Source organism: Cricetulus griseus, chromosome 6, assembly GCF_003668045.3.
Source record: "Cricetulus griseus strain 17A/GY chromosome 6, alternate assembly CriGri-PICRH-1.0, whole genome shotgun sequence".
NCBI classification, from domain to species: Eukaryota; Metazoa; Chordata; class Mammalia; order Rodentia; family Cricetidae; genus Cricetulus; species Cricetulus griseus.
Genome location: NC_048599.1, coordinates 41,594,055 through 41,879,009, shown reverse-complemented (window position 1 = coordinate 41,879,009; position 284,955 = coordinate 41,594,055). Strand labels below are relative to the sequence as shown.

The 284,955-nt window shown below is 40.3% G+C and overlaps 2 protein-coding genes and 1 non-coding gene across 5 annotated transcripts; 1 reads left to right on the top strand and 2 right to left on the bottom strand.

Moving 5' to 3' along the window:
* Window positions 1-73,455: 73,455 nt before the first annotated feature.
* Window positions 73,456-97,224, bottom strand: Mkks (McKusick-Kaufman syndrome). Its single transcript, XM_027421673.2, has 6 exons — window positions 96,833-97,224; window positions 88,841-89,068; window positions 81,207-82,600; window positions 78,323-78,498; window positions 76,852-76,962; window positions 73,456-74,377 (listed from the first exon to the last, which is right to left on the bottom strand). The coding sequence occupies exons 3-6, from the start codon at window positions 82,189-82,191 to the stop codon at window positions 73,937-73,939; spliced, it is 1,713 nt and encodes a 570-aa protein (XP_027277474.1). The 5' UTR covers window positions 82,192-82,600; window positions 88,841-89,068; window positions 96,833-97,224; the 3' UTR covers window positions 73,456-73,936.
* Window positions 85,828-85,989, bottom strand: LOC113835926. The gene has a single exon (XR_003486650.1). It is a non-coding gene; the product is annotated as a U1 spliceosomal RNA (small nuclear RNA).
* A 683-nt stretch (window positions 97,225-97,907) lies between the features above and the next one.
* On the top strand, window positions 97,908-274,294 carry Slx4ip (SLX4 interacting protein). 3 transcript variants are annotated; one of them, XM_027421675.2, is made up of 8 exons: window positions 97,918-98,087; window positions 115,917-115,970; window positions 218,025-218,114; window positions 222,779-222,899; window positions 251,775-251,852; window positions 254,706-254,794; window positions 270,105-270,205; window positions 271,526-274,294. In XM_027421675.2, exons 2-8 carry the CDS (start codon window positions 115,944-115,946, stop codon window positions 272,265-272,267), a joined length of 1,248 nt encoding a protein of 415 aa, XP_027277476.1. In that variant the 5' UTR covers window positions 97,918-98,087; window positions 115,917-115,943; the 3' UTR covers window positions 272,268-274,294. The 3 variants fall into 3 exon arrangements, with proteins under 3 accessions (XP_027277478.1, XP_027277477.1, XP_027277476.1); XM_027421677.2 differs by lacking the exon at window positions 222,779-222,899 and having other exon boundaries at window positions 97,908-98,087; window positions 271,526-271,665; XM_027421676.2 differs by lacking the exons at window positions 222,779-222,899; window positions 270,105-270,205 and having other exon boundaries at window positions 97,916-98,087.
* The last annotated feature ends 10,661 nt before the right edge of the window (window positions 274,295-284,955 follow it).

Here is a 284,955-nt window from a genome sequence, read left to right as displayed (position 1 = left end):
ATTTTTAGATTCCTACTTAAACAAAAACTTTCCATGACAGTAGCATACTGACAAGAAAACACACACAACAGCAACAATAACAAAGCAACAACGCATGCTCAGTATTGGGACACTGTCAAGATTAAGTCATACCAGCAAAACCTGCAGCTGTGTCATTTTTTTTTTCTGTCAACATACAGACTTACTGGTCATAATCATCCCTTTTTCTTTCTTTAACAACAACAACAAAGGATTTGACACACCATTTAATCATTTCTAGAAAAATATGTTTGGCTGAAACTATGTGAAATGGATGTAATATAGGGTTTGTTCACTGCTTTTGAAAGATATGTCTTGGAGATAATACTCTTACTGTGGAAGGTGTAAAGATGCAGATCTTCGAAGTTTGACTCTTGTTGATCACTATTTCCCTGTGGTTTGTCATCAGTACAATTCTTTGTTGCTTAATCTAGAGCTATGCACACCAAATTGCTGAGATGTTTAGTAGCTGATAAAGAAACCTTTAAAAAATTATATAAATGAATGAAATATAGATAAACTGTGAGATAAATATCATTACAGCATGTATATTAAATCCCTCCTGTCTCCTCTGTTGGTTTGTGAAGTGATTGACATTTTGTAGCTAGTTTAAAATTATTAAAAATTATAGACCCCAGCTTTCGGCTCCTGTTTGATGTTACGAATATTCCATTTCAACACAACCCCAATAACAGCAAACAACTTGTCTCCATTCTTATAACCAGTTCTAGAAATATGTGTATATGCTGCATTTGTTTACATGTTCTTCAGCTAGTGAACACCTAGCTTATATCTCCTTTGGAGTATTATGGCTAATCGTGCTTTGAGCATTTGTAGATAAGTTCTTATGAGAAAAGCTGTCCTCAATTCTCTTATAACCACACATTTTCCACCATTGTGACTCTGACACCACCACCTCATCTAGCACTACTCCTACTTTCCCTACTGCCTATATAACTTCATTATCTTAACTGGCATGTCTATTCTCTCCACCTTCATCAACATCTTTATTACACACACACACACACACACACACACACACACACACACACACACACTATAATCAATCAGCTCCTTTACCGATGCCCCTGTTATCACAATAGCCACCACCACCTGCATCACTGTACTGTCTCTCCATCATCTCCTATCATTTCCTCCATCACTACTCCTCGCCATAATCCATAGTAGTAATGTAAGTGCATGTATCCTGGTTGGTGGTGGTGGGTGGATAATTTTGCTTAGGAATATCTCTGGGGATTTGATGAGGGCAGTGAAGAATCAGGAAGAGCAATGATAAGTCCTTGTCAGAAAGTATTTGCAGGAGTTACCCTCTTCCAAAGGAGCAACAACAAGAGCACATCTATTTCTTAAAATGATGGTAGTGGAGAGGGTGCTAAAAGACAGAAGAGGTGATTATGTACTGCATATGTCAGAACTGACAGGGGGGTCAATATTCAGACTGTGCAGAATGTGCCAAGCTCCATCTGTTCTCAGCCGAAGTGAGTGGGTTTTCACAGGAAAGATGAGTGCAGGCAGTTTGCTTTCAGATGCTCTGGGCAGCATATTTGCTTTGACAATTGCATTCGTCCAAGCTTGGCTTTCACACAGTCAGCAACTTCTGACTAATGGAAGATGGCTGTCCCAGAAATGATTCTTATACAGATAATATAGTCACCCAAGAAATGTGTTAGTAATATAACAACAGAACTCTGGAAAGAATAAATTCCCTCCCTCCACTCAGGCACTGGCAAAAGACCCTCCTACACAAAATCAGAGATTGTCCTTGTGTCCTCTTCACAGGAGGCTTTCTTCTTGATCTCCTGCCCATTTGTATCTTTCATCCCTCTTTTAAAATTATTTATTATTTTATGTATACGTGTGTTTTGTCTTCACAAATGTCTATACCTCATGTGTATGACTGTTGCCCACAGAACAGGGTGTTGGATCCCCTAAGACTAGAGTTATAGATGGTTGTGAGGTACAATGTGGGAGTGAAGGGTTGAACCCAAATTCTCTGGAAGAACAGTCATTGCTCTTAACCACTGAGCCATCTCTTGAGCCCTCTGTCCTCCCTCTTTTATATACTCTAAAATACAGTCTGTGGCCGTCAACCTTTTGCCTCCCAAAGTGCTCCAGCAGGATCCAATCTCAGTTGCTCATGTGGCAACTCACCTGATGGCAATCACTTGCTTTAGTGGCTGCAGTCCCTTCTCTTCTCCTGCCCATTTTCATTTCTGCTATCTCTCTTTTATCCCTAAAATCTCTTTTGACTAACTTTTCCAAATTTTGTGTCACTGTCTCATTATCAAGTTGATGCTAGTGCTGACAGCAGAGAAAGAGAAGATAACACATATTCTATGACAATCAGGCACAGGATAGGCTCTGTGTTTCCTACTTTGTCTATTCTATGTTGACTCATTAAACTCTCTTAAAACTGCAGACGTGGTATTGCTAGTCCCCTTTTGAGAATAACAACAGTAACTTTATTTGAACAAGAAATATCAACCAATAAATGAGAAGGTATGATTCAAACAAGATATGCATGACTCTAGAAATATTTGGAAAGACATTCCACGGCAGTGCCTTTGCCTCTTCAGCGAGCCAGGAAATTCCAAGAGACACTGAGCTCCTTAAGCAGCAAGAAAGACGAAATGATGGGCTCTCAGAAGATCTTGGAGAACCTACCTTTCATTCATTTGCTGTAAAAATCACTAAGCTTTATTATGACCCAGGTCCTGTTGCAAATATTGTGAATATAACAGTAAGGGAAACACAAATTTAGGCAAAATTGAAGTGTTTTCATGCCTTCAGATAGAGACTGCAAGAAAGGATGGGTGGGGATGGATGAATAGACAGTTCCACTCCGTGGTGGATTCTACATTGCCTCCCAGAATTACTCAACTGCATCAATCTCCAGTTGTTCATGGGGTAGTTTACATGACATTGATCCCTTTCTTTATTGGCTGCCATTTTTTGTTCATTTCCCACAACCCTGCTCAAATAAACTGCTGCCTTAAACCTGTCTAGGCATACTCATCTAGGGGGATTCCAACTAAGACAACCCCTTCTCGAAAAGTGTACCATCTCCTAAACTTCTCTCCTAAACCCTGCCTTGGAGAAATGTGCTGCCTTCTACCTGCTTCACATTCTTTGAGTCCATCCTTCTGTAAAATGTGCCCTTAGCACTTAAACCCTGGCTTTCCCCAGTAGAGAGCAGGACAGCACATGTCAAGTTGTAAGATTGCTGTGCATTGCATTCTTGAGGGAACTCCAGTCTTACCTACCTCCACTGGCATGCATCACTGTACATTCCCACAAACAATTTTTTTTTTGCAGAAGGCATTATGTTCCCTACTACCCAGTAGTAAGTTGTAAGTGTAATACTAAGTAACATAAGACTTCACTGAGCCCTAGTCTCGTGTGTTTAAGCAATATAGCTACAATTAATAATACTTTTGCCTTCTATTTCACAGGGTAGGTAGAGAGAGCTAACGGTATAAGGACCATTAAAATGCCTTGTAAATCTATGTGCCACTATGTAGACACAGTGACAGGAGACACAATCAGCAGCATTGGGTGTAGAAACATGTCTTTCTGGTCACTTCTAATCAGAGAACCTACTCATCATTTATATGGGCATATGATGTTTGCACATAGATAAGTTGGTTTGACATCTATGTTCCACACCCTTATGAAATCTACCAGAACAGCCCATAGATTTCTGCTGTCCTAACTGGTTGTCAATGTGCTACATTTTCACCAGTAAAGCTTAGTTAGTCTCTGACTGTCACCCAAAAAAGTCAAGTACTGCTTTTTTTGTCATTCATGTCCAAAACCCAGGAGCAATTTATTATGCTACTATGTGAAATAAATGGTGCTACACCATATAGTTGTTTCCAAACACAGCCTAGGATCCTTACTTTTGCCAATACAATGATACAGGAAATCTGATCTGAGGCAACATGAGAAATATAGTGGAGGCTAAGAATTCTTAGTGATTGCTATATAACAAAATGTACCTTAAAATACAAAATAATTTATTTAGCTCTCGGGTTTTTGGTGTGACATTTGATCTAAGCCTGGCAGAGTTCTAATCTTTCCTTGTCTGTGACTGTGTCAACTGCGTACCCACTGAGCAGCAATTGGCCATCTATTGCTGAGACTTCCTCTGACTCCATATGGCCTTTCCTTCTATAGCAAGCCATTTAGAGCTTGTTGACATCCTCTTGAGACCCAGACTTCTCACTTCCACTACAAATCACATTGGCAAATGTAACTCTCATACCAGTCTATAGCCAAGAGATGAGGAAATAGATTCAACCTCAGGAGGAAGCTTCCAGGTCCTTTCACAAAGGTTTTTTATGCTATGTGCTGAATGGGAAAGCTACCTTCACAAGCACTGGTATAGTTCTTTCTCTCCTCTGTGTCCTTAGAGTATAGTAAAAAGAAAGGGGAGTGTCTTCATCTTAGAGAAGATCCCTGAGGATACTCTGCACAGCAGCCCAAGGAGGATTTGAAGATCAGAAGTAGGGTGCTTGGAGAGCTGTGGGTGGTGCTGACAGATTGTGGCAGCCAGTTGATGAAACTGACCTTAATCCTGAAATGTCAAAACTAATCCCACTTCTCCAAAGCAGGAGGATTGCAGCCACTACCCTTAACCTCTAAATACCCAGAGCTTGGAAGAAAGCATTTTAAACTACACAATGGGCTTAGATCCTGAGGCAGCACTTGATAAATATCCTTGTCTGAAACTTTTATGCCTTCCTTCCCCATCTTTTATTTGTTGCTATTTGTGCAGTTTTACACTAGATTTTTTTGTGGGAGTCTTTATTTTGCTTTCCTTACCAATCTTTTATGTTCAAAAATATACTGTTCTCTTTGCTAACGGGCAAACAAGACTGATTAGTCAAGAATGAAAAAGAAATTATGTGTGTCAACGACAGCTTAAGTATACACAAGATGTTTCCTGGGTGTCTGGAGGCGTGGGGTGTAGGAGGTGACTGCTGTCTTACATGGCATCCATCGGCTTGCTTCTTAAAGGAACCGTGACAATTTCCAGTTTAGAAAGGATGAAGCAAGTGCCCATGGTATGTGTTTTTAAACTGCCAGAAGCTGTGGAGATAGAAAACTCTAGAGACCTAAATCTGTGCACTCATTTGTATTAAATAAAGGTAAAGCTCCAAACTAGGTCAAATCCATTCTCTAAGAAGTTTCAGATTTTATACCCCCACCAAAAATCTCTATTTTTTTTATGACCATAGCCTATTTGAGTTTCTACTCTCAGAATTTTTATTTAAACACCTCAAGTGCAATTAGTCTGCTCAGACCTTAGACTAATTAGCAGTTCTTAGGTGGATATACCCCAGTCAGCTGTCTTAGCCTCATTTTATTCCAGAGCAATGGTTGCAAGCCAAGAAAAAACTTTAGAGTGCCTTAGAAATGCTTTTTCTAAGTTAGAGGATAGCATAGGCTCATTCCTCAGAAGATAAAGCCTCAGTGAAAAAGTGCATCAGGAGTGTGAGTCCAGAAGGCCGGAGAGAGGGATGGGAGAGTGAAAAGATGCCTTGAAAGGCAATGTCGAAAATGCATTATGCAGTTGAACCAGTGTCTTTAGGTACCTGGGTATTTGAGCCTAAGGGAAAGCAGAGAAGCAAGTGGAATGCAGATCAAGTAACTATTTTCCTAGGGAAAGAAATGAAGGTGCACTTCTTTTGGCCATGGATTGTCATGGGTGGCATTGACACCCTCTGCCAGGATTATACACTTGAAAGCCCAAAGGGATTCTATAACAACAGAACCAGCATGACAGGTGAAGTTAAGGTACAAAGGGTCAACTTATCCTTCTGGAAGGCTGTTGAGGGATGTTTGAAATTGGTTGCCCAGCCCTATGGCTGGTATAGAAATTAGTGTTATAATACACAATGTGAGGAGGGACCTTGGCGAATCCATGTTGGGCAAGGGACAACCACACCATTGGGCAGAACTTATGTGGGAAGTTTATTGAGAGAAGGGACAAGGAAGGAAGGGGAGGGGAGGGGAGGAGAGGGGAGGGGAAGAGAGGGAGGGGAGGAGAGGGGAGGGGAAGAGAGGGGAGGAGAGAGGGGAGGAGAGGAGGAGAGAGAGAGGAGAGGAGAGGAGAGGAGAGGAGAGGGAAGGGAAGGAAAGGAAAGGAAAGGAAAGGAAAGGAAAGGAAAGGAAAGGAAAGGAAAGGAAAGGAAAGGAAAGGAAAGGAAAGGAAAGGAAAGGAAAGGAGGAGAAAGAGACAGACAGACACAAAGACAGATACACAGAGAGTTGCCTGCCTCTTCAGAGGAATGGTGGAGAGAGAATGTAGACAGAGCTTGCCTCTTAACTTCTGTGCCTGCATACAGATATAGGGAGTGACTCTGCCAGGTCCCAAGGGGCAGGAACAGGTTTGCCTGTATGATAACAATCAGAGCAAGAAACTTTGAAGATGCATATAAGGAACAGTGGCTGTGAGAGAAACAAGAAGGAGCAATCAGTCCAGCAAGGTCCACCATCACAATATAACATTCAGCTATTAAAGTTGCTATGGCTCAACTCTAGAGGGACCATTCACATCCTAAGAATAGTTCCACAATTACCTTTTAACAACTCTAGGGTTTTGTTACGGTAGAAATTTCACCCCATATCCCTCCCATATCTCTCTCCAAACCCTGCTGCCTCTCAGAAAGCTTGCCAAATGATGACCCCATCCCCCAGAGATGCTCAAGACCACTCCCACAGGGTATTTAAACTGCCTCCCAGAAAATAGACTCACGGTTTTCCAGTCTCTCTTCCCTGTCTCTTCTCTGGGGGACTGGAAGTCCATTCAGGAGCATTGTATTCACTAAACGTGGGTTTTTCTAATTGGGTTTGATTTGGTCTGATTTGGATTGCTGCATCTGTGGAGAGGCTTATCAGGTGCAGAAACTTTTCATCTGGAGGTTCCACCTAGGGGGCTGTTTCTTCTGGCCCACAGCTACCTGGTGGGGGAAAAAAGCCTTCTCCTGCACACCTGCTCTCAGTCAGGCTAAGATCAGCTTTTGGCTGGGTAAGTTGTCCTTTTCAAGTCATTGCCTTAGAGACCAAAGGCATCCTGCGATTTTCAGGATGTCCTGTCAAAGACGCTGCCATGCCAGGCCCCCCACCTGTTACTGGGACAAGGACATGCCTTGTCTAGTGGGAACCCTTCTTCAGAAGACATTGTGGTCAAGAGAATGTCCCACACCTCATCTGTTTTTGACCCAAGGCCTACCACAGTGGACACCTTGCCTTAGGCTTTGGGTTCTGGCATAGAATTGTGAAATGGGCACCTGCAATTTGAAGGCAGATCCCCAAATGCCCTTGGGCTGCCTTTTATAAAAATCTTTTTAAATTGGGGCTATCTGACACCATATGGCCCGAATGCCTGATTTCTCTGTGCACTAAGGCCTAGCCTCTGAAGGTACCAGACCCTCACCCAGGCCCCTGCTTTGGCAGCCATGACAGGCTGCAGAAAAGACCCAGCAAAAGGTAGGCCCCTGTCTCAGCAATGTGGGCTGAGTTCCCAACCTTGCCCAATCTTCTAGTCACTAGGAAGCCAGAAACCCTCCATGTGGCAAGGAACTAATCAGAAGTTAGCTGGCAGGCTCTGGATATGCTTTAGGGTAACAGTGGAGTGCAGAGCATAGCAATTGCCCTGGAAGGGCCTATAGGCCATAGCAACCTAAATGCAACAGAAGCTGGCCAATCAAAACAGGGCAGGTTGCCCAAGCTCAGAAGTGCACCAATCCTGAGACTGTTTCAGACCCCAGACACTCCCATGGCTCTACCACAATAAATTCCCTGCCCCACGATCCTTCTTGCATTGTGTCCAAATTCTGAACCCCAAAATCATCAAGAGGCCCATTTCGATGCAAAAGTAAAGAGTCTTTTATTGTAGTTGTTTAACGAGCTAACCCCATTAGCTCAGTCCTTTCATCCATTCACCAAGGATGGAGAAAGACCCCGAGAAACCATGAGGCAGGGATCTTAAAGAGCAGCATCTAAGAGTACGCAACAGTCTCAAGACTGATACACTTCCAGGCTTGGGCAACCTGCTCTGTGTTGATTGGCCAACTGGTTGCTATGGCCTGGACATTCATGCTGGTTCCACCACTCCAGGCTCAAGTGGGCACCTCTTCAGGATACTTGGTCTGTCCAGCAGCTGAGACCCTCCACCCTCTGGTTTTCCAAGATGTCCCAATGAAAGACACATCTGTTCTCCTGTCTCACTCATTCACACTTGACTCTTCTGTACTACCAGGACACTTCTCCATTCCCTTCATCCTGGCAGTTATCACCCTTCCCATGGCAAGCACCATTCATAGGGCCAATGATAACAATGGAGCATATGTTTGAAAGGTTAGAATAGGTGACCTTCTTGTCTTGAGTCATAAAGTTTGAGCTGAAAAAGAAGAAGAAAAAGGATACCTAGAAGGTGTTGTTTAGCATACAACATACGTAAAACTGACCCAACTAGTTGAGAAAGTGTAAGAAAGACAGCTGGAAGTGGAACTCAGAGGTGGAGAGCTTGCCTAAGCATGCATAGGGCCCTAGGTTCATCCTTAACACTATCAGAGTGTTTTTAAAAAACGGATAGAGTTAGACCAGAGAAACATATGAAAGGGGACTTTTATATAACAATAGAGAAGGATTGGAAGACAAGGACTGCTTTTCAACTCAGCTTCCCATTATGACTACTAGGCTATTTCTAGTTTGCCTTCCCAAAATAAACTGATCCTTTGTCCATTCTCTTCCTTCCTTTCCCCCCCCCCAAGTCATCACCAAGGTGACCTTGACTATAGTCCTGTACTATGCTGCTCTCATCTTGAGTCTCTATAAAACTGCCTCAAAATAAATAGCTCTCAAATTACATATGCATCATCCTCTAACCAAAATACCTCACTCTTTCACATTCTTACAACTCAACACTTGCCCTTCAAATGTGCATAATAGTCTAGTACCTCCTACTACATTTTCTCTCTATAAGTCCAATTGCCCAACCCACCAAGAGTCCCAGGGCAAGACACTAGGCCCTCTTATAAGAACATCTTCAATTTTCTGTCCTTAGTCCTGGAGTGAAAAATGTGACCTCTAGATCAATAGTTCTCTGTCTGGTCCCTTCTGTGCCAGGGTTCTGGAGAACACCAGGAAAATAATGGACTATTGACATTAAAAATATATGGACTGAAGTTGGATGGTAGTGGTGGTGTATGCCTTTAATTCCAGCACTAGGGAGGCAAAGGCAGGTGGGTCTCTGAATTTGAGGCCAGCCTGATCTACAAAGTTACATGAAGATATTCAGTGAGTGACATCTTGCTGAGCCTTCCAATATGGAATCTTCTTACCTTTCTGTCTGTATGATTTACTTTACTCATAAGCTTATCAAATAGTTTTAAGATGATAACAAAGTACAGTCCCAAATATCATGAAGCTTTGGCATTCCAAACACAAGGGACCCATCCTCTGCCACCCTTTACTTTGCTTTTTATTTCATGCTGGCTCATCCACATAAACAAAGTCCCGAAATATTCTGCAAGGTGTTCACTTTATACTGTTCCATTTCAAAGAGAAAAATATGTCATGGGGTGATAGTCTGCAATCGTCACAGTCTGCAATCATCCAGTACAAACTATTTCCATTCCCCATTCCTCTAGTTTCAAAACCTCTCTCCCAACTATCCTCTTGATATGACTGAGTAATATGAAGTGCATTTAACAGCAGGGGCTATTTTGGAAGTTCCCTCAGGTAGTCACCAGGGGAGGAACTCCTTCTCATCCCTAGTCCTAGGGTAGCAAGGTAGAGAGAAATTCCATGAACTGGAACCAGGAAAAGTAGTCATATTCATGGAGAAGACCACCTGCACCAGCCTTGAATAGAAAAACTGCAACAAAAATAGGGTAGAGAAGGAATAAATGCTTTAGTACCTCTCCCTCCAATTGATGGTCTCTGACCTTTCTGCTGGCTGCCACATACAGAGCTCACAAGAAGTTAGGGAAAGGAAGTCCAGACCATGCTAATGTTTACCAAAGCTGGCACTGCCAACCTAGAACAAGGTGGAGAAGGGTAAAATGTAAGTCTGAAGGAGTGAAAAGCAGCACCTAACATGCTCCCCATTAGGCATCTTTCTCTGACCACACTGTGATGGGGGATGTCCTTCTGTGTATATGTTTATCTTATTGGTTGTTGAATAAAGCACTGTTGGCCAATAGGTAAGCAAATGGGTGGGACTAGAAGTCGAGGAGAATTCTGTGAAATATAGTAAAGGGAGTCTCCATGTGATCCAAGGAAGATAGGATGCTAAGACCTCTGTCCTTGGTAAGATAAGTCTTTATAAAAATATATCGATTAGAAAAAAGAAAAATATATAGATTAGTAGTTATGGTTGATAAGTAAGACTGAGCAAGCAAATAAGAAATCCTAGTCATTGGCCAGCAGCATTGTAACTAATATAAGACTCTGTGTGTTATTTGGGGGCCCTTATGTGGCGGTGGAACTCAAGTGGCTGGTGGAAAGAATTATCATTACAACACTGACTACTGGGATTCTATAGGAAAGAATACCACAAGAGAGTCTTCAGCAAATAGGAATAGGAATTAGAGGTTTAGAGCAGTAAAAGGCTCTCCTGTTTCCCGTGCTTATTATGGACTATGTGGTAGCCCACTCCTGACATATCGTGTTGTGTTCACTCCCCCACAATGCTTGTTGCTGGGAACCAACTGTTTTTTTCTCTACCCTACCTTTTCATATCTGCTACTTGGGTTCTGCTCTTAGTCTCAAGACATATTCTAGCCAAATATTCTCTGGGAAAAAAATCATTAGCTCCATCATATATCCATAGCAAGCTACAGCACAGGTTGCAGTGCATCGTAGGTTTATCCCAGCTGCACTCTCTCATGTATCCAATTTTGGTCCGATGAACTATTACTGAAGAACCAGGTCATATGACACACAATGTGGCTACCTGAGGAACAGAATATATTTTCAGAAAGGTAGGTATGAGCTACTGATATGTACATCATCACCTTAAATATAAGGTCACTTAGATATTTTCGTTTTAATTTGGAATTTCTCAAAGCAGAGCCTGAGATTTGGATGTAGATTTGGTACTTTTCTTGGGAGGTAACTCCAGGATTATAAGGGTTAAGAATGGAAGTAAAAACACAATAGGAGGCTAGATAAGTACTGTCATCATTCTAGGTAATGGAGCTCAGATTTTTGTGATTAATGAGACATTTGCAGATTTTCCTAAAATGTGTTCACCTGGGAAATGGTAGGGAAGAGCAGTTATCCATCAGCACCCATATCTTTGTGGAAAAGTTTGTCCAAGAATATTAATTTCCCTACACTGCCAAGCTTATATGCCCAAAGCTAACCAAGCAGCTTTCCTTGCCCATGGCATTGGAAATGCTCCAAGACAGAAGGAGAAGCCCATGTCACCCAATACCAGCAAGTTTCTGCTAACTTGAGGTGAGTTAACAACTGCTGAGAACTGCCTACCCATAGCTCGAGTCAGACCTAAGACCCTAAGATCCTTCGATAGTTCTACTGCAGAGCTTTCCCTGGCAACCAAATTCAGGCACTCCCCTTTAAAGGTGGAACCTGGGCTGGGTGTGTAGTTCATTATGTTAACACTTTCCCATCATGCATAAGTCTTTGGATTTGACACCTTCTTTTTTTTAATTCTTTAATTATTACTCATTTTTACATGCCCATCCCCCCATTCCCTCACCCTCCCATATTCCCCACCAACCCCTCCAACCCATCCCCCAACTCTTCCCCAGGGATAGTGAAGCTCTCCAGTAGGACCCTCAAAGTCCATCACATCATTTGGGGGAGGGCCTAGGCTCTCCTTGCTGTATTTGGGCTGCAGTAGTATCCTTCCACAGGGAATGGGTTCCCAAAGTCCATCTGTGCTCCAGGGACAAAGACTGGCTCCACTGTTTCAGGTCCCACAGACTGTCTTGGCCTCCTATCTGGCACCCACATTCAGAGGGCCTGGTTCGATCCAATGCTGTTTCTCCAGCTTTATGACTAGTGTCTCCATACTTTCAGTAGGTCAGGTTAACTGTTTCTGCGGATTTCTCCAGCACCGTCTTGGCTCCCTTGCTCATCCCTCCTCCCTCTCCACAATTGGATTCCAGGAATATGGTTCAGTGTTTAGCTGCGGGTGCCTGTCTCAGCTTCAAACAGCCACTAGATGAAGGCTCTGAGTTGGCAGGCGGAGGTCAGAGAGCGGAGGGGGGACCAGGTTTGATTCTTAACACTACAAAAAGTAATTAAACATAATGTAAATCCCAATTCTCTTTCCTCTAAGTGTGGTCTTGGTGTCAAACTTCTAATTATTGCCTCTTGCTGATTCATCATGTTTTAAATCCACTCTGTCTCTCATTCCACCTGACCTGTAATGAAAATCCTTGGAACTTATGTAGTTTTTGAGTACAAAGTGAACAAACAAAAAATATTAAAGCCTCAGCTACTATATAGCATCTTTGGGATATTTGATATCATTATCCTCTAATTTCAAAGTGTTTCCCATCTTGTGAGAAATGCCTTCTCTCTGACTGCTCCTTCTCAGTCTTTGGGTTCACTTTGTTTACTCATCATTTAGCTGTTGGTGTGTCCCTAAATGACTAAATTCAGGCAGCTTCTCAAATACAGTACATGTAAACGCAGGCCTGGGGTAACTTCAGCTACTGTTTATATGCAGAAAAATCCACAAAGTAGGCAGGTATGGCAAGTTTCTCTTCCGAGGGCAAACCACATCTCTGCCTGCCCACTACATATTCTTCCAGATCACCCACGGGCACTTGAAAGTCATCAAGACCCACAGTGAAGTGTTCATCACCACCCCCTTGTAAACTTCTCAGCCTTGGGACTGAAGCCAGCTACCACCCCCTCATTACATCAGGCTCCAAGTCTTTTCAGCACCATCTCTGAACATCTCTCCTCTGCTTCCTCCTTAATCCCTGGCCATATCTGGAAGAGCACAGATTCAGGACAAGCTTCCTTACTTCCTCCCCGATCCATCCCAACTCTCCTCACCATTCCCAGGATAAGCTTAAAACCTTAACCCGCTCTAGAAATGTTTCCTTGGTCCTTCAAAGGTTTTCTTCAAGATTAAGTACAAACTCCAGTTAATGCAGTCACCATCCATGATACCTAGTAAGATCTCTCCCTACAACTCCATGTCCAGTATCTGGAGCTGGTGATGGGATCAGCCAAACTTAATAGCCTTGGTTAGCCTTTCCCCTCTAAATTTGCCACCTATAGCACATGTGACCTCCCTTGGCCTAGCTCCATCCCATGACTGCAGCTTGGGGATGTTCTATAGCCCTGGCATCTCCAATATCTTCAAGTCCCACTACAAGGCTTTGCCTTCTTTGGTTCACAGAATGGTCTCTCAGGGCCACCTTGCAGGGAATCTAGCACTGCCACATATCTCCTGATCTCAGTGTCTTTCTGGACTCCTGATGCAAGCCTACATGGCTCCAGGCCTCTTGCATTTCACACCCCTACCAGCCTGCACTGTGTGGACAGAATTGCCAATTTCTGCTTCTAGTTTAAGGTGTGTCCTGGCCTCCTTAGGCCACAGCTGTAGCAATAACTAGGTGTCTTCAAGACTGACCCTAGGTAAACATTTCTCTAGGCAGCCATTTTGTAATAGTAAACCACTGTGGTAGCATTCTGAATTTAGGCTTTCTCCTTTGAAATGAATATGCATTTTACAAGTTAAAATAAAAACACTCAGCTAATGTCTGTGAAGTAAAAGACAGAAGAGAAGAGACTAGGGTCCCACATTCTCTTTAAGGGCATGCCACAAGTATCTTCCAACTAGGATTTTCTCAAGTTTCTGCTACCTCTCACTAGGGTCATCCTGGTTCCTTTAACCACATAGGCTTCAGGAAGTCATCGAAGATCCAAACTATAGCAATAATTAATTACATCATTTTGTAAATAAAATTACTTAACTTTCCCCTAAAACTCTGATTTCATAATTACAATCTTACAGTTGCTTCATAAAGAGTACAAGATATATCACTTTTGCCACATCGTGGTATCCCTCTACTTGAGGATTGAGAGAGAGAGAGAGAGAGAGAGAGAGAGAGAGAGAGAGAGAGAGAGAAACAACAAGTATCTACTTTCTTTAAGGCTAAAAAGAAACTGTCAGGTTTTAGGGAAGAATCTAAAATTTGAGTGTATATTTGGTCCAGGAATCATGCCTTGAGATGCTTATTTGCAGGGGAAGAACTGGCAGAGGATACTTTAAAACCGTTCCTTTGATTGGATCCCAGCCCCTCATTGTCAAATTCTATGCTCAGCTGCCTGCTCCTCAGGAAGAATAGATGACTAAAACCACTAGCATGACCCCAATATATTGAAATGTCACTTGGTTTGCACTCTAAAGTTTGGCCTTGAAGAAATAACAGCCTATACCCCAACCATAGTCTAGGCCAGAGGCAATAATGAGAAAAATCATGTGGCACCTAAAAATAATGAGAAAAGAGAGCAGTGCTTGAGGGTGTGAGTCACTGTTGTTTGGGAGGCAGGAAAAGGAGAGTTGAGAAAGAAGGAGAACATAAAAAGAGCCCTGGTGGAAATAAACACTAGTTCTGTGGCTAAGAAGCTACAGGGATCACCATAGGCCTCAGGCCTCTGGAAGCTCCAGAGCTGAGGTGAAGAGGTGATAGGCAGTAGGAAATCCCGTGTCAACCCCAGTGACCTGGGGCAATGTAATCTACATTGGCCACCAGTCCACAGCATCAACCTCCTTTCCAGAGCAGGAAACATTCACTCAGCAGCCATTTTTACCTGGCACTGTGACAAACTCAGGAGACTGGAAAATGAAGAAGGCCCTCCCAAGGACTTAAAAATTTTAAAAGATCTAGAAGCAGTCATAGATAAAAGAATGCATGATAAGCATATCTATGACAATAATAGAGCACTTTGTTCAAGAACTAAAGAGAGACAAAGGTCAAACTGGAACCTAGAGGTGGTAGGAAGAGGAATCTCAGAAGCTCCTAGTTACAGGCGACATGTAAACTGCAGACATAGGAGTCATCTTGATAGAGCCCTGGGAATTCTGTAAGTGATCCAGGCAGCACAATTGTGTGCTTCCTGCTTCTGTGTGATACATTACTAACTAGATGCCTTATGGCAGTGTTCTAGAGGCTAGAAGTGTGAAGTCTAGGTGCTGACAAAAACCACACTCTTGAAGGAAGCTCTCTGAGCTTCTTCCAGCTGTTGACAGCTGTTAGAATCCTATGATTTATGGCCACATCCCTCTAAGTCTACCTGCCTCTTCACATCATCTTCTCTGCATGTCAGATTCCCCCATCTAAGATTACAAAGACATTGCCAACTACATAATTGGATCATATTTAGGGCCTATGTAAATTATCCCAGACAATCTCTCCATTCCAAGATAGTCAGTAATTACATCATCAAAGACCCTCTTTTCCTATGACAGTAACAGTTTCCAGTGATTAGATCTAGTGTCCTCAGGCAGCCCTTCCCCATGAGTAGAAGTACCTGAGACCTGGACATGCAAATGCCCTAGGGAGTGGGCTTTTCAGTGCTCCCCAAGCTTAAGAATAGGAGAGAAGTAGGGTGAGCAGACATCAGAGCATAAAAGATATTACAGACCAGGACAAGAAATTTGGATTTGCCTGGGGAAAGCATCATTGAAGGTTTTAAGTGAGAGTTAGGTAACCAGATTTTCTTTCCTAGGAACCATCTGAAGTTTAAATAAAGTAGGGTAAGAGATGGCCAAACTAGGGCAAAGCACTAAATCTTATAGCAGTTGTCCTTATATTGTCAAAAGGGCAGAGTGCATACAGGTCAGCAACCTGAGGTTCCAATACAGGATTCGTGAGAAAGTTAATTCTACACATACCAATGGGGGGAGGATTATAGCAACAAAATTGATATTCAGTGGAGACACCAATAAATGCTGTGCTTAGTGCAGACTAAGCACAGCATTTATTTTCCCAAAACTCACATGGTGTTACTTTTCCTATCCAAAATGTGTTTCACTACAGCTAGCATTCAGTAGAATCTCAACACAGGCTGACAGCTCACATGCTTCTGAATATATGTGGGCTCTAGAGTTTACAAAGCATTGTATATACTCCAAGCATGATCCACAGACTGGCAGCATCTTGTCATCTGAGAATTTGACTAGAAATGCTGAATTCCAGGTGTGCTTAAGATCTGCTGAATGTGACTATCTATCATGGCATCAGCTACCTATATTTTAACAAAATCTTAGGGTTATCCTATGAACATGAGTATTTGAGAAATACCAGTACATATCATCTCCTTATTGAGAGGTGGATTAATTGAAGAGATGATAGCCAACATAAAATTACAGGCAAAAAAATGCAAAAGCCACAGAAACCAAACAATCATCACTCATGTACTTATGGGCACACACACATGTACATGCATGTGCACATGTGTGTATGTGCATGCTTGCCATGAAAACATGTCTCTGGTCTGTTTGCATGCTACAGGAGTTAGGCCTCAGTTGAGACTCTGACACCTAGTCCAACAAACCATTTATCTCCTTCAGCCTGTTTCTTAATCTATAAAATGGAAACAACACTAGTACTAGTTCACACTAATTTTATAAATGATAAATTCACTCACTGGAAGGATATACAGTCTCATATATAGGTAGGCTTATATCTGCAGACCTAAACATCCTTTAGTTTAAACATTCTGTTTCTTACTGCCATTTGTCTAGAAGTTAGATGTTGATCCCTTCTTGTCTCAAATAATGATAAAAATTATTGTGTCAAGGGTCCACCTAAGAATGTAGAGAGACGTAGAAAAACTAACTCTTGTCTGAGAGAGCACATCAGAATTTGATCATGGATTAAAATACAAGCATTGGCCTGGGAGCCAGCTAGTTGTTGTTTGCATTAGACTGTCCTCTCCTGAGATATATGGGCTACATCAGTGTTCCAGGAAAGCCTGGAACTTGCTCATATCAACAGCAGGCGTATACACTACAGGGACAATGAACAAGCTCTCTTCTTCCTCTCCAGTTGAATTGTATCTACTGATATAACATAGCAAACCACACAGGAAGGATGCAAGGACAAAAAGACAGGCTTTCCCAAAGGTTGGAAGCCCATCAAGAACACCAAGGACAAGATAAGGATACAACAAAGGCTCACATAGTTAAGAATGTTCAAAATAAGTGCCTATCATTGTCAGCTAAGGAAGGAACAAATTGAAGTGATGAATAAATGCTAGACAGGGCAATGGTTTAGGGCCTAGCAGTATGCAAGATGAAAGATCCTCAGCTCTCTGGCCAGTTTTGTTTTATCATGATGAAATTGGCCTTGGGACAGCATGAGATAGAGAATAAATGATTTTATTGTCTGTTAGTTCCTCTCAAATGCAATTATAGGTACTTCTAGGGTTAACTGGTTACATGGTTCCTGGGTATGCTGCCTTCAGAAGAATAGAGGATTTCTTAGACAAGCAAAATGTCAATATTCTGTGTAAACCATCTAGACACTGTAGCCCCCAACATTTCCCCTCTGGGGCTTCAGATTTCTTTTTTGTATCATAATATAAATTTTGGATCCTTGATAATATCAATATAATTTTTAATCTCATTTAGGATAAAAGCTAAGCACTTTCATAGCTTCTAAAAAAATAAATAGCAAGGAACAGGATGTTTAAACAAGTGGAGCCTTTAGCAGAAGGTCTGCAGATGTTTTCAGGTTCTTTCCATCACTGGAGTCTGGGGCCTGTCTCTGGGGCACTGCAGGAAGCTTACTCAGTAACTGCAGGTAAAAGTCATAGACAAGCAATCCCATCTGCTTCCTTCAAGGGAGAAACCTTACAAATGTCCAAGTGTTGAGAAATGTAACTTCCTAAGGGTGTCTATCTTAATGCAAGCAGTATGTCCTCCTCCATGTAACCATGTAATCTTGGACCTGTTATGGGGGTGATGCAGACAGCTGGACGCTCTGCCTGTGCTGGCGAATCGTGGAAATGGAGAGGTACCATCTGTGCCACTACTGCTGCTGATAGAAAGTAGCAATGCGGAGCTGTGAGTTTCCAAATGTTCCATCTGGGTAGAACTGAATTCTCCTTAAAAGGAAAAAGGAAAAACATGTTTGACATATACCTTTCTCTGTGATCTTCTCTACAGCCTTCTCTTAATTTTTACTGTATTCACTTCATGAGAAGTGTGGCATGAACTATCAAAAGCTAGGGAAAAGGTAGGGGAGAGGTAATGTTTTTGCTGGTCTAGCTGACATACTGCTTGCATTAAGATAGACACCCTTAGGTGTCTATTCTTATTTTCTAATGAAATGAAGAAATGGTTTTCATATACAAAATGCCATCTCACTCATCTTAAACAAATATTCTGAATAGATCACTAAATAGACAGGTAGAAAGGAAACGCCTTACATTCATGCACTCAGAAATCATGAATTTGCAAGAATAGTCTGGTGCTCGTATTTTCAAGCTAGAAAGATATGGAATTAATCTTCTTTCCAACAAACTATTTTGGTCCTGAAGAACATTCCAAGTATAATAATCAGGGTGATTAGAAGCACGACTTGAATTCAGAGTGACTTGCTTTTAAAGCATTAAAAGAATAAGAGGGAACAAGAATACTCATGGAGGATGCTAACATGCCTCTCTCAGAGTACAATTATAGATTTGAGATCTCTTTCTATCTTACCATGGCAACCTTACTACTTAATTTCTTAAGTGTCTGAAACTTTGTCATTCTGTTCCTTTATGCGAGCATTTCAACTGCTTCCCCTGGATTCAGATCATATCTTTTCTTTCAGCTCATTCCTCAAAGCACATGCCATGAGCTCTCATCTCCAGACCAAGAATTACAGCAAGAGCTTAGAAGAATTGGTGCCCCCTCAGCAACTCACTCCGATATATTCTTTCTAGTTAGTGGAAACCAAGAATCCAATGAGTCAGTGTCAAATTCAAAGGCAATACTTCAGTCCCCTGCACTATTCAATTTTAATTATCTATATTGACTGCTGGGAGCTTCAAGGCATATAAAGGCTAAAGAAAACAGCTTTTACTTTAATATTGAAAAGTTCACAATGGAGAGAGACTAAAATCCAAGTTGCTGTAAAGTTCTTCTAACTGTGTCCTCCAAACCAACAGCACCAGCCCCTCCAGGGACCTTATCAATCAGAATAAGCAGCAGCTCTAGGAGGGGCCAGAACTCAGGGCTTGTTTGCTTGTTGGTTGATTCAATTCTTCCAGGTGATTTTGATGCTCCATGTCCTTGTTAGGATTTCCATTACTTTGGAAAGACACCATGACCATGGCAACTCTTGTAAAGGAAAACATTTAAATGTGGTGGCTTACAGTTCAGAGGTTCAGTTCATTATCATCATGGTAGGAAGCAAGGCAGCATACCAGCAGTCATGATGCTGGAGAAGGACCTGAGAGTTCTTACATGGTGATCCACAGGCAACAGGAAGTGATTTTTTTTTTTGCAATTTTTTTATTTGAATTAGAAACAAGATTGTTTTACATGTCAATCCCAGTTCCCTTATCCCACCCATCTCCCCTACCACCTCCCCACACACACACTAAAACTCTACCTATCACATATCCTTTCTGCTCCCCCTGGAGGGCGAGGCCTTCCATAGGGTGTCATCAGAGTGTATTGTACCCTTTGGGATAGGGCCTAGGCCCACCCCCCGTATGTCTTGGCTCAGGGAGTATTCCTCTATGTGGGATGGGCTCCCAAAGTCCACATCTCTGCCAGGGATAAGTACTGAACTATTACAGGAGGTCCCATAGATTTCCGAGTTTTCCTCACTGAAACCCATGTTCCTGGGGTCTGGATCAGTCCCATGCTGGTATCCCAGCTATCATCCTGGGGAGCAACAGTTCCCCGATGTTCAGGTCAGCTGTTTGTGGGTTTCACCAGCCTGGTCTGGACCCCTTTGCTCTTCACTCGTCCTTCTCTGCATATGGGTTCCAGTTCAGTTCAGTGATTAGTTATGGGTGTCTGCTTATACTTCCACCAGCTGCTGGATGAGGACTATCGGGTAGCATATAAGTCAGTCATCAATCTCATTATCAGGGGAGGGCATTTAAGTTAGCCTCTCTTCTGTTGCTTGGTGTCATCTTTGTAGATCTCCAGACATTTCCCTAGTGCCTGATTTCTCTGTAAACATAAAATGTCTCCCTCTATTATGGTATCTCCATTCTTGTTATCTTCTATTCTTCCTCTGACTCAACCTTTCTGCTCCCTCATGTCCTCCACATCCTTCCTCTTCTTCCCTTCTCATTCTCCTAGCTCCCTCCCCCCTCTTCCTGTGCTCCCAAGTTGCTCAGGGGATCTTGACCCTTTCCCCTTCTCCAGGGACCATGTATGTCTCTCTTAGGATCCTCCTTGTTTCCCAGCTTCTCTGGCAGTGTGGATTGTAGGCTGTTAATCCTTTACTCTATGCCTAAAATTGGCATATGAATGAGTACTTACCATGTTTGTCTTTTTGTGATTGGGTTACCTTGCTCAGGATAGTTTCTTCTAGTTCCATCCATTTTCCTGCAAATTTGAAGAAGAAAGTGTTTTGAGACATTAGGCATATCTTGAGCATAGGAGACCTCAAAGCCCACCCCCACAGTGACATACTTCCTCCAACAAGGTCACACCTTCTAACAGTGCCACTTTCAATAGTCTTATGGGGGCCAATTACATTCAAACTATCACATTCCCTAAGGTATGAGAATCAACATTACAAAGTGATATAACACAAAGGAGTGAAAGGAAAATAACAAGCATTTTTAGGTAGGGATCATGAGCTCTTCCCCATTCCATGTGCAACGCTGACTGAAAAAGGCTTCCTGCATTGGAGTATGTACATGAAGCTTTGAGTGCTAGGGAAGATATTGAAATGTAGGGAGTACATGGTGTATGAAAGCATTCCAAGTGAGTGAAATATGAATCAAGTCACAGAATTATATCTGTATCTGTCTATCTATCTATCTATCTATCTATCTATCTATCTATCTATCTACATATATGTTAAGAATTAAGACTTTTATACATACATACAGTTTATTTGATCATAACCACCTCCCAATTCCTCCCTAGATCTTAACTCCACTCAACCTTGGTGTCTTCTCTCTTTGTTTTGAGTTTTTGTTGTTGTTGTTCATTTGTTTTCTATAACCCATTGATCACAATCTATGCTTCCCATACACTTCTGTGTGAGATCATACAGTTGGAATGTAGTTGCTATTCAGTGTTGCTGATGATGATCCAACGATCAAATAGCTGGAAATATGGCAACTGGTGCTTTTTGAGAGAAGACATATAAGAAAAAATGCAAGTCTGGGAAAAACAATCTTAGCAATAACACAAAGGTTCTAAAAGATGCACAAAAAAGACAGAAAAAACCTTCCAGAATCATACCTGCAAAAGGCAAGAAAATATAAAGTTTAAAAATGGAACGTGTGCTAAGCAAGGCATGTCTAATTGCACAATTCATTGGAAATCAAAATATTTATTGGCTTAGAGGATGTCAAGTTCTTAGTGACTTTCCAAACATATCGTTTAAGTGTTCTATGACCACATCTTATGGTTAAGAGAATGTGAGATGGAATATTGGTGGAACAATCACTTCTCTTCTGTGAACTTTGGCCATGCAGGGGACAAAGAAATTGGTGGTAATGACTGAGTTCAGTACATTCACATAATGTTTCCTTAGACAAGAAATGTGGAACACAATTTCCACTTATGACATCAACTCTCCCCAGAGACTGGATTTGAATGCTTGAATACTTGATAACAAAGCACTTCTCCCATGGTCAGCAGACCCAGTCCAATTCCTCTAGGAAGGCAAAGCAAGCACTGTCTGACAGTCCTTAGGGGTGATCCTGCATTTTTAAAGGCAATTTGATAAACTTAATGAATCCTTTCTGGCTTTCCTTCCAAAGGTTGGATGGCTGCTCCTCTAGTTCTGGCTTGGGATCTTGCAGAAAAAAATCATATTACAGAAGTAAAGATGTTGCTTTCACCTTCAGCAGGCCCCCAAGGACAAAAAGCTCTCTGGGTGCTTTGCAAGCCTGCAGAATCTGAAAGCAGAGGGTTGCCAGGGTTGAGCTCCATTTCATTAAAAATAAGTGTCAAATTACAGCACCTTGTTTTTGCAGCTGACTGAGGTTTTACTGTGGTGCAAATGAAAAGAGGTTCCTGGCAGGACCAATGGTGTCTGCATCATTTCTTTATGTCGCCATTTTCTCCCCTTAAGATACGAAGTCCCAGAGGAATTTTTACTCCCAACCAAGGTCTAGCACTTTTTTTTTTTCTGTGCTCAGCAAGCATGACTTGATTTTAAGACTATTAAAAATAAAGATAATTTTTGGACGAGTTCTCTCAGTACCATTTATTCTTTCCTCCCTAATTTTCCACTCCCATATTGCCCTTATATTTCATAATTAGGGGGGGAAATCAGTGAAACCACAGCATGTCTTTGCATTTTTAATTTTTAACCTGATTCTAGTGAGCCGTGGCAACCTAGAAGCTTAAATCTGCTTGAGACACTCCAAATCTTCTGGCTTTAAAATAGCAACACATCTTTTAGCAGTTTAGCTATTCTGAGGTAGATTTTTATGCACATGTATGCTTGTTGAAATAGAGTGCATTTCATTTTTACCTTTTTTCTTTCCTCTGGGGAATAAAAAGCTTGAGGGATATGCCCTTTCTACATCCAAAGAAATAAATTTGAATGTATAAGGTAAGTATTAAGTCACCTATTTTCTATCTGTATTGATTTTTGATTAGGACTGACCCTACTTTGGCAAGTAGGGATATTTAGATAATACAGCAGTTCCACTTGAGCCTGCCTTTTAGTATACAAAACTGATTATATCTTTTGTTTTAATTTGTGTGTGCTGTTAATCCCACCAGTTGAGAATAAGACCACTACCACAGTTTAAAACCAAATTTGAAGCAAGCTTTAAATAAATACTGGCCTTGTTGGTGGTCTCTGGCCAGGTCCATTCCAGGGTTCCTAGGAAATGGTCATGAGTCACACCTTGAGGAGGCATAAAAGGGCAACTCCACAAGGCCACTGTGTTTCCCATCTGGTCCACAAGGGCAAGCATATAGCTGGACCTATTTCCTGCCTGTATAACTTCCCTCCCACCTATATCCAATCAGGAGTAAGCACACTTCCTAACATATTTCCTGCCTACATGAGATCAAGCACATGCAGTACAGATCCGTCAAACAAACTTCTAACTTAAGGAGAGTGTAAACATAAATATCCCCCAGCATTTAACTTAGGTTCTCAACTGGTGTGTGTGTGTGTGTGTGTGTGTGTGTGTGTGTGTGTGTGTGTGTGTGTGTTAGAGAACAGCCACAGGAATTACCTCTCCCTCTACCATGTAGGTCCTAGAGATCTAGAGCCCAGGTCATCAGGCTTGGTGGCATATGCCATCTGCAGAGCATCTCCTTGGCCCAGATCTGTGCTTATCTGAAGTGCTTTTGACCAGAAGTGTCTCAAATGTCATTCATTTGGTGGAGGCGGGATTTTGGTATATTTGTGAATGTTACTGAGATGTTTTGACAATGGGATTCAAGCCTAAACAACAAGTTTATATTTCATATATAGCTTATAGCTTACACACATACTAAAGGAGATTTTATAGTACAAGATTCTCTGAATGCACCTATTGTGACTGTGACTTGTCCCAAGAGATCATGTATGAAACCACTTATGGAATTAAGTTGGTACTCAAAGGGTCTCACATTTTGAACATTTCAGATCTTAAACATTTGGACTATGGATGTTCAGCACGTACCACTGCTAGAATTTCTCTCTTCGTTGGGATTACCCCAGATGAAACCACTGATGAGTACACGAAGTTTTGAATACCAGATGAGTACACGAAGTTTTGAGTACACGGAGTTTATTTGGGAGGTGATTCCATAAGTGAAAGGTTCAGTCCTTATGCCAACCTGCCCCAGTCACTTGGCAGAATCCACTCAGACAGTACCCTGTTCAGCCCAGGGTTCCATGGGAACTAAGTCTGCACACAGGTGTAAAGGACCCCTTTAAAAGACAGACCCCTGCCCAGTTACACTCTCTTCTCTTTCTCTTACACTCTCTTTCTCTTCCTCTCTTCTTTCCCTTACTAATATACTCTTTATGCTCTGTATGGTTCGTGTTCCATCGTGCCGGGTTCCATCTGGTGGTTTCTAATTTTTAAACTTTTACAAAATAACAACAATAAGACATTGAGAGAATAAAGAAAAGAGCCAGAGAGGGATGAGAGATGATAAAGTCTGTCTTAAAAAGACATTGCTCGGCTGTTGATAGGTCTTACTGGAAACCTCTGGGACAGACCATGCAAAGAGATAGATGTGCCACCTGAGGGCTGCAGAAGCCCCATCAAATTGTCAATCAATTCAGTCCCTAGTTGAAGCTCCACCCAGAGATGTCAGATCTTTTCAATGTTATCTATAGATTCAATGCTACCACAATGAAAATATCAGTGATTGTTTTGGAGATATCAATGAACCCATTTTGAAGTGAATAGAGAAAAGGCCTACAACAGCTATCAGAATACTGAAAAGAGAACTGAGTCTGAGGACTTAAACTTCAATATTTAATATAATGCCACAATAAGCAAGAGAAATGTAGTATGTGAGAAAAAATAGACACATAGATTAGTGGAAGAAAGTAAAACATCCATAAATAGACTGACAAACAAATATTGCTCTGACCTCTTTAAAGATCTTACTCCTTTAATAAAAACTGACTAAAAATACATAATAACTTAAATGCTTAACATGTGAAACAATGGAAATTCTATAGGAAGATGTAAGAAAATATTCTTGTGAACTTGGGCTGTTCATTCTTGGACTATACCAAAAGCACATTATTTGGTAAAACAAAAGCCTGATCCAACTATACCCCATGGGCACCCCCATTGTCAGATTAACAAAAGCTATTGCTAAGACAATGAAGAGCAGAATGGGATGAAAGAATTGCAAACACCCTTACCTAGAAAAGGATTTGTGCCAGAGGTTATTAAAATTTGAAAATGAGAAAAATCCAAATAAGAATTTTAAAGCCATCTGAGTCGATAAAAACAGCAGTTAGATTATGATCTTCATAGGAAGATGTTTTTTAATTGTTTGGGAGCTTCATATATCAGATACACAGTGGACTGGTTTTCATCAAATCTACTGTCACTCCTTCCCATCCAATTTCCTCCTTATTTCCTCTCACCACTTCCTACTGAGTGCCTTAGTATTGCCTGTATTAGCATTCACTGGGGCTGGTGTAGCCTCTTGGAGGTCACAACCCTGAAAAGAACTGACTCTCTGTACCAGTCAACCAACTGCCAGTAGCTCCTCAGCTACAAGTGGAATTTCAAGATATCCTCCCCATCCAAGTCAACATACTGACTGACTTGGTATTGTGCAATCAGTCACAGCTGCTATGAGTTCCTGTCCAGCAAATACTGTTTTGATACAGATATCAACTACCTCTGCCTCTTACAATCTGACCTCCTCCATGATGATCCCTGAGTGTTCCACTTGGGGCTGAGTACCCCATAGTCACTTGACTGCTGAACAGTTGTGGGTCTCTGTCCTGAGTCTTGATCTCAAGAAATAATAATCAGAATAAACAAATAGAAAGTACTTTTTTCAAAAGCCAAGTCCTTTATTCTCACTTTGCTCCAAGCTGTACTCATTTCCTCTCTTAGTTCTTGATGATTTTAAACTTGAGCAAAAGGAATTAGCCTATAAGCAGTAATTATGTGAGTGAGAAAATGGCAGGTAGTAAAGGAGTGAGATACCCCTGCTCAGATCAGAGGAGAGTGAATGAAGGGCTGGAAGACCAGTCCCATGCTTCATAGAACCCTGAGGTGGTGGCAAAACCTCAGAGAGAAGCTCAAACCAAGCACTGAGCCTGCCAGCAGTTCCAAACACTGTGCCATACTGGACTTTGAAGCACAAAGAACCCACCTTCCTGAACTACTGGACACTTCAATGGAGATGGTGATTGACAGACCGGATTGAAAACCACAGATCTTTCCTGACTTTCTTAATCTTGAAAATCTCTAGGTCTTGTCTTTGTTTTGCTGTTATTTTTAACTTTCGTGCATTCTTATGTGAGCACATGTGTGTGAGTGTGGTATGTGTGTGCTGGTGTGAATACTGGTGGGAATGTACATGAACCAGCAGTGAACATTAGGTATTCTCTGTCACTCTTTTCCTTATTTCTTTGAGGCAATGTCTCTGGCTGAACCTGGAACTTGAATTTTTTAGCTGTACTAGCAGCCCACAAGCCCTAGTGATTCCCTGTCTCCAACTCCTTCAAGGATGGAATTACAGACATGTTCAGACCCACTCTGAATTTATTATGGGTGCTGGTATCTGAACTCCGGTTCTCATGATTATATAGCAGGTACTCTTAACCAGAGTCATCTCTCCAGCCCTCATTTGTTATTTTTTATTCTAAGGAAGACCACAGACTTAATACTAATAAAGATACAATCTTTTGACAGCTTCACCAAGGTCAGAAATGGACTTAATTTATTTGGAGAAAATAATCATAACATCTCTTGTACAATTAAAGTCATATTCTGGGGGTCATATTCTGAGTGAACTGAATATTTTTGCACCCCTAAATTCAGATATTTAAATTCTAACTACTAATAGATTGGTATCAATAAGTGAGGCCTGTGATAAAAAATTAGATTATGATGTAGATGGAGCCATAAATGTGAAGACTTAGAGATAGACCCTGATACTTGTTTATATGAGAGAGAGAGAGAGAGAGAGAGAGAGAGAGAGAGAGAGAGGAGGGGGGGTATGGACTTAGTTGGGTGGGAAAGTAAGGAGGATCTAGGAGCTGGGAGAAGTTAACTGTATTTAGAATACACTGTATGGAAAAATCCATTTTCAATAAAAAAAAAAAAAACAATTGTAAGGGCATCTGTCAAAAAGATAGGTGACTAATTTTGAGTAACGAAATTATAGATCATTTTAGTTTTTTCTTTTTATGTGCTTTTAAATTCCTATACACTGAGCATGTTTTACTCACATAAAAAGTAGGAACAGAAAGACTCAGTCTCATTGGGAAGAGGTAACTGGGTTTTAGAACAAGGCAATCATGGCTCTGAATAACCAACTCTTTATCAACTGCATGGATTAAGGTTATTTACACTTCTGAGCCTTATAACCTCAGCAATGAATGCTAACAATATCCACTTCGTAGAGTGATGGGGGATGCCTTCTGTACATATGTTTCTCTTATTAGTTGATGAATAAAACACTGTTGGCCAATAGGGAAGCAAGATAGGTGGGACTAGGAGACAAGGAGGATTCTGGGAAGTGTAGTAAGGAAGAAGTTGCCATGTGATCCCAGGAGGAGAGGACACATGAGACTGGTGTTCTCGGTAATATAAGACCATGTAGAAATACATATATTAGTGGTTATGGGTTAATACTTAATACAGAGGTAGCCTATAAGAAATCCTAGTTGCCAGCCAACAGAATTATAACTAGTAGGGTCTCTGTGTGTTATTTGGGGCTGATGTGGCACGGGAACAGGCTGGCGGGAAGAGTTATCATAACAGTAGAGTTATCACAGAGATTGTAATTAATATATACACAGAGTATAAAACACTTTTCTAAGATGGGTATGCTGGCATATACCCTTAATCCCAGCACTTGGAAGACAGAGGCAGGCAGATCTCTGTGAGTTTAAGGACAGCCTGTTCTACAGAGTAAGTTCTAGGACAGCCAGGGATACACAGGAAAATGCTGTCTTATAGATAGATAGATAGATAGATAGATAGATAGATAGATAGATAGATAGATACTACTTCTGTATAGAGTTGTATATAAATACTTAAGATTATTGTATTCAATGTGGGTATATGAGGTGTAGAGATTGAAATCAGAGTCCTGTGTATATTAGGTAAGTGCAGTACCACTGAGCTACACCCCAATCTCCTGATTCCTAGACACCCATGGATTTTATGATCTATAAATTATATTTCTTTTCTTTTCTTTTTTTTTTTGGTTTTTCAAGACAGGGTTTCTCTGTGTAGCTTTGGAGTCCATCCTGGCACTCACTTTGGAGACCAGGCTGGCCTCAAACTCATAGAGATCCGCCTGCCTCTGCCTCCCAAGTGCTGGGATTAAAGGCGTGCACCACCAATGCCCAGCTATAAATTATATTTCTATAAAGATGTGAGAAAGCACACAAATGTGCTATCATATACCTTAGCAATACCTTAGAAGATACCAGATTACAAATTTTTGTTTGGTCTTTCTATGGCCATTGAAGGTTGGGTGTTGACTGGCTAAAATTCTTGGTGGAAGGAAGGAAAACTTGAAGAAACTGAGAAGGTCAAATTAATATTCATGAAAACAAAGAGAAAAAAATGGGGTGAGCAAGGAGAGGAGCTGCCCCATGGCAGACACTGAATTAAAGATCAAGAAAAAAATCCCAAAACCGTTACTCAAAGAAGAACTGGGGGTGAGGGGTTAATAAAAAGTGGGAACATAGGAACAAGCTGTGTGGAACAGGGTATGGGGTCTGCTCCTACTTCCATGAAACCCAGTCCTGTCATCTTTATACCAGCCTCCATGGCTTTGGTTCATGTTAGTTTTGCTGACATTCTAGAATGTTGAAAAGGTCGTAAAATTTTTAAAAGGAGCATATAACAGTTCAGTCCATTTAGTGATTTTTCTCTCAACATTTTCCACAATGTGGAATACAGAGTAATAAGCTGTAAGGATGGTGACTAAGCAAAGGGTCTTTTAAAGCATACTCTTCCTTCAATTTAATTTCCCTGGCTTTAAAGAGTCTACTGTGCAGCCCATCTGTTGTTCTATTTTGATTGTTTCTGGCAAACAGATGCAGGAGGAGAACACTGTTGCCTTTTCTGTTTTATGTAACCCTAGAGATACAAACAGAAAGCTAGTCAGGTTTTTCTACCAAAGTGGGGGGGGACTGCAAAGGACTTAAAACACCTAAAAAGTATTGGCTCTTTTCAATGGAAAACCTGGCATTGTCTGACACAACCTTCCAGAATATAGGAATTTATGGGGTCATATCCTTCCATTCTATTTGAACCCTTTACAGCTCTGCAAGCTGTAAACAACTGAAAATATGAAAATGATTTAAAAATTATGCAACTATCACTATTAAGTCCAGAACATTGTCATCTCTTCAAACACTGTTTCATCAGCAATCACTAGTCTTTCCACTTTGCTTCTAGTCCTTGTCAACCTCTGATCTTCTTTCTGGCCTCATGATCTGCCTACTATGGGCAGCTTACATAATGGGACCACAGAATCAATAACCTTCTGTGTGTTGCTCCTTTTACAGAGAATAATATTTTCAAGGTTCATCCGTATTATAAAGAGACTAGATGCATATCCCCCATTTAAGGTAAAATGGTGTCCTATCTTAGAGATGTGTCACATTTTGTTTGCCCATTTGTGAATTGGTGAATATTTGGGTGACTTCTGTATTTTGAGTACTATAAATAATTTTGCTATGTTAAAAAATAGGAATGATTCTTGTCTACAAATATGTAAATAGCCCTGAAGATTCAATGGATTCTCTTCTATGTAGCTTCATTTCAGCATTCCTGTCAGCCTGCATGTGTGTCTTCCTTTTAGATTAATTAATGAGCTGAGGGAGCTCCCTGCTCCCTGAATCTGGTGGCACCCCACTCTTTCATCCCTTTCTGCCGATCGACCCAGGAACGAGGTGAGTGAGCCTCTGCCCTTACCCAACCCCCACCCAAACCATCACTCAGCCCTACCACCCCAGGTCTGCACCCGCCTGCTTGGGGTAGACACGCACAGACAAGGAGGAGCTCCCTGAATCTGGAAAAAACCCACTCTTCCATCTCTTTCCGCCAACCAATCCAGAACAAGTGAGGAGACTACCAGGAGAGGCAAGACCATCCAGACTTGTGGACATTGAATTCCTGGCCCCCACACACCACTGGGTTACAAGAGGAGATAGAGAGACCCCACCTGCACCCACTAAAAGAAAATATGGGAAGAAGACAGAATAAGATTTCACTCAACAACAGAAAGATCAATATAACACCACCAGAATCTAGGGACTCCACTCCAGCAAGATCTGAAAAGCCCAACACAGAGCATGAAGATGAAATGGACCTCAAAAATTATCTCAGCAAGATAATAGAGACTTTTAAAGAGGAAACAAGAAAATGCCTTAAAGAAATAGAAGAAAAAGCAAACAAAAATTACACAAAATGGAGGAAAAGACAAACCAAAAAATTCAAGAAATAAACAAATCTCTTAAAGACTCTAAAGAAAGCCAAGAAAAAACATCCAAACAAGTGAAGGAAGTTCTTAAAACAGTTCAAAGCATGAAAGCTGAAATAGACACAATAAAGAAAACACAGAATGAGGCCATGCTGGAAATGGAAAGGCTGGATAAACGATCAGGAACTAAAGATGTGAGTATAACCAATAGAATTCAAGAGATGGAAGAGAGAATCTCAGCTATTGAAGACTCGCTAGAGGATATATATTCATCAACCAAAGAAAACCTCAAGTCCAAAAAAATCAAGTCCAAAAATCCGTGAAAAGACCAAACCTAAGAATAATAGGTGTAGAAGAAGGTGAAGAAACACTGCTCAAAGGTACAGAAAACATATTCAACAAAATCAGAGAAGAAACTTCCCCAACCTACGGAAGGATATGCCTATGAAAGTACAAGAAGCTTAGAGGACACCAAACAGACTGGACCACAAAAAGAAGTGCCCCCCCCCCCGACACATAATAATCAAAACACCAAATCTACAGAATAAAGAGAAAATACTAAGAGCAGCAAAGGAAAAAGGCCAAGTAACATATAAAGGCAAACCAATCAGAATCACACCCGACTTCTCAATGGAAACTCTGAAAGCCAGAAGGTCTCGGATAGATACCCTACAAGCACTAATGGAGCATGGATGTCAACCCAGACTACTGTACCCAGCAAAACTTTCAATCACTATAGATGGAGAAAACAAGATATTCCATGACAAAAACAGATTTAAACAATACATATCCACATATCCAGCACTACAGAAGGTTCTGGAAGGAAAACTCCAACCCAACGAACATAACTACACTCACAAAAACACTGGCAATAGATAATCTAATTTTACCAAGTGCAAAAAGAAACAGGAGGGTGAAATTCACACGCAATGACACCACCAACAATAAATCCAAAACAAAGAAGAACCAATGAACAATAGACATTAATATCCCTAAATGTCAATGGTCTTAACTTACCCCTAAAAAGATATAGGCTAACAGAATGGATATGAAGACAGAATCCATCCTTCTGCTGTTTACAAGAAACACATCTCAATTTCAAAGACAGGCGATACCTCAGAGTAAAAGGATGGGAAAAAAATTTCCAATCAAATGGGCTCAAGAAACAAGCTGGTGTAGCAATCCTAATATCAAACAAATTAGACTTCAAACTAAAATCAATCAAAAGAGATGAAGATGGGCATTTCATACTCATCACAAGAAAAGTCCATCAAGATGAAGTCTCAATCCTGAACATCTATGCCCCAAATACGAAAGCACCTACATTTGTAAAAGAAACATTACTAAAGCTCAAACCACATATAAAACTACACACACTTATAGTAGGAGACTTCAACACCCCCGTTACAGCACTAGACAGGACCACCAGACAGAAACTTAACAAAGAAACAAAGGATCTAACAGAAGTTATGACCCAACTGAGTTTAACAGATGTCTATAGAACATTCCATCCAAACACAAAAGAATATACCTTCTTCTCAGCGCCACATGGAACCTTCTCAAAAATTGACCACATAGTTGGCAGCAAAGCAAATCTCCACAGTTACAAAAGAATTGAAATAACCCCCTGTATCTTATCAGACCACCATGCATTAAAGCTAGACTTCAACAGCAATACGAATTGCAGAAAACCTACATACGCTTGGAAAATGAATAACACCCAATTGCACCATTCCTGGGTTGAGGAAGAAATAAAAAAAGAAATTAAAATCTCCTAGAATTTAAGGAGAATGTAGACAAACTTATGGGACACTCTGAAAGCAGTGCTAAGAGAGAAGTTCATAGCACTAAGTGCCCACATGAAGAAACTGGAGGAAAGTCACATTAGAGAATTGACAGAACAACTGAAAGCTTTAGAGCAAAAAGAAGCAAACACACCAAGGAGGAGTAGACGCCAGGAAATAATCAACCTGAGAGCCGAAATCAACAAAGTAGAAACTAGGAAAACAGTACAAAGAATCAATGAAACAAAGAGTTGGTTCTTTGAGAAGATCAATAAGATAGACAAACCTCTAGCCAAACTAACCAAAAGGCAGAGAGAGAGCATGCTAATTAACAAAATCAGAAATGAAAAGGGGGATATAACAACGGACACTGAGGAAATCCAGAGAATCTTCAGGTCATACTTTGAAAACCTGTACTCCACAAAATTCGAAAATCTAAAGAAATGGACAGCTTTCTGGATAAATATCACTTACCAAAATTAAATCAAGATCAGATAAACAGTTTAAATCGACCTATAACCCCTAATGAAATAGAAGCAGTCATCAAAAGCCTCCCAACCAGAAAAAGCCCAGGGCCAGATGGCTTCACTGCAGAATTCTACCAGAAATCAAACAAGAGCTAATTCTAGTACTCCTCAAACTGTTCCGCACAATAGAAGCAGATGGGATATTGCCAAACTCTTTCTACAAGGCTACAATCACTTTGATACCCAAGCCACACAAAGATATGACTAAGAAAGAGAACTACAGACCGATATCCCTCATGAACATCGATGCTAAAATACTCAATAAAATATTGGCGACTGAATCCAAGAACATATCAGAAAAATCATCCACCATGATCAAGTAGGCTTCATCCCAGGGATGCAAGGATGGTTCAACATACGAAAATCCATCAATGTAATCCACCATATAAACAAACTGAAAAAGAAAACCACATGATCATCTCACTAGACGCTGAAAAAGCCTTTGACAAAATCCAACATCCCTTCATGATAAAGATCTTGGAGAGAACAGGAATAACAGGAACATATCTAAACATGATAAATGCAATATACACCAAACCAATAGCCAACATCAAACTAAATGGAGAGAAACTCAAAGCGTTTCCTCTAAAATCAGGAACAAGACAAGGCTGTCCACTCTCTCCATATCTCTTCAATATTGTACTTGAAGTTCTGGCTAGAGCAATAAGACAAGAAAAGGGGATCAAAGGGATACAAATTGGAAAGGATGAAGTCAAACTTTCACTATTTGCAGACGACATGATAGTCTACATTAGTGACCCGAAAAACTCTACCAGGGAACTCCTACAGCTGATAAACACCTTCAGCAAGGTAGCAGGATACAAAATTAACTCAAAAAAATCAGTAGCCCTACTATATACAGATGATAAATCCAATGAGAAAGAAATCAGGGAAACATCACCTTATCACAATATCCACAAGCAACATAACATCTGGGGTAACACTAACCAAAAAAGTGAAAGACCTGTACAATAAGAACTTTGAGACTTTAAAGAAAGAAATTAAAGAAGATACCAGAAAATGGAAAGATCTCCCATGCTCTTGGATAGGTAGAATTAGCATAGTAAAAATGGCAATCCTGACAAAAGCAATCTACAGATTCAATGCAATCCCCATCAAAATCTCAACACAGTTTTTCACAGACATTGAAAGAACAATACTCAACTTTATATGGAAAAATAAAAAACCCAGGATAGCCAAAACAACTCTTTACAATAAAGGATCTTCTGGAGGCATCACCATCACCGACTTCAAGCTCTACTATAGCGCCATAGTTCTGAAAACAGCTTGGTACTGGCACAAAAATAGACAGATAGACCAATGGAATCGAATTGAAAACCCTGATATTGACCCACGCACCTACAAATACTTCATTTTTGACAAAGGTGCTAAATCTATACAATGGAAAAAGATAGCATCTTCAACAAATGGTGCTGGTACAATCAGATTTGGACATGCAGAAAATTGCAGGTAGATCCATACCTGGTAGCATGCACAAAACTTAAGTGCAAATGGATCAAAGATCTCAACATAAATCCAGCCACACTGAATCTTCTAGAAGAGAAAGTGGGAATTACCCTTGAGCAAATTGGCACAGGAGACCGCTTCCTGAACATTACGCAGTAGCACAGACACTGAGGTCTGCAATTAATAAATGGCACTTCCTGAAACTGAGAAGCTTCTGCAAGGCAAAGGACACAGTCAGTAAGACAAAACGACCACCCACAGAATGGGAAAAGATCTTCACCAACCTCACATCTGACAGAGGACTGATCTCCAAAATATACAAGGAGCTCAAGAAGCTAGCCACCAAAACACCAAACAATGAAATTAAAAAGTGGGGTGCAGAACTAAATAGAGAATTCTCAACAGAGGAATCTGAAATGGCTGAAAGACACTTAAGAAAGTGCTCAAAATCATTGGCCATCAGAGAAATGCAACTCAAAACAACTCTGAGATACCACCTCACACCTGTCAGAATGGCTAAAATCAAAAATACCAATGACAATCTATGCTGGAGAGGATGTGGAGAAAAAGGAACATTCCTTCATTGCTGGTGGGAGTGCGAACTTGTAAGACCACTCTGGAAATCAGCATGGCGGTTGCTCAGAAAAATGGGAATCAGTCTACCTCAAGATCCAGTCATTCCTCTCTTGGGTATATACCCAAATAGTGCATGTTCATACAACAAGGACATATGTTCAACCATGTTCATAGCAGCATTGTTTGTAATAGCCAGAACCTGGAAGCAACCTAGATGCCCCTCAACTGAAGAATGGATTGAGAAAATGTGGTACATTTATACAATGGAGTACTACTCAGCAGAAAAAAGCAATGGAATCTTGAAATTTGCAGGCAAATAGATGGAACTAGAAGAAACCATCCTAACTGAGGTAACCCAGTCACAAAAAGACAAACATGGTATGTACTCACTCATATATAAATTTTAGACATAGAGCAAAGGATTACCAGCCTATAATCCTCTTCACCAAAGAAACTAGGAAACATAAAGGACTCTAAGGGATAAATGGTCCCCAGAAATGGAAGTGTCATGAACTCCTGAAATAATTGGGAGCATGAGGGTAGGGGAGAGGGTGCTGCCACAATAAGAGCAAGAGAAGATGAGTAGAGGAGAGGAAATGGAGGGGCAGAAATATTGAGTTGGGGGAAGAATAGAGGAGAGAGAGCAGAATGAGAGATACCATATCAGAGGGAGCCACAAAAGTCCGAGAAGAGATCTGGAACCAGGGAGATCTCCAGAGACCTACAAGGATGACACGATCTGACAATCCAGGCAATGGTGGAGAGGATAACCTAAAAGCCCTTCCCCTAAAATGAGATTGATGACTTCTCTTTATGCCATCCTAGAGCCCTCATCCAGTGGCTGATGGAAGCAGAGACAGACATCCACAGATATACACTGAGCTGAAATCGGGAATTTAGTTGAAGAGAGGGAGGAATGAAGAGTGAAGGGGTCTGTACCAGGTTGGAGAAACCCACAGGAACAATTAGCCTGAATGAGGGAGAGCACATCGACCCCAGATGCTGTCGGGGAGGCCAGTACAAGACTGATCCAGATACCTGAACATGGATGTCAATAAGGAGGCCTCTGCACTCCAGGGAGCCTCTGGTGGTGGATTAGTATTTTTCCCTGGTGCAAGAAGGGACTTTGAGAGCCCATCCCACGTGAAGGGTTACACTCTGGCCCTGGACACATGGGGAAGGGCCCAGGACCAGCACAGGAAGATTTGGTGGACTTTGCAGAGCCCCCGTTGAGGGCCCTACCCTGCCTGGGGAGTGGTGGGTGGATGGGGTGGGGGGTAGGCTGGGGGTGGTGGAGGAGGGATGGGGGTAAGGGGAGGGAGAGGGAGAAGGGACTTACATATGAAACAAGCTTGTTCCCTAAATAGAACTAATAAATAAATTTAAAAAAAATTAATGAGCTGAATAAAGTCTTTGACAAGTATCAGCTTTTATATTTGTACAATCATCAAGGGTTTATCTTTTCCTTAATAATTCATTTAATGCGTTTGTAAAGTGGCTTTCTTTAAGCATGCATGTGCCTCACTGTATATTAGTCTGACTGGAGTTTCTATTGAACATGAAAAACGTAAATCACTCTCAGAATGAGGAATCGCAGGGGATGGCTGGGGAATGGCAGATCTAAACTTATCTCTCCATACCTAATACAAAAGTCTCAGCTTCATACATCTCCAACAAATCCAAAGCAACCTAGCTATGATCTGCATGGCATTTTTATCTCTGACAATGAGCTGGACTTTCAAGACAACATGAGTAATATCTTTCAGCTTGGTGCTCTAGCAGCAACTAGTCTAAAGTGAAAGAAAATCTATCTCAGTTTGCCACTGCCTGCTGTTTGGCATGAACTCAACTGTTGTTCAGAGGTTCAACCCCAGCTGTTTGTGGCAGAACACACCGTTCTCTAACCAGTCGGGGTAGATGCAAGAGGACCTCAGGTTCAAGACCAGTCTAGGCTATATAGCCAGAGTGTTTCTCCAAAGAAGAACCAAGTACACATAAATAATAATAATAATAATAATAATAACAATAGTAATAATAACAATAGTAATAATAACAATAGTAATAATAACAAAACTTAAGTGAACATTTCTCTCTCCAGTTCATAAAATTGAAGGACAAGAACATGGGATCCAATTTGCCATCTTTAATTTTTGTCTTCTCTGTATATGTGTTCCTTATGTGTGTATGCATGTTTTTACATGTATTTGGGTATATGCGTGTTAATGCATGTGGAGGCATAGTCTCTCAATCAAACCTAAAGGTAATCTTGTTAGCCAGCACATCTTGGGATCTTCTCTCTCTAACTGTGGAGGCAGAAATTACAAAAAAAAAAAAAAAGCCAATATATGTTTGCATGGGTTTCTGGTGATATGAACTGTCTCATCTTATATCACATAGATTTAAGCATGGTGGTCTCGAGAGAGGCGGCCAAAGAAAGTATACAGCCTAAACATGAATGTGGGCTTTTCAAGAGAATTGCATTTAAAGATGTCTTAGTTAGGGTCTCTATTGCTGTGACGAAACACCATGACCAAAAGCAAGGTGGGGAGGAAAGGGTGTTTTTGGCTCACACTTCCATATTGCTGTTCATCATCAAAGGGAGTCAGGACAGGAACATAAACAGGGAAGAAACCTGGAGGCAGGAGCAGATGCAGAAGCCACAAAGCTCTGCTGCTTACCAGCTTGGTCTTTCCATGGCTTGCTTAGTCTGCTTTCTTATAGAACCCAAGACCAGCAGCCCAAGGATACCACCACCCACTATGGGCTTGAAAGACCCCCGAAGAGGTACTTTCGTAGAAGGAGACCCGCACCCAGGAATCAGCGAGGCCACGAACTTGGATGCAAAAGCAAGAGGCTTTATTGGAGACGCGGATACCCGGGGCGACTTAGCTTCTGTGTGGCTAAGCGCCCCGAGCCAAGGGAAAGGGGTCCTTATATAGGGAAAAAGGCGCAAGCTAGGAGCAGGGATTCTATTGGATAATTCTAATGAGGCATTGTACAGAGCTATTCCCATTGGTCAATGTATATGAGGCGCTATACAGGGTTATTCAAATGAGGCAAAGTACAGAGTTATTCAAATGAGGTGAAACACAGAGTCTTTCAAATGAGGCGAAATACAGAATCATTTCTATTGGATGGTTCAAATGAGACACAGAGCCATTCCAGATCAGCATATTCTCAAGGTCTGGTGTCTGGTGTCTGGTACAGCAGACTCAATTGCCCCCCTCCGCTTCCTGATGGCTGACCTTGGGGGCGGAGACCTTGGGACGGAGTGTTTCTCTTCGGGCGGGGGCTCAGGGGCAGGGCTCCAGGCCGGCTCACTTGGTGTTTGTTCTCGTGCCGACCCACCTGGTGCTCGCCCTCGTGCCGGCCCACCCGGTGCTCGTTCTCGGGCTGGCCCACCTGGTGCTCGTTCTCGGGCTGGCCCACCTGGTGCTCGTTCTCGGGCTGGCCCACCTGGTGCTCATTCTCGGGCCGGCCCACCTGGTGCTCGTTCTCGGGCCGGGCGTGCGGCGGGTGGCGGGGGAAGGCCGCCGGGGGTGGGGATCGGGGAAGCCGCCGACAGGAGGAAGAGGAGACAAACTTGAGAAAGAAAGGGCTAAGGGGCAGGGGGTCTTTCAGGCTTGGCCCTCCCCCATCAATAACTAATTAAGAAAATGACTTAAAGCTGGATATTATGGAGAAATTTTCTCAATTAAGTTTCCCTCCATTCAGAAAACTCTAGTTTGTGTTCCAAGTTGATGAAGACCAGCCAACACAAGGGATCAAAGTAATAGTTGAAGATAGGATTTTTGAAGCTTTGGAAATTGTATTATTTCAAGGGTTTCTAAGGAACACACCATTTCCAACACACACACACACACACACACACACACACACACACACACACACACACACACACACTCATTTGTCTTTTCTTTTCCCTTTTTCAGTAAACGAGATCATAGGATGGTTCTTGAGGTGGCTTGCATACAGTGGCAACAGGGTGAAAAACCCTGGTTCACAATTGTTGCAGAAGGGCATTAAGAAAGACACAAGCTTTCTATAAATGGAGTTTTTTGTTTTTTGGTTTTTTTCTATGAGATTCCCAGAAACTGCAACTTTGCATATGGGAAAAGAAAAAGCCCGTATTTGGTCATATAGACTTGGATCTTCAGTGTGGTCTGTTGCTATTTTAACATCCTTATGTGAAGTATCTATATAAAAGAAATACTCTCTCTATTTGGGTAACTATTCACAGAAAATACTGTTAATTGTGCTGGAATTCTCCCCTCTCAGAGACTTCACCAAGATTCTGGGGTAAAGGGCTCTATTCACTTTTCATGTCTACTTTTTCTATCCTGCCTCGGCATATCTAGTCTTTTATATGAAGAAGCCGGCTGCCTGAACAACATTAAAGAGAAGCATAGCCCCAACAAATTGTGAGTGGAAGGCTGGAAAGCAGATTTATAATGCATAGCACTGCTGAAAAAGAATGCACTCTGGATAATCCTGATCCCAAAATGGACTCTCAATCCCACCAGGTGAGAAAGGGCCATTACCACAATTTTTGAGCCAAATTTGAAGCAAACTTTATTAAATCCTGGACTGGTCAGGTTCATACCCAGGATTTCCAGAGAATGGCCACTAATTCCATTAGTCCCTTGCTTAAGGCAAAACCCACAAGGGTATGCACTCCCCTCCTTCATTCAATTGGGAGAAAGCACATATCCTGATTTACCTCTGGTCTACATACCTCCTGCCTACACCTACATGTGATCAGGCGCATCCTATGCAGTTAGTGCAACCAACCTTGTTTACAGAAGTAAAAACACATGGTTTGTTAGCTTTCATGAACAACAGCCCTCAGCATTTTAGGAAGTTATCTGTCCGTGGACAAGTATGACCCGCAGGGTTACCTGACCTTGGGCAAGTGGGATTTACAGGTTATAGGGCATTTTTGTTTTAAGTGCAGTAATTTAAACTTAAAAACATATCTTTAGCCCTCAAAGTATGTCATCCTCATAGTACGTCATTTCATGCTGGGCATTCCATTTATAACAATGCAATGATTAAAAGGACCTAAGAGATTTGTCTTTCTGGGTCTGGGCTGCTTACTCAGTATATCTTTCCATTTCACCTGTTTACCCACGAATACAGTTTAATTTTTCTTTACAACTTAATGGAAGTCCGTCATATATGTGTATTACATTTTCATTATATAGTCATCACTTGAAGGACTCAGCCTCCAGAATGTTGGCATCACAAGAGAATACCACTGTACTGATTACTTTTTTGTTGCTGTGATAAACATAATGATCAAGATCAAACTGTGGAAGGAAGAGTTTACTTAGCTTATAGTTTCAGACTGAGAGTGGGGAGGCATGGGAGTAGGTGCCAGAGCTGGAAGCTGAGCAAACACAACTTCAGCTACAAACATGGAACCAAGAAAGTGGACTGGAAGTAGGGTAAGGCTATGAAGTCTCTTCTTCCTCCTTCCTTCCTTCCTCCCACCCTCCCTCCCTCCCTCCCTCTCTCTCCCTCCCTCCCCCCCCTCTCTCTCTCTGATTTTTGTCCTATTGGTTCTTTGGTTATACCACATATATCCGGTGCCCACAGAAGCCAGAAAAAAGCATCAGATGCCCCAAGTAGTAAGCTACCCAGATTTGAACCTAGATCCTATGTAAGAGCAGTTAGTGCTCTTAACCACTGAGCCATATCTTCTGCAAGACTATGAAATCTCAAAGCCCGCCAGCAGTCGGCTCCTCTATAAAGGCTACGCTGTCTCCTCAAAAAGCACCACCAATTGGGAACCAAGTTTTCAGCTACCTGAACCTATTGGTATTCATATTTCTTATTCAAACTACAGCACTCCAATCCCTGGCCTCCCCCAGACCATGGCTATACCATACCATACCAAATGCAAAATGCATTTGGTCAATCTTTAAAAATCCCCATAGTCTTTTATAATCTTTGTGAGTTGGGGGAGGGAGCAGTTCAAGACAGGCTTCTACTGTGTTATTCTGGCTTTCCTGGAACTCTCTGAGTAGACCAGTCTGGCCTGGAACCGAGATATCTGCCTGCTTCTGCCTCAAGTACTGTGATTAAGGTGTGTGTCCTCACACCCAGCCATCTTTTACAATTTTACACTGTTTAAAAGCCCAGAGACCAGGCCAGGCGTTGGTGGCACACGCCTTTAATCCCAGCACTCGGGAGGCAGAAGCAGGCAGATCTCTGTGAATTCGAGGCCAGCCTGGTCTCCCGAGCTAGTGCCAGGATAGGCTCCAAAGCTACACAGAGAAACCCTGTCTCACCTTGGCACACAATATATATTCCATTCCCCAAAAGAGGAATGGGGGCATAGTGAGGAAATGCTAGACAAAGAGCATCAAATCCTGTAGCTAGCTCTATGTCCAGTATCTTAGAGCATAGTTTCACAGGTCTTAGATGGTTCCTCCTGCTTTTCATGGCTCACTTGCCCTTCATCTGCCCATAACACACATGAGCTAGTTCCACTCCCTATACAAAGCTCTCCTTGGCAGATAAATTGTAGTTCTGGAATCTCCAACATTATGGAGTCTCCACTGTAATGAAGACTTTACCTTTACAGCTTCACACAATGTCCTCTGAGAGCATCCTTCCCTCTACAAGCTTTCATTCAGAAACTCCCCTGGCACACACTGCCTGCCCTCGTTGATTCTCTGCAATCACAGAGGAGAATTCACAGCCCTCTTTCTCTTTCATCTGTTATATCTCTAAAGCCAGCAGCATGAGGATGACGCTGCCAAGTTTGGCTGCCCCCTTCCACCATATTAGTAGCAACTTCTGTTTGTGGAAGCAGGAATAAGTGATTCCAAGGCACTTTCATTGCACAATTTGGAAGTTTAGCTAAGAGGAGTCTTGCCGGCAGGGGGGGGGGGACACCTCATTTTCCCAATGAAGAATAGCCTGTTTCTTTGCTGAAATATTGTGAGTGGCCTTTAGGCCAGTTACTAATATTGTTCCCCTCCAAAGCCTTTTGGACCAGACCTTCCACATTATTTTCAACACAACTGTTTTCTAGGCTCCTCCTGGAATACCCCTTTAAGCTCTGCTTGTGGCAGTCAACTTGGTTTTTAGTCCAAAGTTCCAAAGCTTCCTGCATTCCTCTGAAACCAACATGGCTAAGTTCTTCATGGCAACAATTGCACATCTTTTGGTACCAGTTCCTGTGTGTTACTTCTTTGTTGTGATAAACAGCATGACCAAAAGCAATTCATGGAAAAAGAAGGAGTTTATCTTGGCTAATGATTCTAGAGAGAGAGTCTATAGTGGCACAGGTAGCTTTGCATCAGGCAGCCAGAGCCAGAAGCAGAAAGATCACATCTTCAGTCATAAATATGAAGTGAACTGAAAGTCAGATGAGGCTATGAACTCTCAAAGCCCACCCACAACTGATGGAAATAAATCAGTTTTTAATACACCATTCCGCAGAAAGGGATGCCATCACAGAGAAAAGTAAGAGCTGGCTGGTGTGCTCATTTGGTACAAGTGGTTTTTAAAGTCCGTAATCTTGAGAAATTTCTGTCCTATTTTTTCACAGGTCAGTGTCTTAGAGAGTCACAGTCTTTGTATTTTCCTAGCATAGCTCCCTTCCCAAATTCTCAGGTCTCAAAGCCTGTCTTAATAAATACTTTTAGGCTTGAGACAGCCTCTCTGCCTGCTTGTGGGCTCAGTCATGTAGCAGACTGCCAGCAATTTTTCAACTCTGAATTCTGAGACAAGCTGTTGCTAGCCACCAGCCAGGGGAAAGAGGAGCCTAGTGCCTCTTGCTTGTCTGTGACTCTTTGATGAGCTTTATGTACTCCCATATAGAACAGACTCTAACAATTCATTTCTTACACAGTGATGCACTTCTTCCAGCAAAGCTCCACCTCCTAAAGGCTCCAAAACTCTTCCCCTCAAACAGTGTCACCCACCAAGGGCCAAGTGCTCAAATCCCTGTGCCTCCCAGGGACATTTCTTATTCAAATCACCCTTTTACAATTCCCCTTTGAGGCAGGGGAATTGTAAGTTTGGGCCATCCTGGAGTACATAGCACGAACCTATCTCGAACCCCACTCATCTCCCCAACAATTAATAAAAAATTAATTACATTTATTTTACAAAGCTTAGAAATGTTTGATTGAATCATTCACAATAAGACTATGTGTTCATGTGGCTCTTTTAAAGTAATGTAGAAGTGTAGTTATTTAAGTTTCATAAAGATGCCTCTACTTTGACATTAGTTGAGCTCAGACCATGAATCACTTGAAAAGGTAATGATCAATGGTCTCAAATCATATGCATTGATTCATAACAAAGAGATTGCTTTATGAAAACATGAAGACAACTTTGCATTAAACTATGTATTAGTTCATTTGTTCATAGCTGTATCCAAATGCTCAACAAAAATCACTTAGGGGAGGAGGGGTTTGTTTTGGCTTACGGAGTAACACAGGACACAGGTCTGTATGACAGTGATGGCACAGTAGCATGAGTGTAAGACAAATGGATACATGCCATCCAGTTAGGAAGCAGAGATTGGACAAGAAGCAAGACCAGGCTATAAAAATGTCAACGTCCCCAGTGATCCACTTTCTCAAGCAAGGCTCATATTTCTAAAGATAAAGCACCACCAACTAGGGACCAAGTGTTTGAACACATGCACCTAAGAGGAACATTTCACATTCAAAGTGTAACCTACTGTGTCCTATGAAATAGCTCAGTTGTTTAGTGTCAAGCTCTAGTCATTTAATTGCTAAATCACTAAGTTCTATTTTATGCTTCCCTTGATGTCATTTTTTTCTACTTTTGAAATCTATTGTAATCACTTCATTATCTTCAGTAATATCTGTTCTGCCAAATTATGCTCCAAAGGCAGACTAGAAAATACAGATACAAAAATAAAGCTTATGATTTTGGTGAAAACAGGTTGTTGGTGGGCAGTGAGATGACTGAGAAGTAAGGAGGTGATCTATCTGCAAGTTTTATGTGCAGAGAATGTTCTATAAACATGAGTATTTATACATCGGCACCTTTGTTTAGAGAAAGGCTGATAATAGCTCCATAGGGTTTTACAGAAGCGGTAATTAACAGACTGTGGCATTTTCAGTCTCCACAGATGTCTTATTACAGATGCCCTGATTTTAGGCAAACCTAAATATAGGTCCTAATTTTTTCATATAAAGTATATATTCTATTTAATGAATTTAAATTAGAACCTTACATTTAACTGTCAAAATTTTAAAAGTTTAGAACTAAGTCCATTTAGTCAAGAGGTATGTGGATGTAAAAAAGAAATTAAATGGAAGGACATGCCTGCTCCTAGGTATGATGGAGGAGAAGGTTTACTATAGATAAAAGGGAGAGCATAGCCAGAGGCAGAGACATCTGGGAGAATCCAGAGTGGACATGACCCTGAACTATATGAAGGGGAGGGAGGGAAGAAACAAGAGCTAGGAGAATAAAGGGTACACAAAAATGGGCCAGGTGCCAGAATGGCTAGATTATATAGGGAAGGGCAGTCCAGCCCTTGGACTGGAGTTTAGGGTAGGGGGCAGGTCAGGTCAGCCATACCCTTAAATGGTAGGGACTGAGGGGATGCTGGGAGAACCTGGCAGCCAGGTAGGCTTTGATTTGTTAAATAGGCACCTGAGTTAGCCATTTCTCCTGAGTTTGAGATCTAACAGTATATCCCTTTTTATTTATTCTTTCCCCATTTCCTAATCATTAATGTGGAATCCACAACATAGATGTGATGCAATGAAGGGCACACAAAAGAGTGTTTATAAATCTCTAGACTGCCTTTAGAGTGGCAAAATTAGAACAGAAAACAAAATAAAAGAAAGCCTTTCTTGCTACTTCTAGAATTCTGTTTTGTATAAAGCATGTCTTTTAGGATAGTATAGAAATACAGATTTTTTTTAATCTTGTGACAAATGAAATGAAATAAATATATATTTCTTCCGTAATACCTTTACTCAGAGGATAGGAAGGGTGTTTTTTTTTTTGAAAAAGCAGAATAATGCTGCTGAGTAAGATGCAAATGTCAGAGCAACGTATGACTTGCTGTGGAGCAAAGCCTTCTAACACTTGTCCCATCAGTTCTGCAATCTCACTGAACCTTCAAAACATTTAGAGGATCTCTGCTTTAAGAATCGCTACACTTTTTAAACACTGTCAGCATTTTGCCAGGTGATAGGGACTGCTGAGACTGCTAAGAGTGATCTTAGACAGGCCAGTGCCTCAGCCAATTAATAGCCAAGTACCCAAAGAGCTCTGAAGACATGGTAAGTTAGGTTTACAAAAGCAAAGGGAAGAGGAAAGAGAGAGATAGATGGGAATAAAATATTCTGCAAGTTTCAAAAGAAGAGCCATTCCTTATCCTGTAACAAACTTCAGAGGTAGTAAGTAAAGTAAGCTTCACTTCTGCCAGGTTAACTCCTAGCCACAGTCACTAAAGACTAAGACTACATCCAAGCTTTGCCAAAGGCAAAAGTAAGGAAATGGACTTTATCCAGCCTATTGAAATAGAACACTGCAGTGCCTTGGCAGGGCCTTCCTAGACTTTCACTGGGAGATGTAGACAAGTGAGAGATAGGATGATATGCAGTCAAGATTTTGCAATCAGGACATGAATGTATTAGCTGAAGGGGAAATATCTCTGTATGCATAACTAAAGCCAAGAGTACAGATAGCCTTAATCTCAGGTAGTCAATCATGAGACAAAGGGCTGGAGTGTGTGGAGACTATATGCTCTTAGACTTGTCATAGGCACATCAGGAAGTAATCCTTAAGACTGATGGAATTCCTGGATAGAGTGGACAGCCAATCTTACCTAAGTCATATGACATAGAGGAGTTAATTGCTGTTCATTGTTTCTTGAACACAAAATGTCTACAGGATTTTTTTTTTAACTGTGATGTTTTTTGACAGCACAGGTCTCAAGTAAGCTAACCTTGGGAATTAATTTATTTACTTGCTGATGTACCAACACTCATCTCTCCAATTTTTGAAAAATGGAACCAATTTTCATTTGCCCATTGTTCTACCTTGTTTAATCCTTGATGAACAAAGTGTCAGCCAAAATTATAAAATCCAGATGTCCAATGTTGCTCACCATTTTAATTTTTTTATTTAAAATCTTTAATTACTACTCATATTTACATATCCATCGCCCCCATTCCCTCGCCCTCCCATCCTCCAATGTTCCCTACCAACCCCCTCAACCCACCCCCAACTCCTCCCCAGGGATAGTGAGGCCCTCCACTAGGGACCTTCAAGGTCCATCATATCATTTGGGGGAGGGCCTAGGCCCTCCTTGCTGTATCTGGGCTGCAGTAGTATCTATCCTTCCATGTGGAATGGACTCCCAAAGTCCATTTGTGCTCTAGGGATAAAGACTGGTTCCACTGTTAGAGGAAATAGAGCCATAGACTGTCTTGGCTTCCTAGCTGGCACCCACCACATTCAGAGGGCTTGGTTTGGTCCTATGCTGTTTCCCCAGCTTTATGACTAGGGACTCCATGCTCTCACTAGGTCAGGTCAACTGTTCCAGCACCCTCTTGACTCCTTTGCTCATCCCTCCTTCCTCTCCACAATTGGATTCCAGGAGTATGGTTCAGTGCTTAGCTGTGGGTGCCTGTTTCTGCTTCGAACAGCTACAGGATGAAGGCTCTAGGAGGAATGGTAACCAAGGTAGATATCAATCTCATTATATGGGAAGGGCATCAGTGGCATCTTCTCCACCACTGCTTGGATTCCTGGTTGAGGTCATCCCTGTGGATCCCCTAACATTTCCCCTGTGCCAGATCTCACTCCATACCTGTACTGTCTCCCTTTATCAAGGCATCTCCTTTCTTGCCCTCCTCTATTCCTCCTCTTGTTCTCCTCTCCCCTCCCCTTCTTCCTTTCCCACCTCCTTCCTTTCCACCCCCACCCTGTGCTTCCACTTTGTTCAGGGGTTCTTGTCCCCCTCCCCTTATTTGAGGTACTATGCAATCTTCTCTTGGGGTCCTCCTTGTTTCCTAGCTCTCTGGCAGTGTGGATTGTGGACTGGTATCCTTTGCTCTATGTCTAAAAAAATCATATATGAGTGAGTTCATACCATGTTTATCTTTTTGTGACTGGGTTACCTCACTCAGGGTTCCATTCATTTGCCTGCGAATTTCAATATTCCATTGTTTTTTTCTGCTGAGTAGTACTCCATTGTGTAAATGTATCGTATTTTCTCTATCCATTCTTCAGTTGAGAGGCATCTAGGTTGTTTCCAGGTTCTGACTATTACAAATAATGCTGCTATGAACACAGTTGAACAGATGTCCTTATTGTATGAATGTGCATTCTTTGGGTATATTCCCAAGAGAGGAATTGCTGGATCTTGAGGTAGACTGATTCCCATTTTCCTCAGAGACCTCCAAACTGATTTCCAAAGTGGTTGTACAAGTTTGCACTCCCACCAGCAATGCAGGAGTGTTCCTCTTTCTCCACAACCTCTCCAGCATAGACTGTCATTGGTGTTATTGATTTTAGCCAGTCTGATAGGAGTAAGATGGTATCTCAGAGTGGTTTTGAACTGCATTTCTCTGATGGCTAAGGATGCTGAGCACTTTCTCAAGTGTTTTTCAGCCATTTTGGATTCCTCTGTTGAGAATTCTCTATTTAGTTCTGCACTCCACTTTTTAATTGCATTGTTTGGTGTTTTGGAGACTAGCTTCTTGAGTTCATTGTATACTTTGGTGATCAGCCCTCTGTCAGATGTGAGGTTGGTGAAGATCTTTTCCCATTCTGTGGGCTGCCATTTTGTCTTGTTGACTGTGTCCTTTGCCTTACAGAAGCTTCTCAGTTTCAGGAGCTCACCATTTTCAAAAGCCAAAATAGTTGTGTAATTTGAATAAGTAATGTTCTCCACAGGCTCGAGTATTTGAACACTTGGTCTTCTGTGGCTGGCAATGTTTGGGGGATTTGGGGCAGGCTTGATAGAGGAAGAAAATCACTGGGAGTTAATAGACGCACCCCACTTCCAGTTCACTCTCTTTGCTTGAGCATGTGACTATAGCTGTTATCTTTCAGCATCCTGCAATTTGATTCTACCACCATTACAAAGTCCCCTTCTGGAACCCTAAGCCCAAGCAAACTTTTCCTGTGGTAATATATTGTTTATGATCTATTATCACTTGCCTAGGGATCGAATGCAAAGCTAGCCACACTAGTTAGCTATAGATGCTAGGCAGTGGTATTACACACCTTTAATCCCAGGACTCAGCAAACAGAGGCAGATGGTCTCTGTGAGCCCAAGACCACCCTGGGTTACATGAGAGTGAATCAGTCTAAAAGAGCGCATTTCTTTAATCCCAGCACTAGAGAGATAAATTAGGGAGAAGCCAAGGGTCTCATGGGGCAATTAGTCTCCAGCCACATTGTGGAGAGGGGAGATTCAGTTTCCAGTCACAGGGAAGACAGAATCTCCATTTCAGCCTTGGTAGAAAGTCTCAGACGGCTGTTTGTGTTTGTTGGGGCTTTGGTCCGGACCAGTCAAGCAGCTCTGGGGCTGTTCGTGAGTGGGGCAGTATGGATGAGGGAAAGGCTAGCTAAGATAGTTAAGAACAGAAACACAGAATTCCTATTAGGAGGGCAATTTCAGTCCATACTGAATGTGCCTCAGTTTATTCAATCATACACCATCTTAAGTAATTAACCAAAGGTGGGGACAATGGCAGAAGACTTCTATTATCATGTATAAAGGGCAAATAGCAATTACTTCCCTTAATCCTAAAGACATTCTGTAGCTGCATGTACTACTTGGTCTTCAGGCACCTCATAGCTAGTATCACCTAGCCTTCAGGGTGAGAGTAAACCTGCCTGGGCCCAAGTCTATTGTTATTTAGATAGGAGCCATTCACCACTGAGGCTGGGGCATCCTGTAGCTATTAAGCTAATGTTTTAGAGGCAATAGGAGCGAGTTGAACTCTCTGAAAGTGGCAGGACAGAATGGATTTCCATCTACGGGTCCCTACTGCAGAGGTAAAAGGTACTGACTGGCTGCTTTGTTTTTCTGAACTTCAGCTTGAACCCCAGTATCTGTCTTTGGGTTTATATTATTTGGGATACATCTTCCTTCTATAAGTTGCATTGGTCATGCCATTTTATCAAAGCATCCAAAAGGTAACTAATATAGAAATTGGTACTAAGAGATGTAAGTAGTCACTTTTTCTAAGGACCACTTCAGCACACTGAAACTAAGGAATTATCTGGCATTCTCAGAAGTCAAAAGTGATAGGTAACAGCTAAATCTCCCAAAGGTACCAATTTCAACTGGCAACATTTTGAAGGTCCCTGTACCTCTATCTTTACACAGACAAGTACCTTTAAGTAACCTGATGTTAAAGAGTTATATCTCCATATCTGTGTCTGTATACTCACTTTCTTTAGATCATCTCTGACTATAAAACAAACTGTAAGCAAGTAAAGGGTTAGAGTCTGTGATCTTACAACAAACAAACAAACTAAAACAAAAAACAAAAATCAGAATGATTTCCTTCTGAAAGTAGGAAACCTTCCAGGAACACTAGTGCCATCTTGAGGCAGGTTAGAATATGGACAATCTCAGTGACCCTATACAATTTTTTTTTTTTTTTTTACATAATTTCCTACCTACCTCCAAGTCCTTTTCTGTCCCCACCACCCACACCCTTTTAAATTTATGGTGTTTTCTTTCATTGTTATTGTTACATATGTTAATGTATTCCTAAAATTGTATTGCAATGGATTATAATACAATAGTGTAATAAATAAATATACAAATACAAGAGTTGACTTCATTTAATGTTGCTTGTATATCTGTATTTTAGGGATGGCCACTTGGCATTGGCTAGCAAGTTAGGGGGCACATCCCTGGGGAAGACTAATTCTCCCTCTCAGCAGTCATTAATTGCCTATAGCTCTTCATTTAGAGGTGGGGACCCATGAGATTTCCTCCAACTACATTGGCATACCAACTGGTATATGTCATTGTTCAGGTCTTGTTTAGGCAGCCATATTATTGAGATTTCATTAGTGTGACTCCCATGTCATGTCTAGAAGGCACAATTTCAGAACTTATTGCATGGGAAATCTTTCTGCCCCATTGATACAATGTTCCCTGAGCCTTCAGTATAGAGTTGTATTGTATATGTATGAATTGTATATTTATGAATTGGGGCTGGGTGCCTCATGGTCAGTTGTTTTCTGTACTTTGATAAATTGTAATGGTCTCTATCTGCAGCAAAGAGAAGCTTCTTGTATTGGAGGTAAGAGCAACATTTATCTGTGTAGATGTAAGGATTAATATTTAGAATACTGCTAAGAATTACATTGGTTTAAGAAAGAGGCAGTAGTTGGAGTTCCTCTAAGATCCATGACTTCACTAGCCACAAAAAAGATGGCAAGGTTTACAGTACCAGGCATGATTTCCCTCCTGAGTCTTTAGTCTAATTAGACAGCTGTTGTTTACCTCCAAGATATAAGTGCCACCATAGCACTGTTAGGAATATCTTCCCATGCTGGTCACTGTTGTTCATAAGTGTCACAGCTAGGTAAAATTATAGATTGCTTTTCTTCATTCACAGAGCACCTTCCAATACTATGAAAGCTAAATCTCAACCTTGACAACTCTCACCAATAGACTGTGTCTATTTCTTTCCAGTAGGGCAATACCCAGTTCCTCCTTACCACTTAAGAAATTGGTCCAGGACTTCCTTGTAGAAAGAGAGATAAGCAGTGCCAGCTTAAGCCAGTATTTGGCAGAAGGACAGTTAGGACAAGTAGTCTATTCTTAAAGCAACTTGTCAGAGGCAAGTCGTATTTACCATTTCATGTGTATGTAGGATTATTTATGTGTGTATGTGTGTGTGTATGTGTGTATAGGATGTATAACACAGATAGATAGATAGATAGATAGATAGATAGATAGATAGATAGATAACAGACAGACAGACAGACAACCTCCAAAATTCTAAACAATCCAACTGCCAGTCAGGATAAGGATCCACCCACCTCCACATCAGCTCTTCTATCTACCTAAACTCAAAAGAAACAACCCTGAAAAAGAATGAGGGATGTTAGAGCTAGAGTCAACTTGCTCAATTTGGCTGTTTGTTTATAATGTATCTGTCCTTTACTCTTCTCTAAATAAAAGCTTCTGCTATCAACTATGTGTGCTTTCTCAATTTTTTGATAACATCACCAAGAACCTGGAGTTCACCTGATCACAAGACCCCTCAGTAATTCAGATGGCAAGCCAGCCAGGAGGTAAGCACCCCAAAGAGGCGACACCATACCCAACCTCTTTGATTGCATCTTCTCTCTCCTTTCTCATCAGCCATCTGTAGCAGGCACATGTTGGACAGTTAAAAGCTACTGTGATGTCTGCCATGTAAAGGCTATCCTGGCAGAATGACTAGGCCATATGAGACAAATTCATGCATGTGTTATAGGCTTTTATGGTATCAAAAAGTTTTTTTTTTTAAAAAAAAAAAGATTTTTACTATCCTTCTGAATGTCTCTCTTAATTTTTTTCCTACTCCTTATGCCAAGATAGAGAATCTGATATTCTGATCTCATTTATCAATTGATTTCCAGAGTTGAGGAACAAATTCCTTTCTGCAGACTTCACTGGGTTTCTCCAATTCTAAGATCCAGAGGAAAATAATTCCCACTTACACTGGTAAAAACTTATGAACCACCTTCTAAAATGCCCCTCCTCTACTAAAGGCTCTCAAGAGACAGGAATAGCTATCTAAATCTTTTAAATAGGCAGACAGATTCACTTGTTTTCCCAAAGCAAACTTTACCACTTTTTTATATCTATACTTAGCCTCTATCTACCTTCCAGGTAGTCACTCAGCATATTTACCACTATATATTTATTTGGTGCTAGAAGCACAGACATTAGATACCAAAACTGGAAAGTTGTAACCATTGTCTACACCCAGGACTTTTCTTCATGGAGCAAGACATATTGGGAGAATATTTTCAAAAGACATGACAGTACCTAATAAACTATGAAAACGCCCTTAAAATCTTCAAATATGACCCATTCTCATGCCATCAAGGAGATGCCTCTGTGGAAGAAAATAAGACCTATGTTATCCCATTGTCCTGTTCGTTACAGGTCATCATGGGAAATTCTCCCTATGTTCCAGCTGAATGAATTTTAGATGTATCCTCAACTATCAGTGAAAGTCAGATGCAGACAACCTTATAAAAAGTATATTATGTTTTGATGAAATATTTTCTAACAGTACAAACTGAAGGATAGAGAGAAATGGCCTCAAAATAGCAATCTTAACTATAATACTACCCTGAAATTATATCTTTTTGGAGAAGGCAAGTGAAGTGGTTTGAGATCCAGTATATCTAGACATTTATGTCTCTCTTATTTTTAATTTTATGAGATTTATTTAGCTATTCAGTATGTGTGTGTGTGTGTGTCATAAAACTGTTACTTCTGGTGGAGACTAAGGACTCCACCCTACACCGAGAATGAACTTCAGGTATAACTTCAAGCTTAGCATACCAACAAAATGCTTTGTCTTGTCGTGTGTGTGTGTGTGTGTGTGTGTGTGTGTGTGTGTGTGTGTGTGTGTTACTGGTCTTTTACTTGTTTTTACTTTCATTTTGTGGGATTTTAAATGCTTTTCTTTTTATCTTTTGTTTCTGTTTCTTTTTTACGCCTTTTTGAAAGAAAGAGAGAAAAAGAACATAAAGTTTGGCAGGTAGAAAGGTGGAGAGAATCCAGCAGAAGTGAGTGGGGACATGATCAAAATATATTGCATGAAAACAAACTTTAATGAAAAAGCCAGAAATCTAGCTGGAACTGCAAAGAGATGGCACAACTGTTTTAATTTGTTAGAAACCACCTCCTCTTTGGCAGAAGAGGCTCCCAAGATAACTCTGGAGCAGCCATTGTGGGTCCAATCCACATCTACTTAGATCAAGCTATTATGGAAATCACACAGCACTTCTGGATGTCAGAGGAACGCATAACTTGATACCAGGGTACTCCCCTGGATAAGCCTCCAGTTGTCACAAAAATTATAATACTTTAATCTTGTCCCCTTTGTACACCTGGACCAGGGAGCTAAATATTCTTGTATAGCGAGATTGAAGTCGAGCTGTAGTCTGTGAGGTTAAGATACCTTTATTCAGATAAACACCAGCCAAATGCAAGCCAGACTGTGCCCAGAGGCAGCAGGCTAGGGAGGCCAGTGAGAGAGAGACCCCACGTATCTGCCTCCCCTTTAAGAACTGCCCACATGTCATCCTGAACCTCCCCCGACCATGCCCTGGCAGGCATAGTCAAGCACACCTGTACCTAGTTCCTAGAAGGCAGGGCTACAGTGCCTCCCTACATTCTTGTAAATGGGCTGTTTCTCAAAGTTAGCAGGCAGTACTGATATAATAGATCAATCCCTATCCATCTGAAGGTATGGTATGCTGATGGCAGGATATGCCTCTTGAGAGGATGACTGAGTCACAGGCACTATCACTTAAGACATCTGCCAAAAGGCTGAAATAATTCCCCTGACTGGAGTCTTTACCCTGGGAAAAAGGAAAAAGACTAACAAATAATACATATGCATATGTACTATACATATATACTCTCCTAATATGCCTTTATGGTATTACACACACACGCAAACATATGAAAGAAAAAAAAAAGGGCCAGGAGGTGGTGGCACCTTTGATCCCAGCCCTTGGGAGGCAGAGACAGGCAGATTTCTGTGAGTTTGAGATCAGCCTGGTATACAAAATGAGTTCCAGGACAGGTTCCAAAACTACCAGAGAAACCCCATCTTGAAAAACCAAAATAAAAAGGGGGGATTCTAGAAGCCACTAATCACCCAGAAAAGGTGGCAGCAATATGCTGTAGACATCCATCCACAAAACAAAACAAAACAAAACAAAAAACCCAGCTCAATCTGTGAGTGAAATAAAAGGGCTAATAGCTGAAAATTGACGCATTGAAAACCCTTTAGCTCCATTCCTGTTCTCTTTCAGTGAGGGACTAGAAAATCCAAGGGATGTTGCCACAAGAATCTGTTATGAAAGGAGAACAGTAAAGGGGGAAAACTAATTTTGCTAAAATCAGTACAAAGGAAAGCAATCCATACCCCACACAACTCTTTTTGCATGAGACATAATGTCATTAGGACTATGGCTTCTTGTCTTTTTACAACCATCAAACTTTTAAAAACCATCAGGCATATCTCCTTCATGAGATTAAAAACTGGAGTGAAGAATAGAATTAATCCCATTCAAAGAGGGCGATGACGACCTACATACAACTTTACCTATATGCTTCCCTGTCAAGGATGCAAACAATTCTCAGTGTTTAGTACACCTCTAAGGGATAGACTGAAACCTTTCCCACTTTCTCAGAGCTTAGGTAGTTGAAGTACTCCTCATATAAAACATTCCCTGATGTGGTGATAATAAATACCACGGGTGGGACAGACAAAGAATTATACACATGGCAGATCAAGAGGGTCACAGATGTGAGAAATCAGCCACCACCCAAGGGTGACAGATAGATATTCAGGGAGCTGCCACCAGTGTGCAAGTAACAGTTACAGATTAACACAGGAATGGAGAAGTGCCAGCCACAAAGATAAAAAATAATGAAAATAACAAAACCCACAAACCTTATTAGAACTGATAAACGTTTTCATCATCGGGATGAAATTGGCCCCAGAGTTGAGAGTCAATCTAGGGGCTTTGGGTCAGACAATTTATAGGCTTTCAAGAGCCCTCCCACTTCCAGGCTTTCTCTCCTCTTGTCCCCGATTGGTCTTGGCCACAGTAGAGTATCCTCCCTGCCAGCTGTTAGCAGTTTGTAATACTTGCAAAGTCCTCTAGAGACTAGGAAATAGGTGGGTGAGGGAACAATAGGAAAACCAGGGGATCAAGGAGCTGCCCTTCTTAAAGGGGCCAGTCCTTGTTTTCCTGATTGGTCCTAGTTCCCCAGACCTTTCTTCATCCCAAATGCCAATAGTTCTGATGAAGATCACAAACACTCTTGTCTCAGTTAGGTTATCTATTGCTGTTAAGAGACACCATGACCATGGCAACTCATAAAAGAAAACATATCATTAGGATAGTTCACTTATAGTTCAGAGGTTCAGTCCATTATCATCATGGCAGGGACCACGGTGGCATGCAGGCCGACATGGTGCTGGAGCTGAGAGAACTACATCTTGCAGGCAATGGGAAGTGATCTCAGTGTCACACGGAGGGAAGATTGAGCAAAACATGTCTCAAAGCCTGACTTCACAGTGACACACTTCCTCCAACAAGACTACACCTATTCCAACAAAGCCACACCTCCTACTAGTGCCACTCCCTGCAGGGGTCATTTTCTTTCATACCATCACAACTCTATAGACTAGAGTGAAGATGCGCTATTGAATGCTGTATGGTAGATTGCATCTCTATAGGTCTATTAGCTACCCAGCTACCCATCATTGATTCTGGTAAGTTTCAACAAGCCATTCAGGAGTACAGAACCTAAGTGCTTCTGGCTCCAGATCCTAACTTACCATCTTTGAAGGTCAACAAGTGATAATCTGGAAAGGGGCTGGAGAAATAACTTAGTGGTTAAGAACAATTGCTGTTCTTGTGGAGGACTCAGTTCAGTTCCCAGCACCCATGTGATGGTTCACAATTACCTTAAACTCCAGTTTTAGGGGCTATGACATCCTCTTCTGGCCGCTGCAGGCACCAGTCATATGGTATGCATACATACAAGCAGGCAAACACTCAGACACATAAGATAAAAAAATAAACTTAAAATAAAAACCTGGAAAGAAAGCTTCCTACTGAAAAATTAACATCTAAATAGAAGGGATAATACATTTTTATGCTATGTTGTTTGACACTATTCTTCAGGCATGAACAAATGTCTACTCGCCCCAGATAGGAAGCTAACAATAAACCAAAATATTGATACCACTAAGTCCAACTTGGTGAACCAATGAGTTTATTGTGGTTCCTTATAGGAGTATGGTTAAGAGGTTAGTTAGAGGAACACGGGTGATGCAAAGGCAGCTCTATCAATAAAAGCCCATCCCAGAATGGGTGAGGACACAAGGCAACTGGAATCCTGAAGCTCTCTAGTTAGATCAAAATGCAGGCTTGAAATTCTCCTTTCCTAAGTAATTCTCACTACTTGTAAGTATTGGGGAGGAGAAGATCTTGTGAATCTGGGAAGTTTCAGGGACTTCCTGAAAGTTGTGAATTTTTTACTTCCTAAGTCTGAATGAATTTCTTCCAGGATGGAGTGTTTCAATGCAGTTGACATTGCTGCACAACACCTGACCACTCCACCACAGCTTTAAAATTTACAAGGATGAATAACTGGATTTTCATCTCAGGTCAAGCCTGACTCTCTAGGAGATCCTGTGTCAGAAAAGTCCAGTATAGAAAAAAATGTACTATGAAGCAGTTCCAAATTTTCAAAATTCCTATTCTGAAGATACCCTAACCAAACATATGAATACCAATTGATGAGACATTTAGAGACAGATACTGTTTTGATTCTGGGTCATACTTTTCCTGAGAATGCTCCTTATACTAGATAAGAGCTTGGTTACTTTTTCTAGGATAACTCATTCTAACACATGCAAGAGCTAACCTTAGCCAAACTTTCCTCCTGCTTTTCAACATCATAAATCCCTAAAAAATCTTTTTTTTACTCTTTTATTACTTAAACACATTATTTTTATTCTCCACCATGTTACAGCTGTTTACAAAACCTAATGCTGATGGCCTAGTGAGTCAAAGCATTTCTGTTTTAAATCTCACCCATCCTTGCTGTCTATGTCTCCACTTGAGGCTGAGGTTATACACAATCACCAGTAGCTCACGAGTGGTCTTCAGGAAACACCGACTTAAAAGGGCCCGTCTTCTCAGTCCTCTGCTGAATGGTGGTTATTGGTCCAGGAATAAAACCAGAAGGGGGGCTGTGGATTCAGCCGAACTGTCTGGTCTGTACCTGAGATGGGGAGTATGTATTGAGGAAAGAAACAGGCAAGAGACAAGAGATAGAGTCTGGAGGGCACCTAGTGAGTACTAGGATCAGTCCCACATTTATTATTCAAAGATCTTAAATACCCCATTCAATAGGGGGGAAAGGCAAAATTCTTTCTTACCAAGATACAAAGAACATGCAAGTGTAATTGCCTTCTCAACACCCAAAACATCAAGTAACCATATATCTATTGTCAAGGTGAGACACACAATAGCCACACCTTAGGCCAAACATACTGTGGATTTAACTTTGGAGGAGTAATAGAGAGCTCAAACTCTCTGACCTTAAATCATGTTGAAAAAGAGCCACTTATGGGCTTTTAGGCCCTGTCAGGTGTGCTAGACCATGAGTGGGAAACTTATATGCTTATTTTTGCCAGTACATTTTTCTGTGAGAAATTCCAAAGCTACTTATTTATTAAAGTATGACTAACCTTAAAGATATCCATAACAATCCTATTCAAAACTGCCTTTATTCCCTGTTGCCTTTCACACCTACCTCCTCTAACTAGTCTTATGAATGATATAGTTTATTCTTGCTGGGCAAGACCGACCTCCAGCTGAATTCAAGCCCTTTACCTACAGAAATCCACTAAGGGGAGTTGCTTTCCCCTTACTAGCTACAGTTTTATCTCTTTGTAGCTTCTATGAGATCCACAAAAATTCTAAAATAGACATTTTTGTATTTGCAAAGACTAAGTAACAAATCAAACCATCAAACTAAAAGATTTACCCCTTTGAGAGAGGCCCATTTAGTGCTTTGGGATTAACTTTACAAGGTAAGCCTTGGGTTTACAACCCTGTCGTCTACCGAGATCCTGGTTTAGGAACTTATCAGGGTTCGTGGCTGTTTGCTGACCTCAGACTTCTTCTCTTTATTTTCCTTATCTACAAGCAAAACTACCAGATTCTCAAGGACCCTGTTGGATTTGGGGGTTAAAGGCTTATCTAATAATACCTTCCTTCTGGAGAAGAACTTGATCTTTCTGATATGGGATACTAGACATTTCCACTGTCAGGAAAAATGCTGCCTATATATAAAAACCGTCTGATTTGCAAGTAAGTATCTTCGATGGTGCTACTTGGTAAGGCCTTCAGTGGATTATTTGGGGCTGATAATCTAGCCTGGCAGTAAGCTCACTGGGAATCTAATACCAGCTATCAATAGAGATGGCGAGGCTGTTAGGGAAACAGCACAGGGCCTTGCCTAACTCCGAGATCAGCTATGTCATTTCAATTGAACTGGCCAAATCAATTAGGAAATGTTCCTTCAAAACAGAAGGGCCTTGGACTTATTTATTATGTGGCATGAGGGAGCCTGCATATAATTTAAAGAAAAATGCTGCTTCTATGATAGAATGGGGGAAGAGTCCCAGAGAATGTCCAAAATACCCTTCAGAGAGCTGATAGTACAACAACCTTGGGTAACGCCCTTTGGACATTATGTTGGAAAACATGAATCTTGGTACTTTTTTCCTTTGTTGATACCTTTTCTGTTCTCAGTTCCTCTTGACGTCAGCCTCCATCATCTAGATAAGCATGTAAAGTTCGTTTCTTTCAGGTTCCAACAATTCCAAATGAAATTTCCACAAACCTTCAGGTCACAGAGACCTAGAGATTGGAGGACTCAACTGGATCAACCAGATGATCTGCTTAGCCCAACCTGGTCCTTCTGGCAAGGGAATTTCAATGGCACCTAACTCTTCCCTACCAGAACAATTTTTTGAAAAGCTACTTCCTTGTATGAAGTCTAACATAAGCTAGCATTTGGCACAAGGAAAGTGAGGGAAAGTCTGTCCTTGAAACATCCTGTTAAGTACAATGGGGCATATATACACTTAAAATTATGTAGCAAATGAACTGCATACATGCAGATTCTCCAGAGTTACAATAACAGCCCAAATGTTAACCAAGGGAAGTACTCACCCAGTTTTCACCCCCAGAAATCAGCATTTCTCCCTGTCCAAAGTCGTGTGAAAGAACCTCCAAAAGAATGGGAGCTCTGAAGGCATCTTATGAAAGCAATCTTCTCCCTCTCAGTAGGCCTGACTTTTCCTGTTTCTCTTCTAGATAAGCCCTTTTACCTACCAGCTGTTTGCCCATATTTTCTCAATTCTTTGATAAAGTTACCTAGAACCTGTAACCCCAGCTGATCATGAGATCTCTACAGTACCAATAATCTCCTTTTGTTTCTTTTTTTGCCATCATACATTTATGGAAGTCAGACGACAATGTATAGAAATCTGTTCTCACCTTCCACAATGTGGGATCCAGGAAAACTCAGGTTATGAGGCACAGCAGCAAGCGCCTGTACTGCCAAGCCATCTCATAGGTCCCTATTTTTGCTGGTGTTTCTGGTCACACAGGGTGTTATATGTCTTTAGCTAAAAGTTCAAGATAGTGAAAGAGGCTGTATTAGTTAGAATTTCTATTACTGTGATGAAACACCATGACCAAAAGAGATGGAGGAGGAAAGGATTTATTTGGATTACACTTCATGATCACAATCCATCATTGAGGGCATGCATACAAGGCAGGTCAGAAACTTGGAGACAGAAACTAAAGCATTGATGATGGAGGAGTGCAGCTTACTTGAATGCCCTTCATGGCTTGCTCAGCCATGCTACCTGCCTAGGGGTAGCACTTCCTACAATGGGCTGGGTCTTCCCATAAAAACCACTAATCAGGAAAATGTACCCCAGGCTTACTGATAGGGTCATCTTATGGTATGGAGGCATTTTCTCAATTGAGGTTCCCTTCTCTCAGATGACTCTAGCTTATAAGTTGACAAAAAGCTAGCAAGCTCAGTGGCAGAAATAGTGTGAACACAGATGTAAAGGCTCTTCATCTTATTTCTGTCAGCCTAATTAGACATCTATAGGCCAACTCCAGAGGAAGTTTTCCTCAGTAGAACTATGCTTGAAGGCCTTCAAGTGTAACCTAGGCAACTGTGATGATAACCCACACAGCAGAGAGTTTTCTGCAACAAAGCAAGGAGGAATAAACAATGTATGCGCTACATGTGAAGCCTCGAAAATTACTCATTTTTAACTAAGAACACATGAAGCTAGAGAATTTATATAGGTTTTCTTGGTAACACATCCTCTTCTGCTCAGCTCATTGGAACACTCATCATACCTTATGAAATGAAATGTTTTTTGCTTCTAGAGTTGCAAAGAAGCCCAGTTAAGACTCTTCAATGAAATTATCACATTTTCTCCCTTTGATACGGTGTATAACGTTTAAATGGCATTCTATCCAGCAGAGTGAAGCCATAAAAACAGTTGAACTTCAACTCAGACAACAGTGGAATGAATATAATGTCCAGGAAAGAAGCACAACCAAGGACAAAACTAAATCATCCATGGTCTTCGTTTAGATGGTGGCCACTCTTGGGGTGGATCATAGAAAAGGCTTCTGAGGTCCTGGTTAGGCCCTGTTTCTTCATCTAGGCTTACAGAGTATGTAACCCTTGTGATAAGTTATTAAAGTGGAAAACAAAGACAATAAAGTCACAAATTAAATTTTTCTCCTATCCTCCCTACAAAGTTGCTACACAGCCCAGCTTTCTGGAACTCATCATCCTCTGCCTTGGCCCGCTGGGCTAGGAATGTAGGTATGGGATGCCATGTAGCTTGGCTTTCTAAATTCTCTCTACACTTCTGACAGTAAAAATTTCAGATTTCATATACCCAGCAATTCTCTATCTCTTTACAAACAACTGAGTATCCAACAGTGCAATAATTGTGACTCTAGCTACACAGAATCAGAGAGCCTCCACAGGACCAGCTGCTATAAGGCCCCCAAGACTACCCCTCATCTAAGTCATAGTTGACACATGCACTTCTGAGGCAACTGGCTATAGATGAGAAGTTCCCATGATCCCTTCCTCAGCTTCCATAATTTACTTAAGTGGTGCACATGGTTCAGCAAACATACACTTTTTATTATGAATGGTATTACTAAGATAGATAGGAATAGATAGGCAAAGAGACACACAGAACAAGGTATAGGAAGAGTGTGGCGTTTCCATGCCCTCCTGGGTATACCTCCTCCCAGCATATACCTTTGTTCCCCAACCCAAAAACTCTGAACCCCATCATTTGGGTTTTTATTAAATTTTCATCTTTTTGGAAAGATTGGTTGGATCATCAGGAACTGGGATTAACCTCTACCTGGAGGTCATGAAATGGAGCTGAAAGTTGTGCCTAATCATATGATTGGCCCCTCAGGCAATCCCCCTTCCCCTCCCCAGGCCTGAAACCATCCAGGCACTGCCAGCCATCAGTCATCTCTTTAGCAGACAAGAAGAAACTCTTCCTTATTCCAAAGATTTCAAAGGGCTTAGAAATTCTTGTGTTAGGAACCTGGGAAGAAAACCAAATCCTGTAACAAAAGATTCTCTTTTCAGCTTCTCCCTGCCCCCACCCACCTCACTAAGAAATGACAAGCTTTACAAGCCAATTCTTCAACTTCAGGCAGTGACCAAATATGCATTTCTCACCATATTAAGGTCATTCATCAGTTCTGTTTCTATATGGCATGTAATAATCTCTACCATTTTCATTATTTTTTAACTTAAATTTTATTTTATCTTATTCTGTGTAGGGTGTGTGTGTGTGTGTGTGTGTGTGTGTGTGTGTGTGTGTGTGTGTGAGTGTGTGTGCTAATGTTCACATGCCAAGACACGCATATGGAGATCTGAAGACAATCATTCCATGGCAGTTGTTCTTTCCTTCCATCATGGGTTCTGCAAATCCAAGTTGGATCATCAGGCTTGGGCAACAAGCTTTTTTACCAAGTGAGCCATCTCACCTACCCTTCTCCCAGTCATGCAATTTTTAAGAGTGACTAAATCTCTGAAGGGCTTAACGTTTCTATTCAGCTAAATATCTGAAGAAGAAGTGACTTGCTGTTGAATATTTAACCCGGCTTTGATCTGTCACATCACAGCTTCTAGTCAGTGTTTAAAGGCTAATACAAAAAAAAAAAAAAAAAAAAAAAAAAAAAAAAAAAAAAAAAAAAAAAAAAAAATCTGAGGAGAAAAGCTGCATGTGTTTCTTGTAAGAGGGCTACAGCCTCCTGGCTCCCACCCATTTTCTTTTCTCGAAGCTGTTATGATCCTTGAGCAAAAGGCCAGTTAAATAATCAGGAGACTCAAGAGATCCCTTTCTTTCCCTTCCTAGAAAAGCAGCCAGGACCCAGAAGGACCCATGTTTCAGGATACAAAATAAAAAGGGCTCGGGAGATGTCAGGGGATTGCTAACAGGCTAACAAGAACAATAGGTCCATCTGAGGCTTGGCCACAGCCTCCTGAACCACCCATTGCTAATGCATCCATGCAGATGCATTACTATAATGGGAAAAATAAAAAGGAGCCAGCTGTGAACTACTTGTGGGAATGAATCTGCCGTGAAAATAATTAGCTCATACACAAGATGTCATTTCTAGATGCTCCCAAAGCTCTTTATTAGTCCTGAGGTTCCACGTCTCTCCACCATCCAAATCAGTCCTTTTTTTTTTTTTTTTTTTTTTTTTTTTTTTTTTTTTTTTCCCTTATTGCAATGTCCTGGTTGGGGCTCTAAACCCGATCCCCAGGGGGCAGGCAGTCTGCATGGAAATCCAACTTGTGGGAAGAAACCTATTAAATGAGCCTTTCCAGCACGTACCCTTTGTTGTTCATTTGTTTCTGTTTAACTTCTCCCAATCCATGTTCATTCTCTTTTGTTAATAGTAGCCCTCATCTCCCTGTTTGAATTTGCAATCTCTTATCCATGCTGCCCAAATAGAGAGAGCACTGAAACAGAAAATTTTCTCTTAAATGTAATGCCAAGGCTATCAGACTGCTTACAATGTCTATTCATCTCACTTACTGAGAATGCTTGTGTCTCGCTGTGGAGGTTTAAATGTGTTTGCTATAGAACAAAGTTTTAGATCCCCCTGGAGTTGGAATGTGATGGGGGATGCATGTGTTGCATTACAAACGACAACCCAAAATTGTTTGCTTCCAAAGCATACCTGGGACTGTGGAGCTGTGATGAACAATTTTCTTCAAGAGTAGGGAAGAATTTGTTTGAGTGCTGGAGGGATCTGAGTTAAATTTAAACAATATGCTGGTGTATAATGAGGTATCCCAGAGAACTATAGGGGGAAATAGGAAAGCTGGTGATTTAGATACTAGAATAATGACAGAGTCATGTTGCAGCAGGACATTGTGCCATCATTCAAACAATAAAACCACACAGATACTCAAAATGAGTTGGGACCAAAATGGTCAATGGATGTGACCTCTAACTGACCTTTGCTTCATTATGATGGCATCTCTGTCTATATCTTTAGACTTGACAAATGGCCTGTTCCCCTCACTCATCTGATTTCAGGCCACTCCCAAGCAACGAAGATTGCCAACAGTTAGCAGACACTAGAAAAAGTCTTGAGCCCTTCTTGGGAACACAGTTTTGCTGTAAACCTTGAGTTTGGACTTCTAGAAATCAGAACTTCAAGAAGTGAGTTGTGAGTCGAGGTACTTAACAGTAATTTGTTTCAGCTGCCTGAGGACCTAACACAACATCCCATTTTACGAAGAGTTAGAAGTAATGGGCTAGTGTGGAGCACACCAGGGAGTTCTTGTGTAGCTTGTGAGGGTCCCTGGGCTTGAACCCCAGCACTATATTGGTGTGTTGTTTAAAATTAACATATGACATAGATGTTCCAATGCTGCTGTCAATAGAAAGTACAAAACGGTGCTCTTGATGGTGTGTAGTTTGATGGTGTGTAGCTGGTTAGGAAGCTGACACCATGAAGACAGGCTATGCTTTTGCTTTTAAAATTTACTTGGCATGTGAATATCCTTAGTGATATATATGTAAAAACAAATACAAAAATATAAATTCTTATGTGAAGGATACATATACTGACTGAACACACAGGATGATTAAGAAGCTTTTGGCCAAATGAATTTGTCTATGGGTCTTCTGGACATTGTATCAATATAGTCCAACCAGGGTGCAGCATCATGTCAACACTAATTACTATCTTTGTCAATTTAATAAATGCAAATTAAAAGACTTCTCTTCAAAAGTTTTCATTTTTAAATTATTAATGAGGGTAGAAAATATGTAGCCTTCCCATTTTGAGAACCCTAGAAATTCTAACCAAGGTGTGGGAAAATAATATAATATGGTGTTTACTATATTACTGCTTTGAGTAAAACAAGAGTGAAAAGCAGCGTAAACACGAACACTGAACACACGGACCACATTACATCATAGTGTGGAACCGAGCACTTCTTCAGGTATCAAAAGTCCTATAGAGGCTAGAATGGGAGCTGATAACTTGCTAAGTGAAGGGAGATTATTAAGCTACATGTGCATAATTACATTTTTTAATAGCTCCATGGAAAACAAACTGCACAGATACAGATGAAATCTAAACCGGCTATCTCAGAATAGCATATGAGTTAATCACTGCAATGAAATTCTGACATAAAACTCTTTTAAAAAGGAATCTGTTTGTTTTGTATTGAGATGAGATCTCACTGTGTACCCCAGGCTCATCATTGTCCTTTCTCGGCCTCTAGGTGCTTAGATTACAGATGCACACTACAGTGCTGGGCTCATGGAGGACAGACCTATTTTCTCTGACAGATTCTGTGGTCAGCTGAGGGTTTGCAGAGCCCGTAGCTGTGAGCATGAAGCAAAACTGGACATATCTCGGAACATGTAAAGAAATGTAATTTATTTCATGGCAGACAGAAAGCAGGGAGAGAAATTGCCGGTTAGGGCAGGGAACAAGTTATACCTTTTTAGGGCATGCCTCCAGTGACTCAATTCCTCCAATAAGGCCACGCATCTCATTTTGAACCACCTCCTAACAGTGCTGTTCTACTTTGTATCCACCTAGGAATTAATGCACTGCTGAGTGTGGATCCCTCAGGATCCAGTCATTTCCTCAGAGCCCCACTTCTGAGCTTGAGACTCTAAGAACTTAGTTTAACATACAAGAGATATTTGGGGGAAAACCTCACAAGCATGACAACTAAAATAGGCTTTGTTTCCTTTTGTGTGTTGTCAGGTTTATAGTTAGCAAATTTTCTATAATCACAGCAGCAGAATGCTTACAATAATTATAAAAATTACATTTTTTATAAAAATACCTATGTATTTCTGGTCAGTTCTTGAGGCAAGGGACTATGAAAAAAATACTGTGTTGTTTTCTTTATTCTTTTCCCCTTTAGTACTATTAACCATAGGATTTGGCAAGCAAAGAGCTTAATTAGTATTTTTGAAAATGAAATCATAATACTTCAGGAAAAAGGTCGTTATCACTATTTCCTTTGTGCATATTCCTAATATATTATCAAACTCCGAACTCATAATAGTATTCCCTGGTTCTCAGCACAACAGTGTACTGATCTACACACAGGAACAGTCTTCAAGGGACATATAGTATTTTGTGAGAATTATTAAATAAAGGAATAAATTAACTTATTTACAATGTAAAACATAGGGTGATATAGGCTAGTGGCATCCAGGTTTGAATTTTGTAGATAAGTGGCAAAAGTTGATAAGGATTATGGAATATAGTCACTGCCAAATGTAAACATGTAACTACATAAAAAATGAAGACAACAGATATTCAATTGCCTTTTTCTTCAGATTAAGGGAGAGACTTTCTTAGTTGAAAAGATCTGTAGGGTCTATTTAATCACGTTGACTGTTCCCCTGATATTACCAGAAAGGAAGACCTTACTGTGATTCTTTGATAAGCCCTTCTTCCACTGAGATTTCATACACAAAATTCTTCAATAATAGACTTTATGATGATGTCAAACAATTTTATTTAATTTACAAGTCATCCAAAGAATGATTCAATAGTATATTATAAAATATGATGGTTGGTATAGAAACACATTATACTGCACCCCACAATTCTGGCTGCTTTACTCCTTAAAGTCTATTGAATAGCCCCAGACTGCACCCTCTCTGCTGGGCTCTATATTCTGGCCCATAAATTTATAAGAAGACCTGCTTTATCTGATGCTAGGCCTGATCTAGTGACCCAATACCCCTTAAAGCCTGCCACATCTCCAACAGCGTAGGCTCTGCTAGGCTCCATATTCCAGCTCACAACTTCAGAAGAAGACTTTTGCTTTACCCAAGGCTAGGCTGGTTCTAGAGACCCAAGGTAAGACACTGACCACTGCCAGTTAACACTCTCTAAAGCTGCCACAACACCCCCTAACTAGACCCCTCCCCTGAGCTCCATATCCCAGCCCATAACTTTGGCAGAAAACTTCTGCTTTAATTGAGGCCACTGTATACTAGGAATCCCAGAGACCTAGCAGGTACTCAGAATCTCAAAGGCAAAGTTAGTACCTAAAATCCCAGAGGTCTTTCAGGTTGCAAAAACCCCAGAGGAGACATCCTACTGGACCTGAAGATTTACCAGTCACCAGAACCTCTGGCACTTAGGCCAGAAGACCAGAGAGGAAACAGAAACTAAGGAACAAACACCCATCCAACAAAGACAAATACAGGAATCAACACCTAGCCTATAATCATCCCAAACCCAGATGTCTAAAAGTCGGTGTAAGAACACAACAACAGAAAGGGCAATAGGGCACCACCAGAGCCCAGCTATCCTCCATCAGCATGGCCTGAACATTCCAAAGCATCTGAAGCAAATGACAACAACCTTAAAAGCAACTTCATGAAGATGATAGATGCCCTTAAACAGGAAAATTTTTAAAAATCCCTTAAAGAAATCAAGGAGAAAACAAACAAACAAAAAGAATGTCAAAAAAGCTAAGAAAAACCAAACAACAGGTGAAGGAAAGTGTTCAAGACCTGAAAATGGAAATAGAAGTAATAAAGGAAACACAAAGGAGAGAATTTTGGAAATGGAAAATCTGGGTAAGTAAACAGGAACTACAGATGTGATCATTACCAGCAGAATACAAGAGATGGAAGAGAGAATCTCAGGTGTTGAAGATATGATAGAAGAGATGGATACATTGATCAAACAAAGTGTTAAATATTAAAAATTCCTAGCAGAAAACATCCAGGAAATCTTGGATACTATGAAAAGAGCAAACCTAAGAATAATAGGAATAGAAAAAGAATCCCAGCTCAAATGCCCAGAAAATATATTCAACAAAATCATAGAAGAAAAATTTCCTAACCAGAAGAAGGACATGCCTATAAAGGTACAAGAAACTTATAGAACACCAAATATATTGGATCAGAAAAAAGTCCCCTTGCCACTAATCAAAACTAATCAATACTAATCAAAACGGTAAGCATACAGAACAAAGACAGAATATTAAAAGCTGTAAAGGAAAAAGGCCAAGCACATATAAAAGCAGACCTATTAGAATTATACCCAACTTCTCAATGGAGTCTCTAAAAGCCAGAAGGGCCTGGACAGATGTATTCCAGACTCTACGAGACCACGGATGCCAGTCCAGACTACTATATCCAGCAAAATTTTCAATCACTATAGATAGAAAAGAATATATATCCTCCATATACAGAGAAGAAACATCTCTACAAGGTATTTCATGACAAAGTCAAACTTAAACAATATCTACCTACAAATCCAGCCATACAGAAGGTACTAGAAGGAAAATTCCAACCCAAGTAGGTTAACTACACCACTAAAAATTATCTATTGCTTGTGCCACTAAAATACAGGCAATAAATAATCTCACACCAGCAAAATCTAAAAAAGGGAAACACACACACACACGCCCACTACCACCACCACCAAAATAACAGGAATTAACAAATCATTGGTCATAAGCAGCTCTCAATATCAATGGACTCAATTCCCCAATAAGAAGATACAGGCTAACAGAATGGATATAATAACAGGATCCATCAGTTTGCTGCAACAAGAAACACACCTCAACACCAATGATAGACATTACCTCAGAGTATAGGGTTGGAAAAAGACTTTCTAAGCAAACGTAACTAAGAAGCAAGCTGGGGTAACTATTCTAATATCTAATAAAATAAACTTCTAACCAAAACTATTCAAGAGATGGATAAGGACATTTCACACTCATCAAAGGAAAATTTCGCCAAGAGGAGATAGCCATTCTTAACATCTATGTCCAAAATGACAGGCTATCCACATTTGTAAAAGAAACATTACTAAAGCTTTACTCACATATGTAACCTCACACATTAGTTGTGAGAGACTTCAATACCCCACTTTCACTAGTGGACATGTCATTCAGACAAAAAGTAAACAGAGAAATAATAGAGCTAATAGACATTATGACTCAAATGGACCTAACAGATTTCTACAGAATATTTTCAACCAAACACGAAAGAATATACTTTCTTCTCAACACCTCATGGAACATTCTCCAAAACTTTTATACCCAAGCACAAAGCAAATCTCAACAGACACAAGAAAACTGAAACAACCCCTTGCACCTTATCAGACCATTGTAGGGAGACACTGTAGCCTTGCCTCCTAGTAGCCCCGACAGGTGAGCCCCGGCACGCCCGTGAGGGCGTGGTCAGGAGAGGTCTAAGGTGATGCAGGAAAGGTTCTTAAGGGACTCCGCACACGTGAATAGCCTTCTCTCTGGCCTGGCTGCCTTGCTGCCCCTGGAATGCTCTGGCTTGCATTTGGGCTGGTGTTTATCTGAATAAAGAAATCTTAGCCTCACGGACTATAGATCATCCTTGAGAGCACATGGCATGCAGTAAGCAACAGACCACCATGAATTAAAGCTGGATTTCAACAACAACAGAAAAAACAGAGAGCATACAAACTCATGGAAACTGGACTACTCTACTGAATCACCATTCAGCCAAGGAAGAAATACAGAAATTAAAGAATTAGTAGAATTCAATGAAAATGAATGCACAACACACCCTTATGGGACACAATGAAAGTGGTATTAAGAGGATAGTTCATAGCACTAAGTGCCTTCATAAAGAAATCAGAGATCGCATATTATGGATCTAGCAACACACATGAAAGTTCTAGAACAGAAAAAAAAAAGCAAACACACACAAGAGGAAGGCAGGACATAATCAAATTGAGGGCTGAAATCAATAAAAGAGAAACAGAACAATACAAAGAGAAACAGAACAATACAAAGAAGCAATGAAACAAGATAGAAAAACTATCCAAACTAACTAAAAGGCAGAGAAAGAATATTCAAATTAACAAAATCAGAAAGGAAAGGGGGATATAACAACAGATACCAAGGGAATCCAAAGAATCATTAGGTCATACTTCAAAAACCTTCACTTCACAAAATTGGAAAATCTAAAAGAAATGGACTAATTTCTTGATAGATACCATTTACCAAATTTAAATCAAGATCAGATAAACTTATTACCCCTAAGGAAATAGAAGCAGTCATTAAAAGTCTCCCAACCAAAAAGCCCAGGACCAGATGGTTTCAACACAGAATTCTATTAGACCTTCAAAGAGCTAATACCAATACTCATAAAGTGATTCCACAAAACAGAAACAGAAGGAACACTGTCAAATTCATTTTTTGAGGCTACAGTTAACCTGATACCCAAACCACACAAAGACTCAACAAAGAAAGAGAATTACAGACCAATTTCCCCCATGAACATAGATTCAGAAATACTCAATAAAATCCTTGCAAACCAAATCCAAGAACACATTAAAAGATCATCTACCATCATCAAGCAGGCTTCATCCCAGAGATGAACATAAGAAAAACATAAGAAAATCTGTCAATGTAATCCACCATGTAAACAAACTGAAAGAAAAAAAGAGATGATCTCATTAAATGCTGAAAGAGCCTTTGACAAGTGCTGGGATTACAGGTGTGTACTACCATACCTGGCACTAGCCTTTTCTTTAATTCCTTTTCACAAGTTGGAAATTTAACGGGGTGGGATTTACCCTGAGGTCAGTACTCCTTTTATTTCATTTCTTAAGCTGTTTATCTCCTTGAACACAGGACTTGGATGCATTCTATTTCCTGGTGCTCCCTTTCTCCTCAAATTTTACATTTTGTAATTTTTTTTTGCTCTTTTTCATTATAAATCTTCATTAGAGTTAACACTAATAACCACACATCTATACTGGACTGGTTTGAGATTTCCTCTGCCAACAGAATTAATCCAAAACTCTTCACTTCAGCCTCAGGTTGACTTTTCAAATGGCAGAAACAAAACAAAACAAAACAAAAACAGCCACATTCCTCACCAAAATACTAAAATTCTTCTCCTATGAAATCTTTTGATCCAGGCATGCACGGTTCAAATTACACTCAACACCACTGTCTTCCATGTTCCTATAGGCTGGCTCATAAAACAGTACTTAAAGCATCTAACTACTTTTCTAATGCACAGTCCTAAGGTCCATATTCCTTCAAACAAAAGCATGGTCAGTCCCATCACAGCATTACCCCAGTTGCTGGTACCAACTTCTTAGGATTTTTACGGCTGTGAAGAAACATCATGACCAGGGCAACTCTTATAAAAGAAAACATTTAATTGGGTGGCTTACAGTTCAGAGGTTTAGTCTTATTATCATCATGGTGGGACATGGCAGCATGCCGTCAGATATGGTGCTTTAGAAGGAGCTGAGAATTCTACATCTCTGATCCAAAGGCAACAGTAAGTGAACTCAGACACTGGGTGTGGCTTGAGCACATATGAGTCCTTAAAACTCTCCTCTACAGTGACAGACACACTTCCTCCAACAAAGCCACACCTAGTCCAACAAAGCCTCACATACTAATAGTGCCACTCCTCACAGGCTTTTGGGGGCCAATTACATTTAAACTACTACAGAGTACAGACTTGTAATGCCACTTAGGAAATCAATATGGTAGTTTCTCAGAAAACTGGAAATCAACCTACCTCAGGATCCAGCTATATAACTCCTGGGCATATACCTAAAGGACATTCTACCATATCACAAGGACACTTGGTCAACTAAGTTCATAGCAGCTTTTCCATAATAGCCAGAAGCTGGAAACAACCTAGATGTCCCTCAATCAAAGAATGAATAATGAAAATGTGGTACATTTATACAATGGAGTATTACTCAACTGTTAAAAACAATGACATCATGAAATTTTTAGGCAAATGGATGGAACTAGAAAAGGTCATCCTGAGTGAGGTAACCCAGACCCAGAAAGACAAACATGCTATGTACTCACTAATAAGTGGATATTAGCTGTAAAGTGACCAGGTTACAATCCACAGCCCCAGAGAAGCTAGGTAAGGAGGAGGGCTCAAGGTGGAGGGGGGAGGTACATGAATCATACTGTGAAGGGGAAATAGAATGGACATCACAGGTGGACAGAGGAGAGGTCTACATGTGATGGTGGCGATGGGATCTCTTGAGGGGTGAGGATGCAGGGAGAGAGTACTGGGAGAGACAACTAGACTCCGGGGGCATCTCTGGGATGAGCTAGAAACCTATTGCAATGGAAACTCCCAGCAATCTATGAGGGTGATCCTATGTAAGACTTCTAGTATTATGGGCTATAGAGCCTGAACTGTCTACCTCGCATAATCCGGCAAGACTTCCACTGTTGGGATTGGGACCCCAAGCCAGCCATACAACCTTTGACTTACAATTTGCCCTGCCTACAAGATGTCCTGGGGTAAAGATGGCACAGAAATTATGGGAGTGGCCAACCAATGACTGGTCCAGTTTGAGACCATACCATGAGAGGGAGCCCATTACTGACAATGCCTGGAAGGCCAGGACCCAGAGGCTAGACAACTCAGAGATCTAGGATAGAACCAAACATTGCTAGCAATAAAAAAGTAAATGGAATGATTCTTAATAATATTCTGTTGAACTCATAGATTGGTGCCTAGCCAAATGTCATCAGAGAGGTTTCACCCAGCAATGGATGGAAACAGATGCAAAGACCCACAGCCAAACATTAGGTGGAGCTCAGGGAATCCTGCAGAAGACAGGGAGGGAGGATAGTGAGAACCAGAGAGGTGGAGGACACAAGGAAACCCACAGAACCCACTAACCTGGGCTCATAGGGCCTCACATAGAATCAATAACTAGGGAGCCTGCAGAGGTCAGAACTAGGCCCTCTATAATATGTTATAGTTGTGTAGTGTAGATGCCCAGATTAAGATACTACATGGGACTTGGTTAAGTATAGGTTTAATTTATTCGGGAGAAGTCACATAAGAAACCCATGACCCACACAAGTTCCTGCTCCAAAGATCAACAACACCCAGGCTGCTCTCTGTGACCCACCGGAACCAAGAGAGTGTGAGCCTGTTCTGGCCCCCAGCCCAAATACCACACACTCATGTACACACTGTGACCATGCCCATTTGGGCGTTGTCAGTCCCAATGGTGCAGCTGGGTGGATCTCTCACTACAGTGTAGCTTGGTTTTTTTCCTGGGACTCCTAACAGTGAGAGCAGGGGCTGCCTGCTTTGGGGACCCTTTCCTCCTCCTGGGTTGCCTTGTCCAGCCTTGATAGGAAAGGAAGTGCCCAGCTTCACTGCAACTTGATATGTCATGGCTGGCTGACATGTAAGGGAGGCCTCCCTGTTTCTGAAGAGAAAGGAGAAATGGATGGGGGTGGGTAGTGAATCTTGTGGGGGAGAAGAGGAGGGAGGGGAAATTGTGATCAGGCTGGAAAACCTAAATTATTTAATAATAAACAAAAGAAATGCATTATACCCCCACCATGGTAATGTCTATATACTTGCAAACTAGTGAGTTCAAGAACACCTCTATCAGAAGAAACAAAAAAAAATGCATGATTTAAGTACTTTGAACAAATTATTTTATTACAGTGCTGTGTTGGTCTATATCTAACACACAGATATTTCCTAACACAGTACCAGTGAGGTAGCCACAAGACCAAGCAAGTATTATGAGTAAAAAGTCCTTTTAGTATTTCCTTTAGCTCTCCACCTTTTTCCTGCCCCAACTCTAATTTCTTTTGATTAGTAAGATGTTAATCTCATTGGACCCACTTGGTTCAGTCATTTTACTACTCTATGTCCTGTGAGCCCAACAAAAGCCCCAGGTCACTGTCACTGACTTCCTTTGCTTCTGTATCACTATCTTCCCCTGCCGCCCTCTGTAGCTATCAGCTGTTTCTGCTCTGATTGCTGATGTACCTCCTAAGGCAATACTTCCATCTCAATTGTACTTTATAATTATTTTACATGTATGAGTAAAGTTTGTCTGCACTGATGTCTGTACACCATGTGCCTGCCTGGTGCCTGAGGAGGTCGGAAAAGATGTCAGACTCCCTGAAATTGGAGCTATAGAAGGCTGTGAGCTGTCAATGTGGGTGCTAGGAATTGAACCCAGGTCCTCTCGAAGAACATCCAGTGGTCTTAACTGCTGAGTCATCTCTCTTGGTCCTCAGTTTTACTTTTAATCACAACAATGTGCTTATGATGAATTTATATTTTTTGTCATTTATTTCTGCCAGAATGAGCTTCTCTGAAATTATTTTCACCAAAAATTCTCATGCCATATTTTACCATCTGAATTTGGGCAATTTTCTTCAAGTATTAGTGAAGTGTTGTCTTCTGCATCTGAGAAGGGTCTTACTATTGCCAGACAGACCTTGGTCTTGTCTTGAGTAATGCTCCTGCCTCAAATTCTCTAGTAGTTGAGATTGCAAGAACATGCTACTTAATGTTTAGCTGCACTTCCAGTATTTTCCAGTAAAGATTATATACAACTTTAGTGAACACAATGAGTTTATTAAAACATCCCAACAAATTTTTACAATATTTAAAATGAGAGCAACAATGTTACATCAAGGAAAGTATCTTCTTTTATGAAAAATTAAATGTATAGAAACAAGAGCTATCATGAAAAGTGAAGACTCTTGGGGAAAATTTCAGGGTCACCCCTCATCGGAGCAACTTGGAAAAAAAGTACAAGGACAATTCCCATATTCTTAAGTGACACACTATCTTTAGTATTTATAAATGTGGGGTGATGGTGATGATGCAAAGGCATCAGGAATTATTATTCGTCTATAAATTTCTATTTAACAACCATACCCTTCCTTAAGTAGATAAGCCTATACTTTTATAAATCATCTCTCCACCTACACAGAACAGGCTTTTGGGAGAGAACAATATGATAATCTTTTTTTTTTTTCTTAGACATCTGAACTAGTTTGTTTCATAACATAAATATGCCAATCTCTTATGTTAGTTTTTATCTTCAATGACATATGAAAGATCTAAAATCAAATTGGCTGTCTCTACAGCCACCTGTAGGCCACTAAGCTTGGCAGTGAAACAGTCCACAGTCAGGTTGCTGGCTGCGCCCACAGCTGCCTGTGAAAGGCAGGTTTGAGGTGCAAAAGGATGATATGTGCTTCTTAAGAAAGACCAGCTGAGTCCTTCCTGGCTGTTGTACAAGCCACACCTACATCTTGACAGCATATCTGGCCAGTTAACAACAGAAGCAGAAGCAGATGGACCTGACCAAAAGTGTCCATACTTCATGTCAAGGAGGATTTCACCACCATCATGTTCCAAAGAGCCAGCAACAGACTCCAGAGCACTGCAAAATGCTTCGGTAGCAATCTGGAGTTCTGCTTGAGAGTATCCATCGTCTCTGACAATGTCTTCTGTCTGATTATGAATCTAAAGAGGAATAAGACCAGTGAAAACATGCAGATCAACTAATATAAGAATGCTTCAGAAAAACACAATACTTGATCAAAACCTTGTTCATAAGGTTATATTTGCCTTCATTTCCTCAGGATTTGGCAACAATGCTGACTGGCCTGTGTGAGTCAATGTGGTAGGCCAGAGTAACAATGTATATTCCCTGTCATGTAAGCAGAGTGAATGGACAGACCCTTTCATTAGCTTATTCTAAATGGCTGACTGGTGGTACCTCCTTAAATATGTAAAGGACAATGCCCAGATTCTAGGATTAACAAAACAACAACAAAAACAACAAAAACCACATGCATATAGGGCAAAAGTGCTGAACACTAATGTCCCAAATAAAGTACTCATTATATCAGCTAAATGCTTGAGGTCAGTTTAAAATTATAATTAAGAGGTCATTTATGGGTATGTGTAATTTTCATTTCAATGTTTGAAAAATGAAGATTCTTCTCTTTAATCAAAAGGAGTTTAGACTTTAAACTTCCGTTTAGTTCCAACTTCCTAAATTATTCTGGAGGGGGAGGGAAGAAAGGAAAGAGGAAGAGGGAGAAAGAGGGAGGGAGAGACAGAGAGAGACAGAGACAGAGAGAACAAGAACAGTGTTCATGTATGGAGGCCAAAGGACAAGGTCAGATATCTTTGTCTCTTGTTCCTCCCTTTACATTTCTGAGACGAGGCCGCCCAATGAATGGCTACGCTGGCTGGGGGTAGGGGTGGGAGCAGTGAGCACCAGGGATTCTCTTGTCTCCTCCTTCCAGCGCTACAATTTTTACATGGCTGCAGGACTCTGGGTCTTCCTGCTTGCCTAGCAAACACTTCACCCTGAGCAATCTCCCAAGCTCCATGGAAATGGATTAAAATAGGATTGGTAAATAAGCAAGCTAATAACTGAATGATGATTGAAGGACCCATATCCCCACTTTGCAAACAGTTCCTCTCTTCTTTTGAAACCAGGCTTAAAAGTCAGATGATATAATCTATATTAGACATTTCCCTCATTGCTCAATACTGTACTGTTTCTTCAAAAATCTACTTAAGATACCTCTTTTCTCCAAAATATTTTTTTCCTATTCATTAAATCCTGTTTGTAGATCACAATATTACCCATTGACTATCCATTGATTGGCTAGGATTAAATTTTTCATAAAGTATACTTTGATAACTTTTCAGGAATTGGCTTTATCTTCAATTGCATTTGAAGTGATCTGGGAAAGGTGATAGGATCTGTAAAAAATGTTTATTGTCTTTCTCAGCCCAGTTATTCCCCTGGAAACTCTGCAGGGCCTCTCAGGAACCTGTCAACTGGGAATATGTGGAAAACATGCTTATCTTTTTGTATCCACTTTCAAACAAAGTAGGCTAGGATTTATGAAATAACTAATCAGACCTATAATGCATTTACCTAACAACTTTCAGCAAATGGAGACTAACAAGAAGTTCTATATAGTAGAATTATTATGTACCAGCAGATACCTATTTAAAAATTGTGATGACAGTCTGGAGAGACTGGTAAGTGTGTAAAAGGTCTTGTCACTCAGCCTGACAACAACATGAGTTCCATCCTTGGAATCCACACTTAGTTGTCCTCTGACCCTCACGTACAGGTGCCATGGCATGTTGAAGGCATACATACATGAATACACACATGTCATGTGTGCATGCACATAGGAAGTAAATAGTAAATGTGAAATCTGATCCTTGGAATGTGTTAATGAATGAAGTTGGTTCTTCTTGGGAAAAGTATTCATTTTTCTGGAAAGTATTATACAGTTTTTCGAATCATAGCCCTTTTATTGTGAGCATTAGTGTTAGCATTTGGGCATCTGTAATGCTCTGTCCTTGGGGATCTGACAGGTGCCACCACCTGTGCACATTCACTACATTCTCTTTTAAAAAGGCCCTGCCTATCTTCCATCTTTCTCTCTCTGCTTCTCTGCCTGTCTATCTCTCTGTCTCTCCTTCTCTCCTGCCCCCTCTGCCTCTCCTCTTCTGCTGCTCCTGTCTCCAGAGGTTTGTCTCTCCTCTCCCCTCCCTTCTTTTCCCATTCCCCCTCCCCTAATAAAAAACCCCTCCATGTGAGCTCGGTCACATGAAGTCTTTCTCTCTTGCACTGCTTTTTAAAATTACAATTAGAACATCAGGTGCTGCTGAATTTTAGAACTCCCAATAACAGAATGTCAGCTTCAACGTGTATTACATATGGATAAGGATCAAAGAAAATGAACATTTGATAGAGTAGATTCATAATAATCAATACAATCAATTTAGCACCTTGTATTACTTTCAGGAAAGTATTACTTTCCTGAAATAATTTCGACCACATTATCTGAGTTTTGAAAAAGCTAAGTACCAAAAGTTTTTGGGTATTATGGTTTGGCCATTGTCTCACAAAACAAAAACTGCTGAAAATTTGAGTACTGTGAAGAGGATATTTAACTTACCTTGTGTCTGATATAAGCAGCCAAATGTGTTTCTGTACAGCCACCACCCAATAAAACCCATGGTTCCTTGATTGTTAACTGCAAGACATGCATTGCTGTTTGACATGTGAGCTAAGGAAGAAACACATTAGAATCAGGATTTCACTCTGGTATGTGAACTGTACCATGCTTTCAGATTAACTTAGATTGTGAACTCAGAGCCATATTTTTAATGTTTAATTTTCTGTGTGTGTGGCAGGGGGAGGTTCATGCCAGGACACATGAGTAGATGTCAGAGGGTAATTCCTGGGAGTCTGATTTTTCTTTCCACTGTGTGGGTTCTAGGAATTGAAGCCAAGTCACCCGCTTGGTGTCCAGATTTTTTTTTTTTTTTAAGCGTAAAAGGCCCTGTTTATTTATTTTGTGTGTGTAGGGGGTCAAAGTGCACATGTGCTATGGTACAGGTGAGAACTTAGAGGACAACTGGTGGGAGTCAGTTCTCTTCTTCCACCATCCCACATGAATCCTGGGAATTGCACTCAGGTCATTAGGCTGGTATTCAGTGCCTTTACCCACTCAGATATCTCAGTAGCAGAGATTTTAATTCAGAAAGAACAAAATCTATTTTATCAAAGTAGTAATGTGACTAATAAACATTTCCAATAAAGATTTGAGAAGGAAGAGAGACCTATAAGCCCCAAGTCTGTTTTCATGGAATTAGATAAAGATTTTCTTTCACATCTACTTTGTTCACAAACATAGGACTTAAAAACATCTGTGACGAGGTTTGCTGGTTGTACAAATGCCATAAAGTCTGTGTAGAAATGATAGCACCAAGCAATTGTAAGTAAAAACCATGCAAATCTCTGATTTACTAAGGATGAATCTTTAAGCATATATGAATCTTTAAACTAGTAATCAATTCTTTATCTTGTGAGTGCCCTTATATAAAACTTTCAGAAAACAATAAACTCTACTAAAAGGTAGAGTGATTGGGAAATTCACTTTCTGAGTGAATTATTTGTACATATTAGCAGCAGTACACAACAGTCCAGGCATGCTCAACGTGTGGTGTATGGGCCACATGGCTCACAGAATAGCTATGGATGCAGCAACATATCTGTCGATGGCAATGTGGTATCATGTCAAAAGGTTGGATACTGTAGGCGATTCAAATAATTTCTCAGAAAAACTTCACATCAAGAACCTTTAGGTTTCTTGTAAAAGGCAGAAATGACAGGTGGTACAATTTATCCCAATTTACTATAACAGCCAATTACATTAGCTTGCTCGAGCCTTTGCCTGTCCTCTTCCCTCCTTTGGTGCTAGATTCGGACCTAGCACATGCTCCACTCCAGTCCCTACCCCTGTCCCCTTTTGTTTTTCACTTATTATATCACTATGGAGATTCTGGAAAACAGCACACTCCTCAACCTGCAGTGCCTGCTGTGTGACTATGCACCCCTGATGTAGGCCCTGCAAGTCTACCTACCTTCAGCTCCTCCCAGGCAGTGTCGTTTCTGCTGCAGAGAAGCAAGCTGCAGACAGTCGCTTCATTAGGAATAAGATGGAAAAAATGTTTGGAGCCAAATCTTGCAGAGCACAAATCTTTTACACTTCCGTAAGCAGTAGAAGGTATTGTGTTTAGGGAACCAATAGGCATTGCTCCTAATTTTGTACAGAAAATATAAACTATATAAGCAAAGATGATACTCTTAAAATGAATAAATAGCAATAAAATTTCTAGCTAGTATAACCGTCCCCTCACCAAAGCTTATCATTTAAAATATGCAATATAGGATAAAGAAATAAAATAGGTCTTATATCTCTGAAGTTCAAATTCTGCTATTTAAATGATATATAATATTCCTATCTTTTAGTCCTGGCTGGTCTGGAAATAGCCATGTAGACCAAGCTGGTCTTGAACCTGCAGCAATCCTCCTGCTTCAGCTTCTTGAATGCTGGAATAACAAATGTACTTGTGGCTATCTTTACTTGTTTATGCTCTTTTGGTTTATGACCTTTGTCACAGCTACCTTTCTATTGCTGTGACAAAATACTTCATCAAAAGGGTAAAGGGTTATTCTGGACCACAATCCTAGGTTACAGTTCATTAGAGAAGTCACAGCAGCACGAGTCCAAAGCAGCTATTCTTATCATACCCACAGTCAGGAAACAGGGCTGCAGGCATGCATGCTACTGCTTAGGTTGTCTTCTCAACTGTAGACCGTCTAGGAATTCCTGCCTAGGGAATAATGCCATGCACAATGGTCAGGTCTTTCTAGCTCAAAAAATGACGTAATCAGGCAGACTGGTATTATTTATTCAAATATGTGTGTGTATTGCTAGGTTTAAACCCAGAGTCATGTCCATGTTAGACAGATGCTCTACCACTGACTCACATTCCCAAACTTACAGACCTATCTGAACATCTGTTAAAAGCTATTTTGTATTCTCAGGAAAAGGCACACAAAAAAATTGCATATATTTTTTAGGAAGTTCAGGATCCCTGAAAGCTTAAAGACCAAAAACTCCATATTAAGGACCTCATTAATTTTGAAAAAGGGTGGGAAAAGTCCTTTTATAAAAAAAATCATTTATTAGCTGGGTGGTGGTGGCACATACCTTTAATCCCAGCATTTGGGAGGCAGAGGCAGTCAGATCTCTGTGAGTTCAAGGCCAGCCTGGTCTACAAAGCTATACAGAGAAACCCTGTCTCGAACCACCCCCCCAAAAACCAAATGAAATATTTTATTTCTTTAGGAACTTCATATAGGGCACACAATTACATACACTATATAGGGCACACACATACATACACTTTGCCAAGGAGCTTTTAAAAATTGTACGTAGGTATGCAAGTGTTAAAATAAAAAAATATATTTATTTCACTATACCATTCCTATTTGTTTATCTTCCCACTATCATGTGGGAAATTACATAAGTCACAGGTTAAAATACAAATAAAGGTGATTTGAATAATGTATCTCTAAATGTATTTAAGGTATACAGAAATCTACACCAACTTCTATAAGAAATAACACTTCACATTTGAATATCAAAGCTGTAACTTGCAGCAATTCACTTTTTTCAGAGGCCAGATTTTTTTTTTTTTTTAAAGATACTTTCATGTAGTTCAGACTGTCCTTGAACTTGCTATGTAGGTCAGGATTGAGGATCTTGACCCTCATGCCTTTTCCTCCCAAGTGCTGGGATTGGGTATGTGCCACCATGTCCAGAGACCAGAAAACTCTAATAATTAGAGTCACAATTTTCATACTGTATTCTAGGTATCTGAGTTAAGTAACAAATCTGGACTAGTGTAAAAAACCAGTGCTCATTTACAATAATGGTGCTGTGGGAAAACGTTCCATACTTTTAACTTACCAAATCCAGTATACCTAAACTAGAAACAGCCAGACCAATGCAAATTAGTAGGCAATTTAGATCTGTCATACAATACCAAAAATGAGTTTAAGTAATTATTTCCATGTTCCTAGTAACTTTCATTTTGATGGTCACTTGGCTGACAGTATTCAATGTTTGGCATAAATGCTGTTTTTAAATAGTGAACTTTAATAATAGTTCAATGAGCTGTGAATCACAAGGCAGGTAGCATGTAGTTCTAGCTATTGGGAGGCTAAGTTTGCTCCTTGAGGGTCAGCACTTTGAGACCAGCCCAACAACATAGCTGGACTCTGATAAACAAAAAAGCAACCACGGCAATGGATGTAACTGATAATTTCTGATAGTTTGTCAGTGCAGTACGGGATACTGATTTAAGAAGTGGCTCACACAAGGAACTCTTTACTCGTGTACTAATCATGCATCTCGTCTGTTGAGTTGTGATTTTAATGGTCTTAAAGGTCTGATGGCCAGGCCTGTTAGAAACCGACTGTAAAAAGTGCCCTTGGTTCTCAAGAACCCAGCTAGAAGTATTCTTTGTAAATGCCAAACATAGATCCATATACCTGCCTCCCAAATTAGGAACAACTATTTGGGCAGAAGTACAGAAATTTCTTGGAATTATGATAAAAATGAAGATGAATAGGATATAAAAGCTTTGTAAAATTTAAAATTGTCTGTCTAATATTAAAGACCTTATGTTAGACCTTTCAACTGTCTGTAAAATACTAAGTGTTAGATCACAACAGACTATACTTGGGGTTGAAAAGTTCATGGAAAATGGCCACCACCATTCTGTTTCTAGGGATCTTTTCCACAAAAAACTTTTGCTGTCAGAAATGAGGCAAATGCTGTAAGGTTTGTGGCTTTTAACTATTTTCAAGTTATTAACAGTGACAACCCAAACATCTCTGCTAAAAAAGGGAGGACGATGTTAGCTTTAAGGTATAAAAGCCAAGAGAACTTTTTACCTGTCACTTTGCTCAGGGGTTCCATCAGAGTCACTCCAACTCTGTCGATGGCAATAATGTGATGCTCACTGAGGAACTGTTTCAAAGATGGGTGTATAACTTTTTGGCATAGGACAAGATCTACCTGGTCACCAACTAGCTGCCTTCCCAGATTAAGCAATTGTTCTAAAACTGCATTCTCAAGAGACACTTGGCAAGAGACCACCACTGTTCCTTCTCCAGCATTAGAAAAATCTCCGGACAAAGACACACAGAAGAGTGCCACCTTGAGGGCACTTGACTTTTGGGTTAGTGATAATCTCCTTAGTTGAACTTCTGACATTTCTATGAGCAGTCCAGGTAATACAGTAGAATCTGTAACTCTTTGGCCCTTTAAGGGAACAATTATACTCTTCCCTAAAATGACTCGGTCTTCTGCACTTTCTGGAATTGTAAGCAAAAAAGCTTTCAAAATCAAAGCACTGATGTGATCTGCTTCTTTTTTGTTGAGCATACAGGCAGGTTTGCTGGTTAAGACACTGTGGACCAAGCCAAGGAAGATATGTGTACTACTTAAGTCAACTGGGATTCGACAACTACAGGCTTCAGACTTAAGATAACTAGTGCAGAGACCCAAGAGGTATTTATTTAACTTAGTAACCTTTGTGGGTGTCAAGCCTATTCTCTGAATATTTTCAATCAGGTTACAGCACAGAATGGCTGTAAATAAGCCACAGTCACCGAAGCAGGACACATGATTCTGCACAGATGCTGTTAGGACCTTCAGTACTGGATGGGTGACTGAGAGGTTTCGAAGCAGGGCTGAGGACTGTGAGGTTGTACACACACAACCTCCCAAGCCATTATGCAGCTGCTTCAGCCTCCCTGAAGGGCCATAGCATGAGGCTAGGATTCCTTTCAAGACAGAAAGTGTGGACCTGACTTTCTCACTTGTCAATGGTTCAGCTTTACACAATGATGGCTTCTTAGCTTCGAAACGAGACATCCTGCTTCAGGTGGAACTTGTACAGGCAGCTTTACTTTGTTCACCTGTATTTTTTTTTTTCTCATTTATTGCACTATCATGTTTTAACATTAAAAACTATTCATGAATGGAAGACTGCACATTCAGCATTACCAGCTACAAAATCAAACTGTTTTCAGACAATAACCAGTATATATTAATTTAATGACATTAATATTCCAAGTATTTATTTTGCTTCATTCTTCAATATTCTTCTGTTGGTTATGGACTGAGACCTCACAGACTCTTTTGCAGCTCTCTGTATAAAGTAAGTTCCAAGATGGACACATACGAAAGTCACCCCAGCCACAAGAAACCAGTTCTTTCTAACCCAACTGGGGTTTTTCATTTCTTCTTTTATTATCAAATTCAGATTCAAAGGTGCTTCTTTCTATAAGAAATAAAAAAGAAGAATTCCAATGTGTTTTATAGGCAGCAAGTTTAACAATTTTAATACTCTGCTCCATTTTTAGAAAAAGGATATTATATGTCAGAAGCATACTGGAAGTGAGAAAGGGAAACCAATGGACTTAATGTTCTTTTGCTTCTAGAAAAGAAATGGCACATTATAAAACTAAGGCTTTTTTCACCCTTACTGACTAGTATTCATGGTATTGGAAGGTACTATGTACAATTCCAGAAGAGAAACCCTTTGATGTACAATTGTGAACTTCCTAAACCATACACTGGTGCATAGTGGCACAAATGCTGGAGTAATCAACCACTTCGATTGGATTTAAGGCCCACTTCATGAGAAGGAGCCTATGCCTGACACTGCCAAAGTGGCAAGTAACCTGAGACTAGATAGATACTGGACCTAGAGAAAACCTAATTATTCTGCTAAAAGATCATGGCAATGAAATGACTCCTAATGACATTCTGCTATACTCATAAATCAGTATTGTGCTCAGCCACCATCAGAGAAGCTTCTTCCTGCAGTAGATGAGAACTAGTTGAAGCCCACAACTGGACAATGTGCAGAGAATGAGAGACCTCGGAACACTTGGTCCTAAATGGGAAATCTTCATTAAACCCTTCCCCCTCAGGACTCAGGGAACCATGTGGAAGAGGAGATGGAAAGATGGGAAGAGCCAGAGATGACGGATGACTCCAAGGAAAGAGTGTCTTATAGACACAGCAGGACTGGCACACACATAAACTCACAGCAATTGTGGCAGCATCCACAGGTCTGAAAAAAATGGGGTCCCAGTGCTAAGATGGGGAAACAGATATAAGCTCCCATTCCTAACCCAGAAGCTATCTCCAATTGACAACTGCTCTCAAAGAAAAAAATAGTCTCTCCTAGAATTTCAGGGAGTATACAAACCATACAGAAGAGCAGGCTCCATGGCTAGAGGATGGCCAACACAAAAAAACTCATTGCTATTATTGGAATATTTTTTGTCTCATTGCATTTTTTAAACCTAATTTGAATTTGCTTGTTGTATATTATGGCTTCTGATTTTGTATTTTTATGGGTCTTGTTTGTGTATGTCTCTGCATGTGGGCTTTCTTGTACATTGTTTGCTTGTTTTGTTTTATTCTCTTCTTTTTGCCTGTTTGTTTTGAGAGAGAAAGTGTTAGAAAGGTGGGGAGGTAAGGAGGACCTGGGAGATGAGGGAGGGGAAACTGATCATAATATAGTGTATGGAAAGATTCATTTCCCATTAGGAAAACAAAACAAAAACAAAAAACTAAGGCCTGTTCTCTTAGAACCTAAAAAAAGGTTTTTTTTTTGTAATTTTTATTTTTTAATTGTTTTGTTTTACTTTGAAACTATGCTTGAACAGGACGTCGTTTCAATCCAATTCTGTTTGTAAATATATGACAACAGGATAGCTGTGAGGTTAGTATTTTTTTTTCTTTGAGACAGGGTTTCTCTGTGTATCTTTGGAGCCTGTCCTGGAACTAGCTCTTGTAGACCAGGCTAGTCTTGAATTCACAGAGATCTGACTTCCTGTGTCTCCCAAGTGTTGGGATTAAAGGCATGTGCCAGTACCACTCAGCTTGTGATGGTTAGGTTTAACTGTTAACCTGACACACTCTAGAATCACTGGGATGCAAGCTCAATGAGGGCAATTATTCAATTAGTGGAAGACCTGCACACTGTGGGTGGCACCACTCCCTAAGGAGGAGAAGATTGTAAACTACGAATAGAGAGTAAGCTGAGCACTGGTGTACATTCAGTGACTGTGGATAGGAGATCAGTCACTTCAAGTTCCTGCCACCCTGGCTTCCCCACCATAGACAATTATAACTTGGAATTGTGAGCCAAAACCAAAACAAAACAAAAGCCAAAAAACCTTTCCTCCTTAAGTTTGTCAGGATATTTAAAGCAACAGGAAAAGAAACTAAGTCAACAGTTGTGAACATTCCTACTGTAGAAACTCATTAGTACAGTATGCATTTAGTTGAAAAAAAATCAGCAAAACAACTGTATCAGTATACAAACTATGCTTTAAAGACTTGGTTAAAGTCAGAGTTAACTTTATAGTTTCATTTACTAGTCAATCATCTTCAAATTCCTAGTCAACTAATGTTCTCCAAAATGTTGGTCAATGCCAATAAGTAAAAAAAAAAAAAAAAGACCTAAAGAATGCACTCAATGACAAACAGAAAAGGAAAGGTGGACTGTAGGGGAAGCTGTAGCCACACCTACTTAGGGGCTGGCTACAGGTGTGCCTGTACAGCAAGCTGAACAGTGAAATTCAAAGTGCCCAGCCACCTGACTGCCTCTCACTCTATGTCACCCTGACCACGAGTAAGCGTAAGATGGCTCAACGGGCGCACACCTTTAATCCCAGCACTCGGGAGGCGGATCTCTGTGAGTTCGAGGCCAGCCTGGTCTCCAGAGCAAGTGCTAGGATAGGCTCCAAAGCTACACAGAGAAACCCTTTCCCAACCCCCCCCCCAAAAAAAAAAAACAAAAAAATGGCTCAATGGATGAAGCACCTGCCACCAAACTCTGATGACCTCAGTTGAATCTAGCATCCAAATGATGGAAGAGAGGCAACTGATTCCCAAATTGTCTTCTAACCTGTGTGCTGTGGTACATCACCTAACAAATGAATGAATGAATAAATAAAACAGTACTAATCTTATTGGTTACCCCATGGTACAGGTCAAATTGATCTCAACAATGGAATTGCCTAAGATATAAATCACATTCCTATCTACAAGTATTATTCAAAGCAAAGCAACAACAGAAAATGAAAATAGGCTTTTCCCAAAGCTACACAGAGAAACCCTGTCTCAAAAAAAAAAAAAAAAAAAAAAAAAAAAAAAAGAAAAAGAAAAGAAAAAGAAAATAGGCTTTTAACTCCTAGTTTACAGAAATGGATGCAATCCGCTAAATTCACCATGTGGGAGATTTCTAACAAAGTAGATAGATGGGGTAATATAATCCTGTAGAAACAGATATCATTTACCAAATGTGTGCTTATCTGGAACTAGACTCTAAGAAACCTATTGTTGATTTTAAAGACAAATTAAGAAATATGATCAAGGCCTGGTTATAAAGTCATAGTGAAGAATTATTTTTAGTTTTCTCAGTCTGGTTAGTACAAATGGTAGTCCCACTGTAGTAGTATAAATGTTTACTATTTTTTTTTTTCACCAGGGGAGAGTGTGAACAAAGTCTCCCACTACTACAAATTATGCACTCAAGTTTCCCGAATTTGGGGAAATCTCAGGGGTCAGCACACCCCAAGTACAATGGATGGGCCTCGCCCTGGGAAAACCACCTCCTTGATCATGGTATCTCCGCTGCCAGGTAAGCATTAAATGTTTACTATTAATATTAAAGATATACAGAGAAAGGTTGCATAAGGGATTTACTTTAAATTCTAACAGTTAAAAGAAAAGGACGAGGAAAAAGTTGCCTAGCTCATGGTAAAGGCACTTCTAACATATGCAAGGGCCTTGTTTCAACCCTTTGCACTGCCCCTAAACCAAGACAGACTCATAATACTGGTGTTAATGTGTACTTGGAGGGTTCAGTTTCCACCCTTTGTTTTCTCATAATGTTTCAAGTTTTTACATAATAAACACAGCACTTTCTGTCATGAGCTTTGCTTATTTAGTGTTTAATGTACTCTGAACTTGGCTTTAACTTCCACCTATCCAAAGCCAGTTTAAATACTCAATTCTCTTTGCTTATCTGGTAGTGTTGGCTTCAGTTGTTTGGTTTCTCTTATTTCTGTGGTTGTATTACCACATAGTACAGGGTGGTTTTGACCTTGCAATCCTCCTGCCTTAGTCTCCTAAATCCTGTGATTACAGGTGTGGGCCACCACACCCTGCCCTCTAAAACCATCAATCCACCACTGGCATCTAAACTATGTTCACCTAAAATTTTTGGAAATTCATTCTTTTCTCAGCTTTAGTTTACTTCATTTTTGAGCAAGGATGTTGTGTGATATTTTGACCATATGCTGACAATAAAGCTTGCTTGGAATCAGAGGGTGGAGCTAGCCACTAGCCCACCAATATTAACTACTGAGGTTTTGGAGGACTGAGGACAGACAGGAGACAGAAAGTAGTAAGGCAGGACTGAGAGAGGATCCCAGCCCTTTTTGGATGGAGAAATGGAAGAGATAGGAGGTCACTGGTGGCTGCTCTGCCAGTTCTCTGATCTTCTAGATTCTTACTCTGATATCTGACTCCCATTCTTTTTTATTGATAAAAGAATAATCAGAATAAAACTCTTCATAAGAATTTTTTTTTTCATAAAGTCTGAGAATACATGGCCTCTAAACTCATCTGACAAAAACTAAAGTTCTATACCACCCCCTATAATTTAATGGTCTTACAGCAGTCTGAAAGAACTTATCTATAAACAGCAAGAATCTAATAAATCTAACTTCGTTTTGCTCCTCATGAAAAATCTTTCTGCATAGGAGCTGTCAAAGGTACTTGCTGCTCCTTTCAGAGGCCCCCAAGTTCAGTTTCCAGCACTCATAGTGGTAGCTCAAAGTTACCTATAACTATAGTTCTGGGGGCTCTGTCTTTGCAGGTGTGTGCCTCCCCCCTCCCAATCCTTTTTAACACAAGTTTTATAATATAAAGACTGTCCTATCCCCAAGGCTATTATTTTAAGTTGTCAAGTTTCTAATATTTTGTCACTCAACTTTTTATACCATGGTCTTTATTTTTCTCCTTATGAACATTTAAAAATAAAATCTTGATTTAAAATAAAATTTAGTTGCTATTGTTGAAGTACGTAGGGTCTCACTATGCAGCTATGTTGCCCAAAATTCCTCATCCTCTTGCCTGCCTCAGAATCCAGAGTGCTGAGACTATAGGTAACAAGGTCTTTCTTTCTTTTTTTTTCCTTATTTTTTTCAAGATAGGGTTTCTCTGTTTAACAGTCCTGGACCTTGCTTTGTAGATCAGGCCGGCCCTGAACTCACAGAGATCCACCTGCCTCTGCCTCTCCAGTGCTAGGACTAAAAGTGTGTGCTACCATGCCCACACAATGATCAGTTTTATAGTAAGCTAGGACATCGGTCCTAAGTGAGTAAAACTGCTCTGAGGTTTTCCTAAAACCACTGACCTTATGCCAAAATTTATAGCCCATTTTTCAACTCAAGGTGAAAAAAGACATTAGAAAGAAAATGTGCTGACATGATAGCTCACACCTATAATTACAGTTGGGAGGCCGAGACAGGAGGATTGCTCTAAGTTTCAGGTCCAAGTGGGGCTTGCGGGAGACAATTATATAGTAGTAATTTTTTACATCAAACCCTTAGGGCCAGTGTATTTCATACTTTAGAATTTCTTGGCTTGTGTAAATATGTAATGAAAAAGTTAGTGCATACCACAACACAGCACTCATAATAAAAGGTATTTCTGCAGAGAAGCTAAAGCTTAGGATTAAGTGGAAGAAATACTTCAAATTGCCTCATGTTAGTTAAAAATCAAGTTTTGCTGCTAAAGGAGTTTGACAAATGTTTTGCCTTTTAAAACCTTTTAGGCGGGGCAGTGGGGGTACACGCCTTTAATCCCAGCACCTGGAGGCAGAGGCAGGCGGATTTCTGTCAGTTCGAGACCAGCCTGGTCTATAGATTGAGTTCCAGGACAGCTTCCAAAGCCACAGAGAAACCCTGTCTCAAAAAACCAAAAACTTTTCAGATTTTGGAATTATGGATGGAGGATTATAGACCTGAGCTATATAATCATATTCTCTTGAGTTTAGTGATTTCTACTCATAGAAAATTATTTTAAAACTATCAACTTACGTATTTTTATTTTAAAACAGTAACTTTCAATTTAGGTTTTTTTTTCTTGACACTATAAAATTAAGTGCCCATTTGTAGGGAGACATGGTAGCCCCGCCCCCAGGTACCCGGACAGGTGTGCTGGAACACGCCCATGAGGGTGGGGTGAGGGGAAGTCTAAGGTGACTTCAGAAAGGCTTCTTAAGGGACTGTGGACACGTGGACCATCCCTTCTTCAGGCCCTTCTCCAGGCTCCCTCCTCCTCGCTCTGGCCTTGCTGCCTTGGCACGATTGGCCTGTGCTTGGCCAGTGTATCTGAATAAAGAGACCTTTGCCCTATTGACTGCTGGTTGTACACTCCACACCTGTTACTGGAAAATAACAAATAACTGACCACATTTAATGAAACTTACCTGAAAACTGCAAGCCTGCTACTTCTTCTAGGTTTGGCTCTTTGGTTGACTTGCAAGTCCCAGACTATCTGGTTGAGTGGTATCGTCCTTAGGGATTTGGAAGACAGGGCTGCTTTTGATTTTGTGCCAGCCCAAATGTATGAACCCAATTAAAGGCACCATAACAATCAGAACTTTGTATTCTCTCCAGAGGTTCTGAAGATTCATAGTCTGTTGACATCAGAACACCTAAGAAAAGATGACATTTAAAGGAAGAAATGAAAATTAAACTAAACTCGAAACATAAATGGTCTGAAATCATGTATATTGCATTTCAATAAAATGCACTTAAGGGCTAGAGATGGCTCAGTGGTTAAGAGTACTTGCTGCTCTTGTAGAAGGTCTGGATTTAGTTCCCAGCACCTATAAAGTACCTCACAACCACTGTAACTCCAATCCGAGAGGATCCAGCATTCAGGTCTCTGCTGGCACTGAGCACAGACATACAACCTCTAATACACACATTAAAAAAATCTGACAATGAAGCCATTTGTCAAAAGTTAAGAATGAGATCCTGCTGGAGCCAGGTCTGGAGGCAGAGGCAGGTGGATATCTGTGAGTCTGAGGCCAGCCTGGTCTACAAAGTGAGTTGTAGGACAGCCAGGACTACAGAGAGAAACCCTGCAAAAAAAAAAAAAAAAAAAAAAAAAAAAAAAAAAAAAAAAAGAAAAAGAAAAAGAAAAAAGAAAGAAAGAAAAGAAAAGAGCTTCTTCTGCTTAGGAGCACTGGCATAGAATGACCTAGATTTTCCAGAATGTGATGAAGATGAACTCCTCAAAGTGTTCTAAGCCTGACATGGATTCTAGAGGTTGACAATGGTCTTATGCTACTTGTCCAAAATCAGAGCACAGGTGTCTGTATCATTAATTCAGTTTAGATTAGTCACATTAGCTTGTTCTTACTATAGAACAGCAAGGCTGAATGAACAGACATACCTCTACCTTGTTATAGTATATGCATAACTATACCCAAGGGCCACAAAAGGAAAACAATGAGGTAAATACTTCAGACCACAAGTATTTTAAAATTTATTTCATTTCTATCTATGATGGCAACTAACCCCTTTTCACTTCTGCAGTAAGAGATTTTATCTTCAATTTCCTAGTAAGACTTTTATCAGGTTTTCTGTAACTGTTACATCCCAGGCTAAAAGATTTCTTGGTGGCAGAAATAACAGTAAGGTGGAATGAGAGAAAAAAAATCCCAAACATTTGGCTTCCAGATATCAGATGGTTATTTTCCACTAACAATTTGAAGACAGTTTTTGTTTTGTTTTGTTTTGTTTTTCAAAAAAACACAGATTTGCATTTTGCCTATGAGGTTTCCTGGGCGCCATCTGCTGGTGTTTTAGGCACAGTGTAAGGAGTTCTTTCTGCTTAAAATACACGGAAAAACAACACTAGTACAAAATGCAACATAATCATGAAGAAAACATCAGCTAGAATGTTAGAATTTGCTGTCGAAATCTTGTGTTTAGCATGTTTGATATTTACTATAATTTCATGCCTTTAATGAAGATGATGATGTTGGATATTTGTGAATTCCTTATTTCTGAATTCCAATCATTGACTTGAATAGTTCTTTTAAAAATTTAGTCCTTGTAAAAATATTCTTGTTACCTTTAATTTAAACAACCATGCAAACTTGCTCCTTAGCGTAGCCACCATGCACAATTGAAAAAAAGGCTAGAAGAAAGTTTTCCTTATAAGAAATGACTTTTGAGAGAGTTATGTTTAACTTGCCTTAATCATTAGCAATACATACATGTACCACAACACCACATGATGCCTTATATGTACAGTTTTAAAGAAAATGAATGCATATTGTGTTCATGTCTAACCCGTCCAGCATGGTAAAGACAACAATGGTTGCCTTTTCTGCACATTTTCTAGATTTATCTTTTAAAATGGCACTAATTTTGTTAGACTTTCCTGGTCTTGTAAATACATACACACACACACACACACACACACACACACACACACACTATAAGAAACGTCAACTCCTGATGAACCAACGGTTCTCAACTGAGTTCTACAGTTTCCACTCCGTACAATCCAACTTTACTGTTCAAGGACAGCTTGATCAACATCTAACTCCAGAAATTTATCTGTTGTCAGCAAAAGTTAAAATGACATTCTGAGAATCTCATGGTCTTTGCTATTGTTCACCATTTACTGTTAGTTCAGTATATTTATAATAAATTACAAACCAACAATACTGAAACCCTTACAAAACTTGTATGAGGGTGTCATTAACTGTGGGCTCCAAAATACAACTGATTAGTGGCTGAGAAGTGACAGCCTCCTGGCAGTCTGTGACTCATCAGAAAAGATACAATGGTTTAGAGATGTTTCAGAGGTCTCCCATGCTCTTTCACTGGTTTTCCTAATTATCATTGATATTATTATACCTGAAATATAATTATTCTAGCATCTGACATTGGTACTGGTGGGGGGAAAGGGCCTGCAAATCATGCAGATTGTTCTAGATCAAATGTCCAGTCTCTTGGTTCTCAGTGTGACATCAGAGATTTTGATCTGCCCCTCGTCTGCTCTAAATTTTCAAAAGGCCAATTTCTACCCTTCATTTTTGAGATTTTTATTCTACCTTTGTTTCTGCAAATAATGTATTGGCTAGAGGATGGTAGTTATGAGATATTAATACTCTCAATTTCTTGTCCACACTGTAAAAATGTACTCGTCCTAGCTCTCATCTTAACCTTCCCTACTGTCTAAAATAAGGAAGCAGTTACATATGGTCCAGTCTCATTTGTCACCAAGCTGTCAATTCTAACACGACTGGTCCCTTTCTTCTACCTTCAACCTATCACTTTTGATGGTCATCTTCCTCTGTAAAGAGTCAAAGTCTATAATCTCAGGACTGGGAATTACAAGAGAATCATTGAGATGACAGTATTGTTCAAGGTCATCCATCCTTTAGCAAAACAGCAAATAGCCTAGGCTATATGAAACTCTCTCAAACTAACTAAAACAAACAAAAACAAACCAATCTAAGTTAAAAACAACAAAATCCTCTTTTCTTTCCTGACTGCTGTTATGCCTGGATTTTGCTGGGGGGTAGGGAGGAGGGTGTATGGAGGAAAGGATGACTTGGGAGCTAAGAGCTCTTGAAGAGAACTGAATTTGGTTCCCAGCACCCTCATCAGGTGGTTTACAAGTACCTGTATGTAACTCTAGTTCTGGGTGTAACACCTTCTGGCCTCTGAGGGCACCTGCACTCATTGCACATATCCCAACAAGGGCACATACCTATATACATAATTAAAATCAAAATAAGATTAAAACTATCTTATACTAAGCTCATCAATTCCGGAGATCTGGATATAATGTATATATCACTCTTAAAAGCCAGTTGCCACATCCTGCCATTTCCTATAACTGCCTCCCCCTAAATTTACATAGTCCAGAAACTTATGACCTCTAAATGACTTTTTTTTTCTTTTCCTTTCTTTCTTTTCTTTCCTTTCTTTCTTTCTTTCTTTCTTTCTTTCTTTCTTTCTTTCTTTCTTTCTTTCTTTTTTTTGTGGTCTCATCAGCAGCAGCACTAGTCATCACCTGGGAACTTAGTAGAAACGTAAATTCTCAGGCTGCCCTGATCACTTTAGCGGAAACTCCAGGGTATTGTCCAGAAACACTCACTACAATTCCCAGGAAGTCCTAAAGCTGTAGTTTGAGAGCTACTGTTTGAATGACCCCCCAAAAGCCTCTGAATTCCAACTTACAAAGAGAAATGGGAAGTCAAGTTTCTATTTGCCTGGAGGACTTAAATGACCCTTTTGACTAAAGCATAAAAGTTCAATCTCTTACAACACGAAGACCATCATGATTTAGTTTCTACCGGCTAGTTTTCTGAGACTAGAGTAAATCAGGTTAATAAGAATGCATCATAAGGCAGTGACTTTTAGGGAATGAATGAACCATGGAACTCTCCTGCCTGGGCTTCAAATCTTCCCTGAATCCTCTTTAACTATACTGCCTCAGCTGAGCCATTTCTCCCTATCAATGGCAAAAGAGTAATCATGGCTTCCTTAATAAAAAACTGTGGTGCAATTAACATACCTGAAGCAGCCTGGATTCAGTAGACAACTATTAGTATTATTATTTGGTCATCTGAAAAGGGAGAATCCCCTCCGCCCCCTTTTGAGACAGGCTCATATGTAATTCAGGCTGGCCTCCAATTCATACATGTTAGACAAAAAATAAAACTATCCAGATTCTCAAGAAACAGATTTTGTAGTTTTGGGGGCTCTTCCTAGTGGTGTGTGTCTATAGCCAGAGTATAAGATGTTATAAGCTAACAAGTGGAGTATGTAAGTCAGGTAAACTGTGAAGAAAATTAAGAAAACTTCTAAGGCACAGAAAAGCAGCAAACACAGAGTCGATGTCATGTGTGCTTCTCGGATAATAGTTAATAAAGTTGTAATTACCAAGTGATTAGATGTGAGAGTTCTGATACCTGATCTGCACTTTCGGAAATGTTGGACAAGAACAAAAGCTTTGGGCAAACATGAGAATCAACTCTAACCTTCATCACAAACTAGTTATCAACTTGGGAAAACTGGTTCCTGCCCCAATCTCATAGTCTATCACATTATAAAAATTATTAGACATATTTGTAACACTATAGTGTGAGCATGGGTAATTGCTCAATACACTGCAGCTACTACTGATACATATGCCTGGCTTCTAATACATAAAAGTAGGTTCCTCCTGAAACTCCTGTTCGAGCAATGTGATTAGACATCTATTCTTCTGGCTACAATTTACAAAATTAGGAAAATACTGTATTGATTCAAATGTCTCTAGTGTTCATGTCAATTTTCGCTTGAGGTATGTGTGGAGTTATGTTATGATAATTTTTTCCGAAGAATGGTGTCAGTAGCGGGATGACCCCATGCCCCAGGGTTCCCAGAGGAAGAAGGAAACCTGCCCATGCAGCCAGCCCTGTCGGCCCGTTGAGAGGCATTGGAGCAGCTTCCATATGCTCTCACTGTCCCTGCACTCTTGGGGGTTGGGGTCTGCAACCCTGGAGAATTCTAGGATTAGGATTGCTCTCACAGCAGCTGCCTTCCTGAGACTAGTCAAACAGCGGCAGAACATGGGCAGCTGGCGGTAATGTTACAAACTTTCATGTAAACTTCACAAAAGCTTAAAAAGGGATTTTACCACAAAAGATCAGAGAAAAGCACGACTTCTTGTTAGCAGCATTTTCTTGGGTGGTCTCTATTTTGCTAGAGACAAGCAAAGACTCGAATGGTTGCTTTAAGAGAAGATTTCCCGACTCAGCAAAAGCAGGAAAAAAAAAAACAAAACAAAAACGAAGGACTCTTTTTAAGAGGCCTGGTTAGCTCAATCAATACAGCATGAGACTCTTAATCTCAAGGTTGTGGGTTCATGCCCCACGTTGGGTACCATAACGAAACAAGGTTTATGATAATTAAGACTGAGCTAGCAGATAAGAAATCCCAGTCACTGGCCAAGCAGCATTTGTACCTAAAATAAGTCTCTGTGTATTATTTGAGGCCCTAACTCGGCGGGTGGAACTCAGGCGGCTGGTGGAAAGCACCCTCGTGGTGGTAGGGCTCAGGTGGCTTTGTTGTAAAGACTTATTGTAACAGATTTACTTTTATTCAAAAGCTTACTGACTGTCCACACAAACTGGCAATACTGTTAGATAGGAAAACTAACTACCAAGGTGAATAAGGAATGGTGCTTGTCCTCTTAGCCAAGACCAAATTTAGAAGGTGGTGATCTTAATAATCCATGATTAAACACTGTATAGGAGCAAAAACAAAAGAACTAATTCAGTAGCATGCTTTCTTTTGGACCACCAGCTAGCTCCCAAGTCATTAGTTGTGCTTGCTTGGCCTTGGCTTAGCTTATGCTTGCCCCACTAGGTCTTAAAACCTTAATTAACCTGTTTCTCTTCATCTATGTTTTGCTTTTGCTTTGGGCTTTTTACCTTTCATTCTGTATGTTCTACTCCATGTCTGGCTGTGGGCTGTCTAGCTGGCTCTAGGCTTCTCCTCCCACCCCCTTACTTATTCTCTCTGCCTGCTAGCCCCACCTATCCTTTTACTGCCTCGCTATTGGCCGTTCGGCTTTTTATTAGACTAATTGGGTACCTTAGGCAGGCGATGTAAAACAGCAACACAGCTTTACAATTAAAATATCACAAACAAATGTAACACATCTTTACATAGTTAAAGTAATAGTCTACAACACAAATCTATTCAGTTTTCAAAACCATACTTCTCTATTTCCTCTGAATTAATTCCAATGTTTTCTAGTCAATATTCACGATTAGTTTAACAGCCATATACCACAGGGAACACAGCAGCCACTTGTTTGGTTCCTCTACTTTATTCTCATTGTAGAACAGAAACTAGAGAAACTTGCTTTCTTAGTCCTCACAGGGTGGCTCATTATGACAGGAAATGAGTAGGGGCAACTTGCCATTTATTAGCAGAAGGCATTTTTGTATTCTATATTACGGAATCTCCAAATGTTATTAATAGCTTAATACATACAAACCAGCAAACAATAATAATGGATAACCTTCAGACCACTTCACATAAAAACTGTTAGTGGTTGTTTGGAGTTACCACTCCAAGCCAGGTGATTCTTGGTGGAGTACAGTTGATATCAATGGACACCAGTAGACTCTGTTCCATTAAGTGCCTGGGTCTAGATGTCCAGACAATGAAGGGAAAGTGCAAGAGGTGATGAGAGGTCCAAAAGTCTCAGAAACTGGCTGAACACCTGAGCAGATGGTAAAGACTGAGCCCCAGAATAACAGCTGCCTTTGTGCTCGTTTTAAGTAGTTTAGGCCCTGTATTTCCCCAGGGTCTCAATGCCCTGCTATCTCAAGTTGCCAGCAAAAAAGGGCATCTTAAAGATTCAATTTCTGAGCCCATTGATGGTGATGCACACCGTTAACACAAGCATCCTGGAGGCAGAGGCTGGAGGAGCTCTGTGAGTTTGAGGATAGCCTGGCCTACAGAGTTCCAGGAAAGACGGCTACAAAGAAACCCTGTCTCGAAAAACAAAATGAAAATAAAAAAAAAAAGAGTCAATTTCTGGTTCTTATAGTATTATGGGCCTGGCATTTCATTCACAGTTCTTGAGCTTCAGCTATTCTTTCGGGTGTCCCTCACCCACAGCGCCTTGCTCTGGTACTCAATCTAAAACTTAGCTTTCCTCTCTGCTTCATTATTTTCTAGGACTTTATTACTAGACTACAAGTTCCAGGAGGGAAGAAACCTGCCAGTCTAGATCACTGACATATGAAATAGTGTTACACACACACTATGTGACAACGAGAAAGCAGATGATGTTCATCAAAAAACTTTTCACCTAGGAAACATCAAAAGATGATCCAGGAAGATCAACAACATCTCTTGGACTCCCCCATGTCAGATGTGCTTGTCTCTCCACTATACAGTCAAAAGCCCGAGTGCTCTTTCTGCTTTCTCAAAGTTGACATGACCATGCTGCCAGAGGTCTATGCTCCAGTTTGGCGTTTCAGGGATGCCCCCACGCCCCGCCAGCCCCCGGTGTACCGGCACCCTCCCGGTGAAGGAGTGAGAGGAGTTCCGGGTTGCAGGTGGAAAGCGACACCGCAGGTGACTCCGACTATTTCCCAGGGAAACTTCTCCATCCAGTTTGCCGCGCAGGCGGCTGTAGGAAGCTTCATTACAACTCTACCTGGTACCGGACACTCTTGGCCACCCACACTCGCACGACTACCATCAGGTAGTCAAGTCCCCGACACCACTTTCAAAGCCGGCCTTGGGGCCTCTCTGGTAGACAACTGCCTCCTTATCCCTGCCCCCAAATACCCTTGGCCGAGGCCACCCGCGACCTTCGCGTGTGGGGACGCAGGGGGACCGCAAGCTGGCTTCTCCACTGGCGGCTCGGACGCTCTCACCTGCCCACCAGCAGCTGCACCTCGCGGCCAGGCCGCCGTCGCCGCCACGGGAGCCCAGATGCCGTGCGAGCACAGCGACCGCGCCGTGGAGTCCGCTACCTTTGCCCAGGGAGCCCAGGGAGGCAGGAAGACGCACGCGCAGCTCCGCGCGCCCCGCCCTCTCTTCCGGCGTTTGCTTGAACCTCCCGCTAATGAGAACGTCATTGTCACCCAGGTGTCTTCTTGCAAACTACCGAAACCGGAAACGTGTAAAAAGGCATCCCAACATCAAGAAGGAGACAGAATTTGCGACCTTCTGCTCCCTTGATAGGTTTTTCTGGAATGAATGGAGAAGTCACCCTTCTTGGCTACTTTTCGGCCTCTGACCAATCACAAAGCGCCGTGGTTTGTCACTCAGCTCTCAATCCCCTCCTCTCTCAGGATGCGTAAAACTCCAGAATGAGGTCGGAGAGCGGGCATGCGCAGTCGGAGTACGACGCCGGGCTGGAAACTTCCGCCCAGTCTTGGTGCGGGCTTCGGCAGAACTCGAGAGTCTCCGACTCAGTGCCGGAACTGATTGCCTAATTGTTTTTTGTTGTTGTTGTTGTTCTTGCCATTCATTTTTCTGCTTCAGAGATAAGTCTTTTGTTCTCTCAGACCACCGGAAATATTAGGTGGTTATAACATACTTTAAATTAGCTTCTTCTGGCATTGTGATGGCCACCTTTATTTTTCAATTTACCTTTTAATCTTCTTTATCTAAAGTGTTTTTCCCACCTGCCCTAACAGTTTTGTGATACCATGGAAACACTATGGGCTTTTTTTCCCCCTGTCCATCACTACAGACTGAATTACAGTGGTTCGTTTTCTGCCAATCGTATTCATGGTATTCCCAGCCTCCAACAGCCAGCTCCTGGCACCATTTTTCTTTTGGTCTCTTTATAAAGCTTTGTGATCAGGAACGGGAGCCATATTTTGTTTGGGCAGATCCTTCCGGCTATCCGATACCTCTCCTAGTGTTTCGACGCCATCTTAGGTCCTGGCAATGGCTTCCAGCCCCTGTGAAGCCGGTCACGTCATCTTGTGTTTGGGCGGTGGTAGTTGCATTCTCAAACGCGCGGGGCTGCGTTGGGAAAGGGGAAGTGAGCCAAAGCCTCCGAGGCTTTGCCCGCCGCCTTTTTGGCGTGAGTTTCCACATCCAGGTTCTAGTCCACCAGTGACCCTGGACTGTAGCAAAACATAAAAAGCCCGAACCCACCTACCGCCACCAGCATAGGTAAGAGCATGATACTTCGGCCACCTAGCTGTTCCCTCAGCTGGACCGAACTGTTGGCCCATCTTCTTTACCAGTACCACATACAGAAGTGGTTTTGAATTTTGAGACTTTCCAGTCTTTCTCTTAGGCATTCCGTCTCTCTCCATTATCTTTTGAAAACACTCTGAGAGCTGAAAAATTGTTAAACGTCAAGGAACAGAAAGACTTGAGATTTAAAATGAAAATAATGTTGAGGGAGTTTCTCCCAAATAAAAGATAGCCAAATGGACAGGACAACAATTTGTATCAAATTATGGCTGTCTACATCCATATGTGTACATGTAGCCCTCAGATATTTTTTGTTTGTTTGTTTGTTTGTTTTTTTCAACACAGGGATTCTCTGTGTAACAGCTCTTACTGTCCTGGAGCTTGCTTTGTAAACCAAGAGGTCTTGGTTTACAAAGAATTTTAAGATGTGATGTAGGTTGTGGTCGTTCGTTCATTCATTCACGTAGTGCTTTTGTTCAACACTTAACTAGCTTTATGCTATAAAATATAAAAGAAAAGTTAAAAACAAATACAAAAAACCAGTACTCAACCTTTTCTTGGGGCTCTCATTCAATTGCCTTGCCAAGTACCAAGCCAGGAACAGGAACACAGTGTTCCATGGTTCTTAGCACTGCTGGGCAAGCAACTTAACAGGTTCTCATTTCTCCTAATTCCTAAGTACTGTATATGACCATAATTGTAAGCCACTTGGCTAATATTCGAGGTACTATGGCCTTGTTGCTCAGTGTAGTCATCTGCCAGCCGGGTCAGCATCATCTGGGAGATTACATGGGATGATTGGAAGTTGCATGTGGGCACAGTATGATGTTGACTTGGAAACTTTGGGCTGTGGCTTACCGTAGCTTTTTGTAGTCCCAGGCTTTCTTCTGTGGCTTCCTTTAATGAGAAATCAAAATCAGGAGTTCTCAAACTTGGCTGCCCATGACAGTCACCTAGGAAGCTTCTAAACCAGACTTCATACTAGTTACAGACAGAAATCCAGACCCTGACAGGGATTGGGGTGCTACTAGGGTATTTGATAGCACTGAAAATGATGTTTATGCTTCTCATGCTGTTAGGAGTAAGACTGTTTTTTTCCCCTCCCTGGGGGCTTTACTTCAAGTGAGGAATATTAGATTGGGAGTGTGGTGAACCAGCTTCCCAGTAATTGGCTACTTTACTGTATGTCTTTTTTTTCCCTCAATGTATTCAGTGGGAAAGAAGAAAGAAAATCACTTTAAGTTTTAATGAGTATCACATGAATGTTTCCGTTGTGGATATGTATGTTTTATAACTGTGACGGAAGACATTATTACGCAGCAGTATTGTTTGTATTGCACTATTGATTTGCAGTTTTGCATGCCGGATGGTATATTGAGGGTGGTGATGGGGTAGGTGGTGAAGGAGATCAGCTCTGAAACTGTCCTGGCTTCACACCCCACCTCTGTCACTTACCAGTTCCAAGCTCTAGAATCTAAAAGACATTACCTACACATGTGCTTTAGTTTTGTAACTTGTAAGGTAGGACTTATGTGAGAGTTAGATAAGTTAATACCAGAAACGTGCCTTTTAAAAGTGTCTGTTCAGAGCTGTGTGCTGTTCTAGAGAACTTGAGTTTAGTTCTCAGCCATGTGTCATGCAGTCTGTAACTCCAGCTTCTTGGAGGAATCCAAAGTGTCTGACCTCTATGGGTGTCTACCCTCACACAATCATATCCACACACAGGCAGGCATACACCTATACACATAATAAAAAATTAATAAAAATTTAAAGTAGTGCCTGACACATAGTAACAGCTATATTAACTGTAGCTGTATTTTTTTATATTATAATTCAATCTTTGGATTATTAAGATTTTGTTTATATATTCCAATGACTGAAATCCTTTGACTTTCCACTGTGTCCATCTATTTGAAAAAGAGGGTGGTCTAAATACATTATCCCAGTGGCCGGAGAGATAGCTCAGAGGTTAAGAGCACTGGCTGCTCTTCCAGAGGTCCTGAGTTCAATTCCCAGCACTCACAAGGTGGCTCACAGCCATCTGTAATGAGATCTGGTGCCCTCTTCTGGCCTGAAAGTATACATGCAGACAGAATACTGATAACACAATAAATAAATCTTTAAAAATAAATAATTAACTAAATTATCCCAGGCCATGAAGATGATTTTTAAATCAAAAGATGTTTAAACATAGCCTTACTGAGATAAAATTGTGATGCCAGTAGCAACATTTATTTAAAGTATACACTGTGGTATGTTTTTCGTATATATACTGGTGAAACATCACAATCAGACAACATAATCTTCTGTGTAATTCACCAGTTGATAACCATTGGGAGTATTGTTTTCAGTGTGCTCAATTTCACGAAGCTTTGTTCTCCAGCTTATTTAAATTGAAAACAACAACAAAAACCCTTGTTACTTAGTATCTTCTATATAAGCAAAACCAGAAGAGGACAGTGGTGAAACATCTTGTGTTGTTTATAGTTTATGCCTTAATTTCTTATGAATGAAATATGACTTTTTTAAAATGCAAAATGCAGTGCTGGAAATGTAGCCTAGCATGCATGTGTCCTGGGTCCAACATGAAACTCTGTGTTAAAAAAACAATCAATCAAACAAACAAATAAACAAAAGACCAAAACAGCCAGGCGTTGGTGGTACACGCCTTTAATCCCACCATTCGGGAGGCAGAGGCAGGTGGATCTCTGTGAGTTCGAGGCCAGCCTGGTCTCCAGAGCGAGTGCCAGGATAGGATCCAAAGCTACACAGAGAAATCCTGCCTCTAAAAAGACAAAACAAACAAACAAAACAAAAAGAAATTCAGTTCTCAGGTTTGAACCTTTTACTTGCTAGGCAAATGCTCTGTCCCTGAGCTGTAATTAAAGCTCCTTACCTCCTGCACTTTAGTTTTGAAACAGAGTCTTGCTAAGTTGCCCAAGCTAACTTTGAACTTAAAATTCCTCTCTGTCAGTCTTTGGAGCAGCTAGGATCACAGGCTTTGCCCACTTGGATTATTTATTTTAATACTTTTTAAATTGTGTGTGTACATGTGTGTCTTTGTGTGGGTATGAGTATGTGAGTACAGGTGCCTATAGAACTCAGGAGAGGGTGTTGGATCTCCTGCAGCCAGAGTTACACATGGTTGTGAGTTGCCTAACATAGGTACTGACATGTGACCTACTGACTTATGTCAAATGCAAAAGCAACAAGAACTGTTAGGGCTGGGTCATCTCTGCAGCCCCAGGATTGTTATCTGATGATATGTATATGTCTAATCATCTGCCTTAAATCTTTAAAGGCTACTATGAATATATTACTTTAAGGATTTTGGACAATGCTACATGTATATTAGAGACCATGAGCTAGCTAAGTAGAGATTTGTAAAGCCAAGCCAGAGACATCCCAGAGCTCCCATTTGTCAGAAGATGGAGAATATTACTTATATATGAAGGTTAAGTGTTTCTGTTATAGAAAAATGATCTATCAGTTGTTTTTAGTAGTACTTACACATTATTTTAGAATAAGTCAAAGCTTGCTTAAAATTCAATTTGATTTATGTTACTAGAGGGGTAATACAAAATACAGCTGTTAAAATATCTTGGATATAAAAGTTACTTTATGTCACTGTTTTGATTTATTCTCTAGGAAAGATTGATATTTTATAATTGGCATGCCATAAAAAGCAAATCTGTCTTGGTTCAGTTTCCTGAGTTTTGACTTGTTCGAGGTTATGCAGCTACCACTGAAATTGGGATGTAGAGCATGTCTGTCATCAGCCTTTATCTCTACCCACAAGCTCCCACCCAGTTTCTCCAGTTAGCCCTTCTGCCCTTCTGTCCTTCAACCCTTAGCAACTAGTGGAACAATGATATATTCTCCCATGATACAGTTTTTGCAATAAATGATTAGATTTTAAGAAGAATATGTTAATGATAATCAGAATGCCTTTTCTTTTGTTGTTTTTTTTTGTTTGTTTGTTTTTCAATGAAGGTGATTGGGAAATAGCAATTATCAGAATAGGTTTTAGGTTACAAAGTAAATTGCATTATGTCCACTTGTACGTTCATGGGTATATTTAAGACTCTAATCACTCACTGAGATTCAGGCACAGAGCCAAGTAATGAAATATATGTCCTTAGAACCCAATGATTATCCTGTTTCATGGAGAAGAGAACCAGAAACACAGAGGAGTTGAATAGGCTCGGGCTGTGTGGAAAGGCAGAGTTGAGAGTCTGAAGATCCAATTAGACTGCATGAGGATGTCTGTGTGTGCTTCTGATAAGCGATCACATGATAGATAGATGTTGACTGTCAACGAAGCATCCCATGCAGGGTTGGCTGGGCTGAAGACTCAGCAGGAAGGGGAGACCTAGGTCTTGAGTCATGATTGGTGTGACAGCAGAGTGAAAGAAAAGTAGAATCAGTAATTGGGATTGATTCTGTTATAGCATTTCAACATCTGGTCTACATCTTATAACAATTAAAAAGTAAAAAAGTCAGATTTTTGTTGTTTGAATGATTCGTTTTTCCACTGCTGATGCTTGTTTTGATTTGTTTTTATAAGCTTGCTAGGCATTCAAGGTTGCTCCCTGAGTCATAGGAACAGTCAATTCTTTTTTTATGCTGAGGTTTCCTATTAACCTTTATCTAAGTTGTCACCAGTAGCACTTTGCTCATCTGTCACTTTTTGACCTTTTACTATAATTTGTTCCTGGGTATCAGTTTAATAATAACAGTAGTGTGCTGGGGGTGGTGGGCAATACTGATGATTTCTTATGTTTTAATTATAGTTGTAATGACAGAAATCTTAGGGCCCTTACTGTTTTCTGTTCTACTCCCATAGCGAGAAAGCTTTGTAGAAAGATAATAGAAGCATAATCATTTCTTAGATAAAAATTGAAATGGAGAGGTTAGAAGCGTAGAGTTAATATTTGGTCTCTTAAACTGGGGTAGCTGCTTTCGAAAGCTTGCCACCCAGGCCAGAAATACTGAAAGAAAGACAAATTGGGATTTCACACTGCCCTAGATTTTCCCACAGAATAATCTAGAAGGTCACCGACTTTCTTTATGTGAGTTTATCTCTGCTCTGTATTTAAATGACAGGAAAATCATGTGATAGTGTCTAATCTGCTCCTATTCCTTCCCCAAATTAATTTTCCTAAAAAGCTTAGCTCTCTCCCTCCCTGTCAGCACACACATGCAAGCACATGAGTTTTGGTGGGGTCATATGTTATCCAAGTATCCTTTTTGTCAAGGAATGCTTGCTTGTTTTCAGTTTAGAGAAAGTAGGCTCAGGAGTACAGAAGAGAGGGCGGTGGTATTTGTAAGATTTATGATGTGCTGTAACTCCTCTACAGGCTTATGTAAAGTATACAGTTTCCATGTACTTGGAAAATACATCTTTTTGGAGATTGTTCTGAATTTCATAAAACTAGTCAACAAAATGAAAATGCCAACAACTTTAGACTTTAATAGATAGCTCTGTAGCAAAGTTTTTTTTTGTTTTGTTTTGTTTTTTTGACATTGTTCTTGAAACTCTAAGCACTGGGCTTGCTGCTTTTGTAGAATAGTTGTTTCCAAATTTAAAATTTAATTCCAAAGTTAATTTCTTTTCAAATGAATGTTAGAAATTTGTATTTTAACAACAGAAACAATCTGAAAAAACATTGAAAGGCTATGCTGAAATGGACTAAATTTGTACCACATGTCCAATCTTTTGTCCATTTAATTTTTAAATTTATATTTACTTATTTACTTACTTGTGGTGGTTCAGTGTTCTAGAGCTAAGGATTGAATGCAAAGGCTTAACATGTGGGGCAAACTGCAAGCCAAATTCCCAGCCTCATTGTACATTATTCCTAGCATAAAACACTAGTATCTCTATATGGATCACAGCTCTCTCAACTTTGTCTGATACATTAAATATTTAATTCAGTATTTATTAAACTGCTTGTTTATAAACATCTGTTCAGAATATTTTGACTTACATTTAAAAGATTTGGGCTGGAGAGATAGCTCAGCTGTTAAAGGCTAGGCTCACAACCATATACATACATACATACATATATGTGGTTTAATGGAGAATTTGGGATTGGAGACATTAAAGTTTCATTGGAGAAGGGTGTTAATATAAAACATATTAATAGCCTATAGCAATGGACTGTTAGGACAGTAAAGTTGATTAAGCAAACTTCTGTTGTATACCTGTGTGATGGCTCAGTTATTAAGGAGGACCTGAAAAGACTTTGTTGTAGGAAACTTGTAGTCAAGCAGAGGAGACACTCTGAAGACCAGGGTTATGTGGCGTCTAGTGAGCTGAGTATGTGGGTAAAAGTGTAACTGTGGCCAAGACAGGAACAGTTCACTTTAAACAGTCACGAAGTGCTCCAAGGAACAGGTGACCCCACTGTTGGATAACAGGAGACTTTAGGAGAGAACATTCAGTGTGGGAGGAGGTAGAAGTACCTAGAGATCCCTAATCAAGGACATTTGCCAAGGGCTGTTTGGGTGAAGTCAGTGCAGATGTCAAGGAGGTTGGTTCTGGGAAGGAGGATGGGCAAGGATTCTAGTCAAGGACTTGGGATGCTGTGCAAAGCCTAACCATTTTGAGTACAGGCTTCCTGGTCACACCCCTCTAGTGTTCGATACTGAGAGTTGAGGAGACAAGTAGTACTCTCAAGAGGCAGTGATTGTGGGGACTCCTCAGGATAACACACTTTTTGGGATCTAGAGCTCTTGGCATTGACATGTGTTAGTATGTGGGGGATGCTATCACAAAATACTTTACGTCGGGTAATTACTTTTGAGAGAAGGTCTCTATAGTCCAGGCCAGCCTCAGACTTGCTAAGGATGACCTTAGCCTTTTAATCCTTCTCTCCACCTCCCAAGTGCTCAATTACAGACATGCTCGTGCCACCCTAGGGCTAAACTGGGTAATTTATGAGCATCAGAAACTTACTGCTCATAGGTCTAGAAGCTGGAAAATCCAAGTTCAAAGTGCTAGCTGATTTGGTGTCTGATGAGGGCTTGCTATTTGTTTCAAATTGTATCTTTTATTTATTTATTTTTACTGTATTTTATTCAAAATTTTACAAATAAATTGGGGCAACTGAAGGGAGAAGAGAACAAGTTTGTGAAAATTCTAGATGTGTCTTCTTGCAGTGTTCTCAACACAGAAGACCCTACATGCCCATTGCATTTGTTTGTTTATTTTTTTTTCTTTCATTGAGGGCATCAATCCCATTTGGAGGAATAGAGCCTACATGCTGTATTAGCTCCCAAAGGCACCTCTTAATACTATTACAGTGGGTTTCAGGTGCTAACATATGGCTTTGGTAATATCACCAGCATTTAGGCATTAGCACCATTTTTCTTTGTGGGAAGCATTGTCATCTGTTAGGCCCAAGATGACAGGCTGTGCCAGCAGTAAGGGAGGAGAGAGCCTGTGCTACTCCATTGCTCTGTGTGGGGATACCGTTCTCAGGTTTTGTAAAAGAATCGTGAGGCACGTGTCCTCCACCTCTACAGAGGAGGAAAAGACTGGGTGCTGCATAGTCAAACATCCATAACAAACAGAAGCAGTAGACACCGCTCCCCCAGCTCTGAGCTCTTCCTTTGCCCATTTTCCTGCTGGATTCTTTTATTTTAGACATAGAGCCTTTGGTGGGATGTCTTGTGAATGTTGTTCTCTTGGTGTCTAATTCCTCCCAGTTCCTAACAGTGCTTGCGGATGAACAGGAGCTTTAAGTTTTTAAATCTTATTTTGAAGTAATTGTAGATTCATAGGAAAGTGTTTAAAAAACTGCATAGCGAAGGTTATGTATATCCTTCACTCAGTTTCTTCTAATGGAATCTTGCCCAACTATAATGTAAATGCAAAAGCCATAGACTTGACATTGGTTTTGTTTTAAAAGTTTTTTTTTTTTTTTTTTTTTGTAATTTAACCAGTTTCATATTTGCCTGCTAGTTTGTACGGTTTTATTTTTATTCATTAAAGTGGGGTGCAATTAATGCGTACCGCAAAGGTGTCAGAGCAAGTTTGACGAACAGATGTTTTAATAAGAAAGTACTCAGTCAGTCAGTCCTCTAAGCCAGGTGAACCATGGAATAGAGCGAGTCGCCTGCATGCGACCCTCATATTTAAAGTCTTACTATGTTACTGACTACGCCCTAGTGTGCATGGTCTTCATCACCTGTGCCAGCCTCCAAGACGGCGTGGCTAACATTTCCCCTACAATTCATAAATGTTTTCCTGTATCCAGCACTACAGGCAGCATCAGTGCCTACTAGAGTCCTACTGCCTCCTTATAGTCACATTCCTCCTCCCTAGGCACTGGCAGCCACCAAGTCTGTTCTTCATCTCCATAGTTAAGTCATTTTGCAATTACTACGTTAAGTGGAACTCTGTAGCATATATATATATATATATATATATATATATATATATATAATTTTATTTTTTAAGACAGGGTCTTGCTGTGTAATGCAGGCTGGCCTGAGCTCACTGTATTAGCCCAGGCTGTCCTCAATTTCATGATTCTTCTGTTTCTGCCTCCTGAGTGCTGGAATTGATTATAGGTACATACTGTCAAACCTGATTCTTTTTATATTAATTTCCTCTTTTTTTGACATAACTTCCTTTGCATTCATCCAGGTGTGTGTATTTGGTTTTTTGAGACAGGGTTTCTCTGTGTAATTATCCAGGTTTTTAAGCATATCAGTTCACCATTTCTTCCTATGGGTGAGTAGAGTCTCATGGTATATTACACCAGTGTTTGTTATCTGTTTACTCACTACAGATACTCAGGTTCTTCCTATGTCTCAATGTGGGCCTGCTTCTCTGAGATACATTCTCAGGAGTGCCACTTTGGGTTTTATTTTAGTGTGTGCTTAGATTCATAAGAAATTTCAGTTTTTTTTTTCCAGAGTGGCACTATATCACTAATGTGGCATAGCTGTCTTACCCATGACATCTCTAGCATTTAATTTAATGTCCTTATAAGCATGTAGTGCTCACTTATTTTTTTTTCATTTCCTCAATAGCTAATGATGTTGAATGTGCTTTCATATGCTGACTGACTTGTAGACATTGCCTTTGGTGAAATATATTTATGTTCTTTTCTTACTTCTGATAGGATTGCTTGATATATATATATATATATATATATATATATATATATATTATGTTGAGCTTTGGGAGGTTTTTATGACTCCTAGATATTGTAGATGAAAGTTTCTGTCCCTCCGGGTCCTGCCACCCTTCAGCCCCAAATAAGCACACGGAGACATATTAATTTATAAACTGTTGGCCGATGGCTAGGGCTTCTTACTGGCTAGCTCTGACTTAATTATTAACCCATTTCTATTAACCTATATATTGCCACAAGATTGTGGCTTACCCACAATTGGGCATGTTACTCCTTCATCAGCAGGGTGTCTTCTTGAAGCCTTTCTCTGCCTTCCTTTCTCCAGCCTTTCCCTGATCTGGTAGCCCTGCCAATGCTTGCTTCCTGACTACTGGACAATCAGTGTTTTATTTATCAACCAATAAGAGAAACATATACAGAAGGACATCCCCCATCAATATACATATATTTTTGTTAGATATGTGAATTGTAAATGCTTTCTCATAGTTGGGAGAGAAGTTTTAAATTTGCTTTTTTGTTGTTAAGCCCAGGCTAAGATGACTTACATGTCCAGCCTCAGAAAGTTTTAATTTTAATATGATTGAAACTACCAATCTGTTAGTGGGAATGCACATTTTTTTTTTTAGTTAAAAACTCTGTTCTTATTTTATATTAGAAAAAATTCTCTTAACAAGTTTTAGTTTCCCAAATTGAAATTTTTAATCACATTTGTAGTTTATTTTTGTGTTGTGTGAGATTATGGCCCCAAATGAATTTTTTTTTCATTTCTTTCAATAAAATATTTTATTTTCATAAAACGACAACCCATAAATACAACTTACTAATAAAACAAACCTAAACTTTAATATTCATTCTTTATTCCCATTGTATATCATATGGAAGCTTGAATTTATTTAATGTCATTTTTTTTCTCCAATGAGACTAGTAGTTTGACCACATGATAGTAAAAGATTTCTTCATTTTTCACTAACTTACAGTATTGTTCTTGTGCATCATTTCTGTGAATATAAAGGCTCTCTCTATTCTATCAGAAGGCTGCATATCAGTTCATTACAGCTATAATATAGTGTCGCTTTACTACATCTGAGAAGATGGTCTCCCTCCTCTGGAAACATCTGTACTTGTTGCTGTTCCTCAGGTTCCCTGTCAAGATTGTGGTGCAAACTGTGTAGTCAGTAATAAGTGTTAGGAACACTCACATATATATCTTACTCAACTTCTTTGATTGTTGAATTTGTAGAAGGCTGGTTTAAATGATATTTTAAATCTGTTTCTGTATGTTTCAAAGTACTTCATCTTTCTGTAGGTTTGTTACCTTTTTTTGTAGACACTTTTTTTTTTTTTCTATGTCGGGCATAATGATGCATTCCTGTAATCAAAGAGACAAATGCAGGAAGATACACATTCGGGGTTTGCTACAGCTGGTTAGCTATGGCTATCCAGTGAGACTTAGTCTTGCCAATGCCTGCCTCTACCCACAAAAATTTGCTTTCTATTTATAGCCATTTTTCTTTCTTCTGCTTGTACTAAAGAAAGATCATGTGAATTTGTTCATTTTCATTGACTTATTTGATGTAGTGTCTTGACTGCAATGTGCAGTCTTTCTGCCTCAGTCACCTGTGTCAAAACAACCTTGCAGATGCTGATGTCCATGCTCATGACTTTTGGTCTTGTGATCATTTGCTATATCCACATTGCTTTTGTTTGTTTAGGTGTCTGTTGTGTATAGAACTGACTATGATTTAGCATGCTTCTACTGTGTCTGTCTAGTGTTTCTACTGGGCTTCCATCAAATGAGCTATGAGATACTTTTCCTGACTCTCTGAAAGAATTTGTATTCTGGCATTATTGTTCCTTGAACTACTGTTCAGTTTAGGATGGTAGGTAGAAGCCTAGAAATAGAAGATATCTTAGGGGCCATCCTGCTTAATGAGGGGATATTGTCTACCATCCTGTGAATCAGCAGTTTTCACTCTTAGACAACTCTAAATGTGGGGCCTGTCAGTGGGTAGAAGTGCTGAAACATAGGCCTGTCACTCCCTAGGTCCCACAAAGTGGCAGGAAATAACAGAGGCCAAACTGTTGTCCTATCACATCCACATGCAGCCTTTTCTGTTGTGGAATATTACTTTTAACTATGTAAACATGAGTTATGTTTGTTTATTCTGCATGTGTTTAATTATGTAAAGATGTGTTGTTTTACCTAAGGCACCTGATTGGTCTAATAAAAAACTGAATGGTCAATAGCTAGACAGTAGAGGGATAGGCAGGGTTGACAGACATAGAGAATAAGTAGGAGAGAGAAAAAAGAAGAGAAAGAGAGAGAGAAAGGGAGAAAGAAAGGGAGATGCCCAGGACCAGCCACTCAGGCAGCTGCCAGCAAGCCGGACACAGAGTAGGACATACAGAATGAAAGAAAGGTAAAAATCCCCAAGGCAAAATGTAGATGAAGTTATAAAAGCTAGTGGGGGCAAGCATAAGCTAAGGCCGAGCATTCATAATTAATAATAAATCTCCATGTCATGATTTTTGAGCTGGTTGGTGGCCCAAAAGAAGGTCTGCTACCCCCCCCCCCCGCAGATAAACAGAGACCCAGACAGGCACTCACACATGCCTACATGCACATACCACACACACAGAATCTTGCCCAGATGTCCCTTCCCTTCAGCTAGTGGTTCCTCAATTTTTGTGATCTCCCTGAAGGATTTCAGGTGCTTATGGTGTGGAAGTTAGGCACACCTTGTTACAAAGTGAAGTGAGGCACCTTTGAGGGATGAGAAAGCCAATGTAGAATTAGAAAACTAACTACATGTGCTTCATCCTTGGTGGAGAAAGAAATGTTTCCTTTTTCCATTTAGAAAATCTATCAGAATATTTTTAAGCACCTTTCTACTGTGCTCTTTTAACATTTTAGCTACATTGTTCAGTTGTGAATTACTGTATTTTAGAAGATTGATCTTGTATTTATCAGCTCAAGTAATAGAATTTCAAAGATCTAAAGTCTTCAGAATAGTCAGTATAACATCCCAGCCCCAGAAAGCTTCAGGTTTTTTCCTACTTACTTCCAAGTATAAATGACATGTTTAAGATGAAGATAAGCATATTTATTCAGATAATGGACATGAAGCTGGTTGTAGCTTACTTATGTCTGAAACTTTAGTACTCTTGAGGCTGAAGCCCAAGGATCAGGAGTTTAAGGACAGCTACACAGCTAATTTGATGCTACCTTGGGCTACATGGTGAATTTGTGATTATCCTGGACTACATAGCAAGTTCCCATCTGAAAAAATAGAAAAAAAGGATGCCATTAATTAAAATGAGTTAAAAGGTAGGTAAAGATATTTTTGTTCACTAACAATGAGAGTCAAAGTTTACCAGATATAAAAAAGTCAACAAATCCATAAAAAGAACACTCATGACCAGGTAGTAGTAATTATGAATACTCATTGGAAGCCAAATATTTATAACTCTTATGTTTGTGTGTGTGTGTGTGTGTGTGTGTGTGTGTGTGTGTGTGTGCTATGAATGTGCATGGGGGTGGGATCTACATGCCGAGGCCAGAGTTCTTTTTGCTTTATTCCCTGAGCCATGGTCCCTCCCTGAGTCTGAAGGTAAAGATTTCAGCTATGCTGACTGACCAGCAAGCTCCTTGGTTTACCCTTTCTCTGTACTCAAAGTGCTTATAAGTGCTTGGCCAACAGCTCAGGCTTGCTACTAGCTAACTCTTACATTTTTGATGAACCCATATTTTTATCTAACACTTTGTAACATGGCTTGTTACCTTTTCTCAGTATGGTATGTCCATCTTGCTTCTCTCTGCATCTGCTTGGGCCTCCCTCTCTCCACCGTTTTTCTTCCTAGCATTCTCAGTTTGGCTCTACTCTTATCTTGTCCAGCTTTTGTCCAATCAGCTTCTTTATTAATCCAGTCACAGTGACATTTACTTACACAGTGTATAGGAGTATTCCACACAGCTTTTCTTTTTCTTTTCTTTCTTTCTTTCCTTTTTATTTATTTTTTTATGGGATCTGGTGATTTGAACTCCTGCTTATGTGGCAAGTATTTTTACCCACCAATCCATCTACCCAGCACCAAAATACATTGCCCGAACCATTTCACTTCTTTCTGTTTGATTTTTATGAAATGTAGCCACTAGAAACTTCTAAATTACATTTGTTGCTGACATTGCATTTCTGTTGGATAATAGTATTCTAAAATTATTGTGCACAAAATTTCAAAAGACAGCTAGTCCCCCACACGGGGCTTATGGGTAGAATCTTCCCTTCATCATCATATTAACTCTGTTGTACTCTTCAGGTTGGTGCATAATTTAACACTTATGAAATTGGTTGATATTAGTAAATAACTTGCCATCATATTCTGCTTCATCATGACTGTTACTATTGATCCTAGGCTTTGGTTTTGGAACGTTTCGTGAACATCAGAGATACCTTTTGCTCCCTTTGACTTATATTCCCTCAACAGCACACATATCCACACATATGCTCACATCCTCCATCTCTGTAATATTGTGGTCAGCACATATTGTTTAGGTCTAGACTCAGTGTGTGCTATCATGACTATCAATGTTAGTTATAACTGAGCTGTGTGTTAAGTACTCTTTTTTTCTTGTTGGCACAGGTCTTGTTTATGCTAGAATCAGCAATTGCTTGTTACACAGTTGCTCGGATTTCCAGGAGCCTTTCCTAATTCAGTGCCATGTTCTTCACTGTTTGTCTGAAATTCATCTCCATGTGCATGGATCAGACAGGATGTCCTATTCTTGGAGCCCCAAGACCTGCCTGCCTCTTGCAGTGGCTCCCCCTTATATGTTCAGTATTCATACAGGAATCTGCTTTCAGAATCCTTAGCTTGCTTCAGCTTTCTCTCTTGGTTTTCCATTTCTTGCTTCTTCCTCTTTCTTGGTTAATTTCCTCATTTGGGCAAAGTATATCTTAGTGTTTCCTGTGAAAGAGTACATGAGCCACAGCAATTTTTAAAGACCTTGCATGTCTAAATAGATTTTATATCCTTATGTTTAAATGCAGTTGGAAGTTGGAAAGAATTCAGGACATTGAAGATATTTCTCCCTTGTTTTAGAGCTTCCAGGGCTGGTGTGGACAATTTGGATCAAATTCTGGCACCTAATTAATTCTTTGTATTCTATATCCTAGTCCTGATGATTTTTTTTCTTTCTACTTAAAATGTCACTATAAAATATAGCATTGTCATCTTAGTTTTATGTGCTAAGCTACCCTGTACTGGCTCTTTAATTCTCTCTTTTCTTTTCATTGTTTTCATTTTTGTTGGTTTCTGAGACATTTACTTGACTGTCCCACCCTTCCAGTGATTTTATTTTTATTTTACCTGGCATAGTTTTAGTTTGTTGTTTTCTGAAAGTTAGCTCTCATTTAGAAAGTTTTTGTTTGGCTTGATTTTCTTTCATGATAGGATCAGGGTGAATGATTTCTAGTTCATGTTTGAGCTGGAACATTAAAATGACTAGAATCTCTGAGTATCATGGTTGTAGACTTCATTTTAGTACCACCTGTCTAGGCTGCTTCCTTGAGAACCTCAGATGCCTATATTTTTAGACCCCAAGTTTTATGTCAGCCCACTTCCCCAAATTTGTCTTGATTTGGATCATCTAGGTAGGATAGAGATACATGTGAACTTAGAAGGCCTCCACTCCCTCTGTGCTTGTGATTTTCCAGACTAGAGATCCTTGGATTGGATTAAAAGATTGTTTTTCTTTGTGAACACTTCGTGTTGTTTTTGTTTTGATTTTATCCATCCCTGAAGATACAAACTGGCATTTTAGTGTGGTTTTAGTTTGTATTTCCTTGATGGCTGATGATGGTAAACATAGTTTCATGTTTCATGTCTGTAATTGACAGTTTTTAAATCTTCTTTAAAGAAATGTTTAAGTCCTTTGCCCATTTTAAAACTGTGTACTCTCTCTCTCTCTCTCTCTCTCTATATATATATATATATATATATATATATATATATATAATATCAGACAGATCATAAGCACATTTTTTTTCTCATTCTGTGAGTTTGTACTGGCTAGTTTCAAGCAGATGGCTCAGCTGGTAAAGTAATTGATGTGTAGACATAATGACTTTAGTTTGAATCTTAGGTTCTATCATAAAAACAGGGTGTAGTGGTGACAACGTCTGTAATCCCAGTGCTGGGGAGGCAGACATACATAGATGTTTAAAGCTCATTGGTCTAAGATAGTTGAATCAGTTAACTCCAGGTCAGTGAACATTCAAAAGATAAGGAAAGGAGGGATTAGTGGAGACTCCCTGCAAGATTTCTGGCCTCCATACTCATATGCCTACATGTTGGTTTTTTAACTCTTTGGGGGCCAGCCACCCAGTTCCCAAATAAATACACACAGACTTATTCCTACTTACAAATGCCAGGCCTTGGCTTGTTTCTGGCCAGCTTTTCTAACATTTTTGCCTCTGGGCTTTTTACCTTTTTTTAATTCTATATATCTTTCCTTGTTACTCCATGGCTGGCTGTGTGGCTGTGTGACTGGCCCCTGGTGTCCTCCTCTCTTTCTCCTTTTCTCAATCCTGCCTCTTCTCTCCAGCATAGATTTCTCCTCCTATTTATTCTTTCTGCCTGGCAGCCCCAACTGACTACCTCTCTCTTCTACCTAGTTATTGGCTATTCAGCTCTTTATTAGACCAATCAGGTTTTTGAGGCAGGCAAAGTAACACAGCCTTACAGAGTTAAATGAATGCAACATAAACAAACTAAACACATCTTTGCACCATTAAACAAATATTCCACATCATAAATGAATGTAACACATCTTTAACTAATATTCCACAACACCCAGAAGTGCATGTTCACATACATGCACAAACCCACAGAAGTGAGGACACACAGCACACATGAAGATCAACTATAAAACGTCAAAATAAATAAAAAAAAATTTTGGCTAAGTGAATGGTCATGAAAATTTATATTTATGTTTTCTCCTAAGAGTTTTATAGTTTTATAGTTTTAGCTCTTTGATTTAATTTTTGTATGAAGTGTGATAGAAGGGACAAAGTATATTGCTCTCTGCATGTTGTCACACCACCAGTTGTTGAAGAATTCCTTCCCCATCAAATTGTTTTGACACCTTTACTGAAAATCGTGTGGCCATAAGTAAGGATCTAAGTTTTTTTTTTTTATTTTATTCTGTTGATCTGTATGTACATTTTAATGCAAGTACCATGTTATGTTGATTGCTTCAAGTTCGTATTAAGTTTCTAAATGGGGAAACACAAGCCTTCTGTATTGTTTTTCAAGATTGTTTTGTGTGCTCATATACCTTGTATTTTCATATTTTAGGATTTGCTTTCAGTTTCTTTAGAGAAGTGAGTTGGGATTGGCTACGGATTGCATTGAATTGGTAGAATCAGTGTGGGGGGATATTGCTATCTTAGTGGTATTAAGTGTTCCAGTCCTTGAGTGTAAACATGAGGTATATTGCTGTTTACATAGGCTTATTATTCTTTGACTTGTGGTACTGGTGAATGACAGTAGGGACTTGCTCATGCTAGACAAGCACTCTGTCCCTGAGCTAATTTGCTTATCCCAGTCTTTAATTTCTTTCAATAATGTTTTATAGTGTTTAATGTACAAATATTGTATTGCTTTAATTATATTTCTTCCTTCATATTCTCTTTCTGCTATCAGAAATGGAATTATTTTATTAATTTCACCTTTAGTATTGTTCTTTACTGGCATACCAAAATACAGTGGCTTTTAAAACAATGATCCAATTATCCCACCAGCTCTTCCAAAATTGTTTACTAATTGTAATAGATTCTTTGTGTATGTGTGTGTAAGAAATAGGACAGGAGGGAGGGAGACAGATGAGAGGAAAAAGAGGAAGAGAGAGGGAGAATTTTCTGTATGCAAAAGCATGTTATTTGTGAATAAAGTAGTATGATCTCTTCCTTTTCTGGATACCTATTTCTTTTCCTTGTCTGTTTGCTCTCTAGTACAGTTTTGAATAAAAGTGGCAAGAGAAGACATTGCCCTTTGCTCATCTTAGTGGGAGGAAATGTTTACTCATCATGTATGATTTATGGGATTTTCTCTTTAAAAGTATATTATTAATTATTATTGTTTGGTTGTGTGTGTGTGTGTGTGGTGTGTGTGTGTGTGTGTGTGTGTGTGAGAGAGAGAGAGAGAGAGAGAGAGAGAGAGAGAGAGAGAGAGAGAGAGAGAGAGAGTTCATGTACCTACCACAAATGTTTGAAGGCCAGAGGGCAACTTTTAGGAGTTGGTTCTCTCCTTTTATTGAGGATTCTGGGAATAAAATTCTATGATTATATGGTATATTTTATTGCTTACTTTTCAGATGTTAAGCCACCTTTGTTTGAGTGAACTGGGGTAAATGCCAGTTGATTATAAACATTTGGTGGAGTACTGTAGGGAAGCTATCCATGCTTGTACATTTGCTTCTGGTCGGGTTTTAGGTTGTGGTGTTAGCATAATATTGTAGTTAAGGACAATTAGAATTAAAATTTTATCTCATACTGCTTAGTAATGTTTTATTAAGCCAGCTCTTTCATACGACATCCCCCCAAACATATATTTTGATATATCTAACTCTATCTTTCTTTTTTCTTCTTTGCAGGTTCTGTAGCACGTAGCTTGTTCAGAAATGGCATCTAAGAAATTTGCCATTAAAGTAAGTAATGCTCAGCAGCTGCCTTTAAAAGGTCACTCACTTTCTTATGCCTGTGTTCTGTGCTAATTAAAAGTTGAAATTCGTAAGTTGATCTCTACTTTTAAATTTAGAAATTATGGAAATTTTAAGTTAGTCAACATCAAAATTTTAAGAAGAGATGAGTAGGAAACTAATAATTTTTTAAAAGGAATTCTTCGTTTAAAATCCTTTGGGTAGGATCCTTTTGTCCCGAATGCTAATAATAATCATTCACTTTGCATGTCCATGGCATGACTTCTGAGGGTGACAAAATGGGCCAAAGTCAAAGGAGTGGGGCAAGCTGTTGTATCTGGGTGTATGCTGAGAGAGCACTCCAGCTTGCCTGCTTGCCTGCTGCCTCCTGAGCTTTCATTGTCAGCTTTTCAGAGTGGAGTCATCTGAGGAAGGCCTCTGTGAGGAGTTGCTTAGAGTGATTGGAGGGCAGTGGGATTGTCTGATTTATTTATGGTTAAAGGGAGGCCCAGCCCACTGTGGGCAGCTGTCTGTGGTCCTGGCAGGTGGTTCTGGCCTAGCAAATCGAGGTAAGAAGTGAGGTAAGCATGAACATGTGAGTAAGCCCTTGAGAAAACTAATGGGTGAGATAGCTAGGGGTGTTCTTCCATTGTTTCTACTTCAAGCTCCTGCCTTGAGTTCAGGCCCCGGCTTCCCTCACTGATGGGCTGTGATCCTGAGTTGTAAAGCTAAAATAAATGTTTCCTCTCCCAAGTTGCTTTTGGACAATGTGTTATCACAGCAACAGAAAGGAAACCAGAACATCTGACTTTTTTCATTTTTCTCTTATAATTCACCTTCTCTATGCATTGATGGTAGATCTGAGAGCTTCTGAGATACAGAGTGATAAAGGGTTCTGTGTGAGGAAGGTCAGGGGAAGACTTGATAAATACCTTGTGTGAGATCTTGGAGACACTGTCATGTATGTTGGATGTACCCCTGGTCAGTTCTGTGTAACACTGTCATTATCTTCCATAGCAATTAAAAACACCAAAGCAGGGCCAGTGATGTGGCTCAGCAGGTAAAGGCACTTGGCACAAAGCCTGATTATCTGGGTTTGATCCCCAGTTGTATTCCTGAGACCCACATGGTAGCAGGAGAGAACCAATTCCTGCAAGTTGTCCAGTCACCTGCCTTCCACAAACACACACATAAACACACACACACAAATACATGTAAAAATCGAAGCCATTGAAGAAAACTCTTAAAAGTTGTGATAGGGAAGTTGAAGTGTAGCTCTTCACAGATGATAGCTTCTAACAAGGGTGGGGAAGGCAGGCCTCTGAGTGTTTGACCATGCGCCACTGAGTATATGGGCAACACAGTTGGACTTGATATATATTTTTTCTTTTCTTCTTTTGTTTTTGGGATGGTTAAGTGAATGTGATCAGCTTGATTATGTGAAACTTCCAAATAATCAATAAAAATATTATGTTAATAAAAAAGCTCAAATTCCAGTATTTGGTTAATCAGATTATGAAAAGTTACCATGACATTTTGTCTCATGCTTAGTGCTTATTTAGTTTGCAAATGTATTTATAAATCTCATTGTTTATAATTACTTCTGGTATGCGTATACTCTTGAGTGTTTCTTTCAATAAGGCTGTCTAGGTGGGGAACATTCACTATTTGCCTATAAAAATGTATTTTGGCCTTTATCTGGATTTCTGGAATCTAGAATGATATTAAATAGATTTTAGAATGCTAGTTTAAAAATTGTTCTAGTATGTAGCAAGATTCTGTCTCAATAAACAAAAGTAAATAAAATTATCTGGTGATGTACTCCTTTAATCCCAGCACTCAGGAGGGAGAGGCAGGTGGATGGATATCTGTTAGTTTAAAGCCATCCTAGTCTACATAGTAAGACCATGTGGTGGGGATAAGGGAAGGAGGGAGGGAGAGACACACATACACAGAGAGAGGGAGGTTGAGATTACTGGCTTAAAATAATAATTTAAAAATAATCTCCTGTTACTTTCCTGACTTTGTATAGGTGGTTTCTACTTTTGATATTAGCTGGGACTGCAGTTATTTAGGGACTCATTTTAGGTGAAACATCAAGGGTGGCATCTTCATATGGCTGGCAGTCATTGTTGTTTGTCCTTTTTTTTTTTCAAGCTCCCTGGTGTTGGCTTTTGCATTTCCTAGCATAGTGTCTAAGTACAGAGGCCCTAAACAAGAGTTATAAATAGCAGTGTAAGTTGCTCACCCTCAGAGGCCTAGATGTAAAGCTCAACTATCACACCTGTTGCATTATTTGGTCAGAACAAGGACCAGCCCAGGGGAGGGAAGCTGCCTGGGTGGCAAGATGTTGGGTTCACCAGAGTCTAGTTGTCAAAGAAGTCTCTTGACAGCCTAGTATGATCGATCTCTTTCTTGATAGCCAATAGGACCAATGCTTTTCTTTGTTATCTGCCCTTTGTCTCTGCTGGCTCTGAAGATTTTATTTTTGTTTTTGATATTCTACAGTTTAATTCTAGGCAAATTTCTAGGCATCGATTTCTTTGTCTTGGAATGCAGTGTAATACAATCGGTTTTGGAAAATTCTCATCCATTTTCCCACCAGGGGCTGCATGTCCTAATTGACTCTGTTCTCCTCTTTACAACTTACATTTGAAGTTTGCTGGGTAAAGCCATGACTTGCTTACAGATTGGAAGAAGGATCTGTACCATAGGAAGCTCTTTGCTCTGAAGTGGACCAGCCTCTTTGCCGAGTTCATCAGAAGCTTTCTGAGGCTCAGGGAGACACCTAATATTGGTCAGCTGTGGCATGTCAGCCCCAGAGCTTTCCTTCTTTCAGAGATTCTATGCTGACCCCCATGCTGTGCACACTGACACAGCTGACTTTGCTACCGTATTATCCCATCTCCAGCTGTGTCTGAATGTCTTGGAACCCAGCTTCCAGGTTCAGGGGTGTTACCACAAACATGAATTTCAGGCTTTCAGGCTAGCTATAGAAACTGGTCCAACCCATGGGGATCACGTTCCTGCTGCCTCTCATCACATGGTCAGGGAAGTAGTTCCCTAATGGTGGAGTTTAGCAGCTCACAGCACTTTGCCTTAGGTTTCTTTCCTAAGTGTCAAACATAGAGCCCTGGTAAATGGCTTTTCTCTGCTCTAGGGTGTCATGCCATCGGTGCTGTCACCACATGCCTTCTGCAATGCACAGGTGTGTATGTTGTATAGCCATTGACTTTCCCTTCCTGTTAGCTAAATGCTTCATTCAGAGTGCCCCTCCCCCCTTTCCAGCCTAATTATCAGCTCTTCATTCCAAAGTGCTCTTTTGTGAGGTTTCTTCCATTTAATCAATGTCTTTTCATCTGTATGTAATGTATAGGTGAACATACTATAGGGTGGGAAAGGTCAAGCCAAAATGTGTTAGTTGAAAAGAATAATAGCTGCTACAGTTACGATTTTTTAATTTAATTTTTTTCTTTTTTTTAAAAATTCAAATTCTATTGGTTCTTTCTTATATGCTTGCCCAATTTTAAAACGATTTTATTTTCTCATTTAACCATCTTACTATAGTAATTCTACAGTAATTTATTTATAATTGTCTATAAGTTTTTCTGTTATTTCCAATATTACCTACCAAGTATGAAATACATTGGTCACTAAAATTGTTGCATTGTTTGTATGACATTAACTTTGAATTTTGTATTTTGAGATGAGGCTTTGCTATACTACCCAGGCTGACCGAAAACTCATGATCTTCTTGCCTCAGCCTCAGAAGTGCTGATATATGTTTTTTTTATATTATATATAGCATTCTACACATGGATTCATATATATGTACCCCAACATAGGTGGGTAGAAAGATGTGCTCTGAAGAGCAGTTGAGTGATTTTAACTTTATGTCTGTTGAGGCCATTGACATTTTGTTCCTTGTAGACCAGATTTACTCTCATGGCTTAGGGTTCTACTAACCTGTGGACAGTATACATTTAGAACTCACAACAGAGGTGGGTAGGAGGTTTTATTTTTATTTTATTCTTATTTTCCAGATACTTTATTTCCTTGCTGATTTTCCTCCCTTCCCTGTTTCCAAGGTTCTAGATGGATGGAACTGCTGCTTTCACTGGTCCCTTCTAGGTATAAAGAAGAACAGTCTTAGTTACATTTCACAAATGTCAGTCACTGTTTCTCAAAGGAATGAATTGCTCTGGCCCCAGAAAACTTGTTTCTTTGGTTATAGACAAACTGGGCTTAAAAGTATTACTTAATGATGTCTACAGATTGAGGACTCCTGTGCTGAATTATGTGATGGAAGGATACACAGGTCTACACAGAAGAATTTTTCTTAATTCTAGGCTCAGTGGAGGTGGCTTCAGTTCTAAGTCCCTCTTCTTGTCAGTGACCCTAGGACATTATGAGTCCAGCTCTCCACCTTCCCCAGTCTTCCGTCCTGGTTCTAGATATCCTGACAGCCAGGCTTGACCCGCATAAAGTCATGGTTATTGATAGTGCTTTGGGGTTTGTTGCTTTTACTATTCTTTTCAGATAACCACCTTGGCTTGACCTTTTCCTGTCTACAGTGAGCTTGTTTCTGTTTCTTCAGTTTCTTATCTATTCTTTCTTTCCTTTACTTAGGTATATTTTCTCTTCCTTTCCCGAGTTCTTTTTTTTTTAAATTTAAATTAGAAACCAGCTTCTTTTACATGTCAATCTCAGTTCCCTCTCCCTCCCCTCCTCCCCTGCTCCCCACTGACCCCCTTATCCCAACCTCTTTCTGCTCCTCAGGGAGGGTGAGGATCTTCAATGTCTATCATTTGGAGTAGGGCCTAGACCCTCCCCTGTGAAAGTATCTCTCTGTGAGGAGAGGGCTCCCAAGTTCATTTGTGTACTAGGGATAAATACTGATCCACTTCCAGTGGCCCCGTAGATTGTCCAGATTTCCAAATTGACTTCCTCCTTCAGGGGGTCTGGAACAGTCCTAGGCTGGTTTCCCAGCTATCAGTCTTGTTCAGGTCAGCTGTTTCTGTGGATTTCTCCAGCCTGGTTTTGACCCCTTTGCTCATCATTCCTTCCTCTCTGCAACTGGGTTCCAGAGTTCAGTGTTTAGCTGTGGGTGTCTGCATATGCTTCCATCAGCTACTGGATGAAGGCACTAGAATCGCATATAAGTTAGTCATTAATCTCATTATCGAGAAGGGCTTTTAAGGTAGCCTCTCAAATATTGCTTAGATGGTTAGTTGGGGTCGACCTTGTAGATCATTCCCTAGGGCCAGGATTCTCTTTAAAACTATAATGGCTCTCTCTATGATGGTATTCCCTTTCTTGCTCTCCTCCATTCCTCCCCTAACTAGATCTTCCTGTCCTCCTCTCCCCTCCCCTTCTCCCCTTCTCTTTCTTCTCTCTCTCCCCTCCCCCCATGATCCCCATTAGCTTAGGAGATCTTGTCCCTTTCCCCTTCTCTGGGGAACCATTTATGTCTTTCTTAAGGTCCTCCTTTCCTAGCTTCTCTGTTAGTGTGGATTGTAGGCTGCTACTTCTTTGCTCTAGATCTAAAAATCATTATATGAGTGATCCATGTTTGTCTTTTTAAGACTGGGTTACCTCACTCAGGATGGTTTCTTCTAGTTCCATCCATTTGCCTGTGAATTTCAAGATTCTGTTGTTTTTTTCCCACTGAGTAGTACTCCATTGTGTAAATGTACCACATTTTCTCCATCTATTCCTCAGTTGAGGGGCATCTAGGTTGCTTCCAGTTTCTGGCTATTACAAATAGTGCTGCTATGAACACAGTTGAGCAGATGTCCTTATTGTATGAATGTGCATCTTTTGGGTATATGCCTAAGAGTGGAATTGCTGGATCTCATGGTAGATTGATGCACATTTTCCTGAGGAACTGCCATACTGATTTCCAAAGTTGCCGTACCAGTTGGCACTCCCACCAGCAGTAGAGGAGGGTTCCCCTTTCTCTACATCCTCTCCAGCATAAACCGTCATTGTTGTTTTTGATTTTAGCCATTCTGACAGGTGTAAGATGGTATCTTAGAGTTGTTTTGATTTGCATTTCCCTGATGTCTAAGGATGTTGAACACTTTCTTAAGTGTCTTTCTGCCATTTTAGATTCCTCTATTGAGAATTCTCTATTTAGTTCTGTACTCCACTTTTTAATTGGATTAGTTGGTGTTTTGGAGACTAGCTTCTTAAGTTCTTTGTATATTTTGGAGATCAGTCCTCTGTCAGATGTGGGGTTGGTGAATATCTTTTCCCAGTCTGTGGGCTGCCATTTTGTGTCCTTTGTCTTACAGAAGCTTCTCAGTTTCAGGAGGTTCCATTTATTAATTGTCAATCTCAGTGTCTGTGTTACTGGTGTTCAGGAAGCGGTCTCCTGTACCAATTTGTTCCAGGGTACCACCTACCTTTTCTTCTAAGAGGTTCAATGTGGCTGGATTTATGTTGTTGTCTTTGATTTGGACTCAAGTTTTGTGCATGGCGATAGATATGGATCTTTCTGCAGTCTTCTACATGCCATCATCCAATTTGTTGGAGATGCTTTCTTTTTTCCACTGTATAATTTTAGCTTCTTGTCAAAAATTAGGTGTTCATAGGTATGTGGGTTAATATCAGGGTTTTCAACTCTATTCCATTGGTCTACCTGTCTATTGTTGTACCAATACCAAGCTGTTTTCAGGACTATAGCTCTATAATAGAGCTTGTAGTCAGGGATGGTGATGCCTCCGGACGTTCATTTATTGTACAGGGTTGTTTTGGCTATCCTGGGTCTTTCGTTTTTCCATATAAAGTTGAAAATTGTTCTTTCAAGGTCTGTGAAGAATTGTGTTGGGATTTTGATGGGGATTGCATTGAATCTGTAGATTGCTTTTGGCAAGATTGCCATTGTTACTATGTTGATCCCAGCTGTTCAAGAACATGGGAGATCCTTCCATTTTCTGGTATCTTTTTTAATTTCTTTCTTTAAAGACTCAAAATTCTTATGATACAGGTCTTTAACTTTCTTGGTTAGCATTACCCCAAGGTATTTTATGTTGTTTGTGGCAATTAAAAAGGGTGATGTTTCTCTGATTGCTTTCTCAGTGCATTTATTATCTGTATATAGTAGGGCTACTGATTTTTTTGAGTTAATCTTGTATCCTGCCACTTTGCTGAAGGTGTTTATCAGCTGTAGGAGCTCCCTAGTAGAGTTTTTCTGGTCACTTATGTAGACTTTATATCATCTGCAAATAGTGCTAGTTTGACTTCTTCCTTTCCAATTTGTATTCCCTTGATATCCTTTTGTTGTCTTATTGCTCTAGCTAGAACTTTAAAGATAATATTGAAGAAGTATGGAGAGAGGAGACAGCCTTGTCTTGTCCCTGATTTTAGAGGAATTGTGTTGAGTTTCTCTCCATTTAGTTTGATGTTGACTGTCAGCTTGCTGTATATTGCCTTTATTATGTTAAGGTATGTTCCTGTTATCCTTGATCTCTCCAAGATCTTTATCATGAAGGGGTGTTGGATTTTTTGTTTTTACTTATTATTATTATTATTATTATTATTATTATTATTATTATTATTAATTCAAGTTAGGGAACAGGCTTGTTTCACATGTAAGTCCCCTCTCCCTCTCCCTCCCCTCACTCCCATTCCTTCTCCCCCACCTCCAACCTACCCTCCACCCCATCCACCCAACACTCCCCAGGCAGGGTAGGGCCCCCAACAGGGGCTCCACAAAGTCCACCAAATCTTCCTGTGCTGGGCCTAGGCCCCTCCCCATGTGTCCAGAGACAGAGCGCATCCCTTCAAGTGGGATGGGCTCTCAAAGTCCCCCCACACACACACCAGGGCAAAAGGCCAGTCCACCTCCGGAGGCTTCCAGGAGTGCAGGGGACTTCCCATTGGCATCCATGATCAGGGGGCTGGATCAGTCCTGTACTGGCCTCCCAAAGAGCGTCTGGGGTCGATATGCTTTCCCTTTTTCAGGCCAACTGTTCCTGTGGGTTTCTCCAACCTGGTACAGACCCCTTCGTTCTTCATTCCTCCCTCTCTTCAACTAGGTTCCAGATTTCAGCCCAGTGTATTTCTGTGGATGTCTGTCTCTGCTTCCATCAACCACTGGATGAGGACTTTAGTCTCTGATGGGTCGGCGGAAAGGGAAGGAAGTGGGTGTTGGATTTTGTCAAAGGGTTTTTCAGCATCTAGTGAGATGATCATATGTTTTTTTTTTTTTCCCTCAGTCTGTTTATATGGTGGATTACATTGATGGATTTTCATATGTTGAACCATCCTTGCATCTCTGGGATGAAGCCCACTTGATCATGGTGGATGATTTCTTTGATGTGTTCTTGGATTTGATTTGCCAGTATTTTGTTGAGTATTTTTGCATCAATTTTCATGAGGGATACTGGTCTGTAGTTCTCTTTCTTAGTTGTATCTTTGTGTATTAAGGTTATTGAAGCCTCGTAAAAGGAGTTTGGCAATGACCCTTCTGCTTCTATTGTGTGTAGTACTTTGAGGAGAATTGGTGTTAGCTGTTCTTTGAATTTCTGGTAGAATTCTGCACTGAAGTCATCTGGCCCTGGGCTTTTTTTGGTTGGGAGACTTTTGATGACTGCTTTTATTTCATTAGGGGTTATAGGTCTATTTAAATTGCTTATCTATTCATGATTCAGTTTTGGTAAGTGAAGTCTATCCAGAAAATTTTCCATTTCCTTTAGATTTTTGAATTTTGAGGAGTACAGGTTTTCAAAGTATGACCTGATGATTCTCTGGATTTCCTCTGTGTCTGTTGTCATGTCCCCCTTTTCATTTCTAATTTTACTAATTTGCATGTTCACTCTGCTGTTTGCTAAGTTTGGATAAAGGTTTGTCTATCTTGTTGATTTCTCAAAGAACCAACTCTTTGTTACATTGATTCTTTGTATTGTTTTCCTGGTTTCTATTTTATTGATTTCAGCGCTCAATTTGATTATTTCCTGGCATCTACTCCACTGGGGTGCATTGGCTTCTTTGTGTTCTAGAGCTTTCCATTGAGCTGTTAATTCTCTAGTGTGACTATTCTCCAGTTTCTTCTTGTGGGCACTTGGTGCTATGAACTTTCCTCTTAGCACTGCTTTCAAAGTGTCCCGTAAGTTTGGGCATGTTGTGTCCTCATTCTCATTGAATTCTAGGAAGTCTTTAATTTCTTTTTTTATTTTTTCTTGGACCCAGGGATGGTACAATGGGGCCTTATTCAATTCCATGAGTTTGTAGGTTTTCTGCAATTTGTGATGTTGTTGAATTCTAACTTTAAAGCATGGTGATCTGATAAGATACAGGGGTTGTTCCAATTTTTTTTGTGCCTGTTGAGGTTTGCTATGTTGCCAAGTATGTGGTCGATTTTAGAGAAGGTTCCATGTGGTGCTGAGAAGAACGCACATTCTTTTGTGTTTAGATGGAATGTTCTACAGATGTCTGTTAACCCCAATTGGGCCATAACTTCTATTAGATCCTTTGTTTCTTTGTTAAGTTTCTGTCTTGTGTTCCTGTCTAGTGGTGAAAGTGGAGTGTTGAAGTCTCCCCGTATAAGTGTGTGAGGTTTTATGTGTGATTTGAGTTTTAGTAATGTTTCTTTTACAAACGTGGATACCTTTGTATTTGGGGTACAGATGTTCAGAATTGAGATTTCATCTTGATGGATTTCTCCTCTGATGAGTAGGAGGTGACCTCCTTCATCTCTTTTGATTGATTTTAGTTTAAAGTCTAATTTGTTAGATATTAGGATTGCTACCTTATAGTGGGAAATTACCAATACGGAGCCAAGTAGAAATATAAGGGTATTTAAAGGGAAAAGCCTTACTTACAGAGCAACCTAGTCAGCCAGCGCGGCAGCAGTCTGTCCAGCAAGTACAAAAGTGAAACCGAAAGAGAAACACAGTCCCCTGAAAGCCTCACTCTACGTCACCCTGACCACACCCTCGAAAGCGTGGTCAGGCACACCTGTAGCCAGCCCCTAAGTAGGCGTGGCTACAGCTTCCCCTACAATTCCCCTTTTAGTCTCAAAGAGGATTAAAACTTAACAGTGTAAAGTATCCAAAATTAACAATCATAAAGGTAAAATATAAGAAGATATGTCACATCCTAACTATCTATTTTAACTAAACCCTAAAGTCATCTGAGAGAGGTGTCCAAGCCTGAACACCTCCTTCCAATCCCAACCATAAACAATAGGAAGCTATCCCTAACTAGGTATATACACTATCCTGAGTGACAACAATGGGGAAAGGGGGCGTAGCATCCTCCAAGTTACTTCCTGCTGAAATGGGATGAAGATAATCATGTGGGGTCCTGTAGGAAGAAAATGTTAGTATAGTGAAAGTCTTGAATGAATTGTATTCAGTCCATGTTAGATGGGATTTATTTGATTGAAGATCTCGCTTGAAATTCTCAACTTGATTGAAGTCAGTACCTGAACCTCTGGCTGGAGTGTCAGTTGAAATGGAGCAAGTTGGATCCAGTGCAGTCGAGGAGGTGTGGCCCATTTTCTTTGCAGGGTGTCCAGGGATTGCTGACAGGCAGGTCTTCATTGGCTGTGTGGGACTCAAACATAAAGTTAGCAGAGAAATGTTTGCTTGTGTATGTACACATGCTGGGAAATGCAACCATGAGAGCATAACAATTATGAGCAGGTGTACACCTTGAGAGAAAGATCCAAGAAAAGACAAAGACGGTCCCCAAATTCTTCTTTTATTCTGTATTACATCAATTGGCTTCTTGATACAACATAGAAACACTAAAGTTTAGTTACATAACGTGCTTGGATTTTAGAGGAGGAAAGCCAAATCCACCTCTAAATCCAGCATTGGTTTAATTGAATAGGGACTAGAAAATGAAGAGAAATACAGTTCTCTGAGATTCAGCTGTAAAGTTTACCGTATGGCACATTCCTTTTGTTTGAAGGTTATAGCTACCTTCTCTTCTTAAGTTTCTACCCATGTAGTGTCCTTTGCCTTCTGGAGATGAGATTTCCTGTGAAGATAAAAGCAAAACACTTCCCTTTCCTTTGGGAGGTTTCTATTTAGTTTATAAGATATACCTTAGTAGAATACCTGTCATTTGTCCTCGTCGAGAGGTTTTTCCTTTTCCACTCGAATCTTGATCAACTTTGATGGTATCCAAAGTTTTTCTTCTCCTGTAGAAACCAATGCAAATCCCCTACCCCAACGTAACACATGTCCTGGTTTCCATTCAGAGGTTAGTACATCTTTCAAGTATACCTGCTGATTGAGTTCAGCAGTTTTTTCTGTAGTCCAGTGTCTTTCTGTAGCTGTTTGTCCTTTTTCATTGTCATTAAGAAAGTTTAGTGTTAACAAAGCATTATGTAACCAATGTTTGGGGGGTTTAGTCTTCCAAGCCTGTTTGTTGAGCATCTCCTTTAGTGTTTTATTAGATCTCTCAACCACTGCTTGTCCTGTAGGATTGTGTGGTATACCAGTAACATGCTTTATGTTATAATATTTGAAAAATTGTTCCAATTTTGTAGAGACATATGCTGGAGCATTGTCAGTTTTTATTTGTGCAGATATACCCATAACTGCCATCACCTCTAGCAGTTGTGTAATAACAGACTACCCCTGCTTGTTTATTTGGTCCATTTGATTGGAAAATCATTTCCCAACCCTTTACTCTGAGGTACTGTCTGTCATTGAAGTTGAGGTGTGTTTCTTGTATGCAGCAGAAGGATGGGTTCTGTCTTCTTATCCATTCTGCTAGCCTGTGTCTTTTTATAGGTGAGTTAAGACCATTAATATTGAGGGATATTAGTGACCATTGATTGTTCATTCTTGTTTGTTTTGGATTTGGTGGTGGTGGTAGAATTGTGTGTGAATTTCCACCCCATTTTTCTTTTGGCTGTTGGTAAAGTGGGATTATCTGTTGCCTATGATTTTCTGGTTGTATTTAACTTCCTTGGGTTGGAGTTTTCCTTTCAGAACTTTCTGTAGGGCTGGATTGGTGGATATGTATTGTTTAAATCCAGGTTTTACATGGAATATCTTGTTTTCTCTATTTGTAGTGATTGAAAGCTTTGCTGGGTATAGTAGTCTGGGCTGGCATCCATGGTCTGTTAGTGTAGGTAGGATATCTATCCAGGACCTTCTGGCTTTCAGAGTTTCCATGGAAAAGTCAGGTGTGATTCAGATAGGTTTGCCTTTATATGTTACTTGACCTTTTTCCTTTGCTGCTCTTAATATTCTTTCTTTATTCTGTATGTTTGGGGTTTTGATTATTATGTGGCAAGGAGACCTTTTTTGTGGTTCACTCTATTTTGTGTTCTGTAGGCTTCTTGTACTTTCACTGGCATGTCTTTCTTAGGTTGGGAAAGTTTTCTTGTATGATTTTGTTGAGTATGTTTTCTGCACCAAGTTGGCTTTCTTCACTTTCTTCTATACCTGTTATTCTTAGGTTTGGTCTTTTCCCAGTGTCCCATATTTCCTTGATATTTTGTTTTAGGGATTTGTTGAACTTAAGATTTTCTTTGGTCTCCTAGTGTGTCTTCAACTCCTGAGATTCTCTCTTCCATCGCTTGTATTCTGTTGGTTATGCTTGCATTTGTAGGTCCTGATAGTTTACTCAGCTTTTCTATTTCCAGCATTTCCTCAGTTTGTGTTTTCTTTATTGTCTCTATTTCAGATTTCATTTCTTGAACTGTCTGAATTGTTTCCTTCAGCTGTTTGTTTGTATTTTCTTGGCTTTCCTTAAGAGATTTGTTGATTTCTAGTATTTTTTTTCTTCCATTTCTTTAAGGGATTTTTCTCATATCCTCTTTGAGACCCTCTATCATTTTCATGAAGATGCTTTTAAGGTCATTCTCTTCTGCTTCATCTGCATTGTGATGTTCAGGTTGTGCTGGTGTATGGTCCCTAGACTCAGTGGTGTCATGTTGGTTTTTCTGTTGCTAAATGTTTTTTTATATTGTCTTTTTCCCATTCCTTCTTCTGGTGGGTAGAGATAGTCTCTTTTTCTCCTGGTGGGTACGGGGCCAATGTTCCTTTCAGGTGGTTGCAAACAGGTCCAATACTCTGATATCTTTTCTCTTCCCATGGATGGAGTCAGGATTGGTATCAGGGCCTAGGCAGTCTCTGGGTGGGCTGAATCCCGTTGAGATGGGATTCGGATGGGATTCACCCAGTGAGCAGTCCCCCGGCCTCAGATGTCTCTGAGCAAGGCAAAGGAAGGCTGGCTGGAAACAGGTCCAAGCTTACCTAGTTCTGCTTTCCCAAGTTCTTAAGGCAGAAGTCTAAGCCTTTGTCATCAAACCTTTCTTTTATGCTATGTATACTTAAAGCTATACCATTCTGTCAAAGCATTTCTTACTTAATTACGTCCTTCACAGTAGATGCAATTAAGGCAGGGATTTGGTCAAATAACTAACTCATAAATTTTATTATGATATATGTTTTTGTATATTTCTGTCTGGGAATTTCTATTGATCATATTTAAATTGGTCTTTAGGGAAGTTCTTTTATTTTAATAAAGTACTATGTAAGCATTTGAAAAATGTGATATTATCTAGAATCATTTCATATTATCATATGTATAACATCAGGTGTAGTAATATATAATAAAGATACATATAAAACAAGTCAGATTTGACAGTTGTGTTACATAATTTGCTATGTATTTGCTAATATTTTTTGTCCATTTGTTTAATCAGTTGAAAAATATGTTAAAATATCTAACTATGATTTATATATTTCTCCTTTAATTTTCTTTGAAACTATATTCATAGATACATAAAATTCATAGTTGCTATATCTATTGAATTTAATTTTGAAATGTCTTTATCTCTGATTATAGTCTATTTGTGTGATATTTGGGATCCATTAATCAAACCCAGGCTCCTATGAGTCTCAGCCAAGCCCAGTCATATGTGCAATGCTTCCAATACTACTTCATTGTTTTAATTATGAATGAAAAATACCATCAGCACAAATTTAAGGGAAACTTAGACATAAGAAATAGAGACTAAAGTGGATGAATAAACTCAGAAGGTCACAGAGCCTTTAGGGAGGGAGGAAAAGTATAGAGTTTAATTTGTATTCTCAGAGCCAAAGCTGTTATAATGCTGAAACAAGATCAGGATGTTATAAACAAGAGAAATTCTTGACAATAGCAAAGCGTACTTATAAAACATGATAGAGACACACTTTTGATGATATCAAGGCCTATCAAGGAATATTGCTCAGAAACTAAAACAAAAGATTGTTTAAAAAATGTAGGGGAAAGAAACCCAAGAAAATTAGAATTTGGTCTTGATATCAAAAGTTGAAGTTCTAGAAAAAAAGACAAGTAGTAGAAAGGAACACTATGAAAACAACAACAACAAAAAAAAACAAACAGAAATCAAAACAGTATAATAAAATTTACCACAAAGGACACAAAGTTCCTGTTTAAGGGTTGAGTGACTATCCAACAAAATCAAGGAGAAAGTATTGTGCTAAAGCCTGTCATACTGCAGTTTCACAACAGAGAAGGGGGAGAAAGAGGGAGGGAGCAAGAGAAGGAGGAAGAAAAGAGGGGGAGGGGGAGAGGAAAGGAGGAACCTAAGCCTGACACTGCTCTGGTGTCCAAGTACCTGAGAATAGATAGGTCACAGGTCTAGGGAGAAACCAGATATAGAACAGCCTGCTATAAAAGAGCAGCAAGGCAACTAGAATAGGAGCACCTCAGTGCTTGTAGGTTAGAACACTAAGAAAAACGTTTTCTAACTCAGAACTCTTTTCATAGCCAGGCTTTTAAGCACGTGTTATGGTGAAATAGAGACATTCAAAGATGCTAAGGTCAGGGAAATTTTCTTCCTGTGTGCCCTGTCTTAGGATGTGGTTCTCCAAAACGGGGCACAAACAAAGGGTTAGATAATAGATCCTGGATGAGGAGAATCAAGACATCCTGGGCCTAAGCAAATCCCATTCTCATCATGAGTGTAGTCTTTTTGATTGGTACAGGAAGGGGGGGAGGGGGGAGGGGGTGTTTCCTTGCAAATAACAAAAAATGGAGAGGAGCAAGGGACCTTGTGCATTTAAATATATAAAGAAATTTTTTTTCCTGGCTCAACATTGAGCAAAGCTTAAACATTTCATGATATTGTGAACTCCAGGTTTTGGAAGACTGGTGGAAGAGAAGTGTGGGAAGATTGCTGCAAGCATTACATCATCATTTTCCAGAGATGATATATAAAGTGGAAATAGTGAGAAAGTATAGTTCAAACGTGGAAGCATGAGGGTTAATAGCACATGAAATAGCTAAGTTTTCAGTCTTGTTGCCTCTGGTAGGTGACAGTTAGGGCCAAAATGGGCTCATTTTTGTTTTGGGTTTTGAGACAGTTTCTCTGTGTAGCTGTCGCTATCCTTGAACTCACTGTGTAGATCAGAATGGCCTGGAACTCAGAGATTTGTTGGCCTCTGCTTCCAAGTGTGGGGATTAAAGGTGAGCACTATCATACCTGGCTTCTGGGCTTATTTTTGATATGACATTTTAATCTGTCTTTGCATAGTATTCAGAAACTACCTGGCTTCTGGGCTTGTTTTTGATATGACATTTTAATCTGTCTCTGCATAGTGTTCAGAAACTAAGTAAATAAACACATTTTTAATGAAATACTTTTACAGAGAGTCTTCATAAAGATGCATCTACTTTTTGACAACCTGGGTTGAAAAATACTTGGACAGATGATGTTTTCAAAAGTAGGAGATGAACTAATGGCACCAAATAGTGTGCTCTTTGTGCCTGGGTTGCTTACCTCATGACTTCTCCAGGAATGAATGAGTTTAACTTTCCAACAAATAGCTTTTCCTTTTGAAAGTGAAGAGTGTTCTCCAGACCTTCATTAATCTGATTGTTTTTGTTTGTTTGTTTGTTTTCTCTTTAATTCTTGGGTCCTTGGACTTGAAATCTCATCTACAGCTCTCTCCCAGGCCAGATTGTCAGGAAATAGCAGCACTGTCTAAGACAGGAGTCCTTGGAGCAATAGCTTTCATGGTCTCTTGATGTCTACATCCCTGCAGTTTACAGCAGGGAGGTCTGTCCTACACTGCAGTGACTCATCCCAGTTGACAGAAGTGGTAGCAGCAGGGATGTTTCTCCAGGCTTTTATAGTGATCTTAGTTGAAGGCCTTGCACCATCCCAAAATTTTAAAATATTCATAATTATATAAACTTCCAGAGTCAAGGAAAGCTCAGGGTTTGACAGAAGTTAGCAAATTACAGCACACATGACAGCCAATTGTTTTTAAAAAAATAAAAGTTTTATTTGTACACAGCCACTTCTATTCATTAATCTGTTGTCTCTGGCTGCTTTTATTACTATAGTGGGTTGATTTGAGTAGTTTGATAGTAAAGGCAGGCCCCCACTGGCTGCAACACACACACACACACACACACACACACACACACACACACACACACACACACACTGCAGTGCTTAGAATCCAAACCAGGTCTGATGCATGCCAGACAATTGTTGTGCCCTTGAGTTACTCCTGACCCTGACAGAACAGGTCTAAATGGTGCTCTCACCTGCATAAACCACCACAGAGTAATCATTCAATGAAATTAACCATGTGTTAAAATGGCTACAAGTGTAAGGAAATCCAGAGCAAATAGAAATAGTTATGAACACACAGGTATTAATCATATATGTTTATCCATTAAATTACAGAATGGTAGAGAAAAGAAATCAGAACAATAAATTATTGCTTTAAATGTCCAATAATGTATATGGTGTGCACCTTGGGGAAAGTTCATGGTCCCATTCCTGGCTTTAAGAAGTGTAGAATGTTGCCAGGCCTCATTCCCAGTAATTACATTTTAAGATTTAACATGTTTAACTTGGGCTCCAGAGAAGCAGTACATTGAGAGCTCCCAAGCTCATTGTCTGTCTCTGTAGATCATTTCCTCTGCTTCCTGCATCTGTTTTCTTGGATTAGTTTGGTATTACAGCAAAGTCTAAGATTCTTTTGGCCATGAAGACTGCTTTGCCGCTTCCCCTCCCCACAACTTTTTTTGTGGGTGGGAAAATTTTTGTTGTGAGAGTTGATTAATTAGAAGGGATTCCTGGCTTCCCTAGCAATGGCAGCCTGGGAAGATTACAGAGCCTGGCTTAGTGACAGGCGAGCCAATCTGTATTTAAGGAAAACTTGGACCAGCCAAATTTCCCTGGAATGTGGATCTGGCTTTGTCTTCTACAGGGAATGTGCAGTGACCCTTCGCCCCTTCCCACCATTGCAGAAGGCTGACAGCATCTACATTTGCTGTTCAACATTGTCCACTTTTTCTTTGGGGTATATGGGGAGGTACTGGTTAAGAAAGTGAGTTGTTTTCTAAATTTGAGGAGATCTAACAGTTTATTAGTGTTTAAAAAGACATGAGTTTATGGTATTTTAACAATTTCTCTATATCCTTACTATTTGTGCTTTTTCTTCTCCTTGATAGCAATTTTAGTTTTATGCTGAGATCTAAATTTCAGTTAATATTAGTCTTCACATTCTGTAGAACACCACAAAAAAGTTAAATATGCTCAGGAATTGATGCAATTTTCTTGTTATAGTATAAGTGATTGTGAAGAGCAAGGCTTTATATTTCCAGAGAAAGAGACCGATGAATAGCAGATGGGCTGTCATTAGGCTTTTGTCTTGCTAGCTTGCCTCTGTGAATCACTTACATCCTGTGTCCTAGGTTTTTGGTCTACCTAAAGGGGAATGTGCCACCGACTGTGTCACCATTGCTTATTTGAAAATTGATGCATTGATCTGGTGCGTCACATTGGAAACAAGAGTGAAGCAAGTTTTGCTTCAATATATGTTAACTCAGCTCATGTAGGTTGAGTTCTACTTACTGATCTTCTGAATTTTAAGAAAGATAAAACTGATGTGCTCTTAGAGAATAATCAAAAGCATTTTAAGTATTCTGTTCTTTACTAGAAATACGTTTTCATAAGCAGAGTGATTTGTAGCCCTGAGAACATTTTTATAAAGATGTTTATTTTTTACCACATTTTCAAAGCCTAAGAAGGACCTGTGTGTTTCTTTTCCTGATTCTTAAATCCACCACTCTTCAGACCTCTTTTGTGTCTTTTAAGAGCTTTATTCTTTTGAAGACATACAGGGTGTAGTCTAGTGACTGGCGTTGTGCTCCGCTCATGTAGGCTGCTGTTTTCCACACAGTCTGCATTGCTGCATTGCCAGCTTGGGAATTGTTTGCAGCTAAATTTGTGCTGATTACTTGATGGAACTGGAACAAAGTTGCTAGCAGCTTACTGACATTGCCCACTTAATTCTACCCTGGGTGTAGAGATGTGGGGAACCTTCTTACATTATAGTATATGTGCTTTGGGTTTGAAACATAAGGTTTGTTTGCTTATTTTTCAGAACTGAAAAATGTTTAAATCCAGCAGTTTCTGTCTAAGTTCATGGCTATAACCTTGACCTCAGAGCACGAAAACTTCTAGTTTTCGTTTGATCTGGCTTTTGATTCACAGGTTCCTGGTACTACTTCTGATATTCTTCTTGTCCTTGTCACTTCTTTTTTTATTAGAAAGAAAATTATTTTACATGTCAATCCCAGGTCCCTCTCCCTCCTCTCCTCCCCCCTCCCCCCCCAACTAACACCCTACCCATCTCATATCCTTTCTGCTCCCCAGGGAGGGTGAGGCCTTCCATAGAGGTCTTCAAAGTCTGTCATATTCTTTGGGATAGGGCCTAGGCCAACCCCCTTGTGTCTAGGCTCAGGGAGGATACCTCCATTTGGGATGGGCTCCTAAAGTCCATTCCTATGGTAGGGATAAGAACTGATCCACTACAAGAGGCCCCATAGATTTCCAAGGTCTCCTCACTGACACCTGCATTCAGGGGTCTGGATCAGTCCCATGCTGGTTTCCCAGCTATCACTCTGGGGACCAAGAGTTCTCCCTTGTTCAGGTCAGCTGTTTCTGTGGGTTTCACCAGCCTGGAATCGACCCCTTTGCTTATCAGTCCTCCTTCTCTGCATTTGGATTTCAGCTCGGTTCAAGGTTTAGCTGTGGGTGTCTGTTTCTAATTCCACCAGCTTCCTTGTCACTTCTTAAGGTGTCTATCCTCTTGGTATCATGAGATTGCTCCTCTTTCCCATGGCACCCGGGGAAGCCTTTGTTGTCTTCACTTGTCTTTTCTCTGCTGATTTTCCTCTGCTTGCCTCCTGCTGCCACTCTCCGTCATCTAGACAAGAGTCTGTGGGCTGTTTCCTTGCTTCAATGATTGAGTGATTCTTTTTGTTTAATCAGGTCTAGTGTCAACTCTCAGACTGCACTCTGGTAATTACAGTCCATTTCCTCCTTGCCATGGTCTTATTTTTCATTTTGCAGCTTGGGAAATGACCCACCTGTTCCTATGGAATTGATGTATTTGTATTTTTTTCTTCTTCTGATTCCTCACCTTTTCTTTTGTAGTTCATGTTACTTATCATTCTCTTCCAGGTTTTCCAGATGAATGAGTCTTATTTTCTTTGATGCAGAATCCAAAGTTTTCCTATGCTAATTACAGTCTTACTTTCTGTCCAGTGACCAGTATGTGCAGTTCATTGTCATACATTGCACCCATTGTCCTAGAACACCCCCTGAGAAGGACTTCACTACTGTTTCTGCTATATATTCACAGGCCTCGAGTGTTCTATGGTATTGCTGGGGTGACCAGTACCACTCTTTCCTTCTTTCTTTCCTTGTGACCTTATTTTTTCAGGTCAAGCAATGTGTAGTCTTCAATTTGTAGTATCTTCTTTACTTTGAGGTTCTATTTTTTCCTGTTTCTTCCATCGTGGTCTCTAGTGACTTTGAAAATCGTTTAAATAGTTCTTTTACAAACAGCCTCTGTTTGTTTGTGTTTATGCATGTTGGTATATGTGTGCACTTGATTGTACACATATGCACATATGTGTGGCCAGAGAACAACCTTGGATGTCATTCCACAGCATCTGTCTATGCTTTTTTTTTTTTTGAGATAGGGTCACTCAATGGCTTGGAACTCAGCAAATAAGTTTGGCAGGGTGGTCAGCAGATCCCAGGGATCCAATTGTCTCTGCCTCCACAGCATTGGGGCTGCAAGTGTTCTCAGTTTTGTATTAAAGTCAGTTTCTCATGCTTGTGCCTTACCCTCTGAACTACTTCCCTAGCACACCAACAGTTACGTAACCAATTCCACTTAAACAGATAAGCAGAATGACAGCATATAGAGTTTGCTTCTGTGTCATTCAAGATTATGTTTTAATTGACTTCAGTGTTAACCTGTAATACTTTGATATTTTTCCTGATAGACATATTAAGTGTGTGTTTTATCCTTTAGTGTTAAAAAGCAATCTTTACTAGGAAGGTGGATTCCAGATCTTTCACCAACTGTATGGATTCTCTCTAAGGGCTGTAGAGGGCATCATCGTTCTATATTTCATAAGGTAACTTCTTTAGATACTGTGAGCCAAGGAAGCAGAGCAACTGATGTGCTTTTGAAAATGGCTGGCTCAGCACCAGATTATCAGGCAACCCTAAATGCCTGTCTATTCGCTCATTGGTTGTACACACACACACACACACACAGACTCTGTGATGTACATGTGTATTTTTGTTGCTTCTGCCTGAATGTACTTCCTAGGAGATAACACACTGTACACCACAGTGGAAACAATCACAATCGCCAGACCTGTCCAGAGTGGCCTCAGAGAAATAATTCTGAGAGTGGCAGAGGCCACCTGTTATGTGCTTTGTTCTAGGTTCAAGAATCTAGAAATGGTGTGCTGAGAGGAAGAATCCCCTTTGTTTTTTGAAATCCATAGGGGCCCAGACCTGAGACCTGTCCTAGCAGTAGAGGCTAGAAGGGACTGGAAGGGACTGAGAAATGCTGTTTTGGTTACTGCTCTCCTGCTCACCTCTTCTTGTGTTTTAGTCAGTGCCAGTTTGGGGGACATTTGGTTAAGGAAGTTAGGGGTAAGGTGGCTATTGCATGTTCTTGTGTTTCACAGTCACTGAGAACTCTGTGGCAATGGCATTGTCTTTAAGTGTACAGCTGTCTCATCATTACCCGAATACTGTAAAGATGCATAGTGTTTACCTAACCTTTCTAGATACTTCTCTGGGAGTACCTTTGGAACATCCATCATTAAGTAATACAGGAAATTTGGTCTCTGTGTGTGTCATTCTGTCACATGTGAGTAGCATGTGACAATACTTTGATCTCAAGACTTCTTGTTATTTATACAGTTATTTGGCAATACTGTGTATTCATGTATAAGTATATACACACATGTGATATATTTTGTGTGACATTAGAAAAGACTGTTCTACTGTTTGTTTCACAAAAGTATAACATAAAGATTCTGGTGAAGCATACACCAGGTCTAGCATTCCAGTTCTTGTTATTTGAAAAATGTATTCTGTGTTATGAATGAGTATTGGCATCTTGTTCATGATGCCATTTATTTGATTCTCTGTCATTTTTGTTTGTTTCTGTAGCTTCTTTTTATAGTACATCTTGAAATTTAATTGTGTGTGTGTGTGTGTGTGTGTGTGTGTGTGTGTGTGTGCACACAGACACATATTATGTAGGTATGCTATGCCTCATATTCAGAGATCAGAGAGAACAAACTTGGGTTTGGTTCTACCCTCCACTTGGTGACAGCGTCTCTTGTTTTTCACTGCATACACCAGGCTAGCTGGCCTGTGAATTAGACCAGTTTTCTGTCTGTGTCTCCTGTCTTGCTATGAAAGTGCTGGGATTATAGACCCACACTATTGTACCTGACTTTACATGGGTCTTAGGGATCTGAACCCAGGCACTCGTTATTAGGTGGCAAGCACATTATCCACTGAACCATCTCCCAGTCACTTCTTGAAATTTAGGTCATTAGGGTTTTGAGGAAAGAATGTTAGAATATGAAACTAGCATTAGGTTTTACCCAGGATTCCTGAGTTCATCTTGTGGTTTCACTTAGAAAATGACACTTATGAAATCATGTTAATTCTCTAAGCAACTACCTCCTTATCTACAGATAGAAATAACAGTACTATCTGTTTCTCTGGTTTTTTATATCAAATTAATAATGAAAGGTATAATGCTATGAAACTGTTTGGAAAAATAACATTCTATGCATGCCATGGAGCCCTCAGTAATTGTTTTACAGTGATGTTCTGTGCAGCAGAGGGACTTGGCCATGACTTCTTATTTGTTCTTGGTCTCATAATTCTTTGGAGTGAGGACTAGTCTAATTCTTTTCATATGTGAGGTTTCAGTTACCAAGTCTTTATTTGTCTTTGCCTGCAAAGCCCTGGTTAGGCATTTGAGACACAGGCAAGCCCGATCATCTGCCTCTATCCTCAGGGAGTTTGCAATGAGAAATTGTGTCAACCTTTAAAGGCATCAGAGTGAAACAGAAGCACTAGCGCACTCTGCATAGCCTAGTCATGACCAAGTTGAAGAGAGAGACAGCTCTGATCTGCTTCTGAGTGGGCTGCTATGGCCTGTCAATCTGTTCAGTGTCCTCTTCGTCAGTTAGTGTTCTGAGCTACTTGTGGTGGTGGGTAGCTAGGATTAGAAGTCAGAAGAGTTAGATTTCAGTCCTTGGTATTGATTCCTAATAAGGGACAAGGCAGCAACTTCCATTAGCTTCAGTTATTTCGGTGTAACTAAGCTAACGTACACAGTACAGTGAGGGGAGACAGCCGTATGGTCCCTGCTTTTCATGGCATCTCCTCTGGTCACTCCTTGGATGCTTGCAGATTGTCTTGTTTGGGCTACAATCTCAAGACCTCACTGGCCTGTTCAGTTCTTTCCAGGATACCTTCCTGCTTTCAAATGACTTCTTATCATTTAGATGGCTGGTTTTAGTTTGCTTACATGTAACAATAACTTCCTCAGGGCACATGCAAAGTGTAAGCTGCTGGACTTCCTGAGGGTCCACTAGAAGTGGCACACTGTTGCATCTTCTGTATTGTGTCGCATCCAGGAGACAGTTGAGACCTTGCTTCCTGGTGGAGAATCAGTGTCTGTTTTCAAAGATGAGGGAGGAACTCACATTGTCAGCTGTGTTTTGAGATTGTCATAATTTTCATATTCTTAATGAAATGAGGTGTTGAATTAGAGAGTCTCTGGGCTCTACAAATATATATAGCCTGGCATTTTTATAATACTAAAATTTTTATTTGAAGAATTCTTTTTGTGACATAGCAGAAGGAATTTGGGCTGAGCTGGTGTGTCAGGCCTTATTACTAACCTGTACTTTGGAAAGGCTAAGTTGTTTTGAGTGTTTGTATCCATCTGTTAAACGTTATATTAGGACTGGAGAGATGATGATGTGCTAAGAGCAGGTACTGCTGTTGCAGAGGACCTGAGTTAAGTTCTGAGCGCCTCCAGCTCCAGGCCATCTGATGCCCCCTTCTGAATTCAGGGGCATATATACTCACATGTGAGCTAGTGCTTGTCTACATCTGTCTGTCCTCCCCACAATTAAAAATAAAAAGAAATCTTTAAGTATTAGAGTTAATTAAATGAGCATTAATAATAACTCATAAATAGGGTTAATTACACAGTTTTCTTTTTTTCCTAAAACCCAGATTGAAGTTTCTGGCATTGTTGTTGAATATAAAGATGTTTGGGTATTTAATCATGTTTCACATACACCAGCATATGTTACTTTTGAGATAAGGAACTCAAACGAGACAAACAAGTTACACTGTTAGAAATTATCCCTAAAATGGTGTAACTACATTTTTAAAATAGGCTTAAAATTAAGTGCAGGTTTGAAAATGCATTTTGGTGTGTGATCGTCTGAGTTATGTGGTATTTCAAATAACTATTGGGGAAAAAAAAGCAAAATTTGTATGGGATGGCCAGCATTTGGTTTAGTTACTTGGGCAGTGATAGTGCTTAGCCTGTGGATCAGGCCTGATGACCTAGACTGGGGCCCTGTCCTTCTGGTCTGATGTTACTTGGTTAGAACCACCTGAGTTAGGAAGCTTGGCAAAGAAGCAGGGTTGGAGGAAAAAGAGTGTAGTTTCTGAAGCACTAATGCTCAGTGTGTTCCCTGGAGCAGCTCCATCAATACCTCCTTCTCTAAGTGTGGTTCTTTTGTCATCTGTTGATGTGAGGGTTAAGTAAAATGATGTTTAGCACACTGCTGGGTAACCATCTTAGTTAAATATCAGGCATTGGCTGTAACAGTTATCACTATAATATTAACCATTGTGATTCATATTTTTCTGGCTGGGTATTTCATGAAGTTGCTCATTTTGAAATTCCTTTCACCAAGTCCTGATTAGTTTTGAAGACCCATGTAAGCAATGTTTGCAGGTGTTTCTTAGAAAGGCCCAAAATTCTGAAGGTGCTGTTCTTAAGCTTCAGTGATGTACTTATGCACAAAGCCTTCATGTTTGCTAGAATCGCCAGCGTCATTTTATGAGTCCCCTCAGACAATGCCTGAAGTCTGACTTTGTTTTGAAGAGTCCTTTCCAGACCCCTGCTTCTTCAGTTCAAGCACAGTTGCTCTTCTCCATGTAGTGTTTTCTCTTTTCTTTTGTGGTTAAATAGGATCATGGTTAACCCCAAAAGGAAGGCCAGCTGGGTCCTAGATCTAGGCCCAGCTGCTGTGCCTGAGCCAGCCTGGGCTTTTCCACCTTTGCTGGCTGGTTTCTTTGCTTCTTCTTTAAGCCCAGTTCTCAAGGTAAGAAGCGGTTTAGCCCGTGTTTGGGACCTGCTGATTCAGAGGCAGCCGGTGCTTTTTGAGATGACACTTGCTGCTGAGCCCTTGCCCTGACTTGCTTTGGCTTCTTGTTAGCACCTGCCTTGAGGCATCACCACCTTTGCCTTTGCTTTCCTCCAGGAAGTTGTGGGTTTAGGTATGTCCACTGTGGGAAAGCTTATCTTTCCTGCTATGCTCCATGGGAGTCCTCCCCTCACCCTCATGCCTTTCACTGTCTTTGGACAAGAGTGGAGTGGCTCCTGGGAAGCTAACTGTTCACATGGAGGATAGGATACAGAGGCAGAGCCCTCCCACCAGGAGTTGCTGCATCTTCCATGGAAGTGCTGCCTTCTTTGAAGGCCTTGAGCGGGATTCTTGTCGTCCCTCAGCTTGAGTGGCTTAGCTGCTGCTGGTGGAGTATCCAGGGGTCCTGCACAGGCTAACTCCTCTGAAGAGGGGCAATGTGAGCATATTGGATAGTCTCCTCCCTCTTGCTTTTTCAGGGATGAGATGAGAGTCTCTGCAGAGCTGGTCAAGAAATTCAAAAGTTACCCAGAGAACTTAATGTCTAAGAGACAATAAAAAGTGCATTGGCCTTTGGTAATGGTTAGTTGAGGCTCTTCTGAAGGAAGTAGCAAATCCTCACAAATTTAAATGGAACCGGGAAAGGGTATTTTATTTATGACTTGGGAGTGTGAGTGACTCAGAGGGAATTGACAAAGTAATGTTGAGCTTTGTGAAGGTCTGGGAGCAGCCATTCCCATGCTGCTCCACTGTGGGCCTGTCTTGGAGAAGGATTATGGTCCCTGCATTTCCATGTCACTCTCTCTCTGCTGGTCTCTATCTACTCCTCAGTGCACTTTGGAGGACACAGTGACCCATTCCCCAAGCAACATATCCTGCAAGAGTGCTGTGCTTCTGCCAAGTGTCTGGAAGCTAGTTGAACAGGTATGGAGATTTGCTGCCTCAACTGTGGTTCCAGGGCAGTGTCTCTTAGTACACTGTCTGTTGCCCACTCTCAGGCATGGCAGGTGTCCAAAAACAAGGCCGGATTCCTCCAGAAGTTACACAGTACTAACTCTTGGTTAGAGGCCTGTAAAATTTGCTGGGTTTTTGTTGTTTTGTTTATTTCTTGGCAATCCCATGCACTTACACTCTTACAGATCATAATAATGAGTGTTTGTGGAGGGGCTTCAGTGACATTTAAGAGATAGCTGCAATAAAGCTGATCTTTGAACATTTCTCTGGGTTCCTGGGCTAAGGACAATCATGGTTGCTTTCTATGCAGTTTACAACTGGTTTTATTATTGGTGTGAAAGTTGAGGCATGTTTGTGTTGTTCACAACCCTCACTGTATTCTGGTGATTAAACATACTGTTGCAGAAAAGTAGTAAAGAACATACCATGTCATTCTGGTAAAATTTCTGGGTGTCTACTCCACAGGGGACATTATGTGTCAGGAGGGGATACCCAGTCTTCAGTAGCGTGAATCTGTTCTGAAATCTTTAATTTTGAAGCCCTGAATGCATCTCAGGGAGTCATTAGTCATCTATGAGTCTGCATATTTGTTTCTGACTCAGCACTCCATGTATACTTCCTCCAACACATGAAGCAACTGACTCTGTGCTGTCGCTTTAGTGTTTTTAATCATCACTGATGAGTGCTGTTTGCCACCAGCTGCTCAGCAGCATAGCCAGCAGTTGATGAAATGCTTGCTGTTTGCAAGGGTGGCCCAAGGAATCAGTTGCTGCTGTATCAGCTCCGATGCTCCTTGCATTGCTTTCACTTCCCACAATGACTGAGTCTCCATCTGCCATGACATGGCATTCCTGAGCCACTGCCCCCCCTTGGGTTGGTGACTAGAATGTTTATTTTTAGGGAAAGTTAAAATTATCCATAGAAGGGTGTGTTCTGCAAAATTTACATTAATCAGCCTTGCACAGCAGGGATCATGGGAAGGGTATGTATGTGTAGATTTTAAAGAAAACCTTTTATGGGAAATTTCACAAAAGGGGAGGAATCTGATGAACATTAATGTATCCATCATCCATTTTCAACATTGTGGGGGATTTTAAATTGAGGGTTATTCAGTCTGAATGCCGATAAAAAAAAAAAAAAAAAAAAAAAAACTACCACAGAACATTAACACTCATGTGTTTAATCTGAATTTTTTTTCACATCTCTGTACCAGTAGCAGTTTTTCTCTATGACCAAAAATGTCTTATCTCCTTCCTTCACTTCCTTCAGTCTTCAGTTTAAATCCTAAGGAATATTACTAAAAATGTAAGGGCTACGGTTAGATCTCAGCACTTGCCTAACATGCCAGAGTCCTGGATTCCATCTCTAGGATTGCAGAAAACAGACAAAACCTATATGCATGTGCACACTGCGTGCGTGCGTGCGTGCGTGCGTGTGTGTGTGTGTGTGTGTGTGTGTGTGTACAGAGATAGTGGAAGAAAGAAACATAGCCACAGAAGCCAGCACAGGGATAGACACAGGTAGACTGACAGGGCCAGATCTAGCTCCTGAGGTCTTGCTCCTGTAACTTACTTGCTCCAGTGAGGTCCTGCCTCCTAAATTGTCCTGTGCCTTGTAAAGTCACACCAGTAGTTGAGAATCAATCCTTTAATCCATATGTCTATAGGATAATGGTTCTCAACCTATGAGTTGTGACCCCTTTGACAAACCCCATCTCTGAAAATATTTGCATTATGATTCATAACAGCAACAAAACTACAGTTATTAAGTAGCAATGAGAAAAATTCTATGGTTGAGGGTCACCACAACATGAGGAACTGTATTAAAGGGTCACAGCGTTGGGAAAGTTGAGAACCACTGCTATAAGTGGTATTTCCTATTCGAACCAAAACAGTGTACTTCGTAATTAGTACTTTCTAAGCAAACCTTCACAGTAAACAAATTAAAAATATCATCTAGAAATGAACTAGTTTTAAGATTATTTAGGTTCCTCTTCATCTTCGTTGGCATCTTATTTCGGCAGTTTAAAATTCGAGTTCTAGTGTCTTAAATTTCTTTTCACATTTGGTTTGTTTGTTTGTTTGTTTGTTTGTTTGTTTGTTTTGAGGCAGAGTCTGAGACAGGCCTTGAACTTCTGATCCTCCTGACTTCACCTCCCAAGTGCTGGGATTACAGGTGTATAGTGTTTTCTTGTTACAAACTTTCATTTAAAAGCCTTTGTGAAAGCAAAAGAAGGCAGCCCACTCTAACCAACCACTTACTAAACTGGATGCTTTCATGTCACCTGACTTCACTCTCACAACACTGGAACTACAGCATATTGTTGACCAGTCTCCACAGGAGTCACCTGCTCTTGTCAGTACAGACTAATTTTCTGATGCAAAGCCATGCACTTATGGAGATTTACACTACTATCTGAAATCTTGTTCAAAGGTACTGACTTATAATCATCCTCACCTAGTAATAAGACAACTACTTCTGTTATGGTGTTTTATAATTTAAAACCATGTGCTAACCACACTGCCTTTACCAACCATCCTAAAGTACATTATTTTAGGAAGTAGGAGGGCAGGTGTAATTCAAAAAGGGAACCTGGATCCCCTGACTCCTCTTTTCATTGCCCAATGCTCTTTAGAAAAGCACTTTAGGGAAAGAGATACACTGGGGACTGAGGTGGTCAAAGGTCAGTTCTGGGCCCCCAGCCTTCTTTGTAGAATCTGGCATTCCTGTTTCTTTATTGTATTCTCTTGGGGGCTGGGCACATGCCTTCTGCATGCTTGTTTCTCTTTTTGTGTTGTGCTTTTGATGGAAGCAGGATGAAAGCTGGGCTGTGAACCTTAATCTTGGTTTTGTGTGGTTCTTTCACACATCCTGTTTGTCTCAGTGTAGTGTAAATGAATGTTTATATTCTTTCCCCCAGTATTTGATGCTGACTTGATTTTCCTTAAAGCTCTCTGAGGGCTGAACATTTGGCTTATCTTTTCTAAAGCTGCAGAGGATGGCCTCTGCAGGGAAAGTTCAGTTGAGTTGAGATAGTTATCCACCATTATGTCGGGATCCTACACTCACAAGGTTGTGGTGGAACTCCAGTTCAGAGTGTGCTTCTTGTTGGGGATGGCAGGGCCAGCCTAGACTGGACACCCTTTCTGCTCCCATAGTTAATTCTGCTTCCCAAATAGCCATTTTCCACAGTTCATAGAAGAAAGAAAAATGATTAGCAAGATAGGTGCATAGATTGGGAATGATGGAAGTAGTTTTAAATTAGATTATGGAGAGTGCCATACAACTGTATACATTTACTAAAACCTGTGAAATAGAAAATTTGTGATATACAAATGTATGCTAATAAAGCTGTTATTATTTGTTTATTATTGTAGTACAGAATTTTAAACCAAGAGTCTTTCCAGCAGCTAATGTCTGCCATCCTAGGACCAAGCAGGCTTAAGCAGGATGTCTGGAGTTCATGGCAGCCTGTGCTGCATCGCAGGATTCAGTCTCAAAACAAAAACACCAAAGCCCAAACCAACAGACATAATCCTCAGAAAAACAGGAAGAAACTCAGAGCCTCATGTATGCTGAACACATACCCTAACTACTGGGCTATACCCCAGTCTAAAGCCATTATTTTTTTAAGAAACAGGGTTTTACTCTATGACATGGCCAAGAATTTGCAGCATCCTCTTGCCTCTGCATTCTGGATGCTGAAATCATGATCATGTGTTTACTGCCATACTTAGCTCAGAGCAAAAGTTTCTGAGAATCCATGCTTGTCCAGTGGACTTTTTTTTTGTTTTCCAGATTGAGAAGTCTTGCTGAGAGTTTTTAGGATGGTGGTTATTTACTAGTTCATCTCCTCAACTAACCCCTTCCCCCAGACAGGGTTTCTCTGTGTAATGCTGGCTGTCCTGGAACTCACTCTGTAGACCGGACTAGCCTTGAACTCACAGAGATCTGCCTGCCTCTGCCTCCCGAGTGCTGGGATTAAAGGCATGAGCCACCACCACCTGGCCATCTCCTCATCTTTTCTGCTTATTTTTTTATTGTCATTGGATCCATAACACATAGGAGATAATGTGTTGACGAACGTTTCTGTTCTGCTTGGTCCTGTAGCCGTTTACTCCCAAATCAACACAGAGAGGTTAATATTAATTATAAACTATTTGTCTGATGGCTCAGGCTTCTTATTGGCTAGCTCTCTCTTAATTATTAACCCATTTCTATTCATCTGTGTATCTCCATGTGGTCGTGGCTTACTGGTGATGCCTGGGTCTCATGCTTCCTCAGCAGCTACATGGTGTCTCCCTGACTCTACCTACTACATTTTTCAATCCCTGTTTGGATTTCCTGCTTGGCTAAATCCTGCCTGTCTATTGGCCAAAACAGCTTTATTCATCAATGAATAAGGGAAACATATATTGACAGCATACAGAAGGACACCCCCCATCAATAATGTCATAATTTTATGGTTTGCATGTGTTCTCTTTAGTTTTAATAGCAAAAATATGATTGCTAAGAAGGATTTTTAGTATGGATTGCATGGTATTTAGCAGAAAATAGCCTGGATATTGCAAAAAGGCAAAGTTAGATTATTATTAATTCCTGGCTATAAAAGAAACTAGAAGCCAAAAGGAAAATAAATTCTTTTCTATAAAACTTCTACCTCAGTGATAGGGTTCAGAGGATACTATCCCCAGCTATGACACCATGACATTTGTGGAACCTCAGTGATGGAGTTAAGGATACACTACTCCTAGATATGGAACTGTGGCATTTGTGAAGCAGCAGAAACTGTCAGATTGTCCTTACTTTCTATCACCTGACAAGAAGTTTCTTACTGTTTTCTTGAGAATGTTGTAAGAATTGTGTCTTGGAAGAACCCTCCCTGTACTCCAATCAAAAAAGGTCTCTAACTCTGAAGGAAGAGTGTCATAGAGACATCTGAAGAAACATACCTTTGTTCTGCCTTTATTACCATTAGAGCTTACTTTGTATGCATCACTGTATGTTTGATATATGTGTGTATATTCATGTTCATGTGTATGTAATGTATGGATTAGTACATGTTTGTGTGTAATGTATTTATACATGTTCTCGTGTGTGTGTGTGTGTGTGTGTGTGTGTGTGTGTGTGTGTGTGTGTGTGTTTGTGTGTGTATCGCGGAAGCCACAGGTCAGTATCTGATGCCCTCCTAAGTTGCTCTTTACATTTATTTGTTTGTTTGTTTGAGGCAGGGTCTCACTATGAAGCCTTAGTTTGCTTGGAACTTGATATGTAGATTGAATTGGTCTCAAACTCAATATGTAGACTCAACATCAGAGATCCACCTGCCTCTGCCTCCTGTGTGATAACATTAAACATATGTGGCACTAGGTCTGGCATCTTTGCCTTATTTTGTGAGGTAGGGTCTCTTCATGGTTGTACAGCAAGCATTTTATTGACGGAGCCATCTCTCAGGCCTAGATCCTTTTACTTTGTTCTGAGACAGGTTGTCCTGGAATTACTATGTGGACTACACTGGCCTCAAATTCATAGAGATCCACCTGCTTCTGCCTCCTGAGTGCTGGCATTACATGCATTTATCACCTCACCTAGCATCCAAACCTAGAGCTTATTTAATTCTTTTACTCATGCTTTTCCAATACTGTTCACTTCTACATCAACACTGGCATAAGCACTACAGATTTACTTATTTCTTCAAGTTTTCTTTCTTGTGAATGTCCCAATGCTATGTGAAATTTATATTAAATACATTTTTATTACAATTTTTATTAAATACATTTTGTTATCTTTATCTTATTCTTCTTATAAAAGCCTCACCCATAAAATTAGCTGGACTGGGAAAGAATTTTTACTTTTCTACAATGAGATGTTTATTTTGTTACTTATTCTAACGGTAAAATAGAGTCTTATAAACTTATAAACTGGTCTTAGTTTATAAAATGTTATTAAAGGAATTCAGAGGTAACCTTTACTCCTTCTAGCTAGGAGTTATACTTACTTATTTAAGAGTTATTCATTGAGGACTCCATGCTTTGGTAATAAGTTGCGGCATATGAGGAAATGTATAGCAAACTTCCCATAGCCTTTTCCTCTTTGTGCTCATCACATGATTCATTCTGGCAGATATCAACATTGTGAAGCCTTATGGACTTCTTATATATCCAATACTTTATCTGTTTCCTGTGTCTGTAAGAATTTAATGCCTAAGTGAATGAAAGAATATGTAAGATGTAGTCCTCCTATAGAAAAATTTCTTGTACTTAGGAAATTGTTATGGTGTGGACATAGCTTGCCCCCACGCAAAACTCATGCTGTAACTTGTCCTCCATTGCAGCAGTATTGAAGGTCTTTTAATGGATTGCTAGCTTACAAGAGTTTTGCTCTGGTAGTGGTGGAATGGCTCCTGAACAGGTTGTTATAATGAGTCTGTTCCTGTGTTTTGGTCTTTCTGCGTATACCTGGCTACCCTATTTTCAGCCATGTGTCCAACCTGCACTAAACCCTCAACAAAATGTTAGCAGGTATTGGCACTGTGTTGGACGTCCCAGTCTCCAGAACTATGAACAACAACAACAACAACAACAACAACAACAACAACAACAAAAACTGCCTTTCTTTATAAATTTACCAGGCCTGGACACTCTTTTTTAGCAACAAAAAAAAGAGAGACTTAAAAACCATATTTATGTGAAAAAGATAGCTAATAATATGGGATTCCCATATTTAAATTGTATATATAATGTCTCAAGAAGAGGGTGATGGTCATATTTATTGTTTAGCAGTCCCAGGGGATACACCTGAATCTCTAAGGGCAGAACCCACTCACTATGACACATACACAGACAGCGTGGTAAACATGAAGATGGCTTCAAAGGGAAGCTTGAAGAGGCAGGATTGACTAAAGCCAGGGAAGAAGTGGGAGTTAGTGCTGTGTGGAATAGTGGCTACTGACCTTCATGAGCCTAACTGAGAAATTGGATTGTGTTTTTAAGAACTGAGGAACCACTGGGCTCTTGAGTCATGAAACCATTGGAGCCATGTAACTGTTAACCCCAACACCCAGTAAGCAGGGGTTGTGGGATCACTGTAAGTTTGAGGCCAGCCTGGTCTACAAAAATGTTGATCTTCAGAGGAGGGTCAGGCAACTGTTATGTATCGGTATGAATCTTAATCTCTGGGTTTGTATGAATTTGGTTATAGAAGAAATATTGATAGGAAGGCATTCTATTCATGGAAAATGATTCCTTCATGCCTTAGCTCTTGAACATTTAAAAACAAAACAAAATCAAAATCTAGTCTAATCCTCCTCACTTCAAATTTATTACTTAAAAAAAACTGTACTTGTGTGTTAGATCATGTGCAGTTTAGCATAATTCCTAATTTTCCAAGGCCAGCTGTAGATCAGGATTCTAAAGGCCTTAATGGAAAAGGGTGGGTAATGTGTTTGTCAAGAGGCCACTTAGAGAAATCAGTTCCATGTAATTTTTAATATGGTTCTTTGGACAGAGTTTTTATGACTCAGTATTACAGATGTCATTCATTTATAATGGAAAAGAATGAGACAATATGACAATTATCTTTAGCTTCAAGAATACTTAGGCAGCAGGGGGAGTGATGATTGAATAGTTCCAACAGAGGCCATTTCAAAAATGCTACTAAGCTGAAACCCTGGTGTTGCAGTTGAGCCATGGGCCTCAGTGCCTCTTAGCATGCTTATGTGCCAGTCAAGTGACAGAATGACATTAAAGTTTGTTTGCTATTCCAGGACCTCAAAGTTTTTTCTTACCAAAGTAAACCTACACACATCTATTTTTTCTGGGGAGGCTGTGTTGCATGGGAGGGAGGCCTTGGGCACAGTGCAAGTTGTATTTGTTCTTCCACAGTCAGATTTCATCATACTGATGAAACACTGGCCATTTAGCAGACCTATTGCAGGTGCATTGCAGACATTGTTATAAGGAAGGAGAATAAAATACATCAGTGAACATATTGGTGATAACGTCTGTGTACAGGTCTGTTAAAGTGTTCTGCCCTTTAAGTCTGAGCTTTTGTGTGGAAGGAATGTCTTAATTTAAGTAGAGCCTCTTACTTGTGCAGCCTGTTGTACCCTAAGAATAGAGAAATCCTGTAATAGAAAGAAGGGCCACTGGCCTGAGTTGGGAGGTCTGGACTATACCTAGGTCCTGAGTAGATTCTTTTTAAAATGTTGATTCTTGTATATTCCAAAAAAAAAAAAAAAGTGTGTTGACAGTCTTTTTTGTTTCTTGTGTTGTTGCATTATTATTATGCTATTTGGTGCTCATGCTGCTGATGTCATAATGGGCTTGGAGAGAACCCAGGATAGCTTTGTCCACTTAGTTCTCTCTTTCCACCTCTAACACCTTTAAATAGGTTCTAAGAATTGAACTCATGTCACCAGGCCTGTATGGCAAGCACTTTTACACACTGAGCTATCTCATTGGCCCTGCATGTTGACTAACACTTAGTACTTAGAATGTGACCTTATAAGGAAATGTGGTTTGGAAAGCGGTCAACAAGTCATTTGTATGATTCCTATAGGAAGTGGGTATTGGGAAGAGAGACAGACAAGTACATGGTGATGTTTTGAAGAACTCCTTTAACAAGCCAAGGAGCACCAAAGGCATTAGAAACCTAAGAGAGAAATGGAATAGATTTTTCGTTCACAAGCTTCAAAGAAACCATCTTAATTTTAGATGTATGGCCTTGGAATTGGAACAACTTTTGTTAGTTTAAATCACCCAGTTGTTGGTACTATTATGGTCACCTCAGGAAAGTGCAGACTTGACTATGTAGAACCACAAAACTTTGAACAAACTTTTCAACTTGGACTTCTGTTTCATAATTTGTAAAGTCAACTTTTAGAGTAGATAATGTCAGGACCTTCCCGTTGTGGTATTTGATGATTAAACTTCAAAAAGTGTGTTCAGTTTTCAGCAAAGTAATTGTAGTTGTATTTCTCAATGTAGCTAAAATATATAAGCATGCTGTTTTCAGTTCCTAGTTTTATTCTCTTCATTCAAGAGTCATTGATGATACTTCCCTTAAGCCATAGGATTGGGCAATTCTGTCTCTTCCAGTTGACACTAAACAATGACAGCATGTCTAGTCTGTATGTGAGTATACTATGTGCCCTAAGAACATTAGCACTCAAAACCATATACCTGTTTTCTCCTGACTAGGGGCTAATGTAATTTGGGTGTCATTTGTGACCTTTTCTTCACTAGACCCTTAGAACATTTTCCTGCAAACATCTATATGCCTACTGTAGAGTTCCTGAACAACAACTTGGTTATTTGTTGGAAGCCTTACCATGTCAAACAGTAGCACAGGAGCAATGTTAACAGGATATTTGATCACACTGTTAAATTCTGAGACTGTGTTAATAAAATTAACTTTGCATTAGGGAGTGGAGCCAGTGACTAGTTGACAAGAATTAGCCATAGAGAGTATGGAGGACCTAGGAATATGGATAGAGAGATGCACACGAAGGAGTAGGGAGGGACTTTTAATATATGCAATCTTTTTGGTTTGGGGTGACACTTCTCTGGCCAAAAAGGAAGGTCAGCTGGTTACTTTTCAGCTTCTCTGATCCAGTAGTTTTCCCCCCAACATCTGATTCCCAAATCTTTATTGATAAATAGAATGATAGAGACTTAGTTAAAACCTACATTTGGAAGCAGCCTGGAAATCCTGCCAGGCCCTGGTCTGAGCGATGGGGTGCTGACTGTGGGGCCGCAGGGCACAGAGAGTAATGAAAATATCAGTAGATTCAGGTTTGACTGATAAGCCAACAGAAAACCAACACAGCATGCTTATACTATTGGATATACTTAAACACCAGACTCCCCCTAAGTTAGGTAGCTCAAATAGAGATGCCTTCTTCCTTGGCTTGTCCATAGGTTGCAAGTGGTTTGCTGATACAAGATGAATACTTTGTAGGCACTGATATCTTGAAGGGATAGAGGGAAGAAATAACCACCCACCTCTGTACCAGTAGCTGTTCTTAGGAATCTGAAAGACAAACTATTATCTCTCAAATAATGTACCTTGGATTCCAGGATAATGCTTTAAATGTGCCTTAAGTTTTAAGGAAAGAAAATTATGAAATTACCTCTTATTTCTAAAAAAAAAAAAAAAAAATCATGTATTTGATTCAAAGTGCAAAATTTTTTAAAGATTTTTTTAAGTGTGTGTGTGTGTGTGTGTGTGTGTGTGTGTGTGTGTGTGTGTGTGTGTGCATGTATATGCACTTGACTGCTGAGGCCCACTGAGGCCAGAGGCATTGGATCCCACTGGAACTGGAAAGATGGCTGTGAGTTACCCCACATGGGTACTGGGAATTGAAGGTGGGTCCTCTGTAAGGGCAATATGTGCTCTGAATTCTTAGTCATCTATCAAGCTTCACAAAAAAGAAATCTTTTTTTTTTTTGATATATGAAAAGTTTCAGTTTTCTCTTTTATCAGGGGGGCTTTCCCTAGTTTTTCCCAAACCCATTCATATCATGTTGCTCTGCTAGAATGTCCCCTACTCTCAGCTTGCCACCATACAGAGACCTAGGGCCTAGATTAGGCCCAAGGTGAGAATTTCACAGGGCAGTGGTTTAGCTATGGCTGGATGTCCTGATGGGCCTTGACAGTTTCTATTTCCTTTGTAGTCTATAGAGAAGTGGTGAAGGTAAGGACATACTCACTTATGTAACCAAATTTAAATCGAATGAAGCTTATTGGTTTTTTAAGGATTACTATTGTGTGTCTTCCTGAAGTTTTTCTAATATTTGTGGTTTAAATATTTTCTCTGATTTGTTTTCTGCTTAGCTTCACCCACGCATGTATCTTTTATAGGTCAAAATGAGGCCCTAAAAAGTCCTCATTGTTAATAGCTAATTCCAAGACAGCTCTGATGAGTCATTTGTATGTCTGTGTGGTTATGAACACTTTGGAAAAGCACCCTCACTGAAAAAAATCTTCAGATAAAATCTCTACCATGCAAACCTATAAAACATACACATGTTGTGAATTTTTGTTTGTTTGTTTATTTGGGGGGGGTTGATGCAGGGTTTCTCTGTGTCTTTGGAGGCTGTCCTGGAACTAGCTCTTGTAGATCAGGCTGGTCTCAAACTCACAGAGATCTGCCTGCCTCTGCCTCCCGAGTGCTGGGATTAAAGGCATGTGCCATCACTGCCCGGCAAAACATGTGTTTTGAAAAGAGATTTTTGTTTTGTTTTGTTTTTTTCCATTTTAAGTTGATAGGACATTTTTTCAAATGTTATACCTTTCTTTGTATGAGTATGTAAAGTTGATAATGCTACTTATGATTTATGTTCTCAAATAAATGATTATTATTTAAATCCCCCACTTCTCAGTCTAAGTGCTCCTCTGGAGGCAGAAGCAGAGGCAGGCGAGCTCTGTGAGTTTACACCCAGTCAGTTCTACATAATAAGTTCCAGTATAGGCAGAGCTATGTAAAAGAGAGATCCTGCCTCAAAAATAACAAAACAAACAAACAAAATAACAACAGACAAAACATTTTTTAAATGTTATACCTTTCTTTGTATGAGTATGTAAAGTTGATAATGTTACTTATGATTTATGCTCTTGAATAAATGATTATTATTTAAATCACCCACTTCTGAGTCTAAGTGCTCTTGCCCTCTGAGTTCTGAGTCTTCATATCAACTTAAACAGACAGTGGTAATGAGAGGTACTCTGCTCATTTTGATCTGTATGTTTTCCTGTAAAGTTTTTTTTTCTTACAGTTTATTAGTTACTTTCCTATTGCTGTGATAAAACCCCATGACCAAAAGTACTTATGGGAGACAGATTATTTTGACTAAGTTTCCAGAGAGATAGGAGTCCAACATGGAAGGGAGATTGGCAGCAATCCGCAGGCAGTGTGGCAGGAACAGGAACTGAGAGCTCCTATCTTGAATCACACACAGAAAGCACAGAGAGCAAACTAGATGTGAAACAAGTTTTACAATCTTAAAGCCAACCCCAGTGATGTACTTCCTCCAGCAGCACTGCATCACCTAAACTCCCCAAACAGCACCACCCATTGGAAACCAAGTGTTCAAAAGCCCCAGACTTTGTGGGTCATTTCTCATTCAAACCATCACAACTGTGAAGAGAGGATTAAAAATAAAACAGCCTCATAGATTCTAGATTAAGAGTCATAGTTTCTTAGACTCTTCGGACATCACACTACCCAGGAGCTACCAGGTTTTGACCATTTTTAAACCTAGTACCCTTTCTTCTGCTGACTAGTTGTTTTGATGTGTAATTCTCTCCTCTCTACTTTTTCCAGAGAAACTTGAGTTAAAAGACAAATGAAAAACATAACCTGCCCGCATTAGTGTCAGTTATTAGAAGTAGAAAAGACATAGTGAACCTGCCATTTGAAATTATTGGTCAAACAGTGATTTAGGATTTGTCATTCTTGTTTGTTCCTCTATTTTGGTGTCTTTTTCCCTTTTCCCCCCTTAGCATGATTTCTGATAGTAAGAGCCAGCCTGTGTCTGTGCTTTGACTTCAGTCCTGTGATTCAGTATCTCCTTACTTGTTTTCACACTCCATACATGACCACTTCTCCCCTTCCCACTTGAGATTATACAGTGGAAAGTGCAGGAAAGACAGCATTTGTAGTACATTGTTCTTAGTTGGCTCCTCTTTGTAAATAGCTCATTGTTACACAGCTCACTACTTAATCCTTCTTTTGGTTTTTTCCTTTCTTTTGTTTATTCCTTCCTTCCTTCCTTTCAAATTTCATATGAGGGCATGCATTTTCAGCATATCCTTCCCTTCTAGCCCTTTCCATTCCTCCTTACACCGCTCTCAAATTTATATTCTCAAATTTATATTCTCTCTCTCTCTCTCTCTCTCTCTCTCTCTCTCTCTCTGTGTGTGTGTGTGTGTGTGTGTGTGTGTGTGTGTGTGTGTGTGTGTGTGTGTGTGTGTGTGTGTGTGTGTGTGTGTGTGTGTGTGTGTGTGTGTGTGTGTGTGTGTGTGTGTGTGTGTGTGGTGTGTGTGTGTGTGTGGTGTGTGTGTGTGTGTGTGTGTGTGTGTGTGTGTGTGGTGTGTGTGTGGTGTGTGTGTGTACACGCATGATCTCTATCTTGTAGAGTCCAACTACTATTGCATATATACACATGGATATTGGGATAGCCACTTAGGATATGAGCAAGTTTATCAGGGGAATTGTGTTTGAAGACAACTAAATTTTATATATCAGGGGGCTTCTCCCTAGAGAAGGATTTTTCATTCTTATTTTCTCTCTTTCCCCCTGTCTCTCTAACAGTCACTCACTACCTGTAGATCTTCATCTGTTATGGGGTCTTAAAAAATTTCCCCTTTCCATATGTTGGCATTCCAACTGGAATTGCCTTTTTGGGGGTCCTGTTGAGATCTCATGGGCTTAGCTTTGGACTTGTATCTCTTAAAATAGTCTACCTCAGTTTCTACAGTGTTCCCTGAACCATAAGTGTAGAGGTTGAATTGTAGATTTGTCAGTTGTGGTTGCATACTGCCTTATTTAGGGTTTCTATTGATGTAAAGAGACACCATGACCGTGGAAACCCTTATAAAAGAAAACATTTAATGGGGGGGGTGACTTATAGTTCAGAGTTTCAGTCTGTTGAGTCATGGTGGGAAGCATGGTGGCATGCAGGCAGCCATGGGGTTAAAGAAATAGCCGAGATTTCTACATCTGGATCTGCAGGCAGCAGAAAGAGACAAGACATACTAGGCCTGGCTTGAGCTTCTGAGACCTCAAAGTCTACCCCCTAGTGACACATCTCCTCCAAGAAAGCCTTCTGAAACAAGGCCACACTTCCTAATAGCGCTGCTCCTTAAGGGCCAAACATTCAAACATGAGTTTATAGGTGTTATTCCTATCTAAACCACACAGGTACCTCATGTTCAGTTGTTGTCTACATTTGACCAGTTGTAGATTTCTGCAACAGTCTCCATCTGCTGCAAAAGCAGCTTTGTTCATGAGGGTGAGAGCTACATTTATCTGTGTTTAGAAGAATAAGTATTCAGAATACAGTTAGAAATTATACTTGTTTAGGAAAGGGGCAGTAGTAGGTTCTCCTCTACAGTCTATTTTGAGTGGGCCATAAGTTGAATTAAACAGTTCTTGGTCACTCCCAAGATATATTGCCACTATTGCACTCTTGGTGGTATCTTATAACTTAACCATTGATTTTTCTTCTTTCTGCCCCCCCCCCACTTTTTTTTGAGATTATGTTTCTTTGGCTGGTCTGGAACTCTATGTAGACCAAGATGGTTCCAAATTCTCAGAGTTCTTCTTGCCTCTGCTTCCTGAGTACTGGGGTTAAAGGTGTGGTTACTATTCCCAGCTTCTAAGTATTTTTTTTAAGTCAGTGGTTCTCAACCTGACTCTACCCCTTTTATAGGCATCACGTAAGGCCATCAGAAAACACAGAGATTTACATTACAATTCATAAGAGTATCAAAATTGCAGTTATGAAATAGCAATGAAATAATTTTATGGTTGGGGTCACCATAACATGAGGAACTGTATTAAAGGATCACAGCATTAGGAAGATTGAGAACTACTGTTTTAAGTAGTTATGCTTAACAATTTTCCTGAAGTCTTTTATATCTGAATTGAACTCATTCATTCACTCACTTCCTACCTTCCTTCCTTAACTCCAGAAGTGATTTCTTTGGTTAAATCATCAGTTTTTCCTAATATATAACATAATAATTATATATATTTCCTCTTCCAATATAAACTATATATTAATGTATATTTTATATACATTATCATATACACACACATATATATACACCTACATATATATATATCCACACATGTGAACTCTTATGCATAATTGATTAATAAATATTCAAGAAGTCATGCAAGCCAATGCCTGATTCATTATCAGTGTTATTAGGTTAAAAATTATAAATATATTTATGTTCACCTGTATATGTTTCTTCAGTTTATCTATAACTTTTGGCCTAGAAATAACTATTTTTATTTTGTATTTATTATTCCTATGTAAGCAAATATGTCCATAAACAACATTTGGAATGATTTTTATACATTTTCAAACAATACAGTTGGTGCATGCTGTGTGTAGTGCTGTGTAGTTGCTTTTCCCACTCATGGTTAGGTTAGGATTGAGGAAGTCAGCATATGGATACACTTAACTCTGTGATAGGTCTGTTATATAGTTTTCCCTCTTGTAACTATAGGCTATTTACCTTTTCTAAAGAGTGTTTAAGTTTTTCCTGATTTTGTGCTGTCCTCAGCCATTTGCCATGGACATTTACATGTATACACAGGGCGCTCTGGAGAGAAGTCTTGGAATTGCTAAACTGCAGAAAACCATTCAGCCTGGCCATACTAGACACTGTGCTTTGTTTTACGTAGTAATACTTTCTTTTTTTCTCTATGTCCTTCAGAGTTTTTGTTATTGCCACAGTTTTTGTCATTATTGGTCTTCTGCATGATAAATTAATTGGTATATTTTTATTGTTTTTCTTGATAGTTGGCCCATGTCTTTTATTATTGTTTTCCCTGCAGATTGTTTTATCTTTTTGTTCTTTTGGTGGTTGAGACTGAGTCTTACACTTTGCTAAATTGCCTTAACTTGCCTAGACTTCATAATTTCTTGCCTCAGCCTTCTGAATGGTATTTCCTCTGATTTGTCTTTATCTTTTGATACATTATTCTGCATAGTGGTCTGTATCTTTTATATGAGTTAAAAATACTAGCTGGTGACTTGGCTTTGTACTTTGTGGTATGCTTGTTGTGAACAAGTATTTAAAATTTAATATCTGGTTTATTAGTCTTTTATTGTTTGTGCATTTTAAGTTTAACTGAAAAAATATCTGTCCAGCCAAAATCCTGAATGTGTCTCTTGTATTGGAACCCTGTCCTGCCCCTTACTTTCTTTGAAATTTTGTCTCAAGTGTGGGATTCTTCTTCCTCTATTTCCTGAGTGCTGGGATCCCAGACATCTGTTATCATGTCCAGCTTTGAAATTTTCATTAGGTTTGTCATCTATATGTGATCTTTAATGTCCATCTAGTCAGTTCTCCATAAGTTCTCTGTAAGTTCTGTATGAACTTAGCAAACTACAGATCAAACATATTTGAGAAAAAAAATGTCAGTGTTACACATATTCTTTTCTTGGCTTCATTCCCCAAACAATACAGAAAAATAGTTCATTTATATTGTGTTTGCAATTATAAGTATTATATGTAAAACTATCCATTTCCTATAAGGGCCTAATGATTATGTGTGGGCTTTGATATCCTCAGGTGGTCCTCAGTCCTATTTCCACAGATCCAAGAGGACAGCTGTTTTAAATGTGTATGGCTTGACATTGGTGTCTACTTTTATTTAATGCCATGTGGAGAGCCAGTTTCCCAAAGAGAACTAGTTGTCCCAAAATAACTTACTCTTCCCCACTGATATACAGTGCTTTTCTGTCTTATTATGCCAGTAGACATAGATATATTTGACTTATATATTCTTTTACAAGATTTATTTTTATTGTTTTTAATTATGTGTACCTGAATTTATCACTGTGTAGATATGAGCATGTAAGTGCAGGTGCCCACTGAATTCAAAAGAAGGTGTCAGGTTCTCTGAAGCTGGAGTTACAGATGGTTTGAGCCAGCAAACATAGGTACTGGGAACTGAACTTGGGTCCACTGGAAAGAGCAGTAAGCACTTTTAACCACTGTGCCATCGCCTCACCTTTCCAACACCCCCCCCTTTTTTTTTTTTTTTTTTTTTTTTTTTTTTTTTTGAGCCAGAGTCTTACTCTGTAGAATTTGCTGGCTAGGGACTCACTTTGTAGTCCAGGCTGGCCTAGAACTCAGAACTCTATCTGCTTCTGCCTTTCAAGTGTTTGGATTAAAGGTATATGCCACCAGGCCTGACAGGTTATATATTGTTTTTGTCTTTCATCTCTTCATATGCTATCAAAAACTATTTTTATTGCCTTTTCATTCAATTATTTTATTTCAAGATGGGGTTTTCTCTGTAGCCTTGGCTGTCCTGGAACTCACTTTGTAGACCAGACTGGCCTGGAATTTATAGATATCCAGATGTCCCCCTGCCTCTGCTTCCCAAGTGCTGGGATTCAAGGTATGTGTCACCAGACCAGACTATATATATTTTTTTTATTGCTTTTTCATTTAATTCTTAAGTATCCATTTTATACTTTTTTCTTTCCATTTTTTCTCTGTTTTTTGTTTGTTTTCTTTGTTTTGTTTTAAGACCAAGACTTTCTTTATAGCCCAAGCTGTCTTTGAACTTATGATCCTCCTACTTAAGCCTCACAAGTGCTGGGATTACAGTTACTTGCCATCGTACCTGGACCTATTTTCTATGTCTATTATGGTATATTATTATCTTTGTAAATGTTCTGCTTTTGTTAGTCCTTATGTTTCTGGAAATAAACATTGCTGTGATTTTCTAGTGTTAGAATTTAGAATTATTGAAGCTATTTTTTTAGAACAAGTTTTATAGTTTGTGTTTCTATTCCTTTTTAATGGACTCTCTTTGTCTTATTAAAGAAGATGAATCACCCCTTTCTAAGGATTGATAATAGCTTGTAACTGGATAAAACTTTCCTGTGAAACCACCTAAACTGGTAGACAATGAGAATATAGTATCTGATTTTTCAGTTTCTTCAACAATATTGGTTTGTATTTTAATATTCCTCTTGAGTCTTTGTTGATTATTAATACTTTTCTTTGTAAGCATCAGTTTCATTCATGTTTCCAAATGTATTGATATTGGAAGAGCTGTAGTTTTTTTCCTGATTTAAAAAAAAATGAAAACTAAACCTTTCTCTTATGTAGTACTATTTATCTGGGATGGATGTTTTTCTGATTATTAGATTTTCTAATGAACCAGAACTTTTTCCTTTACTTAATTTCTGCTTTTGTTTTCTTTTCCTCTTGCTTTCTCCTTTCGCCCTTTGATCTATCTGTCTACTTTGATTTCTTTTCATTAGTCTATTGTACACTGAGTTAATTTTCTTTTCTATTTTGTATTATAGAAAATGTACACAGCAAAGGGTGAGAAGGATAAAGAATTAGAACATAGTAATAAAATACAAAGTTTCAGATAGAAATATATTTTTGATGTCTTATGTACAGATGGTGTTAAAGTTATTAATAAATACATTTCAGACTTTTATGAGAATGAATTTCAGATATCTTGCCACAAATACTGACATATAATCATGGCTACAGAATGCCAGCTAGCTTGACTCAATCATTCCCCATTTTTACATCAAAATATCCCATTGTACCCCATAAATATGTTCAATTATTATTTGTTAACTTAATAAATACATATGACTATAAAATTATATCTTATTCAGCGTGATAGGCTTTAATATTATTACTTTCATCATAGTTCATTTATAAATATTCTGTGATTATTAGTCTCTCTTTGATTTATTTAGGGTCATATCTTAAATTTCTTAAATATATTTTAAGAACATTTTTGTGGCTGGAAGTGTTCATTGATAGAGTACTTGCCTAACATGGACATGCCTTGAAATTTGATCCCTAGCACTGCAAGAAAAACAGGACAAAACCAAAGAAAACTTTGTCACTTTCTAATCTAAGTACTTACAGCGTATTAGGTGATTTGTTGAAATTTCCTTTCTGACCTGGTACATGGTCAATTTTAAATTTTAATTTATTTTAATTTTAATGTATGTGTATGTGTGCGTGTCTCTATATGTATGCTATGTTGGAGGGTGCCTTTGGAAGCTAGAGTGGGCATCTGATACCCTGGGACTGGAGTTACAGGCATTTGAGAGTCACCTGACATGGGTGCCAAGAATGGAACTTGGGTCCTCTGGAAGAGAAGTAAGTGTTCTTAACTGCTGAGTTATTTTCTAGCCTCAGCAGGTTTCTTTTTCTATCAATAGCCATTGTATAATCAAAATAATTTTCATTCTATATTTATTAAATCCCATATTTAATGTAATTGTCAGATCAATTTTTATTTGCATGTCATTAAGATGTTTTACCTGATTCTGAAGCTTCTGACAGTTTCTCTGGTTATGTACTTGTCATTTTTATTACATTTTATCAGTTTTGCTTCCTGTTTCTGAAAGTTGCTCTGCTAAATCTAAAGTTCATGATTATCATCTTTATAGATTTTTCTGTTTATATCATCAGGTATTTTATTCTTAGTGAGGTAAAATCTTTTTCTGGAATAGTGTATTTTTTGATGTTAATGCTTTGTTGCAAGTTCCTTTTTTGATTAAGATTTGTTAGGCATTTGTTTTCCTGACTTTCCTATTTATCATCTTTAGGAACAATGGATTCTTTATCTATCATCTATTTATGTATTAATTTATTTGCATAGTGTAGTAATGTATACTTATTCATAGGTTGCACTTATTGCAAATAATAATAAAACTGAAAATCTTTTCTATTATGGCATATATTTTGTTTGATGTGTGCGTGTGTGCTCTTCTTATGTTCTGATTTTACCCAAATGTTTTATATTTCCTGATATGCTGAAGTTCCTCTTCTGGTTTAGAACCCATGTATAGTTATTCTATTACTTTTGAATAATTTTTTCATTTTATTGTATAGCTAAGATTGTAACAGAAGAAAATTCATCTTGAGAATCACAGGCTAGCAGATGTTGTCTTTCTTGTAGAATATAAAATCCGGAGACAGACTTACCACTAGCAACTTGGTCTCTGTTTTACAGCTTGTCTTCCCTTAACCCATGGGATTTCACCTCTTTGTTTTGTTTCATGGCTACAAACAAGCCACTTAATTTTCCGATAGCACATCTGTGTACCAGGCAGGAAGAAGTTGGGAAAGGGTAAATGGGAGAAGAGATAGATACATTAAGAAGTCCCCTTTTGTCAGAAAAGGAGTCCTAGCCAAGAGACCTCTGTTTTGTGGTTCAGAGCTGTATTACTTACCATTTACAGCTGGAAGGAGGTTCTGGAGAAACAGAATCAGAACTGGTGTCGGATGGTCTACAGTTATATCTCACATGTATTTAGTCCCCAAAATATTCAACAGTCTTGCTATTTAGTATTTCTGTTTTCTATAATGTAACTAGACTAAGCACATCTTACTTAAATATTAAACAACTTGCGCAGAATGAATTGGTTGTTGATATTTACCAAGTACTTGGTATTGCCCTGTCCCTTGCTAACATCAAATCCATTTCTGGGCCCTAGACGCTTTCTTCATTTCATTTTACCTTTGGAATTCCAGGCTAACACTACTCATCACTGAATTGTATTCCAGCTCAGTTTTCTAAGTTTTAAACCTCATTTTATCTATGCTTACAATAGTTTGTGGATGGTTTCAAATTTTTTAATAGGGCCAGAGTGATGTTTCAGAATAAAGACCTGTGTATTATGTTGATTGTGGATTCTTTGGTAATTATATCAAGTTTATTTCCATGACAGAATTCACAACTGGTGATTACCATTATATCCTGTTTTAGATTGTTCTCAAGAGTCCAGATTTTTTTAAAAAATCCACATTAAACCCATTTCTTCTTGAAAAATCATCCAATATTTAATTTTAGTTTAGACAGCTTTATGGTTGGCTGCCCTATATAGACAATAGCAGTTCTCACTTGCCTGTTTTCTTCTAAGTGAGAGAAAAGAACCTGAGCAGTGAGTTGGTAAGTTCTCACTGAGAATTACAATCAAAAATGAAGTATATACTTTAGATAGTAAGGCTCAATGTGACTCATCATTACAGTGTAACTATCTTAATTAGGAAATATCATTTGATTTTGAATTAGACACATAGATGCATACCTTGCTTTATTCAGTTTTAGATCATTCTTTATATTCACTTAAAAAGTGATAGGGTCATAAGTTTGAAGCCAACCTTGCTATAGTCAGACCTTATCTCAAACAAGCAAAAAAAAAAATTACCCCCCCAACAAAAAGAAAAGAGAAGACTTTGCATTTATGATATTATCTGTCAAAGTTTATGACTTTTCCCCCCATGGGTTAAAAAAATTGTCTGTTTGTAAGTACTGCCATTATTATATTCTTTGTTTCTCCTTATACCTCATGTTCTTATTTTGGGATATTGTGTTATAGCCAATACTGTTTAGAGATAAAGTCCTTGGTGAGGATGCTTCTGAACTCAGACATAACATGCACAGTGTTTGAGGCCAGCATAGATGAAGGCTGTATCCATACCAGGATTGTGCATAAAAGTACCAGCTGTTCCTTCCTGTATTCATTTGGTTGGGCTTCCTTTTCCACTGGCCTGATATTGTTGGATGAAATCATTGGGTGGTTTTTAAATGTGGACTATATCTAAAAATAAATCATGAAAATTTCCATACAAAGTACAAATTTAGTTATATGTGCTTACATTGGTTGTCACTAAAATGGGTGAAGATATTACAGTTGCTCTGTAGCAGAAACATGAGTGTTAATAGTGATGGTGATAATGATAATGGGGGCCAGGAGTGTTTTGCACAATGAGTACTAATAGACAGCATACAAGACAAGCATTACTGTCTTGTGACCTTCTCCTAACAGGAAGAGCTTTGTTACACTGCTATTCCCTGTTGCTGTTCATTAGACCTACTTTCAGTCCAGATGCTGAGAAGGAAGATAGATAGATAGATAGATAGATAGATAGATAGATAGATAGATAGATAGATAGAAATATAGCCAGGCATGATGACCCTGAGGATTGGGAGTTTAAGACCAGCTTGGGCAGCATAGTCAGACTAGATACTGTGTCTCTTGAGTAAAGCACATTATTGTCTTCCCGTCATCTGAAGAAGGCCTTAAAGCTTGGACCCCAAGGAAAGAGTTTAGCTTTTAGACTGCCATCTAGGCCCAAGCTTGCATCAGCAGCTCTCCCATGTCCAGCCTCTTGATCTGTCATGCAGATTTCAGACTTGATAGCCTCTAAATTGTTCTCTTGCTCTCCCTGCAGACACTCATACCCAACCCTGCTGCCTCTGTTTCTATAAGGAACCTTGAGAACACGAAGCCACCATGCCTTTCCTAGTCGTCTTTACTTCACAGACATCCTCTTAGCCAGGACAGAATGGTCTCCGTTAAAGCTACATAGGAAATTACTTCAATTTAAATTTGAGTTTCATTTATTCTCTTTTAAGCCCTAAGATCTGTCCATATGTCCTTTCAACAATGGTGCTAGTTAGTAATAAAGGAGCTGGAGCTGCTTTGAAGAGCGGCTGTTGTCATCCATGAATTAAATCTGTCTTCACTTAAATAACCCCTGACAGTTCATTTACCAAACCACTTGCTGACACCTGGGGCAGAATGAAGCATTTATACTGCAGCAGTACCCTAACTTCAGTGGCCAGACTGCTCACCATACATACAGTCTCCACAGAAGCCTCCTTGTTTCACTCCCTTCCTCTTGATGGCTGCTACTGCACTTAGTCCCATGGATGGCTGCCACTGACACTAAGTCCTGTTGGTGGCTGCCACTATACTTAGTCCTGTGTGTGGCTGCTACTGCTACTAAGTCCTATGGATGGCTGCCACCACATTTAGTCTTAGAGGCTGGTGGGCAGAACTGTAAAATACTTTTTTACTTGCCATTCATGGATGACTCCACCTCCATCTCATTGTCTTGTTGCTGCTTGTGATGCTCCTCCAGGGTGCTCCCAGTATGTATCCTTCCTGTCACGCGATCTCTACTCAGAGGCCTTTCTTTGACCACCCTCTGAATAGAGCCATCTTCACCATTTCCCGTTCTCTTTTCTGCTTTACTAATATGAAAGTGTCAGTAAAGTATTTTACCTTCCCTTCCTCCATCTTTATCACAGCACAAACTACACGAAAGCAGGGATTTTCTTTTTCCTCCCCTCCTTGCTTCCTTTCCTCCTCCTCCTTCTTTTTAACTTCACTTTTTTATGGGTGTGTCCTTAATATCCAAAACAATGTGTGGCATATTTTGGGACTTTGGTGTGTTTGCTAATATGTCCTAAAAACATTTCAAAATTGTTATTTGGCTTGGACTTCATGAGTTGGTAATTTGTGTTGTAATTTGGTCTTGATACTGAATTTTAGCCTAGATAGTTCGTTAAGGCTAGAAAGTATTTTTGACCTTTCCTAAGTTCTGTTGGCTTCATGGACTGACTTGTCCTACCACTGGGGATTCAGGTCCTCAAATTCTAGAGTGTGATTAAAGTACTCCCTCTCTCATCTCCTCTCCCCCTCTTTTTGAGGCCCAGTAGTGCTAGAGGAATGGGCAGATGAACTATGAATGGAGAATTCCTTGCTAATACAGTAGGAACTACCCTAGTTGAGGAATTGCTCAGGTTCCACATCTGGTTGCTCCAAGACCACCATTGAGGCAAACTTAGAAGGCATGGAAGTGACCCATACCAGCCACATGTAGAGGCTGTATCTGGCTTTCAATTCTGTCCTTCCCAAGGTGTCTCCAGGATTCCTCATGGTAAGTAGCACTCAGTGACAGTGTCAGAGGTAGGAGCACAGCAGCATTCAGTGACAGTGTCAGAGGTGGGAGCAATGCAGCACTGTAACAGTGTCAGAAGTGGGAGCACTAAGCACTCAGTGACAATGTCAGGGGTGGGAGCACTTTAGTACTCAGTGACAGTGTCAGGAGTGGGAGCACTGCAGTACTCAGTGACAGTGTCAGGAGTGGGAGCATTCAGTACTCAGTGACAGTGTCAGGGGTGGGAGCATTGCAGCACTCAGGGACAATGTCAGGGGTGGGAGCACGTCAGACACTTGATGAGGCTGGGGAGACTTGAACATTTCTACACTTTGAAAATGTAACGTTGAGCTTAAATTTCTCTCTGAGCATAGGAGGCTATTAGTAGATGTGGAGAAATCCCAGCAGTAACAGGGCCTCTGCAAAGCTTCTGGGGTTTTCCTGGCCCCAAAGATGGCAGCTGTGATAGAGGAGGTCGTGTTAGATGGCCTTGCTCTATTCCTGCAGGGAAGAGTATGCAATACACATCCAGCAGGGCTTAGGTAGCCAGAAGTATGGTGGCTTCTTACCCCCAAAGTGAATTTTAAAGTTCACTTATTTACACTGTTCTCATAGCAACAAGAAAACTCTTCTGACCTATAGCCACAGAAGACTCTGTAAAAGAAACTGTAGGAGGAAAGAAATAATAATGCCAGGAAAAAAATTTAATGAAGTACCATTCTTTCACTTATTCGGTCAACTGAGAGTAACAGTATGTGCATCTGGCAACCAAAAGGGAAAGGTCATCTCATGTTGCAGCATGAACCTGCCCACATTATGAGATTTATTTTTTTGTTTACACACAGTGTACTATGAAGGTCTTTCAAATGGAAAGCCATTAAAAAAACGTGAGAACCAGTAGTGCTCACTAACCTGAAGCATTTGGGACTTTGAGGAATGATAAGTGCAAACAGCCCAGAATCAGAAACTGTCCCAGGCATTAAACTCAGACTCTGGGAATGTGGACATGTCTTCAGTTACACGGATGTAGATAATTTTTCTTTCTGTGAGGTCTCTTGTCACTTCTATCTTGTCTGGACAGGGTGGAACTTCTGTGTAAATTCTATTTCTAGCTTGAAGAAACACCAAATTGTCAGCCAAAGCCAGTGCTACTTGGAAAATGGGAAAGACACAGAAGATGAGGCCTGTCTTCTCCTCTGGCCTGGCTGTGAACTTGGGGCCTCTGCTCTGCTTGGTGCTTTCTGGGAGAGTGTCCATGGCCTGTGTTGAGCCACTGGGCCAAGTAGAAGTAAAGCCACTTCTTGTTCTCATGTCTGTCCTTAAGATCTATGCTCAGTAACTGTTTTGTAGATTTTTTTTCTACCACGTGACTGTGGGCTTGGGGTTACTGAACACTGCTCAGCATAGTTTTGTAATTTTGTAAGAAACCTATAGGCTGAAGATTTTGTGAGCCCTTCCTGTTTTCTCTCTCTCTCTCTCTCTCTCTCTCTCTCTCTCTCTCTCTCTCTCTCTCTCTCTCTCTCTCTCTCTCCTCTACTTAATAATATGCACCACTACACAAGTACACATATAACCAAGCTCTATTAAATTATGCTCCCTACCCCCCCTCCCACGCACACACACTTTAACCCTGCCCGTTGCTGAGTTCTTTGGTGGGAACGTCTTGATTCCCATTTTGGTTGTGGAACCTCATAGCCAAGTGTGTTGCATGCCGCCTCACTTTGTACTCATGGTTCTGATATTGAAACTTCAGGACCACACACAGATAGCAAAGTCTCTGGCCACTTAAGCATGTAAACAGTCTGGCTTTTTATAAAGTGGAAAAATATTTCTTGTGCACTATTTTAACATGATCAGCATGTTGAAACTTGGTGTGCAACTGTGTCAACATTTCCTTGGCTCTGAAGCACAAACCTGGAGAGAGCCTCATGGTAACATATAAAATGCAATCTGGTTTGTTTACTACTGGGATTTAGACTGCAATTACAGTCTGAAGCAGACTTCCAAACGTGGATCACAAAATAAGTGAAATACATTTTCCTAGTGTTGTAATTATGATAGGTAAATTGTGATTCCTTTACAGATGGCTAATATTCTTCCAGGGAATAAGAAGGAAATGAATGGGGAGTTAGAGTGCTATGAAGCTCCTTCTTGGCCCCACACCAGGCCCAGCCCCGTGGGGTCTTTGACACATCTATGGCACATATCCGGAGCTGTGTTGGATTTGTTACTACCCGCTGAGCATGTGGATTAGATGGGTACTTTTCTCTGCTTGCTTGTTCCCACTCTCTGGTCATCTGGAGGAAAATAAGTAGTACATAAGCAATCAGGGAAGCAAGCAAGAGGATACTGGCAATTGCTGGGAAGTGGATGTATTCCTTATCAATTGTTTACTGAGACACTGTTAAGACCCTTAGGTTGGTGAACAAAACATACATTTCTTTTCTTAATGGGACTCACAGTGTGCTAAGGAGATAGGCCATGAGCAGTAACCAAAACAAACACTCAGATGACAGAGGTGGTTGGGTGCCAAGTCTTACCTAGCCAGAAAGGTATAACAGGTGAACCATAGCAAGACTGCCATAGAAGAAGCCGATTGGTTCTGATCTTGTTTTTATTTATCAAATTTTATTTAAGCACAGTTAAGAAATAACAATTATATATATTCAGTACACATTGTGATGCCTGGATTGTCAGTTATGTTTGCCAGCTCCTTCACCTCACACAACTACCATTGAGGAGGAGATGAGAGTAATTTCAGGGGAAGTTAAGTAGGGTAACCCAGGAAGCCCTCCCCTAGAGGACCTGAGCAGGTGAGAGAGTTAGCTGCACACCATCTCCTTGGTTCTAAACCTGTAGGAGACCAGTCTGTTTGAAAAGTGAGGAGACAAGTTGGGCGGAGTGGAGACAGGGGAGGATAAGTAGGGGACTCTCCCAGATGAGTAAATCAGCTTGAAAAGCTCTTGAGTTGTGTGACTAAGGATGTTAGGGAAGTCTTCTGATGGGGTCATGATAATTCGAACTGACACCAAGAAGCTGCCAAGAGCTTATTATATGGAGAATCTTGTGTTCCAGGCAGAGACACAGTAAGACCAAAGGTCCTGATGGTGGAAAGGGAGAGAAAATAAAGTGGGAGAAGGGATCATGCTAGGTGAAGCTATGATCTAGGGATGGGATTCTGCCCTGAGTGAAACCACTCAGAGAGTGATGCTCTCTCCTATTCCATCTTCTCACAAGACTTCAGAGGAGAAAATAAAACTGAATATGCACATAAACTGCAGGTAGACATCAACTTGCTTTTTTCACTCTACAGTTCTAATAGTGGGTGCATATAGCAAAAAGTAGACATGATTGCACTGTTTGAAACGATGGCCATATGGACACATGATTTAGTGTTATGATGGGGGAGACATGAGTCCGTTATTTTATTTTTTCCAAAATATTTGGAAAATACATTAAGAAAATCTAATGAGTGCCATGCCAGTACCCTTGTGTCAGCCACCCAGATTAGATAGTAGTTAGTAGTTTGGGATATTTGCTTCAGTTTTAAGAACTTTCATTTCATCTTTAAAATTTTATTTATTATTACTCTTTATATGTGTGTGTATGTGTGTGAGTGCAAGTGTGTACGTACCAGGGCACTGTGAAGGCCAAAAGACAACTTTCAGGAGTTGGCTCTTTCCTTCCCCCATGGGATTTAGATTGAACACAGGTTGTCAGGCATGCAAAGCAAGTGCTTTTACCTGATGAGCCACTTTTCCAGTGCTAAAATTTTGTTTTCTAGGTATACATTTAAGAATCAGAGATATCACTGTCCTTTAAGCCATACTCACACCTGTATCAGAGGGTTTTTTTTTAAAGATTTATTTATTTATTTTGTGTATGTGTGTTTTGTCTATATGCATGGCTGCACACCAGAAGAGGACATGGGATCCCATGGGACTGCAGTTATAGACAGTATGGGGAATTGAACCCAGGGCTGCTGGAAAATCAGCCAATGCTTTTAACAGCTGAGTCATCTCTCTAGCCCCAACATTAAAGGTTTTAAATTACCATTCTTCATTGCTTTCCCAGTGTTAGAGGCAGTCATGCTGTAGGCCTGCAGTACCCATACACATAAAATAAATTTAATAATAAATCTTTTTTAAAAAGTACCTGAACCCTTCCAATGATTGAACAAATGTTTTTACTGAAAGATGTTCATTTGAGCATTATTAATAAAATTTAAATTGGAGATGGCTGAGTAAAAGTCATTGAACTAATGAGTAAATTTTGACATGGCTGTATAATAGAGTAAAATTAAATATAACTTCATTTGACTCAAGTAGAACAAAATTATATGTACAGAATTATTTATAATGAAATTATTGACATGGACACTGGCTCTTTTGACCCTAATTTAGTAACATTACCTGAAGTAGGCCAGTGTAAAAAGGAAGAAATATAATTAAGTAAATATTCAGTTTCCTTTTAAAAGAGTAAAGAGTAAAGGATTGTTGCTATAAACCAGTAAGTACTTGAAACATAATCTTGGTCCTCATACAGCTTGTCTGGTATCCATTTGAAGTCTCTGGAAGAAAGAAAGTTAATAAAAGTATGGGGCAGAAAGGAGAACACTGTACCCTGTGTCATGCCTGGCGCAGCCACCTCACCAATACTGAGTGAGAAGAAAAGATTAACAACAGTTGCTGTGCTTGAAAGTACCAGGTTCTAGCAAATGCTCCTTCTTTGAATCTTTGCTATAGCTACACGATAAAGATAAGAACCATCATCACTGTTTTCCTGAGGAGGCCACTGTGACTCAGCTAGTACTTGGTTGAATTGGAGTTTATACCTAAGGCTGATGAGTTGAAGCCCAGTTCATCCTTCTAACTTCTGTGGAACCTGTACACAGCTCACTCTCCAAGAAGAGCCTTGGGAGTATTGCTGCACAGCAGTTGTTTGTTGCTAGGATTCACGATAGAGCTCCTGAAAATGGCAGAGATAGGCAGAGAAGACAAATGTGGAGCTGGACTCGAGAAATCTCTAGAAGTTTGAACCCCAGTGTCCTCCTCTTGTCCCTTTTCTAGAAACTGCTGATAAAAGGTGGGGAAGTGCCCGGCGTTGATGGCGCATGCCTTTAATCCCAGCACTCAGGAGGCAGAGGCAGAGGCAGGTGGATCACTGTGAGTTCGTGGCCAGCCTGGTCTCCAGAGCGAGTGCCAGGATAGGCTCCAAATCTACACAGAGAAACCCTGTCTCCAACCCCCCCCCAAAAAAAAAAGGAAAAAAAGGTGGGGAAGTGTTTTGGGAGTAGTCAGTGCAGTACTTGGGTAGCAGTGAGAATGGGATGGTGGGGTATTTTTTGGGGCCGAGGCATCACCTGCTCCCAAAGCAGCTAAGCTCTTTTCCTTCATTACATATCACCTTTCTCTTCCCATCAGAGCTACTGCTAACAGCGATGGTGTATATTCTCACATCTGCTTTCAGATAGGAGCCTGGGGACTTGTCCTAGCTGTGTTACAGTGCTACACATATACCAAGGCACTAGTTACTCCTAACCATCTTCTTCATCCCTTTGCTGTCCTCCCACCCTGATGCCTCCACACTTGCTTTTCTCTCAGCAAGTCCTGCTATGACTTTGTATTTGCTCTTATCGTGGCTGGATTTGAAGATGGCACAAGGAATGGATGTCTGAGGAAAGAATGAATCTTTTTCTTCCCCACTAGCCTCTTTTCCCACCCTGTCTGAGGGCTCCAGTACTCAAAAGTTGTCTAGTAAGGTGATCAAAAAGCATTGAATTGGCAGACTGTGGTCTCGGTTTTTTTTTTTTGTTTGTTTGTTTTTTTAACTCTTTAAATGTTAGACCTTGACTGAGTGACCTTTTTTTGAGCCTCAGTTTCCTTATCTGCAAAAGTGAGAGTAGAATCCACCACTTAGACTAATTGAAGCACCATGCCAAGAACATCATGGAAAGTGCATCTCTTTAACAACAGGTGAAGGCTTGACGTGGATAGCATCTGGGATTCAATATGTATGCCAAAGGCCATTTCTTATTACTATTTCTGGATGAAAAATAGACTGTGAGCATTAGTAGTTCATTTATAGTCAGTTTTTATTGTTACTTGACATAAACCTAGAGTCACCTGGGAAGAGGGCAGCCTAGTTGAGGAATTGCCTCAATCAGATTGTCTTGTGATTGTCTTGATTGAAGATTGATGTGAGAGAACCTAGCCACTGTACATAGCACCGGCCCAAGGCAAGGCGGCCTGGACTGAATAAAAAGGTGAGCAGTGAGCCAAGGAACAAGCCAGTAAGCAGCCATGCACCATGGTTGCTGCTCCAGGTTTGTGCCTTGAGTTCCTGTCTTGACTTCCCTCAGCGATGGGTTGTGACCTGTAAGTGTAACTCAGAGAAATCTTTTACTTCCCATTGTACTTTTGCTTATGATGTTTATCAGAGCAACAGAAAGCAAACAAGCATAATGTACATTTATCCGTTCATTGCACTCACAACCTCAATGGCCTTTTAGTGTCCCAGCTGTTTGCCACAGCAAGCCCATGTTTTCTCTTCAATCCTGCTCTCTCTCTCTCTCTCTCTCTCTCTCTCTCTCTGTGTGTGTGTGTGTGTGTGTGTGTGTGTGTGTGTGTTGTATGTGTGTGTGTGTGTGTGTGTGTGAGAGAGAGAGAGAGAGAGAGAGAGAGAGAGAGAGAGAGAGTCTCTTGAATTATATTTAGACTCTGAACTAATGACCCTCATTCCCTTAAAAATACCATGGGCCATGAGAACTACATATTATGGTCATATTTATCTTTCAAGCTAGATTGCTGTAGGTTGGGCTTCAGCCCCATTATGCAGTGAGCTATCTTCTCTGTCTGCCAGTGTCAGCACAGAGCTTGCCTGTTAGAGCTTGCCTAGCTCTACTGATAATAAGGCAGGCTACAGTGAGGGATCTGGCTGTAGCCTCAGGCACCTGGCAAATTATTAATGGGCCAGCATGAATGGACCCAGCTTGAATTGGGCACAGTGTACCTCTGCAGGATCCTGTCAGCCAAAACCACTGTGTCTGTTGTTTGAAGCAAAACCTCTGGCTGCTTCCCAGGTGCACTCATCACACAACTGTGGAATTGTGCCATGTTCTTGTCCCTTTGTTTACCTTGCTGACAAAAGGGAACCAGTTTGTTTTCTTACTGCTTTGAGTTGCTGATGAGTCTTCAAAACTTAAAATGTTTGCAATACATTGTTCCCATAATCTGGAAACAGCTACTTAATCTGCTTTATCTTATTTCCCTGTGATACAGCTTTGTTAATCAGAGTCTCTGAGGAAAAAATAAAAACAAAACACTGGAACATGTGTCAGATTCTTTCACAGTCTCTTCTGCATCCTTCCAGCCACAGGGTCATAATGCCTCTGGGGATATTAGTGGGAATAAACATGCATCTGAGGTGTTGAACTACATCTGCTCATCTCCTGTTTTGTTTGGATCTGAACTGTTTCTCAGAAACCCACTTTGAAGGCTGGTACTCAATTTACAATCCTTAGAGGTCACTGGATCAGAGAAGGTCCTACCTCCTGGGTTTAGAGGGCAGGGACCATTAAGAAACCAAATGCGCTCTCTCTCTCTCCCTCTCCCTCTCCCTCTCCCTCTCCCTCCCTCCCTCCCTCTCTCTCTCTCTCTCTCTCTCTCTCTCTCTCTCTCTCTCTCTCTCTCTGTCGATGTCTGTCTGTCTCTCCGCCCCCCCCCCACTTCCTGAGTACCATGAGACAAGTAGACTTGCTGTACCAGGAACTTCCTGGTGTTCTGTCTTAGCAAACAGGACCGAAGAACTGGGTCAAGTGTTTGTGACATGAACCCATTGGAATCATAACTCAAAACAAATGTTTCCCCCTTTTATTTGATGTATCGTGGATACTTGGTCACAGCAGTTGAAAGCTGACTCACATAGCTGATAACCAGGTGGCAGTAAGGTAAGGTTTTTATATTGAACTGACATCTGCCTCCCTAAAACCTACCTTGAGCTATTGTTTGGTGTTGGTCTTGGGTTTTGGGATAAGATCTCACTCTGTAGCTCAGTCTGGCCTTGAAGTCTTTCGAGTCAGCCTTCCCAGTATTGAGATTGTGCACCAATTTACCATATCTGGCTCCTTAAAGCTATTTGAAATTTGTCAGGTTGTGTCCACCTGCTTCTTCACAGCCACAGTGTTCGTGATTGAGACAAGTGGCAGCTGGATGCATGGTTTTCTCTTAATGTCTCCCCTCAGTGTTGGGAAGGAGTTACTTCTCCAGCTTTTAGGTGAGCAGGTGGAGGTCTGCTGATAGGTAGGCAGCCTGCAGAGTCAGCAGGAGTCCCTGGGCTGTGCTGACTCATGCTCCTCATGTGACAGTTTTGTAGCCTGCCACAACCACAGTCTTTCCCAATTTGAACTTTCCTTCTTCCATCTAAATACTTAAGTTCTTCTGGTGACTCCACATCCGTGTTCTGGGCATTACACCCAGTGTTGCCTTCCTTCCTTTTTGATCCTTTCTCACTGGACAGAATCCTGAAAATGTGGTGCCCTTGGGGAAGCTATACTTCGGTCAGTTTTCGTTTCATTTTAAAGATGAAATTGCCGCAAAGTGAAAATTTATACTTATCAATAGAAGTATCTCCCCCCCCCTTTTTTTTTTTTTTGTTGTTGGAGAATGATGTAGGAATCTGAGACTCTTTAGAGTGGAAGATTACTTGGGCACACTTCTTCAGTGGCTAGCAAACGTTTTCCGATAAGGTTGTTTTAGTTTTGCAGGTCATATAGTCTTTGCTTATATTAGGAGGACTATGAGACTAGCCTGGACTTTGTAAAAAAGATCCTGTCCCAGACACACAGGGGAGGGCCTAGGCCCTGATCCAAATGATATGACAGACTTTGAAGATCCCCCATGGAACGCCTCACCCTCCCTGGGGAGCAGAAAGAGGATGGGATAGGGGGTTAGTGGGGGACAGGGGAGGAGGGGAGGCAGAGGGAACTGGGATTGACATGTAAAACAAGCTTGTTTCTAATTTAAATTTAAAAAAATAGGAAGAAAAAAAGAAATGAGCATACATGTGTCCTAATAAGATTTTATTTGTGCAAACAGGCTAATGCAGGATTATGACTTGGACCATAGTTTGTACTTAGTACTGTTGTTATTGACAATAAAAATTTTACTAAAAGGCATTTAGGTAGTACAGGTTTTGTTGTTTTTGCATGATTATTTAATAATTGCATCTTTTCTGTTCCAAGGCTGTGTTGCTCAGCAAATGAATGTATTGTTACTGTATTGGTATAATACTTGAAAGTCCTTAATGAGACAAAGATGAACTACAAACTCTAGCTTATTGTAACAGTCAGGGCTTTTGTGTCAGGCAACCTTTCAATAGATAATCTATAAAAGAACCCAACAGTAGAAGAGATTCAGGGAGGGGCCTCCTAGAGTGTCCATCATTCATCTTTTTGGTAGTCCCTGCTGTGAACTTTATATGGTTTATATTTGGTATAAATGACCTTTATGCCAAGGAAATTTACCCAGGATTACAAAGCTAACAATTAGATTTGGTTGCAGTTCCGGAGTCTCTTGACTCTAGAACCTACCTTCAATTACTATAAAGTAATTGAATTTAGCAAATCATGCAACTAGAAGACTGGATTGAAGCAGCAGAGGTGATTGCTACTGCCTTCTTCCTTACCCTTCTTAGACATAAACATCACAGAGGGTGGCTATAAGGTCCTTTCAGTGGTAGCAAAGGAATAACTAAGGCTGAAGGCATTTTGGTTGGATTTTGGTTGAATTGCGTTTGTGCTTCAAGGCCCAAGAGGAGCATGAATAAGTCAGGTGTGTGTATCATCCACAGATTTAAGGGATCATAGGGATTAAGGAGGGGGTGTAGGCTCTGCTTAGCTTAGATGTTTGCTAGTAGGCTACAGGATGTGGAAAACGGGAGCACCAGGTCTTCTTCCTGTCCACAAACCCTCTGCCACAGAGTGAAGACATCTCTCTCTGTTCAGCATACATCTACCTGTCAATTGAGGTACACATTTTCCTAGGATACCTGTGCCTTCTAATGAGGCCATGGCGGGAGAGCAACCCACACTAATTCAGAACCCTTATTAGTTTCTCGTCTTTCTAGCTCAGTGATTTAAAGAGAATACCAACTTGTATCTAATTTCCATTGGGAGTTGCCTTTGTTAGATAAACCTGTGCCAAAAGGAAATCTTTAAAAATAATTTCCATTGCTCTGATTATTTGTGGGTGGTATTTTTTTGTATGGTTTCCAAAGCAGTGACCCTAGCCACAGTGAGGACAGTCATTTGGAGCTCTTGCCAACTCTCCACTCAGTGAAAAGTGCAGAGAAAGGTGCCTGTAGCTTTGGCTACAAACTCCTTCTCCTGGAAGTGGAATGGGCCATTCTTCCAGCCCCAGATCTTCAGTGTATATCCTTCAAGGTATATTCTAGTTGGTATGTTTTTCCCAGATTCTGAACATGGCCCCAGGACAACTGTCTGAGTTCATTTTGGAACCAGGACAAATGAGAGGATGTTTCCTGTTTGCCTGACTCTTGCCCCAACTTCTTTCTCTGTTCTGTTAAGCTCTTGGCTAAATTCTTTCCTCTTGTAGTCCACATTTTAACTGATGTTAGGGCACCAAGTGCAAAAATCTGCAAACAGTTAGCTTTCATGTTTGAGCATTCCAGTCAGAACCGACTGAAGTTAAAGTTCTCCGAGCATGGCAAGATCCCCCTCTGCATAATGCATTAAACATTTAATAACTGTACTAATAATCCCAAACACTTTTAATGGGCCACATGGGAGCCTTAATGTGGTTTTTTTTTTTTTTAAAGCGTGTTTCTTCACGTCAAGTTAACTTGCATCAAATTGAGAGAAATTCTTCGAAACAGTTTTGAGGGGCTGGAGGTTTATAAGCTGGGAAACAAGTAGCATATCCTTTTGTAGTTTCTATGTAGAAAGAGACAATAAAAATATGGTGATCATTGACCTAGCACTGAGCATTTCTTTGCAGTTTAATACTTTTTGAGTTGAGGAGAAGCATCACAGGGCTATGGTGTGTCTGCTGCATGTCAGGCTAAGCGGTTATGAGTAGGGTTGGCAGCTAAACCACTCTTGGAATATAGGTCTCTGGCTTCAGGACCTTGTTCTTTGATTGGGAATGTGAACTGTTTGAATTTAGTCCTTTTTGAAGTATTATAGAAAATAGAACATGGAGTATTGAAGGCAAAAGTTTGAAGGACAATGTGTTTTGTGTTAAATTGGATTCACATTTATTTCTAAGTTGAATGTTTTACAGAGTTCTTCTCCGGTGAAACAGGTGTGCGTTTGAAGCAACACAGTTGCTCCCTGAAACTCAAAAAGAAGTAGTTAAAGCAAGGATGAGTCCATTAGTGCAGTAACCAGTTTTACTTTGTTTGGCCTATTTCAAGTAGTGTTGGCTCCTAGCTCTAAACATAATCCAGTCAAAACACTTGCAGTTTTACTGTGAATACACTAAGGACTTAGGAAACTGATATTTTTCAAGCATTTGCAAGGAAATGATGTCTTCTGGATAAAATTCATGACATAAGCTTAGCCCATCAGCTCACTTCAGTGATAATTTTTTTAAATTTAAATACCTTCTCAGTTGAAAGCTAAAAAAAAATTGCACGTGTCACCATTAGTATGGCTATTTATATGGTGGGTATCAGAATGTTGGTATAAAACTGGTGTTTTTTTTAAAATTTATTTATTAGTTCTAGTTAGGGAACAAGCTTGTTTAAAACTGGTGTTTTAAGAGAAAACAAAGGCTTTGCATTGGTTTTCCCATATAATCATCTCTCTGTCTTGAGTCTTGATGTTGTTTTTGTCTGGCCTAGTGTACGAGGCCATAGTATCTGGTCTACTATTGCCGTTAACATGGTCACACACACACACACACACACACACACACACACACACACACACACACACACACACACACATTGTAAATACTGGGCCAGTTTTTATTCTTTGAGGGTATTTTAGTTTTCCAGTTCAGAGAAAATAGTAGGCTGTTAACTATCATAGATAAACAAGGTCATTATCAAAGCCGAGGTACGACCCCTAAACATTGAGGCTAGATTTCATGTAAGGCTTAGGAACTGGCTCCCCAGGGGCTGTTGGAGAAATTGTTGCACATTGGAAGCACACAGGAGTGGGCATTCTGCCTTTCAAGAGCATGTTTGTTTGCAAATGTCTGTTCCAGGATGCTTTATAATAAACAGGTCTGCTCCTCTCTGACCTTCTCCATCAAGATAGTTTCAGCAACAAGCAGCTCATCCCTTTTAAGGATAGCAGTGATGCAAGCATGTAATGACAACGAGTGTCCTAAAAGGAAAAACAAAAAGGCCTTGCTTTTTAAGAAGGAATTTACTGGTATTAGCAAAGAAAATCTCAAAGTGGCTTCAGTTATCTCTACTGGCTTTCATTCATCTTGCCTTTTAGCAGAGTGAAAAATGTGTGGATAGTTACAGCTTTGTTTTAAAGAGGCCCATAATTTGGTCTGTGTTTTACATCCCAGAGGACTGCAAAGCCCAAATATGGCATTGATACTCAGAGAAGCCTCCTTTTCTTTTGTTTCAGTCTATACAATAACTAATATACTTATTTTCAGATCAGGTTTATCATAAAGGTAACTACCAACCTGAAAGTGTGGTGTTTGAAAGAGCTTGAAAGAAGCTGTTTGTCCATTCAGATCAGATCATTTTAAGTGGTCAGCTTTTTGTCTTTGAAAAGCTGAATGATTTTAAGTCAGTCTTCTCTTTCAACTTCATGCCATTATGTGTTTCTGGGTCTCTGTCATACCTGCCCTCTGGTGCTTGAAGCTATGCCTGTGAATCACAATTGGCCAAGGACCAGGCTGATGTGGTACCCATGTTGCAGCATGTATTGAGACTTCATTGCTGGAAATGCAGAGATGCACAAGGAAGGACCAGATTCAAACCCATGAACTTCAGAGGCCAGAGGCTCTATGAAGTCTGAGGTTGAGTAGGGTATTCTAAGAAAGATGATGGGTAAGTTTGCCCATGTGTTATCAATGTCAATGCCAACATTTATTAAAATAGAGGAAAATATGCTTACTAAATGGAAGTGGTCATATTCTGTTGGTTAGAAATTCCTTTTCTGGTGGCGGTTGGATGGACAGGCTTGTAAGGACTCCCAGTTCACTTCTGAGCTTCTTGACTGTAGGGCTGTTTGTTAACCATGCAGTTCCTCCTCTGCCAATTGGAGGAGGTAATGTTGACTGTCCTGTTGCTTGGAGTAGAGGTGAGGAGTAAGTTTAGGTAATCTTAAGGAGGCCCTTGATTCCTGCTCAGGCTACTGCCTCTGAAGATGCTGGCAAGTGAGCAGGTCCTCCTAGACAAGATTTTGTCAGCTTAGAATCAGTATAATCCTAAGTAGGTCTTCCCACTCCTCCAAGTCATTACCAATTTCAGCCTCTGTAAGAGAAGGGATTTTGTATCCAAATGCCTAACAGAGGGAAAATTTGTTTTTAAGGTAAAAATTATGCTTTTAAGGTAAAATTCTATTGCTCCCCAAAAGCAAACTGTGATAATTTGGATAAAGTCCCCATGGGCTCATATATTTGAGTATTTGGTCACCATGCAGTGGAACTGTTTGAGAGGATTATAAGGATTAGGAGGTGTGGCCTTCTTGGAGTAGATGTGAACTTGTTTGAAGAAATGTGTCACTGTGGGGTGGGCTTTGAGGTTTCAAAAGCCTGTGCCAGGTTCATTCTGTCTCTTTGCCTACGTATCAGGATGTAGCTTCCAACTATGGTTCCAGCTGCCATTCTCCCCTCCATAATGATAATGGAATAAACCTCTGAAACTGTAAGTGAACCTCCAATTAAATGTTTCCTTTTATAAGAGTTGCCTTGGTAATAGAATCTCTTTTAGCAATAGAACAGTGACTAAGACGCAAACCAAGAATGAATACTTTAATAATTCAGAATTCTGTCAGAGAAGTAAATATCTGTTAATAAGGCATGCCTGCTATGAATGTTAGGAAAAAGTTAATTCATTTGACATTGTTACCTTTCTCCTGGAAATACACCTTGACACTAACGATGGCCATTCTCTCAATAGCACTGAAGATTTTCCAGTAAAGACTAAATGATGCCTTTGTTGCAGATAATTAGCCCTAGCTGTAAGAAGATGGTATACTTTGGTTTAATGCCCTTTCCTGTTTGTTAATTTTCTTGTGTGGGTTCAATGCAATAAAATCAATGTATTGGAGACCATTTAAAAAATGTAAATACAGTATTGAGTATCAGTTATATATGATAAAATATACCTGGTAAGTGTACTGTTGGTTGAATTTCACAGATATTTATATCATGAGGGTAAGAATTCTGTCTTACAGTTATCTGAAATCAGTTTTATTGTGGTACAAATATATGCCATGTGCCTTTTCCATTTAAGTACACAGTTCATTAGCTTTCAGTATGTTCACAGGGCTGTTCACCCATCACAACAGTCTGATTTTAGACTATTTTTATTATCTGAAAAAGAAGCTCCATACCCATTCTTCCTCTCATCCCCACCCCATTCCAAGACCAAGGCAGCCACTGATTCATCTACACTTTGTCTCTAAGTTTCCCAATTTGAAAAGTTCGTGGAAACAAAATGAGAGGGGATCTTTTGTGTGGCTTCTTTCACTTAGCAGTCAGTTTTCAAGGTCCTTTGTATACTATGGTCACATATTTGATTTGTAAATATTTTCTCCCATTTTGTGGATCATTTCCTGTTTTAGAAAATTATTTTACCTCCTAACTCTCCCACCCTCTCCCCGTGCTCCCTCTTTGGTCAGGGATTCTTGTCCCCTCCCCTTCTTCGAGGGAATGTGCAATCTTCTCTTGGGGTCCTTCTTGTTTCCTAGCTCCTCTAGCAGTGTGGATTGTAGACTGGTAATCCTTTGCTCTATGTCTAAAAATCATATATGAGTGATTACATACCATGTTTATTATTTTGTGACTGGGTTACCTCACTCAAGATGGTTCCTCTAGTTCCATCTATTTGCCTGTGAATTTCAAGATTCCATTGTTTTTTTTTTGTTTTTTGTTTTTTTTTGGTTTTTTTTTTTTTTTTTTTTTTTTTTTTGTTCCACTGAGTAGTACTCCATTGTGTAAATGTACCACATTTTCTCTATCCATTCTTCAGTTGAGGGGCATCTAGGTTGCTTCCAGGTTCTGACTATTACAAATAATGCTGCTATGCACATAGTTGAACAGATGTCCTTATTGTATGAATGTACATTCTTTGGGTATATGCCCAAGAGAGGAATTGCTGGATCTTGAGGTAGATTGATTCCCATTTTCCTGAGAAACCGCCATATTGATTTCCAAAGTGGTTGTACAAGTTTGCACTCCCACCAGCAATGCAGGAGTGTTCCTCTTTCTCCACATCCTCTCCAGCATAGACTGTGATTGGTGTTACTGATTTTAGCCATTCTGATAGGAGTAAGATGGTATCTCAGAGTGGTTTTGAGCTGCATTTCCCTGATGGCTAAGGATGCTGAGCACCTTCTCAAGTGTCTTTCAGCCATTTTAGATTCCTCTGTTGAGAATTCTCTATTTAGTTCTGCACTCCACTTTTTAATTGCATTGTTTGGTGTTTTGGTGGCTAGCTTCTTGAGTTCATTGTATATTTTGGTGATCAGTCCTCTGTCAGATGTGGGGTTCGTAAATATCTTTTCCCATTCTGTGGGCTGGCGTTTTGTCTTGCTGACTGTGTCCTTTGCTTTACTGAAGCTTCTCAGTTTCAGGAGGTCGCATTTATTAATTGTCGATCTTAGTGTCTATGCTACTGGTGTTATGTTCAGAAAGCGGTCTCCTGTACCAATTTCTTCTAGGGTACCACCTACCTTCTCTTCTACAAGGGTCAGTGTGGCTGAATTTATATTGAGGTCTTTGATGCATCTGGACTTAAGTTTTGTGCATGGCGATAGATATGGATTTTTCTGCAGTCTTCTACATGTCCAAATCCAGTTATGCCAACACCATTTGTTGAAGATGCTTCCTTTTTTCCATTGTGTAACTTTAGCTTCTTTGTCAAAAATCAGGTGTTCATAGGTGTGTGGGTTAATATCAGGGTTTTCAATTGGATTCCATTGGTCAACCTATCTATTTTTGTGTCAATACCAAGCTGTTTTCAGGACTGTGGCTCTATAATAGAGCTTGAAGTCAGGGATGGTGATGCCTCCGGAAGTTCCTTTATTGTACAAGGTTGTTTTGGCTATCCTGGGTTTTTTTTGTTTGTTTGGTTTTTTTTTTTCCATATAAAGTTGAGTACTGTTCTTTCAAGGTCTGTGAAGAATTGTGTTGGGATTTTGATGGGAATTGCATTGAATCTGTATATTGCCTTTGGCAAAATTGCCATTTTTACTATTTTGATCCAACCTATCCCAGAGCATGGGAGATCCTTCCATTTTCTTGTATATTCTTTAATTCTTTTCTTTAAAGACTCAAAGTTTGTACTATACAGGTCTTTCTCATTTTTGGTTATGTTACCCCAAGATATTATATGTTGTTAGTTGCTATTGTAAAGGGTGATGTTTCTCTGACTTCTTTCTCAGCAGATTTATCATCTGTAAATAGTAGGGCTACTTTTCTTTCTTTCTTTTTTTTTTTTGTTAATCTTGTATCCTGCCACTTTGCTGAATATGTTTATCAGCTGCAGTAGTTCCCTGGTAGAGTTTTTTGGGTCACTTATGTAAACTATCATATCATCTGCAAATTGTGAAAGTTTGACTTCTTCCTTTCCAAGGGGGAGGAAAACAAGAGGACTGAGACAGGGGAGGAATAGAGGAGGGCAAGAAAGGAGATGCCTTGATAGAGGGAGACAGTACAGGTTTTTTGAGTGGTCTGGCAAAAGGGAAATGTTAGAGGATCCACAGGGATGACCCCAACTAAGAATCCAAGCAGTGGTGGAGAAGATGCCATTGATGCCCTTCCCCTATAAGGAGATTGATGTCTCCCTTGGTTACCATTCCTCGAGCCTTCATCCAGTAGCTGTTTGAAGCAGAAACAGGCACCCACAGCTAAGCTCTGAACCATACTCCTGGAATCCAATTGTGGAGAAGGAGGAGGGATGAGTAAAGGAGCCAAGATGGTGCTGCAGAAACAGTGGACCTGACATAGTGAGAGCATGGAGACCCTAGTCATAAAGCTGGGGAAACAGCATTGGACCTAACCAAGCCCTCTGAATGTGGGTGCCAGCTAGGAAGCCAAGACAGTCTATGGGATCTCTAACAATGGAGCAGTCTTTAACCCTAGAGCACAAATGGACTTTGGGAGTCCATTCCCTATGGAGGGATACTATTGTAGCCCAGATTCAGCAAGGAGGGCCTGGGCCCTCCCCCAAATGATATGATAGACTTTGAAGGTCCCTGGTAGAGGGCCTCACTATCCCTGGGGAGGAGTTGGGGGATGAGTTGGGGGGGTTGGTGGGGAACATGGGAGGATGGGAGGGTGAGGGAATGGGGGGGATGGATTTGTAAATATGAGGAGTAATTAAAGAATTTAAATAAAAAAGAAAATTATTTTATTTCTAGTTATGTGTATGTGTGTGTCTGTGTGGAGGTATGTGCATATGAATACATACTTGGGGAGGCCAGAAACATGTGTCAGATTCCTTGGTGCTGGAGATACAGGCAGTTGTGAGCTGCTTGACATGGGTCCTGGAAACTGAACTTTGGTCCTCTGGAGGAGCAGCCTTATCTTCCACCCAATTATTTCTTTTTGTAAAAATTAAATGGCCTTTAACTGATACACAAAATGCAGAAATTGTATATGGTAATAGAATGTCATTATATGTTATACACTAGTTAATGCTTAAATCAGGACTAATAAATCTATTATCTCAAATACTTAAATTTCTCCATGTGAACTTGCTCTTAGCTGTTTGAAATAGATAGGATTACCCTTGTATTGACTATTCTCTTTTTTGGAGATTTTTTATTTAGAAATAATCAAATTTTACATATCACTCCCAGTTCCCCCTCCCTCCCCTGCTCTCCTGACCCCTCCATCCACCCCCATCCACTCCCCAGAGAAGGTGAGACCTTCCATGGGGGATCACCAAAGTCTGTCATATCCCTCATGACCTCTGCAGCCCTCATCTTCTTCCCTTCTCATTCTCGTAGCTCCTTCCCCCCTCTTCCCATGCTCTCAATTTGCTCAGGAGATCTTGACCCTTTCCCCCCTTCTCCATGGGATCATGTATGTCTCTCTTAAGGTCCTCCTTGTTTCCTAGCTTCTCTGGCAGTGTGGATTGTAGGAATGTGGCTCTGTGGCACAATGGATAGCACATTGGACTTCTAGTGATGAATAAAATAATTTTTTAAAAAGTTACTACTTATTTGTAATGTATAGAGACACACAGTAAATACTCCTATTCCAAAAGCTAATGATGGGATTATAGTAAGGAAAGACTAGGAATATGTGTGTTTCTACATATATGTGCATGTAGAAGAACAGTTACTGTTCTTCTGAATTGGAAAGAGCAAGGAGGGCTATAGGGAAGGGCTTAAAGGGGGAAAGGAGAAAATGCAATTATGATAATCTCAAAGGAAAAGTACAACAGTTATTAGTTAAAAAATAAGGTGAAGAATGACTGTGGGAGAAATGCTGACATCAGTCATCAATGTCTGGCTTCCATAGGTTAATGTTCCCACAAATGTAAACACACACACACACACACACACACACACACACACACACACACACACACACACACACACACACGATTCCATATATGAGAGAAAATGAGGAAAAGTGATATTTTCCTTTGCTTCACATGATCTCTGCTTCATTTTCTTGTGAATGAAAATTTCATTTTTCTTAAAATGATGAATAATACCACATATAATCTAATATCAATACAGTTTTGTATTTATTGTCCATTTGTACTTTTGAAATAGGTTAGTTAAGTCCATGCACCAATCTGTTGGTTGACATTTGTTCTTATAGTGTCTGACTTTTTTTAGTTGTTTATATACTTTAGATATTAATTCTCTTGGATGAGTTGCTGGCAAATATACGCCCCCCCATTATGTATGCTCTCTCTTTACTGGGTTAATTATCTTCTTTACTGTGTAGAAACTCTTCAATTTAATTGAATTTTTCCTGCCAATTACCACTGTTATTTTCTGAGCTTGTGGGGTCCTGTTCAGAAAGTTATTGTCAGCCATCAGTATTTTTAAGTCTTCTCCAATATTTTCCTCTAGTTATGTCAGGGATTCAGGTATTGGGTTAAACGTTGACCTTTTTTTTTTTTTTTTCAGGGTAGAGGATAATTTCCTTTTCTTCTCTTTTCCTTCCTTTTCTTTTCTTTTCCTTGTCTCATAGATATCCAGTTTTCTGAGTGCATCTGTTAAAGATGTTGTCTTTTCTGCAATGAGTGGTTATGGTTGTAGATGTGTGCACTTAGTGCTCTTTTTTTCAGTGCAATTGGTCTGTGTATTATTTTGTGGGCCAGGAAGTGCCATGCTGTTTTGTTACTGTAGCTCTACAGTATTTATTTTAAATTAGGCTTTGTAGTACTCCCAGTATTGCACCTTTTGCTCAGGGTTGACTGACTTTTAGGTCTTTTGTGACTCCATGTTAAGCATGAACCTGCTCTTTCTGTTGCTGTGAAGAATGCCATTGAATTTTGACAGGGAACTCATTGAGTCTTTATATTACATCACTTAGGTAATATAGTCATGTTCACTATGAGCATGGAGATCTTTTTTTCATTTTCAAGAGTCTTTTTCAAGTTATGTCTCCCCTATTTTGCAGTTTTCCTTAAGATCTTTCATTTGTTTGCAAAGGGTTACTCTTGGATTTTGTACTTATTTGTTTGTTTGTTTATTTTTCAGGCTCTTAAAATAGGATTGTCTTTTTTATTTTTTTCTTAGCTGGTTTGCTGGTTTTGTTATATGAAAAATTTGCTGACTTTTATATATCACTTTTGTATCCACTCTGATGAACTTATCAATTCCAAAAATTTTTGGTGCTGTCTTTAATGTCCTTTAAATATAAGTTCATGTTTGCCTGCAGTTTTGGATAAATTTGCTTCTTTCTTCCCTATTGTATCCCTTTTATTTCTTTATTTTGCCTTCTTTCTCTGGCTAAAACTTAAAATACTACATAAGAGCACTCTGCCTCATTACTAATTAAGTGAAATGTTTTCTGTTTTTCTGTATTCACTGTGGTGCTGGCTATGGGCTTCTTGTATGTTGCCTTTATTGTGTTGTGGTATGACCTTTCTATACCTGTTTTCTTCTAAGCTTTATCATGAAGAGATACTGTGTTTTGTGAAATAGTTTTGCTTCGCCTGTTGACATGATTTGCAATTTTAATCGTTTGTTTTGTTTGTGTGTGATTTTTCATTTATAGTCTTGCATGTGGTGAGCCATTCTTGTATCTCTGGAAAGAAACAAACTTGCTTATGTTATATGATATTTATGTTGTGTTCAATTTGACTTGCAGATGTGTTTTGTTTAGGATTTTTGTATCTGTGTTTATCAGTGGTCCTGCACTAACCAAAACTTCACCTAGTTTTGGCATAAGGGTAATAATGGCATCATAGAGTGAGCCTGGAAGCATTTCTTCTCTTTTTGTGTTATGAGATAGTTTAGAAACCACTGATATGAGTTCTTTAATTAAATCAAGTAGGCAATCTAATCTGTCTATGGCCTTGAATTTTTCTGTGTCAGAAGCCCTTATTACTGCAATATTAGGTGTATTGATTTGATTAGATTTCTTATATTCTTTTTGTCCAGTTTTGGGAGATTTTATATGTGTGGAAATTTACATGTTTCTTCTAGATTTTCTAAATAAGTTTCTTATCTTAATCCTTAATTATCCTCTGGATTTTGATGGTTTCATTATCTCCTGTTATTTCACTTACCTACCTTTGGTGTATGCCTTAATGCCTTTTTCCATACCTAAGTATCTAGGTTTGAATTTCAATCATTTCATAAAAGTCTTGCTATGTCCTTAATCTTTTTGTATGTGTTTTATTACTATGTGATTATTGTAATTCATCAACCATAACTCCATTCCTCAGATTTTCTGTTTCCCTTCATCCATTGATAATAATTGAGTTTTTAAAGTTAACTTACAGAGCATTTTAAAATTTCTGGGTTTCCACCCAATAACTCTTTGTTGAATTTCTTGTTCATATCCTGCATTGCTTTCCTTAATTCATTTAGTTACTTTTCTTTATTTTCTTGACATCCATTGATCTTTTAAAAAGGCATTTCTTTAAATGCAACACCCAGTATTTCATGGGTTTCAGTTGAGTCTTTGGAGTAATTTGGTAGGAGACCATGAGCTTCTGGAGGAGTCTTGTCAACTGTTTTCTCATAGTTCTTGTATCTTTAATATTGAAGTTTTGGATCAATTCTAGGGTTTTGGTGGTTTTTTTTTTTTTTCAGTTTTACATGAGTCTTTGTGGACGCTATCCTTTTTTTTTTTTTTTTTTGATGACGTGTCTTGGGATAGCTGATTATGTTTAATAGATTTTCAGTCCGGTTTTACGTAGCTTTTAGTGCAGCTTCTTATTTTTTTGGAGGCAGTAGTATTTTGCCACAGTTTGTACCGTGTTGAAGCCTAAGGATCCTGTTTCCTTGTAATTCTTACAAGAGTGGCATGTGGCTAATAAATCAGTGTTTTATGCAGTGGAATCCATGAGGTATGTCCTTTGTAATTATTACTCTAATGTCAGCAGCATGTGGTCTGAAGGAGTATGGGAACAGCCTATGCTGTGATCTCTCATAGGTGTAGTGTAAATAGTGTTTTTGTTTTTTTCTCTGTTGTTACTACAGGGATATATAACCAGGATAGGGTGTTTAGCCCCACCTAGCCATGATGCCTTGGAGCCTTGTCAATAGTTTGTGGTTTTTATCGCTTATACTTTGAGTTAAATATTCACTAACATTTAAGCTAGGGTGTTTTGTGGGTTGAATAAGTTGTGTTGACACATACCAGGCTAAGAGCATAGTTCAGAAGCAGAGCATTGACACACAATACTAGACAAGCATCATGCTTGATCACAGTATTGCCTAGAAAGGATCAAAGAAGTAAGAATGCCTACATACAACAATAAAGTGAAAAATAAGTGCCAAATATGAGATCCCTAGCTTACAATAGGATTGGTAGATGCAGAAATAATAATAATAATAATAATAATAATAATAATAATAATAATAATAATATAATGAAGGATGTTTTAAAATGAGGACAAAATAAGAAAGAAGAAAAGGGAAATTAAACGAAAAGTTTGGATAGTAAAAAATGTAGAAGGAAAAAGTGTGAGAAAGGTGCAAAGCGAAGGTTGTAATTACAAAGACAAAACTTGAAAAGATATGAAAGAATTTGAGTATTGAGAGAAGAGATAAACAGCTAACAAAAACCAAAGGAGAATATTGAAAAGGAAATGTGTCTGTATGCTGAAGTAGCTATACAAATAGCGAAACACTGAACTGAACTGGAATCCAGTTGCGGAGAAGGACGAGTGATGAGCAAAATGGACAAGACCAGGCTGGTGAAATCCACAGAAAAAGCTGACCTGAACAAGGGGGAGCTCTTGGCCCCCAGACTGATCACTGGGAAACCAGCATGGAACTGATCCAGACCCCATGAATGTAGGTGCCATTGAGGAAGCCTCGGAAACCTATGGGGCGTCTTGTAGTAGATCAGTACTTACCCCTAGCATAGGAATGGATTTTAGGAGCCCATTCACATAGAGGGATGCTCCCTCAGCCTAGACACACAGGGGAGGGCCTAGGCCCTATCCTAAGGGATTTGACAGACTCTGAAGACCCACCCCCCATGGAAGACCTCACTCTCTCTGGGGAGCAGAAATGGTATGGGATAGGTAGGGTGTTAGCTGGGGTAGGGGAGGAGGTGAGGGAGAGGGAACTGGGATTGACATGTAAAACAATCTTGTTTCTAATTTAAATATTAAAAAATGGAGGAAAAAAGAAAACGTGTATGTAAATGAATATATGTATGTATACATAGAAAGAAGGGAGCAGAAAGAAGGGAGGGAAGGAAAACCTGGCAATACAAGACAGAGAGAGGGCATGCTGGATAAGAGAAGAGCAGTAGTGAAAAAGAAAAAATGCATTGGTGGAGATGCAAAAACAAGTATAAACTAAAAACATTGTCTCCACTGATGTGGTTCTGTAGGCAAGAATATGTACCAGGACCTCTGACAATGTGTGTTACTTCTTGTTTTCTGGTTTGCTGTACTTCTTAAAAAAGGCAAAGGCATCCATGACTCTTTTTTCTGTGTTCATCACCATCTGCTCAGTGGGAATGGCTTGGGATCAGAACTGGTTGGAATAGCTTTATTTGCCCCTTGGTAGTAAAGGGTAGCAAGGAACCAAAATTTTCTGGGATCCCCCCCCCCCCCCGACACACCAGGTATGTTAGCTTGATGTACTTATTTCTAAAGGCCAGGTAAAGGCCAGGTAGAACTAAGATATATTGCTCTGTGTGATCTCAAGATTCCCTTGAAGTCTCCTCAGAGGGCAGGGTTGCAGACTGTTGAAGGTGAAATGCCACAGTTGGTCTTGTGCTTTCTACCTCCCATACTGTGGTTTCCATTATGGTTTCTAAGGCCTGGTCACTGCGCGAATACACCCCTGCTCAGTCTCTGCACACTCTTTAGCTGGCTGTTGGAGATAGCTGCCGATCAAAAGGAAAGTGGGTTTTACACCATTTGTGTCTCAGGCCTGAATCCCCCTGCACATATTTTTCTTTTTTCTTTTTTTAAATTTATTACATATACAATGTTCATCCTGCATGTATACCTGCAGACCGGAAGAAGGCACCAGATCTCATTATAGACGGTTGTGAGCCATCATGTGGTTGCTGGGAATTGGACTCAGGATCTCTGGAAGAGCAGTCAGTGCTCTTTACCTCTGAGCCATTTCTCCAACCCCCATATTTTTCAATGAACTTGTTTCACTGACCTTTGGCTAGGGTCACATGAGACCACAAGGCAGATGCTGGCCAAGTAGCCTGACAGCACTACTGTGGGTTCCAAACTAAGGGGGAATGTAGTGACTTAATTAAGGTCCCCAGAGCAGCAAGTTCAGGTACTGTCTTCACAGAGTGTCTTCCAAGATGGTGCCATGCTGTTGTGTTGAGAAGCAGCACTTCTCCAAGCACCAGCATACCATGCAGCTCCCAGGTCAGCTGTGGGCACACTGCCTTTCTGTGTCTCATGTTTCTATAGAAGATTTCCCCCCGACTTCCTTTCCTTTCTCTTACCTCTCCTCTCTGTTGCACCTCCAAGCTGCCATCTGCCCAGTGCTGACACACTGTTTGTCAGCCTGCATCCTGATAACTTGTTTGAGTCTCACCAAGTTTCTGTCTAATATTAAACTTCAGTCTTGTTGTGTCCCATGCCAGGCACACACATACACACACATACACACACACACACTACATAACACAGACACACAGATGAACATGCACACACACACACACACACACACACACACACACACACACACACACACACACACACACACACACACACACACACACACCATGGAAGCTGTTTTTCCACTCCCAATTCTGAAAGGCTGAGAAGTATAACACAAATTAATAACCCACAGACTGATATTGGGGTTCAAACTTCAAGCTGAAGGTCAGAAAAGCAAAGTAGTGGGCCGCTAGCGCTCATCTCTACCTCAGACTAAAAGTACTGATCAGTAGCTCTTCACCAAGCCTCAAACTGCTGCTTCTCCTCAGTGTGGCTGGAGAATGAATGCCTCCTACTGAATACTGAAGACCCTGCTTCTGTCTTTTATACCCCTCTAGCACTGGGATTAAAGGTGTGTGATCTGTTACTCTTTTAGACTGATTCAATCTCATGTATCCCTGGGTGGCCTTGAACTCAGAGAGATCCGGCTATCTCTTAATCCTGAGCCCTAGGATTAAAGGCATGTACCACCACCTCCTAGCTTCTGGCTGCTGGGATTAAAGTGTGTGCCTGGCTTCTATGACTTATGGCTGACTTTTCTTTCTGAATCCTCAGGCAAGCTTTAATAAATCATACATAATATATCATCAGAGAGAAGCTGGCAAGTGTTGGTGTTTCTAACTCACCACCTTGGCTCCCTCTACAACTGTCTTCTTTTTTACTTGTTTTTGTCTTTTTAAACAGTTGCCAGATTGACTAAGGTGTCCCCTTTTGTATTTGATACAGTCAGATGCCTTTTAAAATGTATTTCTGAGACATGATTATATAGAGATTATATGATGAATAATTTCCTTTTTACATTAAACTCTTTGTTTCTAAAATGAAACTGTGCCATAGAAAACAGGACCATGACAGCTTATTCACATCCTCCCCAAGCCTAGTGTGGTGCATGGCACCAAACACATTGAATACTAATGAATGAATAAATGAACAGATATAATGAAAGGATGGGTGTATGGATGAATGATGTATGGAAGCAGATGGTGTATTTTGGCTCTCTGCTGGGGGACATCTTATGGGGAAAGCTCATGTTAAGTTTTAAAATCACAAACAGAGTTCTTACTAAAAGTTACTTTTATAATCAAAGTCAAATCATCGTTTACCTGCAACAAAGTTCTGATTGAATCTATTAGCTACTAAGTCAGTGCTTGAGGGTGTGAAATAGTAGGTAAAGTGTTACTTTTAAAAAGGGGGTCAGTAAGTGAAGGTAGGTATTTGGTTTGTTTTCTGCCTCTTGTTTGGCATAACTCGGAAGGCTGGCCTGGCTGCTTCAATATAGAGCCTACAGTCATACTTGGAGCTCCACATACTCAGCAAAGCCATGAAGACTAGTTTGGTAGGTGTTGAGAGAACAGAAAGACTTCTCGGTGGCAGCAGACCTGAAATAGGACTAAGACTAGGCCTGTGGGAGGGAAAAAAGCTGCCAGTATCATGCAGTTGATTAAATAACTGGTTGTATCCATTTGCAGTCTATTATACAGTTACAGGGGACAGCTCACAGAACTCCAGGGCAGGAATACTCTGTGCAGTATGTCTTGTAGCTACTCCTCTTCAGGAACCCTTCTGGATCTTTTCAGTTTTTACTGTAGCCCCTCAGTTTGCATGGTAGAGAAGTGACCATTGCAGGGGCACCCTCTTGACCATGCTCCTGCATTAGTTCCATGTTGCTGAGAACCATGATAGTTCCATCAGCTATGTCCAGTCTTCCAGTAAAGTCAGAAACCAAGGAGCCCACTCAGTGGTGATGAGAAATCAGTCATAGGCAAGAGGTTTAATTGGAAATTCAGTTTGCTCTCTATATAAAAATGTCTTTGATGTTTAAAATAATTAATATTTTTGTGAGTTACTTTCAAGTTTTATTTGACCAGTGTGGTGCAGGGTGGTAGTAGCGTTAGTTAGCAAGTGATGTATGTGTAGGAAACAGTGCAGAGCTGGCCTGGGCTTCTGCCATTTACTTGCCACTTGTTTGTGTCTCTTCAGAGCCTCAGTTTACAGATTTCCAAACTGGGGTTAATGACCGTGCTTGCCCACATCAGAAGCTGAGTCTTTCCCAAAGACCTGATTGCTTGTCCCATATAATTGCTTAGTTCTTGGACATTTCTCCTTGTCATTTCTTGATTCAGGCTGACTGCACCTCTTGTTGCCAGGACGACATAATAGACTCTTGTAGCCACATCTGGTTTCTTCCCTCTGCTCTCATCATCTCTTTTGGAGCCAGGGTGATCCTGTGTTTTGTGTGTTAATCCCCTCTGACTAAAAAGTCAATGGGACATTATTAAAGATAAAATTTAAAGAAAACAGTGTCTTCTTAGTATATTAGCCTTTTAATTTTTTGCAAATATGTTTTTTCATAATTATTTTTACCATTCATATATATTAATATGTGGAATAAAACACTGAGCATTTTAACAAAAAGTAGCAGATCCCCATCTGTGCTGTTCCCCATCTTCCAATCATCTACTCCAGAAAATACTTCATTTATTTATTTAGAGTATAAGTTTTGGCTTTGTCAATTTTTTTTGTTTTTTTTTGTTTTGTTTTGTTTTGTTTTGTTTTTTGAGACAAGGTTTCTCTGTGGCTTTGGAGGCTGTCCTGGAACTAGCTCTTGTAGACCAGACTGGTCTCGAACTCACAGAGATCTGCCTGCCTCTGCCTCCCGAGTGCTGGGATTAAAGGTGTGCACCACCAACGCCCAGCCTGGCTTTGTCAAATTTTGACACAACCTGTTGACATCTGTGATGGGAATCCAGCACCCCTAAATGTCTCATTTTCCCATCTATACACAGAGAAGCTGCTCCTGTTTCTTACTTCTGTAGTTATATCACAGTGTTGATTTAATGTTTATTTTTATAGCTATTTAAATATTTTCACTGGTGATTTCCAACTTTCTACCATCAATCAATTTTCTTATTGTTATAATGGAGAAGGTCCCCCTGCCCTTTTAGGAACTTAGAGTTATTCCTATTTATTTATTTATTTATTTATTTATTTATTTATTTATTCCTTTGGTATAGTTTTGTTTCTGTGACTATTTTGCTGAAAGTTATCTTAATGAATTTCATAATCCTCCCAAAGAGCCTCTCCCACAAATCATCAAACCCATCAAGTAGTGTATCAGCACATACCTTCCTGCAGATATTAGACCACTGCTTTTGGGATTGGTTACATCAGATGTCATTCTCAGCCTGTCTCTCCCTCCTTCAGAAGGATGCTCTCTGTCCTGCATGATGTCTTCTTTCTCAGTTTATTCTTTTGTTTATTCTTCTAACAGCCTCCTGAGAAAGGAATGTGTGGAGGGGTAGGGCCCATCCACTGCTGCCCTCTCCCCTGCTGCCTATTGGCTGCCAGTTTTTAGTCTGTTTCAAGCCTCATCTGCCCCATGATACTGTGTGTGTGTGTGTGTGTGTGTGTGTGTGTGTGTGTGTGTGTGTGTGTGTGTGTGTGTGTGTGTGTTTCAGTGTGGAGACAAGGAGACAAGCTTTGATTCTCCTTTTCCTTAGGCTGGATGGCTCTCACTCACTTTTCTACCTGCATAAAGGCATGTCATCAAGCTCTGTCTTAAGGAAGAAGGTTCTATGGAGAAGGAGAGTCAGTAAGATGTGTGGGCTCTGCTGTTAGTTGATGGAGATGTAACAAAGTGACACGGAGTCAGCTCTTCTCAAGCAGATGCATGGGGATTGTGGGGACTGGGTTGTAAACTGATTTTTTTTCGAGCGAGCTAGAGTATAATTCATTAACAAGTAAGATTGGTGGTATCCTTTTCAGTATAATGGGAAGCTTTAGAAACAGCGAGGCAGCTGACAAGTGCTAACCATGTGAGATGGGCACTGGGATGGGATTGCCATCAGATGTCAGCTCCCTTTCCTGGGCTACTGTAACACGTTACCACAAATGGCTAGAGAACAAGATATAGCCATTCCTTCACAGTTCTGGAAGCTGACAGTCTGCAATAAGTTGCCAGCTGGACTAGGCTTTGTCAGCTCTCGAGGAGCATTCCTTTTTTGGCTTGTACCAACTTCTGCTGATTGTCAGTCTTGTGAACACATCAGTTTGCTCTATCTTCATACCACCTCTGTCCATCAGAGTGGCTGTCATCTCTGTGTCTTTTCTAAAGGCACTTGTTATTGAATTTAGGGCCCATTTTGATAATTCAGAGTGCTGTCTTCAAAACATATAACTTAGTTATATCTGTAATAACCCCTTTTCTAAATAAGGTAACCCACATTCTAGAATTAGGGCATAGACAATGGAGCCACCATCCAATCCTAAAATAGCTTCCAAAGCATAAGGCCCTTTAAGATATGTGGTCTCTACTAGTCAGAAACTTCATTTTCCTCTGGGCATGGTCACCAGACAGCAGTTGATGCTTTTGCGCACCATTCTTTCGCTTAATAGGTAATCATACCATAAACCAGGCCCTTTACTAAAGTCCTGTATAGATGCCAATAAAATGTAAATCCCACCCCTCAATAACGTCATTGTGCCCAGACAGAGGGCTGCAATGTCCATGTTCATGAATAACATTAGAAGTGAGGAGGCAAAAATATGAAGAGAAACTGTCAGTAATTTTAAGCATGGGAAGGCCAGGTAGAAGACTTCATGATTGACCTCTGAAGTATTTGAACTGACTCTTTTAGTGTGCATTGTGGCCTTATGATACAAACAGAAACCAGCTAACTTGAAACTACCTCTGTAGCATCATCTCTGTTTATTTAGTAAATCCCCAGATTATCATGTCGGGGCTTTCTCAGACAGCACTGCCTTTGCATCTCCATGTACCTTAGGTAAGTTTTTTTATCACTAAGAAAGTGTCATGATTTGTCTGTGACTTCTTTACCGTTAAAAAAGAAGGCAAAGGGAAAAAGACCAGCATACACTTACAGTTACCTATTATTATAATTACTCCTCATCATTTGCATTCCATTCTGCTTTTTCATTTGGGAAAGTGAAGGGTAGAGGGAACAGCTGGTGCCTCTGTAATTATACATAACCCCAATCCTGTCTTTTTTGTACATTCTTGGGACAGAAAAGAAATGTCATCCTCTGTCATGCAGGATCCTTTAAAATTTATGTCCACATAAACCGACCCATGCATACAACCACATGTAAATATACATAGTTACAGACCTGGCAGTTACACAAGTAATTAGTCACTTTAGGTGTTGAACATTTATTAGTAAGAGTAGAATTTTTTATTTTACTGTAGATTTACAAAGAATATTGTGTGTATGTGTGAGCACACACATAATGTATTTCAGAGGACTTGTGCTACAATGTGTAGCAGAGGACAACCTATAAAACCTAGTCTTCCTTTATATAAGTTCTGGGTATGGGACTCCTGTCATCAAATTTGTGTGACAAGTGTCTTTACCCACTCTGATATCTAGCTAGCCCCAGTTTTGAAATTTTGTTTTCACTTTTGAAATTAATAAAAATAGATTAAATCATTATTAGAAAATATTTTTTAAAAAGTTCCTTAAGGTTTTGCCTAGAATGCTAGTGCATACCTATAATCCCAACACTTCAGAGGCAGGAGGATCATGAATCCTAGGCCATGAACTACATGGTTAGGCTTAACCCTGTGCTACATACGCCCTTGTCTCATAACAACAACAACAACAAAAGCTTTTCCAGCTTTTACTATTCACTATGATTTGAAGTTATAAGAGGACAAAAGAGCATTCCAGAATGGAAAAGTAAGGGAGGTGCTTGCTTTGTGTTGAACCTGATGCTTTGTGGGAACTTCACATTGGATGGGTAACTCTAGTCATCATTTTTGAGATGACACTAATTTTTATAGTGAGATGAATCATTCAAGAAAAATATGTGCCTTCCCCAGTTACTCTCTTTTATCTGACAGCTCTGCGCAATAACACAAGCAACAATTCAATGTTTATAGACAGAAATTAGTTTTAGTTAGAAGCTAAAGTGCTCTTGGGAAATAAACTTCATTGACTTTGCAATACTCTTGGGAAAATCTTATCTTTTCTCCCATTATCTAATCTCCCTTTCTTGTCTTCTCCTTCCTACCTTCTGACAGGGAGTTGTCAGTCTACCACACTAGCCCTTTGAATGCCTTCTCGTGAACCAGGATGGGGGAGGGCAGTGTAGAGAGGCCTTTCTGCCCAGTCTGAGTTCACTAAAGAGAACACAGTTGTACTCTGTAAAAACCTGTACCCACCTGCCCAGAGTAGCTGATCAACATTCCTCCCATAGTAATGTTTCCTTAGGTTTAACTGATCAGGTTAGATAAGGTTATGATGTGGGATTTTTTTCTTCTAAGAATAAATATTAACATTGTAGACCCCTCACATTACCCTAAATGAAGCCCATATGAGCTGGAGAGAAAACCCAGAGCTTTTGTCAGTTATGTGACTAACATGGCAAATTTATTATTTTATTTTGACCTGTGCATGGAAAGAAATGCTCTGATACATTCATGGCTTGTTTTGAGGAAATTCTTGTCTATTTGTTTTTAGGATTTTGGTTCTGTAATAAATTTTGTATGGTGTCCAACAGTCTAAAAGCAAATTCCTAGTTTGCTTCTGCTTTAACACTATTGAAAGTGCAGTTTTAAGAGTACTGCTTATGAAATGGAAATTTCCTGTCTAACTATTAAGAGGTGTTTTCTTTTTGTAATTTAATTTTACTTTCTGCTCTTTAGCCATATTATAGAAGAGATAAAAATCTATGTTCAGATTGATCACGGTGATCTTTCACTTTTTTCTCTATAATCCCAGTGACTCTAAGAAAGGAAGGACACCAAAATCATGGAAAATTCACTGACTTTCCTACCATAATTGCTATCAATAAAATGTTCTTTTCATTCTAGTCCCCCTGGATATAAACTAGCACAAGCCAAAATTAGCAATAATCTCTATGCCAAGAGAATTTCATGAGTTCGGGAAGCCCTTTGAGTCTCTGCCCTTAGTCTGGCAATTGTTTCACTTCTGTGTTAATAACAGAATCCAAGACCATGTTCAGTCTGCAGAGGTCCCATCCACAGAAAGGGAGTTGGGCGTTGAGCAGCAGAACTGGCAGTGTGCAGATTCTAGTTCTGACTGCAGTGATGTTGGCCTTCCAGACAGCACACAGACAGAAGACTGGTCCTCAGCAGCAGTTTTGGGAACCCATACTGTGAACAGAGGATACTGCCTTCATAGCACATCAAGTAATAATGTAAGGCACTCCTGTTTGCAAAGACTAAAAGATTGGTATAAAGTTTTACAATGGGATGAATAAATACTTTTGGGAAGCATGAATAACATAAAAAGACTTACCTGTGTCACCCTCCCCAAAGTAAGGGAAGGCAGTCCCAGCAGTGAAACTTTGGAAATTGAAGCACACTAGCACACTGGTTCATACTTTCATCTTACTGGCTGATCTTTATGTTTCTGGTCTGAGTTTATGTGTTTACACAATTCAGTGAATCTTGGAGCTTTTTTCCTTGTGAAGTCTGTTAACACATTTGGAAAGTCAGTAAACACAGTACCATGGCAGCTTTGTGGCTTTTAGGTTTTGGGCTTTCTCTAAAAATTACCACCATGCTATTTAATTTTGATGAAGTTGAGAGCACCAGTGGTTATTCATGTTTGGAGTTTGGGAAGTGTGCTGTTTCCATGAAGGAGTGTGAGGGCTCACATGGTGAGAAATTCCTTGGCCACATGTAAATCAAGAAATGCATTTTAAAATCAGTTTTGATTAAAATGGGAATTTGAGCCTACCATTGAGAAACAAACATCTGACATGCACATTATTTATGGCATGAACCTAAAGTTTGGTATAGAGACAACGTTTTCTCATCTTTCTTTAAAAATAGTTTGGATTATAAAGAGAAAATAACTGCTTTGGTATAGAGCCAGATCTTCTTTAAAAGTGGTTTTTAATTCCCTGAGTTGATATTACAGTGGAAAATAAAGAACAATTACTAATAACTTTTCCAAAGAATCAAGGCTGCAGTTCAACTCTACATAAAAGTTTAAGTGATACCTACTGATGAACAGATTGTGCACATATACTAGAGAGAGACAGAGGGGGGGAGGGAAGGAGAGAGAGAGAGAGAGAGAGAGAGAGAGAGAGAGAGTGTAGTGGGTAGTGTGAAGCCCTCATCCCACTCCACATCCTGTTTTTAAAGCAAGGCCTCATTATGTTGAATAGGCTGGTTTCAAAGTCCTAGGCTCAATAGATGCTCTCAACCTCTTGAGTGTCTGATCCTACAGATATGCACTGTCACACCCTGCTGGAGTCCTCACCTTTACACAAATATACCTGTTCTAAATCATATTGAATCTTCCGTGGTGGACTGCCCAAGGATGGTCTGCTGAGCAGAGACAAGGACTGAGTGGTGCAGCAGACAGACCTGAGTAGCTGACCAGCTTGTTGTAGGATCAGATGCCCCCCACTTGGTTTCTTGGGTTATATATCAGATATCCACATTACCTGTCATAACAGTAGCAAAATTACAATTATGAAGTAGCAAAAAAATGACTTTATGGTTCGGGGTCCACAACCTGGGCACTGTACTAATGGGTCGCAGCATTAGGAAGGTTACAAACCACTTGGTTAAAGGATCAGGCCCTCAGTTCTGCCTCCTGTCTGCCCTGCCTTGACAGGTCAGAGTCACTTGGAAAGCTGAGGTTTAGTCTGATGCACAGATAGTATCCTATGTGTTTGAGAAGGGGTGTGTTCTTACTTTCATTGAGTAGAGTTTAAGATATATCTTGCAGAGTTGCATTATGTACTATATGTCTTCTGCAGTCCTGTTTGATTTTGCCTCCTTGATGGAACATGTGATAGCAAGTGGGTTAGTGGTCTGCTGTTCTTATGTTTTTCAAATTGCTCTTAAAAAGTGATATACTACTTAACAAATTTTAGCTCTTCTTTCCTGTGTACCAGGAATAATTCTCAGCATGGAAACACAATTTTAAAGACCACAAAGGCCTTTGGGCTCATGAAGGTAGCACAAGATCGTGCACAAAGGCAAGGGCATTTTTGGATACAGATCGAATGTTGCCATATCTGTAAGTCTGCAATCTGAACCGTTTCAGTGTTAACATTATAATTCAAGAGACTTGGATTTGGGATTGCAGGATTAGTGAAGTTCAGCTGGTAAAGTCTGTGCAAATATTCCGAAATCAGACAAACTCTGAACTCCGCAGTGGAACATTGGAGTTGAAAGCCAAGGAGGCTCTGCCCCAGGGATGTGAGAGACGTAGTTGTAGCAGAGGAAGCCACAGACAGAGCCAAGAGAAGGAAGATACTGTTTCAGAGGAACAGTCTTTGTGTTTGCACATGTGTGCTATTCGTTCCATTGAGCTCTCATTCATACCTTGTAGGCTGTCATTACGGAGGGCCTTGATTCTTGTTGCTCTAAGTGACATTATACCCCAAACATTGTTTTCTTTGCACTTTCTGGCAAGATTTGCCAGTCTTGATATGGACTGTTTGGACATTTCTGTATTTGACTGATGTGTGGTCCCTGTGGGTGTGACTTTACTAAGTGAGAAAGGAGGCTTACATGGTTCACTGTTGTGTGAGAAGATAGCATTTATCCATGCTTAGTTTATTTAATGATAGTAATAAAAAGCCTAATCAGGTCTGGGGATATTTCTCATTTGTAGAGCACTTGCCTATTATCTAGGAAACACCACATTCAGACTCCAGGGCTACATACACAGCATATGTGTCTGTGTGTCTGTTCTGTCAGTGTGATGTTTTGAATGAACATGCCCCCACAGGCATTTATTTGCATGCTTAGTCTTCAGTTATTGAACTGTTAGGGAAGGATTAGGAGATGTGGCCTTGATGAAGTGGCTATGGCTTTGTTGGAGCTTTCGTCACTGGGGGTGGGCTTTGAGGTTTCAAAATCGAGCCTGCTTGCTGCTTGTGGATCATGATGTGCAGCTCTCATCCACTGTTCCAGTGCCATGCCTGTCTGTCTCCTGCCATGATAATAATGGACTAACCATCTGAAATTGTAAGCAAGCCCCCAATTAAATGCTTTCATTTGTATCTGCTTCTTGCCATGATAATAATGGACTAACCCTCTGATACTGTAAGCAAGCCCCCAATTAAATGCTTTCATGGTGTCTTTTCACAGCAATAGAATAGTAACTACAACACAGAGACACATATACACATGTAGACACATACATGCCTGTACACATATATGCAGTTGCACATATACACACACCAGACACAAATCGGTGCACACGTACAAACACACACAAGCAGATGAGTACACATACACACAGATACACACATCCTCATGTACACACGCAGACATACACACCCAGCACATGCACTCACACAGAAATACATGCACGTAGACACACATGCCCATGCATTCACATACAATATGTATACACACACAGGCACATGTACATGCATGCAGAGACATAGACACAAACACATGCATATGCAAGTACACAAACACACACACGTTTGCATATACATAATGAAACGATTGTGATTCATATATAGAAATATTGAGACATTAATATTTTAACTTTTTATGTACTTTATTTTATGTACATCGGTGTGAAGGTGTCATATACCCTAGAACTGGAGTTGCAGAGAGTTGTGAGCCATTTGGGTGCTGGGAATTGAACCTGGGTCCTTGGGAAGGGCAGCCAGTACTCTTAACTGCTGAGTCATCTCTCTAGATCTGAGATTAATATTTTAATAAGCTTGATTTAATCATTCCTCGGTGCCTACATATAACAAGATGAATCCCAAAATTATGTATATGTAATTTTATATGCCAATTAATTATAAAGAAGTTGGTATTAGCATCTTTACATGGGAGGGCCCTCAGTTTAGAAGGTTGTGTTGAGGGAGGGAGGGGGATCTCTTCTTCTCGTTGATGATGCCACCCTTTCAGCTACAGCATGGTGCTGTAGATGGGGAAGCACATTCTCCTAACTTACCTTGTAAAAACGACCCTTTTCTAGTTTCCACTTTACCACAGACTCCTTGGTAGCATAGTATGGTGACAAAAAGTAAGCCTTTTGAGGAGCCACAGAGATGTTTCAGTAGCTAAGAGCACTGGCTGCTCTTCCAGTGGACCTGGGTTCATTACTTGGGATCCACATGGAGGCTCACACTAATTGTAACAGCAGTTCCAAGGGATCAGATGCCCAGCTTGGCCTCTGTGGCAACAGGCACACAAGTGGCACATAGAAATCCATCACATAAAGTAAAGTGAGCCCTCTGAATGAGGGTTCACAGTCTCTTATTGTTTGTACTCAAGCTAAAGTTTGGGATGTGAGATGTTATGCATAGAAGCTAAAAAAAAAAAAAAATGGACCTTTATAAGCCACAAGCAGTAAGTTTGTATCAAGGAGAAACCTTAGTGTTTCAGAACCCCATTTGGGGAAGCTGTCTAAATGGGCCTTTTGTTTGTGCAAATACAGCAGAGGTCCACTGTGTAATGGGGATGCCTTTGAGCTAAATCACCACAGGGTTAAGGTGGTATAGTGCAGGAAATGTTTGATTTGCTTCTTTTAGATAGCTTGATGACATTCAAGAAGAGCGTCTCTCTGCCTTTAAATGTTTTGTTAAATGCTCACATCGTCACCTTTGGGTATGGTTTCCCAAGTGAATCTTCCTTTCCTGCCTTTCAGGGAGTAAGAAGAGTTGTATTAGATGTAAAGCAGAGTATTGGTGAGGTGATGGAGGGGAAGGTGTCTTCACTTTACCTCCAGATCCCCAGAGCAGCCTTGTCTCTTGGAGGGTAAGAAGGGGCAGCAGACAGTGTCAGGGTGATGTGTTAGATCTGGAGTACCATCTGAGCTACCCAAGGACTAGGAAGGAGAGTTGGCTCCAAGGTGGGGAGCAGGTATCCTTTCCTTTCTACAGTAACTTTTGAGTACCTCTCTCAGGCTTCCTAAGCACTGGGGCATTAGTAGATAACAAAACTAAATGCAGAACTTATCATCTCATGGAAAAATCTGGCTATCAGACCAAGCATACGGCAGCTGGAGAATTTGAAATAATTGAAATTTGAAATAATTGAATCAGTGTTTGAAAAGGACAATCACGATGCTGCCAGCTAGATAAAGGGTCCTTGATGTGTTTCTGTGAAGAAGACATAAGCCCAAGCTATAGAAATTCTTGAGTTGAACCCACAGGTGGTGGAGGTGGGAAGGGCCTTTCATCAGAACTGAGGTTCTGTCTTCTGCTTTATGTTTGCTTCTGGCACCAGGCTGGCATATGTTTAATAAATAATAAATGAAGAAGACATGAATGGATGGTGGTCAACAGAGATGGAGTGCCGCAGAGCACAACAACGGTAGACTTCCATGAGGCTGGAGCCTCTGCCAGGGCACAGCTCACAGCAGATCACGCAGCTATCACAAGAGCGGAGAGGCTGGCTGTCAGTAGTTCTCCTGACAGTGGCGCATAAACTGCCACTGACTTGGGCAAACTGGGATGTATGGTTAGCTTCTCCCAGAGTTAGTCTTTTCTCTGAAAACAGTAGAGAGAAAGCCCTTCAGAATTCTTACAGTGGAGTAGGGGCTGGGGACAAAGCTCATCACTGCTTGATCCCTCTAGAAATAGATTAAAGGTGAGCTAAGGGAGGGGACTACAAAAGACTGATGTGGGGGACCAAGCGAGACAGTGATGGCTTGGACTGTAGGTGGAGATAGTAGGTGGGACTCCAGGATGGGAGCTGTATGTGGCTTCTGGAGAAGGGAGTGTCAGGTCTTAGAAGAGAGTCATGGTACCATTGAGCTAAAACTGGGGAGGAAGCAGATTGGGGAGGGTACATAGTTGTAGGCAACCTGAAAAATGAAGTTATGAATATAAGCTTTCTTCCTTATCTTATGAACTTCCCAAGAGGGAGAGAATGATGTAACTCTACACATTCTTCATGCTCTTTATCCTGTGCCCTCTGCCCCTCTACCCACTCATTCACTATTGACTTAGGCCTGAAATGTAAACTGAAACCAAGCCCTTTCCTTCCTTAGAGGTGAATATATTTGCAAAGCAGGTGCTGAGTGAGCTGGCACAGCAGAGCAAATGGTTTGTCCAGTAAGAAGAGAGGAGATTAGAAATTTCTTTGCTTCTTGTGAGCTAGAAGACCCTGAGCTGCAAACAGCCGTCTTGAGAATGTGAAATTGGGAACACTAGTCAAGAAGGAAAAAGAAGCTGGAAGTCTTCTATGGAGTCTTCCCCCATAGAAGCCTTAAAAGCTAGAGTACTTCAGGGGAACTTAGTTTGTGTTTAGAATGGTATCTGTGGTTTGTAAACATCATATGTTCCTCTACAAGATCTTCAGAGCAGCTTTTTTAAAACATGGAGTATGGAACATAGAGCTAGCATTAATGTGGGGGGTGGGTTGCAAATGAATGGTGCTTCTGTTTCTTGAGTTGGACACACACTGAAAGAGCTTGATCATCTAGACAGTTGTTCACTTTCTGAGAGAAAAGAAGAGTCCTGTGTCTTTGTATGCATGACCCTTAGAAACCAGCAGCTCCTTGAGGTGTTTATGAGCTCTGTGTCCTGTGGCAGGTGCTACCTTCATGACAGGTAACTTTGTGCTTGGAGAGGAGTGCCAGCATGGCCACCATTACCCTCCTCTGGAAGGGGCTAATGCTACAAATGTACTGAATTTTTATAAGGAAAAAAATTTTAGCCTCAGTTTTCACTTTGATCAACTGTGCTCTGCCAGGTGGCATAAATCCCTGTAATGAAATGAATGTTTGCCTTAAACAGTATAATGTATACACAGACCTTAGAACCATGTGAAAGTCTAACCTTACGTGCAGTTTTGGCTCGTGGGGACTACTTTGGATATCCCTGTCATTTTCCACATTTGGCCACTTTCTTTTTGGTGAAAATATTTCTTTTGCTTTTTCTCTTAGGAAAGCCCTGTCTGGCTGATTCCTTAACTAACACATGTATGAATTTGCATCATTGATAATGGTAGCAATTGCAATAAATATGGCTTTAATCATTTTTATTATCTAATGTCGCTGAAGGCATTAGTGTAGAGAATATTATAGGCCTGGGATAAACACTTCCTGTTCTTTGGGGCATCTTGGTATTTCTTGGTGACGTATTTATGTGCTTTATAATTCAGAGATTACTTCATGCTACACAGTAAAACTTAAGACTACACTGAAATAATGGACCCCACTGGGAAGGGGCAGGGAGAATTTGGGATTTCAATGCTTGTTTGTGGGTAGCTACTCTAAGAACAGGGCCTGCAGTTTATTCTTTTCTGATTAGTTTTGGCATCCTCTCTTTCCCTCCCAGTAGAGAAGTAAGATAACTTTCAGGTGAATGGAAGGACTTTGCTGTATAGAGGAACCACAGTGAATTCTTATAAGGGAAATGATGTTTTATGAGGCATTTAAGTAATTCTTTAATGTAACCCTTTTAAAACACAGAGTTTTAGTTATCCCATTAAGTAGCTCACTTAAACCTGAAGGCTTGCACAGATAAAAGCTAGCCACCATGCTTATTCATTTTACTAGGATATAAAGGCATAATAATGTTCATCTTTTCAGCTGGATCGATTTGATATTGACAGTTAATTGATAAAATTTTCTAGGAATTTAATAGCAAGAGGAAATCCATCTAATGCCATCAATCTTATTGTGAGGTTAATTATGATGCATAGAAGAATCTTTAGGTAATATTCCACCTATCCCTATATAAAGAGCTCTGTGCAAATTACCGGAAGAGCAGTGGTGTTACTAACAGAATGCAGTGCATTTCTGAAGTATCTGTTATAACTCCTGCATTATTTTATAGAATTTTCCCCCTCATTGAGTCCCTCTTCTTCCCTTTCTTCTTGTTTGAAGTGAGCAGTGATGTCAAGAATGCTTTCTGGAGTGGTGTAGCCTGTCAGTTGGTGAGGTGGTGAACCACACACTGCAGTTGTTTTCCTGTCATGTTCCTTGGTGTCCCCATGAAAACCTTCACCAGTAACAGTAATTTGGAAGACTTTTTTGTTTTTTGCTTTTTGTTTTTTGTGCTGTAAGCATTAAAAGGATGAATAGCAAACTCTTGCTCCACTCACTCTGGACCATTTGCCCTCGTTTGCTTCTTCCTGCTAGCCTCTGATTCTTATAAATTCTCCAACGCTGAGAAGTCAGCCAGCTCCATGTGGGAGCTTCTACGTGGGCTCCTTTACGTGGGCACTAATGACAGGATAAGCCAGATGATCTTTTGTAGTGGGGGCTGGCCTGTGCCATGTCGAATGCTCAGCAGCTTTTGTAGTCTGCCCACTAGATGCCAATTGTGGCAGCCCTAAATGTTTCCAGACATGGTGTGTAGGAGTAAAACTGTATATTGGGGGAAAAATTACCCCCATAATTTAGAACCTAAGTCAAGTTTTAGACTCTTCCTTTAACTATATCATTTGGAGGTAAACTACACTGGCATATTTCCTCAATAGGTGCCAATGTATGGCATACAGAGCCTGCTGCTTCCTTAAGTTGAGGAGTTGAGGATGGCATGAAGATTTCCTGTGAAGGGCCAGTGCCCAAAGCAGAATTAATCAGAAAGCACATACCAAAAATAAGTTAGCTGCTTCTTTCCCCACCAAAGAAAAGTATTTAGTCCCTCTGTCAGTTAAATTAGAAACAGGCACCATAGGACTTGATTTCCTGAGAGTGATTCTCTACCAACCATGTTACTGCAGAAGCAATGAGTAGAGGATAGAAGCAGAATTGCAGATAACTAGGAATGAGGAAGAGTGGACTATGATCTAGAAAGAAGAAGAGAGGTGTGCCGCACAGGAAATAGACCCCGGAGGGACCTCAGAAGATTTTGGATGTTTTGAAATAATTACCTATTGCTCAGCTTCTAGAAGTCTTAGGTCAGAGTTCATCACTCATCCTTATCATTTTCCCCATATCTCCAGTTGTTCTACTCAGTGAATCCGAAAAGACGCCCAAGCATCATTAGAATAAATGAGGCAGTGGCGGGGGAGGGGAGGATGGGGGGCAGCCCATGAAACATGGCCACCAAGGAGTAGTGAGATCATGCAGGTGATCTCTATGTGTGTCCAGGGACACAAACCACTGTCATAGGTCATTGAGTGTCAGAGTGTGGCTCCCAGCTGTATCAAGGTTACCTGGAATCCTGTCAGAAGTGCAAATTCTCAGTTCTCCCTATACCTCCAGGGCAATCTTCAGTGGCTCTTACACACATTGAAGCTAGAGGAACACTATTTTTAGGTCATGGAGACATGGAACCATCAACCAGGTCCTGAGAATCAGGAGTAGCTTACAGTAGATTTTATAACCATTACTCCAAGGTCAATGCTATAGTCTTCAGAGTTCAGTGGCCTCAGGAGACTCTTCACTTACCAGGAGGAGGATGCCTTCGAGATGTAAGTTTCCACTGAGAACCTTTATAAGGCTTAATTGCTAATGTGTAGGTGGCAGCTGATACTGAGTTGTCCCTCCCACTCAGTTCAGCTAAGCTTTCAACCTCTCTCTCAATATTCTTAATTAATGATCTGCAGCTTCTGAAGCCATTTCATCAGGGGTCTCTTGTCCCAGCATGTTTCCCCTTTGAGCATTCCTTGAAGATGGTGTTATTCCCAGCAGTCAATTAGAAAAGGAAAGTAGAGGTGGCTCTCAACAAGTCCTGTGACCAATTAACTACCTCCTTTTATTCCTCTTTGTAGTTCTCTAAAAATGGGCCAGAGGAAGAAAAACTGAGTTCTGACCAGCAGCCCTGACCTTGTTTTTCTAACACACGTTTGTCCCGTTTGGATTTCAGTTTCCTGCCTTAGGCAGGAATTGATTGAAAATTCCTTTTGAACTCTTGATCCTTTTGTGGAAAGTAGTTAGAAGATTGTTTCCCTAGCTGGGAGAAGTTGAACACACAGAGAGAGGGGAACTCAGCAGCAAACTTTAAAGGTCATTCCCACCAAAATCAAGGGATGATTAGACAAGGGACTGCAGTCATTTTGAGAATCATACTTTAATTTTGGCTGTTTTTTCTTTTGATTTGATAAAGCAGGGTGAAAGATGAATGAGAGTTTAATCTTCTTAATCCTCTATTTCTAAGTAATTATTTTTATTGGCTCACCTTCTATTTACAAGGAAAATACCTTTAAAACTTTTATTGGATCTAACACCTTCTTTGGTAAAGTTCATAGAAATTTCCCAGGTTAGTCCCTCTCATTCCCTCAGAGGCAATGCTGAGGAGTATTCTGGAATTCCCTGTGGGATGGGAATCCCCTTGTATGACTGGGCACTTCCTATTATGAGGTCCTGATTGTTTGTGGTTTCAGTCTCTCACTAAAGCAATGTAAGGAGGAGTTTTGAGCAAGGAGTCACTTTGGGGAAGTAATTGCACTGCCCAATGGCTTACCAATAGCTTCAAGCAGGTATTGAAGTTAATGAATAATTGCTAATTCACCAATCTCATTTGTCCTCATTCCACTCATGACTCAAGATACTACAGGTAAAGAACACCCCCATCATCATAGAAAGACACTGGACTGTGCTGGTCAGTTTTGGTTTTGTTTTATTTTGTTTTTCTTCTTTCACTGGTTGAGTTACTGGTGAGAGTGATATCATTTATTTGTTAACTCTTCTGAGTTTATAACTGATTTAATGATATAGTTACTACTTGTTAACACTTCACTTTCTACATTGTCATTATTGCTCCCTATTTTATAGTTAAGGGGATTAAGAATCAAACAGGCTTAAGAGCTTCTATACATGTACTTCCAGGAACGGGATATATGTGCAACTCTCAAGCCCTTGCTTTCCCTGTTAAAATTTCCCTCAGACAGACACATTCTCTGATTCTTGAGGTCAGTTAGCCCACATCATTAGACACATTTTAGAAACACAAAAGCCAGTAACCACTGGTGCATTCCTGGATGTTTGAAGTGGCTGGCACAAATACAGCAAGGCAGTCAGTCTATCCTCCCCTGTGTGGCTTCTCACAGGAAAAACACTTGTGTTCTACAGTGGCAGTGTGGTGATTCATTCAGTCACCCATTTTTATGAGTTTGGTGTCATTAGAGTTTGGTCTTCTGGGTTGGGTGATGAGGTAACTGTGGCAGATCACTTCCTGTCTGGAAGGCCCTCTGGTCTACAAGTCTTCCTTACATGGTACATATAGCTGTCTCCTCATGTTTGTTCTTTGCCTAGTTCTCTGTTCTTAAGACCCTAAAGAACTAAAAAGAAGTATTTATCAACCTTTAAAAGCCTTGTTAATATTATTTTATTCTGACTGTTTTCTTGGTTTGGAAGTTATTTATCTTTTCTTACTCAATTCTTGTGACATGATATTAAGTATTATTGTTTCATTAAGGTCACCCTTGCTCATCTATATGACAGATTCTCTCAGTTTGAAAATGCATAACAGTTAAGCACTAAATGCATAAAGCCAGGGCCATCCTACCACTTATTCCAGCCACTGATGGTAATAAAAAACACTAACTAGTTAGATTGTTCTCATCCCTCCAAACCACGTGGATACAATTTTAAGATTCCTTGCCCGTCAAGATCTAGTTTTTGCTACCTTGGATATTCACTATTCATTTCTACTTAGCATCATTTGCATATTATATGAGCATGTTTGGTTCCTCCACATAGACAAAGTGCTTTTGAAAAAAGCAGAGTGAGCTTGGAATCAGGGAAAATCTCTTCTCATCTCCTGCAAGATATGGATGTATCAAATGGCTCTTGTGGCTCTGGTTTTTTTGTTTGTTTGTTGTTTGTTTTTTGTTTTTTTTTCTCTGACTATTAATCCATACCCAGTTTTTCCATTGCTCTGGTTTTTGTTTGTTTATTTGTTTTAATTCACTGGAACCTATTACATAGTCTTAGATTCACTTTATCAGAATGTATTGAGATCCTACCCTCAGTCAGACCCTTTAAAATGTAGACTGTTAGGCTTTGCTAACAAATGTGATGTGGAAAATGAGAAAAGGAGACACATCAAAATGAAGTACCAAGTTTGTGACCCAGACAACTGAAGACAGTTGCCATTTGCCAAGCAGCCTCAGCTAAACCTGGTGGGAGCAGATTCCAGAGTAAAATATGTACAGTATAGTTTAAATCTGCTAAATTGCTTGTTCAATATCTAAGTAGAAACACAGGGTCATTCATTGGCAACTGGATGCAGGTATCTGGAATTGGAGGAGATCCGAGCTATTGCAAATTATAATAACAATAATAATAAATTAGATGTCATCATCTTGTGAACTGCCCAATATCTAAAACTTGAGGTATGAGTGTTTGTGATGATAGGAGAGCGTCAAGGACGGGGTTGTCAAGTGTTCCCTATTTACAATGTCGGCGTGATGAGGACAAGCTAGGGAAGAATACTGGGAAAGAGCAGCTACTGGGGGAAGAGAACCAGGAAAGCAGGCTCCTGGTGTCCCATACATGAAGGAGAGGACAGAGTGAGTGAATTACTTTGTTAGGTGTCACTGAGAAGTAAAGTAACAGAATGTCCAAGAGCTGGACCATTCATTGTCCTTGACAATGAGGGCATATTGTGAAGGATGGAGGACACTGTCCAGGTCCTGACTGGCATTTCTGTGTACTTTACCCCTACTTGTCATGGCAGGCTAGAAACCCTTCAAGGGAGAAAATGAGGTTTGATTTTAATAGCAGGGGTTTTCTTCTTGGTTTCCCCTCATAATCTACTAAGAATTCAAAGATGAAATGCCTCATTCTGTCCCTTTGGAAACATGCATTGCCATGTCACCTCTCAGTTCTGAATGAAGTGCCACAACTAGTGCCCAGCACACTACAGTAACAACCCCACACACACACCCCAGTGGGCCTAGAATGGACTCTCATGAGCATAGGGACCCACACTCATTAAAGAACTCAAGCACTGTTATAAAATCTCACTGGTTGGAGTTTTTCTTCATTCCATTTCTGGTCTTTGCTTACTAGTCCTTGCTACTTGTCAGCCATGATCCAGGTTTTTGATTTCCATCACCATCTTTGTCATTGTACTTCAGAGGATAATACTATGCTTAGTTGGTTTCATGTTATTATCAAAACCTGGAAATGAACCAGATGGAAATTTTTTAGATGTTCAACATGGCATTATTTCATCTGTGGTTCTCATCCCTGGCACGACATCACAGTTGACGTCCAGAGACATTTTTATTGTTCCTTTTAAAGACAACAATTCATACTAACTAAATGGGCATTTTTTCATAATCATGAAAAATTGTGGTGTCTAAAAGCATTTGGAATTGCTTATTTAAGTGAATTATCCCCTTCTATTGCATTATGTGATGAGACCTTGTCAAATCCTTCCTATATCATACCGAGAATGCTGTGAGTAGCCCTCTGGAATTCATAGGGACATAGAGCAGACTTTCTTAAATTACAGCAGCCATGAGAATAATCTATAGGCTTGTAAAACACAGGGCCTTGTGCCCTTCCTGCCAACTTGCATGAGATCCCATATTTGCAACTCAAACTAGCCACAGAAAATGCTGCTACTTTGAGAACCAGTGGTCAAGGAGAGGCTGTGATGGTAAATACCTTTCAGGTTATATATACAGAGAGCTTCCCCCAAAATAGTAACCAAGAGGAAGAGAAAGACAAGGACACATGAACCCAGTACTTGCCTCTTTGTAGCCCCTCCAGCTCAGTTGACTCTGAACCTTGCAAAAGTACAAACCTCTCGTGTGCAGTGTGCTTTCGGGTCTTTATTCTAAAGGCTGTGTCTCCATTTGCAGCTACATACTTAGATTCTGTTTGTTTGGTTTTTTTTCTGTACAAATAATGTGTAGCCTTGTTTTTGCCCTGTCAGCCTTGGCACTCCATTTAAAAGACTCTGTGTGTGTGTTTGTGTGTGTGTGTGTGTGTGTGTGTGTGTGTGTGTGTGTGTGTAAGTGTAGACACATACACACCTCTGTCTGAAGTAGTATTTGCCCAGAAGTTACTACCCCAGAAAAAGCCTAAATGACAACTTGATTGGGTTAAGTGCTAGTCACAACTTTATTTGGCAAATTCTTTGTTATTTTAAAGTAGAAGAAAAGAACAATGCTGTGGGAGCTTTAAATTATTTTGTATTTAACCAAAGAAACATGATTCCTCAAAATCATTGAAATTCCCCAAATTTTTGGTTAAAAATTACTTGGTTCCACCCAAGGAGGTAGGAAAGTTATGCCACCACCCTTCCGCCTTCATTCCCATCATTCACAAATCTCCCTCTAAGTCTGCCCTACATTTACAATACCTCTCAGTCTAGGTATTGGTTACTAGGGGAATGTTTAGAGGGTTTTTCTTTGACTCATAATAATATTTTATAAATTCTTTCAATTCAAGTTTACCTGATTTTTTTTTTTTTAGTTTATCATTGGGAACATAAAAGTGTTTTCTAATGTACATACATACACACATATACAAACTCATACACACACACACACCATATGTACACATACATATACTCACATACTCATATACACATATATACACTCATACACAAATATGCATACACAGAGAAAGAGAGAGTGGGAAGAGAGAAAGGGAGGGAGGGAGGAAGGGAGAGAGAGAGAGAGGGAGGGAGAGAGATAGAAAGATATTTATAATAGAAATTTACAGGGACTGATACTCTTTTTGTTTTCCAAACTCTACTTCAGGGTATATAAACCATTGTTGGTCCCAATCATGTCCCAGACCAGCCTACATGTTGCCAACTCTGGATAGTGCCTGCTCTGCAGTCCTTCAGAGACTCCCAGGAGTCCACAGCATGTACTCGGTTGCAGAAATATTTAGGAGCAGCATTTATATTTTTTGACTTTGCCATCTGGCATGGTTATAAGCCACCTGCCTACTCTTCTAAGAAACATTGTGTTGCCAGAGTAAAGCTACAAAAGAATTTTAAGGCATTTGTTAGATCTCAGTGTAGATAAATACTTGCATACTACATATGTGTAAAAGTTTTTTAATTGACAGTATAGTGTCTACCTCAAGTGTCCTGGAATTTGAAGCAAATACCACCTTTGGAGAGGAGGAAAGAGATGAGGGAGAGGGGTTGACATCATCTACTGTATACCCAAGCCATTGTGTCCCTCATTGCTCCACATGCTCTGAGCCTGCCACAAGCCAGGTGACTAAGGTGAGAGGGCTGCAGGTTACATTTGAACATTGCTAGGGAAAGAATCTAAAACAATAAGCGACTGGAAATTGTTCTTAACTGCACTCTGTGTACACTGGAGAATAGGGTTTCTAATTGTGTGTGTGTGTGTGTGTGTGTGTGTGTGTGTGTGTGTGTGTGTGTGTATGTATGTGTGTGTGTGTCAGGGTGTGTATTAAAGCATCCCTTCGCTAACACCACCTTCAGTGGCCACTGCTTTATTTCCAGCATCATGGTGTGTCCCTACCCAAGCCATGTCTGTGAGCTGCCCTATCATTACCCTAGCCATAAGGTAAATGTCTTTCTCTTTTCTGAGTAGAAGACCAGAAACAGTTTGCTAAAGGACACCAACCAGTCTTCCTCTTTTCTCCTTGTAGAGGCTATCATCAAGCCCACTTGTTCTGCCTCCCCCCATCTTTTGTCTTCATTTCTTTATGATTTGTTCTTTGTCTCTAGAATCTTTCCCCAGTCTTATTAAGTAATCTTCTGTCAATTTTGGAATGACTAGAAAATTGCTCACCCCTGACCAGTAGTTAGAAGCCCTACAATGAACAAGTAGGAAAAAGCAGCTCTCCTCTCCTAACTCCCTTTGGTCGCATATACACCACTCCCTTCTCTACATCGCTTTCAACTTGCAAAACTTGAATTCAAAGAATAAGTCATCCATTGATTTGACCCAAGAACATTCCTCTGACAGATCTGGTTCACAAAGCTTAGATTTGTTCTTGCATCTTGTTCTAGTGACTGATTTGAAGGTGGGAAAGTAGCCCCTTGGTTCCAACTGGTGGGTGTTGTTGCCCATTTCTATGAGTATGTGAGGTAACCTTACTTGTAGACCATGAGCTTGATTCTGTAGACTTGTTCTCAGGATAGGTTATAAGAGAAAGGGAGGTGGTCCCCCTGTCCCTGTCCTCCACCCACCCCCCAGCAACAAGGCAGGTGAGCCATTTTTCACCAGTGATGCTTTCCCTAATTTAGCAAATCCATTTCTTTGCTACCTATGTGTCATACTGAGTACTAGGTATTGATAACTCCAAGATAACAGAAAGGTGTTCGTTCAGGCCTCTGTGTGGACAGATGGATATGGTCATGTGTTTGCTGCCTGTGGTTAGCTTTAGGGCTAGGGGTAAGAAGAAGTGCTGTGGCTGTGCTGAGTTTGTTTCTGCCCCGGGGTGTCATGGAACACCATAGGGAAGAGCATATGCTTTGTAGAGGTCTTTCCCTTGGCCTTTTCCAGCCATTTCCTGTAGTTCATATGGTGATTTCTAGTCAAGCAATTGTCATTTTACATTATGTGAGGTTTCCTAATGTGTTTGTATGGGCCATGGTAGAATGACAGGACAAGCTGCCATATATATATATATATATATATTATATATATATATATATATATTTATTGTGTGTGTGTGTGTGTGTGTGTGTGTGTGTGTGTGTGTGTGTGTGCATGTGCATGCGTGCGCGTGCGTGGTGACAGTTACAGAAGAATTTGCATTATGTGGACAGATAGAAACAAGAATATAGACAACCAGAGAGGTGGGATCTGTGAGTGGAAGTCTTTGAAGGAGACAGGATAGATTCTCTTATTTCACATATAGGAAAACTGATGCCTAAGAGGTCTCCTCAACCCCTCGGCATGGCCTTCCCTCCTGTCTTCTTTGTGCAGTTGGGTTTAAACATGTCTGCTTGGCTGTGGTTTCTACTGCCTGCCATGCTCCTCTCTCCTGCCTCAGAGAGCTTTCCAGCCTACCAGTCCCTTGCTCCTTCTGCCCAACCAGGGCTCCGGGCCTGTTAGTGTGTCATGTGTTGACATGTATCTGCATTATGAGAATTATGAGATGAGCATACAGAACTAATGGGGCCCCTTTTTCTGAATACTGTGGGTTTGTTTTTTTTTTTTTCTCCACAGCTTGCTGTTCCATGAGGTTCATTGAGTCAGCAGCTCCCAGGCAGGACCTTCACTCTGCTACCTCTGGTTCTAGAGTGAACACTGGGGGGATGGGGCCATGCGGGTGTGATATGTGCTGTAGTACTACGTTGCTGTGCTCCTCTGTTAAAGGGATTCAGACAATGTGCAAACCCTTCTACCTCTGTGGTCTGTGTTGGTTTTCATGGTAAGACAATGCTAACAGTTTCACTTCTCTGTTATACTTACATAAAGTCAGAAGACAAGGTCTCCTCTAAAGACTCAGAGAGAAAGCACAACATAGAGTTACACCTCTGACATTCTTAGGGATGCAGTAGATGAAGTAACCAATATGCTTGTCTGGCATTGGGTTTATGGCCAGGTAGTCCCAGGATCTTTGTACTTTAAATTTTGAAAAAATAACTGTTACCACTGGTAACGTTAGTTGTTATCTGTACAGAATAAGGAGAAAAGAAGGTTCATCCGTACATTGGGTTTTAGAGCCCTGTCCCTGCCCAAAACTAGGGCAGTTTGTTCGAGCTTGTGTTCTTTCTTCCTGCTACTAAATAGGAAGCATGTTCATGGACTACTAGGGTGCTAATCAGGGGGGATTTAGAATCAACCTGGGTATGGACCCATTTCTACTGGAGCTCATGTTCCAGCACGCATCTCTCCTCCACAGCCCAGTCATTTAATGCAGAAGTCTATAAAGCACTTAAAGAATGTGTCTGATCCAGAGGAGACAGATAAACTGTTCAGAAAAGCTTCCTAGATCTCGCTATGCCTCTGGTGGGCTTGGAGTGTAGTGGAAGAGCCCACCACACAATGAGAAACAGTAGTGAGGCCTGGTGAAAGACTTGGACTGCAGGCTTAGCTAGAACAGGGGTGCCCTGTTGACAACATTAAAAGTTCATGTGGGATACCACTAGGAAAGACTCTGATAGTCTAAGTGTGGGGATGCTATGAACAGTAGAACAAGAGTGGATGGATGTCTGAGCATTCATCCAAAAAACGAAACTTGCAAGATGAGGTGACCTATTCACGAGTACTAGGGAAAGGCAATGTTGGGATATCTCCCAGGGTTTGGACTGCCACCTCTAGATGAAGGGGTGAAAGTGAGAAAGGGCCCTGGCCTGTGTATGCACAACCCCCTTGCATGGGATTTGAAGCTATTTCTCATAGCCCCTGGATTCACTTCTAATGATGGGCTCTGGCCTGTGGAAGAAGTGATGGTTCCCATGCTTCCTGTCCTGAAGAGAACTGCAGTGTTTTTTTCTGAAAGTAGAAACAACCTCCTAATTAAGGTTGAGGAGACAGGGAGGCTGTGCTGCCTACTGTGCTCAGAAACCTATTTTGTTCACCTCAGTTTATTCATGGGAGGAAAAAAGTGGAGCTTTGAAAGCAGAGAATTTTAGAAGGCACAATACTCCTGATTAGTGTAGATAGCTAAGCTCCTGCTATAGAGAACCAAGGCTTCCTGGCTGCCCAGGGAGAACCTTCCAGCACAGAATCTTCTAGAAACCTAGGAAAGTTCTCTCTTACATTGCCAGTGTAAGCATTGAGAATTTATTAATTTAAAGAAATAAAAACCTAATTAATCTATAATCAAGCATAGACTGGGGTGTGAGAAGACTCCAGATTGAGGCTTATGCTTCATTGGGTGAGTTACTGGACCAAGTTATTATTACTGTAGGATTCACAACACAGCGGTTTTAGCAGTGCTAGTGGCCGGCCGTTAGAAATCACAACTCTTTGTGGTTAGAGATGTTGCAGATTCTCTGAAAATGCCAGAGATGTGCTTTACTGCCTTCAGTTTGCTGTTGTCACGGGATCCATCAGTTTGTGATACAAATCATCGCCTGCAAAACACTCAGATATTACTGTACCACAAATTTGGGGTCGCTTTTTAAGATTTTGATAAATGTACTTCAATGTAGTCATGTTTTTTAAATCCCATATGTTATATTTTATGTATTTATAAAACATTCTAGGAACAGTTTTATCAGATTTTCAGTTGGCTAAAGAAAAATGCATGGCACACAAAATGTTAATATCCCCCAGCTAAGGTCTTGTAGTTGTGGCATATGACCTCCTGGTGGCAGCATACTCCTGAAAGGGTAGGTCTGTAATCAACAATTGGGAGGAAATTCTAAGTATAACAATATACTTGAGTATGGTTTTCAAACTTTTTTTTTACTACAGCCCACAAAAAGAAATTGGCCTTTCATCATCACTCATACACAGACTTGCATTTCACAAAGCAGTTCTCAATCTTACCATGGCTTTCTAATATTCTCTTAGATCTCTTTAATTAAAATAAAATTCTAGATGCATCAAACTAAGTTGCATTCAGACAGCCACAGTACACTGGCGTCATAAGAGGCCATATAATAGACACACAAATTCAGACATCATACTTACTGTTAGTACTTGGGCGTCTGCACTATCCTGTTCATGGGGTTCAGACAGGATAGGCCCTCAACTGCAGCCACAAAGAGCACCACCTGTGTATATTCACTATGTTTCCTTTTAAAAGGGCCCTGCCCACCTCCCCTCCCACACCCCTGTCTGTGCTTCTTTCCTCTCTCCTGCTGCTCCTGTCTCTGGAGACAGGTCTCCCCTCTCCCCTTTCCTCCTTTTTACAGTTCTTTTTCCCTAATAAAAACCCCTCTGCTTGAACTCTGTTGCATGATGTCTTTCTCCCTTGAGCCGCTTTTCTTAAACTTCAATACTTATATTTTAAAATTGTTTATTAGTGGTGAGAAGAGAAGAACTGCTTTTAGGTTGTACAGCCAAGATTCCCTTCAGGTCACAACATATTCCTGTCATGACATTTGGCTTCTTCATATGCCTCGGAGGCACTACCCTGGCACTTCACCACACATGGCTCTTGCTGTTTAGAACTTGCTGACATGGAGCCATACAGTAGGCATCCATTGGTATGGCCTCCTTAGCTCATTCTGCTTTGGAGACAAGTCCATTCATTGTGACTGTGTCAACATTTTGGTGAATGCCATTCCATTGTGTGACTAGACTAGAACTAGTTTATTTTCCTGTCCAGGTTAATCAACAATTTTTCCTTCAATGTTTCACATTTTCTAGATCATTCATAAGAGATACTTTCCTGCCCTTATAATGAGAATAATGGTTTTTGGTTTTCATGCTTAAGTATATAAACCATCTCAAATTACATTTTGTGTCTGGTAGTGAGGTAGATGCAGTTGAGTCCCACTTTCTTTCTGTCTTTGTATCTGATTCTCTAGCACCATTTGTTTAAATCTGCTTTCACCATGTTTTCATAAAAGTTTATAAATGAAATTAAAGACCTTAGAGATTTATAAAAGGGACTTTCCTACAGGACTATTGACTGAATCTCTGGGCCTCTTGGACATGCTCAACCTATGGTCTTGGTTGTACATTCTTTCCTTTCCGTGATGTTTGTTTACCTTATCTTGGGAATCTCAGCAATGACTATGAGGTGTGAAGATTTGTAAATTTACAGCTTGTGTGTGTGTGTGTGGGGGGGGTGCGCACTCGTGGGCATGCACTCCCGAGCACGTGTGTATGTGCATGCATGTGTGCTCCACTGCAGTCTCCCTAGCATGAGTTCCTACATGAAGCCAGAGGTCAGCATCTTCCTCCCTTGATCTTCACTTCATGTTTTTGAGACAGGGTCTCTTATTGAACCTGGAGCTTGCCGTTTCAGTTTGACTAACTGGCCAGTAAGTTTCTGGAATCAGTGTGTCTCTGCCCTTCTAGCGCAGAGACTTGAAGTATATATCAGAGCTGGTACTCATGCTTGCATACTAGGCTCTTTCCCCACCAAGCCATCTCTGTAGCCTGGCTACATCTTTTTGTGAGATCCATATCCCATGCAGACCATAGCTACATAGAGCTATAAATTTATTTTAAATAAAATTAAAATGTCAGTAAGCCACAATAGCCATATTTTGATTTCTGGTCTAAGCTCTTCAGTCCAGCTAACTCCTTATCAAAAGGCAATAGCGTACACAGATTCTTTACTACTGAGGAGAAAGAATGACCCTGGCTCTGTGCAGAATTGTTCTTGTCTGAAGTCTACCTAGCACTGCCCTGTTCAACTTCTCTGGCAGACTTCCAGCTGCCACTGAGAGTTCTGGTTTGCCCCTTTCAAGTTGTAGTCTAGAGACAGTTATTTTGTCACTTGTATCCAAGCTAAGCCTATATTTCTTCTTAGAATTTCCACTATAAATATGAACATGTGAACAGTAGTAGCCATGCTGAGATTCCATCCAGGAGAGATTTTGTTGCTATTTTCTTGTGTGTGGAGTTTGAGAGATTCTTTGCAGTTGTCTACTGGGCATGAGCCGCAGACATAGTCTACCATTAATAAATCTTGATGCCTTCTCTTTCAGTGTGGAAATTTTGCTGTCCTCGTGGATCTTCATATAGTGCCACAAGGTTCAAACAAAGATTCCAGTTGGTTTTCTGAACAGAAGAAAGAGGTACAACAAAAAGTTTTGCTCTTTAAACACTGTTTCTTGTGTACCTGCTACAAGAAATGTCAACTTTTCTCTACTTTCATTTTCATTAAGGATTTTTTAAAAAGTTGAGTGACAATTAACTACTGAGAAGTAGGAGTATGCCCAGTGACAAGCATACATCTCTGCCCTTAAGAAACTGACATAGCCATATGTTTTATATGCTAATCTATTGTTGACCTGGGTGGTGTGTGTGTGTGTGTGTGTGTGTGTGTGTGTGTGTGTGTGTGTGTGTGTGTGTGTGTGTGTGTGTGTGTGTGTGTGTGTGTGTGTATGCATGTGGTGTTAGGGATTGACTCTAGGACCTTTACATGCTTGGTAGGTACTTCACCATCTCTATGTCCTCATCCCAGGCTCTGTTATTTAAACCAAAAATTCTAATCCCCCTTTAGGGAAAATGATTCTCTATAGTAAAAAGGGAGTAAAAAGAAGACAAACTATTCCAAGCAAGCAGGGATTTTGATCTGAGTGATGAGAAGGCTGGCAGCACCTGGAGCAGGTGTGGAAGATACGCAAGGCTAATCTCCACATCTGTATTAATCCTTACTTTCATCTTCACCTCTTTTCATTGTCATAAGACTTTGACAAGTGAAGAGGAACTTCAGTCTCCCTGCTCTGCTGTTGGCCAGCCGGTAAAGCAGATAGTTGGCATGGGTGGGTTGGCTGTGAACAACACAGGTCTGGAGTATGTAGGTCTGCTCTGCTAATGTGTGACATTTTAGGAGAATTTGAAAGAAAAAAAAAAAAACCTGTGGGTGAACTTCATAGCCTAGAAATATTGAAATGTTTAAGTAAAATGTAATTATTTTACTGTTTACTACGAAAATTTGCTCAGCTGATTAAGCTTCAGAGTGACCTCAGATGTGAGGGCTAGCCTAAAACTGGATGAGCCACTGTTGCCATGAGCAGTTTGTCTTCCTACTAAATTGTATGCCAGAGTAAACAAAAAATCTCAACCATTCCTAAGTATTTTTTAACAATATATAATGCATCTAAAATAGAAAATGTGTCACTTAATTACTTTTTTCCTAATAGAAAGGCTTTCCAGTCAATAGTTAACTATTTATTAAAGAGATGACTCATTCCTGGGGACCCAAGATAACTTCCCAGCACATACATACACATACACACACACATAAAAATCAAAATTAAAAACCAAAACCAAAACAACAACAACAACAACAAAAGGAAACAGTTATCAGTAGTTAAGTTACAGGAGAGCCGCCAATTATCCTCGAGTTTCTCACGTGTGCTTCTCCCCATGGTTTGCAAGGTTTGATTCTAGGATATTTGAGCTCCCCAGAAGCTTCTGCTTCCTCTGTCTTCAAAGATAAGGCTTCAGTCTCCTGTGGTTTCAATTCCCTCTCTGTGAGCCCTTGTGGTGGAGAATCATTGTTTCCTTCTGTGGATATCAGGGAGCTGTCCTGATCAAAAGCTTCAAAGCAGGCCAGCTGGGTGGCTCTGTGGGTAAAGGTGCCTGCAACCCACCATGACCTGACTTCAATTCCCAGGACGGGCAAAGGTGGAAGGAGAGAAACAACTCCTGTAAGTCGTCTTCTGACCTCCACATCTACGCCATGTCATGTGTGTGCCCACACAACACATGTACATTACAAGTAAATGAGTAAATGTAATTTAAAAATGTTTAAAACAGACTGTTCTTCATTTCCCTGATAGTATTTATCAGCTGTTACTTTTAGAGAAGTAAATAAAAATAAATTGTATTAAGCAGTAATAGTAGTGAAACTAGTAACAGTAGAGGGGAAATGCTATTTGTGATCATTTGTTCACCTTGCTAAAACTAACGTACCAACCCATAAATTATTTTTAACAATACATTTTCAGTCAAATGATAATACTACCAGTACTTTGTGGTCATTTATTTTGCAAGGATACCTAGTGGCCCAATGCTGAGAAGAAGACACAAGGCTTCCTATGATGAATTTATCATTAAGGGAATTGATAATGGGCTGTCTTCTTGAGGACTTTATATTTAGCAGGTCAGGACTTTTCACCACTATTCTCCTTCTTATAATCTCAAATTTTAGGTCACTAACACATGCCCATATGATTCAAATTAGTGCATTCATTCCACCAAAGTGAATAGTATTTCATACAAAGGATCTTACCCTAATGACTTCTGAAAGGTTCTCAAATGCACCATTTCAGACCCAACTTTCCCATGTTCTTTAATGTTGATATTTAGGCAGTTTTGGCCAAGAAATGGTTGATATGGAATGTTCTAGAGCCAAGATGATGTGAATCACCTCCTCTGGAAAGCATGAGGCTAGATTTCTTGTCAAGGTGCCACGTGCAGCCGTGTTGTTCCAACAGGGCCTACTCCAGAGCAGTGAGGCATGACTTAGCAGAGGTGCATGATGGGACTTGTAGAGAGCTGCTTCAGTGGTGACTGTAAGAGGTCTGCTTACTCTCCCAAGCTGAGCTTTCCTCAAAGTAAAGTTGATAGTTTGCTGTTCCTTCAATATGTGTTCACTGATTTTAGAGTTAGTCAGAGATAATTTCTTTCTGTGTCTTCAAAAGGAGACTTGAAGAAAGGTTATGATTTCACATATGTTAAGTTAGTGCTTCCCTGTTTTTAATCTTTAGATTATCTCATGATTGGGGTTTCATAAACATGTAGTTTTATTGCATTTTAGCAGTTACTTTGTATGGAAAGAGGACTTGATTCATATATTTAAACATGTTTCACTTGAGTCCAGCTCATGTAGTCTTTGGACTCAAAGAAACAAACTGAAGTTGTCCCATTTATAAACTAGGGAGCAAACAGGAACCCCTGTTACATAGGGAGTCTGTGCCTGTCTTCCTCTCACTTGTGGATTTTTACTTGGTCCTCTCACCTTCCTCTCAGATCTTGCTGGCTGTTTTCTTCTCCTGTGTTGCTCTAGGTCTGAAGAGGATGCTTTACCAAGCCTAGCACAGTTGGTTCTTAGGTATCAGTCATCTCTGCACAGTGCCCATCTTTAATTCTTGAAACCTGGTTCCCATAAGGAACGCTTGGAGTATAGTGAGAAACTTCATGTGTATGGGCTCTATTTTTGTCATACTATTTTTAGTTCTAGCCTTATAGGGTATTTATGGCCAAATTTTAACAATCCTTGTTGCCTTGTGTGTCTTCCACATATTTTCTAGCTCAGTCATAGCTGAACCCTGCATGTGAAGCAAAAATTATTTAATTGCTAGAACAACAGTAAGAGGCAAGGCTGCCTTTGTGTTCTGTGAACAGTGCCAAAGCTTTTAGCTGTAAATGGATATCTCCATATTCTACAAAGCACTGCATCTTTTAGCTGCAAGTAAAAAGCAAGAGAGAGGAGACTGGTATTTGTATTTTATGTAGAAATGTCTATGTTTGTGTTAAATCAAGAGTTTTATATACTGTTTAAGGGTTATTTGCAATAAAAGAATGAGCAACCAAAAACCTGGTTCATGTTGTAATTATGAAGAGTCTCAACGATTAACCTGTGATTGTCTTTCGGAAAAACAAGTGGAACAAGTTTGAGGTGACCTGAGCAACTCTGAATCTACTACAGAAGTGTTGGGAATTGATCTAGGATTTATCACTCATTAAGTTTCAGTTTCATCTGTAGTTTCCCCTGATTTGCTATGGTAAATTACATTTTCCTGGCAATGCAGGAGACACCTCAGAGAATATTGATACCTACTGTGCAGTTGAATTTCTGAGTTATTTTTTGTTGTTGTTCTTTGCAAATATTATATGCCAACTGATATCTCTAGAAATTTATTAATAATGCAGCATACTGAAATTGAATTCAAACCTGGTTCTGCTACCTAATAACATTAATCTACACCAGAGACATGATCTACATCATTCATGATTGAAGAATTTTAATGTGATTTTTAAAAAGCAGTTGGGTCTATGGCATCATCATAAGAGTGAGAAGATCACATTACCCTCTCCCCACTTCTTTTTAACCTACCACTCTGACTCTCTTGTGTTTGTAATCCCAAGGCCAGAACTAATGAATGATGTTGTTCACACAACAATAAAATATAAAAAATAAATTTGAACCATGCTGAAAAATGAAAGCTTCTACTGTTTCTGACTTTTTGTATACAAATAAAATTGGGTAACACTGTATCTGCAAATAGGACACCAATGCAGTGAGACAGTAGGGCCAGAGCTAGTGGCAGCTGTATCCTGCCCATGCCACCTGTGCTGACAGTAGAAGTGTCCTTACACTCCATTCTGCCTCTGAGTACCCCCTGAGTCCCATGCTGAACCTGTGTAGACAGCTCCATGTGATTTTTCTTTTCTCTTCTGTCCATCACAGTATAGTGGACTGACACTTATATGAAAACATTCTTTAAGTCACACCCTGCTTTTGAAGTAAGCTTTTAAATCTTCCCTTTGGAATTGTGAAACTGAGGCAGAGAGAAAATAAAGTGAGCCAACATCAGTAATGGAGCCGTCTTTGATAGTGCATTTAATGGGCAGTGCACTCCAAAAGACTGTACAGAAGTCCTTTCAGGACTCACAGCTAGGTTCAAAAGCTAACTAAATGCCAGCATTTGCTTTTTCAATGTGTGTAATGTTTTCTTCTTTGCATTGCATTAAACTAGAAATGTCTAATGTTTTAAATTTACTTTAGGAAGTTTGTTTGCTGTTAAAAGAAACCATTGATTCCAGAGTTAAGGAGTACGCGGGCATTTATAAACAGCACAGGCCTTCAAATGCAGAATTCACAAGATCCAGTCCCTTGTCCTTAAAAGGTAGGCAACAAGCACTGCAATTTTGGACAAAGAAAATAAAATTTCTGCTTTGTAGAGATTGCAATTATATTTGAATCTGTGGTGTTAGCATAGTGATACATTAAAAAAATATGCTGTAATGAAGATACAGTGTTTGAGTAACAAAAATTCACCCAAAAGCCCTAAAGGGCTTTTAATGGTAGGGAAAATATATAAAAATAGCAAATAAAACATTCTTAAGGAAACTGTAAAATTTTAAAGGTCTGTTTTTTTTTTTGACAAATAGTCTTACAAATGGATTTTTATTAATACTGACATAAATTGATTTGGTGTCTTATGCTTTTAAAAGTTTTCCCATATGTCACTCTATTTCAGATGTTCTCAAACAGGAGCAATGTTATTCCCTGGGGACATTTGAAAATGTGTGCAGAGAGTTTTGATTGTCATTACTGGCAAGGGGTGGGAAGCTGCTGGCCCATAGTGGGTAAAGGCCAGGGATGAAACTACATTGACAAGACACGGAGAAACCCCTTCATAACAAGCTACTAGCTCCAAAACCTGAAGGGTACCAACATTGAGATTCTACTGGTGATGACATGGTGATGCGTTTGTCTTTCAGGAACAGGTGAGGAAGCTGAGAGCCTGTAGATTGGCTTGACAAGTACAAGGCTATCTCAGGACAGAGATTATGGCTTATTTAGTACCTTCCCCTCGTCCTGTCCCCAGCACTTACCTTGGTGCCTGTCACAGATTCAGTGACAAGCTGAGTGAGAATGCTTGTGAGGGATAAGTGGCAGAGCTGGAATACAGATAGAGTTTTTATGGCCTCCACCCCAGTGTTTTCTGTTCCCTCAGTCTTCCACTTGGTTTTTCTATTTCATTTTGTTTGTTTCTCACTTAAAAATCAGCATTTCATAGCAGCCTGTGCTACAAATATAGTCAGTGCATGGTAATTATCAGACTACTGTGGGTAGACTATTGTGAATCCCATTATGTTAAGGGAACATCTGTTTAGGAAAACTACTGAATTATATACTCCTCCGAAACCTTCCTTCATCTAGAGGACTCACTTTACATGGATGATAGATAAACAAGTAGTTTTTGTTACCCAAACTGAGAGGCTCCAGAGAATGACATTTTTAAATATAATTAACCCTTTTAATTCTTTTTTAATAATTTATTTATTTTTATTTTATATGCATTGGTGTTTTGCCTCCAAGTAAGTATGTCTGGGTGAGGGTGTCAGGTGTCCCAGAACTGGGGTTCCAGGCAGTTGGGAGCTGCCATGTGGGTGCTGAGAATTGAACCCAGGTCCTCTGTAAGAGCAGTCAGAGCTCTTTAAGCGCTGAGCCACCTCTCTACGCCCCAGAGAATGACATTTTCAAACCAAGCAATATTGCTGTCCAGTGGCTTTCAACCTGTGGGTCACGACCTCACAGGAGTCACATATCAGATATTTAAATTACAATTCATAACAGTAGCAAAATTATGAAACAGCAACAAAATACGTTTATGTTTGGGGTGGATTCACCCCAACATGAGGAACTGTATTAAAGAAATTATGAAGGTTGAGAACCACTGCTTTAGATGCTACTGTCTGATTTGCCACTTATTGTTATAAATTCTGAGAAAAGCCATAGGTTTTTGTATCCATTGTACCTAAATAGACCTGGCCAGTCTCACATTTTATCTGGTGCAACAGGAAAAGGACTGGAGCCACATTCTGTGAGTCCTGTCCCTGATGTAGCTGTTACAGTAGATGGTTTGGTCAGTACTCAAGCCGGCCTTTCCTTCCTATCCCAGCTCTGACTGCTGAGGGAAGAGACTAAGTACTCAGTACCCAGCATCTCTCACAGACAGTTCTGGTCTCAAGATGTCAGGAAAATGTCCTCGGGTTTGTGTGAGGGGAAGGTTTGTTGCTTTTTAAACAAAGTGATCTTATTGTGTACACAATTTTGTAACCTCCCCCCACCTAATATATTGTAAAAATAATTTCTTATATCATCATTTAAAAAATCTATTGTTGTAAAGTGCAGATAAATTTACTATTTCACAACTTTCAGGTGTACACTTTTGGTAGCATAAATATACTACATTTTTGTACAGTTTTCCTGCTGTCTATTCTGGAACTTTACATCCATGAATAATGTGTCTTCATCCTCTAGCCTGCCACCCTGGTAATTGAGGTCTTGCTTTGTCACTATTGTTCTTACTACTGTCAGTATCTCATATGAGAGGAGTCATATAATATTTGTCATTTTATCTTCTGGCTTATTTCCCTTACACTTGCATCTTCAGCATTCTTACAGTTACATTTATCAGAATTTCAGGTCTTTTGTAATCTTCCAGTGGCTGTCACGTTGCCTGTTCATTCATCTACTGATGAATTGTTTCCATGCATTGACTGTTATGAACAATATTGTTGCAGACACTGGTATACAAACCTTTCCAAGATTTTTGGCTCTTTTGAATATACACTTAGAAATGTCTGGATCATGGGGTTAATTCTTTTGATTTTGTTCTTGAGATACTAACATATCGCTTGCCACCATGACTGTATCATTTTACACCCTCACCACTATGAGGGTTCCATTTGCTTTACATCATTGCCAAACCTTATTTTCTGATATTTTGGTAATAACCATCTTAATAGATATAAAGCAATCTATAATTGTGGATTGTTTTGTTGTTGCTTTGCTATTTCCCTAGTTATTAGTGATGCCAGCCATCTTTTCATATATTCATTGGCTATTGGTACATCTTCTTGGAGAAATGAATATATGCCTAGTTAATTTTTTAACTGGGATTTTTTGTGGGGCAAAGGTTGTTGTTTGAGAGCCTTTGCATATTTTTATGCATGTTAATTCCTTATTGACTATGTAATTAAGAAATATTTCCCAAATTCATTGGTTTGTCTTTTCCATCTCTTGAAGGTTTACCTTGGTGTATAGATGGTTTTGAATGTGCTAAAGCCAAAATGCCACTTCTTTTGTTGCCGATGCTGTGATGTTATGCCTATGGAAGTCATTGCCAAGTCCTGTTTTGTGAAACTTTTCCTCTAAAAACAGAAGTTCTATGGAACTTTAAAAATTGTTTTATTTAGGAACTTGATCCCATTTGAGTTAAAGTTAAAACTCATTCCATGTGGATGTATAGTTTCCTTAGTATCATTTGTTAAGAGACTACTTTTCACATTGAATGGGCTTAGTAATCTTTTGATTACTAATCATTTGAACGTTGATGCTGGTTTATTTCTGAGCTTTCTATTCTGATTCAGTTGTTTGTATCTGTCTCTGGTGCCAGTTGTACAGCCTCTTGATATACTATAGCTTTGTGGTAAGTTTTGAAATCAGAAAGCTTAAGTCTTGTAATTTGTTACTCTTTTTCAAGATTGTTTTGACTTATTCCAGGTCTACATGGCTATTTTGATGACTACAAAGTATTCTATTAAATACTGGTGATCTTAATTTATTGGTGGAATTTGGATTGCATCTGGTACTGTTAGTTCTAAAGTAAAGTACAGTTAGCATTCTAGAAATACACATATTTGTTACTTCTGAGTCTGATTTAATGTTTATAGTTTTGTGTGCTTCTGAGAGTTCGAGCACGGCGTGTGTGTGTGTGTGTGTGTGTGTGTGTGTGTGTGTGTGTGTGTGTGTTACTGGGCTCACATAGACTCTAAAAGTGTTCTACTAGTGGGCTATATGAGCTATAAGTTCTTCTTGTACTTTTTTTTTTTTTTTTAAGACTCTCCCTCAGTTGTCCAGAATCCAGGCTAGCCCCAAACTTGACATCCTTGCTTCAGCTTCCCAAATACAAAAATTACAGGTCCTGTACCAAATCCAGCCTGTAAGAACTCTTTAAGGATATTGATGTATTTGTGCTTGAATATGTAGGTGTATGTCTGTGTGTACATGTGTATGCAAACATGTGTACACGTACATGTGGAGTCACAAGGTGGATGTCCATAATTATCCCTGAGCACTCTTCTACTTTACCCATTGTGGCAGGTTTTCTCAGTTGAACCTGGAGCTCATTGATGTGGCTAGTCCTGCTCTAGGGATCCCCTATCCCCACCTTCCCAAACAAGAATTATAAGTAGGCATCTGTGCCCACTGATCCCCATGGGTTGTGGGGATCAAAACCCTAGTGCTCATGCTTTCACAGCAAATGCTTTAATCCCTGACCCATCTCCCAGTCCCCTGCAAGTGATTTTTCTGTTGTCATCTGCTCTTGACTTTATCTAGTTGCACAAACACAAATCAGGCCCCATACTCTTTGTGCAGCCTCTGGCGACCACTAGTGGAATGAATATTGCATTTAGTGTAGTGAGATGATATATCCCTCTTTGAAAGTAAACTTTCTAGGAAAACCCCGTTTGTCTCTTCTCTCATTCTACAGCCTTCGAGCATATCTGTTGAGGTTCACATCACGGCCAGGCCCCTTTCTCTGTAGCCATCAGTCAGTCTGTGTTCCCACTTCATCTGGACAACTGTAGCAGGTACCCTGCTGGCTTCCTTTCATATGGTCAGTGTGCTACCTCTGTCCATACTATACTCAGGTTACCCCCTTAAAATCACAGGTCTGATCTTGTGAAGATCTTTAGAAAGCCATTCAGGATATTCCCAGGGTCTCTCAGATAAAGACCAAGACCCCTGTCAGCTTGTACCACTTTTTCCTTCTTATTTAAGTGCCTTTGATTTAATTCTTTTCTTCTAAAGTTCTATTCTTCTGGAGCCTTTGATAAAATTGAAGTCTTGTTTTCCCTACTCTATGTTATCTTTAGCTCTCTAGTCCAAGTCCACCCAGGACAATCATCCTATCTGTAAATCATAAGTCCCCTGAACTTAGCCTCCTACCATTTGATAAACAGATACATCTCCATAAATGTGTGAGCCTCCCACAGACCATTTCTGCCCTGTAGATTCTCTGTTGTCTCTCTTGCATGCAGGGCAGTTCATGCCAGTAGTGTGTGTGTGTGTGTGTGTGTGTGTGTGTGTGTGTGTGTGTGTGTGTAGGCTCCAGTAATACCTTCATCATTCCTTTTCTCATAAGGTTAAGCCTGACATATCAAGCTGAGGCAGGACCAAGCTCTTCCCTGCTACATCAAGGCTGAGCAAGGCATCCTACCATAGTGAATAAGTTTAAAAAAATCCAGCTCATGTGCCAGCGACAGATCCTGCTCCCACTACTAGGGGCCCCACAAACAGACCAAGCTATACAACTGTCACCCACATGCAGCTGGCCTAGGTCGGGTCCCATGCAGGCTCCCTAGCTGTCAGTCTAGAGTCCATAAGCTCTCAAGAGTTCAGGTTAGCTGTCTCTGTGGGTTTCCTGGTCATGATTTTGACCCCCATTGCTCACATAATCCCTCCTCCTCTCTTTGACTAGACTCCTGGAGCTCAGCCCAGGGCTTGAGAGGCCTTATCCTTTCTGAGGAATGGTCTGCGGGGTGGGGGTGGGGGATGTAGATGGGGCAGGGAGTGGGAGAAGAGGAGGGAGGGGAAACTGATTGGTATGTAAAATGAATAAAAATATTAAAAAAAAGAATTGCTGTGACTTGGCCTTACTTATTTCCTGCAAACCTGCTTTGTTTCTAGGTCTGTGTTTTTACTTTTAATAGCTTCTCCGTTGTTTAACAAATGAAGTCTCAACTCAAGTATATTTTTTCACCAGTTCCCTCATTTTCCCTTTTCTCTGACCACATGTTATTTGGCATTTAATACCTCTGTAACCTGCACCATATTGCAACTTAACTGTGCTGGCTGTGGTCTACTTCCCTCCCATCCTCCCTCCCCCCCATCCTCCCCCTCCCTCCATGGGAGAGGAAGGCTGACTAGCACCCCCAAAGCTCCTTTCCAGATTACCATGCTTCAGAGAACTGTGCTGAGTGCTTGCGCTTCTCACACTGTTTCCAAGGTAGGAATGCTGCATACTTCTCTCTCCCACTGGATCACTTTCCTCAGTTGACAGGCTCACTGTGGGCCAGTTTCTTTTTCCCATTTCTAGATCCATATCAGGGTAACGTGCCTCAGCATGGCATGTAAACTAAATATGTAATCCTGGGTAAGCCGAAGTCTCCAAGCTCATAACTTTGCTCATTGCTCTAATAAGATTAATGTTATTCATGCTTTCTGAGTATTCGTTATAACAACTGCATAAGCTCCTCCGAGGCTATTTCCTTAATCTTATATTTAAAAAAAAGCACAAAGATTATTCACAAAGTCAATGAGTAGCATAACAGATATGCTTCATCCTTGTAAGTCACCTGAACAGCCATTTTTATAGTCAGTATAAGTTAGTGACATGAGGAAGTATCCAAAAAGATGTCTCCCACAACTCCTTCACCTCAGCATTTTCCTCTAGTCTTGACCAGAATTGGGTGTTACCAGTGTCCTTAATCTTTGTCAGATTAGCAGCCTAAAACTCAATCAGGAGAAGTGTGCTCTTTTGTTTTCATTTATGATTTTATGTGTTTACTGACTGAACTGTATGTTTACAGTTTGGGCTTGTATTGGATTGTTTCCCTCCCTCCCTCTCTCCCTCTTCCTTCCTTCCTTCCTTCCTTCCTTCCTTCCTTCCTTCCTTCCTTCCTTCCTTCCTTCCTTCCCTCCCTCCCTCCTTCCTTCCTTCCTTCCCTCCTTCTTTCCTTCCATTCTTTGTTTTTCTCTTTTCCTATTGCTACTCCTTTCATAATCAGTTATTGACTTACTGCTATCAACTCCAGATTTTCCTTCTAGTTCACCCACACCTTTGCTGCCAAAATAGTCTTTTGAAAACAAAATTGACAGTCCTCAGCTTGAGACACTTTTTGGTCAGGAGCTCTAACTTAATAACCTTTTCAGTTTCTTCTCTACTTGACACAAGCTGGAATGTATCTGGCTCTTGGTTAAAGCTCATGGGATCTCTAAGAGGGCCAGTAGTCACTGTTCTGAAACACAGCCTTTGGCATGGGATGGGGACTACTTCAGCACAAAACTGATGTTCATCTGCAAAGCTCAGGACGTAGTACCAAAATATCTTGCCAAGGCAATACATATTGCTCTGCTGGTCAGAATATACTTTTCGTTTTTTTTTGTTGTTGTTGTTGTTGTTGTTGTTTGTTTGGTTTGGTTTGGTTTGGTTTGGTTTTTGTTTTTCGAGACAGGGTTTCTCTGTGGCTTTGGAGGCTGTCCTGGAACTAGCTCTTGTAGACCAGTCTGGTATCGAACTCACAGAGATCTGCCTGCCTCTGCCTCCTGAGTGCTGGGATTAAAGGCGTGTGCCACCAATGCCTGGCCCAGAATATACTTTTCATCCTAGTTTACAAGCTTTCCTGAGTTCCATCAAGTCCTAGCCTATACTTGCATTCTGAGTGAATTTTCAGTAAACCTCTCCATCATTATATAAAGCCAACTACATTTAAGTATTGTTTGATTCATAAGACCATTGGCTTTTATCAATCCGTCGTCTTATTTTGACTAAGTGACTTGCGCAGTTATGGCCTTTAATTATCTCAGTATTTTTAGCCATGTAGTCATCACATGACTTCCTACTTGAGGGCTTTGGTGGTTTACAGACACCATCTGTTCTAATCATTAGTCCCTCCAGCTCTTGATGCTCTGAGGTTGTCTCTAACCCTGAAGGAGGCTGTTCATTCAGGGACTTTATCTCATTGCCCTTCGAACACTGGCCAGTCACCATTTTGCAGAGGAGTCTGGGAGAACAGGGGAAACTATTTGGTAGGGGGTGTCATTCTTATGCAGATCTTCATGTACATAGATCACTGTTCTCTTAGCATCCTTTAGCAAGCTATGCTTGGCTGGGTCTACCTCAGTGAACCTTATAGCTGAGCCCAGTTCTCTCAGTTGTCTTGTTTTTATTGGACAATCATGAGATTGACCTTCTCTGAGTATGGGGATGGCAAACATTTCCATTGCAGGGAAAGGTAATGTGAAATCTGACTATTAAGAAGAATGTGGGGTAAGCCAGTTGCCTAGTCCTTTAGACTTTGGAAGGTCCCACGTAGACCTCTGAGACACTGAGCTTACAGGAAGCCCTATTCCCCAAAGAGAAGGGAGCACCCCAATGGCCTTGCCCAACATACCTGGAGAGCTCCCCTGCCTATTCTTGTTTGCCCTTCTACATTGACCAACCTATGGTTGCCAGAATACTACACTCTTTCAACTCTCAGCTTTTACACATGTTGCTTCTACTTCTCTGAGAAAATTCACACTATTCCAGGACAGGGCCCTTGCCCTGTCAGACACTGGGGAGGAGCACAGTGTTGGGAAAAAAATTGAGGAATTGTGGCTACTCATTGGTCACCTGGTTCTTGACCGTGCTTCTGGTCTGCTTCCGCTGCAGCAGAGGTGGAGGTGGTCTGGGAGTTACAAATCATTAAGTAGCCTTTCATTTCCTGAAACCACATCCTATCCCAGTGTAAGATTACAGGACTGGGGACTCACCCGGGTACAAAGCGACAGAAAATGCTTTCCTCTAAGCCATCCCCTCTGGCAGTCCTTTAGCATCTGCCTGCTAGTGCCTATTCCCAGGTGTCAGTCCAGCAGACACTAGCGTGGCTATGTCTGACACACACCCAAAGCCGGTGGGTGACACAGGCATTTCTATACACTTTTCCTTCCCATTGGTGAGGATTAAACTTGGGCTTACTGCAACCACACAGGTCTCCACTGCCGGGCTGTGACTGCAGCCCATAACTACCATTTCTAATCCTTCCTCTGAAGATGCGAGCCAGACTTGGTGTTGTGTAACTTGTCCAAAGGTCAGGTAACTGTGAAATGTCAGCAGCTGTGTGAAGTACAGCCATCTAATGACTGTCCTGTGTCTCCTTTAAGGAATATGGTATGTACTTATGCTTTCTTTAAGTAAAACTGTCTTCTTGTTAGTAAAGCATGGTTCTTTTTAAATTACCCAGGCCCAGGAGCAGTGTTGTGCTTGAATCACCTTATGTGCGTTTTTGTTTTAGACTTTGTATCTCCAGTCTCTGATCTTGAGACAGGAAAATAGACACTCAATAGCTCATCTCCTGGTTCAAAGTACTAGGTGCAAATAATTGTCTGTATAGATAGCCGTCCATTTATGCTTGTGGAGCAGTAGACATTTTTTAAACTGCTTAGTACTCTATTCTATATAACCTTTTCTCAGTTAACATCTAAGAAACCCGGCCCCTTGGAAAATGTCCTAAGATAAAATAAATTTCCCTGAGTACTGTGGTTTCTGCCTGCTGAAGTTTTTTTCCATGACTGTTCTTCTCAGCTGAATATTCCTCTAAAATCTGAGTGTAAGTCTTCAGCCAAAATGAACACCCGTCTGCTCATCCTTTTGTGGCATTATTCCAGGTATGGCATGTTAGTGTCCAAGGTAGGAAGACTAAGGCTTCCTCTTCACCTGCCTCTCTTGCTTTGTAGCCTTTGTTGCTGGGGGCACATCACCACCGTGTTAGAGAATTGATGGGTGTTCACACAAGAGAAGAAAAAGACAAGAATGGCCAAAACAAGCAAGTTCTTCCTATTCTTCCCTCTGTCTGAGAAATGTTCCCCTGCCTTCCCTAGTGCCTGATGCAACACAAGACCCTGCCAAAGAAAGCTTTCTCCCTGCTTTTCAGACCAGGGCTTGTGGTGAGCTCTACTCCCTGATGTCCCTGGGAGTGAAGATGTGTATGTGGCATTGTGTTTTGTATTTATTTTCCCAGCCTATTGAAAAACAGAGCCTTTTCCTAATTAAAATAAATTTTGGAAGTGAAACACGTTTCCCCTGAGCCCAGCCCTTCCTCAGCAGACCCCTGGCACTTTGAGGAAAGACTGCAATCATGCTGTAGCACACCACCTCTATGCTTCCCTTCAGCAGCTCCTTGTGTCAGATTTTTAAAACAACAATAATAAAAATGATCGTACATCATACATCCAGTGACTGGTAAATATCAACCATCATAAGCCCTTGATAGATCCGATTTTCATCATCACTTCTTGTGTGATTCAGTCCTACGGTGGAGCTCTGAGTGCACAGAGCTCCCACAGCAGGAATGGAAGTGCACTTGAGTACAGACAGAGGGAGTGGAGGCAGTTTCTGACCGTCATGAGCAGGGAAGGACTGTAAGAGGAAGAAACGGTCACTTGTGTGGTTTTCTGAGTAGTGAACTCACACAGCACATTTTCAGTTACCTGCTCTGTTAAATAGTCTCAGTTCTTGCACGTTGTTTTTTTCTGTTCACAGCCACTTGAGAATTGAAATGGATTTCCCTAGTCTGTCACAGAACGTAATGGAAGCATATGTTTTCCTTTTACACATGTGTTTGAATAGCTTTGGTTATTATTTACATTTTTCCCCATAATGTACTCAGTCAAAACATTTTCTAAGCTTTCATCCACACATAGGAGAAAAAAAAAAAACTTAAAAGGACAATAATGAAAGTAAGTGCCCATAAGCCCTTTTGTGAATATTACTGCAGGATCAGTAGAGATTATTTTTCCAAGAATGAGCAATTTGTAAAACTCAAAGTTTTAGACATTTAACTAAAAGTGTGCTAAAGCAGCAGGGACAGCTCAAGATGCTTTGCTTTCTCGGATGCAGGAGAGATGATGTTCACCACTTACTTCGATATATGGAAAGAAAAAAAAAAAAACTCAGACAAGTAATAGTCCCACCTATCATAGTCACCTCGTAGGGAGGCATATTGCAGAGTTGCAGATGCTTCATCCTTTGTTTATTTCATTTGATACAAAATAAAATTCAAAAATGCTCAAAGAAAATTCTGTGAACAGAATAGCGTTCTTTTCAACACATGAAGTGCTTTGTTGTCCGCCTTGAGACAGTGCTTTGGCTGTCAATACAGACTTTATTAGGATGATCCCACTGGTGGGTCAGCGAACTGCTGTTTTCCTACCAACAGCTGCCCTTCCTCCTTGAACTCACAACCTGGGCAGCACAGAGAATCCTGAAACAAAAATTGACTTGCTTTTGCTTAGCTTCAAGTTGTAGTGTCAATCCTGCTGGGGTGTGTGTAGCGATTCGAGTCCCCTGTTACTTTTGCTGGAGCTCTTGTGACATTCAAGTCCTGTGTTACTTTTGCGTCTGCTTAAATCTGATAACTTTTGCAACTGGAAATTTTGCTCTTAAATTGCTACATGTCTTGAAACTAGAAAATCCACAGTGACTCTGCCAAAGCCTTTGAGAGTCTTAGATGCTAGAAGGATCTTTGCTGTTAATCACTGGTTTGTAAGAATGTTTTCAGAGGAGTTGTGCAGTTAGCTGAGAAGCCTTCCCTTTACCAGCTCTATGCAGATCAATGCTTCATTCCTAGAGTTTCCAAAGACATGCCACTTGTAGGTAGGAGTCAGTAGAACTGATTAGCACTCCTATCTGCTAACACTGGATGGAAAAGTAATAGAGGAGAAAGTTTACAGCTTATAAATTGACATAGAAATGGGACCAAAAATCCAAAACAAAAATCTTTTCTATTAGGGGTCTTTTTTGTTATATTTCTAATTAGGACAGGGCTGTTGAGGCATGCTGGGGATCAAACTAGTGCTTTACCTATGCTGGCCATGCACTCTTACCACTGAGTTGCATGTGTAGCCATGTGACAGCCATCATTAATTAGAAATGTCACCATTTCTAATGCCTCCCACGAGGATGGCTCTTCCCTTTTATATGGTAGATGAGAATAACTCTCACCACTGAAAACCATGATTTAACCCAGCATGTTGGGAACATAGTACATAGTACATAGTACCTAGGCATGTTGGCTTTATGTTATTCAAGTGGTCTGGTTGCCACATAGCTAATTAGTGTATGTATTGGAGAGAAGGTTGGAAATAGAAGGGGGAAAGTGAGATTCCCTACTAGACAGTGTTCTCCTTGGCACATCGTAGCTAAAGCCTTGGAAATTGACAACCAGTGTGTATGGCAGATTTTAAGGAATATGCTCTCCTCTCTGCCATAATGCAGTGGCCTTTTCTTATCCAGGCTGCATATAATTCTATGTACTAGATGACAGGATATAGTGAAACCTTCCCATAACTTGTATGTTTCTGGATAGTTTTGTGTCCACTGCACTGTAGCAGTAGCCTTCTAATTTCTAGCAAGTGTCTGGATCCTTTACCAGCTTGTCTGTTCTTTATCACCACTCCTCACCACCAGTCAGGCCAGGACCTCCTAGATTTTAAAGTTCATAGGAATTGAGTTTCATGTTGCTAATATTAATACTCATAAGAATGCTTAAAAGAGAAAACAGAGGTAGAGAAAGCTCAGTGTGTAAGGCATGCCTGAGGGCCTGCATTTGATCCACAGAATCCAGGTAAATACAATTTGGGCATGGGAACTCATGCTTATAATTCCAGCACATGAAGGGTACAGATAGGCAGATCTCTGGGGCTTACTGAGCAACAAGACTAGCCTACTTGGCAAGTTTGAGGCCAGGGAGACATCCTGTCTCAAAAAAACAAGGTAGATAGAGTTTTCTTTTGGTGAATGCACAAACTCTCTCTCTCTCTCTCTCTCTCTCTCTCTCTCTCTCTCTCTCTCTCTCTCTCTCTCACACACACACACACACACACACACACACATTCATACATTATGCATACCCACAGGAAGGAAAGGAGGAAAAGGTTAGCAGTCCAACAGATTAAACGCTGGTAAGACCCTTCTGATTTTGCATGAAGGGTGAGATCAGAGCACTGGCATAGAAGAATATAAGTTGGCTTATTCCTGTGCTTGAGAGTTGCTAGCTAAGTATGTCATGAAGTTTGGAGATGACTACATACACAGTAATTAAAAACTAAAGAGTTCATTCTCAGATTCCCTAATGTAGCACCCTAATTATTCTGATTATTTAGAATAAAAATAGATAATTTAAAATTATGATTTATGGTAACTAAGTATTTTCTGTTAATTATTTTGCTTGATTATAACCAACACAATTATAATAGCTTTTGAAAAGGGAGTGGGGGAGATGTTCCCTCTCATGCCATGGATATTTATCATCTCTCTAAATGAATTTACCACAAATTTCTGAGTGAGGTGTCCCACCTGGGCAGTTTCTGGATTATTCCTCAGGAACCAATTGGAGATTTACTAGCCAGCTTTCGGTCCCTCAGCTTTTAGCTCCTTTGGATTTGCTGCTCTGCCACTGTGCTCTCAATATTGAGTGCCAAAACTTCAATCAGTTTCCAGTTTTTAAAACTGTTTTCTTACAAGCCATATAACCTAGTGAGAACTTGGTCTAATCTATTTTGTGAACTACCTTAGAAAAGTTCTGTCAATATTGTTATGAAAAAAAATAAGCAACAATACTCTACATAATCTTAAGCATGAAAAAGTGAATGCATGGGGTGGCTGGTAGCTCAGCTGTTAGAGTACTTGCCTACCATTAGCAAAGCCCTGGATTCAGTCCCCAGTGCTACACATACCTGGTGTGATTGTGTGTGCTTACCATCCTAGCACTTAGGAGATGGAGACAGGAAGACTGCAAGGTCATCACTGGCTACATAGTGAGTTCAAGGCCAGCCTAGGATACATGAGACCTTGTCTCAGAGTGGGTGGGGAAGGGATGATTTTCTAGAAGAGATGTTAGTTTTAAGTTTTAAGCTGAAATCAATCACATTTCATTCCTAGGGTCATAGATAATGTGTGTTCAAGTAAATATATGAATTATGTTTCTGTATTCAATGAATGTTTATGTATATGCAGATATCTGCTGTATAAGTTACTACTAAAGAAAATTGACATTGCAAGCCTTGAAAAAGGACACCCAAAATATCATTTCCTTACAAATATTTGCAGGAATTTTGCTTAATTGCAACCAGAAGTCTGACCTGGAAGTCTAGTGTCTTGACCCTCTAGCTGTTTGGTTTCCTATTTGTAGTATTTTGCTCTCCCCAACTGTGAGAAAGTCTATTTTACATGGTTTTAACCCTGTGTATTCTTAGAAACACTGATGTAGAAAATACTCCCTTGGGGAGAACAACATTCTCATTATTTACAGGAATGACTTGTAAAAGTTTCTCTTAAATAGAAAACATTTCTGAAATAGTTAGCAAATCTTTCTTTTTAGTATCTGTTTGGCAGTAAAACAGCTCTGAGCTTCCCTGGGATGTAATGAGAATGTTGGGGAGATTTTAGCATGGTGTAAATTTACCCCTTCATTAGTAAAATATATTTTAATCAAATGTAGTTTATAAATCGTTCTCTTATAAGGGAACTTCCATGTAAAACTCACTTTTAATTAAATGAATCTTTTCTTCTCTAACCTTTTAGAAAAGTGAAAAATGGGCCAACCTGTCTCTCTATAGTATATAGCAGTATATGGAAAAATATAGTATTCTAGTGATTCAAGAGAATGACTAAGCTGGTCACTAGACAAGGAAGCCTTCAACATTCATACCTCCAAGACTCATGATATATTTAAACTCACTTTGTAGATCATGCTGGCCTCAAACTCACAAAGATCCATCTGCCTCTGCCTCCTGAGTACTGGGATTAAAGACATTTGCCATCCATCCCTGGCTTGGTATTTTCATTTAGAGGAAATTCTCTCTTCCTGTCTGTCTGTCTCTCTTTTATGTGTGCATGGAGGTGTTTGTTCCTTTTCACTTGCCATGGTGTACATGTGGAGCTCAGAGAACAACTTTGTAGAGTTGGTTGTCTGTTTACACCATTACATGAGTTCTGGGCCATTACATAGGTCTCCATGTATTTATTCATTGGGGAGATGAGTGGGAGGCCCACAAAGAGTACAAAGAAAAGCAACTACACATCATCCTTTGGCAGATGGATATGCAGTTACTTTAGTAGCACTTGTTACAGAGATGCTTCTAACTTTGGCTGTTTTATTGAAAAGCAAGTGATAGTAAATGTATGTACTTGCTTCTAGACTCTGGTCTGTATTTCTGTGCAGCTGCCCTGCCAGTATTACACTGACTCACTCACTTTTGCTTTATGGAATTACTCTAAAATCAGCTTTCAATTCATTTAAGAAGTTTTTAAGAAACAGAGAAAGAGAGGAGAGAGAGGGAGAGAGAGAGAGAGAGAGAGAGAAGAGAGAGAGAGAGAGAGAGAGAGAGAGAGAGAGAGAGAGAACAAGGACCTTTACCCACCTGAGCTATCTTACAGACTATTTCCATTCGTTTAAGATTTTTTTTTTCTTCCTAGCAGGGTCAAACTGCCATTTTCCGTTTAGCTGGAGAGGTGACTCTCTCTTTGTAAACAAGAGGACCTGAATTTGGGTCCTAGTATCCAGTCCTCGCTTGAGACTTTGAAGCTGGAGCTTGCCGGTCACTAGCCTAGATGCAAGTTCAATGGGAGATTTGTGTCAGAGGAATAAGGTGGAGAATGATACAGTAGGAGACCTTATGTCTTCCTCTGGCTGCCAAATATACTTGCACATACCTTTATGTGTGCTACATGTGCAAACTCATGCACCAAAATAAAAACATTAAAAGGAAATGAGTAACAAAGAGGTACTTAGGAGAATTAAAAACACACCTGTACATAATATGTGATTCAAAGGAGATTTACCCAACACACACACACACACACACACACAGAGAGAGAGAGAGAGAGAGAGAGAGAGAGAGAGAGAGAGAGAGAGAGAGAGAGAGATGGGGGGGTCTTTAACCTGGTCATTGAAAATGTAATTTTAAATTGTTAAAACAACTAATGCCTTAAAAGTTTTGAAGGTGCTGTTGGTCTTACCAAAAGCGTTTCCTCTAGGGTCTGAGATGAAAACTTCCATAAGTTTGTTGATTCTGATTATTCTAGTTTTGTGGCATCAGTGCAGAGAAAGAGATCCTTGCTATAGTCAGGGTCTTCCTGTGCAGAATGTGCATTAGCGACCCATAGGGATCAGGTGTGACTGACCAGTCTCCTGGGGGTCAGTATTGTCAGGTGAAGCTAGATGAGTTCTGAAAGGCTGAGCTCAGCTCAAGTCCTGTCCTTTCCCACAGCAGCCTCCTCACTGGAGGCTGAAGGAAAGTGGGAGCTTTTTAATTACCTCTCAGAGCCTTTTTGTTTATGTTTCTTTTGGATTATTGTTATTTGCTTAGAAGAACAATTTACAACAGAGTAAAAGATACCTGTGCATTCCTTGTTAAATACTGTTTTCAGTCTTCGTAAATTACCTATAGAAGAAAGTTTCAATCATGATTTATATTCTGAGACTTTGGAAGAGAGGGCTATATGAACACAGATACTTAGAAGAAACACATCATCCTTATGATCCTTGAATATTTTCATCACATTATGTTATTTAAAACCCTCTTCAAAAGAAAGAATCTTTACTTTCACTCATTAAAACTTATCAGAAAATCCAGTCATGTACAAAAATAGAATCATATAATGGGCCCCCACTAACGTACTGTCTACATCACTCTTTTCACTTATAGCTAATACCATTTCATTCATAACCCTCTCGACTTTCCCTCCCCTCCTTTATTGTTTTAATGTAAAACTTAGAATAATTTTATATGTAAATGACTCAACTTAAACAGTTCTAAGGCAAACAAACAAAAAATGATGTAAGTGCTAATTTTACAAAAAGAAGTTGAGTTGGATATGGTGGTGCATGCCTGTAATCCCAGTCTTGGAAGCTGGTGGCAGGACGATTAGGAGTTCGGGGTCAACTTCAGCTGCATACAGAGCTTGAGGCCAACCTATGCTATATTAAAACTGTCTGCAAATAAAATAACCCCACAGAGTTTATAATTTTACTATGTTATCCATCCTCAGGTTTCTGAATATCTTAATCCTTTTAGAGTTGAGTTATTCAAATCAAGATGCAAATAAGGTTGAGCCATTTATCCAAATATTTAGATGTATCTCTTCTCAATAAATGAATTATCCATTCCTTTTCCAGTTTTCTTTTGTTTCTCTATGTACTTACGAAGAAAGCAAGTCAAGTATCCTGGAATTTCTCAGGTTTGGGTTTGGCTATCTATGTCAGTATGGCGTACTGACATATTTTCCAAATTCTGGCAGACTTAATGCGGTTGAAATCCTGTTAGCAGTGGGTCTTTATCCTTGATTAGGAATACTGGGTGGCAGTTGGAGAGCATTTCCTGTTGTATCTCCTCCAGCAACTCCTGATTTCTAGTTATAGCACTTCTTAATTTCATTCTAACACTGCATATTTAATGAAGATGCAGTTTCTGCTCTATGGTTTTTTATCAATTAGGATTTTAAATTTGTTAATTTTTATTTGTTGCTGATGAACCATGCTGTTTTTTTCTCAGATTTTTTTAATTTGAATTAGAAACAAGATTGTTTTACATGACAATCCCAGTTCCCTTCTCCCTCCTGTCCTCCCCTACCACGCCCCTCCCCCCAACTAAAACCCTATCCTTTCTGCTTCCCCTGGAGGGTGAGGCCTTCCATAAGGTGTCACCAGAGTCTATCACATCCTTTGGGATAGGGCCTAGGCCTACCCCCATGTGTCTTGGCTCAGGGAGTATCCCACTATGTGGGATGGGCTCCCAAAGTCCATACCTATGCTAGGGATAAGTACTGAACTACTACAGCAGGTCCTGTAGATTTCCGAGGTTTCCTCACTGAAACCCATGTTCCTGGGGTCTGGTTCAGTCCCATGCTGGTATCCCAGCTATCATTCTGGGGAGCAACAGTTCCCCGATGTTCAGGTCAACTGTTTCTGTGGGTTTCGCCAGTCTAGTCTGGACCCCTTTGCTCTTCACTCGTCCTTCTGTGCATCTGGATTCCAGTTCAGTTCAGTGATTAGTTGTGGGTGTGTGCTTCTACTTCCACCAGCTGCTAGATGAGGGCTGTTGGGTAGCATATAAGTCGGTCATCAATCTCATTATCAGGGGAGGGCATTTAAGGTAGCCTCTCCTCTGTTGCTTAGATTGTTAGCTGGTGTCATCTTTGTAGATCTCCAGACATTTCGCTATTGTCTGATTTCTCTGTAAACCTAAAAGGTTTCCCTCTATTATGGTATCTCCATTCTTGTTATATTCTATTCTTCCCCTGACTCAACCTTTCTGCTCCCTCATGTCCTCCTCACCCCTTCTCTTCTCCCCTTCTCATTCTCCTAGTTCCCTCCCCCCTCTTCCCATGCTCCCAATTTGCTCAGGGGATCTTGACCCTTTCCCCTTCTCCAGGGGACCATGTATATCTCATTTAGGGTCCTCCTTGTTTACTGGCTTCTCTGGCAGTGTGGATTGTAGGCTGGTAATCCTTTACTCTATGTGTAAAATCCGCATATGAGTGCATACATAACATGTTTGTCTTTTTGTGATTGGGTTATCTCACTCAGAATGGTTTCTTCTAGTTCCATCCATTTTTCCTGCAAATTTCAAGATTCCATTGTTTTTTTTTTGTTTTGTTTTGTTTGTTTGTTTGTTTGTTTTTTGTTTCCGCTGAGTAGTGCTCCATTGTGTAAATGTACTACATTTTCTCTATCCAATCTTTGGTAGAGGGGCATCTAGGCTGCTTCCAGTTTCTGGCTATTACAAATAGTGCTGCTATGAACATCGTTAAACAGATGTCCTTGTTGTATGAATGTGCTTCTTTTGCCTAGGAGTGGAATTGCTGGATCTTGTGGTAGACTGATTCCCATTTTCTTGAGGAATCGCCATACTGATTTCAAAAGTGACTGTACAAGTTGGCATTCCCACCAGCAGTGGAGAAGTGTTTCCCTTTCTCCACATCCTCTCCAGCATAAACTGTCATTGGTGTTTTTGATTTTAGCCATTCTGACAGGAGTAAGATGATACCTCAGAGTTGTTTTGATTTGCATTTCCCTGATGGCTAAGGATGTTGAACACTTACCATGCTGTTTAGGCAAGACAAAATTATAACAATGCTCTTATATCTCTTTTTGAAACTTGTCTAAACAGGTAGTTAAGATGGAAATATCGAAGTGGCTGTGCATGGTGGTACACACCTTTGATCCCAGCAACCTGGAGGCAGAGACAGGCAGACATGTCTGTGAATTCAAGGCCAGCCTAGTCTATATAGTGAGTTTCAGACTAAATGAAGTTGAATAATAAGACCTTGTCTTTAAAAAAAAAAAAAAAGAAAAGAAAAGTTAATGTAGGTACTTGGGCAAAAGCCATAGTTCCTTTATCAGTCTGAATCTGCATGAGATCTGATTTAAATCTTAGGAAGGAGCATAAGGTATTGTGTGCTTATAATCTTAACTTTAATGTGTCATTATGACACATTTTAAGTTCTTAAGAACTTATAGAAGATAAACCTGAAAACTGTATGGTTTTCTTTCTTCTTTTTAAGGAAGAGAAAACAAAGAAGATATGAGAGCTATTCACAGAAATTGTCAAGAGGTGTGGTGATAACTAAGCTAATATGCATCAATGTCTCCTGAGTTACCTGAGTAGTTGGGGAACTTAGAAATTACCTTTCACCTAGCGCCTCTTCACTTTTCTACAGAAGTAGAAGCCCTGACAAAGACCTGTTTGTTTGTGTTTAAGGAATTAGGGTAATGCAGCTCTTCTATTCACAGACAGGTCATATCTATTTTTTTTCCCAAGAATTCTGTGGATTACCACCATTACTCTAACAAGACTCTCAGTAATTTATTTGTGACATCCTATAAATCAACATGATAATATTTAGAATTCGATGACTTCCAAAATGAATCTGCATCCAAATTCCTTGGAGCTCTTAAAAAGAATATAGCTGTCTGGCTGTGTATCTTATATGCCATATATGTCTCATCTACTGTGGAAATTCACATTCCACAGGCAATATAGATTGGCACCATGGACCCATGACTGGGAACTGAAGAGACTGTAGACAAGTAAATGCTTATCTGAACACCATAATAGTTTATTTAACAACTGAAGAAAAAGTAGAAGAGGTGATCAATATGGAAAGTATTAAGTCTTGCCATCCATAATTTGAGTAGTGAATGCATTCGCACCACACTTCCTCAGATGGAATTGAAAATCTAAATGACAGTGATAGAATTAAGAGACATGTTCTTAAGAGCCAGATGCTGAACAGCAAATGTAGGGGAAAAGACAGACTAACTGTTAGGAGAAAGCCAGAAGTGAGGGGCCCAGGACTAGGAAGTGAACACAGAACTGACTGTGGTGTGAAAGAACCACACTGTGCCATTCCTTTTGTTTAGTGATTCCCCTGAAGCCCTGTGTTGTGTTCTGCTTCTCATCTCCACTAAATTCCTGACCCAGATGTTTGTCTTTCTGGAGGCACTCTGGTATTCTCTTTCATACTTCTCCCCCGAAGTTACAGAAAGAATACTACCAAATACCTCTTAGTGGCCAGCTCAGCATTTTGTTTTCTTTAAACTCCATTCTAAGACTTCAGTCCTTATCCTTGTCTCACTTCTATTGTGAGCTCCTCTTTGCTGCCCTTAAGCGTTGCTATGCCCCCACCACACACACACACACACACACACACACACACACACACACACACACACACACACACACCGTGCCATTGGATTTCTCATGAACCTCAGCTGCGGATCTGTCTCACCTTTTAAACAGATTTGTCTCAGTATGTCCCCCAGTGTGACTTCTTCTCTGAAATCTATTTTGTTTTGCCTTCCAAATAGAGTCACCCAGAATACTCATTGGTTCTTTTCTAAAGTTTTATTCATTGTCTTATCAACTCTCCATAAACTCCATGTTTCTGGCAAGCTATGATTTATCTATGATGAATTCACAAGGTTAAACACTCATCTACATCCATCCCTCTGTATATATTGAGTGAATAACCACTCCTGCCTCTGATTCTGTATCTGGTGTCCCTTGTATGTGTGTCCATTTGTCAATTTCCTATGACTGCTGATGAAACTCACTAGGCTTTGTTAAAAGCTTGAGACAATAGTCAGTTTAATGGAGTTCATTTAAGCATAGACTAATTCCTGAATGTACGGTACTCTAGACCAGAAGTGGTTTAGAGAGCCCTCCTCCAGAGGTGGGAGTGGTTGGTTCTTACAGGCTGAACATGCGAACAAACTGAAGAAACCTTGATTAGGCTATGTAGATAGGCATTAGCTCTGAGTGTAGTTTAATGGAAAGTCTCCAATTATTTAACAGATTGGTTACTTGGCTTTCTGAAATTGGCATAAAATCCAATTAAAAATCAATCAGTTAGAATATCACTCAATTGCACACTTTCCTGTCTCTTGCTCCTCAGGGTTGAGGTTACAGAAGTGTGCCAACATGATCAACAACATTGAGTTTTCTTTTTAACATAGTTGAAAAAATTTATTGGATGGTTATTTTGTTTTTAAAAAGTATCATGTAAGATAGAAGATTTCCTCCTGGCATTTCCACAAATGATACGTCTTGCTTGGTCCTCTCTCTGCTCCTCTCCTTCCTCTCCAACTTGCACTGCTTCTATTCCACATTTTTTTTTGTCATGTGAGTTCTGTTTCCCTCTCTGTCTCTCTTCCAGGCACCTCCCCTGCCCCCCATGGTCCTTTTCCTATACTCATAGTCACTCTCACATAAACACACAAATGTAAAAAGTAGAAGCTAGGATCCATACATGTATCTTTAAGGTTGGGTGTAGGGGAACTTTAGAATAGAGTCAAAAAGACAAATCACATGTAGATATACATGCCCTGTACCTGAACTTTGTTAAGTTAGAATAAATGACTAAATCAGAGCTAAATACTATCTATCTGAGCATTTGGAACTGGCCAGCTTTCCATAGGCTCTGCCAAAGACACCAAGCAGCAGGCTTCCCTAGTGTAAGGAATTGATACAGACTGGCAGCACCAGGCTGTGCTGCACATCAGAAAAAAAATGTATTTGGACTGTACACTATATTTTAAGTTTGAATTTCTTTACAATTTAAAGTATGGGTAGTTTTTTTGTTTTGTTCCGTTTTGTTTTGTTTTGTTTTGTTTTTTACACAAAAGTTTGTATTACTGGTTTTTCTGATACCCAAGTCCTAGGTTTCTAATGGTAGCTGGTAGCTGGAGTTGAATGGCCTGTGTCGCCTTTAAACAAGAGGGTGGTTCTCTTTGGCTTGCCCAGAAGATTTCAAGCCTTTTCCTATCACCCGTTTTGTGTGGAAGGCATGCAGTTTATCACCTGGATTGCATTGATAAGGAAGGATGGAGTTGAGCATCATCTCACCTGATATTTCAAGTTGGTTTTGTTTTCTGGTTTGTTTTATATATCCTGATCAACAGTCAGAAAGTGGACAAGATGCTTGTCAGGGTTCCATCTTGTACTGTGATTTTACAGTCCTGTAGGAATAGACCAAATCTGGTGAACCTTTCTATTTATATGTTTCCCAGTAGCCATCTTAGTCTAGGCTCCTGTGTACATATTTTTAAGTTTATGACAGAACTCTTGAGTCTTAGTTCCCATGAAATCCCTGTCACCAGCCCTACTGATCACCAGCAATAGTACAGGTAACATGTAAGTCCATGACAAGCTTCACAGAGCCCTATGGAGGCTCTCCAAAGGCTGTGTCTCCATTTCTTGTTATGTATTAGGCTTATAATTTCTTTGCCATCTCTATCTTAGGCCTTCTTATAAGGATATATACAACTTCTGAACAGATGTGGTTTACAAAATTATGAGTTGTACACACACTTTTCTGAATGAAATAGCTATAAAACAAATACTTCCCATCTTCTGTGTATTCCTGATCTAACCTAGTACACAAGATACTGTCAGTGCTTGCTAGACATGAACATTTTTCTTCTTATTTTCTTACTCAGTTGCAACCAAGTCTTCAAATGGAAAGTGGGCTCATACTCCTGGCTTCAGACCAGGAACCATCCCCTGTGTGTGCTGGTATGCAATCAACTCTGTAGCAGCACACAGCAGGCTCCCCTAATAAAAAACAAGACTACACTCTGCCTCTTCAGTGAGCTTACCTTTGTCAATATGTTGGGAATCTACAAATGTACCATTGATTTCTTTGACATCGTTAGTAGAACTAAATATTTAAGTTGCTGGCCTTCCAGTCTTTGAAATGCAATTATAGCTCTGATTTATGCCCACAGAATCCTTCAACAGTTAAAGAAGTCAGTTTTACATTTCTGACATTCTAAAAGACCATGCAAATTGGGGAAAATGCAGCTGAGATTTTTTATTTTTTCTTTTAAGCTCAAATCCAGAATTGGCAGTGTTCTCTTAAGATGATTTAGCAAGGGCTGAAGTAACCTGCCACCAAGCCTGATGACCAAGCTTGATTCCCTGGAAGTCACTTGTAGAAAGAGAGTACTAACTCCCACAGGTTTTTTCCTGCCTTCCACAAGCTTGTAGTGAGCAGGTACCCACCAACACCAAAAATAAACAAGTACATGTAATTTTTAAAAATATTCTCAATGATAGATCAATCAGTAGGGAGGAATATTACTTAAGTGCCTGATCTTTGGTTGGATCCCAGTTTGGAGGAAAATCAGTGGTACAGTTGGTACCACTTTGGGACAGTTGGAGAAAATTAAATTTAGACTAGCTGTCTGAGCTGTCTGCTCAATAGCCGTATTGTAGGTTTTGTGGTCATTATCTGAAGTAAGTGGAACTAGAGGTGTTACAGGCTTCCAGAATTTTTTGGATTTGGGTATTTTTATATAGAGTTCATTGTTTGAGTGTTTCTCATTTAAAAATCAGAACTCTGCAATGCTCCAAAATCTGAAACTTTCTGATTGTTGTGTCAGTGGTCAAAGATTTTGAGATTTTTGAGTCTGATATTTCAGGTTCAGGATGCTCAATCTATAGAATGTGGGTAATAAAGTAGATGTTCCTTAGTGCTTGGAGCCATTCTCACATATTAGGAAAGTAAGTCTTCATGATGACTAACTTATTTTGACATGGTTTAGTTAACACATATATGAAATATGATAAAAGATTAGTCATTATGCTTCACTAAGTCTAGATGGTGGAGTCTGGGGGACTTTGGCATTCAGTTTCATTTTCTGGATATATGAAGTTTTATGGTCAGCTGATCAATTGAAGTTCTTTCTGTGAGAGAAGTTTGAAGGATACGGACACTCTTGCTGAACTTGCCTTGTGCTTTGGGAGGAGACACTGCTGGAAGAGAGCATGCAGTGGGTGGGTAGAGCCTGTAAGGAACCTGTGAAGCAGTGCATACCAGCCATACCATCTCATTAGCTCAGCAGGGCACGCAGCTTCCCCCATACATGGTCTCAGAACAGTTTGAGGGTGGAACTTCTGTGTTATGTACTGTACTACCAACTTCCCTTGGCAGCTACAGCGATTCTCAAATCATTTTGGCTATGACTCCACAGGAAAGCTAGTGAGGCTGAATAGTTTCACAGTAATTCAAGGGCCATTTTCTCTCAGTGACTTGGCACTATGAATTATAATAACCAATAAATAGTCACTCCTTTAAAATGAGTGTCTTAGTTACTGTTCTATTGCTGTGAAGCTGACGTAAAGCCCAGCCCCAGTCTCGCTCAGTGTCTGTCTGCCCCTGTCTGTTCGAGTGTCCCATCCATCCATGTTGTCCCCTCCCCCATCTTCGAGTCAAACTACTTTCCTACCATCAGGCCTTTCTGCATGCTGCCATGCTCCCTGCTGTGATGATAGTGGCCTAAACCTATGAAACTGTAAGTGAGCCCCCAATTAAATGCTTTCTCTTATAAGAGTTGCCTAGGTCGTGGTGTCTCTTCACAGCAATAGAATACTTACTTAGATAGAAGTTGGTATCAGGGAGTAGCATATTGCTGTGACAGGCCTGAATATGCTGAATATGGAAAAGTTTGGGACATTGAACTAGAACAGCAGTTGGATTCTTTAAGCAGGCCTTAATGGGCTACATTCATAGGAGCATGGAAGACAGTGCTGAAGGTGTCTTGAACTGTGGGGTCCCAGCTCAAGAACTTTCAGAGGACAAGGTTGGTAGCAAGTGGTTTAGAGGCTTTTCCTGTGAACTATCTCTTCAGGCATGAATCTTCTTATTCCTAATAAAGATACAGTAGAACAGTTTAAGAGAAATATTTTTGTTTCTTAAGAATCTATATACCTGTTGTGAACAGCCACTGAAGCCCAGTGGAAAATCTGCAGTAACTGGTCCTCATTTGAGCCTTCAGTGGGAGTTGGAGGCTATTTGTAGGATAGAGAGAAGTCCATCAGCTCTTTACCAAGCATGGAGTGCAGAAGGGAGACTGAAGTCCTTGGGGGCTGCCTAGAGGTGAGGCGTACTTTCTAGCATTGGGCAAACATATGCCATTAATTAACTGAGAAATATAATTATATCTAGGAATGGACATAGCTGGGGACTTGCAATGGAAAGAGACTTATTTCTGCTTATGTATCTTTTCCCCACTCTCCTGATGGGGCATTTTAATATATGTTTTATTCTTTGGCAGTTTCATTTGTTTGTGCAGTGGATTTCAGTCATTTCAGCCCCTCCCCCCATCACCATCTGTCTTCCCAGACTCCTTCTGAGCTGAAATCCTTCCCAGCAAGTCCCCCTCCTACTTTGATGTCTTCTCTGTGTGTTGCCCACTGAGCTTGTTAAGAGTTTCTTGTGTGGACATGGGTAGAAAGTTATTTCCTGGAGCACAGACGACTTACCAGTGGCTACGCACCACAGAAGGTGACAGCCCTTCCCCCAACACTACTAATTGTTTGTAATTTTTCAGGAAGGGGTGGGCTCTCATGTGCCCTTCCTCATTTCATGATAAAATAATGATGGGCTCAATCTTGTACAAGTAACTACAGATCTAGTGAGTGCTTCTGAGTGTAATGGCCATGTCGTTACCAGATGTCTTTTTTGCAACACTTTCCCTTCCTCCATCTCTTCTGGTCTTTCCTTCCTCTCTCCCATAATTCTCTAGACTTTGGAAAGGCTAATTAATATCAGTGACCCACTTAGGGCCAAGTACTAGATCATGCTGTCTTGGTGATTCTGCCACTTACGAGTCTCTGTATTAATCACAGCCTGCTACAATGACAAACTTCTCTGACAAAGGCTAAGAACCTAACTTGATTTTCTGCCTTTAGAGGATAAGTATAGGAAGCTGGGAGATGATGCTGAGTTGGGAAGAAACAGACCTCTGGATTCTTTGCCATGCCATATTACTGTTTTCTTTAGAGTGGTGCAGCCTTGGTTTAACCCAGAGTGAGTTTAAAACCTCAATGGCCATTTGAACTCTGTAAATTCAATTTCATTAAGAACGAAGATAAGAATGTAGTAGTCTTTATCTCTCCCTGTTATCTATGGAAATGCAATACATCTCCCAAAGCATTTCAGCTCAGTATGTTTCAGTGGCAATAATTGTCTCTGTTTATATATCAAGTTTAGTTTGCCTTAAGAACTGGCACAAGTACCTTTTGTGTTTAATCTCTCTTTAAACAATAAAGTTTCATATAACCAGTGGAATTAGGTTAAGCAGGTGCAAATCTTTTTTTTAACATGTTAAAGTTAACATTTCATTTGAAGGATCATTAGACTACAATTCCTAACACTACTAATAATATAAGCCACTTTAGGAGTGATTCCTAGACATAATTCTGTCCTGGGGGCGGGGAGCATAGGTACATGGGACTGGGTTCTATCCTAATGATTTCACTAGCCAATCACTTGGCATATGCCTTGTATTATTTTCTATTGGAGAAGGTCTTGTATTGGAGCTTTATTAATTAGGATTGTTTACTCCTTAGGACTTTTTTTTAGCGTAGAGTTTTTCTATGTTAAGTGGTATCTTCCAGGTAGCAGGCTCCCTGCACACAGAGCATTGGCTTTTATGAGTGGCTTTACATGTAGCTCCTTCGTGGTTATAACTTTCTGTTGCTGAGATTTTTGTCAGGAAGAATTTGAAACTTTGAACATGCTATCTGAATCATAATTGCTAAGACCTGCAGACTAGCAAAGACTATTGTACATTCTCTTCCTTGTTTAGTTCTTTGTAAGACGCATAAACAATTGTGTGAAAACTCACTTCTACATTTTGATATGTTCCTGAGTTCCAAATTGCTACCGATTCCTCTCCTATAACCACTCCTCCCCTGACAGTAAGACAAATAAGCAGATACGGAGTTGACTTCTACTTTCTCAGTGACCTAAAGAACAAAACACTTGTTTAAAGCACTCAGAGAAATGCCAACCCTATACATATTTTAACAACTTAGCAGAAGCAAGCAATATGACTGACATACAATCTGATTTTTATTGTGTTGGGAAAAATGTATTTGATCATTGTAAATCTGGAGATTATCCTTTTGTGGATGTCGCTGTCATTTCACAATGACTGAAGTAATTGTGCTGTCGAAGCTGTTGCATGTTTAGACAGAACTTCATCAAGTCTGTGCTCTCCTGTATCCTGAGCCTGCTTGCTGGATAGTAGGAAGGGTAGTAAATGCAGAAGGGGGAACTTTTTTGGTTGTGTTCTAACTATACACATGTTTCCAGAACAAACTTTGAACAAACCATGAAGTTAAAGACAGTAGGGACTTGATTTCCCTGCAGAGGTTCTGATGGTTCTCAGCCTCTCTGTCTTGAAGGCTTAGCAGCTTTCTCGGTTGTCTCAGTGCCAGGAAACACTCACCCTCTCTCAGGACTGTGGTAACTAGAAACACTGTTACTTGACCTTTTCAGGAAAAGTCAACCCAGTATTTTATTACCCAAGGTAAACTGGAGGAGAGGTACCAAAGAAAGGAGGCAGGCAAATGCTTGCTCTGGATTGCCTGAAGTTCTGTTAGCACTCTGATGAATCAATGGCAATTGCATAGATAAGATTCTCTGTTTGGGGCAGAGTTTATGTGGTAGCTATAAGCTTGCACATTTTTAAGGGAAACATAACAGTCACAATATGTCATCATTTAAAAGCATTCTGCTCAAAACAGCTGACCTGAACAAGGGGGAGCTCATGCACCCCAGACTGATAGCTGGGAAACCAGCATAGGACTGATCCAGATCCCCTGAACGTGGGTGTCAGTTAGGAGGTCTGGGAAATCTATGGGGCCTCTGGTAGTGGATCAGTATTTATCCCTAGTATATGAATGGACTTTGGGAGTCCATTCTGCATAGATGGTTACTCTCTGAGCCTAGACACATGGAGGAGGGCTAAGCCCTGCTCCAAAGGCTATGACAGATTTTGAAGGTCCCCCCATAGAAGACTTCACCCTCCCTGGGGAACAGACAGGGGATTGGATGGGTAGGAGGCAGGGGAGGAGGGGAAGAAGAGGGAACTGGGATTGACATGTAAAAGAAGTTTGTTTCTAATTTAAATTAAAAATCACAAAACAAAACATTCTGCTCTTGATGGATCTTCACTTTGGCTCTGGTGTGAGACCAATGTGAAGAATGCTATTATGGAAATACATGTATTTGCAAAGTTCAACTTTAGGTATTGAGTATTCTTTCAAAATGGCTGTGCCTATTTGTACTTCTATCAACAGCATTTGGGAATTCCAATTGTCCCACATATTTGCAGTCTTTTTTTCTATCTGTTCTGGTGAGTTGGGAGTTTAAGGGGAATGCATGTTGTTTATGTTTTGTTTTGTTTCCAACTCATGCAGTATTTCTTACATCTCATCCTTTCTGAAGATGTGACTGCACTTGAACTAAGGAATAACTTATTTACAAAGTATATAAATATTTTTAATGCATGATAAGTAGTAGATATTAGAAGATGGCTAAGATCTTTGCATCAGTTTAGACTTAATCTATGATTCATTTGAAACCAATCATTTTCAGATACGTTAGACCTCCTCATTTGTTCCGTTTTACAGATGAAGTGACTGAGCCACTCACTTCAAAGACTTAGGGTCATGCCAGGTGTTTTGACATGGCCTCTTAGAAGAGCCAGTATGATAATATTGCTCTGTCCACTTGTGTGAGGCCTCTGTTACTTCTATTATTCTTTTATTCATTAATTATTGAGTGCATATTGTATGACAGGTATTGGGCAGAGTCTCTGGAATTTAGACAGATTTATAGTCTAACTATGTCACTGTCATATTACAGGTTATGGCTTTCTCATCACTGCCTATTTCGTCAAGAGGGGGATACACCTTCGCTGTATTCAGAACTCACAGAATACTGGTAAGAATCTGGTATCTTGGATCAGGCATTTACACAATCAATTTGTCCAAGAGAGGATTGAAAGTTAGAAAATAAACATTACTGTTTGCTGCTGTGACTACATCATTTAGTATTTCAAGACATATATAACCCTCATATTCCATTCATAGTGCTTACTGCCCCTGGGAACAGAGTGGACTATGGTGCACTTTAATTTCCTGGTGCATCGCAGCATTTGCATTGGGTTTCAAAGGTGACTCAATGAATGTGTGAGCATTGGATAATTCTGTCAGGGTAAGTGCACCCCATGACCTTTGGGAAGGGGCAAATGAATTACGAGAAAGCACTTTCCCAGTCCAGAGCCAGCAAATCTTCCTTAAGTATTTAATGAGGTCGGCTCACAGCCCTCACTTCTGCAAGTCATGATACAAAAAAATGATATGATGTCCAATCAACCACAGTAAAGTTAGGAGATAATGTCCATGCCCTCTGTGTAGATCTTAACATTAGAAAGTTTAGCTTACTATTTTGGACAATGTCCTGATGAATATAAGATAGGAAACGGGAACTGAGGAATTGCCTTCATGGAGGTTTGCTCATAGAATATTTGTGATTGTCTGTACTTTCTTGACTCTTAAATGCTGCTCAAATATGCCTTTCTTTTTAAAAAAATGTATTGGTCTGCCTGCATGCATGTATATGTGTGTCCCACGTGTGTGCTAGGTATCCTTGGAGGCTAGAAGTGGGTGTTGAATCTCCTGGAATTGGAGTTAGAGATGGTTGTGAGCCACCTTGGTGGGTAATAAGACTCAAACCCAGGTCCTCTGGAAGAGTAGCGAGTGCTTTTAACCACAGAGCCATCTTTCTAGCTCCTATATAAGCATCTTAATGAAGTCGTCTGCTTTGGTTACCTTACTCAAAAAGTTTACCTTTTACCTCTTACAATGCAATCTAGCTATTCATTCTGGTAGGAACTGGTGTTTAAATACTTACTTAAGTATTAAAGTAACACAAATCAATTGTATGCATATTCAAGTAAAGTGATACAAAAGAAACTTTTGAATTGATTTGACTATCATAATCTATTCATATCATATTCAAAAGTATTCATAATCTATCACTCTTATTTTTGAGATGAAAAATAGAAATATAAAATAGATGGAGTGATAATTTGAATTTTAATTCTCATTTCCTAAATAGCATATTATACTTTAATTTTCTGATTTATTTGTAGGGGAGAGAAAGGAGAAATAATGAATTCTATGGCTTGTTTTCCCTCTATAAATTGGGTCAGAGGCTGCTTACCACTTAACCCCAATCCCAATAATTTATTTCAAGAATTAATACAAAATATTAACTGTTTCTATAATTTTGTTCTAAGAGCTTTCCAAAAACCAACTGAGGTCCCCATTCAGATATAACTTTTGTGTGTGGTTGAAATTTAGACATACCTCTGACCCCACCTACAACAAAGCCTTCCTATGGGAGGCCTGGTTGACTGCAACCAGAACAGCAGGTTGGGATGAAGTCAGGGAAAGTCTGAATGCTTGGCACATCCTTGTTAGGTAACAGGAGCCAAGTGAGCCGGAACGGAAATGGAGCTTTTGCTTAGAATGTCTGACCTGTTGTGATGAGGTACATGCTTTAGAACAGTAGTGACCAAAGAAGCAGCAGTGGCCCAGGGGCAGGGGGGCAGGAGGGGACCACTCCAGGAGTGTCACCTCTTTAGGTGTTTTGGTACTCTCTGACCTAGCCAAGTGGTATAAGGTGTTATTTCATATTATGTGCTTATATAATTAACACCTTTGTGGTTAACAGTTGAACCAAACGGAAGTGTATTACTATCTCATTCAGAACCTCACATGCAGAATATTGAAACGGTTTACTTACCTGACTCATAACTTAAGCCAATTCATAACACTGTCTTAAAAACATTCATGTCTAAGAAGGAATCATTCCAATTTAGAGAAATGACTGTTTTGTAGCAATTAGTATATGTATATGTTACAGAAAAGATTTGGGCAATGCAGCAAGTACCAAGAATTAAGACTGCTACCCATTCAGTCTAGACAGGTCCTGTTCATATCTGTTACACATCACTGCAGACATGGTCCCACAGCTGGGTAGTATTTGATGGGTGTATAGATGGCCAGATAAGTCAGATGAAAGAAGAGATGATGCAGATGGCATTACCAGTGCTGGGCTCCAATCACTGATCAAAGGGGTTGTGTTCTGGGGTCCATTCAACCTTTTCCACTTGGAAGTAAGTGACTTTGCCATCACACTCTGTAGAGGTGGATTGCTGTGACCGAGACCTAATGCGACCTCTACTGTTGATACTTAACCATTCCCTTAATAGACTAGCCATATATTCCTAAGAGCAATGGTTGTTTTCATATTCTTATTCAGCTTAGAAGCTTGCTGTCTAGTGCAGAATTCTCCATCTAGTTCTCTTCAAGAGCAACTGACTAGGAAGACTACAAAAGAAACTACCTAGGAAAACTATAAAAGGCTTGTGTCTCACATTCTTCCTCTTTCTCTTTAAGTCTGTGTGCTGATTAGAAAGTAGTTGATACTTCTTCCCAAACAGGAGTTCAGCATACTAAGACAGAGCAGTTATAATGGCCTGCCTGGAGGGTCCGTCTGCTCTGCTAGTTCAGTGGCTGAGGTAGACCAGTTTGCAATCCCTTGGCTCTTCCTCAAACTCACTCTGCCCAAGTGGTGGAAACCCTGTAGAGAGAAGGGAGAAGAGACCTCAACCACATATATGTGCATATTGCCATAACAAAACATTACCAAAGAACCTGGGAACAAGAATTTCTATTTGCATGGTATTCATGCATTTATTAACTCAGTCTTCTTTGTTTTGTACAGAACTTCGTATATTTCCTGACAGATTTGTGGTCTGTGTTAGTCAGCTTCCATTTGGTCCTGATACTTGGACAAGCCAGAATGAAAAGTCGGTATGTATGAAAAACAAATTCTGTGATAGATTCTTCTTAGTACTGAGTGATTGTGGCGGCGGGGGTGGTGTATATGTTGTTGGTGTTGTGTGCGGTGGTGGTAGTGGTAATGTGTGTGGTTGTGGTGTGTGTGTGGCAGTCATGGTGATGTGTGTATGGTGATAGTGTGTGTGGTAGTGTGGGAAGTGCCTTCTATTATCAGCTGTTCTGTGTGTTTTAAGAGGTTCTAGATGCCTTACCTCCTGTTTTGCATGATAACACTGATCAGCTAATGAGCTGATTCATGTTTTGAGTTTTTGTTTCTTTCCTCTCCAATACTATGAATATTTAGTTTGATAAGCAGCATCTTACCACTTTCAACTTTGGAGGAGGCATCAGCACATCAGGAAAACCTTGATGGTGTCTGTGATGGTATGTAAGTGAAAAGCAATGAAAATCTAAGCTTCCACTAGAAGTTTCCACTGGGGTCAGTGGCTTCTGAATTGTACTTCGTGGTGAATCACTGACGTTTTTCATGAGAACTAGTGCTACTCCCTAGTGTATTATTTCATAGCTAATAGAGTTCATTTTCTCTTGCTCTCTTTTCTCTTGCTAAGGTTGAGCTCTGTCAGGGTCTCGTTCAGTTTCACTGGAGTTCTCTACTCAGACAAATAAATGTAGAAAACATCCTGTCTTTTAATCTTACCATGTGCTCTTGACAGTGTCATTGTGTGTATGTGTATCTTGCTGCAGTCATAGGTCGGTGGTCTATTTAAATTGCCCTTAAAAAATAGAAAATAAAAAAACCTTTAGGTCTATGGCTTGAACCTTCAATGAACAGGAAAATAAATAGAGAAGACATTAACCCAGCCTGAAAGTATGACATGATTATTGTGCTTCTAAAATAATTTATGGGGATATTAGATTATCCCTGTTGTTTATTATTTTTTAACCCATATGAAATTTGAAGTTTGGCCCACATGGTATGAAAGCAGCTTCTTATCTCATCTTAAGTAAATACATAAGTGTTTCATAGGCTCTGTGAGACAAAGAGACCCAGGAGAAGCAAAGAGCTTGAAACTGGTACTTGTGTTTGGTTCCTTTGTTTTGAGCAAAGGACCCTTTCAAAAAAGGCCAGTATAGCCCTTTTATTTCCTCTTCCTCCATCAAAAACACTCTACATATATACATAAAATAAGATCAGTGAAGCAAATTTGGCCAAAGGCCTTAAAAGTTTAATTTTTGAAGTATTTCCAGGACATTGCATTATCTCAGTAAATTAATAAATGCTAAAGTAATTCTATTGGCCTATATTTTAATAAATATTGCTTAACTGATTTTTCCAAGCAAGAAAGAATTGATCTATGGCTTAAAAAAAACAACAACTATTAACTCTACCAGAATGTTATTGCTTGCAGATGGGATACAGGAGAAATCAGATCTTATATCTGATGTGTAATGTTAATACTTAATATCTTAAATTGTTAAGGAGGAATTAAAGCATCTGAATACAAATGAAACATAATCCCCTTGGGGGCTCTAGTATTTATACAGATGTAAGTTTTTTGTAGCTGCTGTTACATAAATCCTGCGATTGGAGAGTTTCCTGATTGCTGAAAACTTTCATTGTGAACCAGTCTTTAGTTTCATTAACCAGTCTGAACATTTTACATAGGAGTTCCATTGCCTCATCTTTAACATTTTTGGATCTTTAGTGAGTACTACCAAAGTTGACCATTTTATTTCAGAAGCACAAAGGCATCTGTGTCACACAGTTCTTTCATTACTTTTGGTGGCTCTTGTTAGTTTTGTGTCATTTCCCTCACATACACACTTTCATAGCAACACAGGCAAGAGTCAGGGAAACAGTCGGTACTACCAAACAGCTCCATTGCCACATATATTCCAGACTCAGCTGAACCCCTCACCTGTTCAGGGCCTTCAGCCCACCACTTTCTCAGGTATGCCATCAGTAGAAGCTGTGAAATATCCAGGCCCCCCTGCAAATCCCTCATAAGCCAGTCATACTGTCTTCCCTCCACTGTTACCTGACCTCTTGAGAGTCCACCTGTCTTAGCTATTTAGGGATCAATAAACAACCCTTCCCTGCCTGATACCTCCTGCCAGAGAGAGAGAGAAGAAATTCATTCTTATGATGAACTCCAAACACCCAAATCTAGTGGTGTCAGTTCCCCTCCCTCGCCCAAGAATTTGAATTTCCTTTTGTTTTATGTTGATATTCACAAAAGGGCAGGATCCATCTCATTCTATCCTGGTAGTCCTTCTCAAGGAACTTCTGATTAGGCAAGGCCTGGGAAGTTGGCTCTCCATGTAGCTATACTGGCAATAAGCTACAGTTATTTTCTTATAATTGTCTATAGCTCGCTGTTTTACATCCACAGGATTGATGGGAAGTGGTCTTGTTCCTGATAGCAGCCTCAACCTCTCACTGGGGCTGTCCCCCTTAGGGAGTCTTCCTTTAGTTTCCTATGCTCTCTGTCTTAAGTGAGAATCAGTTAGGAAATCTGGGAGCATCTCCTGAAAACTACTTTGCCTAGGGAGTCTTTCAGCCTTCAGACTAGGAAGCCAGCAGTATTTACCATGCCGACTCTTCAAGATAGCTGCACCGAAGAACATGTCCCAGATCAGGCAGCACAAGAGAGACAGTAGAGGAAGGTCCTCCGTGTTGCAATAGCCCTGCAGTGTTCATATGTTTGGGATGTGGGAACTGAGCTGTGTACTTTGGGAAGCAAGGGCATTGTTATGAAATGAGTCACTGTATTTTTCTTACTAGAGTTTCTCATAAGAAATCTCAAAACTCTTGTAGCCTCAGATTTGACCTACTGCTGGATGTGGAGCCAGGCAGTTTTTACCTTTGCCTGTTCTGTGCACTTTTTCCTTAGCAATAAAGAACATCAAGTCAGATTTTACTGGGCTTGGTTCTATTCCACAGTATTGACTTGCCTCCTTTTTTATTTTTCTTTCTTCCCCTCTGTCCCAGACTTAACTCTCCTGTGTAGAGGCTGTTCTTTTTCAGATGTAAAGCCCTGGAGGTTTGGAGAAATCTGAAGTTCCTTGCTAGTTTCTGTGATTTCTTTATTGAAGTTATGTAAATAGCCATGGACCTTTGTATATATCTGGGACATTTCAGGGTCATTGCAAAGCTACTGTTTGATTGTGTGTTAGTTACAAGCCACTCCTAGTCTCTGGAGACCATGGTTCCCATCTGCGCTGACCATTACATGGAACAGGATGTTCTGGGTGCTGGCTCTATACCAGGGTCTCTACTGGGCTTCAATGACACAAAAATAAGAAAATGCCATTGCCTTCTAATGGCTTATAGTCTGGGAGATTGACACTATTGCTGAATATCCTGGTCACCTAGAATCAGTTATACACTTTCTACCATTCCAAAAGAAAGCCCAGAATGTTAGGCCTCCATTCTTTTTTTAAAAGCTGTACTGTGTTAAAGTTTGAGATCCTTTTGGAAATTAGAAAGTGATGCATAGTGTTAGTGCTGTGCAAAAGCAGATGTGTGCATTAAGGTTTTGGGGTTTTCCATCTTGTCCTTCATCTCAGTTGGAATTTCTGTCAAGGAAAAAAAAGAAGATGAAAATGAACTAAATAAAAATTTTAATATGATTTTCACACAAGATAGATTTTTTAATGCAACAGTAATCTTACACAGTCGAGTAATGTTTTATTTTAGGAAAGATAAACAAAAGTTTTAAAAAATTTAGGCCTTGTGTTATGTTTTGGGGTTTTTTGTTTTGTTTTGTTTTTTTGGTGGGGAGGGGGTTGAGACAGGATTTCTCTGTAGCTTTGGAGCCTATCCTGTCAATCACTCTATAGACCAGGCTGGCCTCAAACTCACATAGATCCACCTGCCTCTGCCTCCCAAGTGCTGGGATTTAAAGGTGTGTGCCACTACCTCCCAGCTTGGCCTTATGTTTTTAAAACAAAAGAAATATAATGTTTTTTAAAAGGAACAAAAGAAATGTACTACTTAAAAATTTGAGTGTACTAACTAACTTCTATGCTCGGATGAGAGAGGATAAGTAGTCCATGACTTTTACAAGTTTTGGATGAAGTATCATAGTCTTTAAAAGGCCATTCTTGTCTCTGATTACACTTCTGATTCATGGTGAATTACATAGAACTCTTAGGATGTTCCCCAACACCTGTGAAAGGCCCCTAAGTTTGGAGGAAAGGCTATTTTACTAGTTCCCATTTTCTAATATTCCACACTTGGGTCTTCCTTAGCAAATAGTTACCAAAATCCTATATGTTCATTGCACCAAAAGACTTAAGCACAAATTTGCTCAAGGAAAGGGAAAACTACTTCTGACTCTCAGCCCATGAACCTCTGTTACCAACCTGATCTTTGTTTCTTCAGGCTTAATAACTAAGGTCAGTGCATATTTATTTTAGCTAGGACCCTATTCGTTTTTAAGTTAGTTCATTTCCACTTTTCTATTGATGTTCTACTGGCGATGTGTTTCTACTTACTATGTAAAATATACTTATTGAGTAAGGAGAGTAATTTTAAGTGAGCTTATCATTTGTCTTTCAATTATACATCATTGGTGTATGGCAGGAGGAATCTGTGTCTTTTCTGTAAAGATTTCTACCATGGAAAGTCTTGATGTTGTATATTTAAGTATTTTTCTATAATTCATGAGTTTGAGATGTGGAGTCCTTTTTATTCTATACATCGAACAACTTCATGCTAATCTTGGTATGTGGGTTTTAAGGGAGAGCAGCATTCTCTTACTTCCATTGATGGGCTTCACCAGCTAGGTCTCATGACAACCACTTCTAGGGTCTAGATTTCCCTGTTGCCCTCTAGAATGCAATATTCACTGATGTCACTAAGACATTGGTATTCTCCAATGAAAACAGCTGTCAGCTGCACAGAACAGGTCCTCACTGGAGCATTGGCTTGGTAGAAGGAATGCTCAAACATCCTGACAAAGGACAAGAAGTAAGCACTGAATTGAGTGTATCTCTTAAGTCAGACTATTGTTTAGTGCTAAAGAATTCCCACAGGGCTTGCTCCCTGCGGAGACTGGCTGCCAGTTCCTTCTCCAGGTAGCTGGGGTCATGGCTCAGGATCAGAACATGCTCAACAGATAGGCAAGGGACAGATCAGGACAGTGCCATCTGTGGAACAGTTTGCCTTAGAGCACCCTGCCCACAGCCCTTAAAAGGACTGACAGGCAGCTGATCTTAATGAAAATGCTAGTGATGGTAGTGAAGTTGTTCTTCATTGATTTTTGTTTTGTTTTGTTTTTTCTAGACTATGACATAGAAAATTAGAAAAAATATTTCTCAGGTAATGTCATTTTTAAAGATTAAATATTGCATACTTGTTACAGTAATCTGAGGCCTTACTCCCCTTTCCTCATAATAAAACCCTCCCAAAGTTTTAACCAGTAATATTGCAAATGGCACATGTTGTATTTCATCACCAGCAGGTCCTGCCCACTACTGAATTATACTCTAAGACTGATAATTAGCTAGGGTAATAGAAAATGGCATATCTGACCCTCTGATCCTCTGTGCTTGTTTTGCATGATGTGCCTTCTATGTTCAGAGACATGCAGTCTCTCCTTAGTGACCAGTTGTATTGCAGATTAATTAGGAAACATATAATATGGACTAGAACAGAGGGAAAGATATTGAAGCTAAAATATAAAGACCTGGCCTTGAACACTACATCCACCATCACTTGCTGGAAGACCTCAGACACAGACAGCATTTGGCGTTAGGAAATCAGCCCCTGACTTGGTAAACAGAGGTAAATGCAATATATGTTATGCAAGCCTTGCTAAGTTTTCCTAATAGTCAAGTGAAATAACAAATATCCCAATGGCTTATAAACTCTGACACACTTGTGAATACTAATTGTTATCACCATTACTTCCTCCTACCCCAAAGAAGAGTTAATACAAATGCTATACTGCTAGATTAATGAATGATTACATGTCTTCTTCATGGTCTTGAAATGAGAGTGATACTTGGTAATATCCTCTGTACATAGTATTCTCCCGAGAAGGTTAGGACCTTGTTTTTGTGTGTCTCTACTTTTCATCTGAGCTGCATTTTGCAGCTACAAAGACTGAAAATGCAAAAGGCCAAGTGATAAGCCTCCATGTAGTCAGCTGGTCATGTGGGGCTCTATTGACCAATTTCGGAGGAGGAAGAAATATAGACTACCCCTCTAAGCACCTTGAATTTACAGCAGCTGTCAGCAGACTCCTGTTGAGATGAAACTTGGAGACACCCAATCATTTCTCTAAGGAATTAGGGATTGGGGTATTGCAGACTTCTCAGGCCTGAATTTCTAGGAGCCCATGCTCCACAGAACAGCCACAAGGACAACACAGATAGAGTTCAATGTGTGAATGGGTTCTGTTTGGAAAATTCATTAATAAGCAGATGATTTAGAACGCACCACTCATTTTCCCAAGGAAACGATGTCATGATAGAGATGAGATTCCCAGACAAGTCCACAAAAGCTGTTCCTATCAGGAGATATGAGTCCTGGAAAGAGGGGGCCTAGCTGTCTGTACTCAAGGAAAATTGCAAGAGCTATTTCTTCCATCTCCCAGGCAGAGGGCCAGCTCTAGAAAAAAAATTTGAAATGAGACAGACATCTATGATGTCTTCTCTGGTCTTTTGTCTCTTTCCCACTAGTATTCTGGCTTCTTTAGTTCATCATTTAGCCAGCTGTACTACCTGGGTAGTGTAGCCATACCTGCCACTCTATTCTCCCTTTCTGTCCAAGGCCTTGAACTCAGCCACTTGAGAAGTCACAGCAGTCTGAATCCTGAATGAAGGGCCAGCTACTTGCTACAGTTGCTGACAAACTTGCAGCCATAGATATGGTAGAGGAGACACTTTTTAACAAGGAGACTCTGGAAATAGGCCAAATTTCCATAAGGTAATTCATGGTATATTTGAATATTCATCTGATCAAAGTTAAATAAATTTTATATAACTCCAATAGTGGTGAATAGTTCTGCATGTCAGCCAGAGACCCAAACCTACGAGTTCTTTATGATACCATGTTTTGTCATACTTGTCTGCACCCAAGACTCAACAGTAGCTGAGGTCGGCCAGGATTTATTTTTAGGTTCTCAAGGGCAGGTGAATGTAAACTGGAAAATCCCTGTGAAGTGTACACTTCCTACAAGATAACTTCCTTCATTTCTCACAGATACCATTTTTAGGGCTACATTCTTTGCAGTTACTTACAGGTATTTCCCTAGATTTATATACAACAGCTTCCTGGTCACAACTTCAAAAGAGAAGAATTATTTTTTTTCTTTCAAGAGACAGATCTCATGTATCCCAGGCTGGCCTCAAACTCACTATGTTCTTAGGATGACATTGATCTCTGACTCCATTGCCTCCGTCTACTCAGTGCTAGGGTTACCAGCATGGACCACCATGCCCAGGAGCTCAGGCTCACATCTAGGACTTCAAGAAAGCTTGGCAAACACCTTATCTAAAATGAGCTACATCCTCAGCCCTATGCAAAGAAAACTGTTCAATTATTTTAAGGGAAAAATCAATAGTATTTGTGACTAACCTGGGTGGCAGCACAGTCTACAAGCCTGGTTCTCTCTTCCCTAGAGACCCAGCCATTTCATGGAAGCAGAGGAGTGAAAGGCTCACAGGAGAAACGGACTCTACCCTCACTGTGGGAAATGGGCAGATGACTTGGCATCATAGAACCTTTGAAATGGAGAAGGACATGCTTCTTCACACAGCTCCATTTAACAGCTGCTCATTCCTGTCCCACCTGCTTGGCCTAAAATAACATAACACACATCTATGTCCTTTGTCCTTAGAAAAAATAACTTCGGTCCTGTGGAATTCGTCAGATGCCACCTCCCATTATATTTTACTCCATTTTGATTCTGTGCCTTTGAATTGATGCATGATGCATCTGAATGTGTCTGTCCTTTGCTATGATTGTATTCTATCTGTCTGTCCCCCTTTTATTTATTTAAGTTATTACTGAATAACTTGAGAAAATGTTAGAAATGGACTTTGGACAATGCTTCCTTCTCATTGTTAGGTCTCGTGCTTAGGATGACCATGTCACATTGTGGTCTGAGATGATGTCTTTCCCATGTTCAAGCTGCATTTCACCTACCTCTCTATAACTGCATCAGCTTCCATACAGGGTCACACTTTAGAATCCAGATGTGTCTGAAAACCAGTAGGCACCGCACTAGAGTAATGTTATATACTTTAATGCTTTCAGCTTTATACTTTAATACTGTTCCATGTTCCCTAAATAAACGGATATGATATATTACACTTTTTCTCTGCTCTTATTGTTTATAGAAGGTGTTGGCAGAGTGCAGGGGCCTGGCATCTACAATAACTCATTTAGTACAACAAACCTGAGAAGAGATTCAATGAGTCTTGAACCTTTTCATTTTCAACAGACAGATGGGACAACTTCAAATAGCATAGGGGGAAATGAAATTTTTACTGATGTCCCTGACAGCCGCAGACTTCAAGTAGAGGTTGGTCAGAGAAAACTGAAAATTCAGTTTCTTGCTACTGTTAGCTTCTGCCAGCCTCTGTGCTGGCTCTGTTCTCTGCCTGTATATGGTGGTTGGTCCTGGCATCTCAAGGTCTTTTCTTCCCAGAGGAAAGAGAACAGACCTCCACCTAAGACAGCTATGCCAGCTAGTTGTATATCAACTTGATACAAGCTAGATTCACTTTAGAAGAGGAAACCTCAGTGAGAAAATGCTGCCACCAGATTGGCCTGTGGGAAAGCCTGTGGTGCATTCCCTTATCGATGATTGACATGGAACAGCCCACCTTCTTGTGGATAGTGCCACCCCTCAGCTGGTGGTCCTGAGTGCTATCAGAAAAGTGGCTGAGGAAGCCATGATGAGCAAGCCAGTAAGCAGCATTCTTTCATGGCCTCTTCTTCAGCTACTGCCCTGACTTCCTGATGGACTGTGATACAGAAGTGTAAGGTGCACTAAATCCTTTCTTCCCCAAGTTGCTTTGGCCTTGATGTTTTAGTGCAGCAACAGAAACCATAACTGAAACAACAGCCATGTTGTCTTGTGTGTGTGTGTGTGGTGTGTGTGTGTGTGTGTGTGTGTGCGTCAGAGAGAGAGAGAGAGAGAGAGAGAGAGAGAGAGAGAGAGAGAGATTAAGAAGCTGATGCTCGACAAAGATGAGTCAGTTTTCCAAATCTTTCAGCCGATAATGACTAGAAGAAACTGTAGCTAAGGACTTCTGATTCAGAGTCATCTTGCTACACCTCCGTCCCACCATGACAGCCAGTGATATGTCGCCACTCTTCAGAGAAGAGAAAGCACTGCCTAGGGCAGCCCTACAGATGAGACGTTTAGAAAAGGGCTTTTGGAGCTGTGAATTTCTTAATGTATAGAAAGCATCTTTTCCTTCTTATAAACTGTATGATTTGTGAAAAATTAGGGTCTCTTTATTTATTTTTTTTGTTTTAACAAATAATGTCAAGAAAAGTAGTGTTAACACTTTCCAGGTTCCAAAGTGTGCTTCATACACCTCTCCTTACTCACAAGCAAAAATGAAAGTGGGTCATTGGGAGGTTGTAAAACTGGCCCTGGGACAAACCAACACAGAGTGTGGAACCTTGTGCTACACTGTCCTTCAGCTTTGTGCTCTCTGCCTTTTGATTTGCTGATAAGCCCTGGACAGATCATCTCAGCAGCTGTGAGCATGAGAAATGAGAAGCAGTGACTTTTTGAGTGTGCCTCAAATGTATATACTTATTATAATACTCAGCGAATTTTCTCCTTTAAAAATATAGTTGGACTGTCATTTTAACTTGAGGAGGGACACAAAACAGAATCAGAAGATGCCCCTCTACATTATAATGAGAAACTGGATTCAACTCTCCATCGATGATGATTAAGATAGTATATTTTGTATGATTAAGTAGTATATTACTACAAAAAAATATATTACTACATTAATTACTCCTCATGTAGCAGTTTGGTGGCCTAGCCCTTGTATAGGTGTTCAGTCATGGCTGTGAAATATACCAAGGGTACAATTCAGTAAGTAAACTATGTGTGTCCATTATGCACAGGAGTGATCAATGGCCTAACCTGGCCTCCCAAATCTCACCCCCCTTCCCCATTCCAACCTCAACTAATAAAGTCACAATATCTCTAGATAAATGCTAGAGAACAGGCTACAGGACTTTCCCAGAAGAAACTACATTTGCCATGTAGCCATTTGTAGGGAGACACTGTAGCCCCGCCTCCTAGGAGCTAACTACAGGTATGCTTCACCATACCTGTGAGGGCATGGGGAATTCTTAAGGGGGCGACAGACCTGGGAGCGCTCTCTTTCTGGGCTCCCTAGCCTGCTGCCTTAGGGCACTCTCTCTCTCTGGCTTGTGTTTGGCTGGTGTTTATCTGAATAAAGGCAACCTAACTCTTATAGTCATTGGCATTGCCACCTCATGCTATTTGTTCATGTTGAATTACTCCCTGACCAACAACATCTAGCCCTGGGTTATGGTAACAGTAATAAAACCTGCCTCACCAAGCTATGTCTGGAGTAGCATTGAAGTGTGCCTCTATTTCTCTGTTTTTCCTTAATGAAAACTTCTCCCAAAGTATTACTTAGGCCTGTACTGGCCAGTGTGGTTTTTTGACTACATTCTGCCTGTAAGCATTTGGATGGCAAGTCAGAAATTATACACTCTGTAGAAAGTGCATACTGGCTCCCATAGACTCAGTGTATTAAATGGCTCAATATTTTTAGATTGATTACATGTTATAATATTTTATAGGTATTGTTAAATAGTAGATATTGCAATTTAATTTCACCAATTTCCTTTTTCTTCTTTAATGGACTACAGGAAATTTCAAGCTTCTTGTACAGCTCACATTGTATTTGTGCTGGAGAGTTCTGGTGTCTGTGATTGTCTTGACGTCCCTCCACCTATGATGGGTGTTTAAGTCTCAGCACTTTACCCAAAACATTTACTTACTGCCTAGGGGTGCTTTGGGTTTTGTTTGGATTCTAAGAGCAGCATTCCATTCACTTTCGTTGATGTTTTCATTTCTCTTCTTGCCTTTGGGGACACTCATTCTCTTTCCTTACCAACAGTTCCTGTGTCTCCTTTTTTGCATCTTCAATGTCTTTTCATCTGCTTTTTCTATCCAGACTTGTTCCTCTGTAGCTCTTGTCTGAGTGGCTTTGGACACCATATGCAAAGACTTGCCCAATTTTGCTAAAGAACAGAAATGTATTTCAGTATATTAGAAGCTGAGACAGCCAGGAACAAGGAACAGTAGCTTCATTGTCTGGGGAGGGTCTGATCCCTGCTTTCAAGTTGGTACTCTATTGCTACATCATCACAAGGATAAGGGGGACAGGTCTTCATGTGATGATAGACAGAAGGGCTTGCAAGAACTTCCACTGTCAAGCTCTATATCAGAATGGCATGGTGCTCATAAGGATAAAGCTCTCGTGACTTAAATCACCTCTTCAACGCTCTACCTCTTAATACTTTAACATTGGCAACATCTTAATGGGGGGAGGCACAAACCATGTTGTACGTTTGTTTGTTTCCCCTGTAGACAGAAGCTCCATGGAACAAGGTCTTTTTCCGTTCGTCTACATCTTTTCACTAAGGGCTCCAAGCTGTGCTTGCCGGAATTCAATGATACCCAATTGGATCATTCCACTAGATTCTGCTGTTACCAGTTCCATGTATTTTAAAAGCATTTCAGTAATTCTTCTGGGTATAAGAATCACTAGGGAGCTTGCCTAAAATATAACTGTCCTGACCCCAGCCCCTAGGGATACAAATGCAGTAGATTCTGGGTGGAATCTGTAACATTTCTTAACAAGCTCCCAAGGTGATTTTGCTGGATAATGCAAGCACGCTTTGCAAAGTTTGTCTCACTGTTTCATTGTACCAGGTTAAGTTAATTTCTCTATTGCTCCCTTCTTGAATGTTGTTTCATGTATATCAGCAGAGTGTGAATCACCTAGGAACCTAAATATAGATCTCCTAGCCCCACCTCAGAGCTTGTGAATCAGAACTTCCAAGATGAGTCCAAGGAATCAAATTAAAAAAAAAAAAAAAAAAAAAAAAAAAGACCTCCCTTGGTACCTCTGCTGTAGCCAATCTTCTTCTAGCCTTGGAGAGTCCCATCTGGCCTTACAGACTCTCTGAGGAAGTACAAACTCAAGAGCAAGTGGGCGTTTTCTTTGTCATTTTAAGCCCATTTCTTCATCTGTCCCACAATGTTCGAAACTGCTGGTCAAGTCACTGTGGAATGAACTCTGAGGGTAGTCACAGTTGCCAGGTGCCTTTGCAGCTTGAATATTGGCCATTGTTACATGGACATCTCAAACATGTCTATTTTCTGATGGAAGGCAGTAAGTGTGGCATAGCTGCCTGTCGTGTTTTGGTGGGGGTGCCCTCTGTCATCCTTTCTGACCATTAATTTAATGTTTCCCAGGTCCAAGCAGACAACATGGCATACTGTCCCTCCTTATCATATTTTTACACTTTTCCAGCTCAACCTTTCCCTTGGATCTGTACAGGAGGACATGCTTGGACTGGCTTCAAGCTTGAAGTGTATTCTCTGGTCTCCAGAGAGATAGTAAATGGCCTCCCCACTTTGCCCTGGGGCCTACCTGGGCTGTACAGGTTGCTGAGGGCAGGTTTATCCTTAGGTTAGACTTCTGGGGTCAGTAACCTTGTCCCACTCCTGTTTTGGTACTTTCTCTTAAAGCAGAACCCTTAAATATTACCAAAACTTGCAACAAAGTGAAGTGATGGGGACTGGTCAAGTGGTTAGGAATAGAGTATACCAAGAAATGATATTCCCAGAGCATTATCCTTGACCTAAACAAGCTTCCCAGTTGTAAAGATAAGTCCCCTCCTGGTTAGTCTGCTTCCTGAGTACCTGGCCTTCATAGCATGCTGTTCTGGACTTAACCTTTAAATACTAGCCTCTTTGAATATGGTGGATTTGCTTGTGTTCCTTGCAGAAAGCCAGCTCATGCTCACAGGGAATCTAAAAACTAGTGGTATCATCCCTGTATGCCCCAGAGGCTCTGCAACCCTACTGTGTGCTCCACGTATTTGCATTTTAGAGTTTCATCTCTGGATAAGTGGCAAGTTTCATTTTTATGCCAGATAAGAAAATCGGTAATCAGGAGAAAACCCCTCAGGGAAATCTTATTCCCAGGTGAAGCTGCTTCTTTAGGATTTTGAGGTGAGGACCATGAGCTGTGATTTAGTAACAAAGTGATGTGAACTGACCCTAGAAATGTATATAAACAAGAGACATCTAATGAGTCCTGACAGTTCAAGGACTGAAGGAAACTAATCTTTTTTTTTTCCCTGCCCACCCAGTCTTCATACAAATGTAAATATGTCTCTTTCAACAAGTTGCTGAATGTGGTTTTAATTTATAAACTAGAGACCAGCCTTGCTGACTGTACACTCAGGACTGTCTGAGTGCTCTCTCTCTCTCTCTCTCTCTCTCTCTCTCTCTCTCTCTCTCTCTCTCTCTCTTCCTCCTCCCGTCTCACCTTCCTCCTGCCGTCCCCCTTCTCTTTTTCTCCCCCTCTCTTTTTTGAAATAACTGGTTTTATGGTTTTTGAACTGAACATTTCCCCTGTCATGTTTCTTCCAAAGCCATCGCTGACCTTGTTGTCAGAGGACTTTAAGACAAGAATAGACTGCTGTATTTCTTAAAGACGTTTTTGAAGTTCCCAGAGGAAATACATGCGGTTTTAAAACATAACTAAGTGAGTGGCTGAATCCACACTGAGATTGAGATTTGAAGAACCTGTCACTATAGCTGTATCACACTTTATACAGTGGATGCAGAACCCATTGTTGTTATTTATGACCCTTTCTGCCTTCCATTGTGGACTTCATCCAGCCTTGGGGAATTTACATCATTCCTAATAGCAAAAGGCTTTCTGGTTCCCACAGAGTTGTTCAAAGCCTGACTCATGCTCCTTATGTTAATTGTTCAGCTCTGAAAATACAGCATTTACAGGGTGTGGCTGTGAGGGGAAAATCAACTGTATTTACAGGGCATGCAGGACATGTTTAGAAGTGTTTCACACATAAATCTCCATCACTCCCAATCTCTCTCAGCCTCCCCTCTTTTGTCTCCCCCCTCTGACTTAACTTTAAGTATTCTTTTTCCAAAAATTAATTTTAGGGAACAACAGACTAAAAGAATGACACATTACAGTACAATATAATCCAGTATAGCTAGTTATACTCTGTTGACTGACAATTAAAACCAATTTAGATTACAAAAGGACATGTTTTTGAAAGATCCTGGCCCAGGTCTGAAGCAATGGCATGGCCCAGAGCTCAAAGACCCTCCTAACTTAGTGTTGTGAGCCCTGGTTAAATCAAGCCTTTTCGGATACCCTGGAATAATATATACTAGTGGTTGCCATCCTTCAGAATCTCAGGGACTATCCCTAATCACTCCTATGTAAGCCTACTTAAACAAAGATAACTGATAGGCACCAAGTGACCCTCATGGTCACAAGATTTTATATGAATTTGATGGGGAAGAAGACTTGAAAATACCAGAAAACAAGAGTAGATAACACCTTATCTGGGCTATCAGCTTCTAACCTAAGGGAAGAAATTCCAAAAACATTACATGGGTCAGCTCTGGCAAAGGTTGGCAGAACTTTAAATTTTGTAATTATCTCTTTATGAAGCTTTGTGGGTATGGTTTTAAAGGTAGATAATCTGTGTATAACATGACTGCAATGACTACTATAAGAAGGCACAGACTCCCAGGGTTTTGGTTGTTTGTTTTCTTAGTAATCAAGATTGAAAAACGCCATTTAAAAAAAATACCAATATTAAAAGGTTTAACTTGATACTGTTTTAAGACTAAGAAAGGCTATATTGGTAAATAGGGAAATGTGGAGGAAATCTCAGGATCGTCAGGATACTGGCTGTTGTCCTCTCACAAGCTGCTGGCTCAGGGATTCTGCCCTTTGGGGTCACAGAGAGTCCACATATTGTTCTAGATGTCTTGGGATCCGCATGTTTCACATTATGCTTTTGTATATATGTGGTACATACTAACACATAAATTGTGTAGACAAGAATAAAAAACTAGTTGTGACACCAGAAAACCCCAACTGAAAGTAGTTGAAACAGTAATCTGTTTTATTTAGTATTTACAGAAGTAAAGCTGTCCACCTGAGCATTCCTGGTGTAACTGTTTTCTCTAATGTTCAGCTAATAGACTCCTGTTTGAACCTTTGTTATCTTTTGGACTAGACAAAAAGAACCCTCCATGGAGTGTCTGACTATTTTGCTGAGTGTGCAGAGAGTTCTCCTTCTCCTGCTACAAAGCACAAGAGAAATGCTCTACAAGAAATGTAGGTCCAGCATGTTTCCTTTTTCTCATTTTCTGACTGCCTGTGTGGATAGTGTATCACCAGAAGCCTGTGACTTTTTGAGAGTGTTTGGAACCTAATCAGAAGCCCCTCTGCCACAGGGGCTTCTACTGGCCCACAGCCACATATTAATGCAGGCCCTTCCCACCTTCCTGTTGCTCTTGTATTCTGGACAGTGGGAATAGACTCCTTGCTTCACAGGTGTGTGTGTTGTAAGGAATGATTAATTACAAGCTCTTTGAAGATGAAAAGCACCTGCTAGTGGTGTGTTTCACACAGCTCTTGAGGTAACTGCAGACAGACCTAAAAACTGCATTCCCTTTGTAAGATGTTTGTTCTGACTTTAGTGTAATTATGGCAGTCCTTGGGCTCCTTAAGGCAACATATTTTGGGTTTTTTTTTTTTTCCACAAAGCTTAGCCAAAGTCAATAATCTAGCTTCAGTGCTTGATTTTAGTGAATGAAGAAGTTGGTTGCTATTTGTAAATGTATTATTGTCATCTCCTTGCCAAAACTAAGGAATTTAGTCTTTCAATTTCCTATGAAGTTTCTGTCCTACCCTGGAAGTTTGCTTTATAGTTAAAGTTTGTTTTGTCTTGTGTATCCTGTAGAAGAGGGAGATAGATGATAGATAGATAGATAGATAGATAGATAGATAGATAGATAGATAGATAGATAGGGTAAATATGCTGCATATCATGGTTGTGCTTTATTTAATGTTAATTTTCTGAATGTTTTCTAGGACTGACCAAGTCTGATTAACTGAGGCTTATTCCCATAGGGTTGATGAATAAACCTGGCACCTGCTGAGTAATAACTTAAAATGTCATGAGGGAATTTTCAGATTAGTGTTTACTCACAAATATAAACCATGTGTGTGCATATGTGTGGGTGTATGCACACATACTGTGCTTTGGATGTTCCTAAGCATTCCTTCCTAGTAAAAAAATCAGTATATCAACCCCAGGGAGTATTTGCCTCTGACATCTAAAACATGCATACCTGTTTGCTTTGGTTAAAGTGAGTCAGTTTTATAATGATTCCACCATGATTCCTTTGCTGAACCAGCAATGAAATCTTAGAACATATCCTAGTTTAGTGGAAAATGGGGAAGTTATTACTTAGTACAATCTGTATTAAACATAAATTTTGGAGATTTCTTAGATATGCTGGGGTGGGTGTTGAGGTGAAGCCAGTTGGCACATGCTTTGTTCTCAGGTGTAACAACCAGGGAATAGGGGTTTGGAGGAATCCATGCCATTGTGAACCTCACATGCCATACAATCTTTATTGTCTATTTTAGTGTGAGAAGAACTAAAGCAAAAAGCAGTGCTGGGAGCAAATCACAGACCAGCACAGACCTTGTGGGAAGACCTAGTGACTCAGTCATTGCCGTGGTACCAAGGAGGAGGGCCTCAGCCATTCTCCTGTCAGAAACTATGGGTCCAACACAAGATGACATAAAAGCAGCCAAGAGCCACCGGGGGCTTCCTGTTCAAAAGCTGGAAAATGTTTCTCAGACTCAGCCAGAAGACACTAGCAGCCAGCAACGGCCTCATCCTGGGGAGTGGTTAAAGACGGGGCTTCTAAGCAGGAGTCCTGTGTGTAGCTATGAGTCAGCATCACCAGGTCCAAAGCAAAGTCCACGAGCAGCCAAGACACAACAGAAACGCAGGAACTGTGGCTCTGCTGAAGTCTTTGACCACCGCAGCAGAGTTTCTCTTGGAAACGATGGATTAGTCCCAGGAGACATGATGGTAGAGAAGAGCACAGCTGTCAGTGTTTTGCCAGCATTAGAGTTGTCAGATACAGGGTTGCTTTTGAATCAAGATTTGGCGAAAGTCACAGCTAAAGAAGAGCTATATGCTTTGGAAAACCTCTCCTCCAGACACCTTATGACAAACAACCCAGGGCTGGTGCAGCAAACTAGCTCGCCTGCAGTTGATGAAAGATTAGCTACAGTTCAAGGCGGCCCAAGTAAAAAAAGAAAGAAATTGCAAAGTTCTAGCAGAGGATGTAGTGGCAAGAAAAACTTCAGTGTATAGTTCCTCTGGTTTGAAAAGAATTGAGTAATTAGTCTAAGCAAATATTTGGAGGTTGGGAGATATCTCAGCTTTTAAGAGCACTTACTGTCTCCAAGAGGACCCAGGTTGAGTTCCAAGCATCTACAAGGTAACTGGAAACCATCACGAACTCCAGATCCGGGAGACACAACACCCACTTTTGGCCCCCATGGGCACCAGGCATGCCCACGGTATGTATATGTACAAGGAGGCAAAACACACATACACATGAAATAAATCTTTAAAAACAAAACAAAACCGTTTGTGTTGGAATTAGCTTTCACGGTCACCTCCTGGAAGCTGTTTTTCTAATAGGCTTGTTACTTTCTCATCATGTTTATAACTGTCTCTAGAAAATATTGTATTAACAAAGAGCCCTACACCTATGAACGAGTAAGCCATGCCTCAGTAATGTTGGGCATTGTCACCCCATCACAATGAAGACCTCCTGATGGGATACAAAGAGACAGTGCCATGTGCTGCAGGCCAGTTCTAGGGCTGCAGTACTCTTGCTCCTCAAACTGAGTGCCTGACCATGAAAATAGGTTAGTGGTTCTGTGCGTAATGCAGGCATTGGAGTCTTCGAGAAACTAGGATTCTGAAATAACACTAAAGTTGATGATTCCCTAGGAATTATGTCCTTCAGCCTGGCCTCCATGGCTTCCATCAGCTGGAGCCACACGTGGACAAGTACCCCCCTGTGCTCCCTTGGACTTGTAGAGCATTTAGATTGGGTTCGGTGTGTGAGTCACTTAGTTCCCAGGTTCTATTAAAGGGTGGACACAGCACCTAGGGAGCTGTTGTAGCTGTAGTTGCCAGAGGTGAAGTTCTTCTCAGCCTTAGGTGAAGCCACGGAAGAGGTGTGTTCTGTGTAGCACGGCCTGACCCTATCCTTGTTCACACCTCCAATATTCCAGTTACAGTTAGGACAGACTAGAACCCAAAGGGAGCTCAGTGACCATTCCAGTTCCCAATTTGGAAAAATCCACAGGCCATTTAAATAACCTCTTTAGTTGTATAACCTTCTCTCAAGAAAGATAAGAAACTTAAGTTGTCAACATGTAAGTGTTATATCTGATCATCCCAGCCTCAGAAGACCAGAAACTGCTTGCTGGTGTTCCTTTCCTTCTCTATCTAGACTTTTTCTTGAGAGCCAATTCCAACCTGTTGAATCCTCAATGCAAGCATGAACAACCCCCTTATACACCAGGGTGCAGCTCACTCAGAAAGATCCTAAAGTCAAAACCAGACCTATCAGAATGATGGGTGCCTCCTACTCCAGAACTAAGATACTCTGACCCGAAATAAACAGGGTTTTAAATGTTTAATGGTTAAGGTCATAGTATTTAATTATACTTAAATGAAGGATTTGCTTTCAAGAAATGTTTTGTTTTTCAAATCTGTTCTATTGTAGGAGATAATGATGATTGTGACCAGTGAGGAAAAAAAAATAGTTGTTTGGACTGTATGTAGATGTATTCTTTCTCACAACCTTCATGCACAATGGATTTTAACAGGATTAGCAGGGAATTACTTTGGGCTCCCACACTGTGGCATTTGTTTAAGGAATTTTGCCTTTAAGCATTTTCCTGCAGTGTATCTGAAACACCTCTGCATCTCTTGTTTCTTGAATGGTTTTACAATTCTTTGAATATACAGACAAAAAGGAAAATTAATCCCAAGTGTTTTGTTACATATCAGGTGGACTATTAAATATTTTCTGCTATTGGGAATTATATGCAGTTTTTATATTCTTAACAATTATGATAACTTAGCATTTGAAAGTCTGAGACCCTATCAGTGTTGATAATCAAAAACAAGTTCTTCAACCCTTTGATACTTCAAATTAAATTTATATTCAGGTCCCTGTGATTCAGATACTTATAGGATTATGTCCATCTAATTCCCTTGATATTATTGTAACTGAAGAACTTGCTCATTATCTGGGATGCTAAGCCACCTTCATGTACTTTCAAATGACATTTTAATAAATGACATTTAAAATCCTGTGGGAAAGGCTGGGCCTGGTGCTATCCTAGAACTTGGGAGGCAGAGGCAGGCAGATCTCTGAGTTTGAGGCCAACCTGGTCTGCATAGTTAGTTTCTGGACAGCCAGAATTACATAGCGAGACCCTGTCTCAAAACAAACAGAAACAGACAAGAAGGGCATGGGAACAATCTGAGAATTTTCTTGCACAAATGCTTTTCTTTGCCACTGGAGGTTAACTCACCAGATATGCATATAATTCGTGAAGTGTACAGGGTCACTTGGCACTGAGAACAGGGTAATAGCTCCATGGTGTTGTTCCCTTATTTCATGCTAAAGAAATATGGAAATGCATTCCATTCTTTAAAAAGCAAGACTCATGGGCTGTTGGTGAAGTGGGTGCTTTGCTTGTGCAGGACTCTGGATTTGATCCCTCAGATACCAATAAGAAAGAAAAAGGCACACACACACACACACACACAAACATCCTGTATTCTGATTTCTGAAGAATGTAGCTTCTCTCAGGATGAACCTTCTCAAAGTGCATCTTGGAGACAAAGATGGTGTCTTATAAGTGCATCTTGGAGACAAAGATGGTGTATAACTGATTTATGTTTGATGTCGTATTTGGATTTCTGAAGAGATGGTGCCTTTGGTTTCAGGAAGAGTCCTGATTGGGGCAGACACGTAGTGCAGGAAACATCTATGCCCAAGTGAATGGCCTAGGATCTGTGGCGGCATTTGTGTTTCCTTAAGCTCCTTGGCAGACCTTACTGTAATATTTCCACAAAACGGTAGTGAATGGCTCTCTGAATAACAAGCAACTTTTCAAGAGCCAAAAAAACTCGCTGTGCAGCATGCTGGGACTGGAATATGGAAATTGTTTTAATTTCTTCTTTTCTCTTATGAGGAAATCACTACATTTGGTTTGTCAAGACAAGAGAGTTCATTCCCCAGTATTGAAACTGAGATGAACTGAAACATGTTAAAGCAAGTTAAAAAGAAAAAAAAAAAGTCAAAATTAAACTGGTTTCTCTTAAATAGCTTGAAGCTTTCCACAGTACAAAATAAATTAAGCATTATAAAATGAAGTTAACTCAAGTAATCACTCAGTACAGAAATCTAACTATATATATCATCGGTCATGCAGTTCCAGGGTATAATTAAATTCTCAGAAATCTGCAGAATCCCCTCTAATTTGGTTTCTATATATATTTAACAAGACAGAGAGCAAATATATGCCAGTGTGTAGCCTAACAGAGGGGCCTTGGATGAATGAAATTTTCTTTATCAGACTGGACTTTGAGTCTATCCAGGTAAGTTTCAGTGGCAATAGAGTGTCACCATACTGCATTAAAGTTTCTTTCACCAAAGATTGGGAATTATAGTTGATTGCAGCAAAACTCAGTGAAACCATGCATTTGGCTCCCCAAAGCATCTGATCAAGGCTAATAGGTGATAATTTGACAGATTCTCAGAATGAGTTTCTAGGTGGAATTGGACACTGCCAAATCTCCAGGAGAACGCTGGTCCTTTCATTTAAGGAACTTAAACAGTCTGAATGTCCATAGAATAGAACTGGATTTTGTTTTGTTTTGTTTTGTTTTTGCAGAGAAAATGTACCTGTTTTATGGATAAATATTTGGGTTTTATGTTGTGTCATCCAAATTGCTTACTTGGCGCAGGGGTGCAATGGGGTCCTCACTATATCCCATAGTTCAAACATAGCTCACACTGGCCTCGAAGTCTGGGTCCTGCCTCTGCTAGGAGTGTGTGTGTGTGTGTGTGTGTGTGTGTGTGTGTGTGTGTGTGTGTGTGTGTTTGTGTCAGAGAAAAACATGCTGTTCAAAAACAAGGGAATTAAGCTCAAAGAATGCATATCCAAAGCACCCTTTTCTGAACATGTTATTCTTAATTATGTTCTGCTTGTAACAATTTCTTTCTTCCCAGGGGCATTTCTTGGGTATTGGAAATCTTGCTAAGTTAAAGGAACCATTTGAACCACTACTAAAGATTTAGGTTTAGAAAACCTACTGAGAAACATTAAGATTAAATTTATCCCTACGGTTCTGTGCTGTCTTAACAGTAAGAGTCTGTTCCCACTGAGCTCCCAACTGAGTTTCAGTGGGCCTTTTAGACAGGGCTTTACATGATCTGGACACCTTCCCAGAGAACCCTGACATTCCCTACATGAACTCATTTACATGTTGCATGAGCATCTGGTCTTTCTTTATTCAGGACTAATTGAAGTTCGGCCCACCCCTTTCCCCATATCACCTTAGAATTCCAGTCCCTTGGGCTGCTCACTTACAAGTAGATTTCCCTGGTGGCCCTATACAAGTCCCTCCAAAAGAGTTTCAGTGTCAGTTTGGAAATTTAATGAGAGCAAACCCATTTCTTAGTGTTTTGGTCTTCCTGGTACACTGGCAAAACCCACACAAAAGATAACCCTGCTCTGGGCCTGGAACCTGGGCTGGAGAGCTGGAACAATGTAACAAGCAAGGTACTGCAAGCTGCAAACCCTGGGTCCAGGAGTTATACTGCCATTAATAGGTTTAATATAGGTTTTAATATAAGCCACTTAGCCTTCCAGGCTTCAGTTTCTTAATCTGTCAAAATTGTCTAGTATTTTAAGGGTAACCCACAACCTTTAAGTACTGAAATAAAGCATACCACACCCCTATGTTAATTTCTCCATCTGTTCAGAAATGCTTCCCTACAGTGGACACTAGTTGGAATCACCTATGTAGCTTGTAGCTCAATCAAACTCCCTGGGGATGGTTGGACCTGACTTTTAGTATTTTTAAAGACCCTCAAACAATTATTCTCATGTAATGCCATAGTTAGAACTACTTTTTCAATACGGGGTATGCTGAGAAGCTGGGTTGACAGACAAATACCCCTTTGGCCTTCTCCAAATTCAAAGAATACCTACCTTCAGACAAATGAATAAGAAGTCTTTAGGGTCGAGGTGTCAATTAGTAGCTATGCATTTTAATCAAAGGGATGTGTTTCCTTTACTTCTGAGGCTCCTGTATTCTGTCGTGTTAGACCCTACACATCCAAAAACATCATTCCCCACATTGAGCTATTGCTACCCTCATTCAGAAGACGAGTTTTCAAAGTGCCTAAATAATTGTCTGGAATTTCTACATAAACCTCTGGGGTTTGCCTTTGATCCACAATCATTAATATCATTAATAGGCTCTCTAAAAGCGCATGTGAATCTCAAGCTAGCATTTGGCAGAGCAACGGAAGAATGAATGCTTTTAAAATAGTTTGGCTCAGAAAGCGCATGTGAAATAACCCTGTGGGAAAATCAGGAGACTTTCTCATCCTGCAAAGGATTACCTAGGATGAGATACTGACCTTGCATTTTAAGTTCAGTTACATTTCTTAAAACCTCATTCATTACCCAGCCTGATTTATATTAGAGGGTGAAGCAGGCTGTGAGAGGCTTCCATGATGATGTGCAGTTTGCGTTTGTCTGTTGCTTTCTGCAGTTCCCAGAAGACTTTTCATAGTGTGTGTGTGTGTGTGTGTGTGTGTGTGTGTGTGTGTGTTCTTTAAAAAACAAACCAGCTTCTGCAGGAGATTTACTACAGCCTTTCTCTCAGCAACTAGCTGGAGACTTCTTTTCCTGGAGCTCTAAGGCAATCAAGCCCCAGAAGGCGAGTGTGTCAGGGTGAGCAGAGCACTGACCTCCACGGGGGAGAGGTCACCTCAGCACAGAAGACTCAAAGGGGAGGAAGAGAAAGCAACTCCGCAGCAGGGATTTGACTTGCTTTAGGGCAAAGGGGCTTCTATAGAGGAGTCCTCAGTCTCCCACGCCCTTTCGCCTGCTCTTCTATTACTGCTTGTCTTCTGCTCAGTGCACTCACTGCGCCATACGCACGCAAACACACACAGCTCTTACTCCTACTAAATGTCTCACACCCTTTCTCCACCTCCACCTGCCCCCAAGCAGTGGGCAGATTGGCAGCCCTTCTCCAGAGGAGGCAGGTGATGGATTGCCTGGAAATTTTGCTAGGCCCAGTGGCTCTGAAGACCTTTTTAGTTCCTCCCTCACATGCCTGTCTGGTGAGAACACTGAAGTTTCTTTCCCAAATCCACTGTGGGTGCCTGGGAGGGCTCATACAAGCTTATCTATTCTTGTTAGAGGAAGGCTGAGTTGGTAAATCAGTGTCGGACTGGGCATTTGGTACATAACATAGAAGGAGCCTAGAAAAAGCCTCCTTCCTCTAAGGATACCAGAAGCTTGTGAAACAGCAGTGTGGTTTTATTTACATATTCCCCACTTAAAATGCTACCCTGGTTAATAAGCTTTCTCCTTGTGCCATTCTGTTCAGTGGGAGATGCACAAGAAACACATGGAAAAGCTTTCTCGAGTGGCTCACCAGTGAGAAGGGCTCAGTCCAATGGAAAGGATCTCTGGGACCAGGAGCTGTCAGTGCAAAGGTGTAGGGGGCTGAGGCATGTATCTGCTGTCAAGAGTTTTATTGTGAAGCTAAGAATCTCTAGTTGGAAAGGACTCGGAGACAAACAGGCTCCATCCATCTATGAACTTTCTACAGCAAATTGCCATGCTTTCCCTTGACGGTGACATTTCTTATCAATCTGATGTTCTCTTGAACCCTGGTTGTACATGAATTGGGTTCTTGTTCTGCATGTTTCTTAGGTCTAATCCCAGATCATTACAATGTTTTAGGAATGCCTGCTAGCAGCTATGCATGTCTGCCTAGAACAGCTGCCCGGTACATGAGGGCAAGACAGGAGTGAGAAGGTTGGTCTTGACATTTAATCTGTTCTCAGTCCCGGTGGGAAGGGGACCACCATGCAATGTGAAAATCATGGAAGGAACATAATTGTTGGGGAAAACTCTATAGGGGATTCTTCCTTACAAAAAGTATTTCGGAAAGGCCCCAATCTAATGAAAACCTCTTAAAAGTAGTCAAACACTGCTGGGTGGTGGCCCACACCTTTAATCCCAGCATTCAGAAGGCAGAGGCAGGCGGATCTCTATGAGTTGTAGATTAGCATGGTCTACAGAGCGAGTTCCAAAACAGGACTCTTTCAGAGAAACCCTGTCTCAAATCCAAAAAGAAAAAAAAAAAAACCCTTTTAGATCATTCAATGCCAGGTCTGGAGTCCTCCAAAGTCAGGCACCTGATCTGGGTACTGATATTAGTGGGAGCATGGAGAAGGGAGAACTTCATTAGTCAAGGGATGTAGTCAGCAATGTATCCATCCATGCAGAGACCACATAGTTGTGTGGAATTTAACGGACCCCAAGTTGGTTTTGGTATGTTTGGTTATTTTTGTTTTGTTTTGTTTTGTTTCTTGTAGTCCTGTAGTGCATTCGCAACTTGAATGGGCTTTTCTTTCTGCTACACTGGTAGCAAGCACTAAGTTGATCGAGGAAAAAGTCAACCATTTGTATAGTCACCACTAAACAGAGCTTCTGAATGTGAGCACAGCTTGGTTCAAAACCCTTTACAAGAGGGCTGTAGCTTTCCGTTGCTGTATAACAAATCGCTATGGATTTAGTGCCTTGACAATGCATAAATCAATTACCTCATCATTTATGATACCTTTTAGCTAGATCCTCTGTTCAGTGTCTTATAACACTGAAATTGGGATATTAGTCACATTTTATCCTCATTTGAAGGCTCAACCAGGCAAAGTGCCATCCCTGAGCTCCCTTGCATTGTAACCTTTCTTGCAACAGCAGGTGAAAGGTGTCCATCATTCAGTTGACTATGCCAGGGATCTCCTAGAAGCCTTTCTTAGGTCTGTCATGAGCACCTCTCTACCTCATTAATGGAGAAACCTCCCATTGCCTTGATTATCTCACACACCGAGTCCACTGACCTGACTTCTTTTGGTGACCAGAGACATGTTTCTTCTATAAACAAACAAAAAAACATTACTGTGGTACTGTGACAATCCAATGACCCTGGGAAATTTATATTTTAATGTCCACCCAAGTAAGATATTACATTTATAAACATCCATCACTGTAGTACCAGTATTTGTTCAATAACAAGAGGCTAGGAATCCTTGGTGGCCATTACAGATTTTGGGCTACGACTAGATCCTGCAGCTTGTTGCTCTAACTGAGTACCTTCATCTTTTAATAGAGTTTTATCATATCACAGATGAAAACCTAATAGCAGCCTATTATTTTCTTCCTATAGTGTTTTCAATACTGTATGACAAGGAAATTGAGGCCCAAAGAATTCTGGAAATCTCCAAGTCAGTCCAAACTGAATGCAAAGGCCATAGTGGGAGAAAATTCCAAATGTGGATGGAAGAGCTGTTACTGAAATCAAGGAAGTCTGTCCCAAAAGCTCCTGCCTTTGAGCATAAGGTCTGGCTTGCACACCAAGAAGGTGAAAGTTAACAGTCAAGTGATGAGGCAGGCCAAAGTGGAAGCAGAAGTGCTGGAAGAAATATTTTAGAACCTCTCTGGTAACTGTACTACAGCCAGCATTGTCCAAATGAGAACTCACAGGAAGCTGGAGATGGTTGGGTGTGGAGAAAGGAGGGCGTGAAGAGACCTGACCCTCTTGCCATCAGCCCTTCCTGCTCTTTTCTTTATCCCAGGGGCATGTTGCCTTAGCTTTTTTTCAAACCTGTAGGCCATTCATATTCGCCCTATGCTGCTGCACTGTGATATGAATTTTCTAAAACGTATTTCCAACACTACAAAGCCATAGGGAGTATTTGAGTGTTCCAACTTGAACTTGGAGGATTCATATTTCAACAGGATGTAGTTTATCCAAATCATTCCTTCAAGGGTACCTGGTGCAGAGGGATGGGCTGGCCACACTCACATTATACACGGGGACAGATGGGTAAAAGATGACTCAATGGCACTGATTCTAGTTCATCAGCTTGAGTGGGAGAAGACAGGGAGTAGTAGCATTTTTGGTGAGGGAAAACAGAGCTATGACCAGGTAGTTGTGGAGACATGTCTGTAGCAGCCAGCTATAGCAATCAGTGGCCTGCTGGACATAGCCACCTTTGGCTCATTCATTCAACATGGATTGTAGTAATTTTAAAGGGTAAGATGATTTTTCAACGATAATGTAGAGGGAGCCTTCCCAATGAGGTAGGCATGCTTAGGGAACATGGAATGAGGCTTAATTGTGTAACTGCTACTACCAGATAGCCCAACAGGATGCTTGCATTGGGGAAGCAGGCAGACCCAGTAATGACACCACAGTTTTAAAAACGCTCCCATGCTCGTGTGTGTGTGTGTGTGTGTGTGTGTGTGTGTGTGTGTGTGTACATGTACAGAACTGCATGTGCACACAAGCAAGGGAAAGGTGAAACCTAGGAGACCTGTCTGTTTCCTCTCAGAACCCCCTTTCCTGCAATTCATTTTCTAATTCTATGAAGCAGAACCTGAAGAGGAAGTCCGAAACTTCCCAAGAACAAAGCAACAGCCCAAAGGGCTGGGACTTCATCTGTGCTTCAGAAAGCATCTATTGCTCCCTGACTGGGAGATGCCATTATCGAGGTAAATGTAGTTCGGGTATGTCACAGAGTCTTTTCCTTGGAGCCCCCATGAGCCCCATTTGCATTTATTTCCTGTTTAGCACTGATCACAGTGCTTCATGAAGATCTCAGACCAGGCTGGATCCTGGCATAAATCTGGTAAATTCCCAGATGAAGCACAACACCGAACAGCTCAGGAAGGAGGGGCTCCAAGTTCTAGCCCTGGCTGTTGCTGTCTGAAGAACCCCCAAACCTCTTGAGGCCTCAGTTTTGCCCTTCTGGATCCTGGGAAGATCACAGCTTAAACGAGTGTTCAGTGACTCTTGGATGAAGCCTTTTCAACTGCATTTCTCTGTGAGGATGAAGCAAAGACATTTTTCAACCTCCTTATGCTAATCACAGAGGGAACAATCAGTATGGCTGCCTGAGTAGTCATTAGGAAGGCAGCTGCAAACCTGTGCCTCCCCTGGAGTCACCAGGAGCCACACACACCCTGCCGGGACAACATGACTTTAAAACTAAGCTGTAACTTTCATGTTGCTGGTATCTGTTTTGGCTCTGGAGATAGAGAATTCAACCCTTGGTACTCTGGTGTGGGTATTTTTAGAGGAGTGGGTTGGAGAGGCTATGGGCAGACTTCCATTCAAGGCTCTTACTAGATTTAAGAGCCTTTTACTCTAAGATAATTTCCCTGACTTGCATATCACAGGTTAATACTGGACCCGTGCATAATGATACATAATTTGAGACTTGTAAAAGCTGCTTTGGACTTGAAAGAAACAAACTCTATGCCAGAAAGGTTGTACCTGGCATGCAAGAGCAAGTATTGCAGGTAGAATATATGTCCAAAGCAAGGGAGCCACACCCTTTTGACATGGTCGCAGAGGATGCCATACAGGTGTTAGGCCCCTTGACTGCCAGGCAACCACACAGGCACAGCCCTGCAAGCACCCACCCCAACCTTGCTTGCCCTTCCCACGACCACCGGAAAGCAATTGCTCACCAAAGAAAATACATTACTTTTAGTACACCCTGAAACATTGCATGAATTTGAAGTGATGCAACAAGATTGTCCTAATGGCTTCTAAACTTTGTTTTTAAGGCTTCTGGGACAAGAACCTCAAAGAACTGCCTCAGGGGGTCCCCCATTCTACCTTAGATAACCAAGCCATTTGTTGGCATTGTTAACGACTGACATAGTCTGAGCCAGGATGTTTAGCTGCTTGTGTGGTGAGGAAAAAAAAAAAATGTTAAGAAAAATAATTGTTGTTTTTGCAAACTATCTATTTAAAAACTGAACCTCAGGAAGCAGATTTGTGTTCCAATGCTCAGATGAATCAGAGCTTACAAAGTATAAATACACATTAGCAGGAGAAGGCTTCCCATAACCCGTGTGCTTATGTCTTTCCAGCCCGGGAACCTCTGAACTCCTGTTTCTCATTCCCAGTAGAGGCAAGAAAGCAACCCACAGTCAAAACGGAAGTGGTGGTGCTTCATTCAGCTGAAGTTCAAACCCCGATGGGCCTCCAGGATGATTTTTTGTTTTTTTTTAAAAGCAGCTGATACTTAGCAGCTTACTCACTTTGTGACAAGCAGGTATAACATGTAGGAAGGTTTGGCTTCTGCTTTGGCTCCTTTCTACCAAAGAAATATCACTAAGTAAGTTAACTTTGACTCACTGACCCCTCAGATCAGCTAATAAAGATGAATCACATAGACCACAACTTGCTTAAGGGGCAGTGTAATCATTTTACTTAAAAATGATGTCAGGTGGTAATTTAGCAACAAACTGGCTTCCAGGCTATTTAATTCCATTTAACAAGGAGGAAAAACATTGTAATTAATGAAGAGTATATACTTTAATACTTCAGTGGAGCTGTTCTCAAATTTTACTGTGTGTAAGCAAAAGGGGGAAGGGACAGAGGCGAAAGCTTGTTGAGAACGGAGAGTCGGAGACCCCACTTTGGTGAGTTCTGATCCTGTAGGGTCTTGGGCTGGGCCTGAGGTTCTGCATTGAACAAAGTTGGAGGCGTGCTTCCTGACAGTCTCACCTGCCTCCTACTCCACAGTTGTCTAGAAACTGGGGACTTTCTCTGGTGGAATGGCCAGCTGCAGGGTAGTTCTCTTCTGGAGTCTCATGGCATATTCTAACGTTAGGATTCCAGCTAGTGAGGTTATGGACTGAAACTTCTCCCCTAAAGCTTCAAGGAGGGCTGAGAACATCTCCAGGGTACTAAAGCTGAGTCCTCTTTTCTACCCGCCACCCCCACCTCAGCATAACCGGGCCTCCTTTGCTTCCTTCTCTCTCCATAATCCTGGCTTTGAGCCATGCCCACAGGAGCCTGACCTATGCCCTCCCACTACTCAGTGTCGGGACCAAAGGCTCCTCAAGACAACACCCATGAATCTCAAGATCACTTCCCTCCTGGAATGAAGAACTGCAGAAGCTCATTAATTTTTTTTTTCTTGGCACAAAACTACTTGGCAGCTATCCAAGGAATTCTAGAGTCCTGCAGAATCCAAGTTTACAAACCACCAGAACAAGGTATTACTTCAGAATGCTATTTGAATCTGGGGCTGTTTAACAAGACTGTCTCCTGGCTTATAGGGTCACTACTTCTCCCTCTCTGACCCCACCTTTCAGAAACCAGCTGTCCACCCGCAGAGATTAATGACAAAGTATTGCTCCACCAAGGCAAGATGTCATGGGAATGTGGGTCCTTCTGAAGCACCTCAATGAGGCACCCAAACAAAACACTGCAGGCACTGGTAGAGACATTGAAGCCTTGGATGGTTTCTGTTCATGCACAGGGGTTCGGGGGATGATTAAAGCCCTTCACTCATCCTAGAATGAGTTCCCCACCTGAGAATAATCCCTAGACTGGTAGAAAAAGAGAAAATTCCCCAGGACACAAACAGCAGAGCATGCCTCTTCCACGTTGGTTCACCAAGTTTGTATTATAGCATGAATTTCAGGGGCTCCTAGACAGGCCTGAATGCTAGGTGCTGGGGAGCATTGGGACAAAGGTAAGCTTTGGCTTCCTCTAACCAGAAGCAGGGGATTCCAGGTGACGCTGCACAGCTGCTGGAACGTGTCCATGTGGCTTTCACAACTTATCCCTTGCTGAAGAGGAACCAGAGGCCAGCTTCCTGAACCTGGCAGTGTGGGAACAGGCCTAC

What these genes read in the sequence shown, in the direction of transcription:
- Slx4ip (XM_027421675.2), top strand. Translation starts at nt 115,944, where the DNA reads ATGGCATCTAAGAAATTTGCCATTAAA. An exon ending in TTTCTGAACAGAAGAAAGAG is followed by an intron (nt 218,115 to 222,778) that starts GTACAACAAAAA and finishes AATTTACTTTAG; the next exon opens with GAAGTTTGTTTGCTGTTAAA. An exon ending in CAGTCCCTTGTCCTTAAAAG is followed by an intron (nt 222,900 to 251,774) that starts GTAGGCAACAAG and finishes GTCATATTACAG; the next exon opens with GTTATGGCTTTCTCATCACT.
- Mkks (XM_027421673.2), bottom strand. Translation starts at nt 82,191, where the DNA reads ATGTCTCGTTTCGAAGCTAAGAAGCCATCATTGTGTAAAGCTGAACCA. An exon ending in CTGCCTGGGAGGAGCTGAAG is followed by an intron (nt 76,963 to 78,322) that starts GTAGGTAGACTT and finishes TTTCTTCCTTAG; the next exon opens with CTCACATGTCAAACAGCAAT. An exon ending in CTGCTTATATCAGACACAAG is followed by an intron (nt 74,378 to 76,851) that starts GTAAGTTAAATA and finishes ATTCCTCTTTAG; the next exon opens with ATTCATAATCAGACAGAAGA.